At 50.2% G+C, this 288,358-nt stretch overlaps 2 protein-coding genes and 1 non-coding gene across 6 annotated transcripts; 2 read left to right on the top strand and 1 right to left on the bottom strand.

The window, feature by feature from the left end:
* The first annotated feature begins 80,750 nt into the window (after positions 1–80,750).
* CHGA (chromogranin A) lies at positions 80,751–92,945 on the top strand. Of its 2 annotated transcripts, XM_063091869.1 has the most exons (9): positions 80,751–80,796; positions 81,610–81,656; positions 84,002–84,095; positions 84,949–85,017; positions 87,223–87,321; positions 88,875–89,339; positions 90,024–90,114; positions 90,280–90,697; positions 92,862–92,945. In XM_063091869.1, exons 1-9 carry the CDS (start codon positions 80,751–80,753, stop codon positions 92,943–92,945), a joined length of 1,413 nt encoding a protein of 470 aa, XP_062947939.1. The 2 variants fall into 2 exon arrangements, with proteins under 2 accessions (XP_062947939.1, XP_062947940.1); XM_063091870.1 differs by lacking the exon at positions 88,875–89,339.
* Positions 92,946–97,541: 4,596 nt separating this feature from the next.
* Positions 97,542–269,435, bottom strand: ITPK1 (inositol-tetrakisphosphate 1-kinase). Of its 3 annotated transcripts, none has more exons than XM_063089648.1 (11): positions 269,338–269,435; positions 268,689–268,923; positions 232,908–232,932; positions 173,442–173,567; positions 150,314–150,431; positions 119,855–119,953; positions 119,372–119,412; positions 115,172–115,337; positions 109,767–109,834; positions 104,302–104,464; positions 97,542–99,540 (listed from the first exon to the last, which is right to left on the bottom strand). In XM_063089648.1, the coding sequence occupies exons 2-11, from the start codon at positions 268,781–268,783 to the stop codon at positions 99,197–99,199; spliced, it is 1,245 nt and encodes a 414-aa protein (XP_062945718.1). In that variant the 5' UTR covers positions 268,784–268,923; positions 269,338–269,435; the 3' UTR covers positions 97,542–99,196. The 3 variants fall into 3 exon arrangements, with proteins under 3 accessions (XP_062945718.1, XP_062945719.1, XP_062945720.1); XM_063089649.1 differs by having other exon boundaries at positions 268,689–268,920; XM_063089650.1 differs by having other exon boundaries at positions 268,689–268,804.
* LOC134374408 (small nucleolar RNA SNORD44) lies at positions 150,817–150,877 on the top strand. The gene has a single exon (XR_010023257.1). It is a non-coding gene; the product is annotated as a small nucleolar RNA SNORD44 (small nucleolar RNA).
* Positions 269,436–288,358: the final 18,923 nt, after the last annotated feature.

Here is a 288,358-nt window from a genome sequence, read left to right as displayed (position 1 = left end):
AGGGGTTGGATCCCTGTATTGGCCATTCACCCAAAATTTTAAAAAATTGTACACATAGGCTGGCTGGTTAGAGCAGTGATGCTGATAACACCAAGGTCTGGGGTTCAATTCCTGTGCCAGCCAGCCAAAAAAAAGTTGTGTGCATAAATCTTTTTTTTCTTTTTTCAACTGAGAATGAGTACCTTAGGATACATCCTAGAGTAGAATCACTGGGTTAAAGGGTAGAGTCACTTTTCAGACTCTCTTTGTAAATTACCTAATTGCCCTCCAGAAGAATTGTGCCAATTTAGCCCCACCAGAAGTGAATCAGATTCTTAGTGCACACTCACCAGCAGTATTTGAATAAAAAAAGGGCAGCTCTGCAAACCCAGTAGAGAGCATGGTATCTCAATGGTTTAATTCTTTTTTTTTTTTTTTTTTTTTGGCGATTGGCTGGTATAGGGATCTGAACCCTTGACCTTGGTGTTATCAGCACCAAGTGAGCTGACTGGCCAGCCCTCATTGGTTTAATATTCGTATCTTTGATTACTTGTCAGGTTGAATATAGTCCAGTAGAATGTTGTTTGCCTTTATTGTCTGAATATGTTTTATAAAATTAGGCCATTTTAACCGGAAGACTCAGCAAAAGAGGAACTAAGTGAATACCATTGATATTCTTATAATGTATAGATAATGTGTACAGCACGATCCAAGAGTGGGCGGTCTGGATGGAGACAACATGGTCACTCCGAGGCGTGGACCCCTCCCAAGGCACCCACACTGCTGGAGTCATCACCAGCAAGTGAGGCTCATAGGCCTGAGGCCTCATGAGCCTCCAGTCAGTGCCCACTGCAGCCTCTTCCCTCAGGACCCAGAGGGCTCCCAGGGGAACATGTAGTCTCCCCTCACAGCGTGCACAACCAGAATAGAGAGTGGGACCAAGGCAGCACCTGAGCCCCCAGTACCAATTAAATAGCCATATAAGCCACAGGTGGTGGGACCCCACCCCACGCCCAAGCACTTCACTCTAAAGGTTAGGACAGCAGTCAGGAGGGACCGCATTCCACCTGGCTTGAAAGGGAGAAAGATTTCAACAGATTGGTTGAAATGCAAATGAAAGTATTGTGTGAAGACAAAGCACCCAGGGCTCTCACGCCATCCCTATCAGCATTTTGCACCTTCTAGGCATCCTCCCCACTCTGCTTTGTCCCGTGTCCTAGCACAGTCACCCCAACTGCCACCTCCAATCCCTTCCTTGCTACACAAACGCCCATTCCATGCCCACCCCCACCCTTCACTAAGTTGGCTTACAGGCCATCCCTCCCTTTCTTTGTTCATTCATTTGTTCATTCATTCATTAATAACAAAGATGTCCTGGATGCCAGTGATGTGGCAGACATGTGCTGGGCAGGTGCTAGGCACAAGGGATATGATCATGCACAAAACAGACTCTGTCCCTGCCCCCAGGGAATTCATAGCAAAGGGGAGGAGGAACACATTAAATAACAGACAAATGTGCAATTTCAAGTGTTGCAAATTGTGCTGCCCACTGGGAAGGGAAAGTAAAGACTGCAGTGGGAAGTGGGGGTTCAGCCAACCCAGGCAGATAACCCTCCACAGCACTCCTCATCACCCACGTCTCGTTACCAAACCAAGAGCGGATTGTCATCTGCCTCCCAAATGACTTGTCTCTCAGGCCAAAGTTTGCAGTGATGAAGATCAGTATTTATTTGAGTGGCCAAAGGAGCATGTGGCAGCTAAAGGAACTTAAAGACCAATAGCTTAAAATCACAACCATTCATAGAGCAGAAGCACGAGTGGGGGTCCTGGGAGTCATGTGGGAAGCTGACAGATTCAAGATGAAGTCAGCACAGCTATTCCTGGCACCTTGACTGATATTTTCTATACTGTCTGAGGGCCCAGGGTGTGTGCTTCAAGGCAGGCTTGTAGTTGCAGGTGGTCTGAAAAAATCAACTCAGGACTGGCATTACAGATGTTTTCTTAAGCTGTAAGGCATTCAGTTAAGAAACACACATCTTGTGTGTTTCAAGTCCAGTTCTAGTCTAAGGAAAGTATATATTTAACTAACCTTATTGCTGCTCTTAGGAATTCAGCCCACCTTGTTTGGTCAAGCAGGTTTTCCCACTCCCTGTCTCCCTTCCCCCAGCCGAGGCCTGCTCTGGCTGGAGTTGCAGGGATAGCAAAGGGAGGGGGTGTGGGGGAAAGCTGGGGTCTGTCCCGTTTCAGTCTCCTTGTCTGTAGCCCCCATCACCCTGGGCACTCTTTGAGGGCAGGGACTGTTCCATAATGACCTTTGTGTCCCAGCACCTTGCAAGATGCCTGACTTATGGTTGTTCCTCTGTCATATGAATGGTGACAAAGGTCGGCAGGAATGCACATGCAGGGGATAGTAGTGGGTGGAGATCAGTGAATACAGCTTTCAGAGGCAGCCATCCCCACCAGCTGTATGCCAGGGGACAAACCCCCTCAATGCCAGGAGCCTACACCTCTGCACTGGTGAGAATCAGGAGCTTTGGGGGAGCACTTAAATTATGTTTAAATTCTGAGACATAAATTTCTTGAAATTTCTGGGAATGTTTGATGCAGTCCCTGTAGAGGGCAGAGGTTCTGTGGCCTGACAAAGGGTGATCTTCAAGCCTGTAGAATCCTGCTCTGATGAAGATCTGGTCTCATTCGCCACAGCAAGTTAGAAACTGTAGCCATTTTAGGTAAGGATGACCTCTTCCAAGATCTTGCTGCATGTAGCTCATTAGCATTTCAACAAGGACTTCTCCCTAAAATATGTGCCTGATTAGAACTTAACAGAGGGTGACATTTCAGTGCATGACGGACCCCTAGCCACCATCTAGCCCAAACCCCTCATCTGTATTACAGGCCAGAAAATGGGGTTTCAAAGACACAAAACCCTCTCTCGGCATCCTGCAGTGGGCTGGAGAGCCAGGTGCTGGTAGCACAGGAGTGGGACACCATCCAGGACTCAGTCCAGACTCCTTCCCACATGGTGACACCTCGAGATGGGTGTCAGCTGGCTCTGCCCTCACCGCGCAGCTCAGGATGGTGTCTGGGGCCCCTGCCTCCAGGATATGGGACTGTTTGGGTACCAACTGAGGGTCTCCACATTCATCTCTAGCATTCTGGGGGTATGTTTTTCAGCTGAAACGAATAGGAAACATGGGTCTCTGCAGCTAAATCTGACCTTATTCTCGTAACATCTCTACATCACCTAGGAGACGTTTTTCAGTTTGGGAAGAGCTGGGGAGGCTTGTCTGAAGCCACATGGATAACAGCTGTCAAAAATAAAAGTAACTACCTTGGTCTATCTCCCTTTGCTTGGCTTCCAAGCCCAGTAGAGATTCATTCCTAGGGAAACTGGAAACAACATGTGGGAAGCATTTTATAGTTGCTTAAGAAAAAAACAAACACCAAGGCCAGAGTTGCTGGGGTCATGGAAACTCCACCGGAGCCTGACAGTGCCTGAAGAAATGGGAGCATCTGCTTCAGCCCTGCGAGGTTGCTGAGCTCTGCGGTTGGGCAGTGGTTCAGACCCCAATCCCCGTCTTCCTCTAGCACGGCCCGCACGCCCAGACAGACTCTCCTGCCCAAGAGCGCTGGATGTGCCCCTCTCCTGCCCAGTACCACCCTGAGCTCCCCTGGCTTCACACTGGCACTCACGGCTGCCTGTGCTCAGCACACCCCACCCCATTCCATACCCTGCTTCAGCTCCAAACCACTTTCCATTCCTGAGAGACAGCTGGCATCTGGGCCACTGTGTAAGCCAAGGCAGACCTGGGCAGGAAGAGACAGGAAACTTGGAGTCATAGAGGCTTGGACTCTATCTCTGCCACCTGGGGCCCTGGACTCGTCACTCGACAGCACTGAGCCTCACTTTTCTCACCTGTGCAGGACAAGTTGCTGAGGCCACAGGGTGTTAGAGGCTTAGAGGGGACCACGATGGGGCAATTCTCCATGAGGGAGAACGTCTCCTAAAGTCTCCTATAAAAAACCGCCTGACACCCCCATCCCCGCCACAAAATCTCACCAAACTTGATTCTACTCTTACAGTACTTATTAACATAATAATCACAATACCTATCCTTTATTGAACAAATTAGCCTCCCAGAGCCTCCACTTCCTCGTGTAAAATGTGGCTAATAATGTCCATGGCTTTGGGTGGCTATGAGGGTTTAAATAAGATAATATGCATGTAGTACAGGGCATGGTGTACAATATCAATAACCATAATAAAAATAAATAATAATGACTGGTATCATATTTTAGTAATATATACTATGCTAACAGAGCATGCACTTAGTAAACTTTGCCTAGTGCTTGATGTGACTCATAATGTACCCTCACTACTGTCTGGGAGGAAACGTAAGTATTGTCCTTTATTTATTCGTGAGATAAGCCACAGATGGTAAGTGGTGAGGTTGAGATTTGAACCCAGATACCTGTGACTCTCAGATCCATGTTGTTAACCCCTCATGATGCAGCCCCTTGCAGAGGTGCTGCTGTACCCGCCTCGGCTCTGTGAGGGTCCTCCACAGCAGGGCCTGTGTTCTCCCCTTCTTGACCCCAGCCTCCATACACACATGATGCCATGTCAGACACATGTGAAAGGTGTTCTTCCATCCAGCACCTATTTCTTGAGCACTGTTATTTGCCAGGCATCATTCTTGGTGCTAGGGAGTATGTGTTAGTTCAGGCAGCTATAACAAAATATCATAAACTGGGTGGCTTGAACAACAGAAACTTATTTCTCACAGTTCTGGAGGCCAGGAAGTCTAAGATCAAGGTGCCGGCAGATTCAGTGTCTGGTGAGGGTCCTCTTCCTGGCTTGTAGATATCTCCTTCTTGCAGTATCCTCACATGGCAGAGAGAAAGAGAGCTCTGTTGTCTTTTCTCATAAAAGCACTAATCCCATCATGGAAGCTTCAACCTCATGGCCTCATCTAAGCCCAATTACCTTCCAAAGGCCTCCCCTGCAAATACCATCACATTATGGATTAGGGCTTTAATAATCAAATTTGGCATTGGAGGTGGGCAGGGGAGACACACACAAACATTCAGTACATAGCAGGATATGAGCTTGAAAAGATGTTCAGGCAATTAAAAAATCTGTTTAAAAGATACTGAAAAAGAAATTGGAAAAGAATCAAATGGATCGTCTAGAAATTATAGTAATTAGAATAAGATACTAGGTGGAAGAAGAAACACATCCGAGAAGGCAAAAAACATGTGCATCTCTATGAACACATTAAAAAACAAGACAATACATTTAAAATGTAGACAAGTTAAAGTTGAATTGTATTTTTTCAAAGACATAAGGTGAAGGCTGCTATTACTAAGCTTGTATAAGAACATTAAACAGTGATCTCTGATGCTCTTCCTTCCATATACTGATCAGCAGTTGTCAACAGAGAGTGCTGGAAAGCAGGGTAGAGGGCTGGGCCACCAACGTGAAGGCACACATTGTCCCATTTTGCAGCTGAATGATTATTAGGTACATAGTTGCCCAGTAATGGGACAGCTACTTCAAACCTAGCATCCGTAGACAGAGAGACTTTGATTACATGCAATCTAGTGGTAGGTTTAAAACTACCATAGTTTCAAAGTGGTACTTGAATGTAAACAGTCATTCAAAATATTTGCAATAACTGTAATGTGATATAAAAATATCTGTGACTTCTTTTAGTAACAAATTCACAGGTATAAAATGGTGGTTTGTTGTCTACATTTATAATTGAAGAAAAATGCTAAATTTTAGAGCACAAAGAAAATAACAATGTGATGTTTTCCCCATTTAAGTTAATGGACTCCCTAAATTCTGTCCATAGACCTCTCGGGGATCCAACAGTGGACGCTAGGTTGAAAACCCCTGCATTAGATGGAAGGATCTTAGGTCCCTGGGCCCTACTCAGAAGAGAGTTGTGCGGTAGGCTGCCTGATAAATCTTATTCTACTAAGCCACAAGATCTGAGAGTTGTTTGTTACAGCAGTTTATTACTTATTCTAACTAATGTAGAAACTGAGCCTTAGATTCAAGAAGTTCAACAAACCTATAAGGATGAATAAAAATAAATCCACACGTAGACAAATCATAATGAAATTGCATTAAAACAGACACCATGAGAAGATCTTAAAAAGAGCCAAGGAGGAAAGAGAGATTGCTTTCAAAGCAGCACCAGCGAGACTGACAACTGACTGCCCAGCAGCCATAATGGCAGTCAGAAGGCAGGGTGTGGTTACCTTCTGTATTCTGAGAACACGGAATTCTACATTCAGCAAAAGCATCTTTCAAGAGGAAGGATGAAATAAAGACATTTTTAAACAAACAAGCAAAAAATTGGACTGTCTGAATTGAGTTATATGAGATTCTGGGGGAATATGAATACGGATGAGCCCCAGGACCTGTCCTCAGGTTGGCCCCAGACTACTCTGGGCTGTCTACTTTTGTCCAAGTCTGAGCAGCAGGAAATGAGAAATGGGAACCATATTATGCCCCATCACTGTTCTTACCTGAGAATAAGTTACACGAATGGCTGCATCAATTAGCTCTTGCTGTGTTACAAAACCACCCCAGACTCAGTGACTTAAAACACGAGTCAGTAGGATGATCTCACGAGCTGGCCCAGGCTCAGCTGATCTCAGCTGGGCTTGCTCACCGTCTACAGGTAGCTGGCAGGTCTGCTGGGTGCTGGCTGGTCTGAGGGGCCTTACTCATATGTCTGAGCTGGCTGGCTATCGGCTGGTGTGACAGGAGTGACTGGGCTATGTGTCTGTCACCATCCAAGAAGCCGGCTTGAGCTCATTCACATGGTGGTGGCAGAGATCCCAGCAAGTGAGAAAAACTGTGCAAGACAAGGCTTGGGACTGGCATATCATCAGTTCCATCTCATTGTGTTGGTCAAATCAAAGTATAAGCCCAGCCCAACTTCAAGAGCTGGGGAAATAGACTCCACCTCTTAATGGAAGAAGCCCAAAAGTCACCAAAGTTGCAAAAGGCATGGAAGGGAATCATGAATCACTGGGGCCAGTTTTTCCAATCAGTCTCTCAAAATGGCTTTGAAAGAAAAGCCACTTGCTAGTGTGGCTCTAGAGGAAGAAGTCTTTGGAAAATGATGATAACTCCCAGGTACCATGCCCTGTGCTAACTGCCTTCTACATGTGTATATGATTTGGTGCTCGTAACTACCCAAACAGTTACTCTCCTTTGGTGGGGAGCGCAAGTACCCTGACCAAGGTCACACAGCCAGGAGGTGATATAGCCAGGACTTGAACCAGGCAGTCCAATGTTAGGAACAGTCTCTCACCTGTCCACTCTGTTGCCTTCCTGACAATGACCCTGGGAGTGTGTCACTGTGTGCACATTGCAATCTCTATAGGCTGCAGACACTTCAGTGTCTTGTTTTCTTAATAAACGAATGTGAGACTAAAATGTAATAATGGTTGGTAATGCTTTGGAGAAAGAAAAACACTATACAAGTTCAAGGTTAGAATAAAAGAACTCATTAAGGCCATCCCTCCAGCAACAAGTAGTGGATATGGATGGGCCTGAAACTCAGACAGACCTGGCTCTCCCAAGGTCTGCCAAGTCACTGGGTCTCTCTGAGTCTCTCTCTCCTCATCTGTAAGGTGGGACCCGTCTCCCACAGTGATTGTGAAGATAGGTGAGATGACATATTTGACAATGCCTGTTTCTGCCTGGCATACCGTAGACACTGGATAAATGTGGACTCCCTTCCCTGGTGTGTCCTTCTGTTCACTGGGAAAATCCCAGAGGCTTGGAAGGGGAGCTTGGCACAGTTTTGCCAGGCCACCCGACGAGAAGTGGGTATCTTTGAAAGCTTCATTTCCTCGGGCATCCTATGTGAATTGCTATTTCCTGCCAAAGCATAATTAAATCTGGAGCAGCAAGCACAGATAATTAATGGTGAGGCTCATTAGGTGTGACTTTGGTTAATGTCTGTGACTGTGGAAGAGCCTAGTCACGAGCAATTAGTATTTATTGTGTAATTAGGATGCTCAGTTGGCAGGAAGGGGGTGAGCAGCTTGCCTGTCTGGGGCGGCAGATGGAGGGATGGGCCTCACCTGGGCATAGCAGGGCAGACACAAGCTGGACAGGGCAGGAGTCCTGGGGGATGGGGGGCAGCGGGGCCCAGCTGCCCTCTGTGCACGGAGGTCACAGGGATAGCTCCCTCCCTGAGTGGCTCTGCCTTTAGCTGGCGGCTTTTCAGCTCAGAGTGAATGTGAGAAGCCTGGATGGGGCTTATTTGATCTTTCAGTTATAATAAAATGGAAAAATGAATTACTTAAACTTGTTTTTTACATTGTCTTTATCTATTTACATTCTGAATAAATAGGTATTGCAATCATTGAAAAGACAAACTGTGAAAATCTTCCTCCCACCCCTGACCCCCATTATGCTTATACAAGCAAATCCAAATATATATTCTCTGCCCACTTTTTTTAAAAACACAAATGTTAGCAAAGGTACTGTTTTGAATATATATATATATATTTTTTAAACAAAAGAGAGCTTCCTTTTACGGCCATGAAGCTACTCTGTATGATACTGTAATGGTGAATACATGTCATTACGTGTTTGTCCAAACCCATAGAACGTACAACTCCAAGAGTGAACCCCTGGGAAGCTGTTGTTTAATGGGTACAGAGTTTCAGTTTGGGAGGTGGGTGGTGGTGATGGTTGCACCACAGTGTGAACATATTTAATGCCACTGATCTGTACTCTTAAAAAATGGCTAAGATGGTAAAATTTGTGTTATGTATATTTTACTACAATTAAAAAAAAGAGAACTCTTTAAACTACGGACTTTAGGTAATAACCATGTAACGATATCGGCTCGTCAATTGTAACAAATGTGCAACACTCATACAAGATGTTAATAGAGAAAATTGGTGGGGGTGGGGATGGTTAGTGGGTATAGGGGAACTTTCTGTACTTTCCGCTCCATTTTTATGTAGACCTCAACTTGCTCTAAAAATAAAGTCTATGAATTATTTAAAATCTTTATAGAGCCTGGATTGTGTCCACAATCATGTAGGGCTGAGCAAGCCTCTGGCTGTGTGTCTTCTCGATGGATCTGGGCAGGCTCTTGTGCTGGGAGAACAGGGTCAGCTACAAGTCATTCCCCGGGTCTCCAGACAGGTCTCCAATACAGGTCTCCGCCAGGACCCCAGAGCAGCCATTTAACATCCTGGCAAGAAACTGCGCTCCCAGAAGTGCTCATGGGACAGGGGACACTTGTGAGTTTCACCTCCCCAGGAGGGTCAGTTCTGGGTTGGTTGGGATCAGGCAGTGTCAGAGCAGGGCTGAGGAGAGGAAGCGTTCCTGAATTTCAGGCATGCGGATGGGGGCATAGACACAACGAAAACCTGCCACAGCACTGCCCCCATTCCCACCCACTGGGGTTCAGATTCCAGCCTACTGACCTCAGCCACCTCATCTGTCAGATGGAGCCAATAATCTTCATTACCTCCCTACCCCTGCCAAATTTCCCTGGGTCCATGGCGTGCTTGGGGGTGAGGGGCTGACAGCACAGGCTCTGTCCTGGATGCTATGAGCATCTGGGGAGAAAGCAGAGGCCAAAGAGAGATCCAATGACTTGCTTAGGGTCACAGCCCCTCCTTCCTCGGTGTGACTGGGCTTCGGGAATATTGTCACCCTTCCAGGATTGGCTGGAGTAATTTCACGTAGTTTAAGATAACCTCAAACCCTATTTCACAGAGATCCTATACCCAAGGGCCTTGAGATTAAGGCCACTTTTTTTTCTGCTTTGTATTTATTGTTTTAAATAATTTACAATTGTTTTAAGTAATAGTATTAACTGCCTTAAATAATTCACAATTGCTTTAAATAATTGCATTTATTGTTTTAAGTAATTTACCGAAAAACTGATCAATGTTCTGTGTAGAACATTTAGACCACACAGGTAGACAAAAAGAAGACAATTAAGATTACCTGCATTCACACCACTCAGAAAATACCTGTGGACATTTTGCAGGACATCCTCAGGCCGTTTTTCTAAGGCACTTTACTCATTCGTTAAACAAAGTCATGTTAGCACTCACTGGGTGTCAGGCACTGTCTCAGTCCCTGGGAATACAATGATAAACAAGACTTGGTTCCTGACCTCAAGGAAATTAAAATGGACACACACACACAGAGTTTGGTTTGGTTTTGACTGATACTCTACATAATGTCTTAGAACACCCCCCCACACTTAATGTATTATGAACACTTTCCCATGTGATTAAATACTGTTTCACAATATCATGTAAATGGTTACATAGTGTCCTGTTCTGTGAATGTACCTTCATTTATTTAGCCAATCTAGTGTTGAAAATCTAGTGCTTCAGGGAAAACCTTTGTAGCTCGGTCATTGTGCACATCTATGGTTATTTCTTTCTTTTTCAATTTTTTTTTTTTATTGTAAAATACACATAAGATTTGCCTTCTTAACCATTTTTAAATTTACAGTTCAGTGGTATTAAATACATACTGTGGTACGACCATCACCATCATCCATCTCCAGGGCACTTTTCACCTTGTAAAACTGAAACTCTATATCCATTAAACACAAACTCCCTCTCCCCTCTCCCTGCCCCTGGCAACCACCACTCTACTTTCCATCTCTATTAATTTGACTACTCTAGGGACCTCACGAAAGTGGAGTCATCCAGCCACACTGGATTTTATTTAGCATCAAGTCCTCAAGTTCCATCCATGTTGTAGCATGTGACAGGATGTCCTTCCTTTTCAAGGCTGAATAATATTCCACTGTGTGCATACACCACATTTGGCTTATCCATTCTGTGGTTATTTCTTCAGGCTAAATACCTAGAAGTGGAACTACTGGGTCAAAAGTTTTGCTCCTTATTGCCTAATTCTTCTGCAGAACATAGCCAGTTTCCTCTCCCATTGGAAGGAAAAAAATTTAAATTTTCCTGCACCCCTGCCAGCACTGAGCATTATCAGCTTTTTAAAAAATACTTTTTGATATAATTTCAAATTTAGAGAAAGATTTCAAGAATAGTACAAAGAACTCCCTTTTACCTAGATTTACCAAGTGCTAACATTTGCCCCATTTTCTTTCCTCCTCCTCCTTTTTTCTGAACCGTTTAAGTGTGAGTTGCAGGCATCATAACCTTTTACCGCCAAATATTTCTGTGTGTATTTCCTAAGAACCTCTTATGCTTTGATACAATACTACTGTTTTCTAATCCACAATCCATATTCAAATTTTACTAATTATTCCAATAATGTCCTCCATAGTTTTCCCCCAATCCAGGATCCAAATGCAGAGTCACACATTGCATTTAGTTGTTACGTCTCTTTAGACACTTTTAATCTGGAGCATTATAAGTTTTTAATACCTTTGCCAACTTGAAAGGCCCCAAATGGTCTCCTGTTGTCATTTTTATTTCTTTGATTTCTGGCAAAGCTGAACATTCCTTCTGGTGTGAATTGTTGATCTGTGTATCTCTTTTTGTGCACTGCCTGGTGGTGTCCTTTGTCCCTCTATCTCTCCTGGATTTATACCAGCACTTTGGTAATCAGACATGACCTTCCATAAGCAGCCCTGGCCTGGAGAAAGGGATGACCTGCTACCCCCTGGATCCTCCTTGGGCCCTGTCCCCTTGGATCAGCAGCCCCTTGGCCAGGGTTTTGAAATAGTGCAGTTGTCTGATCTGAGCAAGGACACCTCATCTGTCCTTCCAAACTCTGGGGAGAACAAACGAGTGATTCCTGTTTGGATTTGACATTTCCTGCAGGATCTGACTCTCCGCCAACCCCGGTTCTGTTTCCAAGAGGCCACCTGCTGAGTGTCAGCTTCGGTCAGCGGCCCCCAAGGTTGCTATTGATCAATGTCCGCCCCAGCAGTTTCCTGGTCTGTGTCCTGGGAGCAGGGATTGTGGCGCAATGGGAAATTCCCAGCATGCACTCCAGGGGCTGGACCGGGATCTCAGCCCCACGGCTTCACCTGCTTAACCCAGATAAGCCCTTAACCTAGCTGAGCTTGTTTCTTCTGGAAAGACGGAAAATGCTGAATCTCGTAGGCTCTAAGATACCAACAGGGAAAGAACTCTGCCCATGTTACCATGACATAATGTTACCTTATTGCTTATAATTGTTATTTTGTAGGTAGATTTTATGAAATCAGTTATCACTCTTTTGTGCAATCATGAAAAGGAAGCTGTAAGATCAAGAAACTTCAGCATTCAGGGTCTGACTCTTCTGCACCACATTTTCCCCATGTCTTAACTTTTTCTAATAAGGGAAAATTTAAATACATAAAGTTGGAGAAAATAGGATAATGAATCTCCAGGTAATTATCATCACATCTGGTCTCATCCACACCCGCATTCCTACACCCCTTCCCAGATTAGTATGGAATAAACTTCAGACATTATGTACTTTCCTCTATAAACACTTCAGTTTGTGTCTGCAAAAGATAAGATCCTTTTATTTTTAACATCATCCTAATATATCACACCTAAAAAAAATAGCAGTGATTTCTTAATATCTAAATGTCCTTATTTTTCTATAGTTGGTTTTTTCACATCAAGATCCAAAGAAGGCTTACACCTTGCTTTTGGTTGACATGTGCTATGGTCTAAATGTGTCTCTCCAAATTCATATGTTGAAACTTAATTGCTAGTGTGATAATATTAAAAAGTGGGGCATTTAGGAGGTGATTAAGTCATGAAGGCATAGCCCTCATGAACAGGATTAGTGACCTTATAAAAGGGCTGGACGAAACTAGCATTTGTCCCCTTTCTCTTCCAACTTCTGCCGTGTGAGGCCACAGCGTTTATCTTCAGAGGACGCAGCAACAGCATGCCATCTTGGAAGCAGAGAGACTGGCTCTCACAGAGGCAGGGCCGGCACCTTGACCTTGGACTATCCAGCCTTCAGAGCTGTGAGAAAATAAACTTCAGTCTCAGTCTCAAGTATTTTGTTACAGCAGCACAAACGGACTAAGACAACATGGCTCAATCTCTTTTAATCTATATGTTAGCCCTCTCTCATTTTTTTTCTTTGCAATCTATTTGTGGAAAAAGCCAGTCATTTGTCCTGGAGAGTTTTTTGCATCTTGCCAGTTATACTTTTATAGTGTCATTTAGTGTTCCTCTGTCTCCTGCAAACTGGTAGTTAGACCGAGAGTTATTTTGACAATCCAGAGACTGTCAAAGATTACTGAGGTGCCTCTCTCAGTAAGTGTAAATTTCCCTTGAAGAGAATTTGGAAATGAGTTAGAAATGTCTGAAGAGATTGGGACAATAGGAATGAGTGTCAGCAGACCCAATGCCATTACTTCAATAACTCCAGAGATGGCAGAGAGAGATCTCCCTGTGCATAATTCACAGCTCCTGGAAATAGTTACAGAAGTTTCTTTTCTTCATTTCTCTTTCCTTTTTCCTTTCCTTTCCTTCCTTCCTTCTCTTCCCCCATGTCCCGCTTTCTCTGTTTTTTCCCCTTTAATAATCAGTTTAGTCATTTTTTGCTGCACTAGGGGGAGCTGTTATTTAACACAACCTGCAGGGTTTCTTCAGCAATTTGATTTCTGCCCTATAAGGAAGGACTGGGTTACAGCAGGTTACATACAGCAAGGTCCCCCTCTACCGGATTGGCCTTATCACCCACAAAACGAAAATGGGGGGGTCAGGAGACCTGGGTTCGAGTCACACCTCTGCCATCACCAACTGCAGAAGACTCCTGTCCCTCCTCTGGCGTGTCTTCAGGGGAAGTTTAGTCCAGTGGTTACGTGGTGGGAAGTCAGAAAAGGACAAGGGCGGGAAGAGGAAACCTGGTTGCCTGCAAGCAAGACAGCTCGTAGGGCGGTTCCCTGAGGACGCAGCACGCACATGCGCAAAACAGCCACAGGAAATACAGACAGGCAGCTCCGCCCCCACGTGGCGCACCATTCGGTTGGACCAATGAGCTCCCGCTAGCTAAGGTGCCAATCAATAGAGACGACCAAGGCTCAACCAATGACCGAACAACATGAATCCGGCTGGGAGGATTGAAAGCCCCGGAGTGTAATTGCCCGCCCTGGAGCTGAGATGGAGCCGGAGCCTGCTTCCTCCTCTCAGGAGCGATGAGCTACTAAATAACCTCTCTTACTAAATAAACTACTAAATGACGTCTCGTACTGAATAAACCACTAAGTGACCTCTCGTACTGAATGAACTACTAAGTGACCTCTCGTACTGAATAAACTACTGAGTGACCTCTCGTACTGAATGAACTACTGAGTGACCTCTCGTACTGAATAAACTACTGAGTGACCTCTCGTACTGAATGAACTACTGAGTGACCTCTCGTACTGAATGAGCTACTGAGTGACCTCTCGTACTGAATGAACTACTGAGTGACCTCTCGTACTGAATGAACTACTGAGTGACCTCTCGTACTGAATGAACTACTGAGTGACCTCTCGTACTGAATGAACTACTGAGTGACCTCTCGTACTGAATGAACTACTGAGTGACCTCTCGTACTGAATGAACTACTGAGTGACCTCTCGTACTGAATGAACTACTGAGCGACCTCTCGTCCTGAATAAACTACTGAGTGACCTCTCGTACTGAATGAACTACTGAGTGACCTCTCGTACTGAATGAACTACTGAGTGACCTCTCGTACTGAATAAACTACTGAATGACCTCTCCTACTGAATGAACTACTAAGTGACCTCTCGTCCTGAATGAACTACTGAGTGACCTCTCGTACTGAATGAACTACTGAGCGACCTCTCGTCCTGAATGAACTACTGAGCGACCTCTCGTACTGAATGAACTACTGAGTGACCTCTCGTCCTGAATGAACTACTGAGCGACCTCTCGTACTGAATAAACTACTGAATGACCTCTCCTACTGAATGAACTACTAAGTGACCTCTCGTCCTGAATGAACTACTGAGTGACCTCTCGTACTGAATGAACTACTGAGCGACCTCTCGTCCTGAATGAACTACTGAGCGACCTCTCGTACTGAATGAACTACTGAGTGACCTCTCGTCCTGAATGAACTACTGAGTGACCTCTCGTACTGAATGAACTACTGAGTGACCTCTCGTACTGAATATACTACTGAGTGACCTCTCGTACTGAATAAACTACTGAATGACCTCTCCTACTGAATGAACTACTAAGTGACCTCTCGTCCTGAATGAACTACTGAGTGACCTCTCGTACTGAATGAACTACTGAGCGACCTCTCGTCCTGAATGAACTACTGAGCGACCTCTCGTACTGAATGAACTACTGAGTGACCTCTCGTCCTGAATGAACTACTGAGCGACCTCTCGTACTGAATGAACTACTGAGTGACCTCTCGTCCTGAATAAACTACTGAGTGACCTCTCGTACTGAATAAACTACTAAATGACCTCTCGTCCTGAATGAACTACTGAGTGTCCTCTCGTACTGAATGAACTACTGAGTGACCTCTCGTCCTGAATAAACTACTGAGTGACCTCTCGTACTGAATAAACTACTAAATGACCTCTCGTCCTGAATGAACTACTGAGTGTCCTCTCGTACTGAATGAACTACTGAGCGACCTCTCGTCCTGAATGAACTACTGAGCGACCTCTCGTACTGAATGAACTACTGAGTGACCTCTCGTCCTGAATGAACTACTGAGCGACCTCTCGTACTGAATGAACTACTGAGTGACCTCTCGTCCTGAATAAACTACTGAGTGACCTCTCGTACTGAATAAACTACTAAATGACCTCTCGTCCTGAATGAACTACTGAGTGTCCTCTCGTACTGAATGAACTACTGAGTGACCTCTCGTACTGAATAAACTACTAAATGACCTCTCGTCCTGAATGAACTACTGAGTGTCCTCTCGTACTGAATGAACTGCTGAGTGACCTCTCGTACTGAATGAACTACTGAGTGACCTCTCGTACTGAATAAACTACTAAATGACCTCTCGTCCTGAATGAACTACAGAGTGTCCTCTCGTCCTGAATAAACTACTGAGTGACCTCTCGTCCTGAATGAACTACTGAGTGACCTCTCGTCCTGAATGAACTACTAAGTGACCTCTCGTCCTGAATGAACTACTAAGTGACCTCTCGTCCTGAATGAACTACTAAGTGACCTCTCGTACTGAATGAACTACTGAGTGACCTCTCGTACTGAATGAACTACTAAATGACCTCTCGTCCTGAATAAACTACTAAGTGACCTCTCGTACTGAATGAACTACTAAGTGACCTCTCGTCCTGAATAAACTACTGAGTGACCTCTCGTACTGAATGAACTACTGAGTGACCTCTCGTACTGAATGAACTACTGAGTGACCTCTCGTACTGAATGAACTACTGAGTGACCTCTCGTACTGAATAAACTACTGAGTGACCTCTCGTACTGAATGAACTACTGAGTGACCTCTCGTACTGAATGAACTACTGAGTGACCTCTCGTACTGAATGAACTACTGAGTGACCTCCCGTACTGAATAAACTACTGAGTGACCTCTCGTACTGAATGAACTACTGAGTGACCTCTCGTACTGAATAAACTACTGAGTGACCTCTCGTACTGAATGAACTACTGAGTGACCTCTCGTACTGAATAAACTACTGAGTGACCTCTCGTACTGAATGAACTACTGAGTGACCTCTCGTACTGAATGAACTACTGAGTGACCTCCCGTACTGAATAAACTACTAAGTGACCTCCCGTACTGAATGAACTACTGAGTGACCTCTCGTACTGAATGAACTACTGAGTGACCTGTCGTACTGAATGAGCTACTAAGTGACCTGTCGTACTGAATAAACTACGGAGTGACCTGTCGTACTGAATGAACTACTGAGTGACCTCCCGTACTGAATAAACTACTGAGTGACCTCTCGTACTGAATGAACTACTGAGTGACCTCTCGTACTGAATGAACTACTGAGTGACCTCTCGTTCTGAATGAACTACTCAGTGACCTCTCGTACTGAATAAACTACTGAGTGACCTCTCGTACTGAATGAACTACTGAGTGACCTCTCGTACTGAATGAGCTACTGAGTGACCTCTCGTACTGAATGAACTACTGAGTGACCTCTCGTACTGAATAAACTACTGAGTGACCTCTCGTACTGAATGAACTACTGAGTGACCTCTCGTACTGAATGAGCTACTGAGTGACCTCTCGTACTGAATGAACTACTGAGTGACCTCTCGTACTGAATGAACTACTGAGTGACCTCTCGTACTGAATGAGCTACTGAGTGACCTCTCGTACTGAATGAACTACTGAGTGACCTCTCGTACTGAATAAACTACTGAGTGACCTCTCGTACCGAATGAACTACTGAGTGACCTCTCGTCCTGAATGAACTGCTGAGTGACCTCTCGTACCGAATAAACTACTGAGTGACCTCTCGTACTGAATAAACTACTGAGTGACCTCTCGTACTGAATGAACTACTGAGTGACCTCTCGTACTGAATGAACTACTGAGTGACCTCTCGTACTGAATGAACTACTGAGTGACCTCTCGTACTGAATGAACTACTCAGTGACCTCTCGTACTGAATGAACTACTCAGTGACCTCTCGTCCTGAATAAACTACTGAGTGACCTCTCGTACTGAATGAACTACTGAGTGACCTCTCGTACTGAATAAACTACTGAGTGACCTCTCGTACTGAATGAGCTACTGAGTGACCTCTCGTACTGAATGAGCTACTGAGTGACCTCTCGTACTGAATGAACTACTGAGTGACCTCTCGTACTGAATAAACTACTGAGTGACCTCTCGTACTGAATGAACTACTAAGTGACCTCTCGTACTGAATGAACTACTGAGTGACCTCTCGTACTGAATAAACTACTGAGTGACCTCTCGTCCTGAATAAACTACTGAGTGACCTCTCGTACTGAATGAACTACTAAGTGACCTCTCGTACTGAATGAACTACTAAGTGACCTCTCGTACTGAATAAACTACTGAGTGACCTCTCGTACTGAATGAACTACTGAGTGACCTCTCGTACTGAATGAGCTACTGAGTGACCTCTCGTACTGAATGAACTACTGAGTGACCTCTCGTACTGAATAAACTACTGAGTGACCTCTCGTACTGAATGAACTACTGAGTGACCTCTCGTACTGAATGAACTACTGAGTGACCTCTCGTACTGAATAAACTACTGAGTGACCTCTCGTACTGAATGAACTACTGAGTGACCTCTCGTACTGAATGAACTACTAAGTGACCTCTCGTACTGAATGAACTACTAAGTGACCTCTCGTCCTGAATAAACTACTGAGTGACCTCTCGTACTGAATGAACTACTGAGTGACCTCTCGTACTGAATGAACTACTGAGTGACCTCTCGTATTGAATGAACTACTAAGTGACCTCTCGTACTGAATGAGCTACTGAGTGACCTCTCGTACTGAATAAACTACTGAGTGACCTCTCGTACTGAATAAGCTACTGAGTGACCTCTCGTACTGAATGAACTACTAAGTGACCTCTCGTACTGAATGAGCTACTGAGTGACCTCTCGTACTGAATAAACTACTGAGTGACCTCTCGTACTGAATGAACTACTGAGTGACCTCTCGTACTGAATGAGCTACTGAGTGACCTCTCGTACTGAATACTGAGTGACCTCTCGTACTGAATGAACTACTGAGTGACCTCTCGTACTGAATGAACTACTGAGTGTCCTCTCGTACTGAATAAACTACTGAGTGACCTCTCGTACTGAATGAACTACTGAGTGACCTCTCGTACTGAATGAACTACTGAGTGACCTCTCGTACTGAATGAGCTACTGAGTGACCTCTCGTACTGAATAAACTACTAAGTGACCTCTCGTACTGAATGAACTACTGAGTGACCTCTCGTACTGAATGAACTACTAAGTGACCTCTCGTACTGAATGAACTACTGAGTGACCTCTCGTACTGAATAAACTACTAAATGACCTCTCGTACTGAATAAACTACTAAGTGACCTCTCGTACTGAATAAACTACTGAGTGACCTCTCGTACTGAATGAACTACTGAGTGACCTCTCGTACTGAATGAACTACTGAGTGACCTCTCGTACTGAATGAACTACTGAGTGACCTCTCGTACTGAATAAACTACTGAGTGACCTCTCGTACTGAATAAACTACTGAGTGACCTCTCGTACTGAATGAACTACTAAGTGACCTCTCGTACTGAATAAACTACTGAGTGACCTCTCGTACTGAATAAACTACTGAGTGACCTCTCGTACTGAATGAACTACTAAGTGACCTCTCGTACTGAATGAGCTACTGAGTGACCTCTCGTACTGAATAAACTACTGAGTGACCTCTCGTACTGAATGAACTACTAAGTGACCTCTCGTACTGAATGAACTACTGAGTGTCCTCTCGTACTGAATAAACTACTGAGTGACCTCTCGTACTGAATGAACTACTGAGTGACCTCTCGTACTGAATGAACTACTGAGTGACCTCTCGTACTGAATGAACTACTAAGTGACCTCTTGTACTGAATAAACTACTGAGTGACCTCTCGTACTGAATGAACTACTAAGTGACCTCTCGTACTGAATGAACTACTGAGTGACCTCTCGTACTGAATGAACTACTCAGTGACCTCTCGTACTGAATGAACTACTGAGTGACCTCTCGTCCTGAATAAACTACTGAGTGACCTCTCGTACTGAATAAACTACTGAGTGACCTCTCGTACTGAATGAACTACTGAGTGTCCTCTCGTACTGAATAAACTACTGAGTGACCTCTCGTACTGAATAAACTACTAAGTGACCTCTCGTACTGAATGAACTACTGAGTGACCTCTCATACTGAATGAACTACTGAGTGACCTCTCGTACTGAATAAACTACTGAATGACCTCTCCTACTGAATGAACTACTAAGTGACCTCTCGTCCTGAATAAACTACTGAGTGACCTCTCGTACTGAATGAACTACTGAGTGACCTCTCGTACTGAATGAACTACTGAGTGACCTCTCGTACTGAATAAACTACTAAGTGACCTCTCGTCCTGAATGAACTACTGAGTGTCCTCTCGTCCTGAATAAACTACTGAGTGACCTCTCGTCCTGAATGAACTACTGAGTGACCTCTCGTCCTGAATAAACTACTGAGTGACCTCTCGTCCTGAATGAACTACTAAGTGACCTCTCGTCCTGAATGAACTACTGAGTGACCTCTCGTACTGAATGAACTACTAAGTGACCTCTCGTACTGAATGAACTACTGAGTGACCTCTCGTACTGAATGAACTACTAAGTGACCTCTCGTCCTGAATGAACTACTAAGTGACCTCTCGTACTGAATGAACTACTAAGTGACCTCTCGTCCTGAATGAACTACTGAGTGACCTCTCGTCCTGAATGAACTACTGAGTGACCTCTCGTACTGAATGAACTACTGAGTGACCTCTCGTCCTGAATGAACTACTGAGTGACCTCTCGTACTGAATGAACTACTGAGTGACCTCTCGTACTGAATGAACTACTGAGTGACCTCTCGTACTGAATGAACTACTGAGTGACCTCTCGTACTGAATGAACTACTGAGTGACCTCTCGTACTGAATGAACTACTGAGTGACCTCTCGTACTGAATGAACTACTGAGTGACCTCTCGTACTGAATGAACTACTGAGTGACCTCTCGTACTGAATGAACTACTGAGTGACCTCTCGTACTGAATGAACTACTGAGTGACCTCTCGTACTGAATAAACTACTGAGTGACCTCTCGTACTGAATAAACTACTGAGTGACCTCTCGTACTGAATGAACTACTGAGTGACCTCTCGTACTGAATGAACTACTGAGTGACCTCCCGTACTGAATAAACTACTGAGTGACCTCTCGTCCTGAATGAACTACTGAGTGACCTCTCGTACTGAATGAACTACTGAGTGACCTCTCGTCCTGAATAAACTACTGAGTGACCTCTCGTACTGAATAAACTACTGAGTGACCTCTCGTACTGAATGAACTACTGAGTGACCTCTCGTACTGAATGAACTACTAAGTGACCTCTCGTACTGAATAAACTACTGAGTGACCTCTCGTACTGAATGAACTACTGAGTGACCTCTCGTACTGAATAAAATACTAAGTGACCTCTCGTACTGAATGAACTACTGAGTGACCTCTCGTCCTGAATAAACTACTGAGTGACCTCTCGTACTGAATGAACTACTGAGTGACCTCTCGTACTGAATGAACTACTGAGTGACCTCTCGTACTGAATAAACTACTAAATGACCTCTCGTCCTGAATAAACTACTGAGTGTCCTCTCCTACTGAATAAACTACTGAGTGACCTCTCGTCCTGAATGAACTACTGAGTGACCTCTCGTACTGAATGAACTACTGAGTGACCTCTCGTCCTGAATGAACTACTGAGTGACCTCTCGTACTGAATAAACTACTGAGTGACCTCTCGTCCTGAATGAACTACTAAGTGACCTCTCGTCCTGAATAAACTACTGAGGGACCTCTCGTACTGAATGAACTACTGAGTGACCTCTCGTACTGAATAAGCTACTAAGTGACCTCTCGTACTGAATGAACTACTGAGTGACCTCTCGTACTGAATAAACTACTAAGTGACCTCTCGTACTGAATGAGCTACTGAGTGACCTCTCGTACTGAATGAACTACTGAGTGACCTCTCGTACTGAATGAGCTACTAAGTGACCTGTCGTACTGAATAAACTACTGAGTGACCTCTCGTACTGAATGAACTACTGAGTGACCTCTCGTACTGAATAAACTACTGAGTGACCTCTCGTACTGAATGAACTACTGAGTGACCTCTCGTACTGAATGAACTACTGAGTGACCTCTCGTACTGAATAAACTACTAAATGACCTCTCGTCCTGAATAAACTACTGAGTGTCCTCTCGTACTGAATAAACTACTGAGTGACCTCTCGTCCTGAATGAACTACTGAGTGACCTCTCGTACTGAATAAACTACTGAGTGACCTCTCGTACTGAATGAACTACTAAGTGACCTCTCGTCCTGAATGAACTACTAAGTGACCTCTCGTACTGAATAAACTACTGAGTGACCTCTCGTCCTGAATGAACTACTAAGTGACCTCTCGTCCTGAATAAACTACTGAGTGACCTCTCGTACTGAATGAACTACTGAGTGACCTCTCGTACTGAATAAGCTACTAAGTGACCTCTCGTACTGAATGAACTACTGAGTGACCTCTCGTACTGAATAAACTACTAAGTGACCTCTCGTACTGAATGAGCTACTGAGTGACCTCTCGTACTGAATGAACTACTGAGTGACCTCTCGTACTGAATGAGCTACTAAGTGACCTCTCGTACTGAATAAACTACTGAGTGACCTCTCGTACTGAATGAACTACTGAGTGACCTCTCGTACTGAATGAGCTACTGAGTGACCTCTCGTACTGAATGAACTACTGAGTGACCTCTCGTACTGAATAAACTACTGAGTGACCTCTCGTACTGAATGAACTACTGAGTGACCTCTCGTACTGAATGAACTACTGAGTGACCTCTCGTACTGAATAAACTACTGAGTGACCTCTCGTACTGAATGAACTACTGAGTGACCTCTCGTACTGAATGAACTACTAAGTGACCTCTCGTACTGAATGAACTACTAAGTGACCTCTCGTCCTGAATAAACTACTGAGTGACCTCTCGTACTGAATGAACTACTGAGTGACCTCTCGTACTGAATGAACTACTGAGTGACCTCTCGTATTGAATGAACTACTAAGTGACCTCTCGTACTGAATGAGCTACTGAGTGACCTCTCGTACTGAATAAACTACTAAGTGACCTCTCGTACTGAATAAGCTACTGAGTGACCTCTCGTACTGAATGAACTACTAAGTGACCTCTCGTACTGAATGAGCTACTGAGTGACCTCTCGTACTGAATAAACTACTGAGTGACCTCTCGTACTGAATGAACTACTAAGTGACCTCTCGTACTGAATGAGCTACTGAGTGACCTCTCGTACTGAATACTGAGTGACCTCTCGTACTGAATGAACTACTGAGTGACCTCTCGTACTGAATGAACTACTGAGTGTCCTCTCGTACTGAATAAACTACTGAGTGACCTCTCGTACTGAATGAACTACTGAGTGACCTCTCGTACTGAATGAACTACTGAGTGACCTCTCGTACTGAATGAGCTACTGAGTGACCTCTCGTACTGAATAAACTACTAAGTGACCTCTCGTACTGAATGAACTACTGAGTGACCTCTCGTACTGAATGAACTACTAAGTGACCTCTCGTACTGAATGAACTACTGAGTGACCTCTAGTACTGAATAAACTACTAAATGACCTCTCGTACTGAATAAACTACTAAGTGACCTCTCGTACTGAATAAACTACTGAGTGACCTCTCGTACTGAATGAACTACTAAGTGACCTCTCGTACTGAATGAACTACTGAGTGACCTCTCGTACTGAATGAACTACTGAGTGTCCTCTCGTACTGAATGAACTACTGAGTGACCTCTCGTACTGAATGAACTACTGAGTGACCTCTCGTACTGAATGAACTACTGAGTGTCCTCTCGTACTGAATGAACTACTGAGTGACCTCTCGTACTGAATGAACTACTGAGTGACCTCTCGTACTGAATGAACTACTAAGTGACCTCTCGTACTGAATGAGCTACTGAGTGACCTCTCGTACTGAATAAACTACTGAGTGACCTCTCGTACTGAATGAGCTACTGAGTGACCTCTCGTACTGAATAAACTACTGAGTGACCTCTCGTACTGAATGAACTACTGAGTGACCTCTCGTACTGAATGAGCTACTGAGTGACCTCTCGTACTGAATAAACTACTGAGTGACCTCTCGTACTGAATGAACTACTGAGTGACCTCTCGTACTGAATGAACTACTGAGTGACCTCTCGTACTGAATGAACTACTGAGTGACCTCTCGTACTGAATAAACTACTGAGTGACCTCTCGTACTGAATAAACTACTGAGTGACCTCTCGTACTGAATAAACTACTGAGTGACCTCTCGTACTGAATGAACTACTAAGTGACCTCTCGTACTGAATAAACTACTGAGTGACCTCTCGTACTGAATAAACTACTGAGTGACCTCTCGTACTGAATGAACTACTAAGTGACCTCTCGTACTGAATGAGCTACTGAGTGACCTCTCGTACTGAATAAACTACTGAGTGACCTCTCGTACTGAATGAACTACTAAGTGACCTCTCGTACTGAATGAACTACTGAGTGTCCTCTCGTACTGAATAAACTACTGAGTGACCTCTCGTACTGAATGAACTACTGAGTGACCTCTCGTACTGAATGAACTACTGAGTGACCTCTCGTACTGAATGAACTACTAAGTGACCTCTCGTACTGAATAAACTACTGAGTGACCTCTCGTACTGAATGAACTACTGAGTGACCTCTCGTACTGAATGAACTACTGAGTGACCTCTCGTACTGAATGAACTACTCAGTGACCTCTCGTCCTGAATGAACTACTGAGTGACCTCTCGTCCTGAATGAACTACTGAGTGACCTCTCGTACTGAATAAACTACTGAGTGACCTCTCGTACTGAATGAACTACTGAGTGTCCTCTCGTACTGAATAAACTACTGAGTGACCTCTCGTACTGAATAAACTACTAAGTGACCTCTCGTACTGAATGAACTACTGAGTGACCTCTCATACTGAATGAACTACTGAGTGACCTCTCGTACTGAATAAACTACTGAATGACCTCTCCTACTGAATGAACTACTAAGTGACCTCTCGTCCTGAATAAACTACTGAGTGACCTCTCGTACTGAATGAACTACTGAGTGACCTCTCGTACTGAATGAACTACTGAGTGACCTCTCGTACTGAATAAACTACTAAATGACCTCTCGTCCTGAATGAACTACTGAGTGTCCTCTCGTCCTGAATAAACTACTGAGTGACCTCTCGTCCTGAATGAACTACTGAGTGACCTCTCGTCCTGAATAAACTACTGAGTGACCTCTCGTACTGAATGAACTACTAAGTGACCTCTCGTCCTGAATGAACTACTAAGTGACCTCTCGTACTGAATGAACTACTAAGTGACCTCTCGTCCTGAATGAACTACTGAGTGACCTCTCGTACTGAATGAACTACTAAATGACCTCTCGTCCTGAATGAACTACTGAGTGACCTCTCGTACTGAATGAACTACTGAGTGACCTCTCGTCCTGAATGAACTACTGAGTGACCTCTCGTCCTGAATGAACTACTGAGTGACCTCTCGTCCTGAATGAACTACTGAGTGACCTCTCGTACTGAATGAACTACTGAGTGACCTCTCGTACTGAATGAACTACTGAGTGACCTCTCGTACTGAATGAACTACTGAGTGACCTCTCGTACTGAATGAACTACTGAGTGACCTCTCGTACTGAATGAACTACTGAGTGACCTCTCGTACTGAATGAACTACTGAGTGACCTCTCGTACTGAATGAACTACTGAGTGACCTCTCGTACTGAATAAACTACTGAGTGACCTCTCGTACTGAATAAACTACTAAGTGACCTCTCGTACTGAATGAACTACTGAGTGACCTCTCGTACTGAATGAACTACTGAGTGACCTCCCGTACTGAATAAACTACTGAGTGACCTCTCGTCCTGAATGAACTACTGAGTGACCTCTCGTACTGAATGAACTACTGAGTGACCTCTCGTCCTGAATGAACTACTGAGTGACCTCTCGTACTGAATAAACTACTGAGTGACCTCTCGTACTGAATGAACTACTGAGTGACCTCTCGTACTGAATGAACTACTGAGTGACCTCTCGTACTGAATAAACTACTGAGTGACCTCTCGTACTGAATGAACTACTGAGTGACCTCTCGTACTGAATAAAATACTAAGTGACCTCTCGTACTGAATGAACTACTGAGTGACCTCTCGTCCTGAATAAACTACTGAGTGACCTCTCGTACTGAATGAACTACTGAGTGACCTCTCGTACTGAATGAACTACTGAGTGACCTCTCGTACTGAATAAACTACTAAATGACCTCTCGTCCTGAATAAACTACTGAGTGTCCTCTCCTACTGAATAAACTACTGAGTGACCTCTCGTCCTGAATGAACTACTGAGTGACCTCTCGTACTGAATGAACTACTGAGTGACCTCTCGTCCTGAATGAACTACTGAGTGACCTCTCGTACTGAATAAACTACTGAGTGACCTCTCGTCCTGAATGAACTACTAAGTGACCTCTCGTCCTGAATAAACTACTGAGTGACCTCTCGTACTGAATGAACTACTGAGTGACCTCTCGTACTGAATAAGCTACTAAGTGACCTCTCGTACTGAATGAACTACTGAGTGACCTCTCGTACTGAATAAACTACTAAGTGACCTCTCGTACTGAATGAGCTACTGAGTGACCTCTCGTACTGAATGAACTACTGAGTGACCTCTCGTACTGAATGAGCTACTAAGTGACCTGTCGTACTGAATAAACTACTGAGTGACCTCTCGTACTGAATGAACTACTGAGTGACCTCTCGTACTGAATAAACTACTGAGTGACCTCTCGTACTGAATGAACTACTGAGTGACCTCTCGTACTGAATGAACTACTGAGTGACCTCTCGTACTGAATAAACTACTAAATGACCTCTCGTCCTGAATAAACTACTGAGTGTCCTCTCGTACTGAATAAACTACTGAGTGACCTCTCGTCCTGAATGAACTACTGAGTGACCTCTCGTACTGAATAAACTACTGAGTGACCTCTCGTACTGAATGAACTACTAAGTGACCTCTCGTCCTGAATGAACTACTAAGTGACCTCTCGTACTGAATAAACTACTGAGTGACCTCTCGTCCTGAATGAACTACTAAGTGACCTCTCGTCCTGAATAAACTACTGAGTGACCTCTCGTACTGAATGAACTACTGAGTGACCTCTCGTACTGAATAAGCTACTAAGTGACCTCTCGTACTGAATGAACTACTGAGTGACCTCTCGTACTGAATAAACTACTAAGTGACCTCTCGTACTGAATGAGCTACTGAGTGACCTCTCGTACTGAATGAACTACTGAGTGACCTCTCGTACTGAATGAGCTACTAAGTGACCTCTCGTACTGAATATACTACTGAGTGACCTCTCGTACTGAATGAACTACTGAGTGACCTCTCGTACTGAATAAACTACTGAGTGACCTCTCGTACTGAATGAACTACTGAGTGACCTCTCGTACTGAATGAACTGCTGAGTGACCTCTCGTCCTGAATAAACTACTGAGTGACCTCTCGTACTGAATGAACTACTGAGTGACCTCTCGTCCTGAATAAACTACTGAGTGACCTCTCGTCCTGAATGAACTACTAAGTGACCTCTCGTCCTGAATAAACTACTGAGTGACCTCTCGTACTGAATGAACTACTGAGTGACCTCTCGTACTGAATAAGCTACTAAGTGACCTCTCGTACTGAATGAACTACTGAGTGACCTCTCGTACTGAATAAACTACTAAGTGACCTCTCGTACTGAATGAGCTACTGAGTGACCTCTCGTACTGAATGAACTACTGAGTGACCTCTCGTACTGAATGAGCTACTAAGTGACCTCTCGTACTGAATAAACTACTGAGTGACCTCTCGTACTGAATGAACTACTGAGTGACCTCTCGTACTGAATGAACTACTGAGTGACCTCTCGTACTGAATGAGCTACTGAGTGACCTCTCGTACTGAATGAACTACTAAGTGACCTCTCGTACTGAATGAACTACTGAGTGACCTCTCGTACTGAATGAACTACTGAGTGACCTCTCGTACTGAATAAACTACTGAGTGACCTCTCGTACTGAATGAACTACTGAGTGACCTGTCGTACTGAATGAGCTACTAAGTGACCTGTCGTACTGAATAAACTACTGAGTGACCTCTCGTACTGAATGAACTACTGAGTGACCTCTCGTACTGAATAAACTACTGAGTGACCTCTCGTACTGAATGAACTACTGAGTGACCTCTCGTACTGAATGAACTACTGAGTGACCTCTCGTACTGAATAAACTACTAAATGACCTCTCGTCCTGAATAAACTACTGAGTGTCCTCTCGTACTGAATAAACTACTGAGTGACCTCTCGTACTGAATGAACTACTGAGTGACCTCTCGTACTGAATAAGCTACTAAGTGACCTCTCGTACTGAATGAACTACTGAGTGACCTCTCGTACTGAATAAACTACTAAGTGACCTCTCGTACTGAATGAACTACTGAGTGACCTCTCGTACTGAATGAACTACTGAGTGACCTCTCGTACTGAATAAACTACTGAGTGACCTCTCGTACTGAATGAACTACTAAGTGACCTCTCGTCCTGAATGAACTACTAAGTGACCTCTCGTACTGAATAAACTACTGAGTGACCTCTCGTCCTGAATGAACTACTAAGTGACCTCTCGTCCTGAATAAACTACTGAGTGACCTCTCGAACTGAATGAACTACTGAGTGACCTCTCGTACTGAATAAGCTACTAAGTGACCTCTCGTACTGAATGAACTACTGAGTGACCTCTCGTACTGAATAAACTACTAAGTGACCTCTCGTACTGAATGAGCTACTGAGTGACCTCTCGTACTGAATGAACTACTGAGTGACCTCTCGTACTGAATGAGCTACTAAGTGACCTCTCGTACTGAATATACTACTGAGTGACCTCTCGTACTGAATGAACTACTGAGTGACCTCTCGTACTGAATAAACTACTGAGTGACCTCTCGTACTGAATGAACTACTGAGTGACCTCTCGTACTGAATGAACTGCTGAGTGACCTCTCGTCCTGAATAAACTACTGAGTGACCTCTCGTACTGAATGAACTACTGAGTGACCTCTCGTCCTGAATAAACTACTGAGTGACCTCTCGTCCTGAATGAACTACTAAGTGACCTCTCGTCCTGAATAAACTACTGAGTGACCTCTCGTACTGAATGAACTACTGAGTGACCTCTCGTACTGAATAAGCTACTGAGTGACCTCTCGTACTGAATGAACTACTGAGTGACCTCTCGTACTGAATAAACTACTAAGTGACCTCTCGTACTGAATGAGCTACTGAGTGACCTCTCGTACTGAATGAACTACTGAGTGACCTCTCGTACTGAATGAGCTACTAAGTGACCTCTCGTACTGAATAAACTACTGAGTGACCTCTCGTACTGAATGAACTACTGAGTGACCTCTCGTACTGAATGAACTACTGAGTGACCTCTCGTACTGAATGAGCTACTGAGTGACCTCTCGTACTGAATGAACTACTAAGTGACCTCTCGTACTGAATGAACTACTGAGTGACCTCTCGTACTGAATAAACTACTAAGTGACCTCTCGTACTGAATGAGCTACTGAGTGACCTCTCGTACTGAATGAACTACTGAGTGACCTCTCGTACTGAATGAGCTACTAAGTGACCTCTCGTACTGAATAAACTACTGAGTGACCTCTCGTACTGAATGAACTACTGAGTGACCTCTCGTATGAATAAACTACTGAGTGACCTCTCGTACTGAATGAACTACTGAGTGACCTCTCGTACTGAATGAACTACTGAGTGACCTCTCGTCCTGAATAAACTACTGAGTGACCTCTCGTACTGAATGAACTACTGAGTGACCTCTCGTACTGAATAAACTACTGAGTGACCTCTCGTACTGAATGAACTACTGAGTGACCTCTCGTACTGAATAAACTACTGAGTGACCTCTCGTACTGAATGAACTACTGAGTGACCTCTCGTACTGAATGAACTACTAAGTGACCTCTCGTACTGAATGAACTACTAAATGACCTCTCGTACTGAATGAACTACTAAGTGACCTCTCGTACTGAATGAACTACTGAGTGACCTCTCGTACTGAATAAACTACTGAGTGACCTCTCGTACTGAATGAACTACTGAGTGACCTCTCGTACTGAATAAACTACTGAGTGACCTCTCGTACTGAATGAACTACTGAGTGACCTCTCGTACTGAATAAACTACTGAGTGACCTCTCGTACTGAATAAACTACTGAGTGACCTCTCGTACTGAATGAACTACTGAGTGACCTCTCGTACTGAATGAACTACTAAGTGACCTCTCGTACTGAATGAACTACTGAGTGACCTCTCGTACTGAATAAACTACTAAATGACCTCTCGTACTGAATAAACTACTGAGTGACCTCTCGTACTGAATGAACTACTGAGTGACCTCTCGTACTGAATGAACTACTGAGTGTCCTCTCGTACTGAATGAACTACTGAGTGACCTCTCGTACTGAATAAACTACTGAGTGACCTCTCGTACTGAATGAACTACTGAGTGACCTCTCGTACTGAATGAACTACTGAGTGACCTCTCGTACTGAATGAGCTACTGAGTGACCTCTCGTACTGAATGAACTACTGAGTGACCTCTCGTACTGAATGAACTACTGAGTGACCTCTCGTACTGAATGAACTACTGAGTGACCTCTCGTACTGAATGAACTACTGAGTGACCTCTCGTACTGAATGAACTACTGAGTGACCTCTCTTACTGAATGAACTACTGAGTGACCTCTCGTACTGAATGAACTACTGAGTGACCTCTCGTCCTTAATGAACTACTGAGTGACCTCTCGTACTGAATGAACTACTGAGTGACCTCTCGTCCTGAATAAACTACTGAGTGACCTCTCGTACTGAATGAGCTACTGAGTGACCTCTCGTACTGAATGAACTACTGAGTGACCTCTCGTACTGAATGAACTACTGAGTGACCTCTCGTACTGAATGAACTACTGAGTGACCTCTCGTACTGAATGAACTACTGAGTGACCTCTCGTACTGAATGAACTACTGAGTGACCTCTCGTACTGAATGAACTACTGAGTGACCTCTCGTACTGAATGAACTACTGAGTGACCTCTCGTACTGAATGAACTACTGAGTGACCTCTCGTACTGAATGAACTACTGAGTGACCTCTCGTACTGAATGAACTACTGAGTGACCTCTCGTACTGAATGAACTACTGAGTGACCTCTCGTACTGAATGAACTACTAAGTGACCTCTCGTACTGAATGAACTACTGAGTGACCTCTCGTACTGAATGAACTACTGAGTGACCTCTCGTACTGAATAAACTACTGAGTGACCTCTCGTACTGAATGAACTACTAAGTGACCTCTCGTCCTGAATGAACTACTAAGTGACCTCTCGTACTGAATAAACTACTGAGTGACCTCTCGTCCTGAATGAACTACTGAGTGACCTCTCGTCCTGAATAAACTACTGAGTGACCTCTCGAACTGAATGAACTACTGAGTGACCTCTCGTACTGAATAAGCTACTAAGTGACCTCTCGTACTGAATGAACTACTGAGTGACCTCTCGTACTGAATAAACTACTAAGTGACCTCTCGTACTGAATGAGCTACTGAGTGACCTCTCGTACTGAATGAACTACTGAGTGACCTCTCGTACTGAATGAGCTACTAAGTGACCTCTCGTACTGAATATACTACTGAGTGACCTCTCGTACTGAATGAACTACTGAGTGACCTCTCGTACTGAATAAACTACTGAGTGACCTCTCGTACTGAATGAACTACTCAGTGACCTCTCGTACTGAATGAACTGCTGAGTGACCTCTCGTCCTGAATAAACTACTGAGTGACCTCTCGTACTGAATGAACTACTGAGTGACCTCTCGTCCTGAATAAACTACTGAGTGACCTCTCGTCCTGAATGAACTACTAAGTGACCTCTCGTCCTGAATAAACTACTGAGTGACCTCTCGTACTGAATGAACTACTGAGTGACCTCTCGTACTGAATAAGCTACTAAGTGACCTCTCGTACTGAATGAACTACTGAGTGACCTCTCGTACTGAATAAACTACTAAGTGACCTCTCGTACTGAATGAGCTACTGAGTGACCTCTCGTACTGAATGAACTACTGAGTGACCTCTCGTACTGAATGAGCTACTAAGTGACCTCTCGTACTGAATAAACTACTGAGTGACCTCTCGTACTGAATGAACTACTGAGTGACCTCTCGTACTGAATGAACTACTGAGTGACCTCTCGTACTGAATGAGCTACTGAGTGACCTCTCGTACTGAATGAACTACTAAGTGACCTCTCGTACTGAATGAACTACTGAGTGACCTCTCGTACTGAATAAACTACTAAGTGACCTCTCGTACTGAATGAGCTACTGAGTGACCTCTCGTACTGAATGAACTACTGAGTGACCTCTCGTACTGAATGAGCTACTAAGTGACCTCTCGTACTGAATAAACTACTGAGTGACCTCTCGTACTGAATGAACTACTGAGTGACCTCTCGTATGAATAAACTACTGAGTGACCTCTCGTACTGAATGAACTACTGAGTGACCTCTCGTACTGAATGAACTACTGAGTGACCTCTCGTCCTGAATAAACTACTGAGTGACCTCTCGTACTGAATGAACTACTGAGTGACCTCTCGTACTGAATAAACTACTGAGTGACCTCTCGTACTGAATGAACTACTGAGTGACCTCTCGTACTGAATAAACTACTGAGTGACCTCTCGTACTGAATGAACTACTGAGTGACCTCTCGTACTGAATGAACTACTAAGTGACCTCTCGTACTGAATGAACTACTAAATGACCTCTCGTACTGAATGAACTACTGAGTGACCTCTCGTACTGAATGAACTACTGAGTGACCTCTCGTACTGAATAAACTACTGAGTGACCTCTCGTACTGAATGAACTACTGAGTGACCTCTCGTACTGAATAAACTACTGAGTGACCTCTCGTACTGAATGAACTACTGAGTGACCTCTCGTACTGAATAAACTACTGAGTGACCTCTCGTACTGAATAAACTACTGAGTGACCTCTCGTACTGAATGAACTACTGAGTGACCTCTCGTACTGAATGAACTACTAAGTGACCTCTCGTACTGAATGAACTACTGAGTGACCTCTCGTACTGAATAAACTACTGAGTGACCTCTCGTACTGAATGAACTACTGAGTGACCTCTCGTACTGAATGAACTACTGAGTGACCTCTCGTACTGAATAAACTACTGAGTGACCTCTCGTACTGAATGAACTACTGAGTGACCTCTCGTACTGAATAAACTACTGAGTGACCTCTCGTACTGAATGAACTACTGAGTGACCTCTCGTACTGAATAAACTACTGAGTGACCTCTCGTACTGAATAAACTACTGAGTGACCTCTCGTACTGAATGAACTACTGAGTGACCTCTCGTACTGAATGAACTACTAAGTGACCTCTCGTACTGAATGAACTACTGAGTGACCTCTCGTACTGAATAAACTACTAAATGACCTCTCGTACTGAATAAACTACTGAGTGACCTCTCGTACTGAATGAACTACTGAGTGACCTCTCGTACTGAATGAACTACTGAGTGTCCTCTCGTACTGAATGAACTACTGAGTGACCTCTCGTACTGAATAAACTACTGAGTGACCTCTCGTACTGAATGAACTACTAAGTGACCTCTCGTACTGAATGAACTACTGAGTGACCTCTCGTACTGAATGAGCTACTGAGTGACCTCTCGTACTGAATGAACTACTGAGTGACCTCTCGTACTGAATGAACTACTGAGTGACCTCTCGTACTGAATGAACTACTGAGTGACCTCTCGTACTGAATGAACTACTGAGTGACCTCTCTTACTGAATGAACTACTGAGTGACCTCTCGTACTGAATGAACTACTGAGTGACCTCTCGTCCTTAATGAACTACTGAGTGACCTCTCGTACTGAATGAACTACTGAGTGACCTCTCGTCCTGAATAAACTACTGAGTGACCTCTCGTACTGAATGAGCTACTGAGTGACCTCTCGTACTGAATGAACTACTGAGTGACCTCTCGTACTGAATGAACTACTGAGTGACCTCTCGTACTGAATGAACTACTGAGTGACCTCTCGTACTGAATGAACTACTGAGTGACCTCTCGTACTGAATGAACTACTGAGTGACCTCTCGTACTGAATGAACTACTGAGTGACCTCTCGTACTGAATGAACTACTGAGTGTCCTCTCGTACTGAATGAACTACTGAGTGACCTCTCGTACTGAATGAACTACTGAGTGACCTCTCGTACTGAATGAACTACTAAGTGACCTCTCGTACTGAATGAGCTACTGAGTGACCTCTCGTACTGAATAAACTACTAAGTGACCTCTCGTACTGAATAAGCTACTGAGTGACCTCTCGTACTGAATGAACTACTCAGTGACCTCTCGTACTGAATGAGCTACTGAGTGACCTCTCGTACTGAATAAACTACTGAGTGACCTCTCGTACTGAATGAACTACTAAGTGACCTCTCGTACTGAATGAGCTACTGAGTGACCTCTCGTACTGAATACTGAGTGACCTCTCGTACTGAATGAACTACTAAGTGACCTCTCGTACTGAATGAACTACTGAGTGTCCTCTCGTACTGAATAAACTACTGAGTGACCTCTCGTACTGAATGAACTACTGAGTGACCTCTCGTACTGAATGAACTACTGAGTGACCTCTCGTACTGAATGAACTACTAAGTGACCTCTCGTACTGAATAAACTACTGAGTGACCTCTCGTACTGAATGAACTACTAAGTGACCTCTCGTACTGAATGAGCTACTGAGTGACCTCTCGTACTGAATGAACTACTGAGTGACCTCTCGTACTGAATAAACTACTAAGTGACCTCTCGTACTGAATGAGCTACTGAGTGACCTCTCGTACTGAATGAACTACTGAGTGACCTCTCGTACTGAATGAGCTACTAAGTGACCTCTCGTACTGAATAAACTACTGAGTGACCTCTCGTACTGAATGAACTACTGAGTGACCTCTCGTATGAATAAACTACTGAGTGACCTCTCGTACTGAATGAACTACTGAGTGACCTCTCGTACTTAATAAACTACTGAATGACCTCTCCTACTGAATGAACTACTAAGTGACCTCTCGTCCTGAATAAACTACTGAGTGACCTCTCGTACTGAATGAACTACTGAGTGACCTCTCGTACTGAATGAACTACTGAGTGACCTCTCGTACTGAATAAACTACTGAATGACCTCTCCTACTGAATGAACTACTAAGTGACCTCTCGTCCTGAATAAACTACTGAGTGACCTCTCGTACTGAATGAACTACTGAGTGACCTCTCGTACTGAATGAACTACTGAGTGACCTCCCGTACTGAATAAACTACTGAGTGACCTCTCGTCCTGAATGAACTACTGAGTGACCTCTCGTACTGAATGAACTACTGAGTGACCTCTCGTACTGAATAAACTACTAAGTGACCTCTCGTACTGAATAAACTACTAAGTGACCTCTCGTACTGAATGAACTACTGAGTGACCTCTCGTACTGAATGAGCTACTGAGTGACCTCTCGTACTGAATGAACTACTGAGTGACCTCTCGTACTGAATGAACTACTGAGTGACCTCTCGTACTGAATGAACTACTGAGTGACCTCTCGTACTGAATGAACTACTAAGTGACCTCTCGTACTGAATAAACTACTGAGTGACCTCTCGTACTGAATGAACTACTGAGTGACCTCTCGTACTGAATAAACTACTAAGTGACCTCTCGTACTGAATGAACTACTAAGTGACCTCTCGTCCTGAATAAACTACTGAGTGACCTCTCGTACTGAATGAACTACTGAGTGACCTCTCGTACTGAATGAACTACTGAGTGACCTCTCGTCCTGAATAAACTACTAAGTGACCTCTCGTCCTGAATAAACTACTGAGTGTCCTCTCGTACTGAATAAACTACTGAGTGACCTCTCGTCCTGAATGAACTACTGAGTGACCTCTCGTACTGAATGAACTACTGAGTGACCTCTCGTCCTGAATGAACTACTGAGTGACCTCTCGTACTGAATAAACTACTGAGTGACCTCTCGTCCTGAATGAACTACTAAGTGACCTCTCGTCCTGAATAAACTACTGAGTGACCTCTCGTACTGAATGAACTACTGAGTGACCTCTCGTACTGAATAAGCTACTAAGTGACCTCTCGTACTGAATGAACTACTGAGTGACCTCTCGTACTGAATAAACTACTAAGTGACCTCTCGTACTGAATGAGCTACTGAGTGACCTCTCGTACTGAATGAACTACTGAGTGACCTGTCGTACTGAATGAGCTACTAAGTGACCTGTCGTACTGAATAAACTACTGAGTGACCTCTCGTACTGAATGAACTACTGAGTGACCTCTCGTACTGAATAAACTACTGAGTGACCTCTCGTACTGAATGAACTACTGAGTGACCTCTCGTACTGAATGAACTACTGAGTGACCTCTCGTACTGAATAAACTACTAAATGACCTCTCGTCCTGAATAAACTACTGAGTGTCCTCTCGTACTGAATAAACTACTGAGTGACCTCTCGTACTGAATGAACTACTGAGTGACCTCTCGTACTGAATAAGCTACTAAGTGACCTCTCGTACTGAATGAACTACTGAGTGACCTCTCGTACTGAATAAACTACTAAGTGACCTCTCGTACTGAATGAACTACTGAGTGACCTCTCGTACTGAATGAACTACTGAGTGACCTCTCGTACTGAATAAACTACTGAGTGACCTCTCGTACTGAATGAACTACTAAGTGACCTCTCGTCCTGAATGAACTACTAAGTGACCTCTCGTACTGAATAAACTACTGAGTGACCTCTCGTCCTGAATGAACTACTAAGTGACCTCTCGTCCTGAATAAACTACTGAGTGACCTCTCGTACTGAATGAACTACTGAGTGACCTCTCGTACTGAATAAGCTACTAAGTGACCTCTCGTACTGAATGAACTACTGAGTGACCTCTCGTACTGAATAAACTACTAAGTGACCTCTCGTACTGAATGAGCTACTGAGTGACCTCTCGTACTGAATGAACTACTGAGTGACCTCTCGTACTGAATGAGCTACTAAGTGACCTCTCGTACTGAATATACTACTGAGTGACCTCTCGTACTGAATGAACTACTGAGTGACCTCTCGTACTGAATAAACTACTGAGTGACCTCTCGTACTGAATGAACTACTGAGTGACCTCTCGTACTGAATGAACTGCTGAGTGACCTCTCGTCCTGAATAAACTACTGAGTGACCTCTCGTACTGAATGAACTACTGAGTGACCTCTCGTCCTGAATAAACTACTGAGTGACCTCTCGTCCTGAATGAACTACTAAGTGACCTCTCGTCCTGAATAAACTACTGAGTGACCTCTCGTACTGAATGTACTACTGAGTGACCTCTCGTACTGAATAAGCTACTAAGTGACCTCTCGTACTGAATGAACTACTGAGTGACCTCTCGTACTGAATAAACTACTAAGTGACCTCTCGTACTGAATGAGCTACTGACTGACCTCTCGTACTGAATGAACTACTGAGTGACCTCTCGTACTGAATGAGCTACTAAGTGACCTCTCGTACTGAATAAACTACTGAGTGACCTCTCGTACTGAATGAACTACTGAGTGACCTCTCGTACTGAATGAACTACTGAGTGACCTCTCGTACTGAATGAGCTACTGAGTGACCTCTCGTACTGAATGAACTACTAAGTGACCTCTCGTACTGAATGAACTACTGAGTGACCTCTCGTACTGAATAAACTACTAAGTGACCTCTCGTACTGAATGAGCTACTGAGTGACCTCTCGTACTGAATGAACTACTGAGTGACCTCTCGTACTGAATGAGCTACTAAGTGACCTCTCGTCCTGAATAAACTACTGAGTGACCTCTCGTACTGAATGAACTACTGAGTGACCTCTCGTATGAATAAACTACTGAGTGACCTCTCGTACTGAATGAACTACTGAGTGACCTCTCGTACTGAATGAACTACTGAGTGACCTCTCGTCCTGAATAAACTACTGAGTGACCTCTCGTACTGAATGAACTACTGAGTGACCTCTCGTACTGAATAAACTACTGAGTGACCTCTCGTACTGAATGAACTACTGAGTGACCTCTCGTACTGAATAAACTACTGAGTGACCTCTCGTACTGAATGAACTACTGAGTGACCTCTCGTACTGAATGAACTACTAAGTGACCTCTCGTACTGAATGAACTACTAAATGACCTCTCGTACTGAATGAACTACTAAGTGACCTCTCGTACTGAATGAACTACTGAGTGACCTCTCGTACTGAATAAACTACTGAGTGACCTCTCGTACTGAATGAACTACTGAGTGACCTCTCGTACTGAATAAACTACTGAGTGACCTCTCGTACTGAATGAACTACTAAGTGACCTCTCGTACTGAATAAACTACTGAGTGACCTCTCGTACTGAATAAACTACTGAGTGACCTCTCGTACTGAATGAACTACTGAGTGACCTCTCGTACTGAATGAACTACTAAGTGACCTCTCGTACTGAATGAACTACTGAGTGACCTCTCGTACTGAATAAACTACTAAATGACCTCTCGTACTGAATAAACTACTGAGTGACCTCTCGTACTGAATGAACTACTGAGTGACCTCTCGTACTGAATGAACTACTGAGTGACCTCTCGTACTGAATGAACTACTGAGTGACCTCTCGTACTGAATAAACTACTGAGTGACCTCTCGTACTGAATGAACTACTAAGTGACCTCTCTTACTGAATGAACTACTGAGTGACCTCTCGTACTGAATGAGCTACTGAGTGACCTCTCGTACTGAATGAACTACTGAGTGACCTCTCGTACTGAATGAACTACTGAGTGACCTCTCGTACTGAATAAACTACTGAGTGACCTCTCGTACTGAATGAACTACTGAGTGACCTCTCGTACTGAATGAACTACTGAGTGACCTCTCTTACTGAATGAACTACTGAGTGACCTCTCGTACTGAATGAACTACTGAGTGACCTCTCGTCCTTAATGAACTACTGAGTGACCTCTCGTACTGAATGAACTACTGAGTGACCTCTCGTCCTGAATAAACTACTGAGTGACCTCTCGTACTGAATGAGCTACTGAGTGACCTCTCGTACTGAATAAACTACTGAGTGACCTCTCGTACTGAATGAACTACTGAGTGACCTCTCGTACTGAATGAACTACTGAGTGACCTCTCGTACTGAATGAACTACTGAGTGACCTCTCGTACTGAATGAACTACTGAGTGACCTCTCGTACTGAATGAACTACTGAGTGACCTCTCGTACTGAATGGACTACTGAGTGACCTCTCGTACTGAATGAACTACTGAGTGACCTCTCGTACTGAATGAACTACTGAGTGACCTCTCGTACTGAATGAACTACTGAGTGACCTCTCGTACTGAATGAACTACTGAGTGACCTCTCGTACTGAATGAACTACTGAGTGTCCTCTCGTACTGAATGAACTACTGAGTGACCTCTCGTACTGAATGAACTACTGAGTGACCTCTCGTACTGAATGAACTACTAAGTGACCTCTCGTACTGAATGAACTACTGAGTGACCTCTCGTACTGAATAAACTACTAAGTGACCTCTCGTACTGAATAAGCTACTGAGTGACCTCTCGTACTGAATGAACTACTAAGTGACCTCTCGTACTGAATGAGCTACTGAGTGACCTCTCGTACTGAATAAACTACTGAGTGACCTCTCGTACTGAATGAACTACTAAGTGACCTCTCGTACTGAATGAGCTACTGAGTGACCTCTCGTACTGAATACTGAGTGACCTCTCGTACTGAATGAACTACTAAGTGACCTCTCGTACTGAATGAACTACTGAGTGTCCTCTCGTACTGAATAAACTACTGAGTGACCTCTCGTACTGAATGAACTACCTTGTGACCTCTCGTACTGAATGAACTACTGAGTGACCTCTCGTACTGAATGAACTACTAAGTGACCTCTCGTACTGAATAAACTACTGAGTGACCTCTCGTACTGAATAAACTACTAAGTGACCTCTCGTACTGAATGAGCTACTGAGTGACCTCTCGTACTGAATGAACTACTGAGTGACCTCTCGTACTGAATAAACTACTAAGTGACCTCTCGTACTGAATGAGCTACTGAGTGACCTCTCGTACTGAATGAACTACTGAGTGACCTCTCGTACTGAATGAGCTACTAAGTGACCTCTCGTACTGAATAAACTACTGAGTGACCTCTCGTACTGAATGAACTACTGAGTGACCTCTCGTATGAATAAACTACTGAGTGACCTCTCGTACTGAATGAACTACTGAGTGACCTCTCGTACTGAATGAACTACTGAGTGACCTCTCGTCCTGAATAAACTACTGAGTGACCTCTCGTACTGAATGAACTACTGAGTGACCTCTCGTACTGAATAAACTACTGAGTGACCTCTCGTACTGAATGAACTACTGAGTGACCTCTCGTACTGAATAAACTACTGAGTGACCTCTCGTACTGAATGAACTACTGAGTGACCTCTCGTAGTGAATGAACTACTAAGTGACCTCTCGTACTGAATGAACTACTAAATGACCTCTCGTACTGAATGAACTACTAAGTGACCTCTCGTACTGAATGAACTACTGAGTGACCTCTCGTACTGAATAAACTACTGAGTGACCTCTCGTACTGAATGAACTACTGAGTGACCTCTCGTACTGAATAAACTACTGAGTGACCTCTCGTACTGAATGAACTACTAAGTGACCTCTCGTACTGAATAAACTACTGAGTGACCTCTCGTACTGAATAAACTACTGAGTGACCTCTCGTACTGAATGAACTACTGAGTGACCTCTCGTACTGAATGAACTACTAAGTGACCTCTCGTACTGAATGAACTACTGAGTGACCTCTCGTACTGAATAAACTACTAAATGACCTCTCGTACTGAATAAACTACTGAGTGACCTCTCGTACTGAATGAACTACTGAGTGACCTCTCGTACTGAATGAACTACTGAGTGACCTCTCGTACTGAATGAACTACTGAGTGACCTCTCGTACTGAATAAACTACTGAGTGACCTCTCGTACTGAATGAACTACTAAGTGACCTCTCGTACTGAATGAACTACTGAGTGACCTCTCGTACTGAATGAGCTACTGAGTGACCTCTCGTACTGAATGAACTACTGAGTGACCTCTCGTACTGAATGAACTACTGAGTGACCTCTCGTACTGAATGAACTACTGAGTGACCTCTCGTACTGAATGAACTACTGAGTGACCTCTCTTACTGAATGAACTACTGAGTGACCTCTCGTACTGAATGAACTACTGAGTGACCTCTCGTCCTGAATGAACTACTGAGTGACCTCTCGTCCTGAATGAACTACTGAGTGACCTCTCGTACTGAATGAACTACTGAGTGACCTCTCGTCCTGAATAAACTACTGAGTGACCTCTCGTACTGAATGAGCTACTGAGTGACCTCTCGTACTGAATAAACTACTGAGTGACCTCTCGTACTGAATGAACTACTGAGTGACCTCTCGTACTGAATGAACTACTGAGTGACCTCTCGTACTGAATGAACTACTGAGTGACCTCTCGTACTGAATGAACTACTGAGTGACCTCTCGTACTGAATGAACTACTGAGTGACCTCTCGTACTGAATGAACTACTGAGTGACCTCTCGTACTGAATGAACTACTGAGTGACCTCTCGTACTGAATGAACTACTGAGTGACCTCTCGTACTGAATGAACTACTGAGTGACCTCTCGTACTGAATGAACTACTGAGTGTCCTCCCGTACTGAATGAACTACTGAGTGACCTCTCGTACTGAATGAACTACTGAGTGACCTCTCGTACTGAATGAACTACTAAGTGACCTCTCGTACTGAATGAGCTACTGAGTGACCTCTCGTCCTGAATGAACTACTGAGTGACCTCTCGTACTGAATGAACTACTGAGTGACCTCTCGTCCTGAATGAACTACTGAGTGACCTCTCGTCCTGAATGAACTACTGAGTGACCTCTCGTACTGAATGAACTACTGAGTGACCTCTCGTCCTGAATAAACTACTAAGTGACCTCTCGTACTGAATAAGCTACTGAGTGACCTCTCGTACTGAATGAACTACTAAGTGACCTCTCGTACTGAATGAGCTACTGAGTGACCTCTCGTACTGAATAAACTACTGAGTGACCTCTCGTACTGAATGAACTACTAAGTGACCTCTCGTACTGAATGAGCTACTGAGTGACCTCTCGTACTGAATACTGAGTGACCTCTCGTACTGAATGAACTACTAAGTGACCTCTCGTACTGAATGAACTACTGAGTGTCCTCTCGTACTGAATAAACTACTGAGTGACCTCTCGTACTGAATGAACTACTAAGTGACCTCTCGTACTGAATGAACTACTAAGTGACCTCTCGTACTGAATGAACTACTAAGTGACCTCTCGTACTGAATGAACTACTAAGTGACCTCTCGTACTGAATGAACTACTAAGTGACCTCTCGTACTGAATGAACTACTAAGTGACCTCTCGTACTGAATGAACTACTAAGTGACCTCTCGTACTGAATGAACTACTGAGTGACCTCTCGTACTGAATGAACTACTGAGTGACCTCTCGTACTGAATGAACTACTGAGTGACCTCTCGTACTGAATGAACTACTGAGTGACCTCTCGTACTGAATGAACTACTGAGTGACCTCTCGTACTGAATGAACTACTGAGTGACCTCTCGTCCTGAATGAACTACTGAGTGACCTCTCGTCCTGAATGAACTACTGAGTGACCTCTCGTACTGAATGAAGTACTGAGTGACCTCTCGTACTGAATGAACTACTGAGTGACCTCTCGTACTGAATAAACTACTAAGTGACCTCTCGTACTGAATGAACTACTAAGTGACCTCTCGTACTAAATAAGCTACTAGATAACCTCTCGTACTAAATAAACTGCTGTTTGCTTTTCCCCTCTGGCCTGTCTCGTTCAGTTCTTTGTTGGGGACACCAAGAACCCGGACTTAGCTGGGGAACCTGCAGTTTCCTCAGTTTCCCCCAACAGTTAGGCCCAGGTTCTAAATCCCGACCTGCCACTCATCTGCTGTGTGACCCTGAGCCAGGGCCGACCTTCCCGAGCCGTCCCAATGAATGAGATACAGCAGACGGTCGCTCGCTCACTCGCTGCAGAGCCCAGAGCGTGGTGAACGCCCCGCAGCATCTGTATAAGGTAAGGTCGGCCTGGCCGGCTGCGCTCTCCCTCTCGGGTCAGAGTCTGGGAAATGCTCGTCTGCTCATGTCTACAGCCTGTGAGACATGCACGCCTTGGGAATGTAGTTCTGTTGTGTGTTGAGGTTATATTTTCTCCAATAAAGTCACCTCTCTCTGACCCCAGGTGACACAGACCTGACGGGCCTCTGCAAGGTGGCTCTAATGTTCTGCAGGATGTGGGACTATCTCAGGCCTGATCCACAGTGTCTCCACGGTGACCTCTCAGGACGGCCTTGGGCTGGTCCACACTGGGGTCCCGGCCCCGTCCTCTCAGCAATGGAGGGAGGGATGTGAACAAACCAATGTGGCCCAATGGTGGGACCCTAGTCCAGGTCCCGACCCCAGATGTCTGAGGGAGACAGGGGGTGGTGTCCAGGCAGGCGTGGCGGTCCTGGACATGGGGTCTTCATGAGCTCCTGTGTGTGCGTGGTGGGGGCACATGGTGCGGGGACAACAACTGTCACAGCAAACAAGCCTGGCGGACTGGCCTGACTTTTGAGTAAGCTGAGAGGGCCCGTCACTGTGGCCATGGCCTAGGCTTCACTCCAGATTACAGCAAAGGGGTTCTGGGTGTTTTCACTGATGCAGGAGGGAATGGGACTCCAGAGAAATGTTTCTTCCTGATGGTCACCAATGTGGCTGGGACCTTCCAAGCCCTCAGTTCATCCGCATAGGCCCAGGGTTGAGACACCATGGAAGGAAGGGGTCCTCATCTCTTGCTTCTGGAATCCTCCCAAGATCCCTGAGCAGCTGGAAGCCAGCACCTGGGGCCCTCAGGAGCTGCTGGCTCTTTCTGGGGCTGGGCTTGGGGGTCCCTCACCCTGCTTGGATGGGGTGACTCAGGAAAGCATTGGTGAGCAGGGAGGATGATCATCTCTGTACAACAGGAATATAAACTTTACCATCAGGAAAAATTAAAGATGTGGAAAAGTTAGAGATGGAGAATATGAAGGGAAGATGATAGAATGAGGAGAGAATATAGGAATGGCAGGAATGGTAATATTGGAGGAAATAATGTCTGAGAATTTTCTGCCACAGATGGAAGAAATAAATCCTTAAGCTGAATAAGCACAATGAGTCTTGAGCAGGATAGAAATAAATTATTCCACAATTAGATACAGTGTATAGAAACTTCACTACTCTAAAGTAGAAGAGAAGATCTTCAAAAGCTCAGAGAGAAAATGCAAATTATCTACAAAGGAATAATAGACTCCAGAAGATAATGAATAATAATCTAATAAGATTTTGAAGTGCTGGGGAGGTATCTATCATTCAGCATATGCATGAATTCAAGAATGAGGGAGATATAATGACTGAGAGAGTTATTATTAATTAATGTTAAAAGGGCTGCTTAGGAATGCACTGTGGGAAGAAGAAAACCCATTCCAGGAGGAAAAAATGAGTTATAAGGAGAAATCTTGATCAAATAAATGGATAAACATGGATAAATTAAAATAAATATTTATGATCAAAAACAACAGTAATAAACATGATTAATTTGATGGAGTTTAAATCTAAAAATGCTGATTGTTACAACATGTAAGACAGGAGGGTAGAATTGGAAGCAAAACACTTTAAGGTCTTTTTATCATTTGAGATGAAAGAGAAATTCTGATTAACCTTAGGCTTAATCAAATCAAGTGTGTTAAAATTTTAAGAGAACCATTAGAAAAGAAAAATAGAATGTGTAGCTTCATACCAGTAGAGAAGCAAGAAGAAACAGAGAAAAGCTGGTCCATCCAATACAAGGCATTAAAGAAGCAAAAAGATGAAATAGCCAGGTAAGTAGAAAACGTAAAATAAAGGATTAGATATGAAAATAAAGGATTAGATATAATCCAAACAATCACTAATAACAATAAAGATAGATGAACCAAATTTGCCATTTAAAAGATAAAGATTGTCAGACTGGGTTTCAGAAACATTCACTGATCACTGGTAATAGGAACTCAGACTTTTGTTAATCTCACAGAGTCAGACCCTGACTCCAAAGTATTTGTTATTTGTCATGGGCATTTTTTCCCCTTTTTTACCATTTAAAGTGCTTTCATCATCTTCCAACAGTCAGGTATGATTATCCCCATTATGCAGATGAAGAAATCAAGGCTCAGATAAATTAAATGGTATCTGAGGAACTAACACACTAACGCTAACACACTAACACATTAGTGTTTTAGTTTCTGTTGCTTTTAACAAAGTACCCGGAACTGGGTGATTTGTGAAGAAAATGGAATTTATTGCTTACAGTTTCAGAGGCTGGAAAGTCCTAAGCCCAGAGAACACATCTGGTGAGGGTCTTTTGGGTGGTGGCTTTACAGCAATGCAGGGGTCTCACGTGTCAGAGAAGAGAGAGACAATTTCTCGTGTGTTCTTCTTTTAAAGCCCTCAGAACCATGCCCCTGACCACCATTCATTATGGCACGGTCCTACCATCTAATCACCTCTTCAAGGTCCCATTTTTCCATTACCATAATAGGATTTCCCACCCTCAACAGTTACAGTGGGGATTTAATCTTCAATGAGGTTGGGGGAGCATCTGGTATGTGGAAGTGCTAGGATTTCAACCCAAGTCTCTTGACTCTGAGTTTAGTGCTCTTGCAAGCCCTAGATCTGTGCTTTCTTTTTGCTTTGCACTGCTCAGGTGTCTCCATAGGATCCCTTGTGGCTACAAATCATCCATTAGTTAGGGTCTCCTTTAGTGAAGCCCATTCTGCCTATTGATCTGTTTAATCCCATGCACTGGTACAACATTGCCTTACTAATTTTCATTTTATATTTTCATATTAGGTAAGGCTCATTTCTCTTTTGAAATTTTTTACACTATATTTTTATTTTTATTTTCCTATGTTAAGTTTAAAATAATTATGCTCAAATTAAAAAACACAGAACTTTAGTGGTTCTGTGTTTGATTTATTCAGTATTTGATTTGATTTGTTCAGTATTCACATTTTATCTTATTTTCCTCAGTCAGCATTTTCAAATGACATCTGTTTTCCAGAGATTCTGCAATGCTTTTCTAAGGAGGCTCCCTCCCCACAGAGATTTACTGAAATTGTAAATTATAACATCTTCAGGTAATATTACTGTGTCTATTCATTTCTGAGAGTTGTGACTCTTATTATTGTCTTAAGTCTTTTTGCAGTGGCCAGAACCTGCAAAACACTATCAAATAATGACAGCAATTATGGCAGACACCGTGAATCGCCTGCTCTAACCTCCATTATCCCTTTCCTATTTAATCACACAACCCTAATTTTAACTGAGTACATTGCTACTTAGCATTCTCTGCAGCCGTCTACGGACATGTTTCTAAATTCTGGCCAATGAAATGTAAGTGAGGGTGTTATGTGGGACTTCTGGAACGTTGCTGTCTTCTGCTCCTATCCTCCTGCTGCTGGCTGGAAGCTGTTGTGATGGCTGGAACTCCAGCTGTCATCTTGGACCACTTGGTAGAATAATGGCCCCCAAAGATTTCTGTGTCCTGATTCTCAGAACCTGTGAATATGTGAGTTACATGACAAAAAAAAAAAAAAGAACTTTACAGATGTAATTAAGTTAAAGATTTTGAAATGAGGAGATTATCTGGATTATCAGGATGGGCCCAGTGTAATCTCAAGGATCCTTTTATGGGAAAGAGGACAGGAGAGTCAGAGATAGAAAACGCAATATGGAACTGGAAGTTGGAATGATGAAGCCCATAAGCCAAGGAATACAGGGGGCTTCCAGAGCTGGAAAAGTTGAGGGAAAATATTCTCCCCTAAAGCCTCCAGAAGGGACACAGCCCTGCTATCACCTTGACTTTCGCCCAGTGAGACCCATTTTGAACTTCTGACTTCCAGAACTGTAAGATATTAAATTTGTGCTGATTTAAGTCACTAAATTTGTGGTAATTTGTTACAGCAGCCAATAGGAAACTAATACAGGCTGTACCCTATGTTTGTCCCACCATTGTATCTTGGAAGTAGGTAACTCGTTTTGATTTCACAGATGGGACTCTGAACTTTGGACTTTTGGGTTGAAACAAGTTAAGACTTTGGGGATGAAATGATTGTATTTGTATGTGAAAAGGACATGAATTTTGGGGGATCAGGGCAGAATGCTGTAGGCTAGATGCCCCCCGACCTCACTGAAGCTTAATCCCCACTGTAACTGTTGAGGGTGGGAGATTCTATTACGGCAATGGAAAGATGGGGCCTTGAAGAGACTGCAGGAGCACACTGTACTGAATGGATTAATAATGGTGGTCATGGGTGTGCTGTGAGGGCTTTAAAAGGAGAGTGAATGGGAAGGTTAGTCTCTGCTCTCTCTGCTCCACCATTTCTGCAATGTGATACCTTGCTGTCACTGTTGTCACCACAAAGACCCTCACTGGGTGTGTTCCCAGCCTTAAAAACTGTAAGCAAATAAATTTTGTTTTCTTAAAAATTATGAAGTTCTATACATTTTGTTATAAGCAACAAACACAGACTAATACACAAGACCTAAAGCTAGAAGCCAAGCACTAGGATGGTGAAAAATATAGAAAAAATATTATTCCAGGGCCAGCCCGTGGCTCACTTGGGAGAGTGTGGTGCTGATAACACCGAGGCCACGGGTTTGGATCCTATATAGGGATGGCTGGTTAGCTCACTTGGGAGATCGTGGTGCTGACAACACCAAGACAAGGGTTAAGATCCCCTTACTGGTCATCTTTTTTTAAAAAAACAAAAAAGAAAAAGAAAAAATATTATTCCCTGGTGTTGGTGGAGTCGCCCTGGATTTTCTACCTCCAGACTTCTTTTGCTTGAGAGAAACATTTCTATTTTACTTAAGACATTATTTTTCAGGTCTTTGTCAATTCATAAATTTAATACCTGATACAGTGATAGAGATCACCTCCTTGTAATCTTGATTTTATTTTAATGGGAATTCCTATAGTTGTTCATCACAAAATGTGTGATACAAGCATATCATCTGAGATATTTTTCTTTATTTTGTTATGACAATCTCCTTTTATTTTAAACTTTTGGAGTTTTTAAAATAAAGTCTTGAATTTTGTTGAATGCTTTTGGAGTATCTATTGAGATAACAATATTATATAATATATATTTATAATATATATTTATTTTACATAATATATAAATTCATATATGAATTTATGTAATACCTGATATACTTTATTTGTAGATTTTAATTCTTTAGATAAATCCTACCTGATTATGTTGTATTATTATTATTATTATTTATTATTCTTTTTTTTTAAAGATGACTGGTAAGGGGATCTTAACCCTTGACTTGGTGTTGTCAGCACCACACTCTCCCAAGTGAGCCACGGACCGGCCCTTATGTTGTATTATTATTTTAATATGCAACTGAATCCTAACTACTGAGAAACAGATGTCAGTGTGCTCAGCTAAAAACCAGAGCTCTGTTGTTAAGGGGAAAGAGGAGAAGGAATATAGTTTTGTCTGTATTCAAGACTAGTCTATAGTTTTTGTTCTGTATATTTCAGAGATGATCTAGAGTTCTTTTGGCTTTATAAAACCAATTGGGCAGCTCTCTATATCTTTCTATGTCCCAAAAGAGTGTATATATTCCTTAGGATTATTTGTTCCCTGACTGAAAGAATTCATCCATGAAAACATCAAAGCCTTTCTGTTGGGAAAGGCAGTCTTGTGTGTGCACTTTATCGACCCCCTCTCAGCTGCAGAAGAATGAGCCTTGGGCCTGGAACACTCCTCCCAGCCCTGGCTGGGCTTGTCACCTTGTGTGGGAATACCTTTCCCTGTTTCAGACTCCATGTGTGCCCCTTTGTTCTGCTTAAGTGTGTATGTCATAGGGCACCTGGCCAACCCCACTACTGTATCTGTTCCCTGCGGGGAGGCGATGGGGTCCTTCTTTTCTGCGGCACAGGAGGGGTGCTTGTATGGCCCTGTGTTGGCTGCCGGGTGAGACTTGCTGGCCATGGGAGACCCATGTCCGCTACCCAAGCTGATCTCGCTCTGTCCCTTCACCGTGTGAGTTGTTCCATCCAGTGCTTGACTGTTTGTCAGTGGGCAAAAGCACTGCGGCTCCTGCTAACAGGCAACAGATGCCACTTGCTGACACTTTGTTTTATGATGATTTTGCCAGCTTCTTTCTTGGCCTTTAGTCCACCCTGGTTTGCTGTTTCTTGAGTAGAAAGAGTTGGGTTTAGAGTCCCGAATTTGAATACAGGCTTTACCACTTAGTGGCTGTGTTCATTCATTCATTCATTCATTCATTCCATGAACACTAACTAATGCCAAGTGCTGGGCTGAGGTCTGGAAATACAGTAGTGGACAAATCAGACAAGGTCCCTGCCCCCAAGGCCCTTACATTCTCCAGGAGGAGAGAGACCACAAACAGGCAAAGAAACAAGCAAATAAAACACAAGTAGCAGGGGAGAGGGTGGGGGGAAGGAGAAGTGGTGGACTAATGGGTACAAAACTATGCTGTCTCCCCCAAGCGAATCATTGTGCGGTATGTGCATGTATTGAAACAACACACCGTATCCTGAAAAAATAAATATAAAAGAAAAAAAGCCACAAGTAGCTTTTGTAAGAAAGCATCAAGGGGCTGAGCTATGACTCAGGAGAAAGACTTTTTGGTGCTGTGGACGGCCTCTGTGGCAGATGCTGTGCTCCCCCAGATGCCTCAGATCCTGTTGATGGTTCTGGGGCCTTGCCCCTTGCCTGACGCCCTTGGGCCGTTGGAGTGGAAGTGCTGGGCTTTGGGTCTCTTCCCCGCGGAGCCTTGTAGCCACCGACTGGCTAAAGCAAGAATATGAAAGCCCAGGTAGATACCTTGCCTAGAGTCAAGAAAAAATCCTGGGATATAGTTGACTCTCTCTCAGCCCTCTGTGGGACCAGGCCATCTGGGACTTTGGCTAAGATCACATGCTTGCTTGGCTTCCCCCCTTGCCTGCCCTGTTTCCCTGCTCCCTTCCTGATATCTTCCACCCACACAGCACTTCTTAATAAGTCGCTCACCCTTCAGTCCTCATCTCGGGGCTTTGGTCTAGGTGACTCTGACCTAAGGCAACCTCTGTGAGGGGATGAGTCTGAAGCTGAGACCTACAGCATGAGAAGCAGCCAGTCATGGGAAGAGCCAGAGAAGGTCACGGTGAGGGACTGGATTTGGGAGAAGAGTGTGGGGAATTGAGATCCAGACAGAGGGAAGGACATGTGCTAAGGCCCCGAGGTAGGAAGCAGCTTGCTAAATTTGAGACTTCTAAGTGCCTGTTTTGTTTGGGAAATGGTGAGTGGGACAGTTGGGTGGGAGGGAAGGCATGTCAAGGCTGAAGAGTAAACAGATTCGTATGTGACACCAACATGCTTAGGTCTTATCCTGCAGGTCGTGGGGAGCCATGGGAGGATTCTGAGCAAAGGAGAGGCAGAACACAGCAGTGACAATGGCAGAGTTCCACAATCTGACCTGGTGCCTCCCTGGTCACTTTGCCGCCCTTTGAGGCTCCTGGGAAGGGCTCCAGAGCAGCAGTGGGTGACCAGAACCCCTGGGAGTTTTCATCAGACTTGGCCAGATCAGCTCTTTAGAAAGATCCCCCAGGCAATAAAGCAGCAGAAAGTAGAGGACATCAAGATTGGGGACTGAAAGATCATAGGGGCAGGTGGAGGGTGGCGATGATTCTGGCACAAAGTCATGTGGGCCTGAACTCGATAGCTGCGGGTGCAGAGGGGAGCAAGTTGCTGTGAGATGAGGAGATAACATGGAAGAGACGCAGGAGGATGTGTGGTGTCATGGAAAGAATTTTAACCACAACAGTAGCATGTGAAGATTAGATCATTTAAAAATGACACAAATGAATAGGAAGCAAAGGCTTAGGAATAAGGCATTTGTATTAGTCCATTTCTGTTGCTTATAACAGAAATACCTGGAACTGGGTAATGTGTAAGAAAATGAAATTTATTGCTTACAGTTTTGTAGGCTTGGACTTTCCAAAGTCCAAGGAACACATCTGGTCCTTGGTCTTGCTGGTGGTGACAGTGATGCGTCCCCACAAGGCAGAATGATGGAGCAGAAAGAGAGTGAACCTCCTTACTGTCTGTCCTTTTAAAGCCCTCAGAACCACACCCATGGCCACCATTAAACCACCCACTTATTAATCCACTTACTAGGGCACCGTCCTACAACCTAATCATCTCTTCAAGGCCCCACCTTTCAATTACCGTAATAGGATTTCCCACCCTCCTGACAGTGTCACAGTTAAGTTTCTAATACATGGACTTTGGGGGACACAATTTAATCCAAGGCAACATTCTTGGATTTGACCTCTGGCAAGTAAGGTCACCTCTCTGAGAGGCAGTTTCAGCATCTGGGAGTTGAAGGTGTGCCTGTGCAAGTGTTGGAAGGAATGGATGAGAAACACAGAATGTGTCCCTTCCCTCTCTCTCATCTCTTCAAGATGAAAGGGCTGAGCTAGAAAGGCATACTATAATTTCTACCATCCTCCAAACCAAGCTGCCGAGAGCCTGAAAGCCCTGTGTTTGGAGGAAGCGTGCTTTCCAGGTAAGCAGAGAAGCCCAGAGCCGAAGGCAGTCAGAGGCGTTAAGTGGTTTCTGAATGGCTGCAGCGTGATTAAATTTGCCACTTAACCAAATTGCTTTCTATTGCCTCCACCGGATGCAAATTGCAAGGAGATAAAGGGGCTTAATGTGAAAAGTGTGGCTGGCCTACGTGACTACTGCATGACTAATGAATTAACCATCCCTCCCCCACACAGCCTCCTGCCTGCTGGCACCCTGCCCGCTTGCCTGGGCCCTCTCCTGCCTGCCTTTTCCCTGGGCAGAGGGCACTTGGGTCGTGGAGCTCATGACACCGTAAGGACGGCTCACTGCGTGCCCTGGCATTCCTCCCCCAAACCCCTCAGCATTTTCTCCCCACAGCTGATAATAGTGGGGTGATTCTGTCAGGAGAGACAGCTTTGAGGGATGAGAAGAGTACTCACTCCAAGTTGGGCTCTGGGGCCAGCTCCCACACTAGCTGGTCCTACTCCTTACTAGAGTGAGAACTCAGGCAAGGTACTTAATCATAGACAGAGCTCCGGGACCTAAGTACTTGCATGTACCAAGAGCCGTGCTGGGTATGTTTGCACATCATCTCTTTACCCTCGTCTAAGTTCTCCTTCCTCAAGGCTTTGAGCAGCTCCAGGAGTGTAGATGTCTTCTGTAGAGTACGCATAAAGCAAATGTACTTCACAGGGCCTGGTTTTCCAAAACCTTGCAGTTTCAAATGTTGACTTTGCAAAGGGCAGGAAATTTTCCCCAGGCTATAGTCTCTGTTGTAAGATAAAGAATTGTAACACAGCAAGGTTGCTGGCTCAAAGACAGACAGGTTACTGATTGATATGTAAAGATACTGGGAAATTGCTGTAAGAAGGGAATGTTTGCTAAGATCAAGCTTTTGTTGGTGGATCAACTTAACTGCATTATAGAATGTCACCTTACTGAATGTTACCAGCTTCTATTGTTAAACTTGTTAAACTATACTTAGCAAAAACCCCACCTATGTTCTCTTCCTGTAACTTCCCGGTCTGGAGAAAAAATGTGGGATGAGAACTCCAATTCATGGTTAATTTCCCAAATGGAAGGAATGCCTCGTTCTTGAGGGTTCTGGGAGATTAACCCCTTTTTGGGGTTTCTCACTGCTCAGAAGAGATGGGCTTTGAGTAATCTTTGGTGGCTCCGTCACCCAGGGGAAAAGGGGTGACAAATCTGTGGGAGGCAAAGTGACAGACTTCTTCATCTCTGTGTCCCCAGCTCCGAGCCCAGGGCCTGGCACACAGCAGGCCTTCAGGAAATGAATGAATGGAGAATTTTAAAAAATAGATGAATAATGGATAGAAGGATGAATGATGGTTGGAAAAAATGGATGGATGGAAGGAAGAATAAAAGGATGGATGAATGAGGGGCTGGCTGGTCAGCTCGGCTGGTTTGAGCATGGTGCTGATAACACCAAGGTCCAGGGTTCCACTGCTGTACCAGCCAGCCACCAAAACAAAAACAAAAAGGATGCATGAATGGGTAGGTGTGGGATGAAAGGACAGATAAATAGATGAATGGAAGGATAAATGATGTTTGGATGGATGGGAGGATGAAGGAAGAAAGAATGAAAGGATGGATGAATGAATAGGTAGACGGATGGAAGGAAGGGTACATAAATGGATGGAAAGATGAAAGCCATTTGGATGGGTGGATGAACGCATGGAGGGAAGGATGCATGGGTGGAAAGACAGCTGGCTACTGCAGACTCTGCTCCTCACAGGAAAGTACAAATCTGAGAGGTCAGTCAAATCCATTTTATCTAAAGCCGTCCAACACATGCCTAGAAGTGACCCAGTGACTCAACTCCACCTTAAACTCATGGGTTAGACTAGCTGATCTCTAAGGTCTTCATTTCTGTTTCTGCCCAGTGGGACATTAATTCTTAAGAGGAGAGGGAAAATGACAGTAGTCAACATTTTATGGTTTTATAGTTTGAAATACACACAAATATCATTTCATGTCAACCTCAAACATCCCTTGCGAGAGTTACGGGGCAGCTATATTCATGTTGTCCCCATCTGTAAGATAAGAAACTGAGGCTCCAAAGACTACACATGGTATTTAGAACATATACTCTGGAGTCAGGCTGCCTCGGTTCCAGTCGTGATGTGACTGGGGTGGCCACCAAGGAGCTAACTAGCTTCTCTGTGCTCTGCTTCCTCATCTCCGCCCCCAAAATGAGTGTAGCAACATGCCGTGTGGGGCTCTGTGAGGATGAATAAGGTCATTCATTGATTCATCCACACTTCTAAGGAGCCTACCAAGTGCAGTGCACTGTTCTAGGCACCAGAGATGCAACAGGGAACAAAAACTCAAACCCTGAATCCTCATGGGGCTGGTATTCTAATGGAGGGAGAGAACAGTATGTCGGCAGATGAGTAAGTCATGAAGTGTGACAGCTGGTGATAAGTGCTATAGAGGACAATGAGGCAGGGGACGAGGCTGGGCTGCAACTTTCAATAGGGTGAAATTCGAGTCCAAATCTGAAGGAGGTGGAGGAATGAGCCAGGTGGGTGTCTGGACAGTGTGCTCCAGGCAGAAGGAGAGAGAAGCGAGAATTCCAGAAGCAGACCTGGCCTGTCTGAGAATCAGGGTGGAGGCAGGAAGGGAAGACTAGTCAGAGACGAGGTCGGAGAAGTAGGCAGGAGAGGGAGCAGATCCCACAGGGCTTTGAGAGCCCTTGTGAGGACCTCAGCTTCCACAGTAAGTGACACAAGCCATTCAAGGTTTTGCACCGAGAAGTGACATGATCTGAGTTAGGTTTTAAAAGGATCACTCTGGCTGATGGGTTGAGAAGAGACAGGAGAGGGTAAGGACAGTCGTGGGAAGAACAGTTAGAAGGCAAGAGCTGGGAGGCCTGAATCCAAGCGGTAGCCAGGGAGGTGGTGAGAAGTGGTTGGATTCTGAACATGTTTTGAAGGTAGAATCAAAGGACTGAGAACTTGGATGTGGGTGAGAGAAAGAAATCAAGGACAGCTCCAAGATCTTTCCCCTTCAGATGGGGAGGGTTGCAAGAGGATCGCATTTTGACAGGAAGGTAAAGAGTTTGCCATGAAACTAATGAGATTATCAAGGGAGTTATAACAGATAGAGAAGGGGTGCAAGGTCTGAGGTTGGGGAGATAAGGAGGAGCCAGCAATGGAGACTGAGGAGAAGTGACTGGGGTAAGAGAAAGACCAAGAGAGTAAGGTTCCTGGGAACCAAGAGAAGAATGTGTTTCAAAGAAGGGGCCAAATGTTGCCAAAGGTCAAGTAAGCTGATGCCTGATACTGACCACTAGACTTAGCAATGTGAAGGCCATTGGTGACTTTGTCCAACACAGTTTCAGTGGATCAATGAGGGCCTGATTGGAGTGGGTGCAAGAGAGCATGGGAGGAGGGGAAACAGACTGGCATAGTTGACAACCCTTCTGAGGAGCTTTGCTGTAAAGGGAAGAAAGGGGTGTGGAATCGATGGAGTTTTTTGTTTTGATTTCAAGATGGGAGAAATTACATGTTTGTATATTGAAGGGAACAATGTAATTCATCCACTCACCCACCCATCCACCCACCCACTCATCCACCTGTCCATCCATTCATCCGTCCATCCGCCCACCTTCCCACCCGCACTTCCTGAGTGCGTCCATGTGCTGGCTCTGAGCTGGAGCTGGGATAGAGAAGCTGTCTGCCTCACAGATTCCACAAGCTGCGAGTGGAGCACAGAAAAATCAATATCAGTCATGGTGAAGTGTGGCGAGTGTGATGAGTGAGGTCGAGGGGTGAAAGGATTGTGGGAGACAAACGATGGGATGCCTGGAGAAATTAAGAAGGCTTCACAGTGGGGGTTGACCTTTGGACTGGGTCTTAAGGAGAGTTTGTCTTGTGGACAAGAGAGAGGTGACATTGGGAAGACGAGAACCTCATGCAAAGGCAAAGATGCATGGAGGTGGGGAGGGCTTGGGCTGCAGCCGTGGCTAAAAGGCCTCATATTCCTTCCTTGGCAGACACAGGGAAGACCACGAACAGTCTTGGGTAGGAGAGTGATGTAACCGAGCATGTCTTTCAGGAACAAGGGGGTGGCTTGGAGGATGGGCTCAGGTGTGGAGAGGAGGGCATGGGCAAGGCCCAGGTAGTGGTGGAAGCCATGAGCATAAATGAGACCACCCAGACGGAGGGTCTAGAGTGTGAAGTGAAGAGGGAGTCTGTGGGATCGGCAGCCTGGAGAGAGAGGCTGAGGAGGAGGAGCACAGGGGGCCCCTCCGCTGCTTGCAGCCCTGGCCCAGCTGGTCTCAGCCTGATGTCTATACCCTGATTCTAACCCCCTTTCAGTGAACTGGCTCAATCTTCCCCCACTTTCTGGGGTCCTAGAAGGTATCTGGCCCAGCTTCCAGCAGCGCAGGACCCCCCTTGTCAGCATCCAGCTTCAGCCTGGGACTCCCAGATCCTGGAGAAAGGGGCTCTAGTTGCCTGGGGAGGAAATCTCAGCCTCGCTTCCTCTTCCTGCCCCACTGCTTGACTCTAGCCTGGCCCCTGCTGCCTGCCCTGGCCTGAATATTTATGTCGCTCCAAAAGGCATATGCTGACACCTAATCACCAGTGTGATGGTATAGGTAGGTGGGGCCCTTGTAAGCTGATTAGGTTATGGGGCAGAGTCCTCATGCCATGTGAGGACATGATGAGAAGACGCTGTCTATGAGCCAGAAAGCAGCCCTCATCAGACAGGGAATCTGCTGGTGCCTTGATCTTGGACTTCCCAGCCTCCAGAACTGTGAGAAGTAAATGTGTGTTGTTTTTAAGCCGCCCAGTTTATCATTTTGCTCTAGCACCTGAGTGGACTGACATTGCCCGCGTACTGTAGGGGCAGAGAGGGGGTGACCCCTTTACTCCCCATCATAAGGGTCGCATCTGAAACCTTGTAACAAAGACAGGTTAACGAGAAAGGCATAACAAATTCATTTGACCATAGATTTACATGGCACAAGAGTCTTCAGAAGGAAGACCCAAAGATAAGGGCTTTTTATGCTTAGGTGTTAGGAGGCAGGCACAGCCATGTACAGTGTGGCTGAGCAAAGAGCATCTGATCTGTTGCTAATGTGGAACTGAACCCCTTCCCCCACCCTTGAATATTAACTGACTAGCTTTTCTGCTTCTGTAATTAGCTTGCGCAAGGTTTTACAAGCCCCTGCGGGTGGGACTTTCTGGTCAGGGCAGATAAAGGACTTCCCAAACCGCCCAAAGTTCACCCAGTTCCGGGAAGGGCCTAACCACACAAAGGGTGGGCTTTTGGGCAATTCCCCAGTTCCTCGTCTGTGTACCACCCCACTGAAAGCCACCAATGAATTTAAAAGTCACCTCAGGTGACCAATAAGCTGTATACAACTCATCCTGTTGCCAAAGTCTGCCTACCAAACTGTATAAAAAGTGCTCATGTTAAGAGCTCAGGGCCGCTTTTGTCCTGAAGATGGAGCGACCCCAGCATGCTGGAATAAAAAAAACCTCTTGCTTGATTGCAGCGATCTCTGTCTCCTGGTCTTTGCGAGATGAGCCTTCCCAACAAGTAAGATTCGCGCTTTCTGGCCAGTCTTACACTAACAGACCTAGTGTGGAGGCAGCAAGCCTGGCTGGTCAGTTTGTCTTGGCCGCTGTGTAGCATTTCCTCCTCCGAGGGACGGGGGTAGGACTTCTCTGGAATGAGGGTCTTACATTCTTTATGGCCAGCTGTTACACAGAAAGGTGGGAGAAGGTTAGAATAATATTTTGAGGCTTCATAGCTGGCTTTGGGGAAAAGAGTTTTGGTTTCTATTACCAACCTTGGGGAAGAGGAATTCTAGTTCCTGTGGCATGCTGGGGGGTGGGGAGGATGAGGGGTGAGAGACCGGAGGGCGGGGGAGAGTCAGAGAGAGGGACTTCATGTTGGGGTATTGTTTTCTGAACCCCAACAGTAGTCTCAACCCCCAGCAGCCCCTTGAGGGGCTATTCCTTAAAGCTGTAATTGTCCATTTGAAAAAAGAAATGACATTGTGCTTGCAGAATGAAAGAGTAACACGTGTTTGCTTTATTTTTCAAATTAGATAATATAGAAAGATAGGAAGAAAATTTAAATTATTTACAGTCCCATTCCCCAATGAAAATCACTGTTAGCAGTTTGCCATGAAAATCACTGTTGGCTGTTTGCTGTGTGTCCTTACAGAATGTTTTCATAACCGGCACACACACACTTTTGTCGTTGTTAAATAAAAATGGCAACACACTCTTTTCTGTTCTGTATGGCTTGTTGTTCTCACTTACACTGTGAGGATGTCTCCCTGTCAGTGCACCTAGATCTCTGTCATCATTTTCATTAGCTGCAGAATATTCTGTGGTCAGAAAGGGCCTCAGTTTAATCGCACCACTGTGACAGATATTTTGGTTCAGCCCCTCCCCCCCCAAAGTTTTCCTGTGATAAATAGTGCTCTGTGTACATCCTTGTTCATAAATCTCTGAGCAATAAAAGTGGACTGCTTAAACTTGGGGGTTAATATGGCCCTCTGGCTCATGTCCTAAAGGAAATTGATTTTTATTTTCAAAGTCAATGGCGATTAAAGGAACAATGGTTGCCTGGCAACCTGCGAGCAGGGACTGGGGTGGAGGCCAGAGCAAACAGTGGTCTCCACCCCCACCCCCACCCCAGGAACCCAGAGCCTCTGGGCCTGGTGCTTCCAGGCAATGAGCACCTTCCCCTTCCCCAAACCCCCACCCTGCCCGGTCCACCGGCCACAACTGCCCCAGCTTCTGCCTCCTCCAGCCCAGCCTCCTACCCTTTCCATCTGGAAGTCAAGGACTCAGCGGTTCAAGGCATCCCTGCCAAGCCACTGAGACCCTCCTAAGTGCGGGGTGGGGCAGCAGAACCGCGTATAGTAGTCCATGCCTGGTCAGAACCGAATCTCATGGACTCTGGGAGGTTGAGGAATTTGGTGATGATGTCCTGTAGCGCCTTCAGTGTAAATCAGCGATTTTCAATGTATTTATTCTTTTCTGCCTCAGGTTACCTGATGGGTAGGACCCACTCCCATCAGTAATGGGATATCAAAAGGGCAGGTGTGGGGGTGGGTGGGAAGATCAGAGTCTCCAAGGGGGCAGGAGGATTTTGGAAAAGCCCCCTCCCCCAAGCCTGGCATTAGGGTGTGGCCCCCTGGGGCGGAGGGGGCAGCCTTGACCAGGAGGAGACTGGAAGGATTTTCAGCAGGGCAGGAACAGAAGGCAAAGAGCCCGAGGGCCTGTGTGGACTCTGGGAGTGGAGTGGGGAGGAGCAGAGAGAGCCACGAGGCTCCTAGGGCGGGGGATCAGTACCCAGCGAAGCGGGGAGACGGGGAGACGGGGCAGCTCCTGCAGCCCCAAGGGTGGGCAGGGAGGAAGGAAACGTGTCAACAGAGCCAGTTCCAGTCCTGCCTCAACCACTCCATCCCCTCCCTGCCCCTCTTCTGGTGGACATAAAGCTTACCAATCACAGCCACAAGAAAGTCGCCCTCGGTGTCAGGTGAGTGCTGGGACTTGTACACATTTTCTCACTCAACACTAGAAGTAGGCACTATTAAACAAAATTACGGGGGCCATTGTTTGGACTGAGCTCCTGCACTAGGCCTCAGCAGACCAGACCAAACCAAAATGGAGTCACTCATGCCAAATGCCACGTGATGAAACTGAGACTTTAAGGAAGCAGACAGATCCCAAAACAGACCAGTTTTTCCTGAAAACAGTGTTACTGGAATCCCAAAGTTCCAGGTTCGAGTACCTGATATTCATTTAAATCAAACACTGAAACAATGGGGCGTGAAATAAAGTTTTATTTGAATTGGCTGTAGAGAGAAGATGGGCAAGCCCCAGTTTCTCAGATCTGTCTTACCATAGAAACAGAAGGCAAGGAGTTTTATAGGGCTAAGAGGTAAGGAAAGAGGCGTCTTGGGGAGGTTAAGGGAACATCTGTGTTTTCTCCAACTCCAGGTAAGACCTTAGGTAACCGCCAGGCTCCTTGGCACCAGTGGGAGCTGGGGCTGGGTCATCGGTGGTTGCAATTTCTTTGAGAATCTTCATTCTCTTCTGCAAAACAAACTCATAAACTCTTCTGGTGGTCTTTGGGTCATCTCTTCCAGCTTGATGGAAAACTGGACATCAACTTATGATTTTATTACAAGAACAAGGGGTGCTGGGAGGGAAGTTAACAGCTACCAGCAGGCACAGTTTAACTCTGCTCCTATCTTATTGTTACTCCCAAGGTAATGCCACTCCTGGGATTTCAGCCTGTCCCACCTGGTCAAGCAGATTTGTTTGCTATCTCCCCCTTTCCCTCCCTGAGACCCGCTCTGAGGGGCCTGGGGAACAGCCGGGGGAAATCGGGGGTCTGTCTCCCAGTTTCAATAGGAGATTCTGGGCTACCTGAGTCAGCATAATAAGGAAGTCCACTCAGCTTTAACCCTTACAAAAAAAGTAACCTGAAGTAACCTAATGTTAACCAATCAGCTTTTTTTTCTCTTTTTCTTTTTTCTTGTTCCTGCAAAACCCACTCTTGTGCTGTTGCCCACTGGGACAAGAGTCTCTCATTCTATTTTGCAGAACGGAGGCAGCCCTGATTCATGAATCACTAATAAAAAACAGATCTATAACTGAATTTGTTGTAATTTTGTCTTTTGACAGCACTATTATTGTCTCCATTTTACAGATGTGGAAACTAAGGATCAGACTATTTGGTTGTCTTGACCCAGGAAAAATAGCAAGTGTTGTAGCTGAGATTTGAACCCATCTGATCGACAGCCTGTGTTCTTTCCTACACCACTTGCTTTAAATGAGATTTCTTAAATGGCCTGGTTCCTGCACATGGGTAGTTAGGAGTAGTTTGTGTCAGGATAGGAAAAGTAGCTTTGGCATGATGTGTGACTACAACCCCCTGTGAGGGGGATGCTAGGAAGGTACCCTAGGCACAGCCACCACGTGGCCCACAGTCTGCACCCCCACATGCCTGCAGTGGTCCTCACCTCCTGGTACTCATGCCCCAGAGCTGCCTCCCATACACTGGCGAGGGCTGACCTGTGTGTTACCAGGCCCAAGTCTGGCTGCCTGCCCCCTTTTTGAAACAAACCACTCAAAAGTCAAATGTTGGAGAAAATGGAAGTCAGCTTTTATTCAGGAATACCAGTGACCTGAGGAGAGACGTTTGGCTAACCCATCTGTCCGGGAAATGTAAAAGAGAATGGTCAAGCTAAAGCCATCTCCAAGACTCAGATGTACTGAGAGGTTTTTAAAGAGGTGTTGAAGGTATGGAAGGTGGGAAATGAAAAGCAGGAGGGAGGGCACCTGAGCTGCAGGGGCTTTGTGCAAGGAGCCAGGTGCAAGGCCTCGCCAAGGCTCCGTGTGGTTTCTGCTCCTGTCCTTGCTGTTATTTTAGGGTCCTGCTGGCGGGGTGGAAGCAGCACAGCTTTACTGATGTCTTCCTTGGCTTCCTGGGGTCTGGATAGTACATGCAAGTCTGCAGCTCCAGGATGACTGGAAAACAGCTTTGAGTCAATCGCCCACCTTTTGTCAGCCCTGATTAGATTCAGCGGAGCTGAGCCACCACCCTGAGCAGCAGGAAGTCTGACTCGGACTCTAGTCAAGGGAGGAAGTGGCTGACACAGGGAGGGGACAGAGAGAAACCCACAGCCCTGGAACTTTCATCCCTTGCGAGCCACACAGGACTAGTTCAATCATTCAACCGACACTTAGCGAGCACCTACTGTATACCTACCTCTAGTCTTTTCTTTCCTTTTTTTTTTTTAGCTACCCCTATTTTTGACATGACAGTAAACATGACAGACAAAGTCCTGTCCTCATGGAGCTGACGTTCTAGAAAAACAAATAGAAAATATTCTGCTTGGTAGTGATAATTGCTATGATGAAAAATAATGGCTAACCCAGCCTCCCGTTAGAGCCCTGTGGAGCTTTGAAGCTACCTCTATGCCCCATCCCACATTTCTCCTGCAGGTAAAAGCCCCCACCCTTCCCTCTTCCACTCCTCATGTGGCACATTCTTTATTGTAGCACATCACCTGCTTCACGAAGCGCTGGCCTGCTCTCAAATGTTTGTTATTGTTATTCTACAGAAAAGGAAACTGAGGCATGCGGTGAGAGAGTGATGGAGCTGGGGTCAGAGACCGGTCTCCACCCTGGTGCCAGGCTCTTCGCACTGCTGTGGGCCGCCTCCCTCTGGGGGTGGGCATGAGGCAAGCCGCCCATGGGGAAGCTCCATGCTTGGTCAACCATCAGGAACCACGTGGGGATCCAGTGGCTCACACACCCTGGACACACAGGCCATGTCCACAGAAAATGCCCTCTTTGTGTTGTTCACACCGGGGACCTGAGCATGTATGGGACGGCTGGGAGTCAGGGACAAGGGCTCCTGGAATTTCACATTTGCACGGAGTTGGTGGGAAAAGATGAATTCAAGTTCTCAGGAGTCTGCCGGTAAAATGCCCTCATCTTGAAGCCACAGATCACCCAGTCCAGCACTTATCAAACTGCTGTCAGTGGATCCTCTTTAAGGCAGAAGCCCCCAAAAGCAAAGCAGACAAAAGAGGAGTTGCTTTGTCCAAAGGAGGAACAGGGAGGAGCAGGGAGCACCGGCACAGCCCATCCCCAGTCCACGACACTTCTGTGGGACCAGGGGCTCTGCTGAGCGGTCTCAGAACCATTGATCTCATCCAACCTCTTCTATATAAATGAGTAAACTGAGGCCGGGTGGTAAATTGGGACAGAATATTGAAGGAACTCACTTGAGGTCAGCCAGGTGGGAGGGAATGGAAGTGGCTGCCCCTTTGACCACACCACCCTGCTTCCAAACACAGGGAAATGAGCAGAGCCCTCTCTCAGTGACAAGAGCCACCTGGGCTGAGAGGAAATGCCCAGGCTCCTAGCCCAGCTCTGCGGTCAGCTCCTTTGGGGCTTGGTTTGTGTATCAGTCAGGATGAGCTAGGTTATGCTGCAGGAACAAGTAAGATCCCCCTCATCTGGGTGGCTCAGAACAACAAAGGTTTATTTCTCATGCACACACAAAAATTCATTGCTGGTCCGAGCAACTCCAAGGTCACTTGTCCTCTCTGAGGTGGCTCAGCAATAAGCTGCTTCAGTCTTCTGGTACTTCCCTCTCAACACACTGCCTGGGGGTTGCCAGGGCAGGTGCAGGGAGCATCCCATGCTGGCTCCAGACTGCTTCCATCCCGAAGTGAAACACACATCACTTCTGCCCACATTTCATCGGCCAAAGAAAGTCTCATGGTCACTTAATTCAGGTGTGCGGATGGGGGTGGGTATCATTGGAGGATGACATTGTATGTCTAGGAATTGTTGGTGAGCACTAGAAATGCCAATCACAATTGCCAAATCTGTAAAGCAGGCCAGATAATATCTAGTATGAGTCCCTCATGCATTCATCTATTCATACATTCCACCCACTGGTTTTGACTGTGCAAGGTGCTGGTGAAACACTGATGTAGGGTTGGAACTCAGGTCTCCTGACTCCTCAGCCAGGGCTTCACACTCCTCCTCTTCATGCTTTCCACCAGGCTGGCTCACATTGTGGTCCTAGTTTAGGTCCCTAAAGCAGAGCCTGAGACAAAGACTCGGGTCCAGGGAGTTTACTTGGGAGGTCATCCCAGGAGGCCAGAATGAGGGAGCAAGAGAGCAAGACAGGGAAGGAGAGAAAACCAGTTCTATGTGCATTACTGAGCTGGTCACCTGCATGAGTGACCGGGGCTTAATTCTGTTGGGGAGTTCCTGACGAGCTGTGTAAAATGCTCCTTAGAGTTGTCCTGAATGACAGGGAGGCTGGGATGCCTACCCACTGACCAGTCAGTTCCCCACTGATTGAGCATTGCTCCTGGGGAGGTGAACTTCCCGCACTTCACTGGGGAAAGTTGGGAGCCCCAGCAAGCGTGAGGACTGCCCACCAAGGCTGCAGCAGAGAGGGGCTGAGGGGATGAGGGGCAGAGCACCAGTAGTATCTGCTATAGATGTTGATGGAAAAGCAAAGTCTGCCACGAAGCCATATGGAAACCAAACACAGACAGCCCTGCATGGGCCAGACAACAGAGGCAGCACTTCTCAGGACAGCTGCTGAGCTATTTTCTTCTAACTTCCTTTCCTGATGTGGAAGGAGGAAAAACAATGAGAGAAAACAGTAGAACTTTGGTGCCAATCGATTCAGGCGTGGGAACAAGGTGGCAGGCAGCCGCAGGTGCCCAGAGGAAGGCTTCTTGCTGGCCCAGCACAGCCTGTTCAGAAATCAGGAAAATGTCAATGGGACATACAGAAATACACCTATTAGAAATGCACCTCCTGTGATTAGCATGCCCGGGACTCCCAGGAGGTAGAAGACACCACCCCTGCCTTGGGAGCCTCCAGCCTCTCTTTTGTGGCAAGCTGCAGGCAGAAGAATCCCGGCCTTAGAAGCAGAGGTCCCAGGTTCAAGTCTTGACATCATCACTAATGCATGCCACCCACGGTTGATGTAAAGATCAGACTGTTGTGTGGGAAGCGCCCGCTGAGAGGGGCGGCTATAGTGCTTGTCCTCTGGTCCTCACCCGCCAGAGTGAGGCTTCATATCCGGCTGCACAAAGGAGACACCCGGAATCAGAGGCTCAGTCCCCTGCCCCAGGTCTTGCCTCTTAAAGGCTCAGACCCCAGACTTGAACCAGGCCCCTCTGAGTTCCAGTCCAAAGTTCCTCTGATCCCATGTTTTGGGAACAAACCCGGAGACAGTTTTCTAGGTAGGGACATGCACAGGTTGTGTTGGTTTGACTCCACAAGCTGGTGAGGAGGCAGGATAAAGGCAGGATGGGGTGACCACATGGCCATGTTCCTGGAAAAGTGCAGAAGACCCACAGAGTGTCGTAAGGAGTCAGGGAGAGAAGATCAAGGCCAAAGGGTGTGAGGAGTCACAGGCTGTAGACTCCAGTCCAAATTCTGCATGTCCTCTTGCTGGTCTTGGTTTTCCCATCACAGTGGTCTGTAGGGTAACTTCAGAGTCAATGATCTCATGGCTGACAATTCTGAGAGGTCAGTGAGAGCTGGAAAGCGAGGCCAGCCTTCCTGGGGGAGCTGGCTTAGGGGTAGCTAAGTGGGGGAACAGAAGGCATCCCTGCCCCAGGGCTGTAGTGAAACTAGAATAAATAGATATGGCCCACTGGGATTTCGGCAGACAACTATCCAGCTTCTTCCCCTAACTTCCATTACCTGTGGATGAGAAATGGGCTTTCATTGCACACTGTCCTGTTAAAATCCCTGTGAAGTTTCCACCTGGCTCAGCGCCTGACTTCCACATGATCATGTGTGAGGGCAGGGCTGTGTTGGGGTGGTAGGAAGAGGCTGGAGGGGGAAAGGAGTTACATGTTGTATTAGTCCATTTCTGTTGCTTCTAACAAAATACTTGGAACTGGGTATTTTATAAAAAAAAAACAACAAAATTTATTGCTCACAGTTTTGGAGGCTGAGAAGTCCAAAGTCCAAGGATCACATCTGGTGAGGGTCTTCTTTGGTGCGGACACAAAGTATCACATTTCAAGAAAGGCAGGAGCAGAGCGAGAGGGGCTCTTACATGCTCTTCTTTTAAAGCCCTCAGAACCACAGCCCTGACCACCATTATTAATCCATTCATTACAGCACGGTCCTCGGAATCTAATCACCTCTTAAAGGCCCGCCTTTCAATTACTATAATAGGATTTCCCACCCCTCTTAATAGTAACAGTGGGAGTTAAGCTACTAATACATAAAATTTGGGGGACACATTTAAATCCATATCACACATTCAACCCAAATGTTTCTCAGAGACTTCCTACTGTCCTGGAGCCATTGAGTGGGTCAGGATCATAAGAAGAAGCCACTCCCCCCACCTCAATTCTGAGCATTTAGTCAACTTAGGCCTGTGTCTTGTAGTGAAATAGAGCTCCCTACGCCTCATAACGTACGCTGTCTGCTTCTGTAGAATTGCTTGTTTAACCTAAGTAACTCCATTTTACCCCCTGTCTGACCTGCAGACTACCCCCGCCTTCTGCATGAGAAACCATTGACCTTCTCATAGAAACAAAAGCCGTTGCATAGAAACAGGAGCCATGCACAGTGAACTATTACATGGGAACATACACAAGGAAAACTTGTATGCCTGACTACTTGAACGGCTCATTCTCGGCCTCTGTGACCTAGCTCCCTAGCTTGCTTTGTGCACCTGGACAAACCCGTGGGCCAACGGGATGTAGTTTTTGCCTTTAAAAACCCCACAAGACCAAGGCCCGAGGCTGCCCTTCCTTGGTTGCTCGTTGGGAGATGGATGCTGGCCAGCTGGAGTGAATAAACTGCCCTTTTCTGCATGAGTGGCGTGTAAGTGCATTTCTTGTGGGAGGGGGCCTCACAACAGTAGCCAGCCTGTGGGCCCTGGGCATGTGTGTGGGCCCTGGGCATGTGGGCCCATGGATGCTGGGCATGTGAGCCTGTGCTTATTTTCATGGAGGCCTCATAAAAAAGGCACAAGGATGTGAAAGATTGAGCTGGAATCAGGGACAAGAGAGAGGTAGAGGCGGCCTGGTAGCCTTGGACGGGAGTCTTAACTCTCAGATTTGGGTATATTTGGATCACCCAGAAATGAGATAATGCTGGCTATCTTCCCAATTCTATTTTTGAGTGGGCAAAATCCTTAACCTTTCTCTGTCTCAGTTTCCTCATCTTGTGCAGGAGACAATAATAGGACCTCCCTTAAAGGACTGTCGGGGGTAAATGAATTAATACCTGTGCAGATTTTAGAATAGCGCCTGGCACGCTATTTTTTGGTTGCAGTTGCTGTTAGGATTATGACCATTAATTTATTCATTCATGTACAGAGGCTCATAGGTGCTCAGATAATGACTGAAATAAACACAAGTAGATAAAAGGTTGGAAGTGGATGACATCAAAGATTGAAAAAGACATTTCATTTGGGCTTGATTTGGCTTAATTAGTTTTTATGATCTGGTATCCATGGAAACTGCTGACTATTGAGACTCAAAATAGACAGTTCTTCTCTGCACTGAGTGCACAAAAGTACATGTGGGGCCTCCACACTTTGAAACCCACAAAAGGGGCACCCTTGTTCCTCTCTCTCCACCAGACTGTGGATTCTTCAAGGGCAGGGCCGGTGACCAGTGCATGTTCAGAAACCAGGTGTCCTGATGGTTTCTGGAACGCAGCAAGTGTTCATCCATGTTTGTTGGATGGATGAATGAGTGAACAAATGGATGTTGTCTGATGGACTCAGGAAACAGCAGGACTGAGCCTTCAGATAAAGGACCTCAGAGCCCTTCCTCTAGGAGGGGCCGGGGAAGGCAGACTTAATTATCACTTCTTACATTGGATTAGCACATTGTCCATTGAGATAGGATTAGGCCCTGTTCAAATTTAATTCTAAAGTGGTGAAGAGCTTGGGCTTTGGGGGTCAATCAAATCTGGGAGGAAATATTGACTCAGCCACTCCCCAGCTTTGTAAACTTAAGCAAGCTATTTAATTTCTCCAGGCCTTAGCTTCAATATCTATAAGCAGGGCCTAATGATATTTACTTCTCAAGGATGTTTTACAGATAAAATGGTCCAATGTATGTAAATGACCATTTGCCCCCTGGGGAGGGAGCCATATCGTCTTCATAATAGATTCTATGAAGTGAGGATAACAGCAGCCCTCTCTTCTTCCAAGGGATTTAGAACCCCAAGTGGGATAAGCCATGAAAGAGTTCTCTGTAAACTGTAGAGTGCTGTGCACATAGGAGGGATTGTGAGGATGTTTTGCGTAGCAGAGTAGTAGAGAGAAGCTGAACCTGGAGCCCTGCTGGGGCAAGCCTCCCGGCCGGGGGACACAAAACTCAAGTGGAAAGACCCCAGAAACCCAGTGGGGAACTTCATCCACAAGGCCATGAACTTGGAGGGACCGGCCCGTGGCTCACTCGGGAGAGTACGGTGCTGATAACACCAAGGCCCCGGGTTCGGATCCCATATATGGATGGCCGGTTCGCTCACTGGCTGAGCGTGGTGCTGACACAAGGCCATGAACTTGGGAGTTGGATAGCCTGGGTTCAAGGCCTGTCTCTGCCTCTCTCTACTTTCTGTGACCTTGGACGAGGACTCGGTCTCATAAGGTCTCAGTGCTCTTGTTGGTGAAGTGGGGTGACGGTGAGCACTTCACAGCCTGTCGTGGGGGTCAAGGGGGTAAAGCCTATAAAGTGCTCGGTCCAGCACCCAGAATGTGGTTTATCCACCTATAAAGCCTGTGCCCGTTCAGCTCTTCCAGGATCTTGCGCCAGCCAGCTCTGACTCCAAACTCTGTGTGGGTCCCCAGAGTGGGAGGAGAACACGTGGACAGAAACCAAGTGGGTGCCTGGGCCAGCCTGGCACCAGCACCCCTGCCCACCTCCCAGCTCCTACCCATCCTCCAGCCCCTCTGCTCCCACCCCCACTATGACTCCTTGACCCAGGGCACTCTCCTGGGCTGGGTGGCTGTGCCAGCCTCTCCAGGATGCTGGGACAGGGGTGCAAATCACCAGCTTGGCCTGCGTCCTTCTGTGCCACAGATAACAGCATCATTAGGTTATTACATTTGTCCTTATCTCACTCTCGCTCTTTATTTCTTCCCCGGGGAGATGCTGTAGCCAGGGCCTCTCTCTGCAAATTAAGCCATCTCCTGGCTGCAAGCACAGGCTGAGGGACCGCTACCAGGGGAGGAGTGTGGAGTGGAGGGGAGATGACATCTTTAGGTGGCAGGGACACCCTGTCCCTCAACTCAGCTCAGGATGTGCTGACAGGCCCTTCATGGCTCCTGGGATCACAGCCAGTATCTTGCAGAAAAAGCACTGGATCTAGAGGAGGAAATGTGGATCTTACCATGGGCCCCACCTTGGGCTTGCTGCATGACCTCAGGACTAACGCGAAACCTATCTGAGTCCCAAGTTCTTCATGGGTCAGATGAGGGCAATAACTTTTCCCCCATGATGATCAAACCAGCTTGAGACTGGGAGACATCTGCAGCTCAGGCCTGTGTTCTTGTGGCAGCCTCTTTTTTGAAAACAGCTTTATTGTCATACATTTGCACATATTTAAAGTGTACCATTTGGTATGTTTTGACATATGTATACACCCATAAAGCCAGCACCACAATCAAAATAGTGAACGCATCCGTAACTCCCGAAACTTCCTCTTGACCCGTTGTGCTCCCTCCCTCCCTCCACGATCCTCCCCACCCCTGCCCCCAGGCAACAACTAATCTGCATTCAGTCTCTATAGATTCATGTGCATGTCCTAGAATTTTATATAAATGGAATTATGCAGAATGTACCCTTTTTGTCTGGCTTCTATTTTGAGATTCATCCATGTTGTTGCCTATATCAATAGGTCATTTCTTTTTATTGCTAAGTAGTATCTCATTATGTGGAGATATATACCACAACTTCTTTATTTCTTTATCTGTTGATAGATGTTTGGGTTGTTTCCATTTCTGGGGTATTACAAATAAAGCTTCTATGAATATTCATGTACAAGTGTTCAAATGCTTTCATTTCTCTTGGATGAATACCTAGGAGTGGAATGGCTGAATCATATCGTAAGTATATGTCTAATTTTTAAAGAAACTGACAGATAGTTCGTGGTACAAAGTGATTGTACCCTTTTACCTTCCCACCAGCGGTATGGGAGTGAAAGTTCCTCCACATCTTCACAAATACTTGGTACAATCAGTCTTTTTAATTGTAGATATTCTAGTAGGTGTGTGGCAGTATCATAATTTACATTTTCCTAGTGGCTAGTGATACTGAGCATCTTTTCATGTGCTTATTTGTGTGAGTTTTTTTTTTTTTTTTTTTTGTCTTTTTCGTGACCGGCACTCAGCCAGTGAGTGCACTGGCCATTCCTATATAGGATCCGAACCCGCGGTGGGAGCGTCGCTGCGCTCCCAGCGCTGGAGTCTCCCGAGTGCGCCACGGGCTCGGCCCTGTGTGAGAGTTTTTAAAAAATGTTTTAACTCTGTAAGTAATATATACTTGGTTTAGAAAATACCACTAAGCATAAAGAAAATAATTTTAAACTCCCATAAAACCACCACCTTAAACAACTACTATTAATATGATTTATGTCTTCAGACATTTTCACACGTGTAGATAGAGAATTGCGCCATACATATTTTCTCCACTTAACTATATATCATAACCATCTTACTATGTTGGCAAATTTCTAAAGTGTCAATCCAAATGGCTGTATAATGTTGTATTGTGTGTACTAATTAGTGTATTAGTTGATCCCTGGTAGTTGGACATCAGGATGTTTTCCATTTGGGGGCTTTTATAAACAATGCTGCAATGAACATCTTTATATACTCAAATTTGCGTACATGCTGAGTGGCTGGGTCCGAGGGCATGCACATTTTAAGACTATTTAATTCATATTGCCAACATTTTTTGGTTGCTTTTTTAATCCGAATGTTTCAGCCTGGATCAGTGGTATCAGCCCATTCACCACCCTGTCTTCCTCACTGTAGGTGAACAAGCCAGTAGTTTTAATGAATTCATTTATTTAGTCAATCAACCTTCTTCCACATCATCAGTATTATTCTCTTTATCTTTCTCCTCTTTCTCTTCCTCTAAGGGCCTGGACTAGGGAGACTCTCCCTTTCTGGACAACGATCTCACTGGCTGGCTCAGAGCCCTCCGTGGGCTTTCCCAGGCACTAGGGAGCAAGCACCATAAGAAGAGGAGCCCTGCCTGTATTGTTCATTGCTGTGTCTCCATGCCTGGCACAAAGTGGGTGCTCAAATAAATAGTTGTCAAATTAATTACCGAATAAATAAAATAGCAAATGGTCATTGAGCTGAACTGAGTGTTCATCTTACAAACCCCCTTCACATGGCAAGGAATATGAGCTCCAACTGACAGATGAGAAAACTGAGGCCCAAGGGGCTTAAGAACTATGCTCAGGTTGCACAGTGAGCTCTGCTCAGAGAAGCACCTGGGTTCCCAAGCCCCGTTCCCAGGGCCAGGTTGAGTTTTTGAGTTAGGAGGTGAGGCTGGGCCTGGAGATCTCTGGAATTCTCTGTGTGCATCTTTCATTCTTCCTTTCAGAGAAGCTATGAGGGACACAAGGTGACCTACTGAGGACATTTCCAGCCATGTGGTTCTGGGACAAATGCACTTGAGACTCAGCTCTCACCTTTTGTAACAATTCTTTGGCCTCTCAGTATCATTGCTTTGTGTCTTCTTTAGCATTTATTGTTTATTGGCATTCAATGATTCAGGAATAAGATCTCTCACTTGGATCTCAGGATTAGGTGGATGAGTTTCATGAGAGGTCAAGGCTTAAGCTAGAACTTTATCTGACCACTGGTCCCAAACACTTGTCTTGGAGCAGGGGGCCAAGAGTCATGGTAGGGGGAGGAAGGCTGTGACTTCTTCTGAGCTCCCTCATCAGTGCTGTGGCAGAAGCTGAAGCCCTCTGAGGCCCTCCAAGGTGGGAGGCTCCCTGGTTCTGAGGCCAATTCAGTAGCCTTTGCTGCCTCCAAAACCTCCTGTTCAGACACAGACCTTCTCCAGAAGAGCTGGCATGTATAGAATACAATTCACTGTTTACATTTGAGACCAAATGCTTCTCACTATGTGACTTCCACTAAAGAAGACTCAGATATGGTTATAGTCACCTCTATATACAAGAAGAATGGGTGTTTTGGGTGTCCTTCTAAGATGGGAGTGGGTATCACAAGCAGAAGCCCTCCCATTATTAGGAATTGGAATTAAGGCCGTGCACAATAAATTGTCTTTTGAGTCTGACATGTGAAATGCCCTAGATTTTCTTGTTTATTTTAAAGAGCTTGGCAGGAAGGGCTTATAGAGATGTGGGAGAAAGGGTCAGTGAATCAAACCACCAGTTCAGCAAAGAAAGGGATTCCTGAGAAAATCAAGCCCAAATCTCTCCCACCATCACTTGCACCATGGTGAAAGAAAATTAAAGCCCAGATAGGTGAATTGACCTGTCCAAGGTCATCCAGTCAGTAAGAGGTAGGGCTGGGACAATGTCTATAAAATGGTGTAAAAATGTGGGAGTAAAGAGGACCTTTAGTCATAAAAATATTATTGTGAGGGACATGATACACGATGAAGTAGACACATGACTCCTCTACACTCCAGTTTCTCAGAGGTGGAAAATGTCTAACAATTGGAAATATGATAAAACTCCATGAATTTTTGAGAAACAAAGCCATTCTAACTATTCTGTCATAACCTAAAATTTTTAAAAGTTTAAACAGCTGGGGGAAATAAAGTAAGATCTTTAAACTATGAACCCTGGGACCTATTAAACAAGAGTCACCAACCCGTTTGCAGGGCTCCCCGGCAGGAGGTGATGGTTCAGGACCACGGACAGCGGCCCGGGCAGCAGACCTCCGTCCACCTCGGAGCACACCCGCGAGTTCGTGGGGCATCACTGGGACCGCTGGCCTTTACACGAACAGCCAGGGTGAGGACCACTCACGGGTGACACTCTCAGATATGGGATCCAGAAAGCCTCTCCCCAACAATCTCAACAAGTCTTGTGCAAAATTCCATCATCGTCCTCATATTTGGGTTAAGCTATTTTCACATCCATGAAAACACAGTCACGTTCTTATGAATACAGGATTGGGATGGTTTGAAGCAATGTCATTCCCCTCAGAAGCCTGGAAACCTAGTTGAGCAGATAAAAGATTTGCATACCAGTCACCAATGCAAAGAGCAATATGGGACCTGATGAGAGTCGAGTGGTGGTGCCATGCCCATGGTAAGGGCTAAAGATCTCAGTAGACAGTGAGATCTGAGTGGGTCGGACTGATCAGAAAGACTTCCTGGGGTGGAAGACATGGAGTGGAATTAAGCTGGGCCTTAAAGTTTGGGGAAGACAGGTAAGAAAGAGAAGGCATTCTTGGCAAGAAGACATGTGAAAAAGATATGAAGGTAGGAATATATGTGGTACATACACAAGCTGCAGGAGAGGTGGAAAGAGTCAGAACAGTCCTGAGACTGGGGTGGCCCAGACGGAGTTCCTGATGTGGGAAGGGGAGCGGAATGATAAGAGAGAAAGCCAAAGAAAAAGGAGATGATCATTCTGAGGGTGTAAATTCCTAGTATTTCTGAAAGGTAAAACTACGACAGACTCTCATATTCTTTTTTTAGCTCCTTTCTCCTGAATTGTACCTCCTCGCCTCTGTGTGCTTGGTGCCCTGTCACCCCACTTGCATGAATCTGCCGTACTGCAGAGAAAATGACTGATAATACCTAACATGTGGCACCTCCTGTTCAGAGTGAGGTGGAGAGAGCTGAGCTTTGACCACAGGGATGGAACACTGATCGAGGAATTCAGATGGGGACTGAAGAGCCATCTTCTTGGGCAGTGGACAAGGCTGAGGGTACCGAGTCAGCACCTGGACTAACTTGGGTACAGGTAAGAAGGAAGGTCCACGACTAAGGCCCACATGGTCCTGGATTCTCTTCTAGCCCCCTGCAGGGTGGGGAGGCATGAGGAGAAGCGGGTAACCCACACTACTCCATCTCTAAGCTGTGGGGCTGAGGGGAGGTGTGAGAAACAGTGTGTCCTTTAGGGGAAAAGGCTGTTCAGCTAACTTGCTCTGAAATACCACTTGGCAGGAGACAAGGGGCCTCCAGTACTGCCTTGCAGACCCTGGCCTTCTGGGAGCTCCCTGTGCGTCCCCCCTCTAGGCCAGAGCTCCCCAAGGACCTCTCTGCCTGTGCTCCTGGCCCCCAGCTGGGCAGGCTGGGGAGGGAGGGGCAGGGCCTGAGGGCTGGGGGCATCAGCTCACCACCCTCCCCTTGGTAAGGATAAGGACCAGCACCCTTCAGTACACCAGAGGCCCCCAACATCTTTCCATGGCTCTCATTCAAGGGACATAGACACAGCTGTGGGGCACTTGATCATACTGGACATCAGAGATACTAGGTCACCTGAAGGAAAACCACATCCCAAAGTTACTAGAATAACAGGTGGCCCTGACATTGAGTCTGCACTCACTCTGGGCCAGGCCCTCTGTGAAACACCTGACAATAACAAGAGCCCTAGGAGAGAGATACTATCAATAGCCCATTTTACAAATGAGAAAACAGAGGCTTTCCCAGAAGTCAAATTGCCCAGTCCTGCTGATGCTGAGGCTTGAAGGACATGGCTCATTTAGTCAATTGGCCAGCTGCAAAATGGAAACACATGACCAAGGGTTCCACCAGAGGACAGAGCCTGGGGGAGAGAGGGAAGAGAGGAGCTATGACAGCCACCTGGGGACTGGGAAGGAAAGTCACAGCTGCTGAGCACCCTCAAGGGCCAGGAACCATGCTGGGGTTTTCCCTCCTGTTATCAGCACCCCTGAGCAGCCCTGACATAGTAGGAGGCACTGATAAACGTTTCTATTTTTGTTTGGGGTGGCTGGTACAGGACACTGATAAATGTTGGCGAGACTGAATTCTCTCAGTTAAATTCATAGAAATCACACAAGGAATTACTTTGGTCATTTTGTTGAACAGAAAACTGAGGCTCGGAAAACCTAAGTGACTTTTGCAAGGTCACACAGTAAGTACCAGGCAGGGGCAGTATTTAAACCCCAGTCTCCCTGGCTCCAAAGTGCAGCTAGTTCCACCATCCTAAACTGATTGTGCCAGCCACCAAAGGGCTCCAGGGACCAGGATCACTTTGAAGTCACCTGACGTCTCCTCCCTGAAACGCCCTCAAAGTCAACCTGTTAGTCTCAGAGTTGAGGGTTGGGGCCTGGGCAGAGGGTCCTTTCTCTCCCTCAGAGTGCAAGCTACCTAGCCACATCTGAGAAGCCCCGAATTGCTTTGACCCTGTTCCTAGGACATGGGTGCCTCCCTCCCCACCTTTTCTATCACCATCCTGACCTGGGACCCACCAAAGCCCTTGCCCACCCACTGAGGAGGACTGCAAACTGCTTCATTAGATTAAAGCAAACATCTGCCAAAGAAGAAAAGCAAAACCTTAATTGGAGGACCCTGGGGATGTTTGTGGAGACAGATGGGAGAGGATGTAATGAAATCACCTTGTACTGGCCTCTGTGCAGACTTCGCAGTTAAAGCAGCATTGCCAGGCAACGGGGCTTTTCCACCTGGAGGCCTGATAAGGGGCTTGGAGGAGCTGTGTGTTTGGAAAATATGATTTCGTACGTGGGGCCGAGGGCATGTTGACTCTGCAGCCCAATGTCCTGGACCCCACCATCAGATAAGCAGCTGCCACTTTCCCTGGGGTACAGGCAGGAAGCTGCTACCAAGGACCCCCTGGCAGGGACTGTCCAGGTGGAGATATCCTGAGCCGCAGCCAGGGGAGCAGCCAGTCACTCCTGGGATCTGGTGTTCATCAAAGGGGCAGGTGATGGCAATGGCTTTCTCTTTTCCTCTCCCTGACTCCTGGTCCAGGCAGGCCCCGTGGGATGGAGGGGGTGTGTTAGGCCGCTGGCAACTGTCTAGATCAATGGGCACATCCATATAACACTTTGTGGCATTCTAATGACTCCTAACTTCTGCTGTCCGTCTTCTCCCAGTTTCCCTCAGAGTAAAAGCCAAAGTCCTCACCAAGGCCGACGAGGTTCTGTGTGATGTCTCAGCTCCTACGACCCCCTGCCTCACTTACTCTTTTCCATCCACCTTGGTCTTTCGCTCTACCTCAGGCCTGCCAGGTATGCTCCTGCCCACCGGCTGTGCATTCTGCCTGGAATGTTCTTCCTCCGTATATATACCTGGCTCTCTCCCTCGACTCTTTCAAGTCCTTACTCAGTGACTATCTCAGTGACACCTACCCTGACCACTTATTTAATGAGCCCGCACCCTCCCACCCTTGTGTTCTGAAGCCCTTACCCTGCTCTGCTCTTTCTCCTTTCCACAGTGATCACCACCTTCTAACCTAATGTATAATGTACTTATTTATCATGCTTTATTGTTCACTGACTGTCCCCTCAGCCTGGAATACAAGCTCCAGGAAGGCAGAGTCTTGCCTCCTTTCTTTACTAGCATATTCCAAGAATGAAAAACAGAGCCAGAAACACAGTAGATGCTCAGTAAATGTTTGCTGAGTGAAGGAAGGTCTCCCCTTCGCAACCCTAAACAACTTTGGTAGAACTAGGGAAACAGAGGCTGGGTGCAGAGAGATCAGAGTGGCAGTGCCCAGAAGGCACCTCTGCAAGGTAACTGAGCAGCTCTGGGAAAGGCCTGGGGGCAGCCAGCCCCCTACAGCCCCACCCCATGCGACCCCCAGAGGAAGGCAGCCTTGTTCAGGAAGGGAGACCCAAGGCTGGGCACCAGGAGAGCTTGGCTCCCATCCAGCCCTGCTACTGATTTGCTGTGTGACTTGGAACAAGGCACTGTCCATACCTGAGTCTCGATTTCCTCTTTTGTCAGATGCTATTAGCATTTACCCTCTTTCTCTAAAAGCAACAAACTTCTGCATTATGACTTCAGGGCCTATGTAGACTGAGGACAAATCCTGCCTCTGCCACTTACTAGTGGTGTGGTGTTAGGTGATTTAGGCAACCTCTCTGAACCTCTAGCTCCTAATCTGTAACTGAGGGTAATGATAGCAACCCACACCGCACGCACGTGACCCTTTCTCATGTACTGACTGCTTTTCTCTTCACACACTTGTGATGTGGTTGCTGGCATTGCCCTCCTTATGGGAAATCGTGGGGAAGCAGCTAGCCAGAGTCACTCGGTGAGTCAATGGCAGCTCCAGGGTAGACCGCGCGTCGGGCTCTCCCCATCCCTGCATTCTGTCCGCAGCTTGGCTGATGCAAAGCCTTATTCATCTTCCCAACCTAGTAGATTCTGGCCTCATCCCAGTCTCACCATTTGGGCCTCATTCTTGGTCAGAGGCATTGCAATGGCCTAGCTTTGACAAGACACTTCCTAGATATGACAGGTGTCTAAGAACCACCCTCCAAATTAATGTCAAAGATCAATCAAGTCCCAGAGCCAGGGATGGGGGAGAAATCTGTCAGGGCCCGAGAAGGGGTGAGGCTTGAGGGACACTGAGCTCTGTGTGGCTGCAGGACCAAAGAAATGTTGAGGGCTGGGGACACTGTCAGATGACCCACACCCCAGACACAGAGCCAGCAGTGGTCAACATTCTGGCTTGGGCTCCCTGAAATGAGGATTTGAGTGCACATGGCTTTATCAGGAATCCTGGTGGAGGGGTGGGAAGGGTAGGGGGTGGAAGATGGAGGGGTGGGGGAAGGAAAAGGAAGCCAATGAGGTGTGTACTGTCAACAGTGTGTGCACTACCAATAAAGTGTGCACTGTCAATAGTGTGCACTACTAATGAAGTGTGCATTACTAATGAAGTGTGCGCTGTCAATACACTATCAACAAAGAGTGTGCCACCAATAAATTGTGCACTACCAACAAAGTGTACACTATCAATAAAGTGCATGCTACCAATAAAGTGTGCATCACCACTAAAGTGTGCGCTATCAAGCAAGAAACCACTGTGAGAAACGAAGCTTAATCCCTCAGGAAACCGCAGGGAAATGGTATGAAAAAGCCCTTCTCAGAATCACCCCACCCAGGGGTGAGGAAGTTGGGGTATTTACAATGAATGCCTTAGATCACTGGCTGAGGACAGCTCCTGGGGGAATGCTCTGAACCCTCAGCTTCCTGCAGCTCCCGGTTTCTGTAAAGAGCCTTTGAGCACAGAAAGGTAGATCCCGGCAGTGGGAGGTTGGTCAGAACCCTGAAAGGACTGAGACTCACGGGCAGGGTTCTGATTGCATCTGTTAGAGTTAGACTCAGGCCTGGCATGTGGGGAGCAGCCAAGTGCTCCCTGTGGGGGTGTCTGCGGCCTCTGGGGCTTCTCTTGGCATCAGCATTCTGGGGGGCTGCACATCTGTGAGCACCACCTGTAGAGTCTCGGGAGACCAGCTCTGGTGGGGCTCTGGTGCCTCTCCCCTCCTGCTTGCCAGGCTTAGTGACTGGAGTGCTCGAGTGCTCCCAGGTGTGCCAGCTGGAGGACAGCTTCTGCCCCACGGAGAGGCTAGGACACCAATTCTGTCTCCCCACTGTCTGTCCTCCAGGCTAGGAGGCAGCCACCATCCTGCAGTCAACATCCCCACACGACAGGGCACAGAGAGTGATTTTTTATTGTGGTAAAATATACAAAACATAAAGTTTACCATTTTAACCATTTTTAGGTGCACAGTTCAGTGGCATTAAATGCATTTACGTTGCTGTGCAACCATCACCACCAACCATCTTCAGAAATTTTTCATCTTCCCAAACTCACATCCAGTAAACAACAACTCTCCATTTTGCCCCTCCCCACAGCCCCTGGCAACCACCGTTCTACTTTCTCTCTATAAATTTGATTAGAGAGTGATTTTTTAAAAAGCATCTCAGTGTGATTCTCACTGTCCAAATCTGCCTCCTCTCTTCGCTCCCTCCCACCCCAGGTTGGCTGATGGACTCTGCCGTCGGGGGTAGTATTTTGGCTGCCAGTCTCATACTTCTCTCGTTCATTTATGAAATTATTAGAAATGCTACAGAAGTTTGTGTATAAGATCGTTCTTCATAACAGCAAAAGCAAAGCAAAACAAAACACAAACTATCTGTGTATTAGTTAAGCAAATTGTGTGCACACAATAAATTTTGGTGAAAAAAAAAATAAGAATAAAAAAATAAATTTTGGTGGACGACTGTGCACCAAGTATTTATGATACGATACTGGGCAAGTATTTATGATACGACACTGGGAAGGAAGCATGTTATAGACTTGCTCACAGTCATGATGACCCCGCATCATAAGGGCTGGGGCACTCAATACTTCCCGTCAGCAGCTGAAATCCTTCACTGGGAACTGCCCTCCACTAATTGGAACTGCCTCGACAAAGACTATAGAACATATGCTTGAAAATTACCAGTACTTATCTCTGGGCAGTGTAGGTACAGGTGATTTTCCTATATTTTTCAAGTTTTTGAGAAGAAATATGTGTTACTCTTCCATTGTATTCTCCAGGTCCTTCTCACCCTACCTCCTCGCTGTTCCTTGAACATTCTGGACACATTCCTCCCTCCGGGCACGTGCACCTGCTGGTCCCTCTTCTTTCCCCTAGACACATGCTGGCCCACCCCCTCACCAACTTCAAATGTCACCTCCTTGGTGAGGCCTCCGCATATCCACCCTATTTAAATATAACCCCACCCCTCTCTCAGCACACTGCTTTATTTTTGTCCATAGCACTTGTCGCTGCCTGACATGTGCATTTTATTTCTTTACTTGTTCATTATGTGTCTCTAGAATGTAAACTCCTTAAGGACTGGACTTTTGTCTGTTTTGTTTACTACTATATCCTCAGCATCTAAAACAGCTGAGTGCACTTCTAAGGTGTTCTAAACACACAGTAGTTGTTCTAAGATGTTCCAACCATGAAGTAGATGCTTTACAAATGGTTGTTGAATGAATAAGTAAATGCACAAACATGCCCATTTCAGTCACTGAGCTCCTACCAGGTTCTCATTTAGGAACAGGAGTGGGCACAGGTGTGGGGCAGGAAGTAGAAAATAGCAGCAGCAGATGGGGGGTGGGGCAGGAAGAAGGAGGAGCTGTGGACAATGCCAGCCAATGCCAAACTGTTTCCCAGACACAAGGTTCACTATGACACTGCGGTCAGGTGGCAAAGGTTTTCTGATATCGCCCTCAGGGTAACAGCAGTAATGTGGCTGGAGAATTGAGGACCCCAGGGCAGAAGGAAACCAACCAGGAAACTGACCTTCATACAAAACATCCAGGTTTTGAGAACACTGAAGAAGAGTGAAAGCTGTTCTCAGATGCAGGATGGGTTGCCAGTGGTGAGAAGGTTATCCTAAGGGGTTGAACTAGAGCTAATGAGCACATATTACAAGGATTCCTATTTTGGCTTGAAATGAAGAACCGGCCCCCACTCCTCTCTCACCATCCCCAAGACAGCTCGACTATGGCTCAAGCTTCTGGTGAAGGTGAGGTCCCCGTGACTGTGCATGCAGAGTCCAGGATTCACTCACCCAGAGGTTGCACTTCCAATCAATACATTCAACAGTTATCTATTAAGCGTGTTTACTCCACACCAGAGTGTGCAGCGCTCAGCACTCTGAGAGTGATGACGACTAAAGATTATCCAAATAAATACATGTGCATACAATGACAAATTGAATTTGTCACTCAGGAGGTCAGGAGGCTTCTCTAGGGCCTCCTAGATATCCGAGGGAGCCCTGAATGGTGAGCATTCCTCCAGCCTGTTAAACCAGGTGACCCGCGCAGGGCAGAGGGTATCTCAGGTGCATGGCACGGCTTGTTAGAGCTGCCAGGGACCTCGGTGCACAGTGCAGGAACGTGAGGCCCAGAGATGGGGAGTGACTTGCCCACAGACACACAGCAAATTGGTGCAACCGTCGAGGGGTGGAGGATCAGCCCAGCCTCCCGTGCCACCTCCCGGAAGCCAGATACACGCTTCGCTGTCAGACCCAGCAGCTATGGGAGTCAGAAGCCAGAGGCCAGCGAGGGGGGAGCCCGGGGGTGGGGCGAGCGGGGCCGAATTCCCGGGGGTGGAGAAGGGGGTAGGGGACGGCCCGCTGACGTCATTTCCGGGGTCGGGGGTATTAAAGCCGGGCGCACCGGCGCTGTTGCTGCAGCGGCTGCTACCGCGACTGCAGTGCTCGAGCTCGGTGCAGAGAGGCTTGTGCACGGACCGACAGACGGACGCACGCCGAGTCGCTGCGCCCCCGACCCCTGCGCCAGCGCCGCCGCAGTCAGCCCCGCGCCCGGTGCCGCCGTGCCCTGTCCCACGCCGCCCGCCGCTCGGCGCCCCGGGTTCGCCATGCGCTCCGCCGCTGTCCTGGCGCTTCTGCTCTGCGCCGGGCAAGGTGAGCGGGCGGGCGGGCGGGCGAGCGCGGGGGGCTCGGGGGAGAAGGGTCCTCGGGCGCCCCTGCCCGCCAGCCCTGAAGTCCAGGCACCGCGCAGCGCCGCGCCCCGCTTCTTACCTGCCCTCGGGCGCCGCGAGTTTTCAGCACCGCGGACAGCGCCACCGCCTCCCTCCTGACCCCGCGATGTGGCCCCCGCCCAGGACCTTGGTTCTGACTCCCAACCCCGCGGGACAGGTCCCCTTCTCGCCTCCACCCCTTGTCTGCGCTCGGCGCCTCGGCCGCATCAGGGCCAGCGCCGGCTCCCCGCCGTGGCCGGCCAAGGTCACTGGGGCGAGGTGGGGGGGCTGCTGCTCGCCCCCCTTCTCACCTCTTTCCCTCTTCCATCTTCCCACCCTCTCCGTCTTTCTGCCCTTGGCTTTTACCTTTCCATATCATCTCACACGATCCCCCTCCTCCACCGCTTTCCCCCCCAACGTCTGGGGTCTCTGTCCCTCTACCTGCATCTGTCCCCACCCCAATCCCACTGCAGCAGCCCGTGGCCTTGTTTTCACAGCACTTGCCTTCAGCTCACACACCCCTCCTGAGCAGGAGCTTTCCCAAAGGGAAGGGTAAGGCCTCTCAGTGCAGCCTCTGGGGGCCACTCCCCTGGGGCAGTAGCCAGGGAAGGAAAACAAAATCAGCCCCAGCCTCTCATTTGGGTGGAGACAGTTTCGAGGGGGAGCACTGAGTGAATAGGCCCCATGAACCCAGTCAGGAAGAGCTGGGCCACCCCTGAGCAGAGGAGTGACCTTAGTGCTCTCTTTTTCTTCTCAGTCACTGCCCTCCCTGTGAACAGTCCTACGAATAAAGGGGACACTGAGGTAAGAAGGGGTGCTGGGGATGTCCCGGGATGGGGGTAAGAGGCTCTAGTCGACACCTCAGAGCCAGTTTTCAGGCAGCTGCAGGAGAGAGTTTGGCATAAAGCCAAGAGTCAGCACTGCGGCTGCTGAGCCTAGGGACAGATTGCTAAAGAAGATATCAAAGATTGCTTACTTTCCCTGCTGTCCCACTATGGGGACTCCCCCTGCTTCCTCTGAGCTGCATGTGCAGCCGAAGGTGCATGTGTCTTACCTGTTGGGCGAAGTGCCAGGCCCGCTGTCTCAAACACTCTGAATCTGGTAGGCCCACCATGGGCTGGTGCGGGTGGCTTCTCTATGGTTGTGGTTGTCCACACACCTGTGAGAATGGCCTTCACCTACCTGGCTCTGGCCTTCCTATTCACTCTTTCTCTCCCCACGAAGGGTCTGCCAGCCTACCCCCCAACCTACAGGCACTCAATCCCTGGCTCTCACCAAGGGCTGCCATGAAAACATTTTTGGCCATGGCTCTTGCATCCAGGGTTCTGGCCAATTGGAGTTGATGGTGGAGGTCACCCAGGAAAGAGTCTTAGGACACACTGGTGGGGGTTTCTCTGGCAGCAAGAGATAATCCATGCTGGGCGTATACTTGGTATTCATTCATGTCTGAGCTGTTTTTCCAGGCTCTGGTGCTCACATATACCTCCATTAGAGGGTCAGAGAAATTTCTACTCCACACCTTTCCAGGGGCCGTTTTTTTTTTTTCATTAGAGGCCACAGTTAAAAGCAAAAGAATTCAGAGAATTCAACCTCAATTTGCTCAATTATATTTCCAATTTTTTAGTTGCAGATAGGCCAGAATTTAAACCTCACTCTAGCTGTGTGACTTTAGGAAACCTCCTTAACTTCTCTGAGCTTCACCTTTTCCCCTTTCCCTTGAGGAAAGGTGGGAAGAGTAGGAACCACGGATGTGAACTGCCTGGCACATAGGAGGTCCTCAGTAAAGGGGCACTGTTATTTCTAGAGCTTCCCTTCTTAATCTCCCTATCCCTCTTGGGACCCCTACCCAATTCCCTATCTCCCAGAATCTGCCCTCACAGACTGGTCATTATCTGATATTCCCAGTGCAAGGTCTCGGGATGCAAAGAGGTAGAGGGCACAGGCTGCTGGGCTCTCCTTGCCAGATCCCTTATGGGAGACACTCTGGTCACCATATTATGCCAAGCAGCCTGGAGTCAGAGGCATCAGAGCAGCTGGCTAAGACCTGAATGTTCCATTTGAGGTTGCTGTGACTGCACATGCTGTAGAGCATTTGCCACTTCGCCGTCCTGGATCCTTGGATCGGTTGCCTTGGCATCCCATAGACACAGCCTTCCGCCCCTCGCTCCCCGCCAGCAATGCCTGATGCATGTCTGACACCTCCTGCTCCTCCACCCGGCTCTAGGCTGTTGAAACAGGTCTGGAGTTGTGAATCTCTCCCTGGGTGTGTGTGTCACTTCATGCTTTATAGAGTGTTTTCCCATCTGTCTCTCATTACCCTAGGATAACAGTTGGGAAGATATTCTATTCTCACTCCTATTTTACAAATGAGGAAATGAGGCTCAGAGAGGTTAGGTCACTTGCCCAAGATCACACAGCTAGGAGACCAGGCTATAGTTGGCACCATCATCAAAGATCATCCATTCATCAGGTGGCTGGTTATCCACAGCACTTTTCGAGGCACTGGATAAGACTTTCAGAAATATGCTGCTGTTGGCCTGGGATGGGCACCCAGATGTAGCAGATGTGTGCCCACATCCAGCCAGGAGATTCATCCCGCGGGTGAATATGGAGCCAGACTATGAGGTGGTCACTCCCTACATGTAACAACACCATGGGTGTTGGGAGACAGTAATCCAGGTCCTGTTTCCAGACAAGCTAGAGCCAGGGAAGGTCTTTCTTCTCCTCTGGGCAGTCCAGAAGGGCTTCCTGGAGGAGCTGATCTTTGGGCATCTGCAAGGCCAAAGCACTTTTGCAAAACATCCTTCTACTGCCCAGAAGCAGCTTCCTCATCTTTAGAGAAAGTACACTTGGGGATGACAAGACACCAGATACCCACCCCCTGCACCCCCCCCACCATGATCTACCTTAGAGGGGCACCTGCGGGCCATGTGATTGGCATGCCTGGCATGTGGTAAGCACCATATAAGGGCTTCCTACTATCATTGCTACTACTGTTTGGCTAGGAAAGCAGAGCTGTGCCCCTGAGCCAGGCATCCATGGGCTCTTGAAGACAAATGCCCTGTCCTTATCAGAAATTTACCCTAGAGCCTCTGGGGACTGAGCCCTATGTCCAAACCAGCCCCAATCTGCCCCCACTCTCTTCCCAGGTGATGAAGTGTATCGTTGAGGTCATCTCTGACACGCTCTCCAAGCCCAGCCCCATGCCTGTCAGCCAGGAGTGTTTCGAGACCCTCCGGGGAGGTACGGGCTGGAGGCTGGGGGTGAGGGGCTGCTGCCTGTTGGGCTGGGAGCTAGGAGATGAGTGTGTGGCTTTTGATAGAATTAATAATTTAATTCAGCAGTCGCTGATACAGTGCCTGCCTTGGCTAAGCACTGTGCTGGGGTCAGAGGCGTATAGGACTTGAAGGGGTCACAGCCTCTGTGCTCCTGGAGCTTGCAGACTGGCAGAGGGGCGGTATGTGAACACAATTAACTAGAATTCTGGGCAGAATGAAACCAGGGCTGGAACAGCAAGCCACCAGACCGTGAGCTTCCTGTGGACAGGGATTTTGTGTGATATATCTCCAGTGCCAAGAATAGCTCTGGCATCTGGTAGACCCCCTATAGCGACATGACGAATAAAGGAATGTTGTGGGAAGTACAAGAAGGACAAAACCTTTCCAACCAGACAGTCAAGTTTTGACCAGCTGCTGGATGGAGCCGGTAGCATTTGGGTTCAGCTTTAAAAGAGATGTCAGAAATCAGTAGGTAGAAAACTGAAGAAAGGTTACTCCAGGTGGATTGGACGGCGTGGGCAAAGACATGGAGATGGGAAGATGCATTTTGTTTAGACAGCCCCACTCATCCTCAAGGGCTGCCACCCCAGGCTGAGGTCTGGGTGCTGGGACAGTGGCTGACCTTTCTGATGCAGTAGAAAACTGACACCTTAGAATGTGGGTAATATCAAAAGTGTATCTCAAAACCCAGTCTTGCTGCTGCCACACAGTTTTGAGTTTCCAGAGTAAATTCATTGTGCTCAGCTGAAAATATTGATGGTCATCTATTTCTCAGCTGTTCTCTGGAAACCACCCATAACGACTCTCCTTTATTGCAGACGAACGGATCCTTTCCATCCTGCGACATCAGAATTTACTGAAGGAACTCCAAGACCTCGCTCTCCAAGGTATTTCCCGACCACTGCACATTATTCTGGGTAAATACCAGTAACTGAGAGTCAGAAAGTCAGGTGGAAGTTTGAGCAAGGTTCTCTCTGGTACTGTTATTTCCTTTCAATTATAGAGTGAAAAGGTGAGTCCTCCATGACACCTGGTTCAATCTGTTATTGATATCTTTAAAGAGATCAAGACCCAGAGAGGTTAAGTTACTTGTCCAAGGTCACACAGTGAGTAGGGACATGCCCAGACCAGATGCAGCTCTCCTAATACCCATGGTCTCTAGAGTTCAGCCCTTTCAGGGAGAGCACTTTCAAGACTAGAATCTGGAGAAGATTCCTTTCCTGTGTAAGCCAAAAAGTAAACTGATCGTAGGGAAAGAGGAAATGCCCTTTTTCCTTGGGTCTTGCCTGCCCCCAAACACAGACCAGACTTTCAATATGCTTGAGAGTGAGGCATATCTTTTTCCAAGAGATTAAGAAAATCTACTTATGCTGTTGGGAATGAAGTGCCTTTATGAGGTAGTGAGCTCCTCGTCCCTGACGGTATTCAAGCAGAGCCTAGACAAGGATGCTGGGATGGAGGGTTAGGCTGCTGTCCTGCCCAGCCCCCAGCTCTATCCAGGCTTGAGGTACAGCACATCCTTGCCCTGGAAAATTGGAAAACCTGGGTTCTGGTGCTACATCTGCCCCTGGCTGACTCCCTGGGGGAGGTGGCCAGGTATATGGGGACAGGACCGCTGACCCTTGTGCCTCTCGCGGAGAATGGGCTCTTTAGCATCTGCTTCCAAATGAGGTCAGGGCCCATCCTCAGGCCGGGATTGTGTCTTGGGTGGGGTGGGGGTATGAAGGCTTCTCTAGCTCCAAGAAGACCCTACTCTGAGGCCCATGGGGGAGACCAGGCCATGTGTGAGAATGGAGAGAGATTTAGGGAAGAGCAAGTAAAATAATCACTGCAGTAGGATACCCGTGACCCTTCCCAAGTCAACAGGCCATTCTTTCTCCTGCTCGCTAGGTGGCCTGGGTGGCAGACACTACCTCATGTGGTCACTGGGAGGATGAATGAGTGCCTGGCATGTAGTAGGGCAGAGCTGTGGCTATTATTACCTATATTATTAATCATCATCATTGACCCTGGGTTTGTGTTTTTTCACTATGCATTAAGTATTTTATCATAATATGATCATTTTTAAATGAAATATTGAATGACTAACTTATTACACTTAAATAATTAAATATAATGTCAGCAGAGACCGCTATAGGGGAATGTGTCCTGAAACATCTGTGTACACACATACACACATGTGTGTGTATCCAATATAAACAGTATCCAATGTAGATATATATTATCCTTTTCTATTAAAGAGTACTAGGTATATCTTTGTCCATCCATCCATCCATCCACTCCCTCCTGGGCTCCCATAACACCCTATTTTATAGATGAGCAACCAAATCTTGGAAAGCCCAAGGTGTCCCAGGTCACAGAGCTAGGAAATAACCAGGAGAGGGTTGGAACCCACGTCGTCTGAGCTAGAGTCAGGCCTGTTCCCATAGCCTCCTCCAGAAGTTCCCCTCAAGGGGAAAACATCATCCCCAGCTGCAGAGCTGGTCTGGCTGAGGGGCCAGCAGCAGGAAGCAGGCACAGGTATGAGGTCAATAAAAGAGGTGGCAGCAGCTGGGGGTGAGCAGGGAGAGGGGTATCTAGGTCACGGCAGCAGGTCCCAGCCCTGGGCTGAGATGCAGGCACAGCTGTTGACCTGCACCCCAGGGCCTGGACTTACAGGGCTCAAGGACAGCAAAGGTTGACTGAATCAAGAGCCTCCTTGAAGGGACAAGCAGTCACTGTCACCTCCTGCTACACGGTCCCCTGAGCTACCAGCCAGGTCCTGAGGGGTCACTTACTCCCCACTCTGCCAGTAGGACCCTCTGCTCCATTAGAGCCTTTATTGCTCAGTGAGGCAGCAGGCAGGGCTTGCTCTTGTTTCTCAGGTGAGAAACTGAGTCTGGAGAGGTGGTGTAGCCACCGGATAGGCCCCAGCTGAGAGGGGATGGGGGAGGCAACCCTTGACCGCTGTCCAAGCTCCTGATTCCTCATCAGGCAGGCCCAGAACATGATGTGCCCAATTTACAGATGGGGAAATGGAGGCCCTCACTGTCATAGACAAATACTACAGGGCTTGACCAAATGAGACTTTTTTCCTCCTTTTCATATGCCAGGTGCCAAGGAGAGGACATATCAGCAGAAGAAACACAGCAGTTTTGAGGATGAACTCTCAGAGGTTCTTGAGAACCAGAGCAGCCAGGCCAAGCTGAAAGGTCAGCACCAGCCAGTCTAGCCAGAGGTGGGAGAGGGATGAGAAAGTAGTGATAGTGGACTGAGGGTTCCTAAGAGTCAGGAGCCCCTCCTTTAAGCCCAGTAAAGTAGCTATTATTTCCTTCCCTTTACAAATGGGGAGACTGAGGCCCAGAGAGATTAAGTCCCTTGCCCAAGGTGAGCAGCATGACTGGGGATATGAATCTGAGTCTCTTTCACTCTAAACCCCTCAATCAGTTCCGTCTGCCCCCTACAGAGGCTGACACTCTAGGGCAGGAAGTTGCTGGCCTGGCACTGGGTCTACCCAGTGGCCACTACAGCACAGCCCCACCCCCAGTGCCCGCCACCCTGGGGTTTGGTGGTGCCTTAGAATAGCCAAGTTGCAGGAGGATCCAGAGAGGTAGGTTTGAAACACTGAATGGAACTGGATCATCTTTCATGAAACCAAAGAGCTCTTAGGGATCAAGGGATCATGGCTTAGGTCAATGTGATGCCCTGTCACCCTTCCTCCCCACCTGGGAAGAGCCACAAACCGCCCCTGCAGCACCTGCTCTTTTCATATCCAGGTGGGTGGATAAGGCCACTTTCTGGGAGCCGGGATCCCAGTGGTCTTCCATCTGGGGCTGAGAGGGGAAGCCTGCAGGTGTGGCCGAGGCACCCTCCCATTGGCTGGTGCTGTCACCCTAGTGGCTGCTTGGGGTGCTGCATGGACTCCCGCATCCTGGCTCCATGGGAACCAGTTTGATTATGGATGCTGGCTATGGGTTGCCAGAGGGGGGATAGTATAGCACGTGCACATGCACCTGTGCCTGGAAACGTTAATGGGGGAGGCAGCCATGTGTCAGCAAAGAGACCCTGAACTTGGCATTGAGAGGCTTGGGTTCTAGGCTCAGCTCTGCTGCCTACAGACTGCATGAGCATGGGCAGATCACCTCACTTTTCTGCAGATCAGTTTGAGTTTCTGTGAAATGGGCGTGGGGGCACCTTTCACCTCGAGTCCTGGTGAAACTCAAATGGTGGGATGTACTTGGTAGTGCTTCGCTCAACAGTAATCATTCTAGTGATGGAAGGGGTTTTTACTAGTTAAAAGGCTGTCTTCAAGGCAATCACAAGAAAATGCTTTTTAATGAAACCCCACAAATATGGAGGAACCCAGCACTTTTGCAGAAGCCCCACAGGGAAGGGAGGATGAAGCTGCAGTAATGGTGCTTCTTCCACAGAGAGGTTAAGCGACTTGCCCGAGATCACACAGCAGTTCAGCTGACGTCCTAATTCAGTTCAGGGCTCTATCTTCTGGGGTCATTTTTAAGGTCCATTGGGATTTTCTTTCTTTTTTTTGTTTTTAAATCACATCCTGTTTTAAGAGGCAGAATGAAAAGAAACACAATCTAGTGCTCAGATCAAGCTGGGACATGGAGGGGAACCCTAATTGTTGTCTTGTGCTGGGCTTGCTGGAAGCCAGGAGATACAATGGCAAAGATCTGAGTTGGCCTCTGGGGAGACCCCACATGTGGCCTGTTCCTCAGGGCCTGACTTTGCTCTGTCGTTTCTGCAGAGGTAGCAGAAGAGCCATCCTCCGAGGTCACTGTGGAGAAAAGAGGAGATTCTGAAGAGGCAGAGAAGAGTGGTGAAGCCACAGAAGAAGCAGAGCCCCAGGCCTTCCCAGAATCCAGCCAGGAGTCTACGATTGAGGGGGACAGCCAGGCCCCTGGGGAGGAGGAGGCCACCAACACCCACCCCTCAGCCAGCCTCCCCAGCCCTCAACACCCAGGCTCACAGGCCGAGGAGGACAGTGATGACTCTTCACAGGGTCTGGTGGACACAGAGACGGGCCTGAGTGCAGAGCAAGGGCATCAGGCAAAGCGAGAGGAGGAGGAAGAGGAAGAGGAGGAAGAGGAGGAGGAGGAGGAGGCGGAGGCGGCAGAGGCTGGAGAGAACGCTGGCCCTGAGGAAGAAAGTCCTGCTGCAACATTTAACCCCCACCTGAGCCTCGGCTACAAGGAGACCCGGAAAGGCAAGAGTACGTATGATGCAAAGATCTCAGCAAACGTGTCTGGGAGAGGAGGTTGGGTGGGAGGGGGACCCCATCCATAATCTCATTCCACCTTCATAACAACCCTGAAAGGTAGGTACTATCTCCATTCTCTGGATGGGCAACTGAGGCTCAGAGAGGGTAAGTAATTTGCCCAAGCTCACACAGCTAATTTGTAGTAAAAGCTGAGGTTCCAACCCAGGCTTGTCTGATTCCAAAACGATGCATCTCCTGCTGTTGCACATAGACCTCCCCACTAAGCAAGGAGTGAAGAGGGGCTTTGCAGGTGGCAAGTTTGGGGAACAGGGAGATGGCCTGACAAGTGGGAGCAGGCTGATCTGGGGACAGCATCAGCTTCTGCTGGGGTTTTGGAGAGACCCTGACACCTCGACTGGGCCTTGTCAGGGTCTTCCCTCGCTCCCTAGCCAAGTGACCCATGTGGGGTCCAGGGCTTCTGGGGTGACGGGGGTGGAAGAGGCGAGCTCCAGCTGACCCGTCCCTTGGAGCTTTGAGAGGGTTTGCAGAGCATGGCACCAAGATGGTCTTTCCTTCCAAGTGGAATCACTGTGGACAGGCTGGGCTGGGCCCTGAAAGGCCCCTGGGAGCAGCAGAGACCGGGTAGCCCCCCGGCCCCTCCCTCATTCTCCTGCTCTTGTCCACCGCCTGCTCCAGGTCGGTCCGAGGCAGTGGCTGTGGATGGAGCCGGGAAGACCAGGGCTGAGGAGACTCAGCCCCCCGAGGGGAAGGGAGAGCAGGAGCGGTCCCTGCAGGAGCAGGAGGAGGAGGAGCAGGAGCAGGAGGAGCAGGAGGAGGAGCAGGAGGAGCAGGAGGAGGAGGAGCAGGAGCAGGAGCAGCAGGAGGAGGAGCAGGAGGAGCAGGAGCAGGAGCAGCAGGAGGAGGAGGAGCAGGAGGAGCAGGAGGAGCAGGAGCAGGAGGAGCAGGAGCAGGAGGAGATGGCGGGGGCCCCTCCAGGCCTCTTCCAGGGCGGGAAGAGCAGGGAGCAGGAGCAGGAGGAGGACGAGGAGGAGCGACTCTCCAAGGAGTGGGAGGACACCAAGCGGTGGAGCAAAATGGACCAGCTGGCCAAGGAGCTGACGGCCGAGAAGCGGCTGGAGGGGGAGGACGAGGATGAGGACGAGGATGAGGACGAGGACGACCCTGACCGCTCCATGAAGCTCTCCCTCCGGGCCCGGGCTGACGGCTCCAGGGGCCCTGGGCCGCAGCAGCGACGAGGCTGGAGGCCGTCCTCCCGGGAGGACAGCGTCGGGGCGGGCCTGCCACTCCAGGTCCGCCGCTACCCCGAGGAGAAGAAGGATGAAGAGGGCAGCGCCAACCGCAGACCCGAGGTTGGTATGGGCAGGAGCCGGCCCTGGGACCCGCCGAGGGGCCCCTTGCAGCCTGGGACTCTTGGGCAGGAGAAAGCGCCCAGCTCACAGCGGGCGCCCAGTAAGGCCAGCTGGACAGGTAGCCAAGGAGGTGTTGGGATCAGCATGTGGTGGCTGGACAGGTGCTGGGCAGGGAATCCTTCCGTCCTGAAGGCAACAGGGAGCCTCTGTGGGTTTGCAAGCAGGCATGCGAGTGATGGGTGTAGCTTGGTGCTTGGGGTGCAGAGGGCTTGGAACCAGCCTGGGAGGGCCCTTTGTACTCCCGAGAGCTAGGAGAGCACAGAGACAGGGGACACCGGGGATGGGTCGTGCCCTGGGAAGACCATGTGGTTGGTCTGACCCTGTCTTCTCTTGGCCCCAGGCAAGCCCAGGCACACCCTCTTCCCAGGTCCAGCCCACGCTGGCCCTTGGGGCCTGTGGGAATGGGTGGGAGAGACACCCACATGTGCCAGAAGACCTGGGCCCTGGCTCCTCCTAGCTGTGTGACCTTGAGCAGATCATGCCCCTCTCTGAGCCTCGCTGGTTCCCCCATTTGTGAAACAGGGATAAAGAGTCCTTTCTGCTCATCTCATTATCGTGATTAGAACATGCACGAGCTTTGAAAGCCTGGCCATGCCCAGGGCCACTTGGGAAGCTGAACAGGGAGCAGGGATGGAGCCCTGCAGAGGGTCAGGTGGAGCTGGGCTCTGTGGCAAGCAGGCGACACCACCTTGAAGCTGGAGGAGACCCTGGGGTGCCTGGTTCAAGCCTTAGTGCTCAGGTGGGAATTGGGGCCCTACAGGGGGCTGGGACCTGTCCAAGACCCTTACTCCAAGGTTCTTCTTTGCCCACCCAAAGAGGAAGCGGTCCTTTTTTGGGCCCCTGACCTTTTCTCTGGGCCTGGGACTGGGGTCTTCTTGGCAGCTGGAGCCAGGAGACGGCTTCTGTGCCTGACCCCAGGAGACTGAGGGGAAGGGGCTACAGGAAACAGCAGCTTATCCCTCACTCCCAGCTTGTGGACCCAGGACTAGGCAGGCACCTGTAAGCATCCCCTTCCCCACGTGCAGCAGCAGGAGAGAATGAGATGCCAGAGACACCTGCCAGCTTCCCTTCTCCACGAGCCCAGGGAGCCCTGGACTGCAGGGCAGAGAAGGGGGGACCCAGAGTCGTATGGACAGGGTGGGTTGGGGGCCTCCTCCACCCAGCCCAAGGGTCTTAGAAACCCAAGCATTGCAAAACTCATGCCCCAGGGCTACTCCAACACGGAAGGCGCCAGGGCCCCTATTTCTATGGCAACCTTTGTCAATGTGTTTCAACTGGGCCCCAAGTGGGTCTCTAAATGTGGCCCTAGGGCCAGGGTGCCCTCAGCAGCCTCAAATCTGGCAGGGACTGCAGGAAGACGACCCCTCCCAGGTCAAGGCCAGGGAGGTGGCCTTCCCTGAGCTCCTGCTCTGAGCCTGAGGGTATGTGCTTGTGGGTGTCCAAGATCCCAGGGGCCTGGAAGCTTTGGGAGACAGAGGCACAGTGAGGGCTCAGAGGGACCCCTGCTTCCCTAAACCACCCTGGCAGTCCAAGCTTGGGGTCCCCTCACAAACAGGACCAAGCATCAAGGCCCAGCCTAGGTAGGTCGATGTGGGGCAGCTCTCATAGCATCTAGCCCAGGCCACAGTCCCCACAGTCCCCTTGAATAGGAAGGCTGTGGAAAACAGACCCAGAAATCCAGGCCTGGCCTCACCCTGGGAGCCACCACCCATGGTCTGGGCCAAGGGAAGGGGTTTTCAGGGGCACCAGAAGCTTGGGTTTTCCAAGCCCCGAAAGAAGAGACATCCCCCTCCACCCCCTGCCCCATCTGGAACCATTTAGGAGAAAGTGGGGCTTGGATAACAGGCCCCCGGGGGCAGTGTGGGGTCAGGACCCCCTGCTTCACCCACCTGTTGCGTGTAATAATCTTGGAGCAGCCCAGCTTGGTAGTATCATTGTCCCCATGGTGCGGATGGGGCTCAAAGAGGCAAAGCCACCTGTCCGAGGCCACACAGCTAACTAGTAGCCCAGCCAGTCTGGCTGACTGTACCCTCCATGCTGCTGGCACAGACTGGGTCCCAGGCTCTCTTGGCCAGCCCGAGTGACCCTTGAAGTTCTCTTCTAGGACCAGGAGCTGGAGAGCCTGTCAGCCATCGAGGCGGAGCTGGAGAAGGTGGCCCACCAGCTGCAGGCGCTGCGGCGGGGCTGAGGCACCGGCTGGCAGGGCCGGCCAGGGCCCCGAGGCCCCCTGTGGTCCTGGCTCTGTTGTCCCCTTTGCAGGTCCTGGCCAGACGGCCCGGACGCTGCTTCTGGTAGGGGGGTGGCCTCCAGACCACCCAAGCCCAGCTCCCCTGTTGCCCCCACGCTCCTTTCCTCCTGCTCTCGAGCCCTGTCCTGGAATACCTCTCTGCAGGGCGGGCCCCCATGACTTTAAACATTGGTTATTCCTTCTCTGAACATGGGTGGTTTTCTAGAAGTTTCCTTTCTACCGTTATATCCACTGAGCACAACTGCAATAACTTCTGACCTTTTGGTGAAAGCTGAGAACTCCTGTCATATACTCTGTATAAAATTTATCTAAGGAAAAATAAATCTGTCCTGAGCTCTTTCCTCTTGAATTTTTTCCCCTCTAAACTCAGAGTGGGGTGGGATGCATTGGATTTGGGAAAACGGACAGGAGGAGGTTCAGTCCACCTGGGGTGACTCCGTTCTGGGCCAATTCCTAGCTGTGGGATCTTGGGAAAGTGACTTTGCGTCTCTGAGCCTCAGTTTCCTCATCTGTAAAATGGGGATGCTGAGCGGCTTCAGAAGGTGTGTGCGGGGGTTAAGTAACATGCACTGTTCCTTCCTCTGCTGTGCCACCCAGCTACACAAGCTGGGCCACGCAGAGGTGGGGCCGTGTTTGGACACAGCCTCTGCTTTCTGAGCCCAGATCACCTTTCACTGATGGACCATGTCCTCTAATCTCTTGTGGTGCTGGGTAGAGGCCCTGACAGCCCAGGATAGTGCTGGCACAGGCCACAGGCATCAGACCAGCTTTAGACTTCCTGATTGGGCCTCTGAGCTGCAGGCCCCCGTTGGCATAAATCTTTTTCTCCCCTGCCATAACCTCTGGCCTGTTACATGTGTAGAATTGTGGGGCATCTGAAATTCCTATGCATTTAATGGTTCACTAGAGCACGAAAAGTCTTAGTCTCAACTTGGGGAAAGAGGAAACTGAGGCTGAGAAGATAAAATGACTCAAAGTCACAGGCAGGGGTGGCACTTGAAACACTTAAGCATGGGTACTATGCAGGATTATGCAATCAGGACGACCCAAGCTGGTGCGCTGGACCTGTGTGTACCGGCTGAATAACGGCCAATCATTCAGTCATTCATTAAACTCTTGTGAATGGCTGCTTTGCACTTGGTAGGACTGAGCAGTCAGAGATGGCCAGGACAAGCCCTGGCTTTAAGAAGCCCACACCCAGTGGGGAAAGCTGGACCCTTCAACAGCCAAGCAGCCTACAGGGACAAATGTAGTCTCAGCAGAAGTGAGCAAAAGCCCACGTCTGCCTGCTCCCTGCAGGCCAAGAGGAGACAGAGCTTGATCCTGGCTCTGCTAGACCAGCTGCTCAGCCCTGGCCAGGCGCTTCACCTCTCCAGGTGGCAGCTCTGGGTCAAACGTCCTTGGCCTGTGTACCTCAAAAAAAAGCAAGCTGGTGAGGGTGATTCTTCTAGGCAGTGGTAGTGAGGGGGTGGGTCGGGGAGGGCTGGGCCTTGGCAAGTTGCCCGTGGAACACGTTCCTGCTAGGGACAGGAGAGGCATGGCATCGGGCGAGGCTCAGAGGCCAGCCTCCAGCGACCCAGGCAGAGCAAAGTCCAGAGTGCCAGTTGGGATTTGGGAACCAAGTTCCCAAGGGTCCAGGCTCTGTCTGGTGGGTCTGAGCAGGCAAGTTTCAGTGGCAAGAACTTGGGTTTTGACCTCAGACTGGAGTTGGAATCCCCAGGCTTGCCATTAACTAGCTGGAGAGTTTGGGCAGGCATTTCCTGCCCTCTCAGAGCCTGTTTTCTCATCTGTAAAATGGGGATAATACCTATTATCTCTTTACCAGATTGGGGTTGAGTATTGGAGGGGCCCCAACAGCATGGGCCAGAAAACCATGACTGCAATGATACGAGCCTTCTGAGAGGTCTCGGCAAGTCTAGGCCTCTTCTACGAGCCAGGCTGCCCATTGCTGCTAACGCCTGCGCTCCCAGAGGGACCCCCTCCAAGGCTGGAGCTGTAAGGTGTTTATTTCTTCATGTTTCAAAGAGAGAGGTTTACACTCCACCCCCGATAATTATAGAAATAACACAACACTAACCATATTCCACTAGACCATCACAAATCAAAACATCCACTACCAAGATTTGTTAGCAGATAAAGAGAACCTGGGGACGCCTTGTCGCTGAAATAACCAATCCCAAAGATGAGCCACCTGCGTCATCCTTATCACAGGAGCAACCAGGCTACCAAATCAAAAGAGCCAATGGACAGAAGCGGTGATTTTATACATAGTATGTGTCTTCATATATATACATAGACATGTACGTACACAAATGAAGTACAAGCCAGCTCGCGATGCTGGTAAAGTGGCTTATGAACAGGGTTGAAGCAAACAGCATTTGTCACAAAGCACAGGTGTTAGCCCTAACAGCAAAGTCCTGGTGAAATCCCTCTGCAAGCAGCTTTTCAAGAGTGAGTTTCAGAGAGATGCGATTCCACACACGGCCCTGGAGGAAGGGACCAGCCAGGCTATAGGAGGGAACAGTCCCCCCAAGCCACCAGGGCACAGATGACTCTGGAAGGCCCGGGGTGGTCTGGGGTTAGGGGAGATCCTGCTGATCAGAACCAAAAGAGGAGGATCCAACCAGCAGAAGCCCAAGCTGTCGTGCCAGCCAGCTCTCCTCTGAAGTGTGGGGAGGGTCACTCCAAGACCATGGTGGCAATGGCTGTGCAGAGGGAAGGGACAGAGGCATAAGCCCATTATCATGTGGGCAGGATGCACAGGAGAAACCTTGGCCACATCACCTCAGTCAGGCTGAGGCCTGCGCAGGGCAGGTGATTGCGGCACCAGGGCATAGCCAGGCTGACCCGAGGAGGCAGAGGCCCAGAGCCTTGGCCAAGGACTGCTGCTCTCCTGTCTCACAGCAGCCTGTGCTGGAAGGCCCCGTTCCTTTGGACAGCCAGCAGCCAGCTCAAGGGCTCTGGATTTGACAGGGGCCCATGGCCATGGTACAGGAGGGAGGGGAGCTGCCTGGGATCCCACTGGGTGAATGACCAGTTTCTAGGGGATAGGAGAGAGGGCACACACAAACCCCAGGGACTTCAGGAAATCCATTCAATCGCTCTGTGGCCAGCAGCCAGAGTAAATGCCCAAGAGCCAAAGACCAGTCTTCCAGGCTGGAAGGACAGAGGACACACAGTCTCCCTTGGCCTCAGAGTGGCTGGCAAACAGCTGCTCTTCTCTGGTGGCCTGGAAACCAGACAGCTTCCTACTAGGGTCTTTTAACCTTCTCTAAAGCCCACTTGGCAGTCCTCTGGGTAGAGAGAGGAATGTTGGTTCAAGGTTGTTTCCTCCCTCACTGACAGGATTAAAGACAAAGGCAGGCCCGCGCACAGAAAGCCCCCTGTAACTCCTTGAGGCCTCGCTGGGTCTGACTCCCACAGGCGATGCTCTACAGCTACAAGCCCAACCATCCACCATATGCTGCAAACCCAGACCGTCCTGTGACACTGTGGTGAACACCCTGCTCCAGGATATACTCCCCTCGGCTCTCTTGGAGAGAACAGCCAGCCAGCAGCTGGCACTCGGTTGGGGTGTAATGCTTGTGGAATCACATCTTTATATAATCAGAGCATCCTCAAGCAGAACTTGATCCAAGGCCTCCATCCCCAGAGGGCCCAATGCAGAGACCATGCAGCTGATCCTCTGAGACTACCCGAGGCCTCAGCCAAAATCTAGCCCTGCCACTTGCTCCTGGAGCCCTGCAGTAGCCCTGTCCACTGACCACCACCAAGACAGAAGCTGCAGGGCCAGAGCTGATGTGCTGACCTACTTGGAGACGGAAGCTTGGGAGGGAGAGTCCCAAGTCCCCAGTGGTGCTAGCAGGGCCAACTGTGGGTGCTGAGACAAGCTTGTTCCAGCACGTCTGATGCCAAAACCCCAAGGCCAGGGACAAGGAGGCCCAAGAAGAGACCAACTCTATGGGCAGTGTCCTGGAACCAAAAAATGTCAGTGTGCACCCAGGGGACATTTAGAGAACAGGGTTCTCTCATCCTTGCTACTGAGGCCCACTCCCACAGGCACTGGTGCCTCACCACTGTCCCCAGTCCCTCTGCATGTCGATGTGGTCTGCAGTTGCTGGACAGCATTCGCCAGCCTGGACGGCCCGGGGTGCGGGCTGTGCTTTCTTACCACCTCGTGGCCCCCAAGCCTTCTGAAGCACACCCCGCCCCTTGATTTCCACTCCTGCAAAGAGCACCTGCTCTGCTCAGCACCTGCATGGGGTCTGTGGAAAATGCCACATCACCAAAAGGCAATCACCCGAGATCTGGGCCCTGGATGCTAACATGCGTCACTCTAGAAAGGTGGCACATTCTTTCTATAGGAACACGATACAGCAGGGGTCACACAGCACACCCCACTGTTCTTGGGGCAGCCGAGGATTGGAACTTTATTTCAAAAAGGTAAAGCTGCATTGTTAAATGTCTCTTCTTTAAAGACTGGGAGAATGACAAACTTGAGCAACATCTCATAAACACGTGTGAAATGCAGTTTGATTTCAGTAGTTTATTTTGGAGACAAAGCAGTGCAAGAGGCCGGCCACACTTTCCTGCTTCCCTGGGGCTCAGGGTTAGAACTAGGAAAGGTGACATACAGACATTAATCAGGGTTCAACACTCAAGTCCTGTAAACGCAGTTAGTCATCGGGCCCTCAGTTTCCAAAAAAGCTGGGCAGTTCTGACACTCCTGCCCCTCACGCAGGCCCAGCTCCTCCTTTCCTGAAGGGGGTACCCCTGCGCCCCTGCTCAGCCAGGCTGCACGTATCCTGAGCGCTCTGCTTGGGGCGGCTCCTCTTGGGTTGCTCTGCACTCTCTCCAGTGTCCTATCTCACCGGACAACAGAGGACCACCCAGAAGCCTTTTTCAAAGTGAACTGATATCTTAAGACAAAATCATACTCAGGGAGTCCTATGTGTCTCGCCCAGTGTTCCACCTCTTCTGGGAACTGAGAAAGCTCCTCACTTGCCCCCTCCCTTTGTGGAGGGGCTGCTGGCCTGCCTAGGCCTCGGGATCAGCCCTGGTCTGCCTGCTGCCGTGATGGGGATGATTCTAAGGTGGGGGGGATGGGGGGGACTGCTCTCTTGCACCTGGCTGGCTTAGTGCTTGGGGCTATCCCTAAACACAGGAGAGGTGGATTGGGCCTGTTAGGTAAGGAGGGACCCAGCAGGTGTGAACAGGTGTGAACTGTATGGGCAGACTTCTCCTGCCCAGGAAGAGGGCCCCAGGTCTCCCTGATGCCATGCGGAGGCCTGCGCACCTGTCCTCATCTGGGAAGCTTCACAGAGAAGCGAGCTGCCCCCAGGGGTTTGAGCATTAAGCCAGCCCTTCAGGGTTCTCTGGTCTTCACTGCCCACTAGAGACAAGGAGACGGAGGCCTGAAAACTCTTGGAATGATTTGCCCAAAGTCACAGCACAAATCCTCGGCACAGGTGGGGCTCCCAGCCAGGCAGCTCCTTTCTCAGCTCCAGGGAGTGGCAGTGCTGGGTCGGGGGAAGGAGGCCCCAATGCAGGGCTCAATGGGACACGTGTGGAGGGGCCTGGTGGACTGCAAGAGGGGGATGTGAAGAGTGGCAGCCGACCAAGGTCTTGGCCTCTGCCCTCGAAGCTTCCTTTTACTTCTGTCAGCGGAGAGCAGCAGGATCACAGCCCAGACCCCCAGCATGGAAACCCCAAGGGGCCCATCACCTCCTCTGGCTTCTGGGAGGGAGGGGCTAGCTGCACGCCTAGTAGGAGCAGGGCATCAGGCCACGCTCCTTACAAAGCCTCTGAGAAGACCAGCATGGGGAAATGGGAAGGGTCAGGCCCGGTCGTGGGGGGCTTGGAGAGGAGGAGGGGAACCATCCATTCACTAGCTGTCGACCCTGGCCAGGGGCCCAGAGGCCGGTCCACAGCGGCCACGGAGACGAACAGGCATGGAAGTGAACACACGTGCACGGCAACCACCTTTTCTGCAAGGCCAGACCACCTGGTGTTCTTTTGCACCTTCCCCCACCCTTCCTTTAGATCACGACATCAGAAAATCAGGTTAAAAATTAACAAAAGAAAGAATCAGATCATCGGGAATTCTTAGTAGTTGTGTCACCGTGGGAGCTGCTTGCCCAGCGGGTGTGCTCCGCGCTCTGTGCCGCCCCTCTGGGTCCTGGGCTCCATGGCTACTGGGAGGAGGCCTTGGTGGCCAGGGAGGCCACACAGTGCTGCTGGAAGCTGGGCGACACACCAGCGGTGCAGCCAAGTCTCTGGTGCGGCAGCTTAGCAGTGCCGCCTGGGTCGGCCTCCGCCTTCCAGGGCGCATCCTGGCCCATCATGCTGCTGCAGCAGCCAGGACTGGCACTGCATGTCCGCTCACCCGCTAGGCTGCCTGCTGGCTCTGCCAGGAGCTTGCTGTGCCTCAGTGGAGCCATGTCCCCCGCGCCTGCCGTGACTGTGCTCTGGCCCTGCAGGGCAGTAGCGATGTGGTTCAGCAGGTCTGTGAAGAACTCACTCACGCCCTCATAGCCTGGGGTGGGAGAGAGACAGCACGGGGTGTTAGCCAGGGGGTGATGGGAGGGAGGAGGAGGGAACTAGCAGGCCCCCAGAGTGAGGGGGTGTGCTCAAGCCCCCATCTACAGAGAAAACCAAGGCCAGCAGAAGTGGTGGGCTGAGGGAAGTCACACAGCCTGGACTCAAAACCACTGTGTGTGGTCCCACGGGCTGGTCCTGGATCTTTGGATGTCCCCAGTGAGCAGCTGCAGCTGATGACACACACCCTGTGACCCTATCCCGTTTGGGCACAGCTCCACCACCTCATGTAATCACCCACCTGGCATGGTATGATGCCAGCACACACTGCATAATAAATGCCCTTTGACCCCATGGGGCCTGAGTCCTGGCCACTGCTCCTGTCCTGAGCCTCAGCCTCCTCGTCTGTAAACCAAGAAGATGATTCCCTCTGGGGGAGGCGACTGTGGGCACCACCAGGGAGGGCTGGCACACGGCAGTGCCTGACCTATAGCAGCTGCCACCAAATTGAGTCTGTTTCCTTCTCACCCTGAAGTACCTGCAGGGAGGCTCTCGGTGCCCCATGCTCTGTAGATCGAGGCCATGGGACAGGACTCTGGGCATCCGAAACAAAGCCAAGGCCTGAGACAGGCTCCACTGCACAGTGACACTCCCTCCCCTGAATGAAGAGGGGCCTTGTCTCTAGAATACCAATCGCTGGTGCGTGCTGGAGGCAGACATTTCCCAGCACAGATGCGAATGTCAGCAGTTCTTGAAGCTACCGAGCAGGTTTCAGATCTAGGGTAAGGATTTTGCTGAGTCCCAACAAACTGCTTAAAAAGAGCTTCCACACAGGCTGGGTGCCTCCTGCCTGCCTGAACCAATTTGGACGCACAAGAGTCGGCACATGGCTCCAAGAACAACGAGCAGGGCAGAAGGTGTGTCCCGAAAAGGAACCATGGTATGCCAGCTTTGGGAGGGGACTGCAGGCACTGCCCACTGCCACCATGGCTGTGACCACCGTCCTCGATGCTGGGCCTAGTGCCGAGAGGATATGGAAACCCTGGCACATCCTCTGGGATGCTAGTCACAGCCAGCGGCACAGGCCGAAGTGGGAGTGAAGGTTGGGACACAGACACCGTATGTTACCGCTTAGAGAAGAGCCCCGTGAAGAGCTTTTCTCACAGGCCAGGTGGGGGAGCTGCACTTGTCCACACCGTTATTTATTCAACAAACAACTGCTGTGGTTTTGAGGAAGCCTGAGGCTGAGAGGAGGCGGCACAGGAACCCACAGTAAAGATACAAATGGCTGAGACAGCTGGCACACGGCGCTTCCACACCAGCACTCTGTGCAGACGCCGCACAACGTCCCCTCGCCTGATCTTCGCAGCAGCCTTTGTCCCCATTTCACAGATGAAGATGCATGGCTGCCAGGCTTGGCCATGAAGGTGGTGATGATGTCCACACTGGAGCTCACACAGTGTGCAGGAAGCACCGGCTCTGGACTGTGAGTTCTGTGCTCCCGGCTCACTGCAACCTTGCAGCCACATTTTAAAGATGAGGACACAGGCTCAGAGAGGCCCAGTGTCACAATGCTCACAATTGGCAGACTGGGATTTGCATCAGGCCCTCTAGTCCTGTCTGTGTCTTGAACACCACGTGGTGCTGGGTGCCCCACCACAGGACTGAGACATTTCAGCCCTAGACCTGGATAGAGAGGCAGACGGGGAGGGGTGCTGAAAATGCACCATGAGGCCAATGCCAGGGAATGGAAAGCTGTTCCCCAGCAACCACTCTGCCATTGTCCCCAGACAAGGCTCAGAGGCCCCGGGTTGGGGGTGTGCTTTATGGGGCTGTGCAGAGGCAGCCACCTCGTCAGAGGCCTGAGAATGCACAGGGGGGCCTAGGGCAGTGGACTGAGGCATGGACTAGCAGGGCAGGGCACCAGCTCCATGCCAGGCATGGTGCAAATGCCATCTTCTCTGTCTTTGAGGGTGGAAAATGTCCCCATTACATAGAGATGAACCCTGAGACTGAGATTTGAATGCAGAGCCTAGATTTGGACACACAGCTGGTACTCTGAGAGTCAGGGGCCTCAAGGTCAAGAGCACAGGCTTGGGGTTGGATGACAGGGCCCCAATCCTGGCTCCATCACATAGTGGCCCTTGGACAAGTCACTCAACTCCCAGCCTCACTGTCATCAGCAAGCAGAGATCACAGTGGGCCCTTCCATACCGTGCAGTCAGGAGGACAGGACGAGATGCCACAGTATAGCTCCCAGGGCAGGCCTGGCCCACGGTGGGGTCAGCAACCTGTGCCGCTACTGCCCTTATTACTTCCCAGAGCCCAGCGTGCAAAACGCTCACAGCTCCAAGGTAGCCTCCATGGGTGAGGAGGAGCCAGGGCCTGCCCCTCTGCTTGGCCCTCAGAGAGCTCTACAGCACAGCTGGCGAGCCGCAGGGTCTCCTGGACACCAGTTCCTCCTTGCCTGGGGTCCAGGGCCACATGCTCCCTGCCACCCCCAGCCTCTGGCTCCCACGAGTCTCCACCAGGCTCAGCCTCATCCTTCCGGGCAGCCGCAGACCCACCTCAGCACCTAGCCCCACCTTGGCAGTCCTTCCCTTGGCTCTCCTGGAAGAAGCCCCCAGTCCGGCTCACAGCTGTGTCCCTCTTCTACCACCCAGGCCACCCTCGGGTAGCATGCCGCCCGGCCAGAAGCGCATGCAGCTGTTTGCGCTGGGAGAGGTCAACAGCTCAGGTGTGAAGCTTCCCACTGTCTCCAACTCAATCTCCTCCCTCCTTCTAGAACTCGCACTCCAACAGCCCTCCACCCGCTCCTGACTCTCCAGCCACTGACTCTGCCTTTTCACTGAGCCGCCCCCACAGCCTCGTGGTTTAGATCCTGGATTCATCATTTTGATCGCTCCCCTGATGCGCCCTCAGGTCCCCGCTCCCTCCTACTGGCTCATCAAAACCCCACCTCCCGGCTCCACCCAAGTCCTGCACTGCATCTAGGGGGACTGGAGAAAAACATGATCGAAGGGGCTGGCCTGTGGCTCACTCAGGACAGTGTGGTGCTGATAACACCAAGGCTATGGGTTTGGATCCTATATAGGGATGGCCGGTTAGCTCACTTGGGAGAGCGTGGTGCTGACAACACCAAGCCAAGGGTTGAGATCCCCTTACCGGTCATCTTTATAAAAAAAAAAAGAAAGAAAGAAAGAAAAGAAAAACACGATTGATTGTCCCACAGGTCTGACCTTCTATTCCCAATACAGACCTCCGGTGGCTGCTCCCATCTCACCCAGAGCAGGGTCCAAAGTTCTCACCTTGCTACATGTGGGCTGCTCTCTGACCTATCTTGCCACCCCTCCCAGCTCCCCCAGCTGCACCTGTTCCAGCCACAGCATTCTGTGGTGCCTTGGCCTGGGACCCAATGCTCCATCTTCACTGGGTGGCTCCTTCCCTTCTTGGCAGGCTCTGCTCTGGTGTCCCCACCTCAAGGAGGAGCCCCAGGCCACCCCTGCCCCTTTGTCTTCTGCTCCTCCCGACAGGGGCATGAGCACTCCAAGGGCAGGGCCTTAGAGGCCATGCTCACACTGTACCCATGTCTGTACCAGCTGGGACACGAGGCCCCGGGTAAATGATAACCGAATGACACAAGATGAGCGCTCCTCTGGGCCTCGATTTCCCTGGCTTTCTGAGGAGTGGAGGGGACGCACATGTCTAGCACCCAGCTGGTGACTGGGGCCCATGAGCTGTGGGGCCTGCGAGCTGCACAGCCCGGAGGTCACACTCCACGCACAAGGGCTCACCCTGCAATGCCCCGAACAGTCCCCACCTGCCAGGTACAGTCTCCGAGGGTAGGAATCACCTCCTGAGTGTTTTTACCCCCACTGAGCAGGAAGAGAAGTTTGCTTCACCTCCACAGCAGGTACTTAATAAAGGCCAGGACCAAGAAAAGAATGGCGGGAAACAGACCTCAGGGCAGAGACACCCGTGTTCTGTCCTGGGGCCGTGCAGAATGAAAGCCTGGCTCTGCCCCAACCTGCTGTGTGGGGGTGGACAATACACTCAGCTGCAGTGTCTTCGGGTGAAGCACACAGCCTGTGAATGTGGTGGTGCCACTCCCATCGTCCCTGCCAGGCTGATATCCCATGTTAGGGCTCACCACAGAGCCCCTAGCTGAGTGGAGATCTGAGGGGTACATGGCAGAGCCTGGCTCTGTGCCAGCGGAGTCTGAGGGCCCTAGCAGGGAGCAGGGAGCAGATTCTGTGGGTGGGGACCCCAGCGCTGCAGCTCAGGACAGCGGGAGCAGCATGTGTCTGGGAGTCTCTGGCCCTGCCACCTGTGTGCTGTGTGACCTTGGGCAGTTTCTTCCTCTCTAGGGGCCTCAGTTTCTCTATACGTAAACTGTGTGGGTTGTATTCCCTTCAATGTCCTTTCAGCTCCTTAAATCTGAAGAACCCAAAGGACAGGCTGATTTGGCCAATAAGAGGGTGGAAAAACAGCTGTGCTGCGGGCCCACCTGTGCCCGGCCTCGCCCTGAGCTGGGTGCTTAGACCGAATATTCCCTCCTTGCCACACGCTGTAAGCTTTGCAAGCAGGGCTGAGGAGCAGTGGGGCTGCACCTGCCCCAGGCCCCACAATGAGGGACGGTGCTGGCTCTCGAGTCCTGGTCAACCTGACTTGCCTGTCCTGTCTCCCGAGGACACAGTCTACACACAGATGGCTGGCTGCAAAGCCACCAGCAAAGGTGGTGCCCAGTCCCGCCGCTCACCTGGGAAGGCGTTGATGTCAATAACTGCATGCTGCCCAGTCAGGTTGTTGATGATGATGTCTATCCCAAAGAGTGACACACCCAGCGCCTGCCGCAGAGCGCGGGAGAGCTCCCGGATGACCTCGTCACTCGGCCGCTCGAACACACCCTCAATCTTGTCCAGCTGCAGACACACACAGGGGAGTCAGGCGGTGGGCAAAGGCGATGCCATGCTGCACAGAGACCCCCCATGGGAGGTGCCACAGCCCCTGCATCCTTCAGGCCAGGAGGCAAGACAGACCCACCATGGTAGGCACTAGGGCGACCACTGTCCAAGTCCTGCCAAGGGCCGGGCAGGCACCTTTCCAGAACTGATCACAAGCTGGGCGGCTGCTGTTGATATCAGCATTTCATACACAGGGAACTAGAAGCTCACACAGGGTCAGGGGCTGGCCCAGGGTCACACAGCTTAAAAGCACAGGACTGGATTTGGACCCAGGTTTTTCAGTCTCTAAAACCCAACTCTCTAACAGGGAGGAAGGAGACGGAGAGTCTGTCATGGATCCAGGAAGACATTAGGGTGCAGAGAGCACTGGAGTCGAACCTTGAAGGGGGTAGGATTTAGGGCCTTGGGCAGGGGTGGGAGGAGAGGGGCTCCAAGTGGGCACAGCAGAAGTAAAAGCGCAGAGACCAGGAGTAGCAGGAGACAGTTGTGAGCAGCTGCAACACAGAGTCAGGCAGAGGTGGGCAGCAGGAGTGTTCTGGTCAGCAACGCCACACACACCCACCACCGCAGAGAGTCCCCAGGGCATGAGGTGGAGGGTTCCAGGGGATGTGGCATGCCAATCTGCCTTCCCAAGTGCCTAACTGTGGTGTTTCCAAATTAACCCACATCCCATGTGACTTGGGCTTTCCACGGAGGTCACTGCGCTGCTCCTGCCTGGCTCCTGCGTCCACGTTGGGCTCTGAGCAAAGCTTCAACAGGGCCAGTTGGGCAGTCCCAGTGTACAGTTTTCCCACCTTGCCCTGGACCCCCCATGCTGCTTGTTTTCTGCTGGCCTGGGACAGGCATACAAGTCTTCATGTACCCAAGCTCGGCCCCCGGCCAGGGTCTCCAAGAAAGTGGAACGCTGCATTGGGAAGGACTCTGGAGTCCAGGGGATTCAGATTTGAATACTGAGTCCCTTCCTAGTTCTGTGGACTCAAGGAAAAGTAATTGGCTTCTCTGTGTGTCAGTTTACTCATCTGAGAAACAGGACCGGGCCGGCCAGTTAGCTCAGGTGGTCAGAGTGCGGTGATGATAACACCAAGGTCCAGGGTTCAATCCCTGTACTGGCCAGCTGCCAAAAAAAAAAAAAAAGGAAGAAGAAAAGAGAAACGGGACCAACAAGGCCTCCATCCCCAACTTGCCAAGAGGAATAATGAAGTCGTTGATATGGTGGGGACAGTACCTGCCTGACTGGGAGGAGGTCCTATACCTGAATTGTAGGGCAGGGACCGTGTCCTGTCACCTCTAAATCAAACAAAATAGGCCCACTCAGGTGCTCAATAAACACTGGAGTCCTTGGGGTTGTGGGTTCAGGGGCCAAAGCGGAAGGGATGGCTGATCCATGAAAGATCAAAGTGAGCTGGGTCAAAAAGTTAAACACAGAGTCACCATGTGACCCAGCAATTCCACTCCTAGGTATATACCCGAGAGCTGAAAACAAGGACTCAACCAGGTACTTGTCCACTAGCGATCACTGCGGCATTCTTCACAATAGCCAAAAACAACCAAGTGTGCACGGATGGACGTGTGGGTGAGTGCACTGTGGCACAGCCATACAATGGCATGCTGTTCAGCACAAAAAGGAGTGAAATCCTGATACATGCTAAAATGCGGATGAACCTTGAAAACATTAGGCTAAGCGAAACACGGTGGACACAAAAGGTCACATACTGAATGATTCCATTTACATGAAATGTCCAGAATGGGCAAATCCAGAGACAGAAACCAGATCAGTGGTCACCAGGGGCTGGGAGCGCGGAAATGGGGGGTGGGTACAGGGTTTTCTCTTGGGTGACAAAAATGTTTAGGAACTAGATAGAGGTGGTGAATCACAATACTGTTCACTAACTGCTACTGAATCGTATACTTTAAAGAGGCTAATTTCACCTTGTGTGAATTTCATCTCAATTTTTTTAAAAAGGTGAAACTGGGTGTAGTGGTTTGAATTATGTCCCCCCAAAACTCCCTGAAGCCTGAATTGTCTCCCAAGTTTTATGTATTAGAAACTGAGCCCCCACTGTGACTGTTAAGAAGGTGGGAAATCCTATTATGGTAATGGAAAGGTGGAGCCTTGAAGAGGTGATTGGATTGTAGGACCATGCAGTAGTGAATGGATTAAAAATGGTGGTCAGGGGCGTGGTTCCGAGGGCTTTAAAAGAAGAGGAGAGTCTGTCTTGCTCTCTCTGCTCTCTCTGCTTTCACCATCTTGCAGTGTGAGATCTCTGAATCACTGTCACCACCACCACATGGACTTTGGACTTCCCAGCCTCAGAAACTGTAAGCAATAAATTTCATTTTCTTTATAAATCACCCAGTTCCTTGTATTCTGTTATAAGCAACATGAATGGACTAATACACTGGGTCAGGAGGGCTGAGGACAGAGCCCTGGTCACCAAGGCGAGGAAGCTGAAAAGGCCAAAAGGGAACTTCCAGACACATGCCGAGCAGGGTCCCAGCCCTGGGCCCCTCCCACGCTCTGTGCTAATGCCAACCCGTGGGCTCTGCAAGACAGGCAGGGCCCCTCCCGCTCATGACCCCAATGCCTTGGTGTCTCCCACAGGGGAAATATTTTCTACGGGGAGTGGCAACCAGGCTGTAGTAGACACTCGTCACTTAGCACGTTCCCGAGCCTCTCAGTCACTCTCACCAGTGAGGGCCAGAGGTGTGGCCCAGTGGGGCAACCCAGGCCCTTGCCGAGTCAGAGAGACCCGGTGGATGCCTGGGCACTGCCTGTCCCCAGCTGCACTCCCTGAGCCACAACATAACCCTTCTGGGCCTTGTTTTCTTGCCCCTATAAGTGGGATAATAAAAATACCTATGTTGTGAGATTCTGATGAGGTTAAGCTGGTGTTTAAGTCTCACAGCGCAGGGCCTGGCAGCAAGGTGGCTGTGGCTGGGACACTGCTGGAGTCTCATGACACGCTGTTTACAAAAGCACTTTCTCAGCTTAGCGAAGGAATCTCAGAAATCCTTCTGAAGCCATTTGATTATTCAAAACCAAACTGCCATCCTAGAACAAGCTAAAGGCATGGGAATCCTGCCTATGGGCACTTAGCACAAACAATCTGAGGATGTTCTGGAAAACAAGGAAGGAGAGAGAGAGGAGTGGGGAAGGTGCTTGTGTGAACCACCGATGGCCCCGTCTCGTCAGAGCTGACACTAAGCACTGAACTGCACCTGGCAGTGGGTGCTTTTCATCCAGGAACTCGACAAGTCCGACGGAACCCGCTGGGCAGGATGAGGAAACTGAGGCTCAGAGGGGCGACATGGCTCACCTGAGCTTGGTTTGGACCCCAGGTAGCCCATCAGAGTCCATGTTCTTAACCAAAACACCACACTGGCTCTCAAGTAAAAGGTGTTTGGGGGCTGCAAGTTGGGGTGGTCCATCCTCAGGCATCGGATGGGGAGACAGGTGGGGCTTCAAGGCCAGAGCAGGGGTCCTGACCAGTGCTCCTGACCAATGCTCCCAGGAAGGCCAAGACAGGGTCTGGAGGAGCCCCAGGTGGGCAGGGGTGGGAGGATGAGTCAGGAACATGTTCCTGCTCCTGGGAATGGAGCTGACTGAGTCAGGATGGCCCAGGTGTCCAGGAGGCTCAGGTCCCGGATGGAGAAAGTGGCACTGACTGCACCTCCCCTTCTGTTTTTAAAAGTTGGCAGTCCTAGTGGATTCCTGACTAGCAGTCATGCACTGAGGGGAGGAGGAGACGACTGTGGACGTGAGAGGTGGAGGGAAGGCCCCTGCAGTGTCTCCAGGCTGACCCCTTCCTGTTGTACAGATGAGGAAACTGAGGCTAATGGTCAACAGGTGATTATCCAAGAAGGTGACTTCCGGTGGGTCACTCTGCTCATAGCCCTCACGGTGTCCCTCTGGCATTGCTCACCACTGGTGGCCACCATCACTACACTGTGTGAGGACACTGGCAGGGACGCTTCTCAGGAAGTCTGCCAGAAGCTGCCTCCCCTCGCCACACTGGCTGAGTCCTAAAGTTTATGACACTTTACAAGAAACTTTCCCACACTGAACACCTATTCATGTCTTCTAACGTACACAGCCAAGCACCGAGGGGCCCTGTTTAAAATCCCATTGTCCCAAAGCTTCCCCGACTTGTTCCCAGAGGGATAGCCATCACCATCTTGAGGGACAGTGGTCCCCTCAGGTCCCTGTCCACGCCTGTGCTCGTCAAATTGTCAGCACACGGCTGGCTCCTCAAAGGAGCCAGAAACACACAATGAACAGCAGGCTGCCAACAGGGGGCACAGAGGAGTGGCGGGCAGAGGTCTGCTGTGACTCTTGTTGGTGAGACCAACCCAGGACAAGGAGGAGGACACAGCAAGGCTGTGTATCCCAGGATACTAGGACAAGTGCAAACTCAGGGGAGCAGGAGCCCCAGCAGAGGACTCTAAGTTTAGGGGAAGTGGCAGAGATGGCCCGTGGTGATTTCTAACTGTCTGCTTTGGGGACAGTTGTTCAGGAATCACGGATGAGGTAAGAAGTCCTAAATTCCTGGAAGACCCAGCTTTGGAAACAGATCCGGGGCCAAATCCTGACTGTGCCCCTGTATGAACAGCCCTGTAACTCGGAGAAGTTACTGAACCTCTCTCCGCATCAGCCTCCTCCCCAGCAGAGTGGAGTTGCTCGTTCTTCTCCTGTGTGGCTGCCGTGAGGTGCAGGGCACCTGGGTTGAAGCTTGACACACAGTGACAGTCACTGCACACCAGCCACAATGCCCAGCACCCGCTGCCTTGGGGGTGGGTGACACTCCTAGCAGTCTCTGAGCTGTCCCAGTGCCCGCAGCGTGCACAGTGGGCTCTTAACAAATGCTTACTGGACTCACATGGACGAGGAAGGACAAAGGAAAACTGAGATGGAGTTGCCGCGCACTCCTTTTTCACAATGAGGATTATGGAAATTCCTCGTGGCTTTCCTCATGCTGCGGGAAGACTTGGCAAACTTCCATTCTGAGTAACCTGGTGGTGAGTGGTCCTTCCACCCAAGCCCAGGTGTGCTCACTCAACAGCTGTGTGCTGGGGTACAGCTGTGACGGCCACCGGTACGGAGGCCTGATGCAAGGAGAGGAAGAGGGGTCTGTGGAACCTCCCTGGGCACCCGGCATGCCCTGCTGGGGAGCCAGCCAGGGCCCCGCGGCCAACAGCACCCCCACACCCAGGTCCGGGTGAGGGCAGCCTCACACCAGGCCACCGCGGTGGAGGAACATACCTCAGTCAGGACTGATGACGACTCTGGTTTCGAAACGTTGTGGCTGTTGAAGAAGATGGACTCACGGTCTGAAAAAGCAGACAGGAAGGAGCCACGATGAGAACCCAGAGGCAGGGAACGCGACACCACCACACAACACCAGGGGGCAGCACCACCCCAGCCACGCACCCAGTCTTGGGCTCAGTGGCCAGCAGCAGCCCCTGGGCTCCAGCAAGCTGGGCACCCCTACCCCAAACAGATGCCACACCCTGGATGGACATGTGCCCAATCAGGGCCTCCATTTCAATTTTTCCTTCACGTAAATATGACTGGCTTAACGAACCAGCCTCTGCTGCCATTTCACAGTACTGCGCCTGGCTTTCCCCAATGCTAAAGTCCCATGCCTAAAGTGTGTCAGATACATCACCAAAAAGTGCACCAGGGGGAACGGGGGCTAGGTGGGAAATGCCGCACACCTGAATGTCTAAGTCCCGAGGTAAAGCGGTCTAGTAAAAGCCATTTAAACCAGTTTTCACACCCCCGTCCCAGCCCATGGAACTCTCTTTTGGGGAATACACTACAGAGAAACAAACAGGCTGTCACTAGCGTGCGAGCACTTAACACACAAAGGGTTCTGCTGTTTCCCAACTACTCAGGGAAAAAATAAGAAATCAGAACAGGGCTTCCATAGGATCCACCCAAGAAAGCACACAGAATAACTTCTGCTTAGCATTGAAAGGTAGCACAGCCCCGGGAGATACTGTCCACCTCCTCCCACCCCACGCTCCCTGCTCCATGCCCACTGCACCTGTCCCGCCTCAGTCCCCATGGTGGGCACACTGGAAAGGCTGACCAATCCCAAGAATAATGAGAGTGAAGAGGAGACAGTGTGTTCATCCATCTCCAAGGAGAAATGTCCATGGGGAGTAAACCAAGGTTGCTCCAGAGAGACGTCAGGCCTGCTGGTCAGAAACCTGTTCTTGAGCACTTGGAAGCATGGGCACTCAAATGCAAGAATCACAAACCACGAGTCTTGAGGCTGAGTTCTGGTAAAGGCTGTCTATCACCTCCCCATGACTTCCCCCAAGAACAAACAGCACAGGACCAGCACAGGACCATCCTGGGCCATGAGTCCCCAAGTGGCCCTGCAGCTCCTGCTTGGGTCCTTGCAGGGAGGGGCATTGTGGCTCCCATCCCTCAGGACACAATGCTTAGCCTGGGACTCAGGCCCCTAAGTGCAAGGGCAGGAAGGGCACTGGCTGAGGAGCCATACCAGGGGATGCTAAATCTGGCTGCCAGCAACCCCTACCAGCTCCAGGACTCTATGGCTCTGCAACAGTCATGCATGAAGATGTGATTGGGGTAGAGGCCAAGCAGGCAGGCGCTGAGATGTACCTGGCATCCTTCCCGCTAGTGGGGCACAAAGGCCCCTGGTTGCCCGGGTGTGCCCGATAGTCCTCCCACTGCTCCAACCAGAGCCAGTCCAGACGGGGGAGCACGACAGATGGTTCTGGGGAGGAGCCTGGGGAAAATAAACACCCTGCAAGACTTGCACCAAGTAGCTCCATGGACCTCTACTCCCGGGTACCAACAGGCAAGAAGAGTGGGCCTTTGGGGTTGGCAAGCCTCCATGACCCCAGAGGCCTGAGCAAGGCTCGAGCAGCTGGCATAGGCGCTCTGGCCTTGTGTGGGTACTGCCCACCTCCTCATCCCACAGGCCAGCCTGGCCCAGGCCCTGAGCTCAGGACGCCCTCCTATCCATACCCCTGCCAGTCAGCGAGGGCACAGCCGCAGTGGCAGAGCAGGCCTGGGGGCAAGGAAGAGCCACCAAAAGAGGGTGGACATAGTAAAGTTCAGAGAGGTGGGAAGCCTGCAGGAGCCACAAGGAGAAGACATGGGTGCTGGCTAGTGCCAGGGAGGGACAGAGCTGGGTACTCAAGAGGGGCCTGCCACTGCCTGTTGAACTGGACTAATCAAGTCACCCAAAAGTTTCTCGTGGGAAGGAGATAAAAAATCCAGACCATCTCAAAGGAGACTCTTTTCTCCCCCTGGCTATGCCTGACCTGGGAAGCTCTGGCCAGAGGACTATCCAGCAGGGCAGTGGGCTCAGCTCCTTGCCATATGCGGCCTGAGCAGGGGTCAGAGGGAGTGGTAGTAGCTTTCAGCCACTGCCTGTCACCCACGAGATGATGGGACGCTGAGACAAGACAGAAGGGCTCAGAGCCCCAGGAAGGAGCCCTGGCACCCAGCTCCTTGGGCAGCTTCAAGACATCCAGATCCTCTACCGGATGGACTGGGCCAGAGCATTGCTCCTGAGCTCAGTGGCAAGGCCCTTTGTCATGGGATTGTCTACGGGAGCAGCAGTCTCTGTCCCTGGACTAGTCCTGAGGAACATAAAGTGTGGGTGAAGTGTCACCACCAACTTCCTGCAGCAGAGGGAAAGCCAAGAGAGGAATAATGGTTGTTTTTGTTCTCAATTTACAAATGAAAAAAACAGGTTTAAAAGAAGAATAAATGGTAAGATTAGCCCCCAAATATCCCAGCAACTCAGCAAGGCAGTTGTGAGCGTGAGCTGTGGCCACACTGTCTTCAGCCTCACTTGCTTAATCTCTGGGGGGAGTGGGGAGGCCATAGCAGATCTGCCTATGGTGACCCAAGTCTCCTTCTAGCGACCATACAAGTATCGCCTCTGCAGAGGGCCCACCTCTGACTGCCCTTTCCCAGTGGCTCCCCTTACCCAAGTGGTGTCCCAGGACTCCCCTAGAGCCCCTCAACTCAGGCCATAATTGGACCTTTTATTATTTCTTTCCTTGTGTGCTGCTTCTCTCCCTAGAATACAAGCTCGTGAGGGCAGGGAGCCTGGCTGATGATCTAGTCCCTGGCTGGTACAGCACCTTGCACAAGGTTGGGCAACAGGTAGGTTCAATAAATGGGTATATATCATCGAATCGTAAGAGGCTCTAGAGTGGAGATCAGCAAACTACAGACTGCAGGCCAGGCCACCTGAACCTGCAAATAAAGTTTTATTGGAGCACTGCCACACACATTCATTTATATACCATTTACAGCGGCTTTCAAACTACAGTAGCAGCATTAGCTAATCGTGATGGTATTGGAAATATTTACTACCTGGCCTTTTGCAAAAACAGTTCACTGACTCCTGCTGTATCTGGTGAGAGACACCACTCTTTTATGTACCCCTTATGAAAAAAAGGCCCAGCATGGAGAGTAGAAAAGGGAGTCCCCACATCCTCAGGGTCAAGGTAAAGGAGAAATAAAATCACTATGCAGAAAGGAGGAGTTAGGAGACTTGCCTGTCTCTGCCCTAGCCCTGGACAGAGAGAGGAGAACAATCTCCCCAGGAATGTGAGCCACGGGCAGAGAATGTAAGTGTTCCTGGTGGCCAGCGCAAGTCCATGTCAACTTCCTCCGTAAGAACTCGACTTCACTTCCAGCCATTTTGCAGATGCCATTGGCTGTAAGACCCACCTGACTTTAGAGATGTTAACATGTAAAAAACAAAAGTTCACCTAAGAATCAAAAAAGAGTGGCAGTTGTGGAGTGAAGACTTGTGTTCTTATCTCTATCCCAGGGCAGAAAAATCCCCAACCTCCGTGCTGGGTAATGGGAACCAGAAAGCTCGTGTGGGGGCTGGAAAGAGGCCAGTGCCCTGATGCCCGCTTTTCAACCAGTCCAGCTTAAAGGGCTGCTGTCACCTTCTGCTTCTCACCAGAAAGAGAGCATGCGTGTGAAAGCACAGAACCCACGCCGGCGCCCTGGCACAGCACCCTGAAGACAGCAGCACAGAATCGGCTTTGGGATGGATGGACAGACAAGACGCACTGAAAGTTACTCAGGTCACCTGAACATAACACACATTTCTCCTTTTCAGCTTGTGTGTTTCTCTGCTGTTTGGCCCTGGTCTGCAATTCGTGTTCATCTGGTAACCTAGAAATGGCCACAAGAAGACACACAGACAAGGAGGTCTCATCCTCAGATACAGGAGGAAGAGCTCGCTGGCTCCCAGCACTGAGACGGAAGTTGGCACTTTGCAGCCAGGAGGATAAAAACCCCATACTTTTGTGCAGAAAGAAGATAGGTCTGGGGGTAAATTTCTTTACCACCTAGAGATGAAGTGATTTGCGTAAGAAAAGAGATAGGAAGTGATATGATATAGCTACTCTTAATTTAGTACATTTTCCACAGATTTAAAAAAACTGTCAGCCTCTTCCAGTCCAGTTTGGAGGAAATGTCTCTTGGTGGCATACAGCCACATACAAAAAGACCCCTCCTCACACCCAGGTTGTTCTGTCATATGAAGGGACAGAGGCTGGTACTGGTGTTAGGACAGGGATGTTCCAAACCCTGAAAACGCAGCCTCGTCCCTGCCCTTCCGCCTGAACTCAGAAGGGAAATGAAAAAGACACACATTCCCAAAGCGGCCGCTCTCTGTGCTGTGTTAATGGAAAGAAAAAAGTCACCCTGGGGAAGAACCGCCGAGGGGGGTGAGAACAACAGCTGAACTTCATTCGAGAGGGTTTCTTAAACAAGCCAGGAGGTGTGGATGGTGACAGGTGGGCCCAGGAGGAGGGACTTCAGGAAGACACATGCTTGCTCAGACGCAGATCAGGCAGCCTGCCTGTTTCAACACTTCTAGCGATGGCGGGCTTCCTTGGCAGAGAGAAATGTCTGAGTTTGAACAAACCACGCCAGGGCAATCGAATGTCCTCCAAGGAGTCCTCCTGGAAAACTATGTTTATTCCAAAGTTCCACTGTTCCAAAGGCTTCTGGAATTTGCCTTAGAGATCCCTTCAGAACCACAAGAACATTCTTTTGAGCAGCCCCACTACCAGCAAAGCTTTCACTTAGTGTCAGTTTTTGGAATGGCCAAGGATCATCTGGTGTCTGGCCTGGTGAAAGGTGAGCACTGGCTAAAGAAAACCCCTGGGTGTGGCCCACAGGCTGCCCCCGAGAGCGCTGCCTCTGATGCCCAGATGACAGCAGCACCACACAAAGACCACTACCACATGACATCTCAGGGCACTTGGGACTGCCACCCCAGGCACGGCCGGGATGACTTTGCCCACTTCTGACTTGCCCAAAGTCCTGCAGTGAGAAGGCCTGGGACCCAGCAGCCACCGACTTCTGACCAGGTGCCAATTTCTTCAGCAGCTGCAGAAGCTGCAGGACCTCAGGCTCCGTCTCCCCATTTGGAAAAGGGAGACATGGGGTGAAGACGACTCGACAGGGCAGCCAGCACTCTGGCCCCTCCCTCCCTCCCTGGCTTCCCTGCAGGGCCCATCCCAGCGTATTCTTCCTGGGAGTCTCATTCCTGGGTGGGCCCCCAGGGGCAAGTGGTGAAGAACAGGCAGCTGGTGCCACATCCCAGATGTTCCCCTGGCTGAGACAGCATGAGGAGTGGTTACCTGACATGCCCGCAGAGAAGTTCTTGAGCGAGGGCCTCTGGACCACAGTGTAGGACTCGCCAACCACAAACACCTTGTACAGGACTGCATTGTGGTTGATGAAATTCTGGACCACACAGGGGGGCTGGATGGCATTCAGGCCCTCCTGGTTGAACACGATGGCCATCTGGGGAGACAGAGAGCCAAAGGATCTGTCAGAGGCCACCACCGCTCCAGCCTCCAACATAGCAACACATCACCTGTCCAGGGCACCTCCACCAAGGCCCATCTGGCCCTGTGGCATGAGGACTCCCCAAGAACAGTCTCAAGCTAGGGTGAGTGGAGAGGCGGGGGATCAATTCACTTCTGTGTGGGAGTCTGGAAATCCTGCATCCACTGGACTGCGACGTAGGGTTGAGCTGGCTGTGCACTGTACAACTCCTACAAGCACTATTCACACCGTAGTCCTAGGGAGAGGGACCCCCTGGGTTGTGTGCCACTCTACCCTTATGACCTCCTAGAGGCTCCTCCACAAAGACCCAGGAGGGGGAGGTAGGAAGCAGTCTACGGATCAGGAGCTGGGAGGCCTGCAGTCAAAGCCTGTGTGATGACAAGGGCTGCCTCTTGTCAGGCACTCATGACAAGCCAGGCCCAGTTCTAAGCACTTTACATGAGTTACCTGGTGTCATGCCCACAATGCGCCTCTGGGGTGGGCACATTACCATCCCCCTTTTACAGATGAGGAAACTGAGGCCTGAGGAGTTCAGTGACCTGTTAGAGAATGAGAGGGCTGAGAATGGAATTGGGTCTGCCCCGCATCCAGCCTTGCCCTCATACACGCTGAGCCACACAGACACATGACAGATAGGTACATGTCTCTGTGCTCCCAGTCCCTGACTCCTCTGGGGACAAAGGTCCCTGATGGGAAGATGTGACAGGGGACTGAGGTAGGGAGGGCAAAAGGGCAGTTGCAGAAAACCCCTCCATGTTGGCCAAGGCTGGGTCTGCCCAGGGCCTGCTCTAAGGACGACGGGACAGAGGGTTGGCCCGTGGCCCACTAGAGCCAGCTGGCAGTGCCAGGGTCATGGCTAATCCCTCAGCCTACAGGGCCCCAGGAAGGAGCTGCCAGATGCCCAAGGCTCCTGAAAAGGGATAATAGGGACTGGACAACAGCTGGCCACCTGCAGCGGCCGCCACCCCTCTTGTCAACTGTCAAACGTCTTCCTTACATGCCTGGTGCTCGGCTAGGCAGGAGAGAAGGGGCAATCCAAGCCACATGAGAAAAACAGAAAGTGCATGCATATGCAGGGGGATGGGGGCTTGAGGGGAACAGCGAAGGTCACCACAGCCTTCTGACGAGATAAAGGAACCACATGTGGAGAAAGGGAGGGACACGGGCAGCTGTGGGGTCGGATGGGCTCCATCCCCCTCCAGCACTTGCTGCACAAGCCCAGGCAGGGCACGCAGCCTGTTTAAGCTCCATTTTCCTTATCTGTAAAATAGCAACAAAACTACCACGGGGTGACTTTGGGGATGCTTTGAGCTTCTGGCTAAGTAGTTAAAAAAAGAAAAAGGGAAAGAGAGATTCCACTGCAGAGCAACCTAGTGCACTTGCACCAGCTCAAAAACAAAACAAAAACTCAAAAAGTTCTGTGAACATAAGATGAAAACAGAGTGGTATGGCAAAACTAGTCTTGGTTCCGACTGAGGCAGGGGCTGCGAGACAGAGGGAGGGCCTGGCCAGGCTGGGGTAGGGGCGAAGACCCTCATCACATGCACAGACTCATCCTCCATCCTCGCTGCACCTGGCATCCTTGGGTACCCCTGGGACAGGTGAGGAGCTTGTTCCCCACCCCTGCCCATCCTGTGGAGGGCATCCACACCAGTGGGAGGGCACCCACACCAGTGGGAGCGCCCCTGTGATGCTAATAGGCCCCCACTGCACACGTGAGCCCCCTGGGAGTCCCCTCATGCTCGGGACTGTGCTGCATGTTCTGCTGGAGAGCACCCGTGGAAGGGTGGGGAGAGAAAGTGCAGGTGTGTACACGTGGGAGCCAGACAGCTGAATGAAGGGTGATTATAGCCTCCACTGAGGGCACCATCCCACACCTGAAGGTTGAGACCCCCGTCAGTGGCCTCCAGAACTCCCACCCCTCTGCAATTACCCAGCACGCTCCAGGGCAGTTTATCAGACAGCTGCCCCAGGAAACCCATGTAGTACCCTCCTTGTGCTTCACAAAAGCCGTTATATTCCCAGTTACAAACTCGGGACAGAGCTCAGAGAGACTCAGTGATTCACCCAAATTTGCACAGCTGGCAACACACAGTGGCAGAGTTGATCCCAGGTCTGTGTGATTCCAAAGCCCCAGTTCTCAGGCCCCATGTGACAAGCAGAGATGGTTCCCTCCTCCCAGGGTGACCTATTCTGCTTTAGGCTGGTCTGATCACACTAATGAATGACTACATTCATGCTTCCATCCCAAACATCCATAGGACTGACAAGCAGGGGACCACTGGGTGGTGCCAGGGGCAGGTGGAAGGTGGGCAGGCAGGTGCGGTGAGGGCAGCACAGACACCTGCTCCCTCCCTGGCCTGCCAGGGTGCATACCCCAGAGGGTGCTGCTGCTGGCATGGGGCCCAGGACAGGGAAGGCTGGCTCCCGCAGGGAGACTCCGCAGGCGCTCTGGATCCCAGCAGGCAGCTGGCCTCTGCAGCGGGTGAGGATTTCGACTGGCTGCTCCCGCATAGCTTCCCAGAGGCAGGGCCAGTCCCATCACAGCATGTCTTGTGCTCCACTGACACTGACTGTTTATAGATATCCCCCATAAATACACACCAGGGATAAAGAGTGCTGCATAAATCTACTAGTGGCTGTTACTGCCAGGGCTTCCATTTTTAATCATGAGCATGTGGGAGCTTTTCTGACAGTGGGGATGCCCAGGGACAGGCCAGCCCACAAGGCCCACTTAGGGACATCGCATGTGCCTAACAGGGAGGCCCCAGGCTGGGCTGGGCCCTGAGAGGCGCACGGCAGCCCAGGGAGGCCTGAAGACCATGTCCCTGGTATGGTCCTAAGGGCTGCGAGGACAACAGAGACCCAACAGAGCCCCTGCACAGCCATCTGCCACTCTCGCCCCCAGAAGTCCTCACATGCTCACCCTCCTCCACCACCTCCCATTGGCACTGTCTCTCTCTAGGGACTCTCTGTCCCCATACTGGGGCAGGCCTCACATCTTGTGCTCCTACCCCCTGGCACCCAAGGTGGGGCCAGGAATGCCCACAGGGTGAATAAAAGAGCGAGTGGGTGGGTAGATGAATCAAGACACCCAGCAGGTGTGGTCTCTCTCCTCCCCAACCCCTTCCTAAGTGCGGCAGCACTGGCAGGTCCTTGTGGGTGTGACAGGTGCCTCTCATTTAACAGCCCTCACCTGGGCCCAACCCAGCACCTGCCACAAAACAGGTCCCTAGGGAGTGATGACACTGATGGGCCAAAGGACAGAAAGCCAGGGACAGGTCAGATGGGGCTGTGACTTGCATGGGCTCTGCTGTGAACTGAATGTGTATGATCCCCTAAAATTCCTATGTTGAATGAAACCCTAAGCCTCAGTGTGATGATATTTGGAGATAGGGTCTCTGGGAGGTGATTAGCATTAGAAGAGGTCATCAGAGTGGGGCCTCCATGATGGGATTAGTGCCCCACCTCATAGAAGAGACCAGACAGCTAGCCCTCTCCCTTCACACATATGCACATACACGAAGAAGAGGCCATGTGAGGACACAGCCAGAAGGAGGCCGTGTACAAACCAGAAAGAGAGCCCTCACCAGAAACCAACCATGCTGGCACCTTGACCTGGAACTCCAGCCTCCAGAACAGTGAGAAAATTAATGTCTGAGGTTTAAGCTGCCTAGTCTATGATGTTTTGTGATGGAAGCCCAATCTAAGACAGGTTCCAAAGTGGGCATGAGGGCCCCCAGCACATCCTTCCAGCCTTGGGGATAGGACAGGCACCAGGCCACAGTGTTCCTTCTACTCAATTCCTGTGGAGCCTAGGGAACACAGGGAGGGAGGGAGGCTGCCTACCAGGGAGCCGGGACTAAGAGCAGGACAGGGAGCAGCTGCAGGTGTGGAATTTAGCACACAGACCTTAGTAAGGTCCCAGCAAGACATGAAGAGGTGGAAGGATTGGGGGCACGGGGACAATCAAATCTTCTTCCACTCACCTCGTGAGAGTTGGTGCCATGAGCCACTCTAGTTTTGCAAACTATGGTGGGGGAGAGAAAAGCAGAGGGGAATTAGTGAGGCCATTCACTCACAAAGCCCAAAGTGGCAGACCCAGGGGGACGCGGCACTTCTGGAAAGAAGTGTCAAACTCCTGCAGCCACACTGGGCTGGGGGATGGGGGGAAGGGGCAGGTGGGAGCTGCTGAGACACGCTGACTCTCTGCTGGACAGCGACTGGTATCTGCACTCAGGGTGACGTGGACAAACAGCCCCGGGCCGGGCAGGAAAAACACCTTCGGTCCATACCACCCAAGGACCCACTTCAGTGGTGCAGGTGGTGGTGGGCCCCAGGGCCATGCCCTCTCTTGGCAGTCAAGGCCTTTGTCCAACTTTAAATCCAGAGGGGACTGTACATCCCCACCCCTCTCCCACCCTGGCCAATGCCCAGCAGCGCCCGGCCCAAGCTCTGGCTGTGCTACATACTGAATGGGAAAGTCAGGCCGTTCTTCTCCAGCAGCTGCATGGTGTCGTCCCCGCACAGGCTTGTGAGCTCCATGAAGGGTGGTGAGCAGATCCTGTCGTCTGGGTCAGAAGGAAAGGATCGTCAGTACCCCCACTGGGCAGCCACCCCGGGCCCATGCCCTGCTACAGCCCCTCCTCCAGGGGCCACCTGCGCGCCTGCATCTGACGTTCCCACACTCCGCAGTCGCATGGGTTTGTGTCCCGCCTGAACAATAGCAACGGTATATTCTTTTTTTGTTGTTTTTGGCTGGCTGGTACAGATCCAAACCCTGGACCTTGGTGTTATTAAGCATATTCTTTAATTACATTTTCTAATAACATTTCTGTAATTATAAAACTTGCATATGATAACTATAAAATTTGAAGAGCACAGAACAGTAAAAAAAAATACATATTCACAGATGTTACAATTGTTTCTACTACATTTTTAGCCTTTATTTTAGACATTTATACACATAGAGCTTTATAATAGGATACAGTCTTCTAACTTGAATTTTAACTTAATACACTGTGACCATTTCTCTAGTTCAATAAAGACTTTTTCCACAGTATGATACACTGACTTCATAATAATCACAGGAACAATGCGGCACTGAAGCTAACAGTTGTTCAGCATTGTGCAAGGGCTTTGCAGACACCATCTCTACAAGTTTGCAAAATAATTCCCTAAGGAGGAAACTGAGGTCAGAGAGATGGAAGAACTTGCCCGTGGTGACACAACTATTCCCTTGCGTGGACGCAGCACAATCCCTCGCCTCCTCACCACTTAACACTACAGAGCTCCTGACGCAGCGTCTGATGGTCCTGTCTCCCAGCTCCTCTGGAGCACACTCACTGGACCTCCCTGGCTGCCACACCCTGGCCCAGGGCCTGCCCTGTGCCTTGCCAATGCCTCTCACCCTTAGCACCTCAGCTTTCCCGAGTCCCCAGTCTCAGACGGTGCCTGCTTCTCCAGGCACCTACCCAGTGGATTCTAATGGTGTGGCTGATTTTCTGAAAAGCTCTGGAAGCCAAATTGCTCTGTTCATTGTGAAGCTCCTGGTGTCAGGCACTAAGTAAGGGTGAAATAGATTATTTGTGGAATGAGAATCATATTTTGAATTTCTCCACTGATTAGTAAATTACTGGCTTGTTACTATTACTTCTTGTCATAGTCCCCTTCCCTGATAAGATCATGAGCTCCTCAGGAGGTGGGACTGCCCTGTACTTCTGGGCACAGGGGCTGCGGAACTCTGCCAGCCACCAACTTGGAAACCAAACCAAAGTAAACAAGCAAAGAGGCTTGTTCCCACGAGCTTCTAGCTACTTGGCTGGCTAGGTGGTCAGCACATTAAACCAAGGTAAGATCCAGCCTCATTCAACACATAAAAACAAGTGCCAACAAAGACACAGGGCATATTAAAAGTGCTTTCATCTCCCTCCTCACCTGAACTCATCGCCCCCCCACCTCCAGGTAAAATCCAAACCCCAAGGAGGTGCAAGATTTGGGGAGTTGCAAGGTTTCTTTGGGGGCTGCCTTGGGTTGAATGTCCCCCCCCCCCAAACTTAATCCCCACCGTAACTATTAAGAGGGTGGGAAATCCTATTATGGTAATTGAAAGATGGGCTTGAAGAGGTGATTAGATTTTGAAGACCTTGCTCAGTGAATGGATTAAAAATGGTTATGGGTGTGGTTCTGAGGGCTTTAAAAGGAGAGTGCAGGAGGAGCTATTTCTCTTTCTCTGCTCTGCCATTTTCTGGCATGTGAGACCCCTGCATTGCTGTAAAGCCACCACCAAAGGAGATCCTCTCCAAATGTGTTCCCTGGACATTGGACTTCCAGCCTCTGAAACTGTAAGCAATAAATTTTGTTTTCTTTATAAATTACCTAGTTCCAAGTATTTTGTTATAAGCAACAGAAACGGACTAATAATACAGGGCCATAGAGGGTGGTCTGGAGCCAGCATCTGTCAAGCCGGCAGCAGGCAGTGTTGCGGGCCCTCTGCACAAAGCACTCATTGAATCCTCAATGTGCTGTGACAGTGTCCAGATGTGTAATGTTCAGAAACAGGGGCTCCAAGAGCTACCCATTGCCTGAGGTCACATGACAGTCAACAACAGAGCCAAGATGAGGAGCCAGGGTTAGCAGGCAGTCCAGAACAGACATCAGAAAAACCAGGGTGGGGAGGTGGGAAGGTAGGGGTGGGTCCTGGTGCTCGGCTGCAAGCCATAGGCAGGAACGCTGGTGAGGCACTCGCAGGCCTTTCCACAGCTGTATGTGCAAAAGGCTCATTGCTGCAAACACGAAGGCCCTGCAGCCTAGCCCCAAAGGGATGTGATGCTCAGGCCTGAATAAACTGGAGGATTCTGCAGTGGGCAGGCTTAAGACAGGTGATCACCTAGCCCCTTCAGAGGCTGCTGGGGTCAAATAGACCACCTTCTATGAGAGCTTCCAGACCCCCTCCCTGACCCCTGTTTTCAGAGCAGGTGAATCTGCTTGGCTTTCAGATACTGGCTTCTCAGATTTCAACGATCTCCTCAACCACCCTTCCCCACCCCAGCCCCTCCAAACTTTTACATAATGTTGTGGATGATAGCCAACTTCTTAATAAATTACACTTGTTCTGTGCCAGACACTGTTGCACACAGTTACCCAGCAACTCATTTACCCTCACAAGAGCCCAAGGAAGCACTACTGCCAACCCCATTTTACAGACAAGGAAATGGGCACAGAGGTGAAGTTCCCTGCATAGAGTTACACAGTGAGTACATGGAGCAGCTGGCGGGGCTCGTACCCGGGCAGCTACTGACCACGGCCTCCCTGGTAGAAAAAAGCACCCACTGAGATCCTGGCTCAAGAGGCCCCTAACAGCATGCTCCTCTGCTTGGAGCAAACCTCAAAATGCCAGTAGCTTCAACATACAGATGTCAATCAAGGCAAGATATCATGTAATAGAATAAAGGACAAAAACCACATGATTATCTCAGTAGATGCAGACAAAACATTTGACAAAATTTAATACCCTTTCACGGTAACAAATTAGGAATAGAAGGAAATTTCCTCAACCTGATAAAGGGCAACTGCAAAACCCAGACTTTAAGATAACATCACGTTTACCAGCAAAAGACTGGATACTCTCCCCTTTTGATATTAGGAACAAGACAAGGATGACTGTTCCTGCCACTTCTACCTAACACTGTACTGCAGGTTGCTAGCCAGGGCCATTTGGCAAGAAAAAGGAAATAAAACTCATTCAGATTGGAAAGGAAGAAGTAAAACTATCTCTATTTGCAGACAATATGATCTTGTATATAGAAAACCCCAAAGAATCCATCTACAAAAACCCAAAAATTATTAGAGCTAATAAACAAGTTCAGCAATGTTGCAGGATATGAGATCAATCTATGAAAAGCAATTGTATTTCTATACCAGCAATGAACAATCAAATGTTAAATTAAGAAAACAATTTCATTTACAAAAGCATTAAAAAAAGGATGAAATACTTAGGAATAAACTTAATAAATAAGTGCAAGCCTTATAAACTGAAAACTACAAAATATTGTTGAAAGAAATTAAAGAAGACTTCAATAAATGGAAAGACACACTATGTTCATGAATAGGAAATTTATTATTGTTAAGCTGGTAATACTCCCAAATTGATCTACAGACTCGATTTAATAGCCACCAAAATCCCAGCTTCCTTTTTGCAGGAATTGAAAAGCTGATTCTAAAATTCATATGAAAATGCAAGGGACCCATAACATCTTGAAAAAGAAGAGCAAAGTTGAAGGACTCAAACTTCCTGATTTCCAAACTTACTACAAAGCTATAGTAATTGAGACAATGTGGTACTGACATAAGGAGAGACATTTGGATCAATGGAATAGAATCGAGAATCTAGAAATAAACATATTTAAGCTCAAATGATTTTCTACAAGAGTGCCAAGATAATTCAGTGGGGGAAAGGATATTCTTTTCAATAAACAGGGCTAGGACAACTGGACATCCACACGCAAAAGAATGAAGTTGGACCCTGCTGTGGATTGAATGTTCCCCCAAAATGCACTGGAACTTAATTCTCACCGTAATTGTGTTAAGAGGGTAGGAAATCCTATTATGGTAATTGAAAAGTGGGTCCTTTTAGGAGGTGATTAGATTGTGAGGACTGTGCCCTGGTAAATGGACTGATACATTCATGGAGTAATGGGCATGGTCCTGATGGCTTTAAAAGGAGATCGAGTGAGGAGCTTAGCTCTCTGCTCAGCCATTTTGCCACATGACACCCTGCACAGCTCTACAGCCACCACCGAGAACAGATGTGTCCCTCACCATATGTGTTCCTGGGACTTTGGACTTTCTAGCCTCCAAAAAGCAATAACTATTCTACTTCTTCATAAATTACCCAGTTTCAGATATTTTTTATAAGCAACAGGAAACGGACTGATACAGACCCCTAACTCACATCATACACAAAATTAATTCAAATGGATCATGATATAATTACAAGAGCTAAACCTACAAAACTCTTAGAAGAATAAGTGTGAATCTCAGTGACCTTGAGTTAGGCAATGGTTTCCTTAGATGTGACACTAAAAGCTCAAGCAACCAAAGTAAAAATTGATAAACTGGACATCACCAAAATAAAAAGCTTCTGTACATGTATTGAAATATTACTCCGTACCTCATAAACACAATTATTATGTGTCAATTAAAAAAAAATTTTAACTTTTGTGCTTCAAAGGGCACTAAAAAGAAAGCAAAAAGACAATCCACTGAATGAGGGAAATATTTGCAAATTATGTATCTGATATGGGTCTAGTATCCAAAATATATAAAGAATTATTAACAACTAAACATACCCAGTGTTTGGCCAGATACCTGCCCCTTTCTGAAATCTCAAGCTCTGGTGTGTAAGATGGCAGCCTGGCTGGTAGCAGGGACCAAGTGGGCCAAGACAGAGGGGCACATCCACACGCTCATGTTCTGGTTCATTTATCCTGTTTTGGAGCTGGATGACCACACCCTGAGCAGTGGACACCATTGGCTGCCTGCCCCACTCCTACTCCAGTGGGGGCTAGGACTGGCCCAAACACACTATTTGGAAGGGCTCATATTCCAAGCTCAGGCCTAGCTGCCAACTCACCACCACCAAGGAAACTAGCCTTTGGTGAAGGAAGTCCTGAGCCTGCAGAGCAGATGCTGGAAAGGACCCCTGTCCTTCACTAGGCAGTCCCCACTCTGGCCTCTGGATGTGACAGACCACAATGTCTGCACTGTTTGAGTCAGTTTCTGGCTACTTGTAACCAAGATCATCCTGACATGCCTATGAAATCACAGTAAACTAGAAACTACTACTGTTCTTATTTTGGTTTCAACAATCATTCACCACCACCACCAACAAAAACGTGTTGAGTCTCTACTAAATTCTACAGCAATAAGACACAGACACCCCTGCCCTCATGGAGCGTACATTCCAGTTGAAGGGACCCAAATAATGAGCCAGACAGAGAAGCCAAATGTACAGCTGGACAGAGCTGGTGGAGAAACATGAAGCTCCAAATGGGCAGTGCCGGGGGTGTCGGCGGAGCTGGGGCTGTGCAGTTTGAACAATGTGATGAGGGAGGGCCTCGCTGAGCAAGTACAAAGGGAGATGGGCCAATAGCCACGTAGCTGGGGGGATTACCTTCCAGGCAGAAGGAACAGCCACTGCAAAGGCTCGACATGCTGCTGTCAGGATGCACGAACTGGGCCCAGCCTCTGAGATCTGTCCAGCATGTGGACACAGGTCACCTGGATGGGTGGGAGGGCTGGGGAAGCAACCTAACCCTGCAGCAGCAGAGCCAGCACCCTGGCTGCCTTCACTGGCTGGCGGGTCACAGGGGCATCCCCTCCACCTGGGCACCAACAGACACACCAGCCTTGCCCACATGAAGACAGTGACAACAGAGGTCCCTCCAGCTAAACCACAGGAAGCTCGGGGCAGCATCGCCAGCAGCTCTTCTCCCCAGATAGAGACAGGATAAAAACTCTGGGTAAGTAAGTGCTGGGAGCCCAGGAGGCTATTTCTGGCTCCCTGGAAAAGGCTACTGTTGCTTATTTATCTGGATGAGAGATGGAAAGAGGCTTTTTTTGGTGAGATGGTGGGTTGTGTTCTTTTGAGAGCTGTAACATCAGCCCTTGGAAACCGAAACATTCCAGTCTTCCCTCTCTGCCACTCCAAATCAGAGAACGTGAAGCTGGCAGGACCCTGGGGATGGGTGAAAATAGTTGAAAGCCACATACAAGTAACTAGCAGGGCCAGGACAAGAGCTGGTATCCCAAGGAGTCATACCTTACTGCCCTGTCCACTCTGCCAGGTGGCCTCGCTCTCATCCGACTGGCAGCAGCTGCTACAGAACTAGCAAGAAAATAAAAAGACCCACAACACACACAAGAGGACAGGGTGGGGAAAGGAGGGGGATGGGTGCTTGAAGATGCAGCTTTGAAGCCAGCCAGCCTGACTCTGAACCTGGGTGAATGACTCGCTAGCTGAAACCTTTGGCAAATGACTTAACTCTATGGAGCCTTGCTTTTCTCGTCTGTAAAATGGGAGCAATGCCTCCCCAGAGGGTTGTTGGGAGGCCTGGCACGCAACAGGCTCTCAGCTGGGGATACCCACAGGACAGCTGGTGGATTCCAAATCATGGCCACTGATCCACGTCCAGAATCGGGGGGGGGGGTGCCGGATGCCCGACCCCACCAGGTGGAAGGCCTCATCCTCACTGGCTTTCCATACTGGTTTTTAAATCCTTATCCTGTTTTGTTTTGTTTTGTTTTGTTTTTAAATAATTAGATTTTCCTTTTTAATTCTGTTTTTACTGAACACTCTGCCATAGATATTTTCCTGTGATTCTGTATCTCCTAAATGTCTGGACATGTCCTTTAACAACAGACATTTGAGCTGGTGCCAATGTTTCTCTATCACGGACTAGGCTTAAACAGGCAGCTCATGCACAAGGCTTTGTGCTTGTGGCAAATCATCTCCACAGGCCAAGGTCTCAGAAGTGGGGTTTTGGGGTCCACGGGAATCGACATTGTGGTTCTCGCCACACTGTGTTCCAAAAGAACTGGCCATGGTGCCAGCAATGAACAGTCTTGACCACACCTTCCCCAGCCCTGGCTAGTCCCATTTTCAGAAAGCTGGACTTTTACAAAGGGAAGAAGATGGTCAGCATGATGAATGATCCTGCCCCCTCCCCCCCCACACACGGTCACTCTGGGGACAGCAGACTGTCCAGCAGAGGGGCAGGGCATGAAGACACAGAGGCTGGCACAGAGAGCTCAGGGCCAAGCCCTGGACAGAGGTGCCAAGCCCTAGATGCAGGTTCCAGAGGCTCCCCTGGGCAAGCCATGCAGCCTTTTGGGTCCGGGGTTCCTCACTGATAGAACGGGGGTGATCTCTCCAAATTTTAGGCAGAATGTAGGTGCATAAAGGCAGGGCCCTGATTAATCCCGTTCATGGCTGTATATCCCCAACAAATGAGTGAATGAATGAACTAAAGCTGGTCTGGACTCCTTCCTCTCCTGGCCTGAGGGATGTGGTCCCTATCACAAACTAGGCTCCCACAGGGCCACAGCATCACAACCCAGGACACCCCGCATAGGGGAGAGCCCTGTACAAGGGAGGCCTGTCTGCTCATGCTGTGGACGCTGCCTCTTGGGGCTGGGTGCAGTCCTGCTCTCCTGGGCTAGTGCCCATTCCCAGAGGCCCACACTGAATGGCAGGAAAAGACCTTATTCAGGAGGGGGTGACGGGCGCCCAGCATGTTGCTAACAGAGGGGGCAGTCAGTGGGATCCATGTTCTCATTGAACCTTCTGAAAGCAGGAGCTGGGGCAAAACCAGTGCCCTGATTTCTCAGGCTTTTGTGCATGCTGGTCCTTCAGCCTTGCCAGTCTTTTTTTCCTCCAAGACTTAGGTCAGGCCACCTCCCTCATCTAGGTATCTGCTCTGAGAATCCCTTTCCCGATCACCTGAGAGAAGACCCCCCCCTACTGTGCTGGCCACAGGCTCCACACTGCTCATCTCACTGGCCAATGATGCAGCCGCCTCCCTGCCTGACTGGGCACCCCTGCGGGGTCTGTGGAGGACCTGGGTTGCCCAGGTTTGAATCCTGGCTCCGCCTCATATCAGCTGTATGACTCTGGCCAAGTAACTTCACCTCTCTGTGCCTCAGTTTCCTCGCTATAAAGTGAGGACAACAACAGTACTTACTCCACAGGGTTGTTCTCCTCCCTAATTCTTAGAAAACGTATTTTAAAATTACGAAACAGCTGTATGACTCTGGCCAAGTAACTTCACCTCTCTGTGCCTCAGTTTCCTCGCTATAAAGTGAGGACAACAACAGTACTTACTCCACAGGGTTGTTCTCCTCCCTAATTCTTAGAAAACGTATTTTAAAATTACGAAACAGTTCCTAAGTACAGAAAAGAATACATGCTCACATTTTGCCATATTTGCTACAGAAGTTTCTTGTTTAAGAAGAAATAAACTGATAATGATATGGCTGAATCCTGCCCTTTTGCTCTACTCAGGGGTGGCCACCACCCCACAGGTGCCGAGGACAGTTCTCAGGCCGGAATCCCGGCACCTAGTGAATGTGTGTTAGAACTGGTTGTGCTAGTGTTATTATCACCAGTATTATCATATGTGAGCGGCAGAAGTGAGGTATGCTGGGAAGTTCTGGGAAGTGGGTCAAATGCCAATTACACATCAAGGAGCTAGAACACTAGATATGTCCAGCACTGACTTCACCATGCCCAGGGCCATGGAAGCCAGGGAAGACTGCCTGGAGGAAGTGGTCATGGCAGAGAACAGCCCAGAAGGCAAAACAGGGCAGCAATCATGAGCATCAATTCTGACGCCCAAGAGCCAGTCCAGGGGCTGCAGTCTGGGCCACCAGGCCAGTTCACTAATGCTTTCTGATCCTTCTCCTCATCCTTAAAATGGGACAAATAATGCTGCACACCTCCCAGGGTTGTTGCAGGGATGCAGTGAGGCCACACTCCTGGACGGCATTTGGAAACACTTGAGAACCAGAAAACTTGAGAACCAAAACTAGAGCCTGTTTCCGAGGACACACCACCCTCCTGAGCACGCCTGGCCCCCACTAGCACTGGCGGCCCCAGCCTGCCCAGTACAAGCCTTCCTCTACGCCTGCTCTCCCGGGATGCTGGCAGAGCAAGTGCTGTGGCACCAGCAGTGGGCTTCTTCCCAGTGGCCTGAGTGAATGTTCCTGGAGTTTATTCACCCAGGAAGATAGCCTCAACCCATCTCCTCCCCACACAGCCTCGTCAAACCACAGACCACCAGATCCCTGAGTCTTGCTCATCTTCCCACCAGTTAACCCAAATTGCACATAGCTGATGGATCTTGGCTCATGTTACACAGCCATCACCTGTACTGAGCAGCTCCCAGCTCAGGAACTGTCCATGGCCCCAAGCAAAGCACAAAGCCTTCCCAGGCCTCTGCTGCCTGACCCTATGCACCCTTCTGCCATGGGCTGAATTGTGTCACTCAAATTCATAGTGAAGTCCCAACCCCCTGTGCTTGAATGGGACTGTATTGGGAGATAGGGTCTTTAAGAAGGTAATTAAGGTAAAGTGAGGTGATTAGCGTGGGCCCTTATCCATTATGATTTGTGTCCTTATAAGAAGAGATTAGAACACAGACATACACAGAAGGTGGACCATGTGAAGATACAGGGACACAGTGGCCATCTACAAGCCAAGGAGAGAGGCCTCAGGAGAAACCAACCCTGCTGACACTTAGATCTTGGACTTATGGCCTCCAGAACCGTGAGACAATACTTGTACATCTCTGTTGTTTAAGCCACCTCATCTGTAATACCATTATGGCAGCTCTAGCAAACACACACACTTCTCACCTCCTCTCTGACTGCAGAACCCAAGATCATGCCCAGCCAAACCCTGGCTCCCAGCAGAGTGGGCTCCTCCCCCGCCCCACCTCTAGGACTTCCCTCCTCCTCCACTGTGTGACAACGACCTGCTCTTCCAAGCATCACATGAGCTTCACCTCGTCCCCAAAGCTCTCGAGAACAAGCTTCCCTGTCATGCCGCTGCCCATCAGCACTCACCCAGCATCTTCTATGGATGATCACGTTTTTCTAGGACCTTTTCTTTCATTGCTACCCTGTTTTGTTGTTCATCTCTTATACCCTATTAAATTTTCACATTTGGGTTCTGATTCAGTAACCAGGTAGTATGTTCTTTGGGGAAAGGAGAGGCAGGTGTCAGTAAGAACCATCTCTTTGACAAGTGTCCGTGTGTGATGCTAAATCAACAGACAAGCAAAGGAAACAAAGGTGGCGGGGGGAGGCAGAAAGCTAGCACAAGCAGCAAAGGAAGAAAGGAGGGGGCCTGTGATCCTCCATCTGGCCACCACGTGGTGCTGTGGGTCTGGGGCAGCCCTGATGCGGTGGGACTTGGATGAGCCTGGTGCGCCAATCTGTGAGGTCAGATGCCCATGACTCATTTAGTGCTTAATTGTCCAGTCACATTCCCTCTGAAGTCATGCAGTTAGGGGGCAGGAGTCACATGCTCTTGAATCCTAGACAGGGAAAGACATTCTGTACATTCTGGGTGAACCAAGTCTCAGCCTGACAGCAGCTCCAAAACAACCTGAATGGCATGATGATGGTCACCTAGTAATATCCAACAGTTAAGTCACAGGCATGTATAGGGGTGGGAAGACGACTGCAGGCCTGAGCCAGGAGGGGAGGCCAAGAATGGCCTGGATGACACTTCCTGGATGAGAGGAAATAAAGACAGAATTGGTCCCTGAGGTGAAAGAACTTACAGCAACATGTGACAGACTAGCATAACACCATGTCCACCTGACCTGGAAGGGCTCCAGGCCTCCAGTCACAGCAGACTACATGCCCACTCCCAGGTGGTGCCCCTTCCCCCAGGTGGTGCCCCACCCCATGCCTCTCCACCTGTCCCCCATCCTCCCTCAGATCAGCAGTGTCTGCCCCTCCCACTGCACTTCCAGGGCATGTCCCCTAACCCTCACTAGTGCTCTGGGCTATGGTAAGTGACTCATCCCTCCCTGTAGCCCAAGGGCCCCTCAAGGGCTGGGCCAGCACAGGTCCTGGTAGTAGACAGGGCTGGATTTGTGGCGGGATTTGGGGCTTCAAAAATGGTGGAAACAACTGAATCGCAGTGACATCATCACGTGTACCTTTAGGCGCATTCATAGTCCTGGATGAGATAACATTGAAATAACATGATTTGTTTTGTTTGTCAAGATATTAAAAGTTCCAGGCCTTGAAGCTGGCATGCCCTGGGACATGGGGACTTTTGGAAACCACTTGAAAACCTGCAGCAGCTTTGGGTCAGGTCCCAGGAGCAGCAGGTCCTCGTCCTTGTAGCCCTGTGCTAATGCAGCAGCCCTGCTGGGGGCCTTGGGTGGGCTAGGGGTGTACGCAGTAGTGGAGTCATGAAGGACTCAAGGGCAAGTACCCAGCTTCTGACCTAGGTCCACTGTGTTACTTAACCTCTCTGTGCCTCACTTTCTACACCTGCAAGATGGGGATGACAGCACCTATTCCACAGTATTGTAAGTTCACATATTGGATGGTGCGGGGACACAGAAAGCAACAGGTCAGGCTTCCTGCTAGGACTAGCTGGAGTGTGTGTGGCCTCCCCTGTGCTCATTAAAGTCCTCTCAATGCCCTGGAGACCACTGTGAAGGAGCCTGAGGATTCCTTGGGAGCTAGCAACAGCTCGAGAGCACTACGCATAAGGACGCACGTGCCCTCTCAGGCCCACTAGGGATAAGGGTTGAGAGAAGGCCCTGCCCGTGATGCTCAGGAGCTGAGGAGCTGACCAAGAGGAAGGTGCTGAAGGCCGGTGGCAAATGGCTTGTGGGGCACTGGGTCACACTGAAAGGCAGCCTGGGGCAAGACTTCCCCAGGCAGGACGGGGAGCAGCTCAGCTATCTAGTAGACCTAGAGTGTCTGAAGAGGAGAAGGACCAGCTACCGTGGAAGGTCACGTGAGGATGCAGGTGTGAGGGAGGGCCAGGGCTCCTTGAGAGGCCACCCCCAGGTCCCTAATCACATAGATAAGCAGTGACTGCAGAGGCCTCAGAGCACAGGGGCCAGGACTGATCCCTCCCCAGGACCTGCTCTGAGGAGAGAGGGAAGGGAAGTGGCCCTTTCTGAGTGTGGACAGGCCTCGTGCTGTCTCTGGAGCAGGCCCAGCCAGGGGGGACCCAGCGGGTGTGATCTGTGGAACCTGGTCATGCTGAGCCGCCTGCTCCACCCTCCTCCATGACCTCCACTGCCTTTGGAATTATGTCCATGCCCCTCACCAGCCTTAAAGTGCTCCAAGATTGGGGGCCTGCCCACACCTCCAGCTCCTCCCTCCTCCCCCATCATCAATCTCCAAGCTCTGGACAAAATGAGCTTTGCTGGTTACTCAGTCAAGCTCCCACCACTGGGTGCCGCCTCAGTGCCCCAGCATGTGCCCCCACCAGTGGCACCCAGTCACACCTGACATAAAGGTTTGCTTGGTGACTGGGAGGCTTGGTGAATGCAGGGACTATATCTGCCTTGCTCACCTCTGTATGTCTGGGATCTGTCCTAGAGCTTAGAACACAGCAGGCCTGCAACAGTGTGAGGATTAACTCTGTGTGTCAACTTTACTGGGCTCCAGGGTGCCCAGATATTTGGTTAAGCATTCTGGGTGTGTCTGGATGAGATCAGCATTTGAATCAGTAGACTGAGTGAAGAAGATTGCCTTCCCCAGTGTGGGTGGGCCTCATCTAATCAGTTGAGAGCCTGAACAGAACAAAAGGTGGAGTAAGGGAGAATTCACTCTTTCTGCCTCACTGTTTTCAAGCTGGAACATGGGTCTTCCTTCTCCTGCACTCGGACTACCACTTACACCATCAACTCTCCTCAGGCCTTTGGACTTGGACTAGAGCTTATAACACCAGCTCTCTTGGGTCTCCAGTCTCTAGTTTGCAGATGGCAGATTGTGGGATTTCTCCATAATTGCATGAGCTGGTTTCTTTTTTCTTGTTTTATTGAATCATAATTGATTATACATATTTTGGGGGTTCAACATTGATGTATGTTGGTCAAATCATTAGCATGTATATTATTACAAATCGTAGTTATTCCTTATGCACCTCATCCAATCTCTCCCCATCCCCCTCTCCGCCCCACCTCTAATAACCCTAGATTTCTTCTCTCCTTCTGAAAGTAATGGTTGCTCTGTTGATTTGTTGCCTCAATGTTCTGTCCAGTGCTGAGAGAGGTGTGTTCAGATCCTCCACTATTATCATAGAGCAGATGCTTCTTTTTTTTTTATTGTGCAATGCCAGTTTTATTTTTTAATTTTTTAAATTTTTTGCTGTTTTTATTATTTTTTATTCTTATTGTTTATTTTTTTTAAAAGAAAATGTATTTTTATTAATTTTTTTTTTACATTCTAGGATGTTTTTGCAGAGCATTTGGGGGGGAAGGAAATGGGATGGAAGAAGGAGGAAGGAGGAAGGGGATTGAGGCCTCCTCATTCCCACGGGGAGACCAGGGGGCTTCCAGCAGTGGCTTGGTCAATGCCAGGCTGGGTGCAGATGTCAGGGGGGTGTGGCAAAAGGCCTCGCCCCCCACCACCCCAGCTCAGGAACCCAGGGCCCTTCCTGCAGTGGCTTAGTGGTCGCCACTGGGCTGGCTGCAGGTGTAAGGGGGACGTGGCTGAAGCCCTCAGCACCCCACCCCCTAGCTCAGGAGAGCCTGGGGTGCCTCCTCCAGCAGCTCAGTGGTTGTCACTGGGGCTGGCTGTGCGTGTCAGGGGGGTGTGCCCAAGGCCCTCCCTCGTCCCCCACACTTGGGACTGGTTGCAGGTGTGGGGGGCACTGCTGAGTCCCCTGGCCCTTCCCCCTTTCTGGCTTGGTAGCCCAGGGGATTTCTGGTCCTTCTAGGTGTTCTTTGGTGAAATGAGACCTCCACTAGTTAATATCAAACTTTGTCTCTGGTTTCAGGTACTTTGTTTCTTCTTTCAGTTGTGTTGGATTATTTGCTGTTCCTATCACTTCAACTCTGCACTAGAACTAATTTGTTGTCCTTTGCTTGCTTCTAAAACGGGGAACTTCCTGTGGGGACCAGCACTTGAGCTCTGTGATTGAGCTAAATTGCTGCTTTGCTGCTCATTCCCCAGGGAAGTCTTTTTGTGCAGCTCAGGTTTTAATGGTTGACTTTATAGGTACTTCGGGCTCTGGAGAGATCCGGTGCACTTGGGTTGTGTAGAAACTTTAGTCTGGGACTGAGTCTTTTCAGCAAACTGTATCCCATGGAATTCTATATTCCTGACCAGTCTCCTCTGAGTGGTCCTACGCTGATTGGGATGCAGACCAGTTGTCCTTGCTGTGCCCCAGTGTTCTCGCAGTGGGCCCGTCTCCCCCACCACCCGTGCTGCAAACGCTTCCCATGGGACGGGCCCTGCACCAGTCCCTTGCCATGACTCACCAGCCTCTGAGTGGCTCCTTTTTTTCAGCTGTTCTGGCTCCTCACTCCTATGTGGGTTCACGGGAACCCTATTAGTGGTCTTGCTGGCCTGGTGGCCACCCAGGCCCTCTTTTCCCCTGCTGCCTCTAAGCAACTTCATTTGAAGGGCACAGCTGCGGCTTTTGCCAGCTCCTGCTCCGTGCACTCAGTAGCTCCAGCCCGGAAACAGCTGGGGCTCAAAACAGAAACGTTTTTTCTTTCTCTCATCATGACTTCTCCCACCTTCATGAACTCTGTAGGTCTCTCCTCCTCTTCCCCTGAGATCTAGCAGCCCCAGCTTGGCTGTCGTTGCTTTTTTACAGTTGTAAATTGGTTGATTTGTGGGAGAGTGGCGCTGGGGACGTCTATTTCGCCATCTTGCCTGGAAGTCCACAGATGCTTCTTCTATCACTCTGGAATGGGCTTTGTGGAGAAAGACATCCTCTTCTTTTCTTTGGTCTCCACTGGTGACTCTCCTTGTGTCCATGCATTCAAGTGGCTGGCAGGCCATCTGCACAGTAGTTGTGGTGTCTAGCTGCCTTTGTGGCATCCATGGGTATTGTGGTGGCTGTGGTGGGCCACCCACATGGAAGTGGTATTTTTGGTGTGCTCCTTGCCTGGTTGCAGGAGGAGGGATCATCCCTGGCTCCATGCTTCAGAACCCTGGGTGGGCCCCATGGCAGTGGTACATGCCTGGTTGCGGGAGGAGGGGTCGATCCCCGTCCACAAGCCAGTTTTTCACACACCTCCTTCCATTATGTGGTGGATTCTAAATGCTGCCCCCTTGAATGTGGGCTGGACTTACAGCCTCACAGATAGAAATGAACTCTGGAGGCAAGGCCAGAAGAGGCTCTCTTCTTGGGACACATACCCCTGGGTTCCTGAGCCACTGAGTAAGTAGTCTGGCTATTCTGTCACTGCCCTTCTCAGCAGCCATGTGAGAACGCAGGGAGAACCACCCAGCTGAGCCCAGTCAAGACCTAGATCCCTGAGCAAAATCAATAGCTGTTATTGTTTTAAGCCACTGTTTTGGCTTCTGCGGTAACAGACAACCAGAACAGAAACGTACAGAAATGATATGTGTAGGGCAGGTACCATAGTGCAGGGAGTACTCAATGTCAACAAGCACTGGACAAGCACGTGCTGTGTTCTGGCACCAGTCCAAACACCTGCAGCGTCAACCCATGTGACTTTATAGCAATGCCTTGGGGAAGGTTCCTATTATCACCTCTGTTTTGCATGTAAGGAAACTGAGGCCTGAGTGGCTACCTATTCACATGGCAGAGCAGGGGTCCCATGAAGGCAGCCTGGTGCCTTGGTTTCCTGCCCTGTAAAATGGGGAGTCCTGCTCATAGGATTACTATAAGTATAAAACAAGTTATTACACACAGCCCTCCAAACAGAAACCGGCACACAGTAGATAGGAAGTGTCAGATTGCACCATCCTTTCCAGCATCATCATTACTGGTGTTGTTATTACTCAAAGGTCCACCACTGGAAAAAATCCAAGATCACCTGACAGAGCCCTTCACTGCTCTGCCTGGCCCGACTAGGCCCAGGGGAGGCAGGGGCAAGAGGGGAGTAGAGACGCCAGAGGAGCAACGTGCTTGCTTTCTCCTGCCCAGAGACTATGCTCTTGACCTCAAGCATTAGAGGAGGAGCCGTGTCATCTATCTGCTGTGTGACAGAACTCGAACTCCTAAAGTAGATCAGCAGCAAACTCCTAAGCCACCCCCAGGGGGCTACCAAGACCTGGCCACTCTCCTCTCCTGGCAGAGCGCACAGCTTCAATGTAGCATCCTCTAAGCTGCAATGCAACTGAGAATACACAGTTGGAGCAGGGCTGGTGGTCACCAAAACAAGACAAGACACGACACCAAGGAAACATTTCCCAGCCATGACAGCGATCTTGGCCAGAGTCAGAGGTCCTGAGGGAGCACAGAGAACTCATGGCAGAGTCTTCTCCGAAGGCAGAAGGGAAAGGGGATAGGGGAGGGAGGTGGATGGCTCTGGCCCCAGTCCCTGACGCCACAGTGTGGCAGCAAGGTCACCAAGGCTGCTCCAACCCCAATGCAAGAAAGGATCTCACCGGAGGCACCGTTCTCTGTTCCTGGTGGTCACCTGTTCTTTCTTACCTGCCTGGCCTTCGTCTGTGCTGCCCCCGCATCCAGGCGTGCCCTCCCTTCACATCTCTGCCTGTTGAAATAATGTCCTTGTCCCTGAAGCCTGGAGTCTGGCCCAGGCTGGGGTGTATTGCTATTGGTTGATCACAAGGGCCTGTCCCTTGTGACCTTTCTTGGTAGCCACAGAGGCCTAGCTGATCCCTCAGGGTCCCCACAGCACTGTCCTGCCCCTGCACATGTATTGCGTCTGTGGCTTGTACTGTGTTTGTTTCCCTGTCCTTAATGCATCCTTCACCCACCCCCAGACACCCTGCCTGTCACCAGTGCCGGTCAATACTACCTTTTCAGTCTCTGGGCTCTGTCCCATCTACTCCTGCCCACGGCCACCACCCTCGCCAGGCGCTCAGCATCTTCCCCAGACGCTGCAGTGGCCTCCCAATGGCCTCCCCGCCTCCACCCACAGGCTCAGTCGAAATTGGCTTTCGAGGTCCCCTGGGATCTGGCACAGGGCTCTCCCCAGCAGCACAGACAGCCCATTTATCCTGACCATCCTGCACCCTCTCCCTGGAACGGCCCCCGCCTTTCTCCAGCTCAGCCCCTTGTTTCAGACCCACTTCAAACACCATCTCCTCAACAGCCTGTCACCATGGATAGCCAGAGCTACCTTCTCCTGCGACCTCAAGCCCATGACCCCATCTGCCTCAGGACAGCCCTCCTCTCCCCCAGGGAGAGCGTCTGTCTCAGGGGCTCCCGCAGTACATCTGCTTCTTATGTACCCGATTCTTGAAAACACCCTCCCTTCGTGTGCACATTTATCGAGGATGGACTATGTTCCAGGCCCTGCCTTGAGGATTTGAGGTCCCTAAAGACACACTCGCTCCCTGTCCTCAAGGCCCCCACGGTTGGATGGGGATGAGAGCAACCAGCAGACAATGACGAGGAAGTGGGATCTGAGTGTGACTGTGGGCAGCAGAGGGGTCTATGGGTAGGGAGGAGGGTACTGAGGCCTACCCGAGGAAGGTGATGTACAAAGAGGGCCTCTGGGAGAAGGCAGCCTGGGCCAAACACCATACCTAGAGATAGTCAAAGGGACTGAGGGTATTCTGGAGCAACGGACACCATGAACCAAGGCAAGGGGTTAAGGGGGGTGCGATGAGGTTCAGCACAGCTGCAGCATGGAGTGTGAGAGCTGTTATGGCAAGAGATGCCACCAGGAGAGGGGCAGGTGGAGGCCACAGGCCTCAAGATGCCCAGCACAGATGACAGGGCACAGGAAGACTTAATAATACCAATTAAATTCCACTGAACTTACAAGTATACAACGAAAAGCCATTCTGTTGCTCAGTGTGACTGGCAGAATCCCATGATGCCCCAAGATTGTCTGTCCCTGGCGTACTCGCCCTGCAAGATTGCCAGGGCTGTACATGCGCTGGACTTGACTCTGTGACCATAAAACAGGGAGAGGACCTGGGTGGGCCTGACTTCATCATACGAGCTATTGAAAATCAGGGCGTTCTTTCTGAAGAGGAAGTCAGAGACCTGGAACACAAGGAGGGCTAGACCACCATGGCTGCTGTGAAGACAGAGGGACCACATAAGGAGGAATGTGGGGGCCTGTGAGAGCCACCAGCCAGCAAGGACGGGGACCTCAGTCCTACAGCCAGAAGGAACTGAGTTCTGCCAACAAGAGTGAGGCTGGAGGTGGACTCTTCCCCAAGGCCTCCAGATGAGCGCCAACCCAGCCGACACCTTGGTTTCAGCTTGTGACACCCTAAGCTGAGTGCACAGCCTCATCACGAGGACTTCTCACCCTCCCAGCTGTGAGATAATGAACGGGTGGTGCTGCGAGCCCCTCAGTTTGTCATCTGTTATGCAGCAATAGGAAACTCATACGCTCAGTTACTATGAGTTTTCAAGGGGGAAACTTAATTGTGTTATTTGGAGCAACTGGGGGTGGGGGAGAAAGGGACATATCACCAGTGGCTGCAGCCCCTACTCTGCTCCCTGGGAACTTCTGAGAGGCCCTAAAGCCTTGCAGCAGCTGCCATCCCCAGCTAGCAGCCTGCCCCTCACTCAGCTCCCTGGCTACAGGTGAGCTGTTGAGAGAAAACACCAAGGACAGGGAACCTGCCTCCATTGGGGGCAAGGAAGTGTTCCTAGGCAGGGACAGAGGGAAATGAATGCCACAGGGGTGACATTTCCCAGCAGGGGCCAGAATGGCCGGATGAAGCATGCCATGGCCAGCAGGATGAGCAGGGTTCCTCCCACCTGATCGAGCTAGTGACCTCTCACATCTTGTGGGCCACAGAGTCGTCTGCACCCGGAACATCCAAAGCCCAGGAGCAGAGGAGCCAGACACTGGCAGGCAGAGACACATTCCTGAGCCCTGCACTGGCTGCTGGAAATGTGGATTAACTCCGGGGCAGCTGTTTCCACTGATTTACAGCCCCTTCCTGACCCCAGACAGACACTTACTATCCCCACTCAGCCCCAACTCCCAAAACTCAGCAGCCTTTTTGCTTTTAAGACATTCTGAAAATGTTCGGAGTGCTCTTTCTGGTGGTACATATTCTAAAAGCAGGGCAGAAAATGCTAGCTTGGCCCCAGCGTAAAGACGATGTTTACATTGATGAAAAAGTCCGTATTTTTTAACAAAGGCACAATTTCCTTTATACAGAAAGGGCTCTAATCAATCAATAAGAAAAAGACCAACAAGTCAACAGAAAAATGGGCAAACAACACGAAAAGATTCATTCACAGAAGAAACACAAAGGGGGGCAATCCACTCACGAAGAGACGATCAACCCCAGTAAGGACAGAAAGGTAAACTGAAGTGAGCTGGGGACCTTTCCTTCGGGCAGACAGGCACGATTGGGAGTAAAATTTGTTCAAACTTTTTGAAGGGCAAGATCTGCTACTGTGAGAAATGTTTATAATCTTTGACTGAGAAATTCTACTTCTAGGGATTAATTTTACAGAAATATGCAGAGATCTGCTTACTGCAGCCCAGTCTATTTAAAAAAAAAAAAAAAAACCCAACAAAACTGGAAGGACCTTATGAGCCTCACATAATTGAATAAATTAGGTTCATTCATTCATATGATGAAACATGATGTTGCTACCAAAAGGGCAGAACTAATCTACCTCCTCTTTACGGGCTGACATGGAAAGCAGCCAAGACTTATATTAAGTGGGGACAATGAGTTATATCAGAATGCATGTAACATGACCCTATTTCTATTTTCTTTTCAAAGTGCACATATATTTCTACATGTATGAGAAGGGTCTAGAAAGACTGATTCTAGACTGTGAACAGTGGCTGCCTCTGGGAAGTGAGGTTGGGGTTACCAGCAATTAGGGTCCTGCAGACTAGCAGAAGGGATTCAGGAATGATTCTGTACAACCCTGGATGTGAGGAGTCCTCTGGAGGCATCCTGGGGAATTCCTGAGGGTGCTGGATGGAACAGGCCTCGCACCAGAAGCCCCACTATAAGGGGAGGGGAACTCCATAGCCAATTACATGGAAACAGCTGAATACTGTTGTGTTTTACTGATTATAAGGCATGTCTTTTCACATTTTCCATCTCTGAAATTGAGATGTGTCTCATAATCAATGGTGTGTCACAATTTACTTAGAACTTTTTTCTTCCTTACTGGAATATAAACTACCAGTGTCTCTTACACCTCCCTCCCTCGCCCCTCGTCTAAAGAGTCACACTGGCACATTAAAGGCTCTGACAAGTCCTGCAACGAAAAACCCCACATGCAATCCCAATTTCTCCAACATACCTGACACTCTTCCTTTTCCTTACTTTTGCCTTTCCCTTTGTTTACATATGGGATTATGTTGGGGCTGCATGACATGCCACCTGGTGCTCTGTGGTCATCTGCAAAGCTGCAAGGGGTTCCTGTCACTTTTCCAGTGCAGCTAGAGTGGAGGGAGGCACATTTTAAAAAATTTTATATGAGGACCATTTGGCAAATACCACAGTAGCAACTGTTGTTGGCAAGAACCATCAATGGATGCTACAACAGCAGGGCAAAGGCATGATGAGAAACAGGATATCCACAATGCATCTTCTTATAAGATACTCACCAACTACAAAGAATAGAAATTGACAGTGGAAGAACCTGGCAGACTTTTCCAAATAATTGCTGTTGAGCAGAAAGAAGACACATCATTGTCATGCACCTGATATGAAGCACTAACGAGGGACTAGCATCACTGGGGTGGAGATCTTGCCCATAACCTCAATAGAATCATGGGAAAACACCACACAACCCAAACTGAGGGACACTATAAAATAAACGGTCCAGGCTTTTCCAAAGTGTCAAGGTCATGAAAGATAAACAACCTGAGGTTCGGTCCCAGGTAGGAGGAGACCACAGAGAATGACAACCACATTGGATCCTGGGCCAGAAAAAGCATACTAGTGGGACAACTGGGGAAATTAGAATGTACCTTTAGATTAATTGACAGTATTGCTCTCAATGTGAATTTCCTGGTTTAGACAATTATACTATGGTCACACAAGATTACTGCTAGAGGAAGCTGTGCAGAGGGTATACGGGAAGTTTGTGTACTATCTTTACAATTGTTTTTGTAAGTCTAAAATTATTTACAAATAAAAATTATACTACACAAATCTGTACAATGTGAACTTTATAGTAAATATACGATACTGATATAATTTAAAAGCAGAAATGAAAAAAGCCCACATGTGCTACATGATGGGTTACCCTGAAAATACTCCTTGTTTGGAGAAATAAACCCAGGCTGTGCATCTGCAGACACGGGGCTGGGCACTTGGGAAAAATGGACAGAGATGGTAGCACTGCTGGGCAGGGCCTGGTCTCATGGGGCCATGGAGACCCCCCCCCCAAGGGCACTGAGGGGCAGCATGCATTTAGTGCTAATGCAAGTTCAGGAGCACAGGACTCAGAGGATCACAACATACAGCGTGTGGTCTGAAACCCACAATGCACTGTTCCCCAGGAGAGTTACTATCTACTAAGGAATCCTTACAACAGCCCTATGAGGACGAGGACAGTGCCACCATCATTATCACCGCCGCCGCCGCCCCCCCCCCCTTTACAGATAGGCAAGCTGAGGCTCAGTGCAGTTAAATAACCTGCCTGGATGCTCACAGCTAGGTGCTCAGGAGAGGATCTGAACTCAGGCGGTCTGACTCTAGATTCACTCTGGCGCTGCTTCTGAGAAGAGCCCTGCAGAGGTGTGGGTCCCACGGTGAGAGCACCTGACAGAGTCAGACAGGTGCTAAGTGGCCCAAGGCCAGTCTTTAGCCACCTGGGCCCCTTTCCTCATCCCTACAGATGTGAAGAAGAGCAATTATAGGGGCTTCGAGAGTTCAGTTTAAGATCTTGTTCAGCTGGAAAGACACTAGGTAGGCTGTAAATCCACTCCAAAGTGTAAATGACTGGTGCCAGACATTTTCTGATCAACCTGACCAGCAAGTGTGTTCTGAGTATCCACCTGCCCTACTTATATCCCAGGGAAGGGATGTTGAGATTGTTCACCTGGGAGCTGGGAAACTCTAAGTGTGAGAAGGGGAAGGTTTCTGCGAGTGTCAGGTCTGGAGGGGGTCAGTCATCACAACGAGGGGAAAAGAATTTGGGGAGATGGGAACTAGAGCTCCCAAAGACAAAGAGTCTGCATACTCAGGAGCTGCCAGGAGCCTAGCTGAGCACTCAGAGCCTGGCAGGGTCACTGGGAGAATGCCTCTTGGAAGGGGCGTGTCTGTGTGTCGGGAAGAGAGAGAGGTTCCCAGCAGACTCTCTGAAAAGGTCTGGGACAGTTTGAGCAGCTTCTTCATGCCAGCAGGTGAGCAGGAAGCCTGGCAGGCCACCTGGGCCCAGTCAGGGGATCTTGTGCAGAAACCACTGAGGTGGACAGAGCCAGAGGGAGGAGGCTGTGGGAACAAGGCACCTCCTGCCTTGCTGGTCCCTGCCATAGTCCTGAAGACTCAAAAGGCCCAGGAAGGTTAAGCTTTGGGTGAACAAATGTGAATGTTCTTCCTAAGAATACACCTACGCCACGTAGCGGGTACCGACCGGTCACCATGAGAGCTCATCTCACTCCTGTGACTCTCTTTTGGGAGCCTCCAAACTCATGCCTGGGCCACGGCTGAGGAAGCGAGGAGCTTGGCAGACTTGGGCAACCGTCCATCTCTGCCAGGGCCCCTGGCAGGAGGCCTGGACCTGAAGACCTCTGCAGGAAAAGCTGAGCTCTGTTGCCTCTCCAGGTGCAGCCCTCTGAACTGGTGGGACATAGGTGTGAGGCTGCCAGAGGGAGGCTGGAGGTCTGCTCATCCTCCCCCTCTAGGTACCCTCATCCTTCTGCTGCAGCTAGGCCAGGGCAAGGAGATGCCAAGAAGGGCCCTCCAGCTGACCTGCAGACCTGATGAGGAGCTGGCCTTGGCCTGTTGGGGGAGGCAGGAGAGGGGACAGGCGGTGGGCAGGGCTGGTGCTTCCAGGATCCCTCATCTCAGAACAGGACCCCATGGGTTGTGAAAGACATGGTGTGGGGGTCAAGGAGAGATGGAATACTCCCTGCAGGGCAGGAGCCTGGGTGTGGCCTTTGACAGGAGCAGACCCCACCCAGGGGTCGGCAGAAGGCAGGGAGATGGGCAGGCTTCAGAGTCAGCCGCATGACAGGCGTCTGGTGTAAGAGAAGCAGCGCTAGCTCTGGCATCCACACAGAGCTTGACTTGAGCACTTACCAGCTCCAAAACCTCACACAAGTGACTTCCCCTCTCTTGGGCTCTGAATTCTCATCAGAAAAGGGGGACTATCACTGCCATGTTGGGAGGATTAGCAATGAGGATAGCAGAAGCTGCCAGTCCAGGGCTAGGCCTGGTCCCAAGTGCCCACAGCTCCATTTCCTCCTCTCCTCACATCTCCCTCCACATGGCAGGTTACAGACAGATGGGAGGGCTCAGAGACACAGCCAGGGTCCGGGTTTGATCCTAGCTGCCTATTTTTTTTTTTTTTTTTTCCCTGTGTCTGGCTGGTTTGGGGATATGGACACATGACCTTGGTGTTATAAAGCTGCTTTCTAACCAGCTCAGCTAACCAGTGATGAGGTGCCAACCCCAGCCTGGCCCACAGCTGGTGTTCAGCCGCCCTGCTCTGGGCTTAACACAGAGCCCTAAGCACAATCCTGCACACCTGCCACCACCCCCTGAAAGGTGAGATCTCTGTCTGGGTGGTGGGAAGGTGGCTGGCATGAAAATGCAGGTAGGCTCTCTCCCACACACCCCCAAAGTCCAGGAAGGGGAGCCACAGGCTGAGGACCCACCCAAAGCCCCCCCCCCCGCCCAGCTGGCTTGTGGGACCTGTGCTACCTCCTCAGCCACAGGGAACTTGTCCACGCCTGGCCTAGAACCCTGTCCTCTGCCGCACCAGACCCCTCAATGGGCACATCATCCCCTCGGCCTTGGCCCCATGGGCTGGGCAAGCTGACACCAGGGGAGGCATGGGAGGGTATGCACTGAATAGTCACTCTTCCCAATCTGGGGTCTGAGGCACCGGCAATCCCATGTGACAGACAAGCAAATGATGCAGAGAGGGGCTAGCAGTGACTCGCCCAGGTCACATAAGGTGGGCTGAGATTCCAGCCCAGGACTGTCAGCGACAAAGCCCTGTTGTTTTCTACTTTGCTATGCTACTACCCGCAGCAGACAGGATTTTGTTCCTCCTACTAACCGTATGGGGCAGAGAGTCAGTGAACATTTGAAGCAAAGCAGCTAGTAGACACCAGGCACCTTCTCTGGCCAGTGTCATCTCCTGGACACCAGAGGGCACCCCAGGAGCGATGTCAGCTGGTGGTGCCACCAGCACCAGGTGGGCCTGGGGATCACTCACCCACAGGCAGCAGAGCCCCAAGATATGCCCCCCCAGTAGCTCTGTAACTTCAAGCGACTCAAGCTTAATGTCCCTCAGTGTCCTCATCTCTAAGATGTGGACGATAACAGAACCTTCCTCCTGGCGTCATCGTGGATTCAATTAGCTCCTATATGTCAAGTACATAAAACAGCACCTGGCATGTGAGAGCTGGCAAAAGCACAGCTCATAGAGGCCACGCAAGGCAGGGGAGTGGGCAGGGGGCAGGGGCCCGGGCCTTCAACTCCAAGCCCCCGCCTACACCCAGCCTCTCCTCTCCCACCTGCACCCCTATGCACCTCACCAAGCGTGGACACCCATCCCCCATCTCTGAGTGCGAGCCCCCACCCCCAGCCCAACCAGGGCCACTAACCCCAGAGAGCTCCCCACCCCCGAGGCAGACGCTCTTTGGGGAATTATTTCTCCCAGGCTCTAAGGAATGTTATTTTCTCTTCACTTGGTATCTAGATTACTCAATTTCAGGCCAGCTTTCAAACTGCCTCCAAGATGAGCCTTGATTAAATTCCCATAAAACCACAGGCAGAAACGCTCGATTTGTGGTGTGCACCGCCCTCCCCAGGGAGGCCTGGCGTCCAGCACAGGCCACCTGCCATCCTGAGCACATGTGTGGGAGGGTCCAGGAGAAGTGAACAGGAGAGCCACTCTTACCCTGAAGTCATTAGAGCTCTAAAGTACTTCGCTAGAGACCCTTCCCACCTGTCCCTGGGACAAGGACACAGATCCACACCATCCAATCATGGCCCAGGTGCCTTCTCATACCTGGCTCCAGGTAGATCAGGAGCTGGCTAAAGCCTTGCCCAGAACCACTCAGCCTGTGGTGGCAGAGTCAGGCCCTGTCCTTGGGACTTTTGTCTCTGGATCCTGGCCCTGTGTGACGAAGTGGGCTGCAGAGGAGAGGAACGGCCTGCAGGTGATCGTGATGCAGATTGCAGTGTGCGGCGCAGCCTGCCTCCTCCCTCGCCCGCGCCTGCGCCAGGCCATGTTTGATTTCTGAGAGGCTTCTGCACTGGTCTGAATCAGATCCGGGCTCAGTGTTGCCTAAGCCTCTGCCTGAGGGGTGTGGGCATAGGTACGTCCGCCAGGTGGCTGCCTCCCAGAAGTGGCCATCTATGACGAGACTCCATGTTCCAGGCACTCTGGGGTAGGTCACTCGGCAAGCCTCCTGGCCTCACTGCTGCATGGAGACTGCCGCTGAGGCCACACCCCTGGCTGGCCAGAGGAGGAACAGGCATTCCAAGTGTCACTCACCCACAGAAAAGGTGAATCCTCAGGCAGGATCTCACATCTTGAAAGATGACGTGGCATATGGCTAGTGGTCCCCTAAAACTCATTCTGGCCCTTCTTCCATGGTGATAAAAATCCCGAATTTTAGCTGGGCACATGGCTGACCACAAGGACAACACGTCCTGACTCCCTTGCAGCTCAGTCTGTGACTAATTCTGACCAATGACGTGGGAATGGAGCATCATATTGTAGCTTCGAGACCCTTCCTTGAAAGATAACTAGGGTTTGTTCCCTTTTGCTGCCCTTTTCTTAGTGTCTCCATCCTAACGTCTAGACCTTGGACATGCGGGCTGAAAGTTCAGCCACAATCTTGGACCAGGAGGGCCACACTCTGAAGGAACAGCGAGTGAGCAAAAGCCTGGCCCTGCCTGGCACGCCAGTGCTGCTGGCCTTCCTCTGGGCTTTTACATGAGACAGAGGAAGTTCTAGCTTGTTCAAGCCGCCACTATTTTAGGTCTCTGCTATTGCAGCAAGTCAAATGCAAGCTGAATGGGTGGGCTTGAGGCTGACAGATCTGAGGCACAGACATGGCTCTGCTTCCCCTCCAGGCTATGAACTGGAAGAGGATGAGCTCTGAGAATGTGGAACTGAGACGGCACCAGCCACACAAAGGCTGCCTGGACACCCACGCAGCTGAGGCTGGGAGCTCTGGGCGGCAGCCTCGCCTGCCTCCCCGATGCTGGGTGCTGGGGAGGGGGGTCCCCCATGGCTGATGCTCTGCATGGGACAGACAGCCCACCTGAGTGTGGACCCCAGTCCACGTGCTCTGCCTGTTATTCCTGGGAGACCCTCTCCATGTGTCATGGCCCACCTGCCCACCCCCACTCCACAGCAGGGGCTTTGGTCATCTTCCTCCCCCGGCCCATCATTAGGACCTAGGCAGCTCTGCAGCAGCCTCCCCCAGCTCTGTTTTCCCTGCAGCCGCCCTGGTTCTCTGAAAGCAGGGAGAGCTTCCTCGGCATGGGGGGGTGGCGCCAACTCGAGGAAGTCTCGCCAAGCCCCTTCTCCCAGCACAAAAGCGGTGTCACTTGGATTGCTATAATTATCTCAGGGAACTTCTAGGGTAATTATGGCCATTTACAGTATGCCTAAAAGAGCTGGGTGCCTCCAGGAATAGCAGGGAGTGGGGTGGAGGAGCGCCAAGGATGCGCTTTCCCGTGAAGGCTTTTGCATCTGCGGAGAGGACGTGAGGAGCATCCAGCAGAGACCAGTACCAAGAACAGCCCCCCTCCCCCGCATTGGTGGCCAGCAGTGGGTGGGCAGGAAGGGGCTCCAGGAAATCCCAGCCGTTGACTGCCCTCCTGGAAGAATACAAGCCCGGCCTGGCATGCATGATAAGAAAAATCTAGGGTGCAGCATTCACGGCCCACCCACCCAACACATCCTGCTGGCCGAGAACCAAGCCTGCTTTAGAATTCAGTCAACAAGTTCTTGCTGGATCTGGAGGGGATGGACCCTCTCCTGGTGACCCACAAATCTCCCCTAGCAGGCAGCTCCTGAGCACCTGGGGTTGAGGGTTTGTGGATCCAGCAGAATGGGCCTCTGCCTGACACTCTCCCCTCTAGAGGCCTGTCACCAGCCCCTTGTGGCTAGGTATGGGTCACCAATGAATGGCCAGGACCCAGGCATCTGTCACCACACAACAGGATCCAGGTACTGGTTGTGAGAAGCTGTCTCTAGGCCACGTCTGCACTGATCTGTCTAAAATGTACCTTCATCTCCTAACTCACCAGCTCAAACACCTGCAGGAACTGCAGGCTGCCCAGGAACAAGGTCCTTAACTGCATGAAGCAGTCAGAGTCCCCACACTCTGCTCCAGTTGGTAGTCTGCAAGTCCCACACATGCACCCCACATGTCAGCTCTCTCCCCACTTTGCTCACCCCATTGCTCTGTCTGGGAGGCCCAACTGCCACTCCCTCTCCTTGCCCAACCAAGTACCAGCCACTGCAGATGGTCCTGCCTCAATGGCACCTCAAGAGGGAGCTCCCCCAGCAGCTCCCCGCTGCTCTATGCTGCAGACCACATTCCCTTCCGCATTAAAGTCATCTGTGCTTTTGTCTCACCTCCCACAGAACAGACTCCTAGGGCAGGGCCCATGTCTCTATCTTTGATTCCATAAGAACAAGAAGCCCACAGTCAGAGTGAGCACCCCAATGTCAGCGAGTCACCGGGCCTAGCTCTGTGTCTTCACCACCTCTCACCCTAAGGACGGACCAGCTTGAGACAAGATCTCTGTCAGCCCCCGGTCAGCCCTCTTATGCACTGGGAACCTTTGTTCCCTATGCCTGCTGAGCAGATTTCAATTCATGTAGAAGTGCAGACTAATGGCCTGGGTATTCACCTTCCATCTAAGACAGGGAGTCAAGTACATGTAGCAAGGCAGGAACTGAAGGAAAAGCCAAGTGAGCTAACCGGTCCTCCCTATATAGGGATCTGAACCCGTGGCCTTGGTGTTATCAGCACCACACTCTCCCAAGTGAGCCACGGGCCAGCCCTAGAATTGTATTATATTTTAATTCTGTTTTTCACAAACTTTTTAAAGTACTCTCGTATGTGCTCTACAGGTGTCATCCCAGTGATCCTGGCGTCATCCCAGTGATCCTGACCCCACACCCTGTGGGTGAACCGGTTATTATCCACATCTTCCAGAACTCAGGCAGGGCCAGATCATGTGACTTATCCAAGACCACTTGGCTAGCAAGAGCCCAGATTCGAACCCAACCTCAGTCTGTCTCCCTCTGATATCTGTGCTTTTAGCTTGAAAAAGTCCTTCGGTGGCACCTTCCCCACTAGGACACATCACTTCTAATAGACTGTTGAGGGCATTAAACATGGCTGTTGACCTGCCATCTCCACTAATTGGGCCTTCTCCTATTTTAATACTATCTCCTGTCTCACAGTCAGTGTCCAAGAGACACACCTTCTGGAAGGAGGCTGATTTCCTTTCCAGAACCAATGTTTGGCCAAAACCTCACCCACAGCAGACCGAGGTGACTGTGGCCCCAGGAGGAAATGCTCTAGAAGAGACATCACTACAGATCTATCTTCTCCTCTGGGATTCTGGACCAGGAAAGGATTGCAAAGGGAGTGGAAGCTGACCACTGCTGGCCAGGGAAGAAGGCTGTGGATGTGCTGAGAAAGTCTGCCCGCTGGGGTCCCCCGGAAGCCATCTTCATGCTCTATACCTGGCTGGTGAGCATTAGGCACCCTGGGAAGGAGGCCTTGAGACTTCTTCCAGGATAGCCAAGCCTAGCACCCAGGTCTTCCTAAGGGCACGTTCCCTAGAGAGAGAACCAAGGACTCACCCATTCTCCCCACCAGGGTCCTCGGCTACACCCATGTCAGGTGCTTGCTAGAACCAGGGCCCTTCGGCCATAAACATGAAAGTCCAACTTAGGGGCTAGGAGCCAAGCTGAAGAGACCTGGCTTGGCCACCTATACGCTGTATGATGCCAGCGTGTCTGCTAACCTCTCAGTCCTCTGTTACTCATCTGCAAAATGGGAAGCATCATCGTGCCCACCAAAAAGCACCGAAAGAGAAAGAGAAGGCTTAACCCAAAGCCAGGCACATGAAACATACCCAGTAAATGCTGCTCTCATATTTCCTAGATGGTTCCCTTGTGAACAAGCAACCTCTGGCCCTGTGAGCCAAACCATGGCCACTGGTCCCACCATCACCCAGGTTTCAACACCTGGGGCCAAGTTGGTATCCAGGTCAGGGCCCAAGGCAGTCAGGTTAGGTCACAATCATGCTCTGTATGGCCAAGGAGCAGGCTGCCTCTCCTGACCCCAGGATGCAACCTCGTGCACCCCCAGTGCCCAGGCAGATCACTATCCCTTAAAATTAAACAAGAGCTCTCAGCAGAGAACACTTGAACTCTTCGCCAGGCGAAAAGAACTAGGAGGTTACTTTTAATATAAATCTTTCCAAAAAGTCCTCACATAAACAAACACCTTGAAAAGGCAGTCTTCACTTCTCTGGTGCTGCTCTGCTCCCAGGGTGGGGTGGGGGTGGGGAGATGAGTCCTCAGGGACAAGAGCCTGCAGGGGCAAGACAAGCCCCACTGCTAAGAGGGAGGCTCCTGCACACAAGAACAGAGCATGCCCCGCGAAGTCCAGCAGCCACACTGCACAGCTCCATGCATCTGATCAAAGGCCCTGATTTTCTGTTTGTCCTCTTTGGCTGGTTATATAACTCCACTCGCCCGCCTGCCTGCTGCTGCTGAGTTATGCTACACGTACCACTGCCTTCTAACCAAGTTGTTATCAGGACACTTCAGTGCCACCCCACAGGTTCAACACAACAAAACAATACCCTCTTGGTGTGATCAGAGTCACTCTCCCAAAGAGCACCCTGAGGCTTTTATTTCCTAACTCTGCTGGTCACACGAGAGTGACAGGACCTCTCCAGAAAGACCGCCCCCAGGGAATTCGACTGCTTCCTGTCCCAAAGTGCTTAGGAAGGCCAGACCCCTTGCCCCCTGCCTCCTACAGTGACCACCTAGTGACCACAGAAATGAGCTGCCGGCCATGAATGCCGAGCTGATGGGCCCCTACCTTTCATGTAGGCCTCGATCTTCCGGATGAGCTCATAGGACTTGGAGCGGTCGAGCAGGGTCCTGATGGCAGGGAGGGGGTCCAGGACGATGGTCTCTGGGTGGGCATCGATGTATTCCTGAAAGGAAAGTACACTCCTACTGGTTAGGGTCAGGAGGTGGGTGTGGAAAAGATGAGGAGGAACAAGATTTTACCCCCCTGCCCTCAGCGCATCCACCACCCCCGGCCCACCCCAGCAGCCCTCATTTCTGTTTAGGGCATCACATGACTTTGGTTAGACCAATCAGTGCTTGCTGCCCCTTGGGGCTGCTGGCTCAGGAGAGGTCATGTGACCCTGAGTCGGTCCAATCAGAGACAGGCTCGGGGCTCCTGCTAGGAACACTGGGACAGGCACACTTTCGGTCACGGAGAAGGAGGAAGCCCAGGGACTGGGCAGCTGTGAACAGTCACCTTGGGAACTTGTGGAGAGGCCTGACTGAGGCAAAATTAAAAAATGGAGCCTAACTGGAGGATGACAAGTAAATACCAACCGAACGTGAGGGACTTAATTAGCTGTAACTGATTTCAGGCACACACACAAAAATGGAGACCTGAATTCAGAAAACAGAACCTGGAAAAGGAGAGCAGCCACGTTCTCCTCAGGCTGCTTGACCCCTAGATAAAGCTGCACCTAAACCTAGATCTCTCCATGTGCTGATTATGCTCAATGAGAGTGGTGGCCCTGCACCCTGCACTGACAAGGACACTGAGGCAGGGCCAGGGAGAGTGGAAGATGCCGGGACTCAAAGGAAACTCAGTGGGAAGGCGTGTTGGACAGAAGCCGCCACGGGCTGGCCACGCAGCACTCAAGGGCTCCACTGCAGTACGTACTAGCTTCGTGGGAGGCACTTACAGACACGCAAGAAAAACCGTACAAAACTTTGTCTTTAAGGAATTTACAATCTTCTTGGGGAAATACCACTAACTTATGTGGGGAAAAAAGACTATCATCCGTAACAGAATTCAATAAAATACAGGACAAAATGTTTCTAGGAAAACAACACGAGCTGAGACAGAAAAGCCCAGGGTATCCAGGCCCTACCACTCGTCTGCTCTATGACTTCAGGAGTCCTTGGTGGGCCAGAGCAACTGGGGCAGACACAGCAAATGAGACCATCCCTCTGGCTCTAAACTCTGAGCTCAAGGACAAAATTATGGAATGCTAGAGTGACAAGAAAGGGTCGCAGCAAAAGGCTGGGCTTGAGGAAGACCATTGTTCAAGTCCTAACTCGCTGGCATCTGTGGATGTGGCCTTATTTTGAAATAGGGTCTTTGTGCGTGTAATCCAGTTAAGATGAGGTCATACTGGGTAGGGGTGGGCCCTAATCCACTGGCTGGCTTCCTTATAAGGTGAGAGAAATTTGGACATAGATATACATGGAGAAGGCCAGCTGGAGCAACACATCTACAAGCCAAGGAACGCCAAGGCTTGCCCGAAACCACCAGAAGCTAGGAAAGCGGCATGGAAGAGACTCACCCTCAGAGGCTCCAGAGGAGCCAACCTCACTGACGTCTGGATTTCAGGCTTTTAGCCTCCAGAATCGTGAGAGAATACATTCTGTTGTTTTAAGCCATCCTGTTTGTGGTACTTGGTTATGACAGCCCTAGGAAACCAATACACCAGCTTGACTCATCCACTGCCACCCCCACCCCTGCACCCACGGCGCCCCCTCCCCATCCTGTCCACAACACCAGGCTGTGAGGCCAGCAGAGGTCGGGGGCGGGGGGAGTGCCCACGATATTTCCTTTCTAGTAAACCTTATCAGTGAAAAGAAAGATCCATTTGGAATTACTTTTTCAGTGACCCTATTTTAGTTCCCAGGGATCACTTTAAGGGCACTTAAAACAAAAGCCAGAGATTCATATCCAATTCTTGTCTGAAATCTGTCTGCCCTTGTATTTCACACCAGAGTATCTGGTTATGGGCTCCTTTCTTTTTCTCTGATTGTTTAAAAAACTCCTCAGTCTGGGCTGGCCAGTTAGCTCAGGTGGTTAGTGTGGTGCCCATAGGTCCGGGGCTCAAATCCTGTACCAGCCAGCTGCCAAAAAAAACTTCCTCTGTCCCTAAGTGGTGGCCAGCGTAGCACTTGGGGAGGCCTTGCATCGGGTCCTTGCTCCCACGAATTCTAGGGGCCCACCCGCTGTCACCCCTCACAAGCTCCTCTCTCTGCACACACACGCTACGGACTCAAACACAGAATGGAAGCTGCCCCCACAGCTTCTGCCTCCACCTTTGTCACCTCAGCCACTGGCAGCTGTTTGTACAGACGGAGCCAGGCGCTGAGGCGGGAGAGTCCATGTCTGCCAACCACACAGAGCTTGGGGACCAGGCGAGAGGTCTCCTTAAGGAAAGTCTTATCCGGAGCTGCCCTCAGGCCAAGCAGCCGTATCCAGTTCCTCTCTCCTGACAGTCTCAGCCTCACCCAAGAGCTTGCGCCTGAGCCCCCGCCTCTCACCGGGGGGATCCCCATGGACAACCACCCTCTTGGCACCATTCCTTTATCAGAGCTTGTTCTGTTAAAGCACATCTATGCTTCCATGAGAGCATGTCACCTGTGAGACCCTCCCCACCAGGACTCACACGTATGAATGAAATCATATTAACATCCTAATGCTAAAAGGTCATCCACTCAACAAATGTCACATCAGTGACACTGCTCAGGGCATCGTGCAGGGTGCGGCCAATACTTGGATGAGCGAAAGCCACTTACACTTTGTTTCACTGGATCTACAACCCCGGCCAATTAATTCACGTTCTGAGTCACGGACCGAAAATGCACAGCTGTCCTCACTCCCCTCCCTTCAAACACGCCAGGAGCAGCCTGGTGTGGTGGGAAAAGCATGTGACCAGCAGGCAAGAAACCCAGCCCCCAGTGTCATTGCCTCTTGGTGTCACCTTTGAGCAAGTCATTTGGCTTCTCAGGGTCGCAGTTTCCTTATCTGTGACATGAGAGTTACTGCAGATGAACTTTAAGGTCCTTGTAAGGATGGCCTCAAGTTCTGAGAGCCTAAATTGACTGGAGGAAACCGAGGGGCCGTGTTTGTGGAGGTGGACTTCAAGGCTGGACAGGGGAGCTGTTCTAGAACAGGACGGACAGCCACTTGCTAGAGGCATTACAGGGAATGGCAGGGCCACACACGTGCTGGCTGCCTTCCTTCACACAGGAGGCAATATCGGAGATGCTCGCTTGATGGGCCGCCCATTTCTGCCCCAGCAACTGAGGGCACTCAAGACACAGACACGCTCCTACCTCCCCCACGAAAATCCCTCCCAGTCCCCCAAAAAGCTCAGTGCTCTCAACAACACAAAGCTCATCCTGGTCCCCCATTTGTGCTTTAGGGCAGTGACCTTTAAAAAAGAGAACAGAATCATTAAAACATGAATTTAAGCCAAACTCATGAGGGAAAGAAGCAACAAGAAACCAAAGGGAAAAATATCTGACAAGCAGGCACCAATGAGCTTCTGACCTGGCATGTAAGCACCAGAGAAGAATTATTCCTCAACACAATCTCTTTTGGGATGGGAACAGAGAGTGCAAAGAGTTTTTCCGATGGTCCTGCTACCCACAAGTGGATTTTCTTCCAAGCTTTCCAGCTTATCTATTGCATCAAAGACCTCATGTGTTTTCCACAAGTCTCTTAGAATTACTGACAAACTGCTGTAAGGGTGAGCGCTGTGTACCATTTAATCACCACTCAGAGGAACAAAGGCCCAGACGGTCTCCATGGAAAATGGTAAACACACATTCTCTTGGAGGGTGCCTGCATGCTGTGGAATACCTAGAGAGAGATCCTGGAAGTTAACAAGGAGGAACCTGCTTTAAACAGAAACATACAGCTCCGGCCAGGAGGGCCAAGAGGGCTAGGAGGGGCTTGGAGAACGCCCACTGTTTGTTAGAGGGGACGGGGGCAGGGACCGGCCAGGTGCCCACCCAGAGCACAAGCTCCCCCCAGGCTTTTCTAGATTCCCCAATCCAATAGGACGATGCCAATAGGACACCCAGCCCTCTGCTGGCTAGGGGGAGCCAAGGTTTCCACACTGAAAATCTAAGCCAAATCGGAGGACAAGATGAATATCAAAGATGCTAGTTCCTCGGCAGCCCTTACGGGCAGGAAAGGAGACACGGGATTTGGTCTCATCTAATAGGAAATGCCATCAGAGGCCCTGAGATCCAGTCCTGCCTTTACCACGTAGTTTCTGGGAACAAGAAGCTGGAGTTAATTCTCTGAGCTTCCTCATGTGTAAAACATGCATTTTGTACAAAGCTGATCAGAGGGTGCCACTGTGGGCATCAAGGAGATCGTGGACGTGAAAGGAGTTTGTAGAAACAAAACCAAAAAGGATTCTCATTATTCTGCCACACATGGACTCTTAGGGCCAAACCTGACCCAAGGCTCTGGACTCACCCTACCCTGCCCCGTCTAGCAGACTGAGGGGCCCAGCTCTGCTCTTGGGATGGGGAACTGGGCTGTACTGGCTGGTGCCAATCCTCCTTCCAATGCCTGGAGCATGACATGATCCTCTGGCCCACAGTAGCCCAGGGTCCAGGCAGCAGTCCTCTAGGGACAGCTCAGGTCCTACCAGAGGAGCCCACTGCACCAGCTGAGGTCGGGTGGCCTGCTCCACATGAGGACGCAGGAGACTCACCTGCAGTGCTTGCCCCTGGGTTCTCAGGAGGCAAAGGGGGCTCCGTGGCATTGGCCCAAAACACAGCATGTCCCTTTCTAGAAAGTGGTGATTCATTTTTAGAGATGATTACTAAATTACTTACAGATTAAATGTGATGCCTGGAATTTACGTCAAAATAAGCAGGTGCAGGGAGGAGTGGGGAGAAGTAGGTGAGGTTCAGATGAAGTGAGAGTAGCCACAACCGCCGGCGTGAGGCTGGGTGGCGGTCCCTGGGCATGCGCTACAGAATTCTCTCAACTGTTTTTACATTTTCCATAATACAAAGTTTGGGGGAAAAAAATAGAGTGAGGGTAAACTAGGTCTTCCACACCCTTAGTTGTGCCAGAAATGGAGTCAAACACCAACACTCTTTCAAAAAGGAACAAGAGGCAGCTACCCAGGTGGGAAACACAATGAGAGATTAATCACAGTAAAGATGATAATAATAAGTAAAAATCGATAACAATTTAAAAATAAAAGCAGCTGCCATTTTCCTAGGACTTGCTATATGCACACTGCTGGATAAAACGGTTTTCAAGCACCGTTTCATTTAAGATAAAAATCCTATGAGGTAAGAGCTAAAACTATAAAACTCTTAGAAGAAAACATTGGCATAAATCTTCAAGACCTTGAACTAAACAATGGTTTCTTAGATACACCAAAAGCACAAGCGATCAAGAGTTTGGTTCCTGGTACCGGCCAGCTGCCAAAAAAAGAAAACAAAAAAAAAAAAGTACAAGCCAGGAAAGGAAAAAAAAAAAATAGATAAAGTGGACTTCATCAAAATAGAAACCTCTGCAAGCCAAAGAACACCATCTGCCTTAGGCCTGGTGCCCTGGAGCAGGGGCCTGCGCAGGGCTTCACCTGGCAGAGGTGCCTGGGGCACTGACTGACCCCCTCAAGCCAGGAGGCGCTGCTGTGCATAAACAGAATTCTGGCTGGTCTCGAAGAACCTTCACACACTTGTGGGTCCCCCAGCAGCACTGGGAGGGTGGCAGGATTTCTCCCCATTTTTCTCAGGTGAGCCTGAGAGCCCAGATGGACACGGCGTCACCTCTGGCATCACCTCCGTCACAGGACTGGGAAGTTCAGCTCATGGGTTACTTGGGAAATCTCCCCTGTGGGGTGTGTGTGTGGGGGAGCTGGGATGAAAGTGTCCTGCGTGGAGTGCCGGAAGCCCCCTGCTCCCTGCGTCTTGTCTTCCTTCTCTGTAAAGTGAAGGCCAGTGCAGGAAGGTGACACGTGTAGGAGCTGGGGGCCGCCAGATCCGGGTAAAATCCCGCCTTCCTTGCTGGTGGTTCTGAGCCTCAGTCCTCTTCTGTAAAATGGACATTGTAATAGTTCCTACCTCATAGGACTTTTTTTAAAAAGCAGCTTTACCGAGCTATAACTCACATACCATGCGATTTACCCACTTCGGGTTCACATAAGGGCTTTCTGTACACTGCCAGAGCTGTGCAACCATCAGCACAGCTTCACACCTTCACCACCTCAAAACAAAACCCGCACATCAGCCCCAGCTCCCCCATTCCTCCCAGCCCCTGGAAACCACAAATCTACTTTTTATCTCTATATATTTACCTATTCTGGACATTTCATATAAATGGAATCATATAACATGTGCCCTTTGGTGACTGGCTTCTTTAACTTACATAATGTTTTCAAGATCCGCCCACGTTATACACGCATCAGGGCTTCATCCCTCTTTATGACCACATGACATTTCATGGTACAGACGTACCACATCCTGTTTAACCATTCATCACTTGGTGGACACTTGTTTTTTTCCACTTTTTGGCTACTATGAATAACGCTATTAACATGCACATACAAGTTTTTGTGTGAACTTACGTTTTTTTTTCCTCCTAGGTATATACCTAGTAATGATAATACAAAGACCACAAAACTTAGCTCCTCAAGCATGGATGTTTTAAATAATAACTATAATAATCCATCACAATATACACATATAGCACTTTTCTGGTTTTCAACAAAGGCAGTTACACAAAATATTGCATGTGACTCTCAAAGCAAGCCTGCAGCCTACAGAGCGAACACCTCTAGTCTTATTCCCATTTTATAGAGACAAAGAAACCAAGCCTATGACAGGCAAAGTGATTGGATCAAGGTCAAACACAACCAGCTGGGGCTTGGCCAGGATTCAAAACCAGCCATTACATGTCAAGCCCCAGGCCTCTGCAGTGCACCTTGTCACTTACCAAAATACAGGTTACGTGGCTGAAGTGCTTTTAATCCCCCAAAAGGCTAAGGACCACTTGGAGCTACATGCTGGAGAACTTCGTACACAGCTTGGTTGGGCAGGTCTGGAGTGGCAGACAGAGGATGGAAGCCCAGGGCCAGTGGTGGCAGTGGAGAAGGACGAGGACGGGGGCTGCTGGGCCTCCCGCGGCACCAGCAGACAATTCCCCCAGGCACAGGTCTCCGGGCAAAGTGCAAAGACTGCTTCTTAGGAAGTCATAACTCAGCGGACATTTAGGAGTGACTCTGCCACAAGCCCCGCAGAGAACGAGCTGCCCCCGCTGCTGTCAGGGAGCCCTCACTCTCAAGGCAGGGCAGGCCAGGGAGTACCTCGGGTCACACAAGAAAGGAGCCATGTCAGGCCGAGGGAGCTGGTGCCAGACCATGGGGCCTCTGCCAGGCATGCTGCATGTCAACCTTAAGGCCGGACGGAGACCAGAGAAGCATTTGAGGAAGAGTACAGTTTTGCAGGTGAGTTTCAGAAAAATCCTGCCAGCCAGGAGCAGTGAAGGGGGACCACTAATGGAGCTTGGAATTGAGAGCATCAGTCAGTCATGTTGCAGAAAGCCTGTCTCCTGGGTTGGTTACCAGCCTCCTTCCTTCAACCCAGAAGCCAGTGCCCCTGTCCCCACCACAGAGAAGAGGATGTCACGTGGGAGGACAGGAGTTCTGCTCAGGGAGTGGGGAGGGAGCTGGTAGCCCAGGGCCGAGGGAAGGGCTCCTCCCGCCAGTCTGTCTGACCCGCCCTTGCTGCATGTGGTGCTAGCATGCACAGGCCCTGGGATGTGACTTCTGAATCCTTGCTTACATTTAAGACTTTAAGACGCTCACAGGATCCCCTGGCTCCTGGCGCTCACATCCCTGCATAATCCCCTCCCCTCAGTGTGGGTGGGACCTGTCACCCCTGTGATCACATCACATTACATAAGACCCCACCCTCCTCTTCTCTCTCTGTGGCTGGCTTTGAAGATGACAGCTGCCATAAAGTCATTGGCCATACTGGAGGTACCCATGAGGTAGGAACTGCGGGTGGCCCCTAGATACTGAGGGCAGCCTCCAGCAAGAAACCGAAATGCTCCATTCCTTAGCTGCAAGGAAACGGATTCTGCCAGCGACTGAGGGAAGCAGATCTTTCCCCAGCAGAGCCTCTCATGAGGCTACAGCCCTGGCCAACACCTAGATTGCAGCCTGGTGTGACCTTTATGGAGAGACCCAACTAGCTTATGTGGCATCTGACTACAGAAACTGTGAAATAATAAACAAGGGCCATTTTAAGCTGCTGCATTTGTGGTCATTTATTATACAGTAAAGGAAACCAATACAGACCCTCACTTCATTTTCTGTGCAAGTGCCACGTGCAGAAGGCAGGAGGTGCAGCAGTTTTGACAGACGTGGAAAACAAAGAGGGGGGGAGGTGAGGGAGAAGAGAGGAAACACTGGAGATCACAGGGAGCACACAAGTGGCTCTGGGGACAAATGCTGCTCTATTGCTTGAGCTGGTGCTAGGTATGTGGCATATTCAGTTTGGAAAAATTCATCAAACTGCTCACTTATGGATATGGACAATTTTCCGTGTATATATTACACTCAATTAAAAAAAGAAAGAAAGCACTGGCCCTAAGAGCAAGGCCCTGGGGTGTGGGCCCTGCTCTGCAGGGTAGCCTGCCTTGAGTTTACGTCTGGGGGACTCAGCCTTCCATGAGGATAAAGGACAGTAAATGGGCATGATTCTGCCATGCCTCCCCCACACCCTGGCACCCATCACATGGGGACGACACAACCTTTTGTGATCCTGACCATTGCTTGGCTCTAGAAGTGGGTATACATCGGCACCTAGGACAAACCCTACATGCCACACCCAGAAGAAACTCTCCAGGCAGATTCCTAGGAGCCAACCAGCCAGGGCTTGTATGTTTCAGTTAACACTCAGCCGCCAAACAAATGCTGGGGAAGGTCCCCTCGATGAAAGATCTGAACTTAGCTATGGTTAAAAATTACTCACAGGGGCTTTAATGGGAAAGGAGGTGACCTTGGGCTTACTCAGCACAACCTTGCTCCTGGCTCCTGCTGAGAGCAAGGCTGAGCCCAGGCCCTCCTGCTGATGGCCACAAAGACCGGCCTTTTAACCAGCTCCTTCCATACCAAATGAGTGAAAAACAGCATACAGTTTGCAATTTCCTTCCCCAGAGGTAGTCACAGATGGTCAGAACTGGCAAAGACCAGAGGGCCCCACGGTCCAGCCCCTATGTTTTCAGGAAGGAGAAAGGAAGTGGTGTCCAGGTCAAAGTCACACAGTGAAGTGGCAGAGCTGAGAGTGCGGCTCCATCTGCCTTTCCTGTCGCCCCAGGGCCCACTCATTCACTGTGCTCCCAAAGGCCCCCAAAGGGCCTCCCACAGCAATACCAGAGTCTCTGCATCTGTTCCCAACCCTGATCAAGATGAACTCCCACGAATGGAAGACAGACACCTCTTTGGCGGGGGAGGGGTGATAAAGAGATAACAACAGGACTGGATGCCACAGTCCACAGAGGCCTCTGTGAGGAGGACCCATATGGCACAGAGGACAAGCTGTGCAGGCTTCTCTGCAGTGCTGGGGCCGGCACGGTGCTAGACACACAGCAGGGCCACAGTGGATGCCTATGGAATGCAGGAGCAGACCCCGCAAAGGGAGGACACATGGCCTACGACAGTGTCAAGAGCAGTTGTACCTTCAATGGCACAGTGTAGATCTGCAGAAAGTGATACCTGCCCCTGCAAGCTCAGGCTGTGAGGATGAGGTGGTGAGCTGTACCAAGCAATGCTTTCTGGGGAAGACGACTAATGGACACCGCCTTCCCCAGCAGACCACTGAAGTCGTGAAATCAACCACTGTTAATGAACTTGACATCACCAAGGCCAGGGCCAAGTCTCCCCCAGGCGAAGCCTTCCCGGCACCTCTGAGAACACCTGCCTGTTCATTACAGCTTATAGAAAACCACATACCACAGAAAGTCCTGAGGAAGCCACACCAGACTTGGGTGCCCTGGGACAACAGAATATGCCAGGAAACCAGGTCTGGCGTAGAACTGGAGCTGGAGATTCATGCAGCCAAGCCTTGGACATGGGCTCTCAAGAGCTAAAAGAAGGTTATGGCAGCATCTAGCACATAGCAGGGGCAGGACTGCCAAGCTCGGCCATGCAGAGTACCATTCAGAGTCTGCCACTGAGCTGTGCAGTGTGCAGCCTGTGTGACAGTCCCTGACACTCAGCCAGTTTCTGCCTTCCAATCACTGGCAGACCATCTCTTTCACCCCAGCTCACCTGGCCTGACCTGACCCCAACAGAAGGACCCTGAAGCAGAGTTTCAAAAGCAGAGACAAAGTCAGAGTCAAGAAACTTGAGTTGAAGTCCTAGAACTGCCATTAACTGCATGAGTATTTCTGAAAGTCACTTGAGTTATACATATCTGTTTTCCGATCTGTAAAACGAGAGGGTCAGAATAATTCCCTTTCAGCATCTTTTCTAACTCATAAATTCTAGATTCTCTGATTCTGTGATGTGATAAACAAACCAAAAAAAGCTCATAGGCCCCTGAACAGAGCCAGACGCTATCCCTGGCCTGGAGCACCCCACAGGAGTGCCAAGGCTGCTGCCCTGGAGTACACACAGCACAGTGACCACGCAGTCCCCATCACCTGCAGGCCCAGAGGCCCATGCCTGCTGCAGGCGAGAGGAGGGCCAGTGGGATGGCAAGCCGCCCATGGGCAGTAGCAGGACTGCCCTGGAGGCTGTCATTCCCTGTGGTCTCGATTTCTTCTGGACTCAGTCTTGGTGTGCTGAGGGGTTTCACTTACTACTTTTCTAACTTCTAAAATGGCTCCTTGGAAGAGGTGAGCTTTCCCTGCAGTAGACACTTTAGTTTGTTTTAACCAACCCTCATTTGTATTCCAGAGAGATCACTGGCGTTCAAGCACTCAGCCTGAGGCCTCCCAGGGAGTAGGAGACCAGGAAGAGCGGCAGACCTAAGAAGTGCATGTGTGTGTGCATGTATATGTACTGCATGTGTATGTTTTGGTGCGTTGTGTCTTATGCATGTGTGTGCATGCTCATGAGTGTGCATGTGTGCTAGTTGCGTATGTATGTGCTGCATATGTGTGCGTTGTGTCATGTGTGAGTACATGTGTGCGCGCACATGTGTATTACATGTGCGTGTATGTGTGCGTGTGTGTGGGTATGTGTGCTGGTTGTGTGGATGCATGTGTGTTGTGTGTGCATTTGTGTGTGTATGTGTGTGTATATGTTGGTGGGGAGGTCATTGCCACAGCTGCAGAGCAGCTGTGTTCTATCCACCCTCCCAGGGGGCTCTAAGATGGCACATGTGGTACAAGGAAGAGAAGTGGGGGTGACTGAGGGTGACAAGAGTAGGGGAGTGTTGATATGGGGGGTGCCCAGGGGTGATTGAGGGTGACAAAGTTTAGGGGAGTGTTGAAATATGGGGTGCCCAGTTGGGCATGGGGGAACTAATCCAGACACTTGCAGGTAGGGGGAAATTCCCAAAGCCACTGACATTGAACCACAAAGTGTAACAGGCATGGGCCAGGAGGAGAAAGGCCTACAGGCAGAGAGCACAGACAAAGCACGGGCTGAGGGAGGGCGCCCAGCACACTGCAGGACCCACCAGGAGCCTGGCGTAGCTGGAGTAGATGTAGCTCTCAAAGGAGAAGGTTCCGTTAAGGCAGAGGGCAAGAGAGACAGCTGGAGACGACAGACCAGCTGTGGAGTTTGGACTTGATCCTAAAGCAATAGGGTCCGGAGCTAGGGAGTAACGGGGACAGCTATGAGTTACGAAGTGGCCAGTCCAGCAGTCTGCAAGGCCACAGCATTGCGCTTGGAATGGATGAGGCCTTGGCAGTGTGTCAGACGCAGTGCTGGCCTTAGAGGCATGTGCACTGGACTTCACTGTTTAGGAAGGATTGAGGGGCTGCCTTGACCTTTGCACAATCCCGTCCCTGTGACTTGGCAGGGTGGTGAAAAGAAAATTACAATGCAACCTGCCCCAGGCTGCTCAAATCCGTTACTGAAACCCATGAGCTCAGGCTGGGGTGTTGACACCCTTTCAGCACTGGGAGTGCAGGAGAGAAAGGCAAAGTGTGAGCACCAGACAGGAGCAAGGGGCCCAGGGGTAAGGTCCAGCAAAACGAGTGAGGCCAGAAGACACCACCCATCCCAGGGCCTTGAGTGTCTGGAGCAAAACCAACAGGCAAGAGACAGTTGCTGGGATCCTGACACCCTCAGGCACTCTGTGACTCCGTGCCAAAATAAACTGATTCAAAATGCTTCCACAAGTGGTAGAAAACGGACCAGCACAGGGTTGATGGGGTGTAACTGGTACAGCTTCTATGGAGAGAAACCTGGCAACAGCCAAAACTAGGAACACGCAAAGTTGGCATTTCTAATCCTAGGTATTTATCCTACAGAATTCTGCACATGTGCACAAAGATGCATGTACCAGGGTATCTACTGCAGCATGCTTCTAAAACATGATCAGAAATGTCCTAGATGTACCTGAGCAGAGAACTGGTTAAGTAAAGGATAGTAAGGCCATTTAACATGTGACCATTAAAAAGGATGAGGCAGCCTGAGAGGACTAATATGAAATCACTTCCAAGATTCTAGTATACAACAATGGGTCTGCATGGTAAAGGAATACATCTGTGTCCAGTTACACAAACCCCCTAAAAAGGCTCAAGGCCACTGGAACCAATGGCTGCCCCCAAGAGGAGAGCCAGCTGGCTGGTCAGTGGGACAGGAGGGAGACTCTGTTCATAAATTTGTTCTCTATGCATGTGCTACCTATTACAGGATTGCTGAGAGCCAAGCAGAGGTGCCACAGGGAAAGGCACATCTATGGAACCCATCAGAATCACAGTCCACGTGCTGGCTGGTAAAACCCCTGCCCCAGGCTGAGCAGGAGGTGTTCTCCACACTGGCACATTCGGGGAGAGCAGAAGAAGCTTACTTGGAGTAGAACACCAGCAACGACCCACCTCCCCTCCTTGGTGGTGAACAGACAGGCACAGAGTAAGGGGTTCAGAAAGCAGAAGGAAAGGTCAAACGACCCAGGCCTAGACTCCAGAATGAACTGCTGTGACCCACCCCACCAACAGGGCAGAGAGAAGCCCCATTCCAGATGAGGGGGGAGGTGCTAAGAGGGCCCATGTGGGGCAGGGCTGAGGCCCAAGCACCCAGAAAGACAACAGGGTCTCTTAAACATGTGACTCTGCACACAAACCCCAGTGTGTCTGCCTGTGGCCTCCAGGGCACAGACACACATCCCGAAGGCAGATGCCATCCATGAATGTCCACCCAGGTCGCCTTCCTAGGTGGCACAGAGTCACAACTGAGAGAAACCAGGAGCTCTAAGAGGGAAAGACTGTGTTCAAGAGTCAGCAGAAAAGCCCATGAAAAGTGTCACTCAGGCCAAAAAATAACCCTGAATGCTACAGAGGAGAGGGCTGCAAGGAGCTGTGCACTGTTATTATTCCGTAACAGCAGACCCTCCCTCACCACATTGCCAGGCCCCCCACTGGAAACAACCCATCCCTTCTGTCCCCAGATTTCAGCTCCAAACTTGTAAGTTTTCTCCACCTTCTGTCAGCAGAAGCAGGCAAGGTGCCCGGCCAGGGCTGTTCACCTGACAGATGTCACATGTCCTCTGTCACAGCGCCACAGCACTAACCAGATCCTCCAGGTGACCAGGGAGAGATCAAGACCACACCCAGCCTCTGAAGCCAAAAGGGATCTGCAGGGCTGGGTGCTGGCCCGAAGGCATCTCCTGGCAGGACGAAGGGACAGGCTGGGATTTCCACTCACAGATCATAGACCGTTGGGCCTGGAGAGGGTCTCAGCAGTCACCTGGCTCACCGTCACAGCCAGCACGTGAGCAAAGTGAGGACAGGAAAAAGCTGCCTGATCCAAGCCCACACTGAGCTTGGCTCCACCAGCCTCAGCAGCAGCCCCTCCTTCTCACACAGCTGTCTCACCCCCTCTGCACATTCCCATGCACCTACTCACGTGTGCCTGTGGGGTCACAGCTTCCCTGGATCAAGGCCAAAGGTGACACGTCTGCTAGGGCTGGCCCGCTCTGCTGGCCCCCGTCCCACCTTTACCCACAGCCCACCAGCCTGAGTCTGACTTTCAGTTCCCAGAACAAGCCGAGACCTCCGGTGGCCCAAGGACTCCCCTGCCTTCTTCACCAGATGCTTTGCTGGATTTGCAGGTGTAACTCACAGCCAGAGCTCAGGGCTTACAAACTGGTGTCCGCAGGGAGAGAAGAGTCATCTGGAGTTTGCAGTGGTGCTGCTGGACACTGGGACAGCCAGGGTCGCTCAGGCCAGAGGACCCTGGGCCCCACCCCTCTGCATTCAGCCATCCCAGCCTTCCTGGTTTCCAGCATAGGCTCTGGCTACACGAGCACAGGGACAGCTACCCTGACCTGTGGCTGCACCCTTCAGCACTCCCTAAACAGCAGCTAGCACACTCCGAGGTGGGAGTCGTCCTGCTGCCAAGTGAGCATCAGTCCCTGCCACCAATCCCAGCCCCAGGTGGGAGCTCTTCTTCCTCAGAGAGCTTGGGAACTAGAAAATGGCACTTGGCCTGTGGTTCAACTCGGCATCATCAGAGTGAGGCCCCCTGCACGATGTTATCTGTCCTCAAACAGCTGCCCTGGCTCAGGTTGGCTCCTGCCCACCCTCCAGCCCACTGTGGACACTCTCCTGGCACTGTGCTCCGGCTGTGCCAGGTCATTCCAGGTGTGTCCTGCAGAGGGCCCGGGGCAGACACCGCCCCCTCCACCTGCTCCCCAATCTCCCCTCGCTTGCCAGGTTGGGCTTTGTCCTGTCCTTTAGGCCTCAGCTCAAGTGTCAGCTCCTCAGAGAGGCTCAGTAACAAGCACCGCCCATTATCCAGGCCTTGATTTGTTTCTTCCTAGTACTTTTCATAATTGGGGCTGCATTACCTTTTCCTCCACTTATTTGTGTTTTGCTACATTGTCCCTGCTCCCCAATACACACACCAACACGTGCACACACACTCACATGCTCACCCACAAATCCAACACCATGAGGGCAGGGACTGCATCTACCAGATCTGCCTTATTTTTGTTGTACTTGCAATGTCTTCTATGATTCCCGGCACACGGTAGGTGCTCGATTAAGACTTGTTGAATGAATGACTGAACAAACATAATAGCTATTGGATGAATGATCTGACAGATCCTGGAGAGACTGACAGGATGAGTAGGAAGCCTGAGCAGGGGACATGGACCCCTGCCTGCATCTACATGCAGGGAGGGGCTCAGACAATGTCCTCATGCCTCCATGTTCTGTCCCCAGGGGACCAAGTTCAGCAGAGGCCCAGTGTATGGTCTCCCTGGACAGCTATACTCCCAGCTGGTGAGATGGCAATGTGATTGATTACACGAAGCCAAAGGAAACCACACTGGGCTTTATCCTGTGCACACAGCCCACGTGGGCAGTGTAGAATCAAGTCTGGAAGCCATGCCCCCGACACAAGCCAGGAGAGCAGAAAACAGCATGTCCTTTCCACCGCAGGTGCTACTGAAGAAAAGAAGCCTCGGGCTGAGCCCGTGGCGCACTCGGTAGCGTGCTGCGCTAGCAGCGCAGCGACGCTCCCGCCGCCGCGGGTTCTGATCCTATATAAGCATGACCGGTGCACTCCCTGGCTGAGCGCCGGTCACGGGGGAAAAAAAAAAAAAGAAGCCTCAAGACTATAGGTCTTTTGGTCAGAGGTCCCAGATACTAAAGCCCAGATGCTCAGTGTACACACTTGTGAAACAGAAATGGCTTTATTGTCCCACCTAAGCTTTTAGAGCTCCTGAAATAACCTCTTAAGAAACACACTGGTGCTCAACCAGGGCTGGCTTTGCCCCCTGGGGAACATCTGGCAATATTTGGAAGCATTTTTGGTCGTCGCAACCAGGAATAATGAGGGGCTGCTACTGGCATCTAGTGGGAAGAGGCCAGGGGGGCTGCTAGACATCCTATATCACACAGGATGGTCCTTAACAACATAGAACTGTCCAGCCCGAGATGTCAATGGTACCAATGCTGAGAACCCCCAAAATACTGTGAATAAAATTTCTCTCTAAGGGCTGGCTCATGACTCACTTGGGAGAGAGTGGTGCTGATAACAACCAAGGCAACAGGTTCGGATCCCTATATAGGGATGGCTGGTAAGCGCACTTGGGAGAGCGTGGTGCTGACAAAGCCAAGTCAAGGGTTAAGATACCCTTACTGGTCACCTTTAAAAAAAATTTTTTTCTCTCTAAAACTTTGGGAAAATGTATTATTGATACACATTAGTATTTCTAAAACTCAACATCGCACACCAAACCCTGAGCTGCAGAACCACTGATTGTCCACACATAAATGGAGGGGCCGCGGCCGGCGTGCTGGCTCAGAGCTTGGGTTTTGGGTGTCCTCTCTTCCCACAACATCACCCGGGCTGCACAAAGCCCAGCTCTGCTCCTGGGCAGTCACTAGGTGGCAGGTCCATCTGGAGGCTGGGCTTCCCTCCAACACAAGAAAACATCTGCAGCCAGCTAATGGTGCTAAATGGCACCACCCTCCCCAAGTTGGAAAGAGCGATCCCCGGACACCGCCTGCCTGAGACTGGCCTCAGCGCACAATGGGCAAATTGTGCAGCGGTCTCCACTGTGGGAGAAGTGGCCTCGTGACCCAGGGAAGCTGACCTCATGGCCACCCTGGGACAGAGTCACCAAATGCACCCGGTTGTACTTCCCCTGGCGTCTACCGGCCAGCATTTCATCATGGCATGGCACCAGCTGTGTCACAGGCAGGCAACCCCAGATGATGATCTCTTCCTCAAGTGACCCTGAATGACCCACCCTAATGCCACCCAGGGGTCTATCTGCTGCCGGCCCCTCGGGGGCACAATCCTGGCCCTGCTTGACCTCAGGCAAATGACTTAACTTCCTTGGGCCCTTTTCTCGTGGCTCCATGGTGACAACACAAACCCTTCTCTGAGACTCTGGGTTCTTACTCTGACCCCACTAGCCAGAAGGCCCACATGCAAAACCGACAGCAACCCCCTAGATCTCCCAGTGTTATTTAACTTCTGATGGGCTTAGATATTCTTTTCCTAATGGGATTCAAAGGCCTAGAACAGTGAAAACCTTTGTTCCTCCCACTTCCCTTCCATCCCCACAGCACACAGGACAGACCCCAGTGCTAGCAGCTGCTCAGTAAATGTCTGAGGCTGACAGGGCTTGATCAAACATCCAACGCAGCCTTGAAATCTCGTCTGCGCCCTAGGGGCTGGGGCAGGGCCAAGCTGTAGCCTTGGAGGTGACCGCCTGCCGCTCCCAATGCCAGGGTCTTATGAGCCATCTGGCATGTTTCCTGTGCAGCCGGCAGGGCAACCGAGGCCCAGGTGGGTCAGCTAGTGTGGGGTGGAGCTGGGACGGTACCCAAGTCCCTCTGACCCCACTGGGCCCTGCCTCTTAGGCTAGAGTCAGTCCACACTTCTGCTGCCCTATGACAGAACAAACCTCCCATTTGGGGACACTTTCATAATTGCTGCCTCACTGACTCCAATTCCAACTAAGAACTCTCAAGTTGGCTGGGGCCACAAATAAGCTGTTGGAGTAGTGGTACTACGGCCACTGTGATGACAATGCTGATGACGCTGATGTAAGCTGACGTGACCAGGTGTTCACTAAGTGCCAAGGCTGTGCTGAGGGACCTGCACGTGTCATCACACCCAGGTGCTAACAGTAAGAGCAGCACTCTCCCCGTGCCAGGAGCTGTTCTAGGGGCATCGTGAATATTCATTTTTTTCATGTTCACACAACCCTTTATTTTAATTTAAAGAAAAAAAGAAGAAGAAGAAAAGGGAACTCAGCAGTTATTCAGTTCCCTTGCTTGCAGGGAGATACTACCTCCCCGCCACCCTGCAGCCCTCGAAGATGAGTGTGGTCAGTGAAATGTAAGAGTCCATGTCACCATGGGGCAGAGCCTGAGAGCCAGCATGAGCCTCACCACCTTCTTGTCCCTCTGCCCTGATGCCAGCAGTCAGGGGCTGCTCCATCATCCTGGGTCCCAGACATACAGCACAGCTACAGCCCACCTTCTGTGGTCGTGCAGCACAAGCTAGAAACAAGGCAGTGCCAGGGGGCAGAGCTGTTTGTCACTGCAGCAAAGCCTAGCCCAGCCCAACAAACTAGCAGAGCAGCCTTGAACTGCACCCCTCCACTGTCCTCCCCAGGGAACTGGAGAGGGAGGCTACACCCTCCCTGCCTACGGGGCATGGGCGGGGGTGGGGGGCGTGGGTTGTTACTGAAAGTCCACCAAACGCTGTTTCCCTTCAGTAAAACTTTGGTAAAGAGCCAGTGTGGCCAGTGTGTGTTCTCTTCCTGCATCCTTGAGGTTAAGTCAAGACCTCCCTTCCCAGATTCATTTTATACAATTAAACACCGAGAAGGACCCAAGCAGTGAGTGGAGCCTTGTCCTGTGTGGGCAGGGCAAGGCTCAAGCTGCTCAGAGGCCAGCCTGTCACAGCAGCTCAGGGAGGGGATGCTCAGGACCACGGGGTCACCTGGGACTGGGACTATCACTGAGCCTCCAAGCCAGAAGCAACCTCTTCATCTTGGAAATGCCCAGGCACCAGTGACTAAATGGTGACCTCACCTGCTCAGAGTTCATCTTGCATTGGCAATTGCCCCCTCCTAAGCAGGGACTCTCTCATTCCAATCGCATCTGATCTTATCACCGCTGTTCTGTCCACCCCTCCCCCCCCATCCTCCCTGCAGGATAAAGTCCAAGCTCTACAGTGGGCATGAAAAAGCCCTGGAGTGCTGGAGCTCTGGCCTGCTGCCTTCTCTCTCCCACTTTGCTGCCCCTTGGAGAGTGTCACTCACCATCCACCAGAGAGCACCACCTGCCCTCCCCGCCTCCTCTCTCCCTGCTCTCAACTGCCCACCAGAGCCATGTACCCCCCACACCCACCGCCGGACACTTAGCAAACAGTGCTAACTGCACAGCAGGGTGTCCTGCAGAATTTGTTCAGACTGGGGGCCCAGGAAACATCTGGGGAACAATTAACATCCTTGCAGCTAATCAAGATGGAGAAGAGGCACCGGTTCAGACTCTGACCTCCTTCTACCCTCACATTCAGGGAAAATCCCAGGAAGATCCATGAGGATCGCGATCACTGTAACATTCTAGAGCTGGAAGAGGCAGCAGAAGAGGAGGGCTGGCTCCTCCCACCCCAGCGGCCACACCTGACAGGTGACTCTGGGTGCCACTGAGGACAGGGCTCCCACTGCTCCCCTGAGGGAGCTGCTCGAGAGGCCAGGAGGCCTGTGGGGTCCTTGAGCACTGAGGCAGGGCCCCTCCCACTGTGCCAGCCCACTCACCACATGGGCAGGGCCCTCAAGGGACCTTTGCCCGGGTCTGTACACTGATAATCAAATCTCCAGCAGAGCCACGGTGCCACCAGGCTGTTGGCTCCACAGGAACCTTGAAGCAGAAAAACAACTGAATTATCCCAATGATTCCCAACTAAGACATTTTGAGATCAATCCAAAAAAAAGCTTGGGGGTAGCTGTGGAGGTTTCTATGACAACCAGCTTTAATGGTCTGTAATAATCCCCACGCCCACACCCCCCAAACTGGCCATGGGGCAAAAAAGCACAGCCTCTCAGCTCTGAGAATTCCCTTCTATCTCTGGGGAGCAGAGGTTTAATACAAGCATCCCACGACCAGAGCTGTAGGGCTGTAAGGAACATCTCAGAAACTCATCTTTCTCAGCCCACACAACCCCAGCACACTTCCTCCAGAGACCTGAATGCTGCCTTCAGAGCAGGCCCTTCAAGCTGATGGGGCAAACCATCTCCACTCTTCTGGTGCTCACAATGAAATGCAGGAAAGGCCCCTCTGCAAACTCAAGCCCTGGGCTCTGCTCCCCCTGCCTCTGAAATCAGCCTGCCTCTGACATAGCATCCCTGTCCCTCCTAGTCCCCAAATCACACCAATGCTTCCTTGACCATGTCTGGAGAATATAAATTTAAACAAGTCTGAAAACAAAGAGCACAATCAAGGGTGCCAGCCCTGCTGAGCCTGTGTGTCTGGCTCTGATCTCGCATCTCTCCAATCTCGTGGCAGAGAGAGATGACCAGGTCAATGACCAACGCACTGTGCTCAGGGGCAGGAGGAAGCCGCTTCCCCGCCCTCACCCCGGGGTCCTCCTCCATGCAGGCCCGCCTGTCTCCTCTCTTCCTGGGGCATCTGGAAAGCACAGCCTGGCACCCTTTTCCCCAAAGGACTGTTCTCTCCACAAAGGAGGAAACCTTCTGGCCTTATCAGATATCTGGCTTCTCGCTGAAGCACAGACAGCAATAAAAAGTTATCTCAGAAATACCAGGCTGGAATATTCCCGTGAGGTCGCCGCAGCCGTCCCCCTGCCTGCCCCTGGCTGAGGGCCGGCTGGGTATGTGTCCTGGATGGGACTAACTCAGGGACCCAGCTAAGACCCTCCCGGGGAAATGCACCCGGTGGCAGGCAGCTATAAGCTGCATGTCCCCATGTTCCCCTGACACGCTCACTCTCTCTCTCATTCTCTCTAACGCTCCTTTCTGCCCAGAGCAGGAACACAGGGCACAGCCCTCAGTCACTGTTCAGCCATCACCTGCCCTGGGCTATGGGCTTTGTGTGTATCTGAGATGGGGGGGGGCTGGGAGTCACTCCCCTTGGGGATAGTTGTCAGTTGTCCCATAACTCTTGGCACTGGGGCTAGCTGGGGGCTGTGGTCCTTCATCCAGGAAGATGGCAGTAATGGAAGGAGCAGTGTGGCTGTAATGGAAGTCACAGCAGGAGCAGCTGCCAGCGCTCAGCAAACAACAGGCACTTTGGTTTCACAGCAACCTGCCTACCCTACCAGCACCCTCATTTTAACGAAGACGACACTGAGGCTGAGGGGAGTCCCCTGGCTCGTACGTTTTGGAGCTGGGATGCCCCTCCCACATGGTTTGACTCTTGTCTCCTGTCTCATCCACCTCTGGAGAGGCAGCACAGCAGGCAGGGAGAGCAAGACCATGAAGGTTCAAATCCCTCCTCGACCACTTTCTGGCTGTGGAGACTCAAAGCAAGCCTCCCCAGCCTTTACGCACCTGTCTCCTCATCTATACAACAGCAATGATTAATTTGTTCATAGGAGCAAATGAGTTAGAGCAGGGTCTGGCACATGGTATCTGCCTGGTCAGTGTTTTGTGCTGTAATAATAATTGTTCCTATCATTACACATTAACCAGCCTTCCCAAACAGAGTCTGACAGAGTCCCTCCAAAGCCACCCATCCCTTGGCTGGATTCAGCAGAAGATGCATCGTCCCATGCTTAGCTGTGCTACCCCAGAGAATGTCACCTGAAGGCATGGCGGGCACATGAACTGTGCCTACCAGAGGAGACAAGGAATTAGGGGTGGTAGGAGTAGACGGCTCAGGAGTGAGGAAGGTCGCTGCTTCACTTGTGATCAGCTAGGGCTGCACCCAAGGACAGTGGCATGGGCAGGAGCAAAAGAGGAGGCAGAAGAGCCAGCCCCCGTGGGACTGAGCCCGGGGTCACTTGGGAAAGTCAGGACTGAACCCTGGTTCTGCCAGGTCCCTGTGGACGAGCTGCACATGCTTCTCAGCCTCAGTTTCCCAGTTATAAAACAAGGCCGGTGAGTCCTGCCCCAAAGGGTCGTAGGAATTAAATACAGCATAGGACTAAGGACTTCTCAGCCCAGCCCTGGCACAGGCAGGGCTCAGCAAGCAGCCAATCAACAGGGTGAACGCTTCCTCTCTCTTGTTTGCTGCTCAAACTCCAGTGCCTGGAAGAGCTCCTGGCAGGAACCTGAGAGGGATGATGTTGACCACTCAGCAAGCTCAGGCTGGGGGCTGAGCACTGTGGAAGCGCTACAAACATATCGCATCATGCCATCTTCTCCTCTGAGCATGCTGTGAGGCTTTCCTATTGCTAGCACCCATTTAACACATAAGAAAACTGAGGCTCCATGCAGTCACAAGGAGCCTGAACATGCCTTTCCCACAGCCTCCAGCCCTACAAAAGCAGGCACTGTCTAGTAAGTGGAAGGAACTCCAGGCCCTGGAGGGCACAACACGGGGACCTCTCTGCCCAGGACAGGGGAGACTAGAAATGGGCTGCAACTGCTTCAGGGCCACTTCCAGATGGGACGTGGAATATGCAGCAAGGAGTTGGCCAAAGGGCTGGGGAGAGCAAGGGAGGCTGTTGTGGCTACCCCTGAACATGCGTGGGAAAGAAGAATGCTGTCAGCAGACGGCTACTATGTGACAGGGAGGCGGACCAGGGCCCCCTTGTCCTGATAAAGGAAAACAGGACGTCACAGCTAAACTACCACTCACTGGAAAGTGCTGGCTCAAGCATCCCCCACCCCACCCAGAGGCCTGAGGACATCCATTATTTTGGCTGCATTCTGACTGATAATGTGACTTTGTTTTTCAAGACCCTTGAGATGCTTTCCAGAGGAAAGAATCATGTTCTTGTCCACAATAGAGGAAACACAGGGTAAGTCAGTAGCAGTGAAGGCAGCAGGCAGGTCACCATGGGGTCAGGACTCAGGAGGCTGCTGGGGGAACGGGGTGGAAAGGGGAACAGCCCAGGGGACTCAATATGACATCTCGAGCTGTGCTCCAAGACGAGCACATGGGTTTCAGGGTGATGAGCAGAGAGAGGTTCTCTACCAAGCCAGGACTCAGTTCAAAGGCCCTCAGAGGTCCTCTCTCCAAGAGGGTTCCCTCCCTCATGCCAACTGAGAGCCGTGGTCAGGGCTGTGTACCTGTGCTGGGGATATGGAGGCCATGTCTGGACCCAATGGTGCTCCAATCAATAAACCATGTCTACCCAGGCAGGGGTCGGGGGCAGGTGCCAAACATGTTCTGAGCCTCCCAAGGTGTTACACCCAAGAAAACCGCCCATGAGCCCATGTCTTGCCAGTGGCAGAGCTGCCTCTATGAGCCACATGTCAAGACAGCTGCTATAGCTCTAAAAATGCACACAGCCACTCCCAGGCCTTCCTTCCACCTACCGCAGGTCCCACAGCTGAGGGTGCCTGTCCTTACTCACCTGGAACCTGTGCACCAGCTCCAGGGACTGGCTGTCGTTCTGGTCAGCTTCAAGGATGACATCAGTCAGCTTGTGGATGATGACATCCAGGGGGCCCTGCTCCTCAATCGGCCGGCTCAGGTTCAGCTGTGAGGAGGGGAACAGAGAAAAAAGCAACAGTTTATCTCTGAGTCCACCGTCCCTACTCCTGGGCATATCGCCAGAGGACCCTCAAGCCTCCTGCAGCACTCCAGAGGCGGGACAGGAGAGGGCTGACACGTGTGGGAAATACAGACAGGACAAACAGGATGAACCCACTAAGACCACTCTTCTCTCCTACTAACTCCTCCAGGGCAGGCCCCACATTTGTACCTCTCTCTCCCAAGCCCCAGGCCACCCAGGACACAGAAGACACACAAACAGACTCAAGGCAACAAAGCACCTATAAGTCAATCAGGTGATGCTGTGAAATGGCTTTATAGAGAAAGGATTTATTAAACACGTTCCATCTGCCCAACAACCTGGAAACTAGGCCTCAGAGGGGTTAAGTAAAATGACTAAAGTCACAGAGCCAGATCATAACTTAGATCTAAGCAGATACACTTTCTATTAAACTACAGTCTTGGCAAAGCTGTGGCCTTGGCAAATCTGCTTTGAGAGACCAGCCACTTGCACTTCACATGAAATCTACGCTTGTCACAAAAAGTGAAGGAGTACACGGCTACCTGTAATCTGACAAGCACTGCTCATCCTTCTCCGATGGGGAATGTGTTTATTTTTTCAAAAGCAAAGGGTTGGGAAGATCAAGCCCCAAGGGAGCCAGAGCCATTGGCTGACAGACAGTCAAAGTCACCTGACCCCGAGACAGGAGCATCTGCCAACAGCCAGGGCAGCCCGACACCACACTTCCTGACCCACCAGCTGCCTGCCGCCCGGCACACGGCCGCCACCACCTGCAGGGCCAGTCCCATGGAGCCAGCGGCGCCAGCCCGGCACCTGGCTGACCCCCCACATGGCCTCAGCAGAGGCCAGAGAAGGCAATGAGCCCCGCCATTCCCTCATCTCTTCCCCCACATGGGCTCCCTCCAGGATTCAAGGCTGACTGTTGCTAAGTCCTTAGTAAAGACATCACAATGACAGCTATAAACAATCGCTCAAAGTGGGGACTGTGCTCAAAGCTTACATCCTTTTGCTTCATTTTATTTTCCAACCACTATGAGAAACAATTTTACAAACAAGAAAGGTGGAGGACAAAGACTTAAAACCTGCCTCGGACCTCAGAGCGGGAAAGAAGTGGAGCTAGGAATCAATCCAGATCGAAGCTGCACCTGTCATTCAGTCCCCCTCCCCACCTCACCATCCACTCTCTGCCCCAGCACCCACCCTGGGTCCTGGGAGGCTGTCCTCTAGCGCCACAGACACCTGGCTGCCTGTCCTCTGGCCGAGTCAAGCCAAGTGGAGGAACCAGCAGAAGATGGGAGAGAAGAGAGAAGTCAAGGTATTTATTCCCACAGTCCCCACCCCCCTGACCCATCTTTCTGGAAGCAGTCACAGCCCCTGTTGAGTAGGGCAGCCCCTTTTCTCAGGACTACCCAATCTCTATGACACCAGTTACATTTTTGGTCTCCCTGTCCTCCCAGGGCCTAAGAGTGGTGACAGCTCACCACACTCGTGAGTAGTGGGGTACTTTGTCTCTTGTTGGTTCTGTAGACCCTGCCCACACCCTGTAACAGTCCTTTATTTAAACTCCTTTTTGGTTAAACCTTTGGAATGTGCCAGCTCCTTCCTGCTGATGTCCTTAACTCCTCTTTTTTACTGTCTGCCAGGAAAGATGTTAAGAGATTTCTCCTATTTAGAGAGGAAAAAAAAAAAAAACCCATAGACCTCACAATAAGAAAATTCTAAAGAATACTCTTCCTTTCCCATGGTGACTAGCTTGTGCACAAAACAAAACAAAACGAGAACTAGACCAGCGGAGAAGTGGACCGTCTCTTCTGGGGCTGCTGGATGATCAGGAGATGCCGTTCATCCTCCCAGAAAGTCCAGGCGCTGCAGATGACGCTCACACCATCACATGTCAGGACACCAAGAGCCCAGGAGGGAAAAATGACCAGGCCACATAGAGGGAAGTGCCCCAGCGAGCCCAGAAGGGGGCCGCACAGCAACACCCACTGCCAGTCCCCTGCTGAGCTGCCAGCTGACCTGGGCTCCTCATCCCCCTGGGCCTCAGTTCCCCCTGTGATAAAAAGAGAGAACCGTAGGGCTTTTCTGGCTCTACTCGCACATTCTGTGTTACATTTCCACCTAAACCCTCTTCCCAGAAAAAGCAGACTTTGAAGGAAGGCAGAGAAGCCAGTGGGCAGTGATAACACAGGCAGAGAGCAGTCGACTCTCAAACAGTACCGTGCATAGCAGCCCATTTCTGCTGTGACCATGGCTCCGCTGTGACAAGCACCACAAACCAAGACAGCTATAAACGGAGAGAACAGGATCACATGAGCCACTCCAGGCCATGCACTTGGGGCCTGTCAGAAACGCCACACCCACCATCAGCCACATCTCCAAAGAGAATCCTCCAGGTCTGCGGCACCCAGGACAGAGGTCAATCCGAGAAGAGCTGCAGGGTCCCATAGGATTGGGGGAGGAGGTGGGCAGAGGGGATGCCCCAGCGTCCATGCCTGGCACCGGCCTCGCGCCTGTAGACCTGACAACCACGGGCTGTTTGGAAAATAAGCTCTCCGCGTTCCCAGCCGCTGTGCTGAAGGTAAACAGTTGAGTTCTGGAAGTCAGCCACATCCCTTTGTGTATTTTCCAAGCATTTTTATGCCAGTAAAACCCTTTCACGAGAACAGCAGCTTGGGACAGACGTCAGGCCTAGCCGGGTCTCCCGCACGGCCACCTTTCCCCACAGCATCTCTGGGGGCGTTAGTAGGGCTGCTGGTGGTTCTAAAGACCCTCCCAGCTCTTTTCCTCAAGTGGTCACGCATGCCACGATCAACTACTGTAGGGGACAGACCACTTTTAGGGGGCCTATCCCCTTAAAAAAGCCTCAAGGGAGCTTTAGTCTCTCCCTATTAGGAGATGGGCTCTCAGGCACAACCCCCACAGGAGCTCCAGGTGCATGGGAGGAGGGACAGCTCCTGAGACCAGGGACACCACAGAGGAGAGGGCCCTCAGAGAAGAAGACACCTGAGAGGAGGGGACCTTCAGAGGAGGAGACACCTGAGAGGACGCCTCAGAAGAGGACCCTTAAAGGAGGGGACACCACAGAGGCATAGTCTCCCAGATGGGGTAGGGATGGGGGGGGTCAGGCCTAAGCAAACTCGTTTCAAGTCTTTCATTCTGTTTTTCTCACCACAGTCTGCCCCCAGAAGAAAACATTCCCAGGGACTTCCTGTCCTCTCCCATGGAAGGGTCTGATTTGTCCCTCTCAGCAAGAAGCAAGGGTGCCTCCATGAAAGGGCTGCCTGCTGTGGCTAGAGGAGGTCTGTGGGCTCCGCTTCCAAGTCACGCCACCCTGTGAGGCCAGCGCTGGGTACCATTCTGTGCGGCGCTCAGAGCTCAGAATTCAGAGAAAACAAGGGGCCACTGTTCCCCTCGGCAACTAAGGCAGCGAGGCTTACTGAAGATGGGGGCAGGAGTGGGAGAAGATGGGACAAAGGCCTGCAAACTCCAGTGGCCCAAGAGTCACCTTTGACTTCCAAAATGATTAACCCAATCATGACCAGCTGGGTAACCAAGCTGAGCTAGGCCTGACACCATCCCTACCTCCCCTAGCGCCTGGAAAAGGAACCAGAAACCAGGGATCAGGGACCAGGGACCAGGGAGCGGGATGGGCAAGGCAGGCAGGTCAAGAAACCCATCCCAGCTCAGCTTCTGGGCAGGAGCAGGTCACTTAACTGTGCTGAACCTCAGTATCCCCAACCATAAAATGAGGATGCATCTCATGGGGCTGTTGTGAGCCACAGGGCAAAAGTTTAACCGTTTTTCATACTTCTCAACACAGCACACCCCAAACAGAAAGAATCAATGGCTCCCTAGACTCACCTATATACCCCAGAACCCTGAGCACATCCCTCCAAGATTGCAACATATGTCCAATTATAAAGCCTTTCCTTAGCCCCCTGCCTCCATGGCATTCAGGGAAACTGTCTCCCACCCACATTCTTGGGCTGCTCACCCTCTGCTGCAAATGCCTCGTCTTACACGATCATGGAGGCCCAGGCACTGGGCCCTAAGCACTTTATACACACAGGCTCACTCATTTCTCACAAAAGTCTGAGATGGGGACCCCAAGACAGGGTCAGAGTGGTTAAATAATGTGCTGACATCTCTCAGCTTCATGCCTGCTCTTTGCCGTTCCTAGCCATGTACTGTCCTCAATAAATGCCAGCTATTATGTCTCCAGTGGAAACTTCCCTGACATTGTGTCAGTGAGAGCTCAAGTATAGGCCAGAATTTGAATTTTGCAAAGCCTAGGTCACTTGTACTGGCTCAGATTAGACTCCTCAAAGTGTTTGGTGCCACATCAAAATTTACTGTTGTCATTAAGGATGACAACTAACCTTTACAAAGTTCTTAATTTGGACCACATACTAACAAGCATTGACCACATGGGGTACAGATGAGGACACTGAGTCACAAAGAGGTTTAGTAACAGGCCCGAAGTAATGGAGTTCTAGCTGCAGGGAAATCCAGTCTCTCTCCTGCGAAAGCCAAACAATTAACCCCAACACCAAAGGCATCCCAGTGCCTGCGGCGCTTTCCTTCCATCCCCTTCTCCCTTGATTCACCCCCGTGGAGTGGTGTGTTTTCAGCTGTTACTTCAACTGGAAGTCACTAGATCAAACGTTTTTGTCTCAACCAAAGGTGAGACAAAACGTCCCAGGTGAAAGGTGAGAGGACTTCTGCTTGATTTATTACTTTGCACTCTCCACGGACCTGAGGATCTGGGACAGAGCAGCCATCGCCAAAATTTAAAGGCCTCACCAAGCAGAAGCAGGTCTCTCCAAAAGGAAAATCAGGTCTGGATACCTCGTGGGCAGGCTTCAAAAGGCAGCATGGCCTCAGAGGATTCTGTGCCAGTGCTATTTTTCAATGGATCTGATTCCAAAGGAAAACACAGGGAGGAGAAACAGAGGCTTTTCCCTGGCAAGAGCAATTCACAATCCCAAGGGACCCAAGTGTCCCTCAGACAGGTCAGTTGAGGCTGACGCCAGGACCAGCAGGTTGGGCCAAGGATGGTGCTAGTCACCCCCACAGCCTCTGCCCCAGACTGGAGAGGGAAGCTGTTGCAAATGCTCCCCAACCCAATTTCCCAATTTCTCAATAACTGGTTTCCAATCACTAGGGTAATGGGAAGAAACAGCAATCTATGTAATGCAAAAGAGCGATTGACCTTTCACCCCTAGAAAATGAGGGGCCAAGACGACGACATGGCCTCATGATGACTTTACCTTGTAGCTCCAAATTTCTGGCAATTTATGAGCTGACTTCACTTCAAAGAGCCAGAAAAGTTATACCCACTCAGCAAGCACAACCCCTTAGGAAGAGGTTTGACCCCGATTTCTCAGAAGCTAAGGAAACCCTCACCTGCGCCCAGAACTGGAGAGCCAGGTTCAAGAGTAGATTAAAAGGATAAACACATCCATGCCCTTGACCCAGTAAACCTGCTCCTGGGATGCTGGCCTAAGGAAACGAGAAACAGGCAAAGGCCACTTCTGGCCCAGGGAAATTCACTGAAGCCATATTGACAAGAGATAGGACACAGAGGACATGTGTGAAAATAAGGTGCTGGCTAAGTCACAATGGGCACTCCCACCATGGGGGACAATTCAAGAGCCAGTGAGATGACAATAAAAGAGGTCTTGGTGGAGACAAGTGTGCGTGCTTGTATTACAACCAAGTAAAGCAGCATTTGCTGTGGAAAAGGCTGGAAATGAAACACACAACATGAAAATGGGACACTGTAGGTCTAGTAGCACCTTTCCTGGGCACGTGGTAGGACTGTACTTCCTGGCTGCCCAATAACCAGTGTGATCATGTGACCATTTCTGGCCAACGGGCTGTGAGAGAAATGGACATGCCACTTCCTGGGCAGCACATTGACTGCAGGTGCGAGGGCCTTTGGAGCTCCCTTTCCCCTGGTGCAGCACCATCACTGAGTGGTCATGGTGAACACAGATGCCAGCTGACCCTGTGGACGTGTGGCATGAGCGAGAAATAACAATTGATGGTCTTAAGCCAAGATTTTGGGATTGCTCGTTAACACAGCACAACCTAGCCTATCCTCACTGATGAAACAGGTGGCCTCCATCTCACGTTCTTCTGTTTTTCATTTGTTGAAACAAAGGAAGTGTAGAAGGAAAGGGGAGAGAAGTAAACTAAATCACATAGGCCTCAACAGGTAACTGCGAGGTTGAGACTGGGGTTTTGCTGAGACTTTTTTAAAGTTATGGTTTAGTCTTTAGATAAAATGGAGGAACAGGGATTTATCCCATGAGGTGACAATTACCCATCTGATCCCTTAGGATCAGTGGCAGAAACCTTCAACAGGGCCATACCCCAAACGCAGTTGTTCTCCAGCATCCCAGAAAAGCCACCTGACAGTCCCCCTAAATCTTTCAGATGAGTCCCTTGATCCTGTGCGCCTTGGCCAAGTGGGCTGCTTCATCTTTGTTATTGTTCATGGTGGCACCCAAGTACCCAGAGTCAGAGCCGATGGGAACTAAACCCTCTCTCTGTCACGAGGCACCCGTTTAGTCCTGTCCTGAGGGGAGAGCGCAGATCACAAGCTGGCAAAGAAAGAAAGAAAAGCAGCACAGAAAAGGGCTGGCAGATCTGAGCCCATAAGGACGGGAGGCAAAGGCCACATAACTAAGCCTGGCTGCACTCTGTGTATGAGTGTGTGCTAGGGGGAGGCAGGAGGGTCCCATTCATGAATCGCCTGTCACCAGGCCTGGAGGAGCAGACTTGCAGAGTCCTCAGCAACCTGTTTCTCTGTGGCAGGCCAACTCTCTTCTTCCTGAACCCCCCAAGCACAAAGATGATCCCTCCCCAGGCAGAAGGGTGCCAAGGTGTCAGGGGCAGTGGCTAGTCTTCAGCTGTGCAGCTCTGGGTAAGGCACCTCGCTCACCTGGCCTTGCCTGTTTCCTCACCTGCAACATCCTTCCTACAGTCATCACGAGCACGACGGTGGGGGACAGGAGCTCAGCCACACTGCACAGATGTCAGCAAACAGGACTTGCTTCCTCCTGGGAGGCTGAATTTTCTCTAGCTTCAGTTTCAGCCTTCCTTGCCTTGTCTGGCTGTCCGCCTGCATGATCTGAATAATCACCTCCACCAGAACTTCCAGGGCCCTTACCAGGCACTGCACTGAGCATATTCCACACCTTATTTCTTTGTGAATATTCCACACAGGAATCTTTGTGCCCTTAGGAGGCAGAGGTGGTTGTTACCATTTTACAGATGAGACAAGGAAGCTTCCAGAGGCAAAACAAATGAACTACACTTGTATTCTCCCACACTCCCAGGTCCCTGTGACTCTAAGACACAGGTTCCTAAGCCCTCTGCTTTCCTTAGGAAGGGGAGTGGCTCTACAGCACTGCTGGCCAGACATCCTTCCCGGAGGTGACAGGGAGTGGGGCTGAGGGCAGCCATGAAGTGGTCTGAGATATGGCCTGAGGTAGTGGTCCCTGCCCACCAAGGATAGAGGCAGGAGAGCGTCTGCCTGGGGTCACCTTGGGCACGGGGTCCCCAACCCAGTCTTGCCCATGGCTCCAGGAGAGGGGGGACAATCTGAAATCCCAGCTGGCAGAACAGAAGCTTTCAACAGAACACCATCTCTTAAAAGCCACCTATATCAGGAAGCATCACCAAGCATGTCCAGGGCCTGGTCTCCGGATCTTTCCATCCTGCCGACTGCTGACAGGGGATGCCACTGTCGCCTCAGCTGGAGCTCTGCCAGCTGCAGGGCCTGGCACTGGCACCACCACCCAGCAAACAGGCAGGAGTGACAGCTTGGAGGAAGTGGGGGCAGGGCACCCCCAGCACAAGGTGACGGGCCTGTTTAACATCTCCCACCTGGATGTCTTTTCACTTTGCTTGTGGTGGTTTTGCCATGCGGAAAGTCTTTACCCTTCTGTAGCTCAAATGTATCAATACGTTTGCTTTTTGATTCTTTATTCCCAGGGTTATTTTTTTAAATTATCCCATTTTTTCCCAAGTATTTTTACATTTTCCATTATTATAATTAAACATTTGATCCATCTGAAATTTATTTTGCTGGAAGTTATGAGGTTTGCATCTATGTATATTGTTTTCCAGATGAACACTTAATTGTCTCAATACCATTTATTTATCCATCTTTTACCCACTGTTTTCAAATGCCTCTATTTCCATAACTCCCATATTGATTTGTCCTCTTTTGGACTCTCCCTTAATTTGTCTTGCATCAATACCACGTTGGTTTTGTTTTGTTTTTCTCTTTTCCACTTTGTTTTGTTGGGGTTTTTTTGGTGGCTGGTCAGTATGGGGATCTGAATCCTTGACCCTGGTGTTACAACACTGTGCTCTAACTTCACATTGTTTTAATTACAATAGTGGCCTTAAGATATAGTTTAAAATCTAGTCATCATTTTCCTGACCAATCATGCTCATTTATTTGTTTCTACATATCCTTTAGAGTAGGACTAAGAATGAATTACATTAATAGATCAATTCTGGGAAAACCCATGGTTTGATGTTGAATCTTCTTAACCAAGAACATGGTATACTATATTTGTAACTCATATCTCAAGTGGCTAACTTCTCTCGTATATAATAAGCTCCTACAAACTGATTTTTAAAAAAGACAATCTAACACAATAGAAAACTTGAACAAAAGATACGTTCAGACATAAGTACAGGAAAGTAGATACAAATGGCTCCCAGCATATTAGAAAATGCTCAACCTCACTCATAAGACAAATGTAAATCACAACTACACTAAGACACCATTTTTCATATTCCAGATTGGCTAGAGATTGACACACGGTGTCAGCCACGGTGTGGAGGAACAGGCTCTCCCACACTTGGCTGGGGGGGCACAAATTTGAATCACCTCACCAGGAAGCAGGTTGATGATATACACGAGGATTCCAAATGCACACATACGCCTTCTCATCCAGGAGTTCCACCTCTAGGAATTGGTCGTACAGGTGAACTCACACAGGTAAGCATGAGGTTAGGCACTGCTGTATTATTTGTAATCAACAAAAATTAATAAATAAAGAAGGGACTGATTGAATCACTACGGTAAACCCGTTTAGCAGAACAGAACACCACATGGCTGTGGAATAGAATGGGAAGTGCTTTCTGTACCAATACGGAGAGAGCTCCAATAAGGTACAGATCGTTGAGTGTAGCATGCAATGATGCATGTGGGGAGGTGAAAAGGTTAACATAAACACCTGCTTGTTCATGAACACGGTATCCTACGATGTTCACAAGAAGCTGGTCAGACTGGCAGCCTCCATGGGGGAGAGGAAACGGGGCTTGCAGAACCGGGGTGGGAGGGAGACTTCTCACTGTGTGCTCTTTAGAATTTTGAACAAGTGAAATGTCCTCCTTATTTAAAGTTTTTAACTTACCAAGTGAGCAGTATGTAGGAAGAGCACACATGTAGAGTCAGACAGACCTGGGTTCAAATCCAGCCAATATCTAACATATATTGAACACCTACTGTATGCCAGGTCCAGCTCTGAGTACTTCACACAAATTATCTCATCTAATTCTCACAATAACCCTGTGGGAAAGAGACATTATTCCGTTTGTACAGAAGAGGACAACAAGGCAGCTCACCCCCATTCACACAGCTAATAAGGGAGGGGCAGGGATATGGAGCCAGGTAGGCAGACTCTGGGCCAGACAACTGCAGAACAAGACTCCATAGAAAAAAGCTCCAAATGCCCCAAGACAGGGCCACCTCTACAACGTGCCTGCACAGGACCACCACGTGCACACGCCTCTCATGATCACTGAGCAGGTGCACGAGCCACTCAATAAGCAAGGGAATCGCCAATGTAAAACAAATGATTTCCACCGCTGTCCCACTGGTCCCCCCTTCTCCCCTTATTCTCAGCTGGGGTCACCTACCCTGCTTGCTTTGGCAGACAACAGCAAGGGGTTTGCTGAAAAATTCTCCCAGTTCACAGTGCAGGTGTCAGAGCTGGAAGGAATCCCAGCTCTTTTCTCCTCATCCTCTGGCCAGAGGTTTCAGTGCTTTGCAAATCACCTAGACGGCAGTGGGAAGAGAAGGAGCTTGTCCCTGGTTTTCTGCAATGAAGACATCAGTGGAAAACTGCAGGGCCATGGGCCCAAGCACCTTCTGCTCCAGCCAGAAGCCCAGAGACCATGCTCACCCACAGCCACATGTCCCTCCACGTTCCCCAGCTCTCTTGCACGTATGCTGGAGCCATGTGATGCGTTCTGGCCAATGGAATGGGAGTGGAAGGATGGTTACCTCCAGGCCAAGATAGTTTAAGTGTCTGATGATCGGTGTGCCTTTCCCAGACCTTACCCATGTGGCTAAAGGACTCTGGGACAACAAAGTAACACAACGCAGGAAACCCAGACTCTCAAGTCACTGCTTGGAGAGACTATCAGTCTCCATTAGGCTGTGCCATGAGCAAGAAACAAAACCTTCACTTGGTGAAGCCACTGGAATATTGGAGATGTTTGTTATAACAGCTTAGCTTAGCCTCTGCTAACGAACACACGAAGCCAGTTAAATCTCTCCCCTAGGCGTCTCTCACCTTATGCCCTATGCCAGGGACAGCCTTAGGGTTCAGGTCTCCAGTACTGAATGGAGGAGGGCAGGCTGTTGTGGGCAGAACCTGGGACTTCGTCAGTGACCTTCAGCCCTTTTGAGCCTCTGTTTCCTCATCTGTACAATGGAGCCAATGGCACCTGCCTCCAGCATTCGATGAGATGGGGTTGGTAAAGCCCTAGCACTAAGCCTGGTCCAGAGCACCAGCCCCCTCAGCAGGGCATCAGCTCTCCCTTCCTGGAGCTCCTCTATTCTCGATCCCTCCAGAACCTCACCAGCCACAGTTCTATTGGATCTTCTACCTCCAGTGCCTTTCAGGTTCAGTCTCCACTTTTCTAAGCACTCTGGGTCCCAGGCATGGTGTCGGGGGCTGCCACCCCCACTTAGGGGACCATATGTGCTCCTAACAGATCATCGGCTACTTCAGAGGGGAGAATATCATCTCAAGCAGCCTAGCCTGTCCAAGCTCACACCACTGGTGAACTGAGGAGTTCTCCTGTGCCTATGCACCCTTGCCAAGTTCAGGAACCGTGTCCTGTTCCTCCCTGTGGGTCCTGTGTGACCTGGCACCATGCCCAGCAGACATGCACTGAACTGACTCCCTGAGGCTGGAGAGATTCATTCCATCTACCCACCCACACAATATTTATTGGGCATTTACACAACCACTCCTCCAAGTAAATGTGATTCCCATTTCGCATTGAGAAAATGAAGACAGAGAGATTAGGTAACTCACAAAAAGTCACTGCCGGTAAGGGGCAGGCCCAAGTGTTTTCTGACCACAAACTCTTACCCACTCCCTTCCTACAGCAACCAACTCACTCATTCTCAGCACACTGCCCTCCAGCCCCCATGCAGGGCCTGGACCCCTGCAGCCCTCTAGCTGAATTATGCCTGTGTTGGGCTTGGGAGGGAGTGCTCCACAGGGCCCACTGGAGCAGCTCCCAGCTGAAGAATTCTGCAAAGCCCCAGGTGGCCTAAGGGATAAGTAGGAGATGCTCTGGGCCTGGCAGGGTAAGAAAAGTCAAGGAGCCTCTGGGCCAGAGAACAAGCAAGGACACTCAGGCTACCCCAGTCTCAGACCTAGGACATTCACTTCGCAGAGAGGAGACATGGTCACAGGGAGCACAGCAGGCCCAGAGCTTTACAGCAGCTATGTTGTCAGCCAAGCTAGCAAGACACATTCCCAGAAGCTAAAGATGCCATGGCTCCAAAGCAAGCACAGAAGAGGCAGAGGAAGGAACCACCACCCCCTGGTCATTGGCACATCTTCCTGGGCCTGACTCTTGTCCTCCCAAGCAGAACATGAAGATCTCAAAGGCCCCTGCTGTTGGTTGTCTATCTAGAGCTGAGCATAATGAGGAAGGAACAGTCACCAGACAGTGACCCAGACTGGATCCAAGAGGAAAGGGCGACAGAGGGGGCAACTGACAGTCCCTGACAGATCGGCTTCCGCTCACCACGTCTGACCCCCTTCCACTGCCTTCCCTCCCAGCACTTCCCACTGAGGATTTCAGATCAAGGACTCACTGACCTGGATCCCAACTTCCTCCCAGATGGTAAACTTGAAGTAGGTGCCCAATGCATGCTGACCCCCCCGCCCCAGCTGTGTGTGCACTGCAGCCTCACACAGACCACGTGCTCAGCATGTCAGGTGGCTGGGCGTGTGAGAGGGCAGCACCCCGTGGGCACTGAGGGTAAGTGTCCACATCGGCAGAACTGGCTGCAGGACACGTAAGAAGAAAAGGAGGGCACGTGTCCTGAGCAACAAACTCTGAAAGCATCAGAATGCAATAATAGCAATTCTTCTGGCTTCTACATTTTATCTAAGATTTAAATAAAAGAGAAACCACCACTGTGTCGTGAATCACTCTCAAGATTGCGCTTTAGTCTGTTCTGGCTTTCTCGCAACCTCAGTTTGTGTGAGTGATCAGTGGGGATGCCAACAGTCCCTGCTTCACAGGGCTGTGTTTTCATCCATCCGTCCGTCCGTTCATTCAGCAATTATGTAAATGAATAACTTAATGCCTGGCATTGCTCGAGCACTGAGGACAAAACAGAGAAAAGGCCTCCAGGGTCCCTCTTCCCAGGATCTCATGTTCTAGCATGGCCATCCTGGGCTACAGCATCAATGAAGTCAGTGTACAGTGCACGATGGGAGGGTGGGGGCGCTTGTCAGAGAAGACCTGTTACGGGTTGAATTGTGTCCCCAAAAATGATGTGTTGAAGTCCTAACCCCCAGTACCTCAGACTGTAACCTTATTTGGAAATAGGGTCCTCGCAGACGTAATTAGTTAAGATGAGGTCATACAGGAGTAGGGTGGGTCATTAATCCAATATGACTGGTGTCCTTATAAAAAGGGGAAATTTGGACAAACAGACACATACATATACACACAGAGAACACCATGTGCAGATGAAAGCAGAGATCAGGGCGATGCTTCTGTATTCCAAGGAATGCCAAAGACTGCCAGCAAACCCCCAGGAGCTAGGGGAGAGGTCTGGAACAGATCCTCCCTCACAGCCTCGGAGGAACCAACCTTGCCAACACCTTATCTGGGACTTCTGGCCTCCAGAACTGTGAGACAATAAGTTTCTGTCTAAGCCACCCAGTTTGTGCTACTCTGTTACAGAGACCCTAAGAAACGAACAAAGGGCTTCGTTAAGGACACAGCATCTGAGCTGAGACCTGGAGGAGAAGGACCCAGGAGAGACCTGGGGGAAGAGTGGGCTGAGCAGAGGGGAAAGTTAGCCAGAGGCCCCAAGCAGAGGAAGGCAGCCTGCGGGCAGGTTATGCAGAGCCTCAACAAGCAGGACCAGGGCTGGTTCCATACGTGGTGGGAAGCCATTGGAGGGCTCCCTGCAGAATTAGATACTCTCGGTTCCCTCTGAAGAGACCCCCCAGAAGTTAAATAAGTTAACACATGTGAGGCGTCAGCACCTTGCCTAGTGCAAGTTGTGAGCACTTAACACGTGGCAATTGTCATTTTTACAGCAAGAACTTCAAAAACCATGACACTTTGAGGACAGCAGTAGGCCACAGGTCAGGTCCTGTGGGACCCTGTGGTGCACCCTGTGCCATCACTATCCTCTACTGCAGCCGGGGCTCCAGGGCTTTAAGTGAGGGCTCCAGGCCCGCTGAGACCTCCAGGTCTGGCTCTATGGGAACAGCTGCCCACCCCCAACTGGGATCCTCACTTCACATCTCAAAACATCTTCCTTCTTCCCCACCCTGGCTCCTACCCTGGGAGGTTTTTTGCTGCTGACAACAGAAAACAAATCTCAATGTTTCCTTTATCTCCGTGTTCCTCCCACAATGGCAACTGGCAGCCCCGGCCACAGTGGCTAAGAATTCTCCAAGCCAAAAATACTCTCTGTGCATTCTCTCTAACAATAAGGAAGGAAAACTTTTGAGTCAGACTTCTACAAAGCCCACATAGATTATTTTTTAAGCCCTGAAGCAGTACTCTTTCTGTACTCATTTCTTTCCAGCCCTAAGAGAGCATTCCTTGAGAAAGTTTCCAAACTGGTATTTGATATAATATTAATGAAAGAGTATTTAAAACATTTTAACATTCCACAAAAAAGAGAAGTCCAGTACTCAAAACCGTTTGCAAAGACACTGAGTTGCATCAAGTTAAATGGGAGTTTTGCTGCAGGACTGCTCAGGCATTTTGATACGCTTGTGTGTGCTGGAGAAACGGGCAAAGGGGGAAGCTGGCACTGAAACCCTTCCCTCCTCACTTGGGAAAATTCCAGAGAATAATACCAGGTCACAGAAATCTAGAGACCAGACCAAACTACATCTGACTCACCCCCACCCCTCGGTGGAAGGAAGTCCCTCCCTGTGGACCCTGCACACACCATTGCTGGGAGGGGCAGCTTGATGCCTTTGAATATCTTGCAATTAGCCATGTCTTTGAGGATGCGTGTGGACCCAGCTTTAGCTGTGACCTTGGCAAATTGCTAAGACTTATGCTGAGGCGATCATATTCTGCAGATGCAATGCACTCTGCGAAGCCAGCCCTTCTCTCTGGCAGTGGGCCTGGGGCCTTCGGCAAAGAGCCTGGTGGGCTGCATCTCACTGGGCAGCTGCTGTGAGCCACTGAGAATCAGGCTGCAATGCAGAGATACCCAGAGACTCAGAGGAAAGCAGACATGAGCACACGCCCTGCATGATCGCAAGAAAGATGGGGCGTGGGGTTTTCCCAGGGTCTACAGATGAAATCAGCACATTCAAATGTGTTGAGCCCAGGCTCTGCTCTCAGAGGCCTGTGACCAAGTGCCGCTTGTCATGACTGCAATCCTACAGGTGGGAGTAGGACCCGAGGTCATCCCAGCGACGCCTGGGGGCAGGGGAATGGGGCAAGGAAGGTTTCCTGGAGCGGTTGACGTCAAGATGAACTATTTGTGCCTTACTTAGCACAGCTGTGCCTCAGAGGGACGCTGAAGGAACAGCTACTTCCCCTGGGACCTGGCCTGCTCAACTATGAAAACGAGAAGAAGGGCTGCGTCCCTTTGCGAGGCTGCCCTGCCCAGCACACAGCTGCTCCCCCTCCTCAGCATGGGACCTTTCCCAAGTCCCACAGCGGCCGAGCCCTCAGACGTTCCCGAGCAGCCCCCTAGGCCTGGCCATTAGAACCAGGGCCCAGTCTAGAGAAAACCGACAAGTAGTCAGTACACAGTGACTGCACTGTGAGGGTCCCAAAGAGAGCATGCAGCTCTCTTTGCTCGTCATGGAGAAGCCCAGGTCAGAGAGAGGTGAGAGGTGTGTGTCTGAGGAACCCCAGGGAATGACCTGCCAGGACAGGGGAAGAAGAGACGCCTGAGAGACACACATGCCCTCCCAGTCCTCGAGAGCCAGGGAGGTTTGGAATGGAAGAGGGGTGGGTGTGTGCTGGGGAGCAGGGCACGACCAGGGCACAGGAGGGCTCTCGGGCAGCACAGGGGTGGATGGGTAGAGAAGTCCAGAACTAAGGCAGTAATGGAGGAAGGGGAAGAGGCAGAGGCAGGAATACACAGCAACTGCTGGGGACTGAGGATGGGGTGGGGGCACATACAGGACTTATTCTGGTCAAGGGGCTGGGGGTGGGGAGCTGGCTGGCAGCCTTTCTCCAAAATTGGGAATGGGGGAGAAAGAGTGGCTCTGACGTCAGGGTCCCAGTCTAATAGCAAAGTGTGACCCCAAAAGCAATCTAATGCTTTACCAGTGGGTCCCTCCTAGCTCCTGGCCTGACACCTTCCTCCCAGGGGGTCTCTCTCTGCATCCTGATTGGGAGGTGGCTTAAGCCACACAGCACCCACCACAACCAAGGGTTCCTATGACAAGCACGTCCCTCTCTCTGCAGCGGTGGGGGACTACCCAGAAAACCCATAACCAAAGGCAGAGCCATTGGGTTTACTGAGGTGCAAAGAGATTCCTGAGTTTCTTGATTCTGTCCCAAGAAACTCCCCTTCTCTCTGGGGATCCTACAGACCTCCTCAGAGGGACACTCCAGTCCCTCTGCCCAGTCCACACAGCTGCTCATTCAACTGTGTGCTTTTCCAGAGCCTTCCAAGAATGAAAATGGGAGGCATGCCCAGTATCAGCTGACTGTCCTGGGTGGGATGACCTGTGTCCCCCGCTAGAGGGCAGGGCCCATCTAAGTCACCTGGATGCCCCGAACCTCACATGTCCTGCATGAAGTGGGGAGTCAGTGAATGTGGCTGGCTTAGTGGACACATGATGACCCACCAAGCAAGAGCCAGGTGAGAGACTGAGGTGGGAACTGCAGCAATGAGCCTGCTGAGAGTGGGCGGATGGGTCACCTGGCAGCAGAGCAGGCCAGCATGGCCCCAGCACAGTGGGAAGGTGTGCCTGGGCTTCCGTGGTTCTCTCGACCCCAATGTCCTGGCCCTACTAGCCCCCTCACCTGTCGGGCCTGGCAGCCCCATGCCCCAGGTGGCACTGACGGGCTGGCCTCTGGGCAGTCAGCAGGCTAGTCCTATGGTGGGTGTGCACCTCTTTCTTTAGGTCCTCCCTGTCCTCCACTGGGCTCTGGAGACTCCAGGACTGCAGTCTGCTCTCCTCTGCCCACCATCCCCTTTGAAACACACAGATGAACTCACCTGTGTTTCCCCCTCACTAGGCTGCTGATCTCTGAGACCCTGGTCATATCACATTGCAGATACTTAATCAACACATAGAAACCAAGCACTCATTGTGTTCCTAACACTGCATGAGGGCAATGGGGAGGGCTCTCCAGGGCCATCAGGGCAGTGGGACAAAATAAAATAGGGGCTCTTCCAGAAAGACCCAAAAGAGTGCGGTGGGGACACAAAGGCATCCAGTTATTCGAGCTGGGGGGTCAGAAGTCGACTCAGAGGAGGTGGCAGGTGAACTGAGCCCTGAAGGACAGTGGGCCACCTTCTTCTTCTACCATGGGTCTGTATATCTTCACGCATAAACCAGGGAGCCCCAAATCAACTGTGCAGAGCAATGCGCCATGGAAATTCTGTACTGAGAAACCAGGGGGAATGGCAGGTCAACAGATGGCCAAAAAGGCTGCGTTGCCCAGGAAACAGGACTGTTGGGAGAGAGGAGACTGGGGTGGCAGAAACCCACACAGTTGCTCCCGACACTGGTGGATGGAAAGCAGCGGTCTAACAGGCACTGCTGAAGGCAGTACAGGACGGCAACAACCACACACTCACCAGTGACTAGTGCCGGCAGCACAGCGTGCATCCACCTAACCCTCCTGGTACCAGGAGACAGACAGGCAGGACTGGGGACAGAGCCTCCCCCTTCAGTTACTGGCCCTGTCACTGCCCACCAGAAATCAGGAGACGTGGGTCCCTGAAGGTGAGGACCCTGCATGTGGCCCAGCCAGAAGTCCATAAAGGTCTGAGGCCTGGGGGTAGGGACCTGGATGTTCCAGACAAGACTAGTGGTGCCAAGTGGCCGTCTCTTCCCAGCTTGACTCGAGCATTCGAATGACTAATTCAAATATTTCTCATTCTGCAGGAGTATCCTCAGGATGTAAACAGGTAGGAGGGGGTGTTCACCAAGTTTAAGGCCAACCCTTCCCAAGAAAAAGCCACAAGTGACAAATGTGGAGTCAGTGAAATCTAACCCCTCCTGGGGGAGCCCGTAATCAGCAACCACGGGAGCAGGGGGGAGTGGATGACACAACTGCTGTCCCCTTCCTGCTGGGAGGGCCACTCCTGTAGCAACAAGCCCTGACCCAGGAGGCCCACAAAGGTGCAGCAGACTGAAAGGTCCAAAGGGCTCATGGTGAAGGCCACAATGGTCAGCCTCTCTAAGCCAGCAGAAGAATGACAAATGCTTCACCGGGGCTTTAGATAAACCCAAAGACACTGAGAACAAGTGGGAACGTGACCCAGGCTTTTCTGTACTTCCAACATACCCAACAACTAATAAAACATGACTTCCTCTGAGACCTTGGCAGGGGCACACACCCCATCTGACCCTTAGACTCTTGCTCTGGCTGCTGGTAGCACCCTGCCTATGGCCCCAGCCAAGGCTCACCAGCTTTCTGCATCCCCATGCCCCTCATAACTCATCAGGCTCAGCACCCCAGGGGGCTGAGCAGAGGGTCCTCCCCCAGGAACACTGCTCCTACTCTCTCAGCTCTGGGATCATTACCAACAGCCCACAATGCCTTTTATCAATACCACAGGGGGAAGAGCATAGGAGGACTTGACCCAAGAACTAGGAAATGCTAAGAAAAATCTCCCAAAGCAGAGTGGGAGGGGCCAAGAGACACCGGTAGCTACCAAAAAGGGACCCATCTGCTGCCAGGGGGTGGAAGCCCCAGATTACAGTGCCCTGAGACTGTCGGGGAGCTGGGAAAGCCATAGAATACACAGAGCCTCCCAGACAGTTGGCAATACCTGTTGTTCCCCCTACTTCCACCCCTCAACAATGCTCCTTTTCTCTTGAACAAGGACCTCCACTTGTCAAGGCTCTGTTCTTGAAGGAGGCTGCAGGACCAGGTGCTGAACACAGGCAGCCCTTGAGGGACTGTTCCTCTGCTCCCTGGCTGGCTCTAGCTCTGGGCTGGGCCAATCCCAATCTCTGGGAGGCGGCACAGAAAAACCCCTAAGTCAGAGCAAACCTCCCTGCCAGCCTCTTGACCCCAGGACCTAGCCACCTCCACAGCCCTTGCATGCTAGGCAGTGTCGATGGCAAGAGAGAAGACCTGCACCTCCCAACCCAGGACGTCAGATCCCACGTGCACACTTTACCGAGGCGGGCGGTGTGTGCGCGCATGTGTGGGGATGTGTGTGCGTGCACACGTACATGGGCGTGTGCCTGCTTTTCCTTCAAACAGATGGCCAAAGGCCAAACTCACACCGACTTCTAATGAAAATTCAAAATTTGGTAAAAATTATTAAAGGCATTTCAAGAAATATGAAGGTTGGGTCTCACTGTCAGAATGAAACGGCACCCACTGGCTGAGGCCCAGCTATGCTTCAGGATCCAGCCCCAGCACAAGCAGCCTGAACTATAGCACCTCATGTGCTTACCTTAGAATGTAAGATGTGTGCGAGTTCGGTCCCACTTCACAAAGGGGAGCGCAAGACCAGGCCCAGCACTCAAGAACGCCCAGACAGAGGGCCCAGGGCTGAGTTTCACACCCAGCTTCCAAGCAACGGTGTGGTCTGAAAGCTTCAGACAAGAGTAATGCCAATTTTTTAAAAAATTGTCTTTTTTTTTTTCCTGATCAAATTAATATATGCTCATGGTAAGAGATGTTTATTAAATTCCTAGTTACTTATTCATACCACATTATTTTAACTTGATCTCAGAGATAATCATTGTGTTACACACCCCTCTAGTTTTTAAATATATATTTTTCCAAAATGGAATTATGCTACATAAACAGACTTGGATCCTACTTTTTAATTAATATGCTATAATGAACATTGTATGTCCTATGACATTACATATTCTTATAAAGCACTGTCTTTCAAAGGTCAATAAAGAATAATTTAACCAATTCTCCACCATTTAACATTAAATTGTTTCTAATTGTACAATGCTATGGTTTGAATGTTGATGGAGTCTGGATGTGTTGTCCCCTCCAAAACTCATGTGGAAATTTGATCTCCAATGTGGCAGTGTTGGAAACTGATTGAGTCATGGGGGCGGATCCCTCATGAATGGATTAATGCTCTCCCTGGGGGAGGAGGGGGAGAAGGGATAGTGAGTGAGTTCTCCCTCTATTAGTTCCGGTGAGAGCTGATTGTTTAAAGGACCCTGGCACCTCCCTTCTTTCTCTCTCTCATTCTCTCTCCCTCTCTCTCCCTCTCTCTCTCTCTTTCTCTCTCTCTCTCTCTCTCTCTCTCTCGATCGCTCTCTCGCTCTCTTGCTTCCTCTCACCATGTGATCTGCTTGTACCCACCAGCTGCCTGCCACTTTCCGCCATGAGTAGAAGCAGCCTGAGGCCTGTGCCCGATGCAACTGTTCCAGGATCATAAGCCAAATAAACTTCTTTTCCTTATAAATTACCCAGTCTCTGGTATTTCTGTTATAGCAACAGAAATGGACTAAAACAGAAAATTAGTACTGAGCAGTGGGGTGTTGCTATACAGATACCTGAAAATGTGGATGCAGCTTTGGAACCGGGTAATGGGCAAAGGTTGGAGGAGTTTGGAGTACTTAGAAGAGAAAAAGATGAGGGAAAGTTTGGAAGATTTTAGAGATTGGTTAAATGGCTGTGACCAGAATGCTGATAGAATTGTGGACAGTAAAGGCCATGTGGATGATGAGGTCTCAGATAGGAATGAGGAACTTATTGGGAATTGGACAAAAGATCACCCTTGCTACACCATAGCAAGGAATTTGGCTGCATTGTGTCCATGCCCTTGGACTTTGTGGAAGGTAGGACTTAAGAGTTGTGAATCAGAGCATTTGGCAAAAGAAATTTCTAAGCAGCAAAGCATTAAGGACGCTGCATGGCTACTCCTAACAGCCTACTCTGAGTTATGGCAGCAAAGGCATGACACAAAGCCAGAATTTAAAAGGGAAGCAGAGCTTAGCAGAGAGTAAAGATTTAGAAAATTTGCAGCCTGGCCATGCAGTAAAGAAGCGGAGAGCTGGAGAACAATGCAAGGGTGAAGCAGATAAACTGGTTGCTAAAGACATTATCTTGGCGGTGAGGTGGCCAGATGCTAATAGTGGAGACAAGAGAGGAAAGCCCTGCTGGCATTTGAGAAGTCTGGAAAGGTGCCCCACCCATCACAGGCCCTGAGGCCTAGAAGGACTCAGTTGTCCCGAAAGACAGACCTGGGGCACAGCTGCCCTTGGGCTCATGCTCCCTGCATCCCAGCTCCTCCAGCTGGAGCGGCCCCAAGTGTGGTTCATACAGCAGCCCTGGAGAGTAGAGGCCCGAAACCTCGGTGGCATCCACGTTGTGTTAGGTCTGCAGGCTGGCAGGAGGCGAGAGCAGTGGAGGTGTGGCAGCCTCCACCCAGATTCCAGAGGATGTATGGAAAAGCCTGGAGGCCCAGGCAGAGACCTGCTGCAGGGGCGGAACCATCGCAGAGACCATCTACTAGAGCAATGCCAAGCAGGAAAGTGGGGTCAGAGACCCCACAGAGATCCCCAACCAGGGAAATGCCTAGTACAGCCAATGTAGCAGGGCTGCCGCCAGGACCCCAGAACTTCGGTGCCACTGGTAACATGCAACACAGGCCTGGAAAAGCTGTAGGCACCAGTGCTGCCCACTGGGCTGCACCCGGCAGAGCTGTGGGAGCAAGGGTGCCCGAGGCTTTGGGGGCCCGGATACCCCATTGTGCCCAGGATGCAGGACTTAGAGTTAAAGAAGATTATTTTGGAGCTTTAAGACATAATGTCTACCCTGCTGGGTTCCATACTTGTTTGGGGACTGTTTTTCCTTTCTTCTGGCCTATTCTTCCCTTTTGGAATGGGAATGTATACCCAATGCCTGTTCCACCATTGTATCTTGGCAGTAGATAAATTTGGTTTTGACTTTTACAGGTTCACAGCTGGAAGGACTTTTGCTTTTGGTCTCAGATGAGACTTTGGACTTTTAAGTTGGTGCTGGAGTAAGCTAAGACTTTTGGGACTGTTGGGATAGAATGATTGTATTTTGTATGTGAGAGGGACATGAGTTTTGGGGGGCCAGGGGCGGAGTGATGGAGTTTGGATGTGTTGTTCCCTCCAAAACTCATGTGTAAATTTGATCTCCAATGTGGCAGTGTTGGAAACTGATTGAGTCATGGGGGCGGATCCCTCATGAATGGATTAATGCTCTCCCTGGGGAAGGAGGGGGAGGAGGGATAGTGAGTGAGTTCTCCCTCTATTAGTTCCGGTGAGAGCTGATTGTTTAAAGGACCCTGGCACCTCTTCTTTCTCTCTTTCTCTCTCTCGCTCTCTTGCTTCCTCTCACCATATGACCTGCTTGTACCCATCAGCTGCCTGCCACTTTCCACCATGAGTAGAAGCAGCCTGAGTCCCATGCCAGATGCAGCTGTCCCAGAATCATAAGCCGAATAAACCTCTTTTCCTTATAAATTACCCAGTCTCAGTTATTTCTGTTATAGCAACAGAAATGGACTAAAACAAATGACCACTCCAAAACTCTTGTGGAAACTTAGTTGCCATTGTTACAGTATTAAGAGGTGAGGCCTTTAAGAGGTGATTAGGCCATGAGGGGTATACCTTCATGAATGAATTAATGCCATTATCACAGGAGTAGATTTAAAAAAAGAGAGTTTGCCGGATTTCCTCTCTCTAGAGTGTGTTCTCTTGTCATGTGACACCTTCTACCAGGCTATGATGCAGCAAGAAGGTCCTCACCAGTGTGGCTCCTTGATCTCAGACTTCCTGGCCTCTAGAAGCATAAGTCACATAAACTTCTATTCTTTATATATTACCCAGTCTGTAATTCTTCTATAGCAGCAGAAAACAGACTAAGACACACGATTGTAAGTAACACAGGAAAAAGGATTTAATTACATTCATATACTCTTTTTTTTTTTTCAGAAGTGAAAGAAGAGTTGGGATATGTGTTTAAAATTGGAAAATCTCCTGAAAACAAATAGGTAAGCTCCAAGCAACTACCTAAAAAATGTATTCAGTGGAAAACAGCATTTCCTGGGCATGCCGAAAAATAAGATATTCTGATAACTATTGATAAGATATTCTGATAACTATTACTAAAACCTGTGATCTATTTCTTGCTCCATTTTTTTCTGAACTTAGCCCCAGAAGACGTCCCCCTGGTTTTGCAGTAAGTCCCCTGCACCAACACCGTCAACCCACGGACTGCTCCCATGGCTATGGCATCTTCCTAAGTCTGGCTCTCCTGGAAGCACTGCCATACCCAAAAGCCCACCACTAACTCCCCTTTTCCTGTCAAATGAAGCCAAGGGTTCTGGGAGCCAGCCTCTCAGCCAGGATCCAGCCCCAGCCTGCTGTCGGCTCCCTCACCCCTTCAATACTGTGCCACAAACCAGCCAACCAAGACCCTCCCCGCCACTCCTGATCCCCAGAGATGTCCACACCGCCCCCCTCCTTGTTTTGCAGAGGCCATTCTCTCTGTCTTCCCAGCTACTCGACCCAGAATATTTTCCCCAGTCCACGTCAACAAGAAGCCTCTGCCTCCACTCTGTGGCTGCTGGAGCCCTCGCATCTTCCTAAACCTAAGGCACTTGGTGTCAGACCCACAGACTGGAATCTTGGCTCTGCTGCTTGCAGGCCTGGCCGCTTCACCCCACTGTGCTTCTGTCACAACAAATGGGGAGCAAGGAGGCACCTACACCTCACAGGGTTGCCCTCAGTCCCATTCCCCCAGCAGGCCGGCAGTATATGGGGCTTACATTTAGCCTCAACAACACTCGATGAGCCAAACCTCCCGTGTGCAGTTTTAGTACACAGAGTACAGGTTGGGTCGGAAGGAACAAAGGGCGACTTTCACTGTTCCTCCCGCACTACCAAGTGTTCTCGCTGTCCTCAGCCATCCATACAGAGCCTCCTCCAGCGATTGTCCTGCTGTGCAGAGCCGCTGGGAAGCACTGGGTGTGATCAGAGCACACGCTGGTGCCCCACCCGAACCCATGCTGGGAGGTGCCCCACCTCGGCCTCCAACTCAGCCTCCAACTCAGCCTCCAACTTGGCCTACAGGAAAGAATGTTCAGTGCACCTGATATTAATTCAGTCAACATTTGTTCCCTTTCGGTTCAACTGCCTTAACTTTAAAAACTGCATACTCACACATCTGGCAGGCTCTCTATGCGTATCATTTCCCTGGGAGAAGAGGTAAGACAGGGGACTTCACACCCACTTTACAGACCAGAGAACTGAGGACTTAGGAGGTCTATATGAGTGTTGACAGGTGAGAGTCCAGGGCCCAGACTCCAGCTTCATGAAGCACAGTTTGCTTCCTCCATGACAACGAGGCCTGGGCTCAGGGTCCTTCACAGTGGCCCTGAGGTACAAGGACAGGGCAGGGCAGGAGAGGGCAAGTCTTTGCTCACCACGCCACTCCCCACCTGCACCAGCTCCCATCACCAACAGAATGAGGTCAAGGTCTCTGACCAGAGCACACTGGATCCTCTACCACCTGGCTCCGCCCACAACTTCCGCCCAGGTACCCCCACAGACACTGCGCGCACCAACTACTTGGAGTTCCGCCAAATGCTAACGCTGGCTGGCTCATGCCTCGGGCACTTCCCAATGCTATCCTCCTCTTCCTTATCTACCTGGTGAGCTCCCAGCCTTCCCTGATGAGGCTGTTCAAATGCTTTGTCCTCAGAGAAGCTACCCCATGGCACCTGAGCAGGAAGCAATCCAGTGCCCACCCTGGATTGCTGCAGGGAAACAGCCAAGCTTGGGAGTCAGGAGAACCAGATGCAAAGTCCTGGCCCCACTGGCTGGACATTTAACCTCATTGAGGCCTTGTCTCCTCACCTGTAAAAAGGAAGGATTATGCCTACTTCACAAGGTGTCATGTGGATTAGATGAGATAGGACATCTAATCCTACTTCACAAGGTATCATGTGGATTAAATGAGATGGAAAGTCAAGCTCAGAGCAGAATCTCCATAATCTAACTCTCCCGCCCCCAGTCAATACAGAGCTTGGGGGAGGAGGTTGGGAGATCTTGCACAATTGCCACGAACCTAATCCTCTGGCAGGAGGGGCCATCTCGTTCCTCAACAGTCCTCAGCACGCAGCGCTTGGTGAGCAAAATTCACTCACCTTTACTGTGGGCCAGGCACTGTCCTAAAGTGTTTGCTCTTCACGGAGGCCCTATGAGAGGCACTAGCATCATGTATATACTGATGGGGGATGAGATTCAAAGAGGCTATGAGGCCAGGGCCAGCTGCCAATGGCAAGCCAGGATTTGAATGAGGCAGGCCAACCCTGCTTGATAACTCTGTGGATGGATGGATGGACAGACAGACAGATGGTTGGACAAATGGATGGAGCAATCCCTGCATAGCTGGAGTCCATGTTTTCTCATCACACAGTCAAGCTTTGTCAAATCTCCTCCCTCCAGGCCTTCTGTTCTACAAAGTTCCCTTCAGATGTCCCCTCCTCTAAGAAGTCTTCCTTGACCCCTCCCTGCAGGCAGAAGTAGCAACCCTTTTCTCCCTCCATGGTGCTGCCTATGCGTCCTTCCTGGCTCTCAGCATGTGTCACTCTGAGTCTGAGACTAGTGGGTTCTGGGGTGTCAGCACCAGAAGTGACCCGAGGCTGACCTGAGCAGAAAAGGATGTCACTAAAAGGCCACTGTGCAGCTCAGAAAATGCAGTAAGCTGGGAGAGCCACACTCAGAAACTGGGCCCCTGCAAGGGAGGCTGGTCCCCCAGAAGAACAATGAAAGTGAGCCCCGCAGCAGTCACACAAAGACCGCCCAGCCCAAACCTGGGCATACAACACTAAACATCCCATCCAGCACCTGCTTTGGCCAGCGAGCCACCATATGGAATGCTCCCTGACCCACTTCCCAAATCCTGGCACCTGGCAGTAGGTCTGGCTGGTGGGTCCCCAGGCCTGTGGCCACCCCAAACTCTGCAGGGTGAGGAGAGAGCAAGCCCCTTCCTGTCTGGTCCCTAAGACCCACATGGAAGAGGATCCTCGGATATGAACTGGAAAGGGGTTCAGATGCTGGGAATCCCCAAACATGGCAAACCCCTACTGTAGCCCCCTGCTGACCCTCTCTAACTGTAAGCTCCTGGTAGCAAGGACCCCACCTCAGCCAGCCTGTGTCCCCCATGGTGTCTAATACCACAGGCCACCTAAGAAATGACAATGGGAGCGACTGCCTACTGCACACCTGCCAAGTGCAGGCACACTCTGGGCCTTTGCAGACTTCGTATCTCATGTAATCCTCATTATGCCCACTGCAGCAGGTGCAATTAAAGTCATTTTTTTAAGTTAAGGAAATTAACCTTCTACAGTACATTTGGAAATTAACCTTCTACAGTACATCTTCTACAGCAGATTTGATCCCAATCCCTCACTAGGCCTTGATGCTGGAGGTTTTGGAAAATGCATGACACGTCTTCAGGTCAACGAAACCCTCCTGACATGCAGCCATTGCCAAAAGGATTTGTTTGAGGCTGCAATCTCATGCATTTTGAGGGTTTCATCAGACACTCTTACAAGGGACAGGGCTGGGGATTGGGACAAGGTCGAGCTGGGCCTAACAGGGCTCTGAAAGATATCAAAACTCAAGCCTGTGCTCCATTCTGCATTTCCAGCTGGCCCTGCCCAGGCACTGGGACGTGTGGGGGTGACCCAGGTACAGGCTTCGGGTTGGCTGGGGAACTCAGGAACAGAGGGAGGAGCCAGTGGGCAAAGAAAGGGAGAGGGGCCTCAGACAAGATAAGGAAGTTAAAGTTTCAATCCTGTCCCTACAAACTGACTTGAAGTCCAAACTCTTTCTCATCCAGCTACTGCTAGTTCACCACTGAGGACCACACTTTGAGCAAAGCCTTAGAAACCTTTTGGCATTGGCACACAACACTGACCTAGAATGGGCCACCTGGCCTACAGCGGGTTCACAGCACACACAGGTGTAAAGCTGGGGCTCAGAGGGGTAAAATGGCTTGCTCAAGATCACACAGTTGGGGAAGCCAGGAATCAAATCCAGGCCAATGTGTACAGCAAGGGGAGAGGAGAAAGGAGAGCAAGCATTCCCTAGGGGAGACAGGTGAAAGGGCAGAGCAGGTGATCTCTGAAGGCAGGAAATACCAGTGGGGAAGCAGCAGACAAACAGGGGTGGACACTGCCAGAGCCCACGTGCCTTCTGGGGTCACCATAGAAAACATTTCACGCATGCATGGGTCAACCCACTGACCACTCTTTCCAATAGGAAATTCCATGCGCCCCTGTCGAGCATGGGGAATGTCAAGCATGGGGAATGCTGTCCTGGGTCCAAAGCAGCAGGGCAGTCCCACCCTGCCCAGCCCTGCCCGGCCCCACCCGCCCCAGAACAAAGTGCACCAGGAAAGAATATGCACCCAGGCTTGCCCGACTCAGCCTGGCTGGGAGGAGGCTAATTCTTATCTGTGGCTTGATTAAAACAAGACTGGATTACCATGATATTTAAGCCCCAGGACTGGGGTGCTATAATCAGGTTCCTGTTACAAGAAAATATCAAGGTTCCAGGGGTCATGCCCAAGCCACAATTGTTCCTTGACCTCGTCAGCAGCAGGGCTGGGACCTACTGGGGGCACTATGGGTCCTTCACACACCACACCCCACTCTTCTCTTCTGCTCCCCGCCTGATGGCCCCAGCGCACACCTTCCCACAGCTCTGATTTCACCTTCGTTCCTGAGACACTCAATGCCTCAAAGTCCAACTATCCATGAGCCATCCCCACCCTGAGCTCTGACCAAATGGAGAAACTTCTCCCCTTCCCAAGAATCCTCAATTCCAACCCTTCTGGAATTGGCTTGTGAATGACCAGCCTCTCACCCGTCTCCTCTACTGAATCAGGCCAGAGGCTGCAGGGGAATTCCGGTGGGGGAAGGAGCCTAGGAGCAAACGGAGGACTGCGTATCAAAATGCCCACAGTGGACATGTAAATCAGCAGGCTGGCTGGTGTGAGACAGCAGGGAAGGGTAGGGACTGTGGGCAGCTGATTTAAATAATGCCAACTAATTCAGAAAAAAGAACATAAAAATCCTATGTGGGCCAAACAAGTTGCATATGGGCCCAGACATATCTGAGTCACCAGTACGTGACCTGGTCCAACCTCCTCCACACAGATGGGAAAGCTAAGGCCCAGCTACAAAGAAGGGGACAAAGACTAAAGCCACACTGGTAATTACTAAGAAAGTCCAGCACAAAAATGAACCCAAAGCCTAGGCCAGTGCAATTAAACACTGTCGCCTACCTGCTTAGCTGTGTCACTGCTAAGTGTTCCTGCATAAAGCCTGGCAGCAGATAGACACTTGGCGACTGGATGATCAGGGACCATAGATCAGCCACAGGGTCCTCCAGGGACTGAGAGTTGACCGCACACGGGCCAGGGATTGATCCACATGCGATAACTGACCAAAGCAGTGGCTGACCACCATCCAACCATGTGTGGACCACAGATCTCAGAGGAGGAGGATGGTGGTCCAGGAACACAGGACTATCGGACAGGTACAGGGGTGTGGTCTCTGTCTGCAGGCCCAGCCAAGGAAGAAGCAAGAAAATCCACTGATACTGACCAACTGGGGCCAGCGCCACGGACCCAGGCCGGGGCAGGCTCCAGAACCTGCTGGGTCGGGGGTAAGGAGTATTAAAGGTCTCCTGACCTGGGAAGATCTACCCTAAAGAACAAGAAGCCTGACCTCGCAGCCCACGACACCTCACTTCCAGCCCAGACGGAGTCTTTAGTTCCAAGTCTGATGGTGACTCACCAGGCTCCAGGGTCCTCGCTCTGCACACACTGAGCATCAAGATCAAACCAAGCCTGCAAGCATCACCTTGCAGAAACAGGCAAAGAGGCCAGTGATACCTCTGGGCAAACCCTCAGGCCCCTCTGTCCTTGCCAGTCAGCAGCGTTCTGCCTCCTGCAACTCTGCAGAGAAACCATGGGTACTAGGTCAGCATAGCCTTTTAATTCAATGCCCCTAATGACCCCAAAGACTGCTGCTGTAGACAAGAAGGCCTGATGCTGCTCTGCCTCCTCTATGACAAAGGCTCTGCAACAGACCACCAGAAGAGGGATAGGTTGGGAGGAAGGTAAATGGTAAGGGGATGGTGGTCCTCCCTAAAACACATTACACCACTTAAAAACCAATTGCAGACTCTGGTTTGCATGCAATCAGAGAACTGATTAACAAGGAACAGTAATTAAAATTAAGCTATACTCTCCCACTCAGACCTTTCTTACTGTTTCAGAACTAATTTCAGAATCTAGGCTCTAGCCTGAGCAAAACCCAGTCCACCCTGAACCAGAACTGCCAGAATACCTTTCCTGAAACTACTCTCCTCACCCACTCAAAGATCTTCAATGGCTCCCCACTTCCCATAAACGAGCACCCAAGCTGTTGCCCACACAGAGCGCTCTCGATCCCCACGCCACCCACTGTGCTCTTTTCTTCTGCAGACGTCCTTGTGTGTTCTGAAGCAATCAAGCCACACTCCTCGACCTTAACTCTCAGGGCATCTTGACCTCATCTCCCAAGCCAGCCATAAACTCAGTTTGAGACTTTCCTGTGGCCTGTGCTCAGTCTCAGACACGCACAAACCTGCTTACAGGAAATCAGCTGAGGGAAAACTCAAGCACTGAACAGGCTGTGGGCTACTCCCGTTTTCTGTTTTGTACAGGAGGAAACTGAGGCTCAGAGAAATAGTGCTAACTCAAGGCCCCACAGATCTGCACTGGGTCACCTGGCTCTAGTTTCCTTTCCCACATGTCCTCCATGTGATCTAGACAGAAAGATGAGTCATGTGCCTGTCATCAAGGAGATAAGACCGGTGTACTGGAAATGGGGAACAGCAGACACAATTTAGTGCTTGGACTTCCCTAAGTGCTCTGGGGCATCAGGACCTTCAGGGAAGAGCCAGATAGGTAGGTACAACAGCCCAGAGGAAAAAAACAAGCAAACAAAAACATCTCCAAATAAGTGCTCCACTGGAAAGCCAGGAGCAAATCAGGGAATCGGTATTTTTCCATTTCTCCATGGACTGAGCACTCCAACAGCCTTCTCTGCTTTTTAACATTATGATGACCTCCCACGGCAGCTGAAAAACTCGTCAGTAAATAAAGGCAGTGAACGGATGGTTCATTATCATCAAAGCTCCATTACTAAGTAACCCACCAGGCTGTGGCCCCACATTGGTACCTGTGCTCAACGAACCACGCAAAGGATGGGGGAGCAAAGGCCACATGGGCACCCCAGGGTCAAGGCCATCAGAAGGCCACACCTCAGCCCAGGCCCAGCGGCAAGTAGGTAAATCCCAATGGCCTCTTTGCTCTGCTCCACCTTCCCTCTCCATCTACCTCCTGGTGAACTAACTGCCCTCCTTCCCCAAAGTCACAGAACAGAAGTTGGGCAAGAGGCGTCTGAACTGGGAGAGGGGCCTATGGACACTCAAACTGACATGCCGGGGCCCTCGTGACAAATCAGGTAGCCAGGGTACCACCGCTGCTTCTGCCAGCCTTGCACCTGAAGCCTGCCCTCAATCTAGTTCCCTTGGAGACCTTGCTCCCCCCACCTTCAAGCCACATAATTCCAGGAGCTTGACCCATACTCACTTGAGGGTGGGAATGTGACTCAGGCCCCACCAATCCGAACACCACGTCATCCAGACCACAGTGACCAGTTGAAGGATGGGTGTTCTTATGGACTGGATTGACTCCCCCCAAAGTTTAATGTGTTGTACGCTTTGTCCCGACTGTGAAAGTGTTAAGATGGTGGGAAATCCTATGATGGTAATTGAAAGGTGGGGCCTTGAAGAAATGATTAGATTGTAGGACCATGACATAGTGAATGGATTGATAATGGTGGTCAGGGGCGTGGTTCTGAGGGCTTCAAAAGAAGAGCACATGAGAGGATAGCATCTCTCTGCTCTGCCATTTTCGGCATGTGAGACCCTGCATCACTGTCGCCACCACCAAGGCCCTCACCATAAGTGTTTCCTGGACTTTGGACTTCCCAGCCTCTGAAACTGTAAGCAATAAATTTCATTTTCTTTCAAATCACCCAGTTCCAAGTATTTTGTTATAAGCAACAGAAACAGACTAATACAGTTGTTATGGGTTGAACTGTGTCCCCCAACAATATAGGTTGAAGTCCTAATCCCTGGTACCTTGAACATGACCTTATTTGGAAACAAGGTCTTCGCAGATATAATTAAGTTAAGTGAGATCATTAGGGTGGGCCCTAATCCAATACATCCTCATAAGAAGAGGAAGAAGCCACGTGAAAACACAGACGCCCGGGCAGAAGACGGCCATGTGAAGATGGAGGCTGAGATGGACTGCCACAAGCCAAAGGAACGTTTGGGATGATCAGAAGCTGGAAGAGGCAAGAAAGGATCCTCCCCTAGAGGCTTCAGAGGGAGCACAGCCCTGCCAACAGCCTGACTTCAAACTTGTAGCCTCCAGATCTGAGAATATATTTCTGTTCTTTTAAGCTACCCAGATTGTGGTAACTTGTTACAGCAGGCCTAGGAAACAAATACAGCAGATATGTAACCCAAGACCAATCAGAACCAACCAGCACCAGCCAGCCCTGGGACTTGAGCTGGGTTTCTGGGCTCAGAGGCACTGGCTTCCGGTGGGGTTTTGTTAAGCTGGTGGGATGGAGCTGCTGGCAACCATTTTCACATAACTTGGCAAAAGCCTACTCAAAATAACTTTCACAAGGAGCCTGAAGAATGGAGAAATATTTCTGATGACATAAATTTGAGTCCTTAATGGCCTGAAACCTGTCAGACCTACCTTGGGATCTTCTGAGATACATGTGCTAATAAATTCCACTTACTGACATTTCCTTAAGTTTTTTAATTCACATTGAAAATCTGTTACTTATAACCTAAAGAGCCTTTAACTTATCTCATATACAGGGTAAAATTTGTTTTTTAACTATGTCCAAATGAACATGATGCCCAACAGACACCCCCCTGGGCACCTAAGCTTTTTATATTAACGGTAATAACACTCAGAGCGCTGGTGTCTTTCTCTTTGGCAAGTGCCTTCAGCCAACTTTTGTTTCAATGAAGGCCAGTCCTTATCCCAAAGGTACATTTGATTTTTTGATGACAAAACATAATTCTACCAAGCTCAATCATCAGTGAAGATGTGTTTGACTAAAAATAGCTTCAATCCTAAGAACAGAAAGTTTGGAGGGAGGTGGGTGGGTCTCCAGGGTGTTACAACAGCTTGATGTCAGCAAGAACCCAGGCTCTTTTCAAGTTTCTATTCTGCTCTTCTTACCATGGTAGACTTTTGTCTTCATGCCTGTCACCTCATGGTCACAAGATGGCTGCTACAGCACCAGATACCCCCACAGGGCATGCAGATGCTCCACAGGGCATGGAAAGCAGTAAGAAGGGGACAGGGCTAAACCGCTGTCCTTTTGTAAGGGAGGAAACACTTTTCCCCCTCACATTTCACTGGTCAGAACTGCTAAGGGTACCCCTAGCTGCAAGAAAGCTGGGAATGCAAACATCTGGCAAAGGGAACTGTGTTTTCATGACAGGCCTAGGTCATCACCAATGCAGTCCAAGGCAAAAGGGACTGTGTGGAAGATGGACAGTGAAGATATGCTGGGAAGGTAACTTTGCAGATATTAAAGATATTAAAGAGTAACAGAGACCGTTAGCCACTTAAAAGCCCTAAAAACCCACTTCTGTGGCTTCTAGGTTGAATCTGGGGTAAAGTCGACAGATACACAAGATCACTTATCAAGGGCCTCCTATGTGCCAGGTTCTTTGCTAGGTACTAAACGATAGCCTTCAAGGGGCCTGCAGGTAAGGGGAGGGAGAATGTCAACCTCAGGCAACTGGGTATGCAGACAGAGAACAGAACCCTGTGCACAGGCCTGAGGCAGCCTAGAGGACGGAGGGGTTTTGTGGGGGGGTAGGTAAAGAGATAAAGAGGGAGTCAGGAGATGCTTCTGCTTGGAAGTGATAACGGAAGGGTTCTGAGGGATCAAAGTAGTTTTGCCAAAGTGACTGGGAACAGCACGTACAGAGGCATGAAGACAAGCAGTAAAGGGCTTGCAGGAGTTTGAATTGGGAGTGATAGGAGATGAGGTTGCCGGTTGGCAGGGCCAACTGGGAAGGGCCTTATAAACCACTCTCCAGGGTTTAGACTTTAACCTAAATACAATGGAAAGCCAAGCAAGGTTAGAGCAGGGAATGACTCAGATGTTCTCGATGAAAGATTACTCCACTAGGTGGGGGGTGGGTTCAAGGAGGCGCAGCCACAAAGCAGGGACGCCAGCCAGAGGCTTAGAAATAATAGGTAAGGGGGAACAGGGGGACACAGGGACTGGGATCACAGGACAGAAGGACAGAGGTGGGAATGGGTGAGGAGACATCTGAAGGGAGAATCAACAAGTTCTAGACACTGATGAACTGTGGATGTGGAGGGACAGAGGCACCAGGGCTGACTGCTTAGGTGGGAGATGGAGGGGAGAAGGACAGGGCGAGCAGGAACCTTCATGATGAAGAGAAGCAGGTTTGGAGGGGAAGGTGGGAGTCCAGTGACAGAACATGGTCCCTCCAGGCAGAGGTGCTTCGAAGCATTCTAGGCCTGCTGGGGGTGGGGTGGGGGCGTGCAAACCCTCTTGCTGGGAGGTGCAGCCCCTGCCCAGCTTTGCCGGCCCAAAAGACTGAGTGAAGAACAGCCTCCCTGGGACCAAAAAAAGGCCAGGAACAGCAGACTGGGGGAAGCGCCCTCACTGCCTTAAACAGAAGCAAACTGCTCTCAGGGAAAGTGAGGACTGGGTTGCACTAGGGGCCCACAGGAGGTGCATTTTAAGGAAAGTCCAGTGGTTACGCCGGTTCTCCTGTCTGCTGCCAGCCTGTAAAATAACAACTGAGCTTGTATTTGCAAACATCTTCCAAGAGCTTCACAGGCAGGATATGGCCACCTCCTATCTCTGCCACATCCGTGCAGTGGGGGGCAGGAGGCAGACACTGCCACTCCCACTTCCTCTGTGAACCACCAGTTACTGTCCTGTCCATGGAGGCCCTGTGGCCACTCAGCAAAGAATAAGCAATTCACTTTGAGCACTGTGCACTCCAGATGGCTGTCCAAGAGCCCTAAGTAGCAACTTCTGTCCTGTCCAAGGCAAGAGAGAGGAACAAAGGCTGATGCCAGGAGCTCAGAGGTCACAAGTGGGCAAATCCTACAGCTGGCCTTTAAAGGTATCCCATCCATGCTGTGAGGGCCCACCTTGGCTCCCGCAGCCCACCTCATGTAACATTTCCTTCTCTCTTTCATTCCCTTCGCCTGCCCAGAAAAGTGGCAAATCACAGTACTGGAAGTTGAGAAGTTTGGCAAGAGTAATTCTTGAAAGATGGGGTCAAGTGGGGAATGGCAGACCCAGTGAGCCGGTGTCACCAGACCTCAGCGGCCCCCACTGCAGGCCTGCCACAACCTGCGGTCACCAGCAGGGAGCACGCCCATGCGTTCCTGGGAGGAAGTGAGTAATGCTGACCGTCAACAGAGCAGAGAAATGGCAGAAGTACCTGCACAGGAGACCAAAGTGCTAAGCTCTCTGATAGAAGTGCCCAGAAGGTGCTGAAAGAAACTCATAATCTACCCCAGGCAGATTCTGTCTTCTTGCTAGACTGGAAGCTCCTTAAGGACTGGGACAAGGCAGTTTTGCTCTCAACCGTATGCCCAGTGCTCTGCACAAGGACCTGGCTTGCCTGGGCACTCAGATGGACGCCTGATGAAAAATGAACCAATCAACCAATGATGCCTGACAGCCAACAATTGCCGTCCACACAGCAGGTCAGCAGCACTCTGCATGCACAGAACCTCTGTTTCCCCAGGATGAGCTCTGTTGGACCCAAGTCCGCCCCACACACCAGTGGTCTTCAAACGCTCTCTGCCCTCAGATGTCTTTCTTGAAATGAAATCTAACATGGAGACCCAAGATCAAACACAGATCAAAAAAGAGCTGCTCAGGTTGAAGGGAGGCAATTGGCAGGGGGAGGCGGAGGATAGCTCAGCAACCTGCTTTTGAAAAATAGGCACCCCCTCAAGAAACCCCGAGGGTGCCCCAGAGAGCTAAGCTTGAAAATGCTGTGCTATCCTTCCCTGCCAACCCTAATCCAATGAGCTTGTGCCTCCTAATTCCTCAGCATGAGAAATGGAAAACAGCAGACACAGCAGAAATCTTTCCACTGGAAAGCTGAATAATTTGCCAATCCCTGCCATTGTTACAGCTATGGGGTGCTCATTTCTACACCTTTTGGACAAGAAATGTCAAGAATCACCACCTATTTCAAGAAAAACTCAGTTATGAGAAATTCTAGTACATTCTACTCCTGAGAGCACCAGCATCTTCACCCTTTTTATCCAGAACTTGCTTGGGAGGAAGCCCTCATCTCTACCAGGTGTGGGGGGTAGAGTGGGGATTGAAAGAGCAGAAAGCACAGGAATTTGGGTGGCAGAGCCCCCTAGGTTCAAATCTCAGCTCTGTCGTTGAACATCTTTGTGACTCTGGGCAAGTTATTTAACCTTTCTGAATGTCAGTTTCCACATCCAAAAGGTAGGATAATTAATTGTCACAGCTTGTAGGACTGTCTTTGGGTTTATACGAGGGATTTTTTCAAGTGCTTTATAAACCACTCCCAAATGTTAGCTGTATTTACATTGATTTTATTGCTGGACTCCTGGGAGGCCAAGCACAGCAGACTTAGTTTCCACTGAAGGTCATTTACTACAGCTGCCAGGCATCTGAAGAACAGGCTGCTTCTCCCACATGGATCCCACTATCCTGGGCTCTGTACAATGTCCGAGTCTCAATGTCAGGCCCCGGCTGACACCCCCACCCAGAGAGACCTGGTCTGGGTTGTCCATACCCTGGGGGTCCTGTTTGTCCTGGTGGGAGGGCCAAAGGAACCCCTAGGGGGGCCAGAGTCACCCTGAGAGTGACCCAGTAGGCTGAAAGTTCACCCCCAAGCCTCACCTGGCCTACTGGCTCCCCCTACTTTCAATATCATACCTGCCTGTACCACCACCCTCCTCCCATAGCCAGGTCCCCAAGGGCTAGTGATACAGGGAGTGGCCATACATCTCCCATACCCAGGGTCAGTCCCCAACTCTAAGAGCAGGCAATGCAGCTGGGAAAAGAGATCGGGCACAATCCCAGACACACCAAAGTAAAGCATTTTGGTGGCTTTCCTGGGGAGGCACATCTGGCCCCACCTTGTCTTTCACCAACATTGTTTAAAACCAGTGGTTCTCAGACAGAGGTGCTCAGACCAGCAGCATATACGTCGCCTGGAAACTTGTCAGAGACGCAAATTCTCAGTCTCCTCAGACCTCCTGGTTCAGAGGCTCTGGGAGTGGGGCTGGCCACCTGCATGAAGACGCACTCCCGGGGATTCGAGTTAGAGAAGTATGGGATCAGTCCAACAATCTCAGCCTGGATGCACAGCAGTCAGATCACTCAGGAGACGCAGGGTGCACCTGTGCTCAGGAGCCACCCCAGAGACCTGGATTTAGTTGATGCTGTCCCATCAGCATTTCTCTTTAAAAACACTTAGAATAGCAGAGCACAGAAAATTTTAAAGACAGTAAAACTACTGTGCATGATACTATAGTGGTGGATATACATCATTACACATTTGTCAAAACCCATAGAACATCAATGCAAACAATGGTCTTCAGGTGATAATGATGTGTCACATCGCTCAGGTGGGGGATGTTGACAATGGGGAGGCTGTGCTTGTGAGGGGGAAGGGGATAAATGGGAACAGTCTGTATCTTCTGCTCAGTTTTGTTGCACTAAAAAATAAAGTCTATTTAAAAAAAAATCTCCCAGGTAATTGTGATTCAGCTGGTCTGCGGAGCCTGGGCTGCTGTCAGGAGGTAGAAGGAGGGAAGTCACCCTGATGACTGACAAAGGGAAACATAAGCCGGGAAGGAAGTGAAAAGGGCTAGAAAGTGCTTTCTTGTAGCCCACCCAACAACTCATTCATCCAGCCTTGCTGTTAACATTTTCCTTCCCTACATCACCGTTAGCCACTCCCTTTGGCATGGTCAGTGCCTCGAGTGCTGCTTGGGACTCACCCCACTGGGTGTCAGTCAGAGTCCCCACTTCCTAGTGTGTACCTGCTTTGACCTCGGTTTCCTTGAGTGCAAATAGAGGGTACTATGGAGCTTGAGTGAGATACAGTGCCTGGTACAGGGTAAACAGGCAATAAACATAGTGGATTAGTCCATCTCTGTTGCATATAACAGAAATACCCGAAACTGGGTAATTTATAAAGAAATAATATTTATTGCTTACAGTTGCAGAAGCTGGGAAGTCCACAGTCCGGGGGTACATCTGGTGAGGGCCTTGTTGATGGGTGGTGACTCTCCACAACTCAGGCCGTCACATGCTGAAATGGCTGAGCTAGAGAGAGAGCTAACTCCTCATTCGCTCTGCTTTTAAGGCCATCAGAACCACACTCATGACCACCATTAAACCATCAATGGATTATTCCATTCACTAGGGCATGGTCCTCGATCTAATCACCTCTTCGGGGCCACCTTTCAATTACCATAATAGTACTTATCACCCTCTTAACACTGTCACAGTGGCGATGAGTTTCAATGAGTTTGGGGAGACATTCAATCCACGGCACACAGGTGATTATACATTGGCTAATAGAGACGGGAGCCCACATTTGCTACGTGGGAAACGTCATCCAGACAGCAGATGGTCTCGTCTGCTGCTTGCACCACCTCTCTGGCTCAGAGGCAGACTTAAAGCACAAGAGGAAATCCTGTAACTCCACACCCAGAAACAGACCCTATGTTCCCAAAGACGAGCTGGACCCACTGGGACAAAAACAAAAAAAACCTTCATTCCGTAAATGCTCACTAAGTGCCTAATCCAAGCCAGACAATGGACCAGGGGCTGAGGTGCAGAACTTGTATCCCCTTAATTACAGAAAGGCTCCAATCTAGTGAACAGCAAGAACGACACCCCATGGCTGCCGGCTTCTCTCCAGGCAGCCCTTTCTTGGAGCCTGTCCCACTGCTGACCAGGGGAGCATCTTCCCAGGGGGAGCCACAGGAGAAGGACACCCATGTCCTGCCAGGCAGAGTGGCTTGAGAATCAATGTTTAAGAGAAAACCCAAGGGTGTATCTTACAGAAAATAGCACACTCTCTGCCTCCTGTGGCTTTTTTTCCTTTTATTATTTTTATAAGCCTTTTATTAGAGTATAAAATACGGTAAGAAAGCAAGCACATACCATAACTGAAAGGCTTGATGAATATTCACAAACTGACACTCAAGATGAAGACTGAGAAGAGAACATTCGCAGGACCCCAGCTGGCTCCCTCCTGTCCCATCCTGTACCCCATCCCCAAAGGTGACCTGAGCCTGCCTTCTACCCCCATGGCATAACTGTGCCTGTTCAAGAACTTCACGTAAATGGAACCACACACTAAGTACGCATCTGTGTCTGGCTGCTTTGGCTGAAGATTACGTCTATGGAACTCATCCATGGTTTGCATGTGACGACTGTTAGTTCGTTCTTACTGCTGTATACGATTCCATGAAGAGAACAGAACACAATTTATATGTGCACTCTACAGCTGATTGGCATTTGGCTGTTCCCACTTTGAGCCTATGACAAATGCTGCTGCTGTGAACATTGCATGCGTGTTTTGGTGGACATATGCACTGCTTTCTCTTGGGTGTATGACAGGATGAAACTGTGGATCAAAGGGAAGGTGCACAAGCCCAGCTTTAACCAAGCCATGTTCCAACATCCCCTATTAATCCTCAGCCCCTCACCCTGCTGTATTTTTCTCCCTATTCCTCTCCACCACCTCACTCATTACATACATTTATCTGTTTTTAGTTTCTCTCCCTACACTGCCTGGCCCAGAGCAGATACTCAACGAATACCTGCATGACAGGTGAACTTCTGCACTCTCACGTGTGCACACAAACCAGGGACTCCTCTCAGCTGTCCCTTCCTCCCAGGAGTGCCTTCCCAAAGCCCAAGCCCCATCCTCATCTGGTCCCTAGCGCCAGCCGCCAATCAGTCCTCGGACAGAGACTGAGAATCTCCTGGCAGTTCCTGCCATTACCCAGGACAGAGTGTATATGGTCTTGGGAAACATCCAGACTCAAGTATGGAGTGACAATGACTTCAGAGACATTCCTGAGTGCTGGCTGAAGATAGCACACCCAGAAGACAGGCAGAGCAGCCACTGCACTCACAGTCAGGAGAGACAGCCGGGGAGGTGAGCCAGGCAGGCCGACAAGGCAGGGGAGGCATTTAGGTCACAGGGGAGGTCCAGCAAAGCTGATCCTGACCGGGTCCGGGGAAAGGTGGGAGGGCTTCACAGAGGAGGTGTCTCAGGAGTTGCCTCTTCCAAGACGCCAAGAATTCCCCAGATACAGAAGGCTGGGGTGGGTGGTACATGTGGAGACTGGCGTGTGCAAAGCTGGGGGTGGACCAGGTGAGTCAGGGTGGAGGGGCAAAGCAGAGCACTGGGGAACAGGGAGAAGTTAGAAAGCCCACAGGATAGGATGGTGGTGGGGACACAGAACTGACAGGCAATGGCAGTGTGGCGGGGGGGGGCAGGCTTCTCCAGCTTCCCCTGCCAAGAAGGCACCTGCGATCTTGCTGAACTACAGACAGACTCAGCAGGTCTGGGGGAGCAGAACCAGTGCACCCCCGAGGGAAGAGTGATGAAGAGTGAGTAATGTTGAAATGGATCCCGGAGTCTTATACAGCTCAGCCCACCCAAGGCTGGCTCTCGGTGCAGCAGCCACAGCTCTACTTCACACCACCAGCCCACTCCAGAACCTTCCACACCACCTCAGAGCAGGGCCTCTCCTCCAGAGCCTGACGACCCCAGCATTGCCATGGCAACAGCCCACAAACATGGGGAGCCCAGGCTTCAGTGCCATAAACAATCCTGACAGATTCAATAAATATAGATGTACTACAGCAATTTGTGGAGAATTTATGAGAAATTAAAAATTCAACTTGGACAATAAACAACCCATTTCAGAATTTGCCCCACTTAAAGTTAAATAAACCGCATGCGAGCATTTTTTGTGCATGATGTTGCGAGGCTAAAAACAAGCCTTGCCAGGAATGCTTCCTGACCTCCAAAACTGGGTGCTGCTGAGGAGAGCACACTGCATATCTGCTCACATCACAGAGCACTTATAGTCTATAAGGCACCTGCACCTGCTCTCACACACCTGGTCCTCCCGAGCGCCACTCTGGGAGATGGGAAGACCGGTATAAGGAACTGTTATGATGACAAGCCTGGCAGTCAACTTGCCTGAAGCGTAGTGACTCGCCCAAGGTCACAAAGCTGGTCAAGGTCAGCCTGGCTCCAAATCCACCCGCACGCACAGGCAGCCATGTGTGCATTTTATACACGAAAATACTGTACCCAAGTAGGTCTGATGTAGGGAGCTGGCTGAATTCTCTGGAAATCTGTCCTACTGAAAGAGCATCAAAAGGGCTTCTTCAGGGCCAAGCCCGTGGCGCACTTGGTAGAGTGCTGCGCTGGCAGCACGGCGACGCTCCCGCCGTGGGTTCGGATCCTATATATAGGACTGACCGGTGCACTCACTGGCTGAGTGCTGGTCACGAAAAAGAAAAACGACAAAAAAAAAAAAAAAAAAAAGGGCTTCTTCAAACAGATCAACAAAGTCCTACATGCACACACTCACTTGGTCACCACCCAAGGGGGCAGGAGGGCGCAGATCTCCGATTCTGAAGTATGAATACAGCAGCTTCACCAAGCTATCGTCAAGATGAAAGACTAAGAAGGAGTCAGACATAGAAGGAACAACAGGGGATTTTCTGCTCTACTCTCTGAAGAGTCAGAGATTCACGGAAAGCAAGACAGAAACGAGACCCAAGAGATTCTATCAGCCACTTTACAGAGAAGAAAGCAAAGCCCTGCCAAAGCTGCACAAGGCAGCAGGGGTGGGCAGCAGGGCCAGCAGGGAGGCCCAGGCCCTCAGTGCCAGCAGCCTTAGCTTAATGCCCACCCATGGGAGCCACACAACTCAGGACATGCCCAGGAGGGGCCCTCCTGGCCATTCTCACCAGGTACCTTGATGGAGAGAGAGGATCATGACCTGAGACTCTAGTGGAGCAATATGCTAATTATCTCTTAAGGGGCCACCAAGTGACAGGTGGGAGAGACTCACCAGCTGGGGCCATGTCGAGCTGGCAGGAGCCCTCCCCAGCTCCTGGGGGGCAGGGCTCACCCTTCTCCCAGATCTTCTGATGTGGCATTATGGCTGTATCTCCTTGAGCTACGAGCAAGGAGGAGGTTGGAGATTTGGTCATCTCAGTGTCCCCAGAGGACAGCAGAGGGCCTGACGCTGGGCCCTGGGTGAACGTTCGGGAAAGAAGGAATGAAGGGATCAGCCCCAGTAGGGCCCCAGTCTGTAAGCCCGCTAGCTCCCTCAAAGGATCAATCACAAACAACCAGATGGAAAATGGGTCCATGGGATGACAGCCACAGAGGCACCTGGGAGGGCCAGACAGGAAGGTCAGAGCTGGAGTGGTCACACTTGAGTTTGGGTAGGGAGGCAGGCCATAGGAGGCACTGCTACTCTGCCCTGAGGCCCACAAGGTCACAAGGCAGGGGTGGTGGGGGTGCTGGTCACACCCTGCTGACCCCTCATGCACTCTGTCCTGCTGTGGGCCCAGGAGACTGACCTCTATGGAATTAACTGCTCAAGATCCAGGGCTTCCAGCTGCATTTGGCCAGTGCAAGGCACTGGCAGAAGAACAAAGGGTGGGATCCTCCCTGCTTCAGTGACATGTCTTGGACAGTGGCTGCAGCTTGCTGTGGCAGCCCCTTGCCCAGCAGCCCAAGGAGCAGTAACAGCTCCCCACTGCTGCTGGATCCCAGGTGCCTCACCATCCCCCTCTGCACACACCTCCACAAACAGTCCCCGCATTAAAGTCTCTTCATTGGAACCACCTAGGGTGAGCTCTTCTTCCCACCAGTTCCTGGGCTGATATGAAGAGGGACAGGGTCTGGGTCACCAAACATGGGATCAAAAGCAAGCCAGAGAAATGCAGAACCACCATGCAGAGCAGGCAAGGCGAGGACCCTGTCAACAGGATGGTGGGCAGGCTGAAGGGGACAGCCTGGAACAGGGGAGCATTGGCAAGGGGACAGTGGACCGAGCTCAGGAAGAGAGGTGACCCTGCTCTGCTGAAAAGGCCTATGCAAGGGGGGATGGGTTCATGGCAGACTTAGGACATACAGGAAAGGAGAACCAGAGAGGTCTGGTTAGCACCGGGGCAAAGGGTAGGAGGGTAGAGAGATTATGGCAGTAAGAGCCCAGGCTATGGGTAACAAGCAGATGAGTTCAAGGACACGGTCTTTGCTAGCTCTGTGACTTCAGTCAGACATGTCACTTAAGCAAGTAACATATCTGAGCCTCAGTATCCTCATCTGCAAAATGGGGAGGATAATAAATAAATCCCATCTCACAGAGCTATTCTGAGAACTAGTAGGATAAAAGTAAAATGTCCAAGACAGAATGGGGGACATAGGCTCCACAATGACAAGGAATTAGTTCAAAGTCACATGGCCAGGATTCACCAAGACAATGACCCATATTCACACTGGAAATTCTGCTCTGAAGTCTGGGATGGCCACATTCCACAAGGGAACTGCTGTAGGAACTGACCCACCTGCCCCACCCCAAAAGGAAACCTAACATGCAAACTGGTGTTTGGTACTTTTTTCGAAAATTAACTTTCCAGACTGCGGTTGCCTGAATACAAACTGGCAGCTGAAGGACAGAGATGAATCCTAACTCACCACCACCAACTATAGATCACTGAACACGGATCTGTGCTGCTGTGCAGCAGTGCTTCAACATTCTGTCTCAGTGAGTCTTCTCAACCTGAGATGCAGGTGCCATGACAACCCCCTTTTCCAGGGGAGGAGGCTGATACCCAAGAAAGCAGTGCTAGGAGGAAGCAGGATGAGAAGACACCCAGGCCAAGCACCCCCTCACCAGTCCAGACTCCCTGCCCCTTTCCCTGGGTCAGGAAAAATCACAGGGCAAAATGCCCGTGGGCAGAGCTGCGGCCGGGCCACAGCCCTCAGCCCCAGTGGGCAGAGAGGGGATGGAGGGCATGTGAGAGACAAACAGTGTGCTGCCTAATTACCCGGTGCACGTGTGACAGATAACAGGGCATGCAAAATCTGGAGGGACAAACTCCGACACGATGTTCCCTTTCTACAATTCTCTATAACATTTGGGTTCTTTTCCTCAAGTAGTATACATTACTTTTACAAACTGGGAAAACAATAAATATGACTTATTATTTATGTAGCCCAAAGAAGTAATCACAGACTTGCCCCAACGACATCAGAATTGGATGTTCATCACAATACTACTTATAATGGTGACAAACCAGAGTCACGGCCAGCAAGAGAATCAAGTAACTTCTATTAAGACCAGAGAATATGATGCAGCCATTAAGAAAACAAGCCCAGGTAAAACATTTAACAAAGGGGATCTACGGCCACGCTACCCTAAATGTGACCCATGGCGTCTCATCTCGGAAGCTAAGCAGAGTCAGGCCTGGTTAGTACTTGGAGGGGAGACCGCCTGGAAATATGGGGTGCTGTGGGCTTTTAAAAAAAAAAGGGAGGCGAGGACACTCACAGTATGCTAAGTGCGTTTGTGGGAGACATATCACAACAGAACCACAGTTGTGTTTAAAGTACATCGATGCACATCTCATTTCTATGCTCCAAGGACGTGCGTGAAGTGTGACTGCTGGTTATCCTTGGGCTGTGGGTTAAACACAGCTCCCAAAGCTACACAGGACACTCTCTGGAACCTCCTGAAAGACGTTTCCAAATCCCCTCCTGGAGAGTCAGAAAATCATGTGGACAGAAACAGGGCTCTCACAGGCAGCTGGTGGTCAGTAACAGCCCAGCTGGAGGGTCTCGCTGGCTTCCAGTCAAGGCCGGGGCCTGGCCTATCACACACCAAGGTGTTTCGTCTACTCCCCAGGACAAGCTGGACAGGCAAGGGTTCTTGCCCCCATTGAACAAAGAAAGGCACTAAGGCCTCAGACAGCAAAATAACTGAGGGTCCTGAGTGATCCGCCCGGAATATCCAGTCAGCAGACAATCTTATCAAGTCCTGCTCTTGCTAGGCCCTGCGGCCCTGAGCTTAGGGGAGGGTGGGGCCTCACATTTGTCAAGTTCAACAATGTGTGCCCCGCCATTGCCCTCTCCTCTGTCCCCCAGCCCACACTCCTGAGCCATTAGCTCAGTCCCAAAGGCATCCTTGCCCATCCAGGCTTCTGGCGATCCTGTCAAAACACTGTAAATAACTTATTTCCACTTGGCAGGGCCTGTGGCAAAAATATTGCCCAGGCGGGAGAAGGGAGTGAGCCAAGGACTGAATTCATTCCAGGAAACCTACATCCTCCTGCCCAGAGTCCCCTGCCTGGACACCACCCCCCCACCTGAAATGGGAGACACACAGAGTCAAAGCCAAATTCCTGCCCAATTAGATGGGAGGGTGAGCTTCACAAGGCCCCTCAAGCCATCTCAGGAGCAAGAAAACCAGTGAGCTGCTGTAAGGCCCTTACCACCCTATAGCCCCACACACCACCTAAGCCCTGTCTTCTGGCAAGGAGGGCCTGACAGTTTCACCTGCCCTCGCCTTGACTCATTCATCGGTTTTGTCACCATCTGGTGGATGGGCCTCAGAGAAGTTGTGCCACTTGCCTGGGGTTGCACAGCTAGAAAGAGGCAGAGCTGGAACTGGGGCCGGGTCCCTGGACTCCTCCTCCAAGCAGGCAGCCTTCAAGCACAAAAGGCCCTGGCAATGCCATCACACACGCTGGAATCTAAACCCAGCTCTGCTGTCCACTCATCGGGCAGCACAGGGCAGACAACTCACCTGTGTGAGCCTCGGTCCTCTCACCTGGCAAGCTGCCCCTGGCACCTCATAGGCAAGGCACAAACAGGAGGTACCACTGTTGCTATTTGAGCTGGTTCATGGAAGCCCAGCCCAGAGACATCAAACAGATTTTGGAATCTTACGTGGGCACTGCAGAGCCCTGAGGCAATCCTACCTACTGCCCAGAGGACACAGCTGGCCACCTTCTTGCAGAGAATCCAGGAGATCTACATGCTCTCAGGACACCTGTTCAAAGCCCTCTCCCAAGCACCTTGCGCCCACTCCCATCAGAATGCTGAGAGCTTCCCCAAGTGCTCCTGTGGGAGTGCTGACCGAGCCCCACACCACTGCTGAGTTCCTGGGACACTGCTGCAGGGCTGGGCACCAGCAGGCCGGGATCTCCTTATAGGGTATGTTCGAAGGCCATTCTATAAAGTTCAGAAAAAGAAAGACTCAGATTGACAGCCACGTTGGAAAAAAAGCCTGTGGAAGGAGAACAAGGCACCCAAAACAACTGGGTCCCTGGAAGGGCTGTCTTTGCCTGCCACTTGTACAAGAACATCAGAGAACTTGGAAGATGGGGGCCAATGTGTTTCCCAGGAGAGTTCTTGAACCAGGGGATGGATGAAGGCAAGAAAGAAAGACAGAGCCAAGTTACAGCTTTGGGTTCACAAAACTTTTGGAAAAGCCATGAAATTGCTATGTACAGTACTCCCTCGGACCTCTCCAGCCAATGATGAGCTAGTGGTGGTGGTGGGGGGGGGGCTTACGTGGCTAGGGTCGGAGATCAGCACCCCTCCTAGGTGATACCTTTACCCCATCACGGCTGAACCCAAGGAGATGCAGAAAGAGGTAAAAAAGTAAATCAGCACATGTTCCCAAATGCACTCCAGGGCAAAATCTCCTCTAAATCCAGGGGCTGCTGCAGACCAGGCAGAGTCCATTCCTGGGTACAGGAGAGGGCCTTGGGCTGCCAAGTCTAAGAGGGGAGACCATGAGCTGAGACTTCACTTGACCATAGCAGGAGAATCATCCCTGGTCAGCTCTGCTTTAGCCACACCAAACAGATTAAACTTATGTTATAGACACGTCTGTTCTTGACCTATGATAATGAATCAAACAAGAGATCCTTCTGTCTTGCTCATCTGCCTACCCAATCATTTGACTCATATTTTCCACAGGCCACTGATAAGGATGACAACAACGATGATGGTGGCACCAGTAAATAGTAATGAACAGCTGCTTCTTTGAACAAACTACTTACCAGGCTCTGTGCTGTTTGTTATTTGCACTATCTCAACCCTTGAAACTCCATGAGATTGGTTCCACTATTATTTCCATTTTACAGATGAGACCGAGGCTCAGAAGAGGCAAGTAACTTGTCCAGTTCTAAGTCCAGAGCCAAGTGCACTGGACATGGCTAGCTGGCTGCAGCCCAATACCTCTTCCCCAATCTCTTCTTTAGTAACAGAATCCCAGGATCATTCAAGGTGACAATATGCCCAACGAAAAGACCACACTTCCCAGCCTGCTGGCTGTGAGGTATGGCTCAATTCTGACCACGGCAATGTGCGCACCAGTGTAACATGGGACTTCCAGGGAGGCCACCTGATGAGAACAGCCTCAGATGCAAGGTGGGGGGGTGCCCTGCTCCCTTACCGCCTTCCTACTTCCTGGAATGTAAGCAAACACGATGGCTGAAGCCCCAGCATCTGCAAGGGGTGATCTCAAGTCTAGAGGCCAGTGTGGGTGGTGGCACGGTACAGAGAAAGGGGTCCACACAACCTTTTGGAGCCCCCACACTAGCTCTGGCTTGCTTGCATCCAGCTTCTGTGACACGAGAGAAATAAATGTAACATTTTATTTAGGCCACTGTTATTTCCAGTTTGCCACTGGCAGCTGAATACAAATCCTAGCCAATGCTCCCAGCGAAGTGAGGCATGGCGCCACAGTGAAACTGCAGTGGGCAGGGTATTAGAGAACAGGAACTGGCCAGGCAGGGGAGGAGGGAAGGAGCTGGGGCCCAGGAGGGCCTCCCCACCCCCAAAGTACAAATACCCCTGCATGAGAGACTCATGGAAGACGTGCTCAGGCAGCTGTATTTCTGCTCCTATTATAATCCTCCCTTTCCATCCAGGTCAAGACAAAGATTTCCTATTTGTGACATTGACAAAGTTCTTCAACATTTCAGGAAGAAAAGTTTAATCCTCTCCATGGTTTTTATTTTCCCTCCTGAGGACTTAAGAGTGTTTCTTCCCCATGGTGACTAGTCTCATTTCCTTACATCCACTGGCTGCCAGGAAGCTCAGAACTACGCTGAGGTGCTCCCACAACAGCAGGGCTGACAGTTAATATTACAACCTCCTCTGTTCCTCAGAATTGATTTACTTCTGTTTTACTAGCCTTTCCTTCAGTGAAAGAGGTAGCAAGTAAAGCATACAGAAAACCAGAAAGCTAGGAATATCCCTAGACTATAAAATTAATGGAAGCAACTCATTTTTCCCTTTCTGAGAACAGTTAGATGGAAATTACCTAACAAGTTAGCACTTCATAAGAACAAGGAAAATGATCTCCAGTTCACGAATACTTTCTGACCTATAAAAATCTGTGCTGCATGATATACTGACCTATTGCTAAGAAAGAAATGCCAAGGTCTCTCCCCCACCCCAGCCTTTACACACTCCCTATTAAGTGCAGATGAAGAACCTTCTGTGATACACAAATATGTAACCTCTCTATTTCCTCCATTCAAAAGCACCATCAAACCATCAAGTTAAATGTTCACATCCCAATTTCAAAAGTACTGAAAGGTTTTTAAATAGGTGTTACAGAACCAAAAGAGGGAGAGGGGAAAAAATGATATGTTAGTATTGCATAGGAAGTGCTCGCTTCGGCAGCACATATACTAAAATAGTATTGCATAGGAAAAAAAAAACCAAAAAACAGGGAAGTTAACAGTGGTTACTTCTGGGGAATGAGATGATCAGAAACTTTATCAATTCATATATTTCTGTAATATTTATTTTTCCACTGATTTCCAAAGATTTCTTGGTAAGATGCATCTGCATGCCAGAATGCTGCAGGCTGCCACAGCCACCAGAAGGACACCATGAAATACACCAGGAAATGTGACCTGTGCCTATGAGGTTGGTGCAGAGGGCATGCTGGGGGCCCAGAAAACAGAGAGACTAACTGGGCTGGGAGGGGTGGGGCATCCAGGAAGGCTTTGAAGAGCTGGTGACCATGAGCCTAGTCTTGAGAGATTAATGACTGTCCACCAGATGAAACAGGGGAGGGACATGGTGGGCTACAGGAATAAGGTGTGGGAGGAACAGTCCGAGCTGTATGGACACTCTTGCTTTTTGAGGTGCCTGTGCGGGCAGGGCCTGGGCTGGGTTCCCCAGAGTGGGAACCAACCGCTAAAGGCTTCGTGGACCCCTCCAAGAAATGGGCCTCCACCCTGCACTCTGGTTGCTGTGTCCAAGCAGTGACAAGATGGGGCTTGTCTGAGAACGTGCATGTTGGCAGCTAGACAGCACGCGGGCCTGGTGGAGGAGGGAGATCAAGATGCCCAGGACAGAGGAACTATAAGAAAGCTCTGATTTCAGATGTCACAAAAAGCCGAGAGTGGAGTGTGGAGGTTAAGAATGACCCCGAAGCCAGTGTGCTGGGTTCCAATGCCAGCTCCACACCCTACTTGCTGGGTGACTGGGGCAGGTTCTCTGACTCAGTTTCCTCATCTGTAAAGTGGGGGTGGTAATAGAAGTATTACTATTAAATAGACCTAACCATAGTACCCTCTGGATTGCTGTAAGGATTAAATTAGTCAGCATGTAAGTGCTTAGAAAAGGTCTCAAAATGCAGTACAGCTGTACTCACATTTGCTTGTATCACTCCCCCGTTATAACGACCACTCCTAAGGAGGTAGCACTATAAACAATTCCTCAGACCCAATCTGTTCACCGGTGTCCTGGGTTTCCAACAACCACCCCAGAGGCCTAGAGCCCAGCAGGGAGCCAGCCAGGCCTCGAGGACAACTGGGGACAGACTCAGGAGGCGCGGCCCCATCACCTGGCAGCACCCCCAACCCACCCTGAGTGGCCCACCCAGGATGTAAGAACAAAGGTTGGTCCTTCTCTTTCAGAGACACATACAGAAACATTTATGGGTGAATTGAATGAGTGGTGAGAATGGCCTCAGAGGACTCTGGAGGGGAGCAAGGGTCTCCTTGAAGTGACTGTGGCCGTGGCTGATACACATCAACCTGCAGGAAGTGCACACAGAGACTCATTAGAGGATGCTCTCTCTACTTTGGTATGTTGTATGGTATTTCCATAACAGAAAGTTTAAAAATAATAATAAATAATCCCTCTAGAACCCAGCTGTCTGCATTCTAATCCCAACTTTGGGCAGGCTACTTAACCTTTCCTTGTTTCAGTGTCCTTGCTTCTAATACAGGATGACAATAGTATATACTTAGCAAGACAATTTATTATAAGCAATACATAAACTAATATATGTAAATACTATGATCAAGGCTGGCACAAGCGTGTGCTTAGTCAAGGTTGGCCATTATTAATCATGAGGCAGTGTGGTAGAGTGGTGGCTGCACTGACATCTCATAGAAGTATTGTACTTCCCTGGGTCCCCCAATGTCCGGCTTCAAGCACAAAGCCAGGCATGAAGGATACTGCAATAAACAACTGAATCACTAGCCTGAGATGTACCCTTGTGTGCACAGCAACTGAAAAGAGATGCACTCGGTTTACAAGCCATTGTTTGGCACACTATAAGATTTCAACACCTTACACTCAGTAAAGTCACCACCAGAGATCAATCCAAAGAGAAAACCTGAGATGTGATTTAAGTCCAAAGACACCCATGGCAGCACTGTTAGTAACAGCAAATTCTGGGACCTGTGGATGATGGGAAATTAACACAGCCTGTGTAACAGTGAGTTACAAGATGTTTAAATGACGGAAGCAAATGCTCATCCATCCCCCAAATGCAGGTTGCAAAACTATGGACACAGAAAAGCCACCTTGGATGCTCACAATAAGTAACAAAGCATATTTTATGTAAAGACATGAGAAAAGACTAGAGAAAACATGCTAAAAAATTGCTTTCAGGATTATCTCCAGGTTTTCATTTTCAGGTCTGTCTTTATGCTCCAAAATTTCAAAAATGAGCTCATATTACTTAATGGCCAAAAGAATATCTAGCATTATTTTTAGCAAACACAGACCCTCAGGGCCTGCCATATCCTGCGTGGAACAGCTCAGTCCTGAATCCCAAAGCAACACAAAGCACACATCAGGGCCAGGACTCACACTCCTCGGAGCCTGGAAAGTTCTGGCCTCAGGAGGACACATCAAAGGGCAGTTTCCGCTTGGGGGAGAGGAAGGGGTCTGCTGGGGGAGCAGGGGAGGTGTCACAGGCAAGGTGACATGTGAGCAGATCTAAAAGCACAAATAGAAATATGAGAGCGGGGAGGGGCTGAAGAGGGAGATGCCAGTTCCTTATCCAACTGAGAGACTCAGGATGTGACACAGTCTTGCAACTGAGCAACGCATGTGTCCACTCCTGCTTCCGAATGTGATGGCAGTGTGCCCACCTGGGCATGGAGCGTGGTCCAGGGAGCTGGTGTCTCCTCAGTCTCAGCCCCTGCATCTGCACTGCCCCTAGGCAGAGCCCCCAGCCCAGACAGGCACCAACTACTGAGGAGTCCACCGTTTGCACTGGAGCTTCTCTGATTGTTAACATGTGCCAAGATTGCCTGGGGACCACACTTGGAGTAGCAACGTTCTGGACAACTTCACCCCAGCAACTCCAGGACAAGGCACCACTTTCACAGCAGAATCGTACTTCTGCATCTTTCAATTGCCTTTTCACCCCCTCCTACTTCCCCATGTTCCTCCTTCCATCTACTCTCTTTGTTTTTTCTCTTTTGCTTGGCACACTCCAAGGACAGTGAACCAAGGGCGGAAGGTACCAGGGAAATCCAGTCCCAACTCAGCCTGGTGTGCATGGAGAGGCCCAGGGTTCTGGCAGCTTGCCTGCCTACAAGATTGGGGCCAGGCACCCCAGAGCATAGGGAGCCCCAGCCTCACTAGCACAGTCCTGCTGTCCTGGCACAGGAAGTGGGAACTTTTTTTTTTTTTTAAAGGATTTGCTCACATTGACCCAGAGAGTCAAAGGCCAGGGAAGGAACCACCCCAGAACTGAGAACCGCAGCCCTCTGAAGCCACACAAGACTGCAACATGGAGACAGTTTCTATTTCTAACAGCAAGCCTAAAAAGCTTGAGAGTAAAAATAAAACCAATGAAACCGAAACCACTCAGTGTACGTCGACAGCACTCAACGGCACATCGCAAGCATTTTCCCACATTGTCTTCCAAAATGTGATCTTTTTTTAATGGCTACAGAAAAAAATGGATATGAGCAGACCCTGATTTATATAATGCTTCCCTCCACCCCATGTGTCATTATTATAAAACAAAAAGAAAGAAAGAAAAGGAAACACTGTGGTTATCACGCTTACACATAAAGTGGTTTATTTGTTAACTATATATCCTAAATAAGTGACTGAGAATGAAACTAATTTTCAACGTTTAGGAAAAAGAAAATTATCTGCATTTCAAATTTTAGAAAAACATAAAATCTAACTTTAAAGAAAGGAATTAGTAAGCTAAAATCCACAACAGGTAGAAACTCAAAAGTGGTATTAGAGGGTGGGGGCAAAAAAAGACCACATGCTTTACACCGGGGCAGTGTGTTTTTCCAAGCAGCACAGTTTCATCTGAAGCTGTATCCCCATCACGGGCCACCACTGCTCACAACAAAGGATGAGGAAACTAAACTAATACTCCTTTGGCACCTAATACGTGTCTTCAGTCCTGTGCACAAAGTGTCATCCCCACTTTAGGAATGAGGAAAATGAGGTCACACAGCTAGAAAACAGCCTAACAAACTCAAACCCAGGTCTCGGCTCCACAGGGAGGCCAGGCACAGCCAAGAACAATCTGTCTGTTACTGGCCTCACGCGGCCACGTGTAAACATTCTGTGCAGAGCCAACTTCCCAACCCCATGGCAGGCCCCCCTGGAGGCGCTGGGGTCTGCCCAGGGGTCAGAGTCAGGCTCGGGTGGTCTTCAGAAAGCCATTGCCCGTGATGGGGGTGACTGGGATGTTTGCCAGGGCCTCTCCCAGCACCAAGGATGTCAGGCCCCCCAGGAAGGCCAAGATAATCAACATTTCCAAAGCCCCTTTCACCTTGCTCCAGAACACCCGCCAGAGGAAACAGATGGAAGGAAGGATGTTCACAGGTGTCCAGCCCTACCTGTGCCCCCATTACCTGGGAAAAAACCCATGAAGGGCACTAAGGCCACCCAGCTGGGGCACTCTAAGAGAGTGGGTGGAAGAGGGGACCCTGCTGGGGATTGATCATTTGATACCTTTATCTGCATGCCTTATAAAACAACTTTGGAACCATGTGAAAATAGCACCTAAATAACAAATACATTTTTTAATGCCGACATGGAGAATTCAGCATCTATAGCCCTCAGAGAGACGTGTACTATGCAACTGCGTGACCCTCCCTCTGGCTCCAAATTAGAAAAGCAGGGGCTGGCCAGTTAGCTCAGTCAGTTAGAGCACGGCGCTAATAACACCAAGGTCAAGGATTTGGATCCCATGCCAGCCAGCTGCCACAAACAGCCACCAAAAAATAAAAATAAAAATAAATTTAAAAATAAAAATAAATTAGGAAGCCAGCTATTGAACACGTCTCTGCTGATTGCATTCAGCACACCTGTCTGAACAAGCTCCTGCTCTTGCCCTCCCTCCCTCCCCTGCTCCTCCTTCTGCACCCCTGCATCTGAGTGTACCGGCCAGAAGCAAGGGAGAAGTCTAGGGAGTGACTACCCCCCCACCCCCACCTAGGTACCATGCCCTGCCATCTGTGTTTCACTGCCCTCCTTTACTGCGGTCATTCCAGCCAGATGGCAACCCCCCCTAGCCAGGCCACGGCCCAGCCTCCTACCAGAAGACCAGCTCTCAGCTTTGTCTGCTCACCCTCTACGTGCCCTCCCAGTGGGATCACCCCACATCACCTCCAGTTGGAGCAGCGCCTCCCCGTGCAGAAGCCCTTCAATGCCCCCTGACCCAGCACCGCACCAACAGCTTGCCCAGCCTTCCAGGGGTCTGGCCCTCTCCAGCCTGGTCTCCTGCCAACCCCAGCATGCCTAAGGCCCAAGCCCTTCCAAACCACTGGCAGTCACCAGACCCCCTCCCCAGCCTCTGTGTCTGTGTACAGGCTGTGCTCCTCCTCGCCTCCGCACCAGCGCCAATGCCCAGTTCATTCTATGTCAAGAGGTACACCCATCCCTACAAGGCCTTCCCATCACCGGCCCATGCCCCTTTACATGCCCATCCCCAAGTCCTCGCAGGCCCTAGCACAGCACAGACAAGCCTGCCCTGCCCACTGGGCTTGCCCAGGAGCTCCAGGCGGTCATCACCTCCAGAGGCCCAGCACCCAGTTCTACCTCAGCCCGGGGCATATGACCTTCTCTCGGGGTCTTAGTGTCTCTTTCTCAGTCCTGCCTTTTCTTGGTGGCTTGATCATCTGCCACCTAATCTCCTTCCCTGATAGGTTGGTGCAGAAAGGGGGGATGGACACCAGCATCTCAAGCAAGTGACCACTCTGGAGAGACCACCGTCGGCAAGGCCTGCTGCCTACCCCTCACCCTTTCACAAGCTGAGGAAACATTCACTGCCGTGCCTGCTTGAGAAACAGTGGCTCCAGGGTTGGGTTTCGTAATGTACGAATTCTCAAGGAATTTGCAAGGAGGACAATGAATCTATAATCAGCTACTGTACTTCTCACACTCACGGCTCACTCATTTGCGTTTTAAAATAAAACCCCAAGCCCTCTCATGTTAACAGTCATCTCTTTCTCCCCTTTCTTTTAAAATAAGTGGGGAAAGGCAGCCCAAAGAGCATGCCAGGGTGGGGACAGGACGCCGAGCATATTTTCCTATGGATGCTGGACTGGAGGTGGGCAGGACAACGAAAAGACAAAGGACATGTCCTTTCAGGGTCTTCCTCCACCAAATTCGGGGCTGCTCTAGAAAGGGGTGGTGGATTCCATGGGCGGGAAACCTTTCCTCCTGAGGTTTCTCCACAGAGCAGATCAGAGTGGAAAATGCCCCCAGGCGATGGCGTCCAGCAAGGATGATGCAGACTTCTTCTGCCTGGCCCTTGGGGGAGCCCTAGGCCCACCCCCCAGACCACAGGAGACCTTACCGGCCAAAGGATGTTTTCTCCAACAAGGGCTCCCTAGGTAAAGAAGCAGTGATCACCGTGCTGGGCTCAGCACTGGGTCATTTCAGCATCAGTTGTTTTAGAAGCAGAAGGGGCTGAGAGCAGAAGGGAGCGGGTAGGCTGGCTGGGGCTGCGGGCTTGGAATCTGCCTCTCAGAAAGGTTCTGCCAGGTGGACGAGGCTCATCAGCACTAGCCAGGCTCCTGCTCCAGGGAGGCTTCCTGACTTAGTCTGGGTAAGGGCCTTTGTTTGCGCCTGTCCTGGTGTCCCCACCCCTCTTGGCCACTGGCTGCCAACTGCAGACTTCACTGACAGCTAAAGGGACCTGGCTAAAAGGACCCACGTGAGTCCCCAGTTCCTGCAGCCTAGTCCACAGCAGGTGCCCAGGAGAAGTTGGCTGCACACAGCTACAAGGAGAGCCTGGTCTGCCCAGTCAACACCCCCTGCCCATGAGGGACCCTCACCTCAACAGCAGTGGAGGCAGGGGGGCCTCTGGATATAACTGAAACTGGGGCAAATGGGTACCCGTGACCATCACCATCATGAAAGGCAGCCTCAGGACATGGGGTGGGGGACATCTCGACCCACAGCCCTTGTTACACCTTCCCCTTGTCCTCTAGTCCAGACCCCACCACTATGCACAGACCCCCACTCCTCCGAAACTTCCTGGACCCTGGCTCACCTGTGACTTCTTACCCTACATGAGCAGCCCTGAGCATTACCATCAACACTTGGCCTAACAGACCGGGTTAAGGGAAGCCAGTCACTCCACAGACAAGTCCACTGCCAAGGAACCCTCGGCCTTGGGTTCTGGGTCTCAGGGGAGACTGTCTGGGGCATAGGCCCCAGAGCCTGCCTGGCCCAGCCCCGGTGGGTCCTGCTGACAGCCTTAGCGCCAGGCCCACTGCTGTTCCTCCCAGAGGTCGCACCAGCCTCAGCCTGGTTCTGAGAAGTAAACGGGTAATGTTCTAAAGCAGTGGCCTTCGAACCAAACCCCTTGAAATAAAATGTTTAAAACTATGTATCTATTTGCACATTTTTAAGCTGACATCTAAAATTTCTCATCATAAGTTTAAATACTTGTAGAGGATGTAATTTCCAACATACTGTAAATATTAACATTTTAAAATAAAACTGTTACTGTTTCTCTTTTAAATGGATCCAACAGAATCTAAATATCATAGTGATTTGAGATTTACCCTTATCCATTTTTAAATTACATAATCAAGCTCTTTTTTAACAGTTGGAAATTCAACAATGTTCCTTTTTCCTCCTCAAACTCCAATTTCCAATCCACTTCCCTCAGAGATATTTATATTATCACAGTTTATTTTACGTTTGAAAGGTTTTTATTGACTATTCTATTATACTACTGGGCCAAAAAAAAAAGGAATATAAATGTCCTTTTTTTTGGACTGAATTATTATTACAATTACTATAAGTACACAATTGACCAACACAACAAAAAATACATTACAAAGCTGTATGAATAATAAGCATAAAAAATAAAACCTTATTAGGAAAACATCTATGAAGAGATGAATGGGAATTTTTTAAAAAATTATTTCATGTATCCACAAATGAATATTACCTATTGCTAGAATAAGACAGGGTTTACCAATTCTATCTCCATTTTTCAATTTTTATAGATACAAGTGCTGAAATCACTTATTCAAATAAAAAGATGGAATGGAAAGAGATTAACCATAGCAAATTCTTTATATTCCTTAAGAATTATAGGCCAAGAATTACAGTAATCTTTGATCAAAAATAATTTTTAATGTGCTATCAGCTGACAACTCCATCAGGTCCTCTTTCAATTTTGTTGTAAGCAAGGAACTGGAAATATCTCCCTGGCCCCAGGAGGACAATGACTGGCCACTCAACCTGCAGACTGGGAGAGGGGATGCCCCGAGGTCCACACCAGGGTCCGGGTCTGCCTGTGGACAGGGAGAGGGTGCAATTCTGCAGACAGCCGACTTCCCATGGGCCTGGCCCGGTGCCAACTGCTTTACTAGCATTAACTCAATGATCCCAGAGGAAAGATACCACAATTATCCCCATTTTACAGATGGGCAGATTGACACAGAGTGGTCAGGCAACTGGCCCAAGGTCACACAGCCAGGAACTTGAACGCAGGCAGTCCTGCTCCTTACCACTACATATGCTGCCTCTGTAGAAATGGGCGGAGGGACTTGTGAAAGGGGAGGCTGGGGCTACAGGGAAGGAGAGTTGGCAAGCTCCTTCCAAGCACATCAGCTTTGGGCAGCACAGGAGCAAGCTGAAGATCTGCACAATTTATTCCCTCCCTGCCTCAGGAAGTTTACATACAAATGCTTCTTTAAAATAAAAGGCATCAACGCCTGGCACACCCAAGTCCCCTGTATTAAAAATTCATGTTGTTACTGTTGCCATTAAATAGCAGGAAAAGAAAGAACCTCCATGACCCAAACACCACAGGATCCTACCAGCGTATGACAGTCTTGGGTCCTGAACACAGGCCCCGCATCCTTTCTTTGGATAGTGCCAAAGTCCAGGTAATGATAGCATTTAGTAAAAAAGCATTTAGTAAATGGAGCATGCTACTAACATGCAGAGGAGACCCATTAGCAGAAAAGCCATGGGCTTTTGAGACAAACAGACCTGCACTCAAATCCCAACTCTACCACTTACCCGCTGACTTCCCCCAGAGAAGTCACATCATCCTGGGCCCCAGGTTCCTCATCTCTAAAAGGAACATCACTAGGTGGCTGTACAGAATGGGACAATGCCTATCAGAGGACCTGACCCAGGAGTACTGGGTGCTACCGGTGGTGAGGTTATTCACACCTTCCTGAGTCACTAACACCTGAACCCAGTTGCTATCAAGCCAACCACCTCCAGCTCCAGGGCCCAGCAGCCGGGGAATCTGGCTCACAGAAGCCCAGCTGATTCTGAAAAACCAACTAAGTGGCTTGGCTTCCAATTTCTTTGCAAAGAGCCTTTCTCAGCATCTTAAAATGTAGTTCTCCAAACACCGAGGGATGCCAGGAGGAGGTGAACGGAGAGGCATCATGGTGGTTTTATTTTTAGATGCCGAAGTGGAAAGCGTCCAGTTGGGCTCCACTCTGGTCCCCAGCCACCACTTCCTCCCCCAAGTCTTGCTCAAAATGAACAGCAGGCACGTCTAGAAGGATTTCATAACTCCTCTTCTGCCTGGGACATTCTGAAACAATGGCTCCAGTCTCCTGCTCCACCCACAGACTAAGTGGATTAAAGGTTTTATTCTAAATCTTCCCTGGAAGCCATGTAAACCGAAGCCACCAACGCCTGCTTATGTGGCTGGGGGGGACCATGTGTGAACAGGAAGCAGGTATGGAAAGGGTACTTTTCCTCCCCTTTCCAGCTGTGTGTTTGCTGGTGAGTACATGAACTCTAAAAACGAGCCTCCAAACGTGGCTCCCAACAGCAGTTCCCTCACGGACCCTCATAAGTGGCTGTGTTGAACCACAGGGAAGCCGCAGAACCTTCCTTCGTACAGCGAGCTCCAACTTCAGCCACAATATCAGTCGAGGGCTTGCTGGTGTGTAAAGCAGCATCTGCAAAGGGCCCAGGGACTTCCAAGCTAACCATCAGAAAGGGCTAAAAGACAAATATAAGCCACAGCATCCTGGAGCAGGAATGGTCTGACAGATCATCTAACCCAGTAGTGAAAGGTACACTGGGCCACCTTCCCACTCCTGGACCCTTGGCACGCATTACCAATCAACCTCACCCATTCAGATTCAGAATCCTCCAGGCCGCCACAACCAGTCCATACAAATCAGCTCCTGAAAGCACATTCCTCAGCCATTCCTGAACTCCAACTTCCCCCATTCGACAGGTGGAGAAACTGAGGTCCACAGAAAAGTTCGGCACAGATCATGCAACTCTGCAGAGCCAAGATGAAGCTAGATGTAAAATCTAAAGTGATGAGAAGCTTCCAGAAACTACCTCCGCACCCCAAAACAAATCTCAGCTTCCTGGTGACAAGTTCAGCCCAAACCTGCCAGGTGGGAGGTCAGAAGGGAGAATTCAGCAACCCTCCACCAGAGCTGCCAGACAGGCGCCATCCTCTCCTCACCAAACCACGTCACACTGGTCCCAGAGGCAGAGGGCCGACCCCTGTGGGCCTGAGATGCTGACCCTGTCAGGAATGGAGAAGCCACTCGCTGTGGCTGCTGAGAGGACTGGAGCTGACGTTAGCAAAGGTGGGATCTGAGAGGCTCCTCCCAGCAGGCATTCTAGAAACCTACCACAGACATTCTTGCAAGGGCCAGCTCCTCATCTACCATGACCTGGTCCCCAGCCTGGGTTACCTTTCTGAAGCTGCAAGCAGAAGAGTCCTGTAAGGCGAGGAGAAGGGATGCCAGCACAGCTGCATGGACAAGAAGATTCACCCTGGACAGGGATAGCGAGGGTGACAGAGGATAAAACCAGGCCACCCTCAGGTCTTACTAAGTACCATTAGGTGCCGGGCACAGCCTTTAGTGCAAATGTCACAGCCCCTCACAAAGAGTCTGAGTGTATTTCATGTTCACATGGAGAGAAACGCCCCTCTCTTCCCATCCCTCATGAGTCACAACCATAGGGATAAATGCTGATGGCAAGAGGGTTCCCCTGGCACGCCCCTCCCACCCCACCAGCCTCCTCCAGAACACATCAAACTTCCCGGCTTTCCTCAAACGGCTGTGGTCAGAGCATGTACATCTATTTCAGGGCCAGCGGCCGTCCCTGTGCCCTGGCGAGGCTTCCCCCTCACTCCATCCTTCCTTCCATCTTCCCCCTCTACCCATCCCTCTCTCTCTACCCATCCCTCTCTCTCCCTTCCCACTCTATCCATCCTCCTTCCTTTTCCAGCCACTAAGTATGTGATCCAAGTCTACCCAGGGGGTGAAGAAACACAGGGGACAGAGGAACTGAACGCCCAGCTGGGTGACTACTGCCCATCACCCTTCCCCCAACAACCCAAGCACTGCTGTGCCCCCTCCAACTCCCGAGCTGACTCTGTTTCCCCCCAGCCAGCCCCATCCACCAACAAAGCCACAGCACCTCTCCACACCCAAGCATCCACCAACCGGAGTCTGCACCCAAGGCGGAAATCGTATCAGATCCACAGGGGAAAGTGAACAGCAAGGCGCACGTGAAGAGAGGTCCACGAGCCCAGATGCCTGAGGAGGGGAAGGCCAGCACTAAAAGGCCCTACCTGAAAAATGGCGAGGACGCGGTCTGTACTCACCTGTACGACTTCTATCCCTCGCTTCCTGTGGAGAAAACAAAGAAAACAAAGGTTACTCCGGCAGGCAGGAGGTGTTCTTTCCAGAACGTTCACTACATCCAGCTGAAGGCAGAACTGAGAGGAGAGCCAGCAGCTACACCTCTCACGCCACCATCCCCAGAACAGCCTTGTTTTCAAGGGGAAGGTTTGTGAGCTCCTAGTCACCCCTCAAGGCCATCTGCAGCTGAAAGAAAGGGTTGGTTCCCCAGGGGCCTTGATTGGAGTCCTGGGGAGCCCTACAGCCAGAGTCTCTCTCCAACCCTGGGGCCAGGCCTGTGCTGGAGGAGCTCCAGTGTGGATTGCTCCAAGACCCTCCCCACGCAATAATTCACCGCTGACGGCCACCCCTGTTAACTCGACCACCTCCCATGGCTCCCGTGTGCTGCGATCAGTTCTAACTCCCAGGTCTGCCATAGCCTGCCACTCTCATGCGCAGGGAAGCCATGGTCTTCCCTGGACCCCTTCAGAGTCCTGCTGCAGCTGCTTTTCTGGCCCTGGCCACCTCTGACCCCACCAACGCCCTGCCCATCCTTTGGTTCCTGGTCCAACCAACACGGCCCTTGCCACACCATACCTGCAATCTGGACCCGGCATGCTCCACCTGCCCCCTCTCTCTCACAATCCCACAGCCTCCATTCCTCCACACACGTGCCCTGACTCACCCCACCCGCCCATGACCCACAGCACCCTTCCCCACCCATGCACATAACACTCCCAAAGAACTGGGGGCTATCTCTCTCCCTCCATTTGTTCCAGAACACCCATCTCCATCACCCAGGGAGGAGTGCTGGTGTGGGGCCACCAGGATCTGTAGGAACCAAGGCAGCAAGCTGCCTGTCGTTCCTGCACACATTCTGCTGGGAAGAAAGGCGGGGCCTGTAGCTATACAGAGAAGGCTGTGACCAGCAAGGCCAGGGGTCTGTGGTTTACTCACCTGAGCTTAGAGTAGGGCTGTGCCAAATTAGAACTATATGTGCCCCGTGCCCGGCCATGGTGCCCACCTGGCACACAGACACTCACAAGCAGAAACTAAGCTTGCTACCCATGCTCTGTCCTGTCTTGGCACTCAGAGGGCCCCACAGATCCAACAGCCACAGTGTGGCCCTTGTGTGGCTCAAGGACTAAGGGAGGATTAGAGCACGAGGCCCACAGGAAACCTCTGGGCCACCGTGAGCAGCCATCTCACATCACACAGCACCATTGAGGGAGATGACACCTACCCATTCTTACACCTGTTGCAGGCTCATCCAACAAATGTTTCCTGCGTACATTCTAAGAGCCGGAACTGAGAGCCACCACGCAAAGGAGCCACTACATGAGACAGCAAGACAGAAGCAAATGAGAGCTGACCAGGTCCCACTGTGAGAAGTGCTCAGCGACCTTCCCTCCAACCCAGACACCACAGAAACCGGGGCCTCACGGAACCCAGCTTGAGAACCACTATGACTGATGCTTCCAGGGTCTCTCGCTGTCACTCAGCTTCTCTGCAGTTCCAAAAGGAATGGCAACAATATCCACCTGCTTGCATGATCTCATGAGGGACAGGCTAGACACACAACAGCATAGCCCCAGGGCACCAGAACCCACAGTGTCACGAGGAACCTGTGCTACAACCCACTGTCAGCTCACAACCCGCCCCCTTTCTGAGCACCTGTGGATACCGCAGAGCCTGGATTGTCCTGGCCCATTTGAGAGGTGACAAAACTAAAGGGAGCATCAGTGGCAGGAACCTGCCCCAGGCCACACAGCTGCTGGGACTCGCCAGCCTCGCTTCAGTGTTCTCCTTCCCCTGCCTCTGCTCCAAGGTAGAAATCTTTTTTGCTTTTTTTTGGCGGGGGGGGGGGGGGGGGGGGGGGCCTGGCCGGTACAGGGAACTGAACCTTTGATCTTGGTGTTACAAGGCCATCCCCTAACCAACTGAGCTAACCAGTAAGCCCTGGACGGAAATCTTAAAACCCAAATGACCAAGAATGTGGACCACACACTGGGAGAGGCATCTCCACAGTGGGAAAGAGAGGTGCATGAGTGACCCACACCAGGTGGAGCGGGCTTCTGCTGGGCTCTGGGCTGAGGCCTCGGTTTCCCTCTGAGTGAATCCTGCTGGCATCGAGATTATCCCCCAGTGTGTGTCTCTCATCTCTTTATGAGGCCAACTGCAGTCACTTCCAATCAGTCCACATTTCACAGCATCCCAGACAGCTCTCCCTCCCCCATTCCTTAAAAAAAAAACAGATCTCTAACTGTGAAAACAGATGGCACACATAAAATAAGAAAGCAACAAAAAAAGTAATCTAGAAAAGATCGGCTGAAATTTTAAGTGGGGTTGAGCTCCCAGGAGCCACCACAGTTCTTTGTTGCTCAGAGACCCAAGAACCAGATAAACTGCAGAAAATGGGGGCTCGGCTCCCCTTTCATCAGGCCACACATGCAAACTAGACACCCCTCGCTGCTCACCAATGCCTTCAGCTGCCCTGAGAGGGAGGGGCGGTGATTGCCCCATTACTCACATGGGGATGTTGAGGCTGGGGAGACTCAGGAAGTGCAGGAGCTGGCCTCAGAGTCGCTCTCCCCACCCACAGGTACTTGGTAACCACCAGGTGTGCTACATCTGGCTCTGGAGGCACCAGGAAAGGCAGGCGTGGTCTCCAATCTCTAAGACCTCAGTGTAATGGAGGGAGCAGGTGGAAATTCACACTCCCCCCAGTGGTGGAATCCCATACACACCACTACGACCTCCAGGGAAAATAAAATAACCTGTCGTGGCTCGTTTCTTCATCAGGAACTTCTGCAGAACAAAGGCACCGACAACCTTGATGTCCCTAGTAGGAAGCTCCTGAAATCCTGCCATAACCAGAAAGTTCAGAAATTGAAACATGAGGACTGGCCGGTCAGCTCAGTTGGTTAGAGCGTGTTGCTGACAACATCAACGCCGAGGGTTTGACTCCTATACCTGCCAATGACCCCTCTCAAAAAACGGAACTGAATCATGAAACCAAAGGGCAAGAGAGAGGAACATGGGGATGAGAGAGGGAAGAGAAACCAGAGAACTAGTAGCCAAGTGATTAACTGTTCCTCCTAAAAATCCCAACTCCATAATCTCACCTCATCACCCCATAGGAATACTCAAATGGCAAAATGATTCAGGCTCTGGGATGTTAATTGCCAAACTGTCTGTGATAGCAAAAGACCCCCACCCCCAAGAGTGGTCACTAACACCCCCCACACAGTCAAAGGAATACAACACAGCAGTAAAAAAGAAGGAAGTTCTCCATGCGCCCATGTGAAAACGGCAAGGTGCAACACCCTGTGTGCTGTAGACAATCACTGTTTTGAAGGACAACACCCAGGGCAGGATGTGTGCTTATGTGTATACAGAACAAGTCTGAAAGTGCTACAAGAAAATGATCTTAGTGTGGCCCAAGGGCAAGGGGGGAATGGACTTCCTTTTCACTGTGTTGTCCCTCATGCATCTCTTGGATTTTGTGCCATGTGCCTATAACATATTCCCAAAAACTAGAAAAATATTTTTTAAATTATTTTTTAAATAGCTGCCTGATAAAAGCATGAATCAATCAACTGATGGATGAAACAAGGCAGAGGGGAGCTCAGGATTTACCACCAAAAGCTTCCAAGTTCTGCTCACAGAGGAGCTGAAATAACGCCCATTGTGGGGCCACCAGACTGTCGTGTTGGAGCACTGAGCACAGAACCCAAGCCCACTGAAACATTCATGAACCTGGAAAAGAAATGGGATAGCACCCACTGCAGTGTCAACTGTGATGCGGGGCTGGGTGACGACAGCACAGTGCTGTGTGTGTTTTCTCCTCTGTACTTTCCTGTATGTTCTGTTTTCTACAATGAACATACTCATATATGTTACTTCTAAAACTATAGGAAAAAATTAACAATAAAAGTTAAAGCTTAATAATTAAAGGATTTAATTAAAAACCTGCACGTGGAGACAATTTTCATAGGCTCTAAAACTCATTTTCTTGATAAATACCACATTAATATGTTTTGGGCAGAGTTCTGCTCCACAATTCATAAATATAAACATGTTTTTCCAAAAGCTAGATTACCGATGAAGCAAAAACCCACTTTGCAAAAGGAACCCTCTCCTCATAAGTCCAAGGAGAGTACACCCTTTGGGAATTTAAAATACTCACAACATGATCAGTCCTTTCTGGGGAGGAGGAATAGCAATCAGAGGGCTTCAGGGAGGAGGCAGCATTTGCCATCTGAGAGAGCAAGCAAAGGTCACTACAGACAGACACTGGGGAGGTGTCTTTAAAGAGGAATAACGTGAGCAGTGCCCCCTCCCCAAAGGGTGTCTGGGGGTGTGGGCACATAAGACCCGCCGAGGGGATAGGTGGCGGATGAGAAACAGGACAGAAGATGTAGGCGGGGACACAGGGGCCCAGAATGTCACCGCACAGCCCGGCTTCTACCCTTGAGCCAATGGGTCCCATATGTCAGGGCAGGTGATGTAAGAATCACCTATGGAGCTAGTCAAACATACTCATTTGAAGTCCACTCCCGAAGACTGGTTCAGGAGGTCTGGGGGCAGGCCTGGGAGGGACTCAGGGTTTGTCAAGCTCCCAGGTGCTGCTCGAGAGCGGCCAGTCATGGGAGCAGATTCTCATTCACAAGAAGCAGCTCCTCATGCTTGACCTTGATGACCAGAAGCGGGATCCGATTTGCTGGGGGAGGACATGGGGAAGGGCAGCTTAGGGGCAGCCCCTTGGGTCTGCACCACACCAGGTGCAGGAAAGAACAGGACACTGCAGGAAGACAGGAACAGTCCACTCTTCAACCACAGGAGTGATGGAAGTGGTTAGAAGCCCAGGACTGAGCTTAGGCTCAAAGAACACAGTCTGGGAGGCAGGTGGAAGCAGAAGAGGTAGGGTGTGTCCCCAAGAAGAGAACATGGAACCAGACACACCTGCATCTTCTACCTCAGTTTTCTCATCTGTCAAGCAGGTAGAATCCTAGAACCCACCCCACAGGGCCCCAGGGGAAGGAGTGTGTCTGGGTGCCTAGCTGCTAGTGGGGTGGGACTTCGTTACTTTCACTGTTCTGTCACCTGCCTTCTTGCCTTTCAAGACTTGCCCCCCCATTCCACATGATTCTGAGGGGCTGCACGCACATTCCAGATGCACACGACCTGCCACCTCACTTAGCTGCAGGATGGGCAAGGGACTCCAGCCAGGCCAGTCCTGCTCCTTTTCAGAACAGGTCCTGGGAGCTGTCAGTAGGCCCAACGGACCACAAGTTGCAGGCCAAACCGGGAGAATAGGCCAGGCGGAGGCTCAAGAAGGCAGTTCTCTCACCACAGGTCCAGGCCCCGATCCACCCCAACCCAGCCTCCCTAGAGGCTGTCCTCTCCGGATCTGCAGTTGCAGATTTTTGCTTAAACCAGTTTAAACTGAGTTTCTGTTACTGGCCACTGAACAGTAGGAGCTCTGTAAGTGACAGCAGCTACTACTTCCTGAAGATGGCAGAAATTACCCTGGGTGATCCAGCGCTGTAGGAGAGGGGATGATAAAGGAGTCCAATAAAGAGGATCAAAAGCAGAAGTAGGAACCAGCAATGTAGAGTTCAAGAGCGTCCATGGTGCCCACGCCACAACAAGGCCACGTAAGGCCTGGAGCATAGCCACCGGATCTAGTGTGAGGAAGGTTAACACAAGACACTTTGGGATGATGGATTCCACCCAGCAGCAGGCCTGCCTCACAGCAGAGCAGGACACAAAAGGCGGAGGCTCCCGTGAAAACCAGTGGCTGGCACGGGATGTGTTGCTGAGTTGCCCTGGGTCTCATCTTTCACATCTGTGAAATGGGTATTGCCTTTCTAGCCCAAGAGGACCTTCCAGGGCAGGCGTGAGGACCTGAGGGCTGTGGCAAGTGAAGCACATGAAATGGTGAATAAGCAGGGGAGCAAGGGCCCTGCCGAGACACAGAGGATGTGCCCTCTGACCAACAAAGACAGGGAAGGCCAGTGACAGATGGGAGAATGCCAGGCACTCAGAGACAGCAGAGCAGCGGCAAAAGAACAGTGAAGTTTGTCAAAAAGGGGCCCTTGGGTTCATCAAGAATTGCTTTCTCACAATATGCAAGGTCACAGCCACCGCCTCCCACCCAGGCACAGCTGAGGGCTGGCCACAGAGGAGCCGAGCCACTGCACAATAGCCCAGCCACGGGGGCAGGCTGGGCCTGGCCTCCAAGGGACAATTTCACAGTAGAGGGGATTGACCTGGAAATGTAGCCTTCCTCCCATCCATGGGCAAGGAGCAAGAAGCTGCACCTGCACCCAGAGCTGAAAATCACTTGGGGGAGGGAAGGGTGTAATGATGCTAGCAGGAAGCCAGCACATCCTCAGTCAAGCAATTCAAACCACGGTTTGTTACGTGCCCGATTTTGGGCACCCAACAGCAAGGCCCTTTAACACCTCAAAGTCCCAGGCATGCGCAGCAACAACCTGAGTTACCTTCCTAACCTCTCCCTGCCGCAGAGGGCAGGGCCCGCAGGTACCACCCAGCGGCCCCCAGATGTCTCCCAAGGACTCAGGATTCCTGAATAGGTAGGTGACTGGGCCTCTCTCTCAGCATGGGTACAGAGGGCCATGCTGTTCTCACTGCCTCAAACGCCACCCCTGCACCACCACCCAACCCCCCATCCCATCCAACCATGAGCCCCTTGAGGTGAGAGGTTGTGTGCTCTATTTCGGCATTCCTGGCCCCCACAGACCTGATCGTGGAAGGTGCCCTGCAGACACTTGCTGCATGACAGCTCCAGCCCTGAGCCGCCCCTGCCCACCTGCCTACTCCACAGCATCCTGGTTCACTTGCTGATTGTTCTGTAATTTGGATTTTCCTCCTATTAACAGTTCCAGAAACCGAAATGGCCCAATATAAAGACAACATATGAACAGAAGTTTAAAGCCAGTACAAACATTTGAATTGTTTGGACAGCTCCCGAGGAGAACCAGATAAACTGGAAGCTGCCATATGTCTTTTTTATTGGGAGGGTGGGGGGTTCTTCCCTTGACTGGACAGTCACCAGCCACCTTAACTGAAGACTGTCCCCCACGATGGGCACCCCACGGGAGAGAAAGGCAGGTGACAGAGCCTGGGTGCAGACGCAGCAGCCTGAGTCAGCGTGTTCCATCAGACCTAGAACAAGTCCCCTGGTCCCTGCACGCAGCGTTTCCTCGTGAACCCGGGCCTTGGGGGAGAGGCAGAGTGAGTGACTCACCTTCCCAGCACCTCCTGGAGAGGTTCACAAGGCTACAGGGGCTGAAAGCAGCACAGGGGCTGGGGAGCCTTTGAAACCCCACCCCTCAATTTTCAGAAAGGAGAAAACGAGGCAGGGGGATCTGGAAAGCACCCGAGGATGTGTTCTGCTGCATACAAAGTATACACATTTCAGATCAGAAACCATCCTGACTCTCAGCTAAAAACAAATGTTAAGTCTATTCCCTTAACAGTGCTTGACACACCTCTACTTTTTAAAATAAAAATTCTCTGCTTGAAATTGTTTTTGAGTCTTTTACTACTCCCTTGTAGGAGCTGTAATTTTTCTTTCCCCTTATTAGGGATGAGCCCTCAACTGCAGGGAGATTGGGGGTGCTACAGGGAAAGGGGGCCCACGGGGGCTGGTGGAAGGATGAGGCTGCTGGAAGGGTTGGGTTGCCCCAGAGCCTCCTCCCCACTCCCAGCTGTCAGTCAGCCTGCCTCACTAATGATCCAGTCTGCTCTCTTCACTGCAGTTTCTTAATCCCAAGAATGCGAAGTCATTTTAATATTGGCCTAATGAGCAAGGTAAGCTCCTGCGGGAAGGGAGACAGAAATTCCTGAGCTGACATTTCCCTCTCTCAACTCACTGGGGGAGGGAGAAGCCTGCCCAGGAAGGTCTGAGTTTTCTAGCACTCATCCTCAAGGTACCACACTCTCTTAAAATAGCAGCACAAGTGTCCCGGCCTGCGTTCTGGGAGGCTGACACTCTTTGAGAGGCTGTGTTCTGGAGGAGACGGGGCATCTCCCCGATCCACCCGGATTCTGCTAACACTCCCTACCAGTGAAAGTGCCCTCCTGGCCCCTGGATTCCAAGACCATGAGAAGGATTATTCCAGTCCCTGGGGTTTAGGGGTCTCTGCCCTGCTGCTGTGCCTTCCCCTACAGGCACAGAGACTGCCCCGTCTCATTTCTGTCAAACATTTGCTGGGCTGGCTGGGAACAGAGGGCCCCCAAGCCACCAGCCCTGCCTAGAGATGCTGGCAGCCGCAGGGAAGGTCAGAGAAGTACATGCTGCATGTTCTGGCGTGTGTGCATGGGGTCCCCACCTAGATCACACACCTGGGGGATGGAGGAGGAGGCCCGGAAGGTTTCGGAAGAGCTGCTGTTTGAGCTGAGCCCTGGAGGGGAGCAGGAAGGAGGTTGTCAGGGCGTGCCCGGAGGAGGCCTGCCAGGCATCAGGAGCAGCAGGGGCAAAGGGCAGGTCTCTGAGCACTGGGATTTTCAGGGCCCCTCTGGCCACAAGCACCAGAACTGCAGTCACATCAAAGCAAAGGTGGGAGTCACCCCACCCCCCACATCAGAAACTTTAAACCACAAAGCACCTCACTCAAACATTTCCCCAACCCCTCAAATATTTACAGGATGGAAGGTCAGAAGAAACTCCCAAGGAGTCAGGCAACAGCCTTTGTCCGCTGGTCTGTGATTAAGGGTGGGGAGTTGAGAAGCCCAGGTCTGCCACCCGCCTGGCCACACTCCAACTCTGTCCTTGACCCAGCCCTCCCCTCTCTGCACAGTTTCACCCTCTGGGCCCTGAGAAGGGCAGCGTGTATGAACTCTGTAGTCATTTCCCATTGCTGCTGGAACAAATCACCACACGTGTGGTGGCTAAAAACAGCACAAATGTATTCTCCTACAGTTCTGAGGTCAGAAGTCTAAAGTGGGTCAGTGGGGCCACCTTCCTTCTGGAGGCTCAGGGAGGGATCAATCCTTTGCCTTTTCCTATTCTAGGGGCTGTCCCCATTCCTTGGCTTATGGGCACATCACTCTGACATCTGTTTCTAATATCACATCTCCTTCTCTCTCTGACCCTCCTGCCCCCACTCCCACCAGGATCCTCGTGGTTACACTGGGCCCACCAGGTAATCCAGGATCATCTCCCATGACAAGGTCCTGAACTCAATCGCATCTGTAATTGCATCACACCCTCTGACCAAGGGAGGGAGCAGTCTTAGCTCCTGAGGACTGGGGGCTGGCCATCTTTGGTGGGGATCAGCAGGGGCCTTATTCTGTCCACCGCAACACTAAGGCCCTGCAGCTCTGCCATCCCACGGGTCTTGGATGCTTCCTCAAAGAGTTCCTGGGTGGGTGAGGACAGATGAGGATTCGTCCAGGAGTGTGTTGGGGGCCTTGACAGTCAACAAGGAGGAGGCTGTAGCTCAGCCTCACATGGAGCCTGCAGAATGCCTAAGGGCACTGGGCACACAAACACTGTCACAGAGGTCCCTGATGAGAACAACAGGGAAGAGGGCCAAGGGTCAGGGAAGGGAAGCGGGAGGAATGAGTGATAGAGGCCTATGGTCCCAGACCTAGAAGTCTTGGCTGTTAAGTTGGGGAGAGGAGTGATAGTTCCTGACCCTTAGGTTCATCGTGAGGTTCGTGAGAGATGCCCAGGCCAGCCACCCCCCAACCCCAAGGCCATCTGGCTCCACTGAAGGTCACATCCCTTAGCCCTGCCAAGTGGCTCTGAGCACTCACAGACACTCTCCAAACACACAGGCAAATGGAGTCGGAATCCAGATGGGGCACCAGGCCCAGCACCCGGGCACATCAAGGCCCAACGGGGCCCTGTCAAGCTCCCCATTTATAGGTATGGGGGTGCTGGGCCCAACCGCTCCCAGATGCAATGAACACCCCAACTCTAGACACAGGCAGCACTTCATCTGAAGCTCTGAGACCCTCAAATTTCAAGGAGGATTCCGAAGGCCTGGACACAACCCAAGCAAACAACAGGCCAACACCAGTAATTCCTGGGCTCCCTCATTCCCCACCCAGGCCTGTTCTCCCCATGCCAGGCAAGAGAAGGGACAGGGGAGGAGGAGGGGCCAGGAGGGGCTGTGAGTGCCAGGCCCTGCACAGCCGCTGAGCTGCTGCTCACGTTTGCTCTCAGCTGCTGCACGAGGGGACTTGACTGCTGTATTTTTCCAAGTGGGGAAAGTCAGGGTGGTTAAGCATCTTGCCAGAAGACTCACAGCAGGTAATAAGCAGAACCACAATCTAAACTCAGGTCTGTCTGTCAACAGAAGTCTCCTCCTGCCACAGCACTGTGTGACTTCCCTGGGAGAAGGGATACCCCTGTGACAGTGGGGGTCCTGCCACGTCTGTGGGCATGAGGTTTTTTTTTTTTTTTTTTTCTCTGTTGGGGTGGGATTTTTTTTTTCCATTGTACATGTTTATGGGGTACAGTTTGTTGTTTCAATACATGCATGTATTGTATAATGATCTAATCAGACTAGTTAGCATATCTATCATCTAAACATTTATCATTTCTTTGTGTTATAACATTCAAGATTTTCTTTTCTGGCTATCTTGAAATAAACAATACAGTATTATTAGCTATTGTCACCCTAGGGGGCTTCTGGAATTTCTGGAAGAGAAATCATTCTGGACAGGGCTGCCTCTCCTCCCCCACTCACCACTGCCCCAATTGGGGGTTGAAATCCTTCCTGAAGAGGCTGGGGGCATGGGTACCATTACCCCAGGGGCCCCAAGTCCTGAGGAACAGCCCCTGAGAGGGCCCAGAGGCACTTCCAAAGGGGCCATGACTGGCCTCGGGCATCCCAGGACAACTGTGGGCTGGACACGCCCTGGGTCACTCCAGGCCCAGAAGCGGAGCAGATGGCATCCCTATTCCTCCCCTGTTCAGAGTTGACAGCTCCTTCTGACCACAATGTCAAATTTTCCAAGCAGAAGGAGCCCTTTCTTCCAAGCAGGAGGGATGAGGAAACCGAATTCAGCTCAACCGTGGAAAGAGGGTGCCAGCTCCCAAAGGAAGGCTGTCAAGGCAGGTAGTGAGCACGCCGTGCTGGGAGAGATTCAAGCAGATGCCAAATGCCCACAGTGAGGGAGAGGAGGCTGATCCATGAGGAAGGGGGCAGGGCTAATGTCTTAGGAGCCCCCCGACCTCTAAGGTTTCTGAAATTACCAAGGAGAGAGAGAAATCAGGGGGTCACAGGACTGCAGCTCATGAGAAAGCGTAGCCCAGCTAGGCCTCTGGAGGAGATGAGAATGAGCCTGAGGCCTCAGAGGGCCCACTGCCCAGAGCAGGAGCACCAGGGCCAGCTCCGGGCAGGTGGGCACATGCCCCCACCTCCTTCCTGCTCGGTCTCCTGGCCCTGCCAGGCTCTACAGCTAGGAGCCATGGCAATATGCCCCAAACAGCTGGAATAAATCCCTCAGAGTCCCACACAGTGGGTCACAGCAGCTGCCAAACCAAAGCCAAGAGCCAGCACCCTGGGCAAAAGTGAGAAATGCCAAAAAGAGGAATATCTAATTCAAACCACAAGGGGAGACACTTGAGTTCCAGCAAAGGGCAGCCTCCACTCCCTGGGAGACACAGGCTTCTGTCCTCAAGGTAGGTCTCCCCACTCTCCCTGCACACCCGTCCTCCAGCCAGTGACTCCTGCCACTGCCCAGTCATGCCCTCCTGGGCTCTCCTTGCCCCCCCCCCCGACATCTGGGCCTCTGCAACAGGTGCCCAATCCTCACCCTGCCTGTTCCTAGCACCCCTGCCCCTGTGCCCTGCCCCACAGGCTGGTTCTTCTACATTTCCGGCCACCTGCCCATGCTATCCGCCCCCACCCCTTGCCCACCATCTACAACTCTGTAAGCCTCTTCCTCAAGTGGCCCTCTTGCAGAGCAGTCCATGACAAGACCTGGAGCGCCCAGCAGACGGTGCATCCTCCCAAACCAACAATGCACAGAGCCCATTCTGCTCCAACCCTAATCTCCTCACCCACTTCCCTGACTTAGTATGCTAGTTACTATCCACAAACAACCCCAATTGTCATGGTAAAAACTCAGAATGGACAGGAATAAGCCCAGTTTGCAGGGGGTGGAAAATGGGGGCTTTCTTTTATTTTGCCAGGGTTTTCCTACACTAAATTCCTCCTGATGACTGGCTTTCTCATGAGCCACCTTTCGGCCCAAGGCATTCTTTTATTCATCCACTTCTGCATACTTCTTGAGCAGCTACTATGAGTTAACAGTGTCACTGCTGAGGACACAACAGTGAAGAAAACAAAAAGCGTTCCTGTCCTCGAGCTTATGGTGTAGAGGGGATGGTGAACAAGGACAACTGCAATAAGGACAATGACATAAGGACACATTCTGAAAGGAACACCCGAGAGGCTGAGGCAGAAAGTCAGGGGCTGCACTGAAATCTAAAGGTTGACAAGGAGCCAGTGGTGTGAGGAGGGGAAAAGCCTGCCAGGCAGTGGAAACAGCATATGCAAAGGTCCTGAGGTAGAAAAGAGTTTAGAAGTGAGAAAAGATCATGGTGGCTGGGCCATGGTGAGGGGGACAGGGCCAGGAGGCAAGTCTCAGGGCCCTAAGGGACTGGGACTGTTCTTGTGCCAGTTTGATTACCTGGGTCAAGAAATTCTCTGTTTGCTTAAGCTCATCTAAACTGGCTTTTCTGTCATTTACATCCCCAAGAGTCCTGGCTACTCCAATGTCCAAACTGAAAGGTCACATTCATCACCTTCTCCACCAGCCCGTGCCTCCCACCCCAAACACCACCACCCATCCTGGAGCCCACACCAGAGTCCAGCATCACCCTCCACTTCCCCTCCCTCTCAACCCCTGTCCCAACAATCACACGCAAAGTTTTCACTGGGGCCTCTAGGCAGCCAAGGGCTGGCAGCCCTTCTCCCAGGGAGGTGGCTTGCTGTGTGCTGGAAGGAAAGGCTGGGAGAGAAAAGCAGATGGTCTCTCAGCTGAGGAGGGAAGAAGAGAATCCCCAATAACACTGGCTGGCTGACTGCATATAATTAAGAAGAAAAAATGTTCTTTAAAATGAGCTTCCCAAATGCAGATAATTTCAAGTGTCTCTTGCAGGGTGATTACAGCGTCATCCCAATGAATGTTTTACCGTCAGCAAGATCACTCAGGCCCCTGCTGGCAAAAAATACTGAAGCCAACAAAGGCACCAGGGCCAGACGGCTCCCAGAGAAGCACTTCCAGCTGCCCAGGGACAGCACCAGCCCAGGAAAGCTGGCCCAGGACCAGCCTTGCCCCCTCCACATCTGGCTCAGGGCCCTTCCCAAGAAGCCACCAGGCACATCTTTCTCTTTTCTCCTTTTTTAATCATCAGGGTCTTTGATTTTCAGACTCAAACGCCAAAGGCAACCAGTTAAGAATAACAAGGGCAGCTTAGCCTACTGTTCCCCTCCTATGGGCCCCATGCTGTACTCTGTGCCTCAGCTTCCCCACCTGTAAAATGGGCATGACAATGGTGTGTAGCTCATGATACTGCTGGAGGACACAGTGAACATCCAGCCCATGTCGCCACAGCCATGAAGCCTCTTCCTCCACCCCCCCATTCTTCAGATGTGGGACCTGAAGCTCAGAAAGGCTACATGAACCACTCATCCAGTCGAGGAAAAGCAGAGATGCTGACCTAGCTATGCCTGAGTGCATAGTCCACGCTCCTGTCACACTGGGTCCTCACCGCCTCAGGGGATAACGGAAAAGGTGCTGTCCTGGGCTTCCTACTATGCCACTCCTGAGCAGAGCACACAGACCTGGCAGCTCAGCCCTCCCGGCCTTGGCACACAGCTCTCTTCAGGACCCTGGGTTTGGGGTCCTGAAGATTTTAAAACATCACAGGCTCTGGCTCGGTGGCGGGCCTTCATTACTCCCTTCTCCCACAGGCGGTGTCTTCTAGCTGTGGGCCCTCCACTTCACAGTGCCCGCCCATTCCCCACCCCTATTTTATGTACAATAGAACCAAGGCCCAGAACTGAGAGAGACTTGTTTGCAGTTACAGGGAAGTCAGGGGGATATTAACACACTGTCATCAGGCACCCACGATGAGCCAGCCTGGGGGTGCAGGGGTCACACACTAGTATCGCCCATCCTCACTAGCATCCATGGAAGCACTGTCATAGCCCTACTTCAAAGATGAGAAAACTAAGGTTCAGAGAGGTAAAGGGACAGGGTCAGGGTCTCCAACAAGGGGCCAGGAGAGCCTTTGTCATCCAGGACTCCTAACCTCCAGACCTGAGGTCCTTACTTGGTACCATGGAGGCCTGGAGCAAGAACCCAGGTGCTCTGACTCCCAGGCCACATCGAGCACCCATGAGCATGCTGCCACGCAGGGGGTGACGTGAGGGAGGACAGCAAGCCAGCCACCAAAGCAGGCCTGACCAGCTGCCTGGAGACACATCTGGCTGGGTGGCAACAGAGCTGGGCTGTGAACCAGAAAGAAACTGCCAAGGACCTTCAACCAGCTCTGGCTCTCCACTGAGCGATTTTGGTCCCCAGAGGACATCTTGTGATGCTTAGAGACATCTTTGGTGGTAACAACTCAGGGAGGAGGGTGGTACTGGCACCCAGTGGGTAGAGACCAGGGATGCCGCTAGGCACGGCTGATGGGCAGAGCCTGTGCTGAACCCAGCCAAGGCCGGGTGTGATGTGGTCCTGGCTGATGCCAACTGGGCCAGCCAAACTTCCATCCCATGACAACCAGGGCTCCTTGGCTCCCCAGCCTCACCACACTGGGCCACGCCCAGCCTCTAAGTGCCAGGAAGAACAGGGCTGCCCACCAGCCACTAAGTCAACACCCCTCACACCAGGGCACTTGCTCCCCAAGGTCCCCCAGATCACGATCACTATCTTCCCCCAAAGGAACGTGTCATCTGATCTGGTGACACCTAGCCCTGCTGTCACCCAGCAGCCTTTCTGGCTGCTGCTTCACTTGGTCCTCACAATGACCTCCCCCCAGCTCCCACCCTCCACACACTCTTCACCCTCTGTCCCCACCAGAACGGCAGATTGTCAAAGCAGGAGGGTCCTGTCTGTTACCCACAGCCAGGCATGTGTGGGTTTAATACCCACTCACTGACCGAACCAGAACAACAACACCCAGCTCCATGGCATGGATGCAGCCCACACTCACAGAGAAACCTCCCAAAGGATGGGCCCCTGCTCTAGAGCAGAGCACTCTCAGCCTGTAGCATTAACTGCTCCAGTCCTCAAGCTACCCTGGGGAGATGTGATCATACCCTTCTCCCAGGGAGGAATCTGGGCTCTCCAAGGCCATCTCCGCAGCCCTGCCCCACCCCTGGTCTGCACTTGCCCATATATAATCTCTTTCCCTCCCTCAGCCGGACCCTCAGGGGTGGCAGGTTTTCTACACCAGCGATCCCCAAAAGCTAATGCGCAGTGTGCACTGCGCCTCCTTGGGATGTTGTTGAAACTCAGATCCTGGGTCCATGGATCTGGGGTCCGTGGAGATGCTGCAGTTCTCATGAGCTCCCAGGAGTGCTGGCCACCTGCCCAGAACCACACCCTGAATACCGAGGTTCTGATGAGTCCTCAGATCTGACCATCAGTCATATCTCTGCTGCCACCACACCATCTAGACCATCATTGCCTGGACAATCACAGCAGCCTGCCCCGACCCCAAAGCCCCCAACCCCAGCCTTGCTGCCTCTGATCCATCCTCCACCCAGCAGCCAAGCTTACAGGCCTGCTATGACTCCTGTGGCCTTCGGCGCAAAGCCCAAACTCCCGCAACGATTGTTTACAGGATCCTGTGCAAGCTGGCCTCGCCTCGAATGCCAAATTCCAGACACACTGAACTTCTCTCAGCTCCTAGAATGTTCTGGCCAGCCCACCACCCACCACTGCCTCAGCTCCACCCCTCCCAGGAGATGGGAGGGTCTGGGGGGGTCACCCCAACTTACACCTGTGCCGTCCAGCAGCAGTTACTTAACTTCTGTGAGGCGCTGAGGAATGGCTCCACCTGAGGACATGAGGGGTCTCCCTCTCTCCTCCCAGCCTGGAACGGTGCCTTGGGGGAGGAGTCTCTGCCAGGGCAGTTGGTCAGAGGACAGACATCGCAGGTGGCTGCTCTGTGGGTGACTGTAGAATGCAGAAGGGGACAAGATGCAGAGCTGTGGCACTGTCAACCTGCTCTGGAAACTCACTTGTGCCCATGGCTCAGAGGAGGCTAAGAGGGGACATCCCCTGGGCCAGCCTACGAGGCCTCACACAGACAAATGGGCAGCACCAGGCCACACACCACCCTGACAGCTACATCAATGAGAGGCTGTCAGCAGGACGCGGCCCCCAGGAGCCAGGTTAAAAGCCTGTCATCTTGTGCTTGCCCTGTGCTAAGCACTACATGTAGACATCTCATCTCCCCTCACACTAGCCCTGTGAGACAGGGACCGTGTTATCCCCAACTGAAGCTTAGGGACACGCAATGACCTCCTAAGGTCACCAAGCTTCCCAGTGGGGCAGCCAGAATCTAAGCCCAGGAGTTCCCTCCAGGCACTATGCTCTTAATCACTTGGTATGTGTGTAGTCCCCACTTGCCATTCACTGTGGGGACAAGACCTGCTGCAGTCACAGGAGAATCAGGGGGCTCTCCTTCCCCTGGCCCCACTGCTCTGCTTTCTAGATGCTCCTAGCCCAGACTTCTTGGACTCCCTGCTTGGAGGATCCCTGGCCTCACAGCCTCACACCTTCACATGCTCACTACCCAGACTACTAAATCCACCCCTGTCTGCCCAATGCACCCCTTCTGCCCTCAAAGACATCACTCAAGGGTTATGGCCTACAGGAAGCCTCCTCAACCTTCCCAGACAGAGAAGCTTGCACCATTCCTTGCACATAACTCCTCTAACCCTTCAATGCTTCTGTCTGTCCCCACGACCAACTGAGCTCCCAAGGTGTGAGAACAGCTCTGTGCTCCTAGCACCCAGCACAGTGTCCAACCCAGACCCACAGCGCTACCTAAACACCAGCAACACCACAGTGATAACACCATCCACACTGACTAAGGACCTATAGGTATTTGTGATATTTGCAATAAAACAAATGTGACAGGCAGTGAATTATGGGTTTTATACTCATTATTTCAACTGACACACCAACCATAAAAGTTAAGAAGCGCTTTGTTTATCTTAAAGATGCAGAAGCTGAGGCTCAGAGAAGCTCAATAACTTGCCCCAAACCACAAAGCTGGACAGTAGCAGAAGCAAGTCTAAACCTAGGTCCCTCCTCTCCTAAAGCCAGCTTCTGGGCACTCTGGCTGGCGCTGGAGGGAAGGGAAATAACTGAAACCCACCCAAGCCCAGGCTGCCCTGTGGGTACAGAGGCGTCCCTGTGCCCAGAAGGTGTGTTCCCCAGCCTAGAGAACTGCCCGCTCCAGGACACATTCACCCCTTTGAGGGCTGAGTACAGCCCCAGGGATGCTGGAAGCAAAGCTTTTCATTTAACATTTAACACTGTCAGAAGATAACATGCTCAGACAAGGCCAGGTTACAGCACAGCCCAAAGCTTTTAAAAGAGTCCCCAATGTTCATGAACTATTTTGGGGGTGATTTGATGGGAGCCTTTGCCCTCGTCTATCATGTGCAGTAAAACTCAAACTGCACACCACGGCACCCAACTGACTAGCTGATATGTTTGTTCCCCTCCCCACCCCATCCCCACAGACTAAAGCTCCAAAGGACAGGGCTTTGTCCATCACGGCCATGGCACTACTTGGCCACTCACACCATGTGGCCTGTCATGGAGGGATGCCAACGATGTCTGTAAACAAACAACTCTCCTAGGACTCGTTTTGGTGAAGAAACACACAGGCAGATCAACAACAGGAAATTCTGGGTCTGGAAGCAATCTGGAAATGATATAGGCGCCCAGTAGCACAAGGAGGAAGAAGAGAAAGCAGGAGTGAGTTCTGGCCAGGGACTCACCCTAGTTTCCCCACTGAAAACCCCAAGGGCTCTCCCAATCAGAATGTTCTAGAATTTGGAGATTCCTATAGTCTAACCTCCTCCTCTTCCAGCTGAGGAAAATGAAGCTCACCGTGGGGGTTGTCACACAGGCAATGCCAGGCCCCAAAGTGGGAACAAACCCCCCCACCACCACACAGAGAAATGGCACCCACCAACCCCTCGTTCAGTCACCCACGTGAGCCTCCTCTCCTCACACAGAGGCCAAGTTCCTGGAGGACCAGGACTGGGAAGACCTGGCTTCAGCTGAGCACACAGTGGATATTCAGAAGAGCTTTCTGAATGATGGACAGGCATGCATTCCTTGTACAGTCCATTCAAGAATGAGCACCCGGAGTGCCCCAAAGCTAGGACCTGACTTTGCCACCCCTCACCATGCCCAGCTCCAGAGGGGCCCCTGCCAGGTACTAACTAAAGAAGGGCCTATGGGTTGCCTGGCTGATGCACAGGGCTAGATCACACACTCTCATGTGCAGAAATGTTCCCAACACTTGACCCCTCCCCGTCCTTTGCAGTGACTTTGACATTCCCATTAAGAGGTGAAGTTTACTCTCTCACCACTTGCATTTGAACTCGCCTTGGGTCTTGTTTTGGCCAACAGAATGTGGAGGAAAGATCAGGTCTCCAGAGGCCTTGAAAATGTCCACTGCCTCTTGGACCCCTGTCTCCTGGATAAGAACAAGCCCGGGAGACCTGTTGGAAGCCAAGACAAGTGGCAGGGTCATCCTCATCGCCCCAGTTAAACAAAGGCCAAGGCCCAGCAGCAGAGACCCCTTCCTGACCTGCAGCTAACCAGAGACACCTGAGAGAGCCCAGCCAAGACCAGAGCTACATGGCTGTGCCCAGCTTAAACTGCCCTTGCAGAACTGTGAGCTGAACAAATGTTATTGCTTAAAGCCATTAAATTTTAGTATGGTTTGTTATGCAACCACGTCTGATAAAAACTCTTATTTACACATAATGGAATCAAAAAGGGAAGGAAGACACATATTCACAAAGATGTCCAATGCAGCATTATCTACACCAGCAACTGCAAACAATCTAAATATTCAATAATAAGACTGCAGCTCAATAACTAACAGCATAACATTCAATAGATTGATTCTGTAATAATTAAAAATGGTCACTGTCTATGGTACTTTATTTTTAGGTGTGATAATGGCCTTAGGATATTTTTTAAAGTCCTCAGCTTTTAAAGATTACACTAAAGTATTTATATATAAATGTATATGTCTGCAATTTGCTTCAAAATAATATGGGAGAAATAAATAAAACAAGAGCAGCCATGAGTTAATAATGGTTAATACTTGCTATTAAGGAGGGTGGGGGGAAATGGAATGTTTATTTTATTATTCTTTCTTTTGTACATGTTAGAAATTTTCATAATAAAAAAGTTCATAAAAATTCAGTTTAAAAGAGAACATTCTAAAGACTGTATTGTATAAACATGGAATTTGTTTATACTACAATACATGTACAGAAATCGAAAGGCTACATGTGCAATGATTTCAGCTCTATGACTGTTAAATACAAAAAGGGAAGAGAGTATACAAAAAAGAAATGTGGTCAGGTGGAGGGGACAGGGATGATTTGTCTCTTCCAATTTTGCTTTTATAATGTTGAATTGACTTTACAGAAGACAAAAAATTTCAAGGAAAAGATGACATCCTTTCATTTCCTTCAGCTGGGACTCAGCGTGGGTGAGGGGCTGGCTGGTGGCGGGCCCCTTCCAGAAGCATGGGGGCGGGGTGGGGGTAAGGCTTTGCTGGAAGCCACAGGAGGCAGCTGAGGAAATCCAGACGTGGCTGGGCTGTGCAGAGGACCCTCAGCAGCCCTCCAGAGGCCCCAGCTCCCCACCCCAGCTGGCTGGAAGGCAGGGAAGAGTGCTGGGTGTGGGGAAATCAACCAAGATCGGTGCCTCGCATTTTAAGGGACCACATCAGCATCCACTCCCTTTGACCAATTTTGAGATCAGAGATGACAGCCAGCTCTATAATGCATCTTGAGCCAGAACAAGTAATGTTTTGAAAAGAGGGTAAATTATAATCAGACCATCCATTATGTGCTAGAAACCACCTTGACCAAGTCGGTCCTCATCTCCTCTGATCCCCCAAACCACTCCACAACTGAGAACTGATACCTTCATTTAGCAAATGAGGAAGGGGAAGCCCCCTGCCTGCCCGAGTTCAGTCATGCCCTGGGTGCTGGGCTGGGTTTAGAAGCCAGGGAGTAGACTCAGGCTAGCACACCTGACGGCCTCCTTCCTGAGCAGCACCTGTACTGGGGGTCATATGCACAAGCAGCAGGAGGTAAAGGGATCCACACATGCTGAAGCCCCTCCTGGCCTTAGGGGAATGGTAGCTCATGCAGTACACCCCCCCCCCAACTTCCAGGAGGGATGCTATGGACCAAATGTTTGTGTGCCCCCAAATTCAGATATTGAAGCTCTAATCTCTAATGTGATGGTATTTGGAGGTGGAGCCTTTGAGAGGTAATTCAGGTTAGATGAGGTCATGAGGGTGTGGCCCCCATGATGGGATTAGTGTCCTCATAAGAAAAGAGACCAGAGCTCACTCTCTGCCATGTGAAGACACTGAGAAGGTAGCTGTTTGTAAGCCAATAAGTGAGCCCTCACCAGGAGTCAAATCTGTCAGCACCTTGACCTTAGATTTCCAGCCTCAGGAAATGTGAAAAAATAAATTTCTGTTGTTTAAGCCACCCAGTGTGTGATATTTTTTTTTTCTCTTTTAATAGCAGCCCAAGCAAACTAAGATGAGAGAGAATGGAAATCATGAAGGAGCTCTATGGAGCAGAACTCTTAGAAGAGGCTGAGGCTGAGAAGGGGTTTTCTTCAAGCCTGTGGTTGTACTAGAACAGAAAAGTAAAGCTGTATTCACAACTTATTTCCTGGACATTGATGATTCAAAGTCAGGGTAGGTACAGAATCATCTAGAAGCTTTATTCCATGAAAATCAAGTGCAGGAAAGTCATCGTGTGTGAGTGCATGTGTGTACGTATGTGCTCCTATACTCATCTGCCTGTACAAACACATCACATGTCTGAGAAAACACACAAGAAGGTATAACCTTGCTGCCTCCAGGAGCTGAGGCTGAGTGCGAGGGAGACTCACTTTCATTGTATGACCTTGGTGTGATTTGATTTGTGATCACACACAGTATCACTTTTTAACAAAAGGTTTTATAAGCTTGGCCAGTTAGCTCACTTGGTTAGAGCATGGTGCTGATAACACCAAGGTCAAGGGTTTAGTATCCCCACACTGGCTAGCTGCCAAAACAAAACAAAAAACGAAACAAAAAGTATTACATTTAAATACAAAAATTTTCTTAGTGTTATTCACAAGTCAGTCATGAACCTGCCTGAGAGATACTTCGTGGAATCTCATGGATCAAGCCACCTAACCCCTTGAGCTTGGTTTCTGTCTTCATCAGCTGATACACTGAAGCCACCCCTCCTGGCAACCTCACATGACAGACCTGAGGATTCCCGGCAGTTGTTCGTTGTCCAACCCAACAGCTCAGGTCCAATCTGCAGTCCCACTAGCTAAACCGGAAGCAAAGAGTCACAGATTCAGTTCCCGGGACCTCTGAGCTGTGACACAGGGCCACAAAGGTCAGGCCAGCCCTGCTACACATGGTGGCCACAGCAAAGGAGACAGCAGAAGTAACCTTCCCTTCCAGAGACTTCCCACCAGCACTACCTCTATCTAGATGCCCCTGAGGGCCACACCACTAAAGAGATACATCGCCGCTGGAAATTCTGGAACACCAAGTAGAGGCACACAGCAGGGGGTTAAGCAAGCCTAGGGCAAGGGGCTCTGAGCAGGTCTTTTCCTCACTTTCCCCACTGGTTCCAAAAAGAAACCAGTAGGGACCCAAACCCCTAACTAGACCTCACTTCCCTGAGCCTTCCCCCAGCCTCTGGTCTGCCCCCTTTGCCAGGATCCTTGAGACTGGGGCTCTGAGGTATGGAGCAGCTGGGTGTGACCACCAGCCACTCACCAGCTACTGCCACAATTTCCAGGTGAAAATACTCCCAGCGTGTCCTTGCCACTGTTTCCACAGGGCCTGTCTGTCCACAGGAGGGGCTGGGATCTGGCTCTGCACATCAGATCTGAGCGTCTGGGACAGGTCCATGCCCCAACCTGGACCAAGGCTCCCCGCCAGCTCTGTCAACCCCAATCAACAGTTCACAGCTGTTCCTGGCTCACAGAATTCTCTAGGATCCTGGCAGAAAGATACCCTTTCAACTCTCCCCGAGCAGGATGGGGCCAAACAGCAACAGGCTCAGGCTGACTGTGTTTATATAACGCAAGACTGTTTCACTCCAAAACACGTCAGAGTCGAAACACCAGGGTTCCACACAGAGGGGCAGCGCAGACATCCTTCACCCTGAACTTGGGGCAATCTTTCCCAAGGCCCGTAAAACCCCACCCCACAGACAGGAGGGCATCAGCCCTTTCTCCAAGATGCCCACTTGCCCAGCCACTGGGCCCAGGACCCTCAGAATCTGCCTGTGTCGGACTGGCCATGGGAATAAACCGGACTCGGGTTTATTTGAGGAAAAAGGTAAAGCCAGGAGCCCCGTCTTTGGTCCTGACATGTGTGGGTACTCATCACTCCCCTCTGGGGAACAGCGTCCTGTCCTGGAGAATGTGTGTGAACCCTCAGGCCCTGTCCTGTGTTTTTGCCATCCCGTCCAGAGCTGGAAGCTGGTGGAAAGCAGCCCGCCCACCCCAACCCCCACTGCAGCCAGCCACTGGAGACCAGAACCCAGGAGCCCCTCCATCTCTCCCCACTGCCACAAGGGAGCAGTACCCCAGCTTCCTTTTGGGGATCCACCCTGCCCAGGAATGTGGCCTACCAATTCCCACCCCAGCATACTGCACACACCAGCCCCAGCAGTGAGTTCAGAGACGGGCGTGAGGCAGACAAACCAGAGGCAAGAGAATTGGTCCCTGTGGACCAGGTCTGAATCCCAGCTCTGCCACCACTAGCTGCGTGAGGCCAAGGCAAGTTACTGAACTGCTCTGTCAGGGAATGGGGCACTAAGACATCCACCCTCTCAGGGTGCAGTGCAGATCAAATGAGATAATCTATGTAAGGAGCTCAGCCCTGCATCTGGCTCAGAATAAAGGTCATTATGAGGACTTACCTCGCACCATGTGCGCCTGAGAATGGAGCCAACGTGGAAGAAGAGTCCAGGAAAGCAGAGACACCAGGTTCTAAAGATCATCGCTTAAGCCCTTGAATCCACCTAAAACTGAGGCCAGAACTCTCCATGGATTTACCCTCACGGGAGCCAACACATCCCTTTATTACTGAACCCAGTTGGTACTGAGCTTTCTGTCAGAACCTATACATCCCCGCGACTTGTAGCAATTGCCATACAACCGATTTTCTGCTCAGATCATTACCTTCATCCCAACAACTCATCACATCTGCTGGTTAACTGAGAGAGAGAGAGGACAGGAGGGCACAGCAATGGAAACAGATTTGCAGGCACGTGGCCCAGTTCACAAGGTCTCATTCTCCAGGGAGTCCCAGCCCATTGCTGCTACAAGGCACCCACAGTACTGCTCACATCCCACATGGCTGCCTTGGGGAAGGGGCACCCACCTACTCCCCCACAGTTCTCAGGAGAACATTGCAAATCCAAAGAATTGGCCCCTTCGGCATTCCCAGAGAGGCGAAAGGAAAGACCACTGGGATGGGGCAGAGGGAGGGAGGTGCTACCGACTACCTGGGCCCACTGACAACAATAACTCAACCTGACCAGGGTTGGGGTTCATCAGCAATGGCCCAGAACAGAACAGACCCTGGCCTCGCTTTCCTCAAGGTTCCCTAGAGGCCAAAGTAGGCACACTTGCTGGGGCTCCAGAGCCATCAGGCGGAATCGCTGTGTGCATGAGCCTGCAAGTCCAGCCACTTTGAGCTGCAAATCCTCATCTGCAAAGACTCCTGGCTCAAAGGTTTTAGAAAATTACTCCTCTAACGCTGTGAATCTCTGTACCTCACCCTGTAGAGGAGGTTTACTCTGACATGACCTGTCTGGTACAGATGAGTGAGGGGCAGCCTTCCCCTTCCTTCCAGAGACAGTCTCTGGCCTGCACAAGAAAGGAGGGAAGTCTGTGTGTGCTGAGTCCCTCCTATGCACAGGCACAAGACCAACTCTTACTGCAAAAGAAATTAAGGCTCAGAGAGGGGCTGAAATGTTCCCAGGATCACCCATCTAGTAAGAAGCTGAGTCAGGGTACCAGTCCCACTGCTGAGCAAGACATATGCTGTCTCCATGATATCACATGGAAACCAACACAGCCCTGCCAAGTAGCTTCTGAGACTACATTCCTTTCTTGCCCCATCTTCTTTCCCAAGATATAAGGGTGTGCAAAGATAAACTCAAGGTAAACAGCTCCATCAACATTTATTAGCCAATTCTAAACATGAATAACATAGTTCCCATTTACTGAGCCTCTTATCAAGGGTAAGGTCCTGAGCTAAGAACATGAGGTGCCTTAGCTCATCCGATCTGCAGAACTATCCTGCTACAGGCTGGTATTACAATTCCCATTTTTAGTACAGAAACTAAAGGCTCAGAGAGGTTAAGTCACTTGGCCCAATGTCACACAGCCACAACACAGCACCACAGCCTCCAACTACCTGCTCCTGACCTCAGAGCTTTTTCACAAGCATCTCCCCTTCTGAGGCCAAGGGTCTGCTCCAATGAGAATATTCCTAAGAACCTCCCAGGCTTTGGAGGTCTTTCTAAGGAGCTTCCAAAACCCTCTGGGCCTCTAGCTTCAGTAAATTTCCAAGGTCCCCGAGGTGACACCCACGGGTGGCATTTTAAACAAAGAAGTGGGCTGTGTGGCAGTGTCCATACAGGATCAGAGAATTTCAAGGAAGGAGCATGGTGGGCAAGGATGGCAGGATCCACCCAGAGCTTGGGAATCTGGCTAAGGCTAGACCGAACACTTCACTAACTGGGCCTCCACAGGACGGACAGCAACGCTGCGGGCAAGCGGCCAAGCCTGTGTGGGTGTCCACTGAGTTAGCACCTGAATTTCCTGACACTCTCTGGGAGAGTGATGGGCCGAGCTGAAACTGAAAAGGAAAAAGAATAAAGGGAATAATTAAGGGGCACCGAGGGTGAGGAGCTGGAGAAGAGCTTCTGCCTTCATTTAAAAATAAAAAAACACAACCACCTCGGTAACAGTCGAGAGTATGGGCTTTGGAGCCACACAGACTGAGGTTCAAATCCTGCCCTTAGGAGTGACCACAGCTATGAAACCCTGGGAAGATCACCAACCCTCTCTGGGCCTCAGTTTCCACATATGGCCCAAGAACTTTGACAAGCTATGTGTGAGTGCTCAGCACAGCGTCAAGCACAAAGCTGATGCTCCATAAACAGGAGCTGCTGCTATTTCCAGGGCTACACTGTTCTTGTACCATTGGAATAACGACTCTGCAGCCTCAAGCAAAGGCTTACACGCATTTCTGGAGAAAGATCGCCTGCCCACTGCATGCTACAGGCAGCCCCATTAGCTCCCACAAGAGAACGGAGCACATTCCTCATCAGAAGGGCATCTCCCCATTTATAGACTAAGGTCAGAAGCTCAGGCCTAGACCTCCCTCCCCCAAGGCTTTGGTCCTCCCCAGAGCAACGAAGGAACTGGGCACCCAAATCTCCTTGAGCACAGGCCACAGCTTGTCTGCACCCAAGTCAAGGTGAGGAAAACGGTGCTTGAGAGCTGATTCTGCAGGAAGCAGAACTTCTTTCCAAAAGGATCCCAATGCCACTGCCCAGACCTGCCATCAGGGAGGTGGCTACTGGCCAGAATTTCTTTCCTTTTCAAGGATCCCGTAATGACTGCTAGGATTTTAAGAATAAAATCTTGGCACTTCACCTCTGTAGTCTCCCTCCCAAAACCCAATTAAAAAAAAAAAAAAAAAAAGGCATAAAATCTTAAGGAAAATAAGCTTTAGTATTAGCAAGGTCAGGTTCAAATCCAAGCTGCCCCACCTGCCTTGCTCTACAACTTGGGGCTAACTGCATCTTCCTTCTGAGCCTTCATTTCCAGATCTGTAAGGTGGGTGGAGGCTGCAGGGTGAAGAGAGAATTTCACCCAGAGAAAAGCAACAGTCCCTTATCACTGCATTCCTCATAAAGAAACCCATGAGATCAGGATCCTGCAAGGTGCCCAGCATGACACACTGCAGGGTAGAGCCACTCGGTGGTTGAACGACTGCCCTACAAGGACTCACTCGGCTATCCCCAGGGCTAGAGGGGACTCCACAGTGCTCACTGCTGTATCGGTCCCCAGAACCCAAGAATGCCCAGCAAGCAGTAGGCACTCAGTAAGTGTTATGTGAGTGCATGAAGGAATGAGTGGGGTGCTTTTTAAAAAGATGCCAGGGCCCACCCAGATTCATAGGGGGTGGGGCGAGTCAGGAACCTGCACTAGAACAAGTGTCCCCGGGTGGGACCGGATATTTCCTCACCTCCGCAGCCCAGTCCTCGACTGCTGAATGGAAACAGGGTGAGAGGCAGAAATGAAAGTGAAACTGCCACAGAAACGTCCTCTCTGCACCCCTGCACCCACCCACCACCCCTGACCCTCCCAGGAAACAGTGAGAGGTCACTGGCACTGGAGAACCCTCCTCCAGAAAAAGATCGGGGGGACTACCTATCAGCCCTTGGCTGGGGCTCCCACCAGAGATAAGTCAAAAGCCCCGGGCCCAGCCTTGGGAAGGCAGGAGGGCAGGCAAGGTGGCCCCCTGAATGGAGGGGGAATCCCATCACTTACTATGCACCTGCCATGCTCCCAGCCCTCCAGTGAGTGTACTACACCCACTTTACAGATGGAGGGGCAGAGGTTCCTGGAGGTGAATGACGTGCCCACTCATCCGCAGCCTTATGCTATGAGTTCACTGTCAACTCCACCACCCACCACCCCTCTGGGCCCTAAAAATGCAGGCAGAGGATGCTCAGAAATGAATCCCTTGATTTCCTTCTGAAACTGGGTACAAAGCCAATGGTGGCTGAATGTTACATTCAAGATGAAGGTGACCTGGCAGGGCACAGACAGTGTGGTTTCAGGAGCCAGTCAGCCCTGAGGTGAATCTCATCTCTGCTGCTCACAGCTGAGTGGCCAGGCGAGTCACCTCACCTCTCCCCAAGCCATATGGAGACACACCACCCATCTTGGAGGGCAGATTCTTGATCTGCAATAGTGCCTGGCCCAAGGTAGGTTCCCAGTGTCCTCTGCGATCTAGTGTGAGCCACTTATGTACAAGGGAGCAGAGGCAAAGTTCAACACAGCCCTTTTTGAAGGCACAGCAGCCCACCTGAACAAACTCCCCAAGAGCACCCTGAGTGACTCAGGGCCACACACAGACAGTACTGAGGAGTCTATGGGATTACAGCGTAAACTGCAGAGGAAAACACCTCGGGCTATGTTACTGCCTCTCCCAGCCCGGGCGTGATAACCAGTGTGACATCTGGCCAGGCTGGTCCCCAGGAATGTCTCCTGTGCACAACTAGCTCCTATCAGGCCTCGGGATCCACCTTTCAGTACACTCCTGGGCAAACCAGTGGCCAGAGGCAAGAAATCTTAAAAGGCAGGAAAAGGGATTTCTCAAAAGGTAGCAGCCACAGGCAGAGCTGGGCGAGCAGCCTTGCTGCCTTCCCGCGTGACAGGACTCAAACAAGGCATCTGATAGCTGGTGCTAGGCCAGGGTTTCCCAGCATGAGCTCTGGAGACACAGACCCAGGGCCAATATTCCAAGGGTTCTCGGGACAAACCACCCTGAGAACCTTTGCCTCTAACATGCCCCTGAAAAGCCTGCAGCAAAGAGACCCATTCAGCCTTATTCAACTCAGTGCTTCCCCCGCCGACAGTCTGGGGATGAGGCCAGTGATACACTTTAGGAAATGACAGTTTGAGCTTCCCAGAAGAATCATCAGGACAATTCCCAAGGAGATCCCCAGCCCCCTCCCTGGAGAATGTTTATTTTGGGAGGTTAGGAGGTGGACTTAAGGATGTGTAGTTCTCACTAGTGCCCCAGGTGCAACACTGTCCTGGAGGAAGATAAATGACCACCGAAGAGTGCAAGCATCAGGTGTGGCTTCCATCTGCCCCCTTGGGCACCTGAGGCCTAACCTGGGCTTTGGGAAAAGTCTCCTGATCTAAGGCCCATCCACCCCACTCACCCACCACCACCCCACGGCCCAGAGCTACTAATTTCCTGAATACAAAGGCTGGACTGAGCCAGACCAGAGGGAAGCATATGTCCTTCCGCCCCCAGCCCCCAGAGCACAGCTGCAGCCTCCCTTGGGTGGGAGAAAGGTCGTGGCCCTCCATCACACTGTCAGGGAACAAGGCTCTGGAAGGACACCCTGTCTAAAGTGGAAACCGGCCTGCAGTTATGCCCAGAGCTGTCTGCCTTTCCCTAGATGACTCCCCTGGGTCCACATGGAACCAAGGGCTTAAGACAGAGACAGTCCAGGTTGTGTGGTCTCCAAGCAGTGGATACTGCCCACCCTGTGGGTCTTTTAGCTCCTGAAGGGCGTTCTCAGCCTCTCTCATTCAATGTCACCTCCTCACAGAGGCCTGTTCTGACATAGAGTGCTAAAGTGACCACAACCACCCCTGCCTCAGTTCTCTCCCGTTTGCAGGCTTCCTGGTTCTAATTACACCTTGCAGCGTTTTAAACATGTCTGAGTAATGGTTTACCTTCACCTCCCCTAGATGCGGGAGTGCGAGGCCCAGCACCCAGCACAGGGCCAGCGGGAGCAGATGCTTGGGGTTTGCTGAACGAATAAAAGAATGAAGGAATGAAACCAACGAGCTCCTCCCTGACCTGGGAGGGACCCACCCCGTGGGCTTTCCACAGCACTCCAGAGTCACAAGTGGCTTTGGCTGAGCCACAAGGACACAGAACAGGCTTCCAAAAACCAGAAGGCAGGTCAGTGATCCACTAACAGACACTCTTTGAGTTCCTATGTGCACTGTTATAGGCACTGGGGTTTCAGCAGTAAATCAGACTGTCAAAGTCCCTACCTTCATGCAACCAACTTTTTCAAGGAGAGACAGACAATAAAGCAAGACTATGAGCAAGTCGGAGAGAAAGAACAAGCCCAGCAGCCGGAGGTCACTAAACACATCTGAGAATTCTGACTGAGTAAAAGACAAAAAAAAAGACATTTCCCAGAAGCTGTCCCTGGGAGGGCCTTCAGCCTGACCGAGCATCCTGACTCGCCCTCCAGGGGCGGCTGGCAGCTTGGCAAAGTCAACTAGGTAGGCTCTGTCCAACGGCATGAGCGGTTACAGGGTGGTGCACCCAGCACCCACAGGTCTGGGGGGGGGGGGACAAGGAAGGAGAGAAACAGGAGTCTGGAACTCCTTCATGGGGGCAGCTCTCAAACCTTCACAGCCAGTGACAGACCCACCCCACTGAACTCTAAAAGCAGATGGGGCTGGGGGAGCCCTCCAGGGGCTGTCACAATCCTCAGCCTGGCACCATACGGGCCGACAGACACCAGCCCGTGAGGCCCTCCTGGGGAGACGAAGGCCACAAACAGCAGCTGCTTTCTGAGCAGGCTCAGTACAGGCCAGACAAAGCCCAAACAGATTCGAACAGCCCAATGCGACAGCCTGCTCTGCTCCTACAGGCACCCACTCTGCAAGGAAGCTCCAGCTGGCGGTGGGAGTGGAGCATTGGTCTTGCAGGGGGCAAGTCCCCCTGGCACACCCCCACTGTGTGACCTTGGAGCAGCCCCCAACCCTGAAGGGCCTGGGATTCTTTCTCAGGACACCAACGCCCTCCCCAGAGCAAGGCTATACACACTCAGGCCAGCTCTCCAAGGGCCACCAGAGGGGGAGAGGCTAGGGTGGGCCCAATTCATGCAGGAAGAGGGAAGGGGCTTAAGACAGTGGCTTTGCCAGAGAAGGAAGGAGGTGCACAGCTCCTGAATGATGACTGGCTTTCTAAAATGAATATTATTGTTTTAAAAGGAGGTACCATAGCATTCCCTCAAAAGCTAGCTTCCTGGCTGAATTCAAAATATGAATGGGAACAGAAACCCTATTTACACCCAACTGTTTAGGAACTGTACTCAAAAGGCACTTCACTAAGTATTTACTGAATGGCCCAAACCTGTTAAACCATGTGGAGAAATAACCAGTGGAGACAGGACGGGCCAATGATTAGAAACAGAATGCAGGTGAGCCACACCCGGCCCAGCGCCTGCCTAACTCACAGTCAGCCCCAGCAACGTGGGCTCCTCAGTCTCACTATCACGGAAGAAACGCAAATCCAAAATACCATTTCCCACCCATGTATTTTTTCCATGCACTGCGCTTAGGAGGGTGCATGGGTAATAAGCTCTTCTGTTTGCTGTTGTTGGGACTGAAACAGTGAGATCTGGTATGATCTCCTTGTGAGCAGTTTCAGTACTTGTATGAAAAAGTAGAAGGCCCGTGCCCTACGACCCAGCACTGACTTATCTATCAATGTGCACCCAGGCAAGGGGACAGGGCCCTTACTGCCATGTTGTCTACACCAGCAGAAGCCAACCCCAGGGAAAGAAATATGGTCCATCCTTCTGAGAGCTGGACCACGCAGCCATTTTTTTAAAAAATGAGGCAACGATACAAAATTCTCCAAATGAAGCAGCAAGAATTTCTCCAGGACACATGGTTCCATGCAATAAGCAAGAGCACAAACAACAGTCTGTACAGGGACAGTCCCACATACGGTGCACCGTGTTTGCATAAACACCTATGAGACAGACTGCCAACAGGAGTTGCCCTGAGTAACTGGAACTCAGGAACAAGGAAATGGGCTAATTTTTCATTTGTCCTTTGAGTCCTCTACACTTTTTTTTTTAAGTGGCTGGCGAGTATGGGGATCTGAACCCTTGACCCTGGTGTTACAAGGCACTGCTCTAACATATACATGTATTAAATATTCAAAAAGATCCAGAAAATAATAAATGTTAGCTAATAAGAGTAATCTGATTACTAACGGAGATTCTCAGCATTTTCAGGAAACCCAGCACAAACTTTTCTCAATCTCCAAACCTAAAAAATAAAAGTACCATCTTGCGTTAACATAATTTTCTCAGCTTCCCACCCATAAAATAGGTAAGGACAGCACCCTTGCCCCCCGGGGGGCTGTAAGACTCAGACGAGCCATGTGTTAAAGGAGAACAGTGCCCCGCTGTGACAGCTGGAAGCTGCCGTGCAGGGTAGGGCCCCTACTTAGTCACGCCCATTGACCCTAGTTTCAAATCCACAAACCCCACACCCCAGCAAGATGATCAATTAGCATCCATCAAGGACTTCAAGGTCACTTGCAAACTGCCGAAACCAAGAACACTAAATCAACAAATGCTAAAGGTCCCTGAACAGAGAGACATCCATGGTCAGAGATCCACACACTCACTCTCCAAAGATGGTAACGATAAGAACAGCAGTAACCATTTACAGGATTCTGGACACTGTCCTAAGCATTTCATATGTCCAGCAAACCCACTCACTTAATGCTCACAACAACCCTAAGCTAAGTACTGTTATGACCCTCACTTTACAAATGAGGCACAGGGGGTTAAGGAACATGACCAGGGTCGCATGGGTACTTGTGGATCTGGCCTGAAACCCAGGCAGTGTCACCAATAAACAACCCATGTCCAGATGGATGTTTCCTCCCACTTTAAGTCCAGTCCCTAGGAGGCTGGTAGGAAGTGTTTATTTGCCAGGCTGGCTTATGGATATTTCCCATGCACCGCTGCAAAGGAGACCTAGGTCAGTACTGCCTCCCACCTCCACATCCCCGAAATGGTGGCAAATCCAGACACAAAAACAAAAAAAAAATACCCACCCACAGACTAGCATCACTCAGTCCTGGAAAAGATCCTCCTTCCTCCCCACCACAGAATCTCCCAAAAGAATTCCAGCCCAGATTGCTAAGCCATCCCAGCAGAAAGGGACCTTCGAAATGGTCCTATTTTAAAGAAATGTATGGCCCAAGGGGAAGGGACAGGTCCAGTGGCACCCTACATTCTTCCTGTCATGCCTCTCAGGGCAGTTTACTGTTGAGAGCAAATTCCCAGCCCCTTGAAGGGAGGGGCTCCACCCGGCTGCACCCCAGCCCACCACCTAAAACCAGGCCCGGACTCCAGAAGGTGCTCAGTGAACGTCAGTATGAATGAACTCCTCAGTCCCTTCTGAAAGAACTGAACAAACGGGTCTCCGGTGGGAAAGATGCAACGATAACATGGTCTAAGACTGCTCCATAAACACGTTTCCTGAGAGCGGAGTCGGTCCAGCTGGCCTCCAAGTGTCTTAAGGAGGACAGCCTCACAGACATTCTTCTGCTTTTGCAGCTTTCAGGAAGCCCCAGCCTAACCTGGGCAGAGAATAGACACTTAATAAACATTCTCAGGTGGACAGGCCTTGGGGCTGGGCTCAGGGAAGCCGTGTAACTGGCTATGCAAGTCCCTTATACTCCCTGAGCCTCAGTTTCCCCATCCCTCCATCCTTGGGCTGCTGGGAGGATTAAATGAGGCACCTGGAAGCACCTTGTTAACAATCAGCTGGTATTACTGTAAAGACAGACGAGGTTCACCCACGTTTTATACCAAAAGGCTTCATGGAGTCACGTACCCCTTTCACTACCTCTTGCAAGGTAGGTTCAGCCGCAGAAAAGAGGAGGGAAGGGGAAAGCAGGTGGGAGGGTAAGAGAGAACACACGTCCCCATGTGGAAGAGGAAGAGGAAGAAACCGAGGAGAGCCACAGGAACAAACAGTAGCACTAACAAACAAGCTGATTCAAGGCTCATCTGTTGGCTAGCCAGAGGCCCCATCCCAACAGGGCGCACGTTCCAAAGGGACGGCACTTGTGCCTACCTAAGGTAGGTGGGGCACTTCCCAGGACTTGGCTCCAACCACCTACTGATGCCATCAACACGAACTGACCCCTTGGAGAACAAGGCATTACACTTGCTGAGGGCACAACTCCACCTTGCAAGGAAATTGTCTCCAGAGACAAAAAAGCAGCAGCTCGACCCCTGGGAAGATCACAAGGGGTCTGCCTTATTGTCTGAGGTGCCCGAGGAGAATGGCTTTGCCCTCCGAGTGAGTCTCGAGGTCACCACGTTGGATCCATTCCAGAAGTTAAGGGCAAAGAGCACAAGTATGGAGCCTGCCCCCTCCCATGCCTGTTTCCCCATCTGTAAAACAAAGGGAGAGATGAGATGATCAACATTTCTTCCTGCTCTGAGATAAGGTTTTTACAGGGCCTGACATTCAACTAAACAACTCATTCTGGTCCATTTAGGTCATGCTCTGGCGCTGACACTGCCCCAAACATTTGGGGCAGTACCCCAAGTCACTTTCAAACATCTCGACATTTTCATTAGGGAATTCACAGACAATTCATCATCCATCAATACAGGAGCGTTGCACCCCCAGATTGTGAATGTTTGAACATGACAATGTCTATCCACATTGTCTCTCAAGCCACTAAAATCACACCAACATTGACACCAAACAAAGCATAGCAAAGGGCTCTGGTCACCAGCTCAACAGTTGGAGCATTTTGCAGCCAGTATAGAAACGAGGCCACCAGGGGGCACTGCCCAGAAAGTAATAAAGAAGAAACAGAAAAACTTTTTGGTGTTTTCTTTTTCCTTCTTTAGCCTAAGTGACAAAACATCCAAAGCTTCCCTAATGAAAACACAAAGTGGACTTCCTAGGGTCCAAGAATGGCCCAGATGCCTTCTGCCTTCTCTTTGAAGCCAATACGTTGGCAAAAAGAAGGAAACTAGACTTTGAACACAACAACCCTTTCAGCGAGATTAATGCTCTCCTCCCGATCTCCCCCAAAAGACTTAACACCGCAGCTTGCCCTGAACCCCCTGCCTCCTTAAAGATGGGGGGTACCACTAGAAGGGCCAGCTGATGAGTCTCTGCTAGGACTATTTTGCTAGAGACTCCTAATTATCAAGTAAAACACACCAATCCAGTGACAAGCCTCAAGCTTTAGCTGCAGACACAGGATGACAAAAATACAGACAGTAAGAAGGGTCTAAGGTATTAACTGGGATATAACTGGGATTTCCCAAGGCTTATATGACTGGGGGGAGCTCCCAGGCCTCACATCAGAGCTGGACTTCAAGAACATACCCAAGGGGCTTCTTCCACTTTCCTCAGTGTCTAGGGAAGTCTTTCCACAAGTGTATCTGCAGTGCAATGTTCACGTGTCCATTTAAGTGTTCCAACAACCCTAGGACCCACTTTCAAAGCCCAGGCCACAAATTCCTCTTGATTTCCTTGTGAATTCCTGGGGTGGCTCTGCACGCCCTACTGACCATGAAAAGGCTTGCTTTCTCCTAGGGAAACCAGCCTGAAAGCAAGCAGCCAGCCCCATCCCAGGACCAAGGGATGCAGAACCTGGGCTGCTTTATACAAGTTACGCCCCTCTGGCTGCAGGAAGAGCACCGGCGGGGCTTGTACCAGCAAAGGAGCAGCAGCAGGCCCTTGGAACAGGCATGGGTGCACAGAGGTGCTGCCAGGCCTGCCTGCGCAGGTCAGCTCACACCAGCCACTCGCTGCACACAACAAGGGATGAGGAAACCCAACTGCTCAATTCTCCAAGATGTTTGGGGCGCCACAGCGACAAAAATGCAAGTGGGGCCATTTTCAAAAATCAAATCTGCTAAGTAGACCCACTGCATAACAAAAGGTTTTACACCTGGAGTTTGCAAAATGCTTCCGGAGCCCGATTCTCATAGGCTTCCACTGAGAATGAGATTTAACTAACAGCTTCTCTGAGGCAAAGCTGCAGCTGTGGAGCAAGGAAAGGCATACCTGACCCAAAACGTGATACTTCCGTAATTTATTAACAATGTGATCTATTAAACACCTGAGTCGCCACCACTGAGGACCAGCATGGTGGGAGGGGGGAGCAGAGCCCGGATGGTGGAGGCCATCCTACAACCACATGCTTTTACCCTTTCTAAGTATCAGCCCCTTCTAAACACCAGCCACTCCCTAGCTGTGGGACCCCAGGGGAGGCACCCCACTCCTGCTGATGGGTGCCCCTTCTCAGGCACGTGGCCCAAAATCACCACCCAGGCCAATTTGCAAGGCTGCTGCGAGGCTCTAATGAGACAGCAAATCGTCACATACATGCCAAGTATTGCTACTCGCTTCAGTTGGGCTCAACCCGGTGATGTGCAATGACAGCTTCAAGAGCCGAGCTCACGCGGGGCAGAGCAGGTGGTCCACAAACGTCGGTGCCCCTCTCCACTAAAGGGAAAGGGAGGAAGGGAGAAAAACACTCGGGTCCGAAAGTACCCTCAAGCCCCCTGCAGGCAGCGTGGATCCCCAGATCTCCCAGGTCCCTTCGCCAACCCTCGGCAGCGCTCCCACCGCGCCCTGGGCAGCTGGGGGCCTCCCCTGCCGTGTCACAGCGCACCTGAGAGCCCCGGTCCGTGCCACATCGCCCATGCCGGGCACCGCTGCCCTCGAACACCGCCGGCGGCCCTCACGGCCACCTGGACTCAGTCTCCCCGCGCACCGCTTCTTCCCGTTTTGCTCTAAGCTCCCAAAGCAACCGCTGAGGCTGCCCCGGGCTCAGGCCGGGGGTCCCCGGGCGCCGGAGCCGCGTCGCTCCTTACCTGCACAGCTCGGCGAAGGCCTGGAAATTGAGCTTCTTGATTTTCTTCTCGCTCAGCCAGTAGCCAACCCTCTTCCCTTTCAGAAAGGTCTGCATCTTCCTCCTCGAGCGGGGAGCCTGGGTCCGGAGGAAATCGCCCGCAGGCCGAGTCTGGCGGCCCGGCGCGCGCCGCGAGCGTGCGGGCACCTCCTCCCGGCGGCGGGGACGCGGATCGGGGCTCCGGGCGCGCAGTCCTGCTGGGAGGGGCGGCCGGGGGCGGGGCAGGGCGCGGCGGGCGGCCCGAGAGGAGGGAGCGGCCTCAGCGCGGAGCGCCACTGGCCGGGCCGCGCGGGGCCGCCCGCCGCCGCCCACGGCCCCGCCGCCCGCGGGGCTCGCCCGCCCGCCCGCCCGCGGGAGGGGAGGCCGGGCCTCCGCAGACACCGCCCCCGCCCAGCCCGCCTCCCCGTCGCCGCGCGGGCCCGAGCAGCACGCCCTCCGGCGGCGGCGGCGGCGGCGGCGGCGGCGCGGTCCCCACCCCTCGTCCCTCCCTCGCCCGGGTCCCCACCCTCCGAGCCCCGCGCGCCGCGTTCGGCAGCCCCGAGCCGGGCGCGGGCCCTTCCGGGCGCGCTCCGATCCCCGCCCCGGCCCGCCTGGCCTCCCGCGGTCCTCACCCGCCTCTGCCGCCGCCACTTCCTCCTCGACCCGGCCCTCGCGCGCAGCCCGCCGAGCCCGGTCCGGCCCCGCCGCCCCGCGCTGACCCAGCCGGCTAGCCCGCTGGAGCCCGCTGGAGCCCGCCGGGCGGCGGAGGAAGCGCGCGGGGCCCGGCCGCCAGGGGGCGGCACCGCCCGCCGCCTCTTAAAGGCGCCGCGCCGGCCCCTGGGAGCTATTCGGTGCTTGTGTGTGTCGAGGACGAAGGGTGCAGGGCTGTGTGGAGCGCGGCCCCCGCCGAGAGGTTTGACCTTCTAAAGGGGCGAGGGGAGGGGGTCGTGGTGTGGGCGTTTGCTGCCTGTCTGGGGGGTGACCGAGCCACTGAGTCTCCCTGCCTGGAAACATCACTGTACTCCCAACAGTCTTCAGCACCCCCAAGGCGATTCATTGGAACTGCAGCGCGGGGAGAGACATTCAATGAGATCACCTCTCTTCCCTCGAGGAAACCGACCCCCGGCCCACGATGGGGACCCCGGGGAGGGGCATGAACAACCCCTGGGCTTAGGACGTTGACCACTGACTCACACCACGGAGGAGGGGAAGGGGCGGGGACTAGAAACTGCGGAACATCCCCCGGAGACCCTTTCCTTTGCCGGGTGAATCTAGTACCCTGGATTCACTAGCCCTGCCTGCCCTGCCATGCCGCCCATGCCCCGTAGGGGAGTGAGGGAGCACGCTTGCCCTCAAATGGGGGTTTTGCAGCAGGGGAGAGAGAGAGATGGGGAGGAGAAACGGACCTCTCTCTCCAGGCCCAGGCAGGAAAACTGGATCAAGAAAGTTTCAGAGGAGACAGCTAGGCCGGCCTCAAAAAATAAGGAAGATTTTGACAGTCCTGAGGAGGGGGAAGAGCTTGAACTGAGGCAAGGCAAAATGAAAGGACCATATTGTTGGGGGTGACAGACCCTCTCCTTGACCAAACTCGAGACAGGCTCCTCTGAGTCCTCCTTCTAACTAGGCCTTGGGCTCTGACCTTGGCCTGCTTAGTTCAGTTTTAATAAGAATCCCCCACCCTTGGTATCTGATCACCTAGGCCTGGCTGCAGTAAGAAGTCAGTTTAGCCAGACTCCTCCAAGCCTTGATGTTTCCACTTAGTAATTTTACATCCAGTGACACCCTCACCCCCTGCCCCTGCTCCTTGGCTATAAATTCCCACTTTTCCTTGTTGTGGTCAGAGTTGAGCTCAGTCTGTCTCTCCTACTATAAAACCCCCATTGCAGTAGTCCCCTTCTGGAATAAAGTCTTCTGTGCCATCTTTAACAAGTGTCTGGTTAATTTTCTCTTTAACAGGGGAGAGAAAAGGATGGGTAAAGTATGGAAAAGACTGTGGTGGGAGACAAGACTCCCACAAGAAGCCAGCTAGGGAAGGCTTTGCATGCCTTACTCATGGGTACCCGAGTTTCTGAGGCCTTGGAAGCCCAGAAGGGAGGGGGTGACAGGGTCAAGGGCCAGCTCTGTGCCTTAGAAAGGCTGACTCCTGGGGGAAGATCATGGCAAGGACACCCCCAAGGCCAAGGCAGGATAAAGGAAGGGGGCTAAGAGGGTAAAAAAAAAGGGGGCAGGGAGGGCAACAATAAACTTTTTACTATTGAAGTCAACAGTAGAAAATCCCTTTCCCTTACACAGGCACAGGCTCTAAGTGTTCTTGGGAGCAGAGAGAGCCGTTGAGGCTGGGTGATCACCAGGCTTCCTGGAGTTCCTTCACTCCTACGACAAACACATGGAGCCCAGGGTATGGCAGAGATACTGCTGGGCATTGGATTACAGAGATGAGCACAGCTGAGGCCCCAGGAAAATGGCTACAAGCCATTGTTTAGAAACAACCGTAAGAGAAATGGGAGGGGAGATGGCAATCTGTTCTTCTGTTGAATGACTGGGGAGACTGTGGCATTGGATCTTGAAGGATGAGTAGGAGTTCAATGGGTAGGGGAGGAGATGAGGCATTCCAGGCAAAGGGAAGAACAGGTGCAGAGGGTCGGAGCTGAAAAGACAAGAACACGTAAGTAGTTGGGCGTGATAAGAGGGGGGCGGGCAGGAGGCCTGAGCAATAGACCGTGGGAAGGACCCTGGAGACAATGTGGGTTGGGTGTGTGTGTGTGTGTGTGTGTGTGTGTGTGTGTGTGTGTGTGTGTGTGTGAGAGAGAGAGAGAGAGAGAGAGAGAGAGAGAGACTGTGAGAGCTGTATGAAGTTCTTTCATTTGGTATTTGTATCTGTCTGTTTCTGTTCCTTATAACAAGATGCTTGGAACTGGGTAATTTATAAAGAAAATGAAATTTATTGCTTACAATTTCAGAGACTGGACTGGGAATTCCACAGTCCAGGGACCACATATGGTGGTGGCAACAGTGACCCAGAGGTCTCACATTGCAAGGCGGTGGAAGCAGAGAGACACTAACCTCTCATGTTCTTCTTTTTAAAGACCTCAGAAACACGCCCCTGACCACCATTATTAATCCATTCACTACTGCATGGTCCTACAATCCAATCACCTCTTCAAGGCCCCACCTTTCAATTACCAGAATAGGATTTCCCACCCTCTTAACAGTCACAATAGGCATTAAGTTTTGGGGGTACATTCAACCCAAGGCAGTATCCTCATCTGCAAAGTGGGGATAAAATGCCCCACCCAGAGTTGTTGAGGGGATTTAAGGTGCCATCAGAAATTTAAGGTGCCTTGAGATATAAGTATGTAGAAGGCTCGGGGAATGCTCAGGCTCACAGAAAGTCCCTTCTTTAAGGCCCAGCCCTAGGGTGCTACTTTCTTACCCTGATTACAACGTCCCCCAACCGTTCTTCTTTCTGGTCTCCCAAGTTGTAACTAGGTGAGGCTTTTCCACACTGGGACTTCTAAGGTGATCACACATGTCCACTGTTTCCACCTCTCAGCTGGACCACTCACTTGCTATGTGACTTTGCAGGCCACTTAGCCTGCTGGGTCCTCAGATCCTCCATCCTGTCTCAGGAGGTAAGCCCTGCTCCATGAAAGCACTTCGAAATACAAAACAGCAGTGGCTATGAGGTCTGAAATATGTCCTATTATGGGGGTGTGGTGGGGACAGGGTAAGAGTAGTGATATCTCTCACGAGAACGGGAAAAATAGTCTTTAGTTGCAGAAAGACCTGGCTTGGGGGTCCTAATTAAGTTCATCTCAGGGCCGAGCCCGTGGCGCACTTGGTAGAGTGCTGCGCTGGGAGCGCGGCGACGCTCCCGCCGCGGGTTCGGATCCTATATAGGACTGACCGGTGCACTCACTGGCTGAGTGCCGGTCACGAAAAAACGACAAAAATATTTAAAAAAAAAAAAAAAAAGTTCATCTCAGCTTGGGCAAGTCACTTAAGTGCTGTTTCTGAGCTCCAAGTGGGAAAACTAATGCTTAAAGGATTGCGGTGAGCATGACAACAGTGTATTGGACCTGGTCTCAGCAAACCATCAGCTTATTAATGTCTCATCCAAGATTCTTTTGTTTGTTTAGTTTTGGTTTTTTGCTTTGTTTTTGGCCACTGGCCTTACAGTAATCCAAACCCTTGACCGTGGTGTTACGACACTGCGCTCTAACCAAGTGAGCTAACCAGCCAGCCCTCATCCAAGGATTCATAACTTGAAGCCCAGGTTAAGCTCCCCACCCTGCCTTACCCAAGGGCCTCAGAACTCCTGCAGCTGCCAGAAATTATGTACATAATGGTCATAGACTTCAACAAACTCTCAAAGTGTCTGTGAACTGCCCCAAAATTTCCAGAGTCACTGATGACTCCAACTCCTCTTATCAATGAAGAAACTGGGGCACAGAGAGAGAAAGGGGCTTACCCAAGATCACAGAGCAAGTAAGTGGGAAAGTTAGGACCAACATCCCAGGGCAAAGAGACCCCCTTCATCTCCTGACACACACACACACACACACACACACACACACACACACACACGCACACACACACTGCTCACCATCCCTCTGGAGATCAGAATGTGACAAGGGAGGTGCGAGTTCTAGGACTGGGATGCCTGCTGGAGGTGGAACAGGATCCTCCCATTGCACAGGTGGGACCAAGGGACCCACCCACTCTTTTCTGAAACCTCGGACAGATCCCGTGGAGAACGGAAAACTCTACATTTCAGCTGAGTTTTAAGGTCTTGGTCTTCCTATAGGGAGCCCAGGGCTAGGACCACCCTCCAGAGCCATCCCACCTTGACCAAGAGAGTGGGCCTTTTTGCCTACCCCACCCCTGCCCAATCAACCAGTCTGGATATATGCTGACCCCAGGGAGGGGCATGACTTTGGGCCAAATATTTCCCAGATTTACTCCTTCTCAGGTTTATTGCCATAAAGCTCCTCAGCCCTTCCCCTCTTGTCTATTCCCTCTAGTCCCTACTAGTCTGTTCTGCACCCTTCAGCCAGAAGCATCAGATCTGATCAGGCCATCATTGCCCTCCCGACACCACCTCCCAGCTTGAATGGCTTCCCAGTGTACTTGTACTTGGGATAAAGCCAAAACTCCTTCTTCTTCCACGTTGTTCCTCTTACTCTCTGTCTGTCATGCTGGCCTCTTTTAGTCCCTGCCCTCTCTAGGGCCTTTAGACATGCAGTCCCTTTTTCTGGATTGTTCTTGCCTCTCTTTGCTTATTAGCTCATCCACCAGTTCTCAGCTCAAGCGTCCCTTCCCTGGCATTTTAGCCATCTAGCTCACTGGACCTCCAAAGACGATGGTCATTACACTTGGCTTTTTACACTGGTTGAGTACTTGATTCATGTTTATCTCCACCACTGTACTGTAAGCCTCTTGAGGGCAGGGGCTCTGTTTTTTTCTGCTCACGCCAATATCCCATAACACACTAGCAGATGATGCTGATTAAGAGTCTGGGTTCTATCTGGATTCTAAATGAAGCCAAGCTGGCTCTAACAGTTCTCCGCATGCAGAATTGCTCAGTAAACATTGAAGGAATCAATGCAGGTAGTCCCAGGCCTCTCTGAGAGGAGAGGACCAAGGATTGGTACAGAAGTTAAATGTGCTAGTGCAAGACACAGCCAGACCGGCATGACTGTGTATCTGTGTGACTATGGCAAGTTAATAAATCTGTCTGAACCTCAGTTTTGTCATCTATTAAATGAGTGGTTATTAATTAAAAACTGGGAAAGGAGGTATCTGTAGTGACAGGACCCTCATTTTTTTATTTCAATGATCATTAACCTAGTTCATAAGGGTTGTTGAGAAGTTTAAATGAGTCAATTTGTAAAGCTAAGTTTGTAAAGGACTGTAAATTCATAAAGAAGCTAAATTTATAAAAGACAGTGTCAGGCATGCCTTGTGAGTGTTGGCCACCACTGTGCTGCTGTTATTATTATTACATCATCCATACAGTGGAACCCTGCAGCCATTAAGATAATCCAACAGGATAACATCTGATATGGATTGAATTGTGTCCCCCAAGTTTTATGTATTAGAAGTTTGACCCCCACTGTGACTGCTAAGAAGGTGGGAAATCTTATTATGGTAATTGAAAGATAGGGCCTTGAAGAGGTGATTAGATTCCAAGGACCACATCCTAATGAATGGATTAATAATAGTGGTCATGGGCATGGTTCTGAGGGTTTTAAAAGGAGAGCACATGAGAGTCTCTCTCTCTCCCTCTCTGCTCTGTCATTCTGCCATGTGAGACCTCTACGTTATTGCCAAGGAAAACCCTCACGAGATGTGTTCCCTGGACTTTGGACTTCCCAGCCTCCAAAACTGTAAGCAATGAATTTCGTTTCCTTACAAATTACTCAGTTTCAGGTATTTATGTTATAAACAACAGAAACAGAGTAATACAAAATCTATTCATTTATTAATTTAATAAATATCTATTAGGCACCTACTATGTGTCAGGCATTATTCTAGCATTAGGGATACGGCAATAATGAAAACAAAATTTCTTTCCTCATGGAGCATATATTCCCATGGGGAGGATAAAGAATATACAAGATAAGTAAATAAATTATAGAATTTTAGTAAGTAGCATGTGCTACAAAAAAAATTAAGCATACTAGGGGAGACAGGAAATGGTGGGTTTCAATCTTGATCAGGTGGTCAGGGTAGACTTCATGGAAGATGACATTTGAGCAAAACTGTGAGAAAGGTGAGCAAATAAGTCAGGCTGATATTTGGGGTAAGAGCCTCAGCAGAGGAACAGCAAGTACCCTAAGGTGGGCTCGTGCCTGCTATTGACAAGGGACAGCAAGGTGGCCAGAATGGCTGGAGCAGAATAAACAAAGGAGGGAGGAGGAGGAGAGGCCACAGAGAATGCAAGATCACGGAGGGCTCACGGGCCACTGTAAGGATGTTGCCTTTGCATGATACAGGAAGCCCTTGGAGGAGAACAGGACCTCATCTAGTTCTACCAGGATCACTGTCGAGGAGAGACTGGGGGGGATGGTGGGGAAGGAGAAAGACCAGTCAGGCTATTGGAATAATAAGGTGTCTTGGTGCACTTTCTGTTGCTTATAACCGAATATCTGAAACCAGAAATTTATAAAGAAATTTATTTGTAACAGCTCTGGGCTGGGAAGTCCCAGGTAGAAGGGGCACGTCTGATGAGAGCCTTCTTGCTGGTGGGGATTCTATGCAGAGTCCCAAAGCGGCGCAATGCATCACACAGCAAGGGGGTTCATTATGCTAGCTCAAGACTCTCTTCCTCTTCTTGTAAATCCACCAATCCCACTCCCACGATAACCCACTAATCCATTAACCCATGAATCCATGGATGAATTCATGCACTCATGACGGCTCTGCCCTCCTGACCCAATCACCTCTTAAAAGCCCTACCTTTCAAATACTGTAGTTGGGTTTCTCCCCCTCTCAACACTGCTACGATAGGAATTAAGTTTCAACATGAGCTTTGGAGAAGGCAAACATTCAAACCATAGCACCAGGCAAGCAGTGATGGTGGCTCAGACTCAGGTGGCAGCAGTGATGGTGGGGAGAAGTGGTCAGATTCTTGACCTTGAAGGAAGAGTAGAATTTGTGGGTGGGTGGCCCACAGGAATATAAGTAAGAGAGATGCACAGATGCCTGAGCAACTGCAAAATGGAGTTGCCAACAATTGAAATGGGGCAGACAGAAGGAGGTGCGGGTTTGGGGGCTTAAGTCAGGAGCTCTGTCTTAGACAGGCTAAGTTTGAGACATCTGCCAGGTATCTGAACGGAGATGTTAAGGAGGCAATTTGATAAAAGAGACCAGCGTTCAGGGATGTGACTCAGGCCAGAGATATCGGATCCCGAGCTGTCAGTATAGAGATGTTACTTAAAGCCACGAGACCAGATGAGATCACCTAGGGCGTGAGTGTAGGCAGAGAAAAGTCAAGGACGGGGCCGAGAGCATGACGACGTTCAGAGGTCAGGGAGGAGCAGAGGAACCAGCAAAAGAGATGAAGAATTGAAAGGAAAACCCGGAGAGCACATAGTCCGGGTGAGGGAAGTGCCCCAGGAGGAAGGGGCAGTTAGCTGGGTGGAGAAAGGGCAGGGCTACAGGGTGGCCTTGGATCTGACGACAGGGAGGTCTCTGGTGGCCTTTGTAAGCGCAGATATGGAAGCATCTTTCAGATATGTTAGGTCGAGAAAACCAAGTGTAATACAGGACATATGGTAGGCTGCCGCGGAGTACAAAGTAAGGGACCGCATAGATACGGATATGTTTGTGTAAACAGAAAATGTCTCATTTCTGGAGAGATGCACAAGATACCGATAACAGTGGTTGCCTCAGGGGAGAGAAACTGGGAAAGGAGTTACCTGGAGTGAGAGGACCCTCATTTTTTCATTGCATATTTGGACTATTAAAATATTTTTCATCAAATATATATTACTTTTTCAATTAAAAATAGCTATAAAAAGGAAAAAAAAAACATGGCTATTATGAAATGAGAAAATATATGAAGTGCTGGTGCACAGCATGAGTCCAATAAATGTCCATTTCCAGCTGAAAGTGCTGTGTGCGGGAAGGGAAACCCCCAGGCACAAAAGTCAGCTGTCATCCCCTGGAAAAGGTGGGATAGAAGAGAGTTAAACAGACATTGTGGGTGTGGTAGGAGGAAGATAACTGAATTCAAGCCATTTAGAGTATACACAGCTAGTGACACCCTGAATCTTTTTTTTTTGGAAGCTGGCCAGTACAGGGATCGAACACTGGACCTTGGTGTTATCAGCACCACACTAACCACCTGAGCTAACTGGCTGGCCCTCTGAATGTGGTTTACCTTTTTTTTTTTTTTTTTTAAAGATGACCAGTAAGGGGATCTTAACCCTTGACTTGGTGTTGTGAGCACCACACTCTCCCAAGTGAGCAAACCGGCCATCCCTATATGGGATCCGAACCCGTGGCCTTCGTGTTATCAGCACCGCACTCTCCCCAGTGAACCACAGGCCGGCCCCATGAATGTGGTTTTCAAAGAACTCTTAAATACGTGGCTTCATGGACCTTTATAGCCACCCTGCAAAGAAGGGCATGCTCTCCCCATTTGACTGGATGAGGGCCCTGATGGGTGAGGTGTCCAGCTGAAAGTCACACAGCAATGGCAGAACAGGGCCTGACCCCTCGTGCTGGGCTTTCCCCACCATTCTTGTTACTGTGGGGGGAGGCAAAGAGAGGTGAAGGACAAGAATCCTGTTCTCCAGACCTCCGGAGGAAAGAAGGAAGGAAATGCTCAGAGAAACAGGCGGTACAACAGAGTTTCGAAATGCAGCTAGTTGCAGCAACATGCCCTTTGCACAGGCCAATAAACCGAGGCAGAGGGAGGGAGCCAGCCATGCCAGCCCTGACTGCTGCCAGAGCAAGGCCCAGCCCCAAGGACCACAGGCCAGCGCCTTCCTGGGCAGTGCTAGCTCTCTGCTCACACCATTATACTCATGGCTAAAGCCAAAGTGGTGAAAAGCAGTGACTAGGCCCAAGAGTGGGGAATTGTCTCCATGACACCCCCTTCTGTGATATCTGTTCTCCTTCCAAGGCCTGGGAAATGTCCCTCAAAGCCATCAGTTCCCTCCATGCCAAACATTTAGCAACATTCCTTTAGTCCTCTGTGGAATTTAGAAAACATAGCTATTGACTAACTATATTAAGAAATGCCATCCACAGCCCACCCCTGGGGAGCCCCATGAGCCCCAGTGACGTCCACCCTATGGGGTCATGGGGAAAGAGGCCCCTGGTGGCCTCTTGGGTCCTCAATTGCTTTTCCTGGCACAGTCTCGCTCTGGGCTCTGCCAGGCAGACAACTGCAGTGGGGCCTCACTTTACGAGAACTCTAGGTTGAAAAAGGAAAAAAGAAAAAGAAAAAGCTCACAGTACAGGTGCCTCAGTGGTGGATGCTTCACCAGCAACCCCACCTTGGGTCTAAAACGTGATTCTGTCTACAATGGTGCGCCCCAAACACCACTTTCAAACATACGCCGATTGCAGAAAAGGAAGCGTCCCCACTGAGAAGCCAAGTGAGCGCTCGGATCCCCTGGGGAGCTTGTTAAGGTGCATGTTCTGACCCAGTGGGTCTGGAGCGGGGCCTGAGACTCTGCCTTTCTAGCAGGTGATGCTGATGCTGCTTGTCTGCTGGTCACTCTGAGCACCAAGATACTAGAAACTATAAGGAAACACTGAATCAGTGGTCCCCTGGCTGCACACGAGAATCACTGAGGAGTTTTAAAAAACAAATAACTGTTTGGGTCCCACTCCGGACCAAGTGAATCAAAATTCTCAGGGGGCAAGTGGCTTGGAGGGAGAGTTGGACCCCCCAAATAAACAAGTAAGAGCAGCACCTCGCATGTTCCAGGGATGATAATGTGCAATGAAATGAAGAGTACAGTTTAAAACCCTCTGCATCTAAGATCAACATGAAGAAATGCCAGAAAGAGCCTGGCCGGTTATCTCATTGGTTAGAGCACAGCCTTGTAACACCAAGGTCTAAGGGTCTGGCTCCCCGTACTGGACAGCCAAAAAAAAAAATGTTCAAGAAAGAAATGCAAGAAAAAAAACAGTTTTCCCCAAGGTATCTGGGTGCGCATGGAGCCTGAGAACTGTTACACTATACCAATCTATGAGAGGAAATGAATCATGAAATTATCACCATCATTATTTGTAATCAGGTACTCAATATTCTTTACAGTTACAAAAAATAATAGCTACCATTCATGCATTTAAAAGGCTCCTACGCTGTGTAGGCAGCATTGCATCCAGTCCTCATGACAACCCGGGGTGAGGGCCTATGATTTCCTCCCACTTTATAGCTGAGGAAACTGAGGGGCTGAGAGGTTAAGGAACTCCCCTAAGATAACAGTAAGTGAACAGCAAGGCTGGAGCTGGACTCAGTGCTGGCTGGCCCCAGAGTCCATATAACCAGGAACCAGCAAACTATAGCCAGACCAAACCCCAACCACCACCCATTTTCATACAGCCCTCAAGCTAAGAATAATTTTTTTGTATTTTTAAATGGTTGGGGAAAAATCAAAAGAAGAATCAGTGACAAGTGAAAATGATACAAAATCCAGGTTTTGGCATTATGAATCAAGTTTTGTTGGAACACAGCCACACCCATTCCTTTCAGTCCTGTCTATGGTGGCTTTCCTGCTACAAGGGCAGAGTTGAAGAGTTGCGACAGAGGCCATGTGGCCTGCAGAGCCTGAGATACTTACATCTCGCCTTTGCCAGAAAAGGTTTGCTGATCCCTGCTCTAAATGGTTTCACTGTTTATAAATTTTCCACTTTTCTTTTTTTGCACTTAAATGAGCACTGTTCTTACTGTAAAACTCTGTTGAATTGGGACATGCATAAAATTGCTTTAACAGGGTCCTTTAACAACAAACCAGTTGGTTTCTTGTCCAGGATTTCTGGTGGATGCATTCAAATCCGTGAATGCCAGCGTATTGAGCATTGAGACGTGGGAGGCCATAAAAACATTTACAACAGAAAGAGACCTTAGAGTCTCACCTTTCTCATATATGTAGCAACTGCCAGGCCTCTTGAAGTCTGGGCCAGGCCTGAAAAAGGCAAGCAGCTGACTAAGAAAATCAAAATGACAAACTAAAGGGGGTGAAGTACCTCCTCTCCCAAGTTATTTTCATGTGTTTGGAGGATAGATAAAGTATTTATTGAGCAAGCATCTGCTGAGACCTATTACATGCTCTGGAAAGTCACAGAGGTAAGAGGCACAGTCTTTGGCCTCAAGAAGCTCCTGATCTAGTAGGAAAATCAGGTAATTATGTACAGAGCAATATGGGACTATGAGGAGAGAACATCCTGGAAGACACCCTGGGGGAGGTAAGGTTAGAACAGCTAACAAGCATTAGCAGGTACTACGTAAAATCATGGTGGCAGGCTTTTATGTGTTTCTCAACTTCATATCCCAACTGCTCTCAGTTGCAGGCCCTGGCAACTAAGAGACTTTTATTAAATATTATTTTTAATTCACTGAAGGGAAAATGAGAGAATAGCACCGTAGGCCTCTTAAAGACAGCCTTGGGTAGACTCTGGATTCCTTTTGGCTGCCTGGGAAGAAGAAAAAAATTCTGGAAGGCTTTTCGATTTTGTTCGTTTGTTTTTTAATGATGACCTTAATATATACTCATTAAAGGATTTTTGGAAAAAAGAGACCGTGAAAGAAAAAATTACCCAACATAATCACAAGGAACATTTCTTTCCTTCCAGCGTCTTTTCTATGAATAGGTAACATGTTTTTAATTTGATATCCTGTTTTTTCCCCTCTCATCATACCTTAAGTCACAATCATTAGTTTTAATGACTGCCTAATATCCTGCCTAGTGATTAATTAGGCCATCAACTCCTTTCCCCAATCCCCTGATACTGAGCACCCGAGTTAACTTATTTTGAGGCGCTGGAATTGTGAGGATTAACAATTCACTTAAGCTTAGCACTGCCATGGAAGGGTTGGTGGTTATTACAGACAGTGCTGGGCAAATGTCTTTATCCTTAAAGCTTACTTAGGAATATGTCCTTGGAGATGACTCCTCATAGGTAAATAATGGATCAAAACACCTTCAGGAACAGTAAGTCGAAGGTATTTTCCAAAGGCTGAAACTGACTTTAACTTCCTGTGTAGCTTTTAAAATGGTGATACCTACTCAGCAGCAGCCATTTCAGTTTCAGTTGTTTTTAGTGCAAAAGGGACTGAGTTTTCAAATGTAAAATACACCATGTAATTTACATGAATTACTAACACAAAGTCCCCCTTTGACACACACTCACTTTCATTAAAGACACCAATCAGCCTGGGTTGTTCACCATATTTACTCACAGCTTGGAAGGCTGCAAATAAAAATACAGAAGGCCCAGTTAAATCTAAATCTCCCATAAACAATAAATAATTTTTAAGTATAGGTATGTCCCAAGTGGGCTGTGGGATATACTTACACTAAAAATATATATATTTATTATCTATGGAAGATTCAAATTTAGCTGGGCATCCTGTATTTTATCTGGCAACCCTACCCCTGAAGAGCCCCATCCAACCTCTCAAGCCACCTCAGTGTGAGTGTGACCTTCATCTGTCAACTGGAGTCAGTGTCTCCTCTTTTCCTGGGAGCGGGACCATCCATGTTGATTGGGTGCCAAGGGTACAATCCTTGATGCTATATTAGGAAAGCTGGGCATGGCCTAGAGGAGCTGGTTTGTTTGTTCTGTTGGGTAAAGATTTTGCTTGCATTAGTGGGTAAAGGTTTGTTTTCTTTTGGGAAAGCCAGAAATATCCAGGCAGTCCTGGTCCCGGCAGGGCTGGTAGAATAGATCACAGCTGCTTCTTCCATGTTGTTCCTAGGAAAGCCCCTCAAAGATTTTTAAGGCCCAATGGGAACAGAAGGGAAAGACAGCTTAGAAGCTGTCAGGCTGGGCCCTGAAAGGGACATCAGGGGACCATCCACCCAAAATCTTGGTGTTGGAAAGGACTTTCAAGACCTGCTTAAAGCTTCTGGACAACTTTCCTGATAGACCTCTGCTCACCTAGAGCTCTCCGCTCTAACAGGGCAGCCCATTTTGCATCCACACCTCTGGCTTCCAGAAAGTTCTTCCTTCCTTTGTGCCTAACCTCTGATTCCCTTGAGGTGAAATCAGAATTTTTTATCTTCTAACCTAAGACTGAGGCCACTCTGGGGAGTGTGACCTCTGGCATGTGAGCACTGACCTCCATCCTGGACTTTGACCATTGGTCAGGAGTGCCCGGCAACGCTGGGACACGTGGAAAACCAGCAAACTCTTCTGCCCTCTGAAGTCCCTTCCCACCCCTACCACTCACTGGTCTTCTTTCTCTAGGCGAGATCAGCCCTGTTCCCTGTCTGGATGTTGTCCCCTGAGCCCGCTCCTGGCCATCTGGGGCCCACCTGGGGCCACCTGGCTGGCTCAGGACAGAGATGTATTCTCTCCCACTGAAATAAGTAGCAACACATGTGGCCTCGGGTCAAATTAGACTTTTTGACTGGTTCTACCACTTCACTCCATCAATTGGGAGGCCAGGGCTAAGTGGCCTGCCCAAAGTCACACAGCAATTCAGTGACAGAGTTAACTAACACCTGGTCTTCTGGCTCCAAAACCAGACTTCTTTCTACTATATAATACACTGATCTGTCCAAAGTGTATTAAGAGGGATGGATAGCCTGGTGGCTTTGCACGTGGATGGCGAAAGCCTGGTATTCAAAATCCAGCTCTCGTGCTGGGTGGGTGTGTGACATTGAGAAGGTTGCCCAGCCTCCCTACTGAGCCTGTTTCCTCATTTGTAAAGAGAGGATCACTATAGAACCCAACTGAAGGGAGTTCCTGCAAGATTAGAAGAGAGGACTTTTAGGCAGTATTCACACAGTGCCTGGCTGCTATAACAGTTGTTACCGTAAGATCTGCTTAAACACAAAGTTATCAAAGAAGGGGATGCTGGCAGTTACCCTGTTCCAAAATCTCAATGTTCTACAAAATTGGGAGTTGGATTTAAAAAGGGACTGAGTGTAGGTCCCTTTGACCACCAAATCTCATATCGCCTTTGAGATGATTTTGGACACATTTCAACACAGAGTTCTAGGGATTGGAACTGGGGCAATCCTGGACACAGCTCAATCACCCACTTCCTCGTTGAGCACCCATAGGTGCCAGGCGCTGTTCTAGGCTTGGTGGCGCATCAGCGAAAGAAACAAGGTCTCTCCCTTCTGCAGCTCACACTGTCATCTCAGAAACAGGCGATACGAGAACAAAAGCTGTAGACTGTGGTGTTAGTAGAGAGGGCTGGTGCTGAGAAACCAAATAAAACCTGGGCCCGGCTGTGGTTCTTGCCCGGGTCGGCAGTGCCGCCTAGTGGACATTTTGGAAAGTTCCATAGTTTTTTTTTTTTTTCCCCCCAGTTGTCACATTGATGAAGGGGCACACCAGGCATTCAGTCGGCTGGCATCAGGGACACCAGACATCCTACGATGCACAAGATAGTTGCAGGGAGGAGAGAATGAAAGCTGACCCCTTTCATGTGACTCTAGAATGTCCTAGCAGACATCCATAAGTGAAAACGTTATAATTATTTGAGCCTAGAACCTAACTTGGTTTTATGACGAAGCACAAAGTATTTTGTACACAGATTTATCACTCACTGAATTTTCAGGAACTCAAGGACGGTGTACACGGAGAAAAGATTATACTTTTGTTTGCTTCTCCACCAAGAGTGGTTTACTGGGTTTTGTTTTGTTTTGTTTTGTTTTGTCTTTTTTGTTTGTTTGTTTGTTTTCCTGACCGGTAAGGGGATCACAACCCTTGGGAGGGTGTTGTCCACACCACGCTCAGCCAGTGAGTGCACCGGCCATCCCTATGCAGGATCCGAACCTGCGGCCTCGGCGCTCCGAGCGCAGCACTCTCCTGAGTGAGGCACGGGGCTGGTCCGAGTTGTTCACTGTTTTAGGAAATCACATCTCTGTGGATTTAAATCAACATATCACATGTCTATCAGTTTGCCTTTGTCATTGTGACATTTACAATAACTCTAGGTATAGACACAGACAGCCGCCAGAGCATCCATATGTTGAAATATACATTCAGTTATTAAGTGTTAATTTCCATTTATTTCTCCCGTAAATTATAGTACATCCTATCAATTTTTTTGAAGTATATACTTAGGTAGGTTTTATTACCTGCGAATGTATTTTATGCTTGCAAAGGGGTGGGGGGCATTACAGCATGTTATAAAAAGGGAATATTTCATCTCACTGGTGGCCGCAGCTGAGAATCAGGGGAAAGGGAAGGGGACGGGCAGGTCAGAGGTCAAGGCCGATGTGCCAACGGACAGAGGCACCTGGAGGAAGGGAGGCGCCATGAGCATGTCTGCAGAAGAGCCTCCCAGACGGAGGGAATAATGAGCATAAAGACATCGAAGGGGAGGGAGAGAGAGAGACCCCGGAAAGCCTTATAGTAAGACACGGACTCTGGCCCCTTCCCCTCAGTCAGGATTGAGGTGGCAGGATAGGTATGTCCTGGGGGCCAGGACCAAGCAGGGAGAGACATTACCTGATTCCCTTTTTTTTTTTTTTTTTTTTTTTTGTCTTTTTATCGTGACAGTCACTCAGCCAGTGAGTGCACCGGCCATTCCTATATAGGATCCGAACGCGTCGCCGCGCTCCCAGCGCTGCACTCTCCCTAGTGCGCCACTGGGCTCGGCCCCTGATTCCCTTTTTTTAAAGCTCACTGTGGTTCTCTGACAGAGAATAACTGGGAGACTACTGCAGTGGTCTGACCACAGTGGCTTGGATTAGGGAAGAAGGCAAGAGATGTCTTGATTTGTGATGTACTTGGAAGGTCAAACCCACAGGCTTTGCTGATGGAAATTTGATTTAAAAGAAAAAAACAAAATGCATGGGCTGACCCCGTGGCGAGTGCGGTGCTGGGAGCGCAGCTGCGCTCCCGCCGCAGGTTCGGATCCTCTATAGGGATGGCCGGTGCGCTCACTGGCTGAGAGCAGTGCGGCCAGTCACAAAAAAGACAAAAAAAAAAAATGCAGTAGTCAGGGACCCGCCCTTTGAAGCTGGCGAACCCGCAGGGATATTCAGGTTTCCAGCTAGAAGATTGAGATGAGAAAGGTTTTGCAAGAGATCTCTAAACATACAAAAGATTAAGCTGATTTTTAAAAAAAACTTGTGGTGGCCGGCCCGTGGCTCACTTGGAAGAGTGTGATGCTGACAACACCAAGTCAAGGGTTAAGATCCCCTTACCGGTCATCTTTTAAAAAAATTAAATTTAATTAAAAAAAAAACTGGTTAGTTATTTTTAAGTTGGGAGGTAGGTTCAGGTGCAGGGGGGTTGTTTTATTGTTACGCTTTGTGACTTACACATACTTGTATATGTCACATGTTCTCTTTTGTGTGTGTTAAATATCACATAATAATAATTTTTTTTAAAGCTTGGCACTGACTTCATTTATGAGCCTGGGACTCTATTTCCCAGACAAAGCCAGAACTAGCCAGAGTGTGGGTAGCCTCAGACCAACAGGTGGAGGTCAAAAAGAACACCACAGTGGGGGGTCAAGGGCACAGAGCAGGATATTGGAGCTGGACTTCAAGGGTCCAAGTTCTAGCCTTGATGCTTGTCATGTGACCTTGGGCAGGATCCTTCACTTCTCTAGACTCAGTACCCTCATCTGTAAAATGGGGGCAATAACAGTCCCTCCTCCCAATATAGCCATGAATGCTGAAAAGAGATAATGCGAAGACTCTAGCCCAATGCCTGGCACATAAAGTCATGCTGATACATGGTAGTAGATGCTGCTTTTGTTGTTGCAGTTGTACTTGAGGATGGGGTCAAAAGAAAGGGGTTAGTCAGATGCTCTTCAGGAGTAGCTACCTTAGCATCCGGCACCTTAGGAGGGGTAGGACCCCCACCCTGGGCCTAGTGCTGGAGAAGCTTTCAGGTTTTGTATCTTCAGCCTTCTTCCTGCAAAAAGACAAATCCAATCGCAGCTTCCTCAAGGCCCAGGGACGAAGTAGAAATATTTTCTCCAGGAGGTGAGTTCATTCTGTACCTATAAGCAAGCCAAACAGGAAGCCAAATTGTAACAAGGAGGGTCTTTGGTGAGTGGGAGGAAGCAGAGGGATTGATATTGTTTTATTTTATTTATTTATTTATTTATTTATTTTTAAAAGATGACCGGTAAGGGGATCTTAACCCTTGACTTGGGGTTGTCAGCACCACGCTCACCCAGTGAGCAAACCGGCCATCCCTATATGGGATCCGAACCGGTGGCCTTGGTATTATCAGCACCGCACTCTCCCGAGTGAGCCACAGGCCAGCCCCAGATTGATATTGTTTTAAAATGTGACTCTCATCTCTTCCCACTGCCCTCAGTCAGGGCTGAGGACTTGGCTGGTGTATTTAGCAGGGCCCGGCCAGAGGAGGTGATCTGGGTGGCCAAAGAATTGGTTCATACAGGGGACTGAACGAACATGGAAATACATTGAAGATAATGGGATCCGTTTCTCAAAGAAGAGAATAACACTTCCTGTGGAAAAAGAGGAAAGACTAAATTCTGTGGTGTTGAGTAGGAATTGGAAATATTGGTATAAACTTGTGGTTTTTAAACTAGATAGATATAGAAATTGAAACAGATGCACCTACGTATTTACACACACACACACACACACACACACACACACACACACACACACACACACACTTCCCAGCTCTTTCTGCTGAAAGGCCTGGAAGGAGTGACAGCCCAGTAGCAATAAGCATGCCTAGTGCCCAGATCTTGGTTTCGAATTACCCTTCTCCACTAACAGAACTAAAATTCATTACTGAAATGGCTGACTCCAAGGGTAGGGCAGAGAAATTAAAAGTTGAACCCAGGACATCTTGTGCCAATTGTAAGGAAGAGTTCAAAAAACAAAATGATGTGTGCATGTCAAAGCAATGCTGGAGCCAACTGAATGGACTCCCAATAGTCAATTTGATCATTGCTTATGAGCTCCTGACTTGGATTCCTAGAGCTTTCCTGATGCCTGCTTTTCCTGATGTCTGATTATCTGGCTCTTCCTTGGATGCTATGAGCTCCTAATGGTTTACTGAGTATTAGAGCATAGGTTTGGCTGCTATAGCAAAACCCAAAGATTGACTATGGCTAAACAAATAGAAACAATTCTCTTGCAGTTAAAAGTCCAAGCTATCGTGGTGCCTCTGCTCTACTAAGTCATTAGGGTCCTAGGCTCATTCTATCTCTTTCTCTGAATCCTCAACACTCACCTTCTACCTCATGGGCCCTATGGCTTCTCCACCTCCTGTCCGCACATCCCTGTTCTCGCTAGAAAGACAGGAAAAAGGAGAGAAAAGGTGAGCATGTGCCTTCTCTTTAAGGACATTACCTAAAAGTTATACATCTCACTTTTTTGTTCTTGTTGTTTGGTTGGTTAGGTTTTTTGGGACAGCTGGCCGATACAAGGGATCCAAACCCTTGACCTTGGTGTTATAACACCGTGCTCTAACCAAATGAACTAACCAGCCAGTCCTATACGTATCACTTTTGTTCATATCCCACTGTCTGGAACTTAGTCACCAGATCAAGCCAATCTACAAGGTAGGCTGGGGGAAGAATGTAGTATTTAGCTGAGCAACTATGTACCTCACTAAAAATTATTTTACCACGTAAGAAAGGGATAATAGAAATTAGGGGGAGAATTAGCCATCTCTGCTACTCTTGTAATAAATCCCCTGTTACCCAAGGTCATGGGTTCGGATCCACATACCAGCCAGCTGCCAAAAAAAAACCTTGTTTTGCTTTAAGCAGAGTTGGACTCTTTTGCATATGACCAACAGAATACAGAAATACAGGAAAAGGAGACACTAACTTTTATTGACCATCTCCTGCATACCGGGCACTTTATACAAATGTCACTTTTAATCTTAACAGTGACTCAATAAAGCAGTATTTGACAGATGAGAAAACTGAGGCTCAGAGAGACAAAGTGATTAGCTTAGTCACAAGTCAGAAGTGACAGAGCTAGAATTGGAACCTAGATC

Source organism: Cynocephalus volans, chromosome 3 (assembly GCF_027409185.1).
Source record: "Cynocephalus volans isolate mCynVol1 chromosome 3, mCynVol1.pri, whole genome shotgun sequence".
Classification (NCBI taxonomy): Eukaryota; Metazoa; Chordata; class Mammalia; order Dermoptera; family Cynocephalidae; genus Cynocephalus; species Cynocephalus volans.
This window is presented reverse-complemented; position numbering and strand designations above follow the sequence as displayed.

Bases quoted from the DNA above. Each gene is read 5' to 3' on its own strand.
- CHGA (XM_063091869.1), top strand. From the start codon at position 80,751: ATGCGCTCCGCCGCTGTCCTGGCGCTTCTGCTCTGCGCCGGGCAAG. The intron at 80,797-81,609 runs GTGAGCGGGCGG...TTTTCTTCTCAG, and splicing joins TCTGCTCTGCGCCGGGCAAG to TCACTGCCCTCCCTGTGAAC. The intron at 90,698-92,861 runs GTTGGTATGGGC...GTTCTCTTCTAG, and splicing joins GCGCCAACCGCAGACCCGAG to GACCAGGAGCTGGAGAGCCT.
- ITPK1 (XM_063089648.1), bottom strand. From the start codon at position 268,783: ATGCAGACCTTTCTGAAAGGGAAGAGGGTTGGCTACTGGCTGAGCGAG. The intron at 119,413-119,854 runs GTATGTAGCACA...CCCCCACCATAG, and splicing joins CGGCCTGACTTTCCCATTCA to TTTGCAAAACTAGAGTGGCT. The intron at 115,338-119,371 runs GTGAGTGGAAGA...CTGTCTCCCCAG, and splicing joins ATGGCACCAACTCTCACGAG to ATGGCCATCGTGTTCAACCA.